This window comes from Chiloscyllium plagiosum, unplaced genomic scaffold, assembly GCF_037043375.1.
Source record: "Chiloscyllium plagiosum isolate Xiang-an unplaced genomic scaffold, Cpla_swu_hap1 HiC_scaffold_12, whole genome shotgun sequence".
NCBI lineage: Eukaryota > Metazoa > Chordata > Chondrichthyes > Orectolobiformes > Hemiscylliidae > Chiloscyllium > Chiloscyllium plagiosum.
Window position 1 is genome coordinate 13,931,949 of NW_028270150.1, and position 288,358 is coordinate 14,220,306.

At 42.7% G+C, this 288,358-nt stretch overlaps 2 protein-coding genes and 1 non-coding gene across 4 annotated transcripts; 1 reads left to right on the plus strand and 2 right to left on the minus strand.

Moving 5' to 3' along the window:
- The first annotated feature begins 54,518 nt into the window (after positions 1 to 54,518).
- On the plus strand, positions 54,519 to 80,925 carry chodl (chondrolectin). The gene is made up of 7 exons (XM_043701608.2): positions 54,519 to 55,109; positions 61,511 to 61,829; positions 68,061 to 68,218; positions 69,713 to 69,760; positions 74,843 to 74,938; positions 76,113 to 76,215; positions 77,669 to 80,925. Exons 1-7 carry the CDS (start codon positions 54,791 to 54,793, stop codon positions 77,751 to 77,753), a joined length of 1,128 nt encoding a protein of 375 aa, XP_043557543.2. The 5' UTR covers positions 54,519 to 54,790; the 3' UTR covers positions 77,754 to 80,925.
- Positions 80,926 to 81,955: 1,030 nt separating this feature from the next.
- tmprss15 (transmembrane serine protease 15) lies at positions 81,956 to 183,553 on the minus strand. 2 transcript variants are annotated; one of them, XM_087992467.1, is made up of 26 exons: positions 183,272 to 183,553; positions 173,985 to 174,124; positions 169,167 to 169,234; positions 157,677 to 157,828; positions 157,507 to 157,560; positions 155,706 to 155,753; positions 154,183 to 154,302; positions 150,062 to 150,170; positions 141,098 to 141,207; positions 134,779 to 134,919; positions 131,417 to 131,566; positions 128,351 to 128,456; positions 127,620 to 127,770; positions 124,401 to 124,545; positions 121,025 to 121,114; positions 118,715 to 118,840; positions 115,383 to 115,523; positions 110,796 to 110,906; positions 109,912 to 110,044; positions 102,898 to 102,993; positions 99,908 to 99,957; positions 98,453 to 98,627; positions 96,150 to 96,331; positions 92,722 to 92,817; positions 86,147 to 86,286; positions 81,992 to 84,701 (listed from the first exon to the last, which is right to left on the minus strand). In XM_087992467.1, the coding sequence occupies exons 1-26, from the start codon at positions 183,408 to 183,410 to the stop codon at positions 84,534 to 84,536; spliced, it is 3,141 nt and encodes a 1,046-aa protein (XP_087848593.1). In that variant the 5' UTR covers positions 183,411 to 183,553; the 3' UTR covers positions 81,992 to 84,533. The 2 variants fall into 2 exon arrangements, with proteins under 2 accessions (XP_087848594.1, XP_087848593.1); XM_087992468.1 differs by lacking the exon at positions 155,706 to 155,753 and having other exon boundaries at positions 81,956 to 84,701.
- Positions 144,541 to 144,673, minus strand: LOC122555610 (U6atac minor spliceosomal RNA). Its single transcript, XR_006313328.2, has one exon. It is a non-coding gene; the product is annotated as a U6atac minor spliceosomal RNA (small nuclear RNA).
- Positions 183,554 to 288,358: the final 104,805 nt, after the last annotated feature.

Genomic DNA, 288,358 nt, shown 5'->3' on the forward strand with positions numbered 1-288,358 from the left:
AGTATTGCGACCGAGATTTGATGCTCAAGCCTGTGGAGTAGGAGTTGAACTCTCAGCCTTCTGACTAAAGTGAGGATGCTACCTCTAATATTACGTCCAGTTTAATTGTACCTGATTTCTTACAATTGCTTTTTTCCTACTATCATTGTTGCCTGCTAAAATGCTTGTTCCCTACTAAGCTGAGTTCACGTGTACTGGGTTGCTGATGCAGTTCATTTCCAGGCATTTAGTCAATCAGCTTGAGAGCCTTCTGCAGCAATCTGTTACAACCGTTGACTTTATTTAATTCTCATTCATTAAGCATGGTCCAAATGAAGGGTTTTCAATAGCAATTGTACACGGCAAGCATTTCATGACTTGCTGTGTGTCTGGTAGACTGCTATCAGAGCTACTAAACGACAGCAAACATAAGAAGTGTGCGCGGTTGTTAACCTCAAAGATAAGGACTTGAATGATTAAAAGCTGGGAATATTGGTAAGGACCCTGCTTTTGTGCATTGAATGATGAGAGCATAGGGTGCCTTACTAGAGATGGTAATGGGAGAAGAAATCACAACATCCTTTAAAACAGCAAAAGGATAAGAGAAATAAGCAGATAGACTTGAAGACATAATCTCCCTGAGCAGCACTGAGTGTGCACCATCTTTCAAATAAGACTTTAAAGGAACCTTGGTGTCCAGGTGCATAAATTCCTGAAAGTTGCCACCCAGGTTGACAGGGTTGTTAAGACGGCACATGGTGTGTTGGCGTTTTATTGGTCGGGCAATTGAGTTTCAGAGCCACGAGGTCATGCTTCCGCTGTACAAGACACTGGTAAGGCCGCGTCTGGAGTATTGCGTACAGTTCTGGTCACTGCATTATAGGAAAGAAGTGGAAGCTTTGGAAAGGGTTCAGAGGACATTTAATAGGATGTTGCCTGGTATGGAAGGAAAGCCTTATGAGGAAAGGCTGAGGGAACTGAGGCTGTTTTCGTTGGAGGGAAGAAAGTTGAGAGGTGACTTAATCAAGACATGTAAGATAATCAGAGAATTAGAGTCAGCAGTGAAAGCTTTTTCCCTTGGATGGTGAAGGCTAACACAAGGGGACATAGTTTTAAATTGAGGGGTGATACATTTAGGACAGATATCAGGATAATTTCTTTACTCCGAATAGTAGGGGCATGGAACAACCTGCCTGCCACAGTAGTAGACTTGCTGACGTTAAGGGCGTTTAAATAGGCATTGGACATACATATGGATAATAATAGAATGGTATAGGTTAGATGGGCGTCAGATTAATTTCACAGGTTGGCGCAACATCAATGGCCAAAGGCCCTGTACTGCACTGTAATCTTCTATGTTCTATGAACACCCTGATCTGTTATATCAGTTGGCCACAGCAGGGCACCAAACAGAGAAAGACAGCAAAGTCTTGGTTGTATTAACTTCACCGGAACAGTTTATCTGGCCACTCTCATGTTGTTGTTGGCTACCTCATTCCTCACATTACAGCAGTGACAGTGATTCAAAGACAAAACGCTCTCTTAGTTATGAAGTACATTGTGACGTCCTATTAAATAAATGCAAGGCTTTTATCGTTTGACTAGCAGTTTCAAAGGGTTGGAATGGCTCTGATGGGCCAAACGGCCTCCTTCTTTGCTTTAACATTCTATGGGGTAGACTTTAACTTTGAGCGTAAAACAGGGGGCATCAGCTCGCTTCCAGCCACCTTATGTCTCCCTCATTTTACATTTCTCGGTCAGAGATTAAAGTTGGCTAACCAGCTGTGTCGCACTATCGTGGGTGATTTCCCTTCTTTATCTCAAAGAATGAATTTTGCTGTTTTCAATGTTGATAGCTTCTTTGTCCTGGTATTCAGCAATTATCAGTGCGAATTGCAGCTCACCCATCAATTTCTGTGCCCCCCTGGATATCATCTTTTCCTTCAGAAAGCCTTGTTTTTGATACACCACCAGTGAAGGATAATCTTGCCCTGGACAGCTGAGGACCGATCCCTGGGGGACTCTGCTGGTCCCAGCTGTTCAGCTACAGCTAGCACCATTGATTCCTACTTTGTTTCTTTGAATGAGTTAGTCCATCTGTTACCCAATTTACATCCTTTACCTAACCATAGTGGCTTTTACATTAGTTGCAAGTCTTTTATGAACACTTTATTGAATTCCACATTTATGGCATTACACATGCTGCTGAAAAGGCTGCCTGTGCAAGTATATTGTGAGGATTATGATATCCTTTCCATATTTAAAGTCAATTCCATAGATCCATTTGATGATTTTTTTTCAGGAAAGTCTGCATTGCTTACATTGCTGAATTCAAATTATGTAATAAGTCATTTACCTTGTCGGTTGTGACTGACTTATTAGGAACTGAGTACATTTAGGAAAACCACTCTGAATTGGATAGCTTTTTAAAAAAAAATCTTTCATGTAATAAGGGTATTGCTGGCTAGGTAAGCATTCATTGCCCATAGGGTGATTAATAGTCAACCACATTGCTGTGGGTTTGGAATAGGCCAGACCCAAAGGATGGCGGTTTCATTCTCCATAGGGCACTAGTGAACCAGATGGGCATTTCCAACAAAAATCAGCAATGAATTCATGGTCAACATTAGATTCTTGTATCCCAATTTAAAAAAAAAACAATTGCAATCAATCCCACCATCTGCTGCAGCAGGATTTGCACCCGGGTCCCTAGAACATTACCCCAGTCTCTGGATCAACAGTCCAGTGATTTTACCATGAGGTTGTCACCTCCCCTAAAGTAGAGAGATGAAAGAGGAACCCAGAACCCAGAGAAGGTTACTAACACAGAAGGAGGCTATGCTCTCCACATCGAGTCTGCACTAGCTCTCCAAATGACCATCCACTTTGTGCCATTACTCTGACCTCTCCCCTCAACCCAGCCCATTGTTCCCTTTCATTTGATAATCTGGCTCCTTCTTGAATGCACCCCCAAATGAAACTGTCTCCCCGATGAGTTAAAATAAATGCCCTTTAGAAGAGATGTGTGCTTCGGTGTCCTGGCTGCGTGCAGACTATATTTCCAGTAAATGTTCATGAACCACTTCAAAAGGGATCGCACAAATGATTTACAACAAAGGGTTGCAGATGCTGGACATGTGAAACAAAATCTGAAATTGCTGGAGAAACTCAGCAGGTCTGGCAGCATCTGTGGAGAGAAAGCAGAGCAATGGAAAAGGAGCATGGGGCTGGAAATATTAACTTTGTTTTCTCTCTACAGATGCTGCCAGACCTGCCAGCAATTTCTGTTTTTTGAGCCCAACAAGCGAGTGTAACTCGGAGATTCCAAAGAAGACTCAGAATTGCCTCGAAACATTAACTTTGTTCCTCTCTCCATAAATGCTGCAGACTTGCAGAGTTTCTCCAACATCTTCTGATTTTAACCCAGATTTCCAACATCCGCGATAGTTTATATTTATTTCTGTAGCTTGAGGGTTGGGCTTGCGAATGGTCTCCTTAACTAATTAATAGCCTGTGCTGGGAAATCATAGAGTCATACAGCACGGCAACAGACCCTTCGATCCAACCAGTCGATGCCAACCATAATCCCAAAATAAACTATTCCCACCTGCATGCATTTTGCCCATATCTCTCCAAATATTTCTTATTTCTGTATTAATCCAAATGTCTTTTAAATGCTGTAACTGTACCTGCATCCAGCACTTCCTCTGCAATTTCATTCCACTCACAAACCATTCTTTGTGTAAAGAAAAGTTACCTCTTGTGCAGTTTTAAAATCTTTCTCCTCTCACCTTAAAATTATGCCCCCGAGTTTAGAAATCCCCCACTCTAGAGAAGAGATACCTGTCACTCAACTTATCTATGCCCCTCATGATATTATAAACCTCGATAAGGTCACCTCTCAACCTCCTATATTCCAGTGAGAAAAGTCCCGTCCTATCTAGCCTCTCATTATAACTCAAATCTTCCCTTCCCAGCAATATCCTGGTAAATATTTTCTGAACCCACTCCAGCTTAATAATATCCTTTTTATAACATAGTGACCAGAACTGGACACAATTCCAGAAGAACCCTCACCAACTTCCCGTGAAACCTTAACATGACGTCCCAACTCCTACACTCAAAGGTCTCCATTCCATGAGTTGGATATGTTAATTCAGCATCTTACCTGGTATGGAAAACCTGCATTTCTATAGCGCCTTGTATGACTTCAGGTATACTAAAGCATTTTATCGTGCACTTCCACTTATTACACAGGCATAGACCCTGCTGTAATGCAGGAAATGCAGCAGACATGACCAACAATGCAATAATAGATAGAAAATGAGTAGAACACCAGGCTGAACTTTGTTTCTCTTCTTTGATATCATAAGATCATAAAACCAGAAGAAAATAGGACCAGGGAGAGTAGAAGTTGGCTTGGTATTCCTGATTGGAGACATGACTTGATGTGTATTCATGTAACACATGTCAAGATTTCAGGTCATCCTGATGATCCTCACAGCTTTAAAGTGTAATGGTTATAATATCGGAAATGTAACAAATTTGCACACAGATGCAGCCACATCACCCTAATTTCTTCCCTCAGAAGCTTGAGACTTTAGAATTCCTCTCTCTAAAAAGCTATGGGTGTCACACTGTTGAATAGATTTGAGGCTGAGTTAGACAAATGTTTGATTGACAAGGGAGTCACGGGAGATGGGGAGCTGGGTGGCATGGTGGCTCAGTGGTTAGCACTGCTGCCTCACAGCACAAGGGCTCCTGGTTCGATTCCAACCTCAGGCGATTGTCTGTGTGGAGTTTGCACATTCTCCCTGTATCTGTGTGGGTTTCCTTTGGTGCTCCGGTTTCCTCTCACAGTCTAAAGATATGCGGGTTAGATGAATTGGCCATGCTAAATTGTCCATCGTGTTCAGGGGTGCGTAGGTTAGATGCATTAGTCAGAGGAAAGTAGGGTGGTGTGTTACTCTTCAGAGGGAATCGTGTGAACTTGTTGAGCCAAATGGCTTGTTTCCATGCTGTAGGGATTCTATGATATAACAAGAGAGTGGAGTGAAAGCCACAATCAGATCAGCTCTGAACTTATTGGGGGGCAGAACATGTTCAAGGGACCATGTGAGCCCAGGGGCCTTTTGCTACCTCTTGTGTTCATCTGTTCTTGTGTTTAATGGCACTGATATTACCACCCATCAGCAAGTATTAAAGCCTTTTGAACAGAGAGTAGAGTCGCTGGTGGAACTAAGTGGTTTATTTTTAAAGTTAAACATAAGCAATTTCTCTATCTTCCGATTCTACTCCAATGTTTAATGAGCTCTGAACACCACAGGTCCCTTAAATTTATTCACATTTTTTTAAAGTACTCTCAACTTCTGCTCCACCTGGCCCTGTTGGCTTATGAATATTACAGATCTTTAATGAGTATTTAATGATTACACTTTAATTTCTCCAAAGTGTTCTGTTCCAAACACACTATTTTTACCGGTTCTATCCTCTTTCTGCCTAGGACATTCTCTCTTTGCCTGCCTTCAGAAAATTGTGACTTCTATCAGTTATCCCATGAGAGTGCAGAATCTCAACAAGGTAACTTTTAAGTGGAAATCAGGGAATAATTGACCTACAGGTCTTATTATTTTGTGTTGTTCACATCTATGGTCTCCCACTTGCCCCAGAGTTATGTTTCTGACTCCTATTCCTTCCCCATAACCAAAATCACCTCTTTCAACCTTTAGATATTGTCCATTTCGGTCATACTGCAGCTCAGCTAATGCTGAAACCTTCAGTTATGTGTTTCTTGCCTCAAGGTGCTACTACATTACATCTTCTGTAACTCTGAACTTTTCCTATAGTACCTCTGTATTGTTCATCAGCCTTATAATCCTCTAAGATTTCTATACCCTTTCCAATTCTGTCTCTTGCCCATTTCCAATTCTTTTTCGATTAGATTCCCGATGTGGTAGAAAGATTAGATTAGATTCCCTACAGTGCAGAAACAGGCCCTATGGCCCAACCAGTCCACACCGGCCCTCCGAAGAGTAACCCACCCAGACCCATTTCCCTCTGACTAATGCACCTAGCACTATGGCAATTTAACATGGTCAATTCACCTGACCTGCACATCCTTTGGATTGTGGGAGGAAACTGGAGCACCTGGAGAAACCCACACAGGCATGGGGAGCATGTGCAAACTCTACATAGGCAGTCACCTGAGCTGGGAATCGAACACAGGTCCCTGGTGCTGTGAGTTAGCAGTGCTAACACTAAGCCACCGTGCTGTCCTTAGCTCTATAGCAGATGGCTGTAGCTGTGAGGGCAGTAATAATGTCATAATTATATCAGGGATTCATAACCCAGAGCTAAGGCCAATGCTCTATGGTCAAGAGTCCCACTAAACCTGGTTGTGGAGTTTAAGTTTAGTTAATAAATCCAGTTTTGTCGTGTTGTTTTGACTGAATGGGACAATGTACTGCAAGTTAAGTCCTGCTATTCCTGGAGTTGTACAAAATGTTAAGACCATAAGACCATAAGACATAGGAGTGGAAGTAAGGCCATTCGGCCCATCAAGTCCACTCCGCCATTCAATCATGGCTGATGCGCATTTCAGCTCCACTTACCAGCGTTCTCCCCGTAGCCCTTAATTCCTCGAGACAACAAGAATCTATCAATCTCGGCCTTGAAGACATTTAGCGTCCCGGCTTCCACTGCACTCCGTGGCAATGAATTCCACAGGCCCACCACTCTCTGGCTGAAGAAATGCCTCCGCATTTCTGTTCTGAAATGACCCCCAAATGCTGAAACCTTCAGTTAAAGTTTTTTCATATTTGCACAGTTCCCCAGTTTACCTACTTTTATGACCAAAGTGAAAAATAATCATGGCCGAGGTTACTGCTTCACTAATCTCCTTTAGGGAAAAAAAAATCTGCTACCCTTACGTTGTCTGGCCTAAATATGACTCCAGTGTCTAGATTAAAGTGGTGCTGGAAAAGCACAGCAGGTCAGGCAGCATCCGAGGAGCAGGAAAATCGACGTTTCGGGCAATGAAGCACCACTCTAATCTAGACTCTGATCTCCAGCATCTGCAGTCCTCACTTTTGCCTACATGTGACTCCTGACCCACAGCAATATGGTTGATGCTTAACTGCCCTCTGAAATGGCCAAGCAAGCCATTCAATTCAAGGTGCAATTAGGGTTGTGTAAGAAATGCTGACTTTGCTTATATGTTCTGCCCAATAAATAAGAAAAATGCTGCCCAGGTGCTAAGCCATGGGATCTGTATCCTAAACCTTTCTGCCTCTATGTTTCTCTTGTCTCCTTTAAGAGATCCATTCAATTTACATCAGTGACCAAGCTTTGATCATCTTGTCTGATGTTTTGTGGCACAGAATCAAAATTATTTTTATCACAGATTCTGTGAAGCAACTTAACAAATTTTAAAGGTGCTACACAAATGCAAATTGTTTTTATGGTATAAATCAATGGACTGAATGTTGGATGCCTTCTAACAATGAGCATATGATTGTTTTGGTTCATGCGGTGTCGTTGTGTAATTTTAAATCAAAAGGAAACAGAGGTAGATGGCTATAAGTCAGAGCAGCCATGCTCTTACCAAATAGCTGGCTAGAGGGGCTGAATGGCCTTATTACTGCATCTAATTTATCTATTTGCATGTCCAGAATCTTAATAATTTCAGATTATGCTCCTGTGAGGCTCTTTGAGTAGTCTCACTACATGAAAGGCATGTTCTGACAAAGGGTCTCCGGACCTAAAATGTGAACTCTGCTTTCTCTCCACAGATGCTGCCAGTCCTGCTGCGTATTTGTAGCAATGTCTGTTTTGTTTCAGATCTCCAGCATCTGCAGTTCTTTGTTTTATTTTATATCACTGCAAGTTGCTGTTATTGGTTCATGGCACAGAAAGTGAGGACATTCACATTTTGAGAGTGATTGGGATTCAGGGGGTCCTTTAATAGGAGGAGGTGAGAAGGATTAGTCCAGCATCTGCTCCTATATTCAAATGTAAGCTGCTGGAGTGATTGCTTCCTCTACAGTACCCAGTTGTGTTTCTCCATCCTGTTGATTTCTCTTTATCTCAAGAACCTCCTGGGAACCACTTTGAATTCAGCTTTTGATTGCATTCCTCTATTTCACTTGGTTACTCAGTGGGTAGCATGCAGCTCCAGGTAGCATGGATTGTGAAGGGGGTGTGCTTAAATCTCACTTCTGAAGCTTACGTAGTTAATCAGGGCTGATGCTGAGGGCTGCACAGTTGGACCTGCTGTCCCTTGGATGAGACACAAACCTGATTTCCATTTGACCCACTCAGGTGTGTGCAAAACACCTGAAGCAGAGGTGTTGTCCCTTCTGCCTTGGGCAATATTAGTTCCTCAAGTAAGATCATTATGGCAGATTAAATGGTTATTGTTTTATTGCTGTTTCTGAGGCACTGTCGTTCACAAGTTAGTTACTGTGCTTCTGTTACTGGAGCGCGGATTGCATTTCTTTGCCTTTTATGAATCTCTAGAACATTATTGCTAAATCAACTGTCTTCAAGGATAAATGTTAAACCTATGAGGAATGGGTTTGAGATCTTCTCTGGAAAAGTAATGACAGAGACCTTTCTCATTAAGGGCTGCCGGAGCAACCATGCATTTCCTCTTGCCATATGAAGGAGAGATCCCATTGAAGACCTTTGGCCCATTCAATGTTGTTCATGCTTTAGCCACTTTGATGAGTTACTGTATTAAAAACTCTTTACCCAATCGCTCATGTCAGTGAGGTGGACAAAGGAACACAGAATTTTGTTTGCAGTTCAACTTGCATTCCTGATTATAAATACTATGTGAACATTTCTTAAATCCCCACAGTATTTATTCTCTATCTGGCTCCATCCATCTGTGAAAGGATAATTATCTGCAATGATCCATATGTTTGAGCTGGGCCATTAGAATCTCCTTCCTGTCTGATATAGGGCTGGCTCACTTCCACAAAGGTGGGTCTCACAGGTCAGGGTGGACCTTCTACTGGGTCCGATTGGTTGCCGCATGGTCTTCCACCATGAATCTTTGCTGAGACTCTACACTGAGGAGTTTGTTTCCAGATGTGTGTCTTTATCCCTCCTTGACCCAGACCTTCCAGAGTGTTCTAAGGCCTTTGGCCAATGGGCTCATGAGCAGGATTCAAAGCATCCAATGGTGTTACACCAACACTGTTGCCATGATGTATAAAGTGCATGAGTTCAGGACTGTTTGGAAGTCAAGGTGCCAGAACGTTTGATCCAAACTTCACCAACTTGTCCAATTTTGGGCCTGAGATTGCTTGACCACGGTCCACTTATGCAAAAAAGAAAGATATTTGAGTTTATTCCAGTAAAATTTGCAAAAGATTCTAATTCCTTTCTACCTTGTCGCCGCCACTTCATGGCCTAGCTGGATTGGTTTGGCCATGATGCTGGCCAGACAGTCAAGGAGATGGCCTCATCCATTGAGGAGCAGGACCTTGTTGAAACTGTCTGCCATGGCAACAGAAAGACACCATCTGATTCATTAAATTCCTTTAATGAAGGAAAACTGTTGGGGTGGCACAGTGGCTCAGTGGTTAGCCCTGCAGCCTCACAGTGCCAGGGACCCGGGTTCGATTCCAGCCTCGGGCGACTGTCTGTGTGGAGTTTGCACATTCTCCCTGTGTGTGCGGGGGTTTCCTCCGGGTGCTCCGGTTTCCTTCTGCAGTCCACAGATGCACAGGTCAGGCGAATTAGCCATACTAAATTGCCCATAGTGTTAGGTGCATTCATCAGAGGGAAATGGGTCTGGGTGGGTTACTCTTTCGAGGGTCGGTGTGGACTTGCTGGGCCGAAGGGCCTGTTTCCACACTGTAAGGAATCTAATCTAATCTACTTGGTTTGAACTACATGTGACTCTAGACATACAGCAATGTGGATGACTGTTTGGCCATTTATAGAGTTACACAGCGTGGAACCAGACACTTTGATCCAATTTGTCCATGCCAACCAAGTTTACTGAACTAAACTAGTTTGATTTGCCTGCATTTGGTCGATATCCCTTTAAACCTTTCCTAGTCATGTACTTATCCAAATGCCTTGTAAACACATTTCCACAAACACCCACAAACAGGGTCTCATCCGGTGCCTCCAAGGGCACATCCCTTATTCTACTTCCCTCTACCTCATCGTCTACATTCCCACGCTCATGTGGTTCACCGTCGCCTAACATCCCTTCTGCTGGGTTTTCCTGGGTATCCCATTACAGCCTCCCATTTTGCCCTTCTCATGTTAGAAAAAGTGCGCAATTTTCCCGTATTTAACATTTTTACAAGGGTGTGTTTGGTATACAAAATAATATTCCCTGTCATCACAATGGGTTCACTGACCCTTACGACCTATGTGTCACAGTCTAACGCAGCTATACATGTGGGCAAACTGTTAACTACGGGACCTTCAGCTGTAGAGTAGTATCCTATAAGTCACTGTTTGCTGCCGTGGAGCTGGGTTACTACCACCGAGTAAAAGCCTCCTTTGTTGTTGCAGTCTTTATTCGCATTTGGCAATCCCAGTCCAAGGGGCTGACATAAACTCGGCTTTCAGTTTTGCATAGGAATCATCTTACTCCGGTCCCCAGTCAACGGGGTCTGTCGCACGTTTCCCCCCCCTTTACCAACCGTTGAATGGACTTGACTAATTTGGCAAACTCAGGGATAAAACTCCTGCAGTAATTAAACAAGACCAAGAACTTTCTCACTCCACGGTCTGTCCCAGGTCATGGCATTTGTTGTATAGTGGTCTTCCTATCTTGAGGTATTTTTCTTGTGCCTTGGGAGATTAAATGTCCCAAGTAAAGAACGTTTTAGTTTTCTCAATCTGAGCTTTCTTTGGGTTGGCTTTTAACCCTCTGTCCTGCAAGTGTTTCAGGGTTAAATCTAGTGCCTCCTGATGTCCAGTTTGGACTCAGAGGCCAGTAGGATGTCATCCACGTATTGAAGTATCATATTGCTGGGGGGGCAAATCAATTTCCCTGAGTACCTCACTCATTGTTCAGTGAAATTGGCTGGGCTGTTATGGAATCCTTGGGGAAGTCTGGTCCAGGTTTACTATTTATCCCCAACTGTAAATGCAAACTTATCTTGAAAATCACGATGGAGTGAGTTATAGAGTTACACAGCGTGGAACCAGACACTTTGATCCAATTTGTCCATGCCAACCAAGTTTACTGAACTAAACTAGTTTGATTTGCCTGCATTTGGTCGATATCCCTTTAAACCTTTCCTAGTCATGTACTTATCCAAATGCCTTGTAAACATATTTCCACAAACACCCACAAACAGGGTCTCATCCGGTGCCTCCAAGGGCACATCCCTTATTCTACTTCCCTCTACCTCATCGTCTACATTCCCACGCTCATGTGGTTCACCGTCGCCTAACCTCCCTTCTGCTGGGTTTTCCTGGGTATCCCATTACAGCCTCCTCACGATGGACCAGAACCCATTGTCAATGTCCAATACAGTAAAACTTTTCTGGGTCAGGGAGAGCCCATTTAAGATTGTAGATGGACTTGCTATGATGTAGTTTAGGAGCGACCTTATTTAAGGCCATATGATCAATCACGAGAGAGTAAATTCTATCAGGTTTACTGATCAGCCAGGTAGGTGAGTTAGTGGTACCCGTAGTCTCTCAGAGTGTTACCCTCTCTACCAGTCCTTCCACAATTTCCACAACTGTCCTTCTGGCTTCGGGTTTTATAGGGTATTGGCAGTGCAGTTTGTGTTCCAGACCCATCTAGCTATGGGTTGATTTTACTTAGGCCTGTATCTAATTTAGTTTCCGCCCATACCCTGGGAATGGAGGCACAAATGGCAATGAAGTCACTGTCCTCGAGTTGCCAATTGTGTCCCTTAGCGGATGCAACTTGGACGATGTTCAAGTGGCTTGCATAGCTTTCCATTTTCTCCTTCCTCCCATTGGGATGGGGCCAGAGTAATTCATCCTTCCCATAGTCTGTAAGGACTTTATATTTCTTTGTTAAATCATTCCCCATAATGGTTCCTTCATTATTTGTAGATACACAAAATCACATCGGTATATACAGATTATTGATTTCTACTAAAGTCGATGTGTAGGTTAGGCGAACTGGCCATGCTAAATTGGCCGTAGTGTTCAGGGACATGTACGTTAGGTGAAATGGCCATGCTAAATTGGCCATTGTGTTCAGGGATGTGTAGGTTAGGTGCATTAGTCAGGGTAAATATAGAGTAATAGGGTGTTGTGGAAATTAAACTGAATCGACTCAGATGCTAGCAAGAGCAAAGAAAAAGCTTTATTAAAAACTGCATGCAGGGCCAATGCACTTGCCAGAAATGCCTTGTGTAAGGGCTTCAAACCAGATTCACATATTCTTCGTATACCATTCTTATCACCTGCTCAAGGATAAGGGCTGGGAACATTAGAGTCCTTGTTTTTTCCATTTCTTTGCTGTGGACATAACTGTCTTTATGTTTTCCTTAGCTCAAATCTGAAATCGACTGCTCACAAGGCCAGTTTGAATGTTTACAAAGTTCCACAGAGACAAGCTGTCCCTTGACCGCAGACTCCAGCAAAGCCGCCAAGTGTCAGAAAAGTTTTAAATTTAGTAAAGCATTCTCTTTCAGATTTCAGGGAAAATGGATTTCAGAGTAAATGTTAATTTTGCATTACATAGGAGTAGGGGGATGGCCCTGGTTGGGTTACTGTTCGGAGGGTCGGTGTTGACCTGTTGGGCCTAAGGGCCTGTTTCCACACTGTAGGGATGCTATGATTCTGTAAATGTTGCAACTGTAACACCCTCTGTGTGAAAAGGTTGCCCCTCAGGTTCTTTTTAAATCTTTCCCTTCTCATCTTAAACCTATGCCTTCTAGTTTTGCACTCACACACCCCATGGAAAAGACCTTTTGTGCCTACACCCCTCATGATTTTGTAAACCTCAGTAAGGTCACCAGCCCCACCCCCACCCCTACCCCGCCCCCCCCAACCTCCTGTGTTCCATTGAAAAAAGTCCTAGCCTGTCTAGCCTCTCCTTATAATTCAAACTTTCCTGTCCCAGTAACATGCTTGTAAATCTTTTCTGCACTCTTTTTCCAATTTAATAACATCCTCCTGATAAAATAGTAACCAGAACTGTATGCAATACTCCAAACGTGGCCTCACCAATGTCCTGTACAGCCACAATATGACGTTTCAACTCCTCCACTCAATGCACTGACCACTGAAGGCAAGTGTGACATAGAACATAGAACAACAGTACAGCACTGTACAGGCCCTTCGGCCCTCGATGTTGTGCTGACCATTTATCTGACTTTAAGCTCAAACTAACCTACATACCCTTCATTTTAATATCATTCATGTGCTTATCCAAGAGTCGCTTAAACTGTCCCTGATGCACCACTGCTGGCTGTGCATTCTACGCACCTGCCACTCTCACATAAAGAACTTAACTCTGACATCTCTCCTACACCTTTCTCCAATCACCGTAAAGTTATGCCCCCTCGTGATAACCATTTCTGCCCCAGGGAAAATGTATCTGGCTATCCACTCTATCTACGTCTCTGAACTTCTTGTACACTTCTTTCAAGTCAAATCTCATTTTTCTTCACTCCAATGAGAAAAGTCCTTGCTCCCTCAACCTTTTCTCATAAGACATGCTCTCCAGTCCAGGCAGCATCCTGGTAAATCTCTGCACCCTCGCCAAAGTTTCCGTATCCTTCCTATAATGAGGTGTCCAGAACTAAACACAATATTCCAAGTGTGGTCTAACTAGGGCTTGAAAGAGCTGCAGCATAGCCTCACAGCTCTTCAATTCAATCCCCTGTTAATGAAAGCCAACACACTATACTCACCACCCTAGAGAAAAGACCTTTGCCGTATGCCCCTCATGATTTTATAAGCTGCAGTAAGGTCACCTCTCCCCCCCCACCTCCACCCCCCCCCACCCCCCCTACACACACACACACACACACACATACACACCCCACCTGCTGTGTTCCATGGAAAAAAGCCCTAGCCTGTCGAGCTTTTCCTTATAATTCAAACTTTCCAGTCCCAGTAACATCCTTGACAACTGTTTCAACTTGGGTGGCAACTTTGATAGACATGGACGCCAGCCCCCTTTGTTCCTCCACACTGCCTTTAACCCTGTAATCTTCAGTCAACTTTGACATTCCAAAATGAATCACATCACACTTTTCCAGGTTGAACTCCATCTGCCAATTATCAGCCCAGCTCTGCATCTTATCAAAGTCCCATTGCAACCTACAACAGTCCTCCACACTATCCACAACACCACCGTCCTTCATGTAATTGGCAACCTTACTAACTGATTCCTGAAGAAGGGCTTATACCCGAAACGTTGATTCTCCTGCTCCTCAGATGCTGCCTGGCCTGCTGTGTTTTACCAGCACCACATTTTTCAACTCTGGTCTCCAGCATCTGCAGTCCTCACTTTCTCCTAACCTTACTAACTCACCCTTCCACTTCCTCATCCAAGTCATTTATAAAAATGACAATCAGAGGTCCCATATCAGATCCCTGCAAACACTACTGGTCACCAAGCTCCAGGCTGAATATTTTCCATCTACTAACACCCTGTGTCATCTATGGGTCAGCCAATTTTGTCTCCAGAGAGACAAATTTCCCTGTATCCCATGCCTCCTTACTTTCTGAATGAGCGTAACATGGAGAAACTTATCAAACATTAAAATTCAGTACACCACATCCACTGGTCTACCATCAGCAATGTGTTTTGTCACATCCTCAAAGACTTCAATAAGGCATGTGAGGCATGACCTGCCCCTCACAAAGCCATGCTGACTATCTCTAATCAAATTATGCTTTTCCAAATAATCATAAATCCTGTTACTCAGAATCCTCTCCAAGTTGGTCTGTAATTCCCAGGGTTATCCCTATTCCCTTTCTTAAACAAGGGAAGAATACTTGCCTCATCCAATCATCTGGCACTACTCTAGTGGACAATGAGGACGCAAAGATCATCGCCAAGGCACAATAATCTCTTCACTTGCCTCGTATAGTAACATTGGATATATCCCATCTGGCCCAAGGGACTTATTTATGGATGTAGGTTTGCTCACTGAACTGGAAGGTTCATTTTCAGATGTTTTATCACCATACCAGGCAACATCTTCAGTGAGCCTCTGGATGAAGAACTGTCCTTGGAAACCCAAACACGTAAGTAGAGAGTGGGCCATGCCACCAGTGCTTCATCCGGAGGCTCACTGAAGATGCTGCCTAGTATGGTGATGAAGCGTCTGAAAATGAACCTTCCAGTTCAGCGAGCAAATCTACACCCAGAACCTCAACCTGAGCTACAAATCTTTTCAAAACTCAGATTTATCTATCCTTATGTTTTTCAAAATTTCCAACACATCAACCTTCTTAACATCAACCTGTTCAAGCATATCAGTCGGTTGCATGCTGTCCTCACAAACGACAAGGTCCCTTTCAGTAGTGAATACAGAAGCACAGTATTCATTAAGGACCTCCCCTACTTCCTCCGACCCTAGGCACAAGTACCCTCCATTGTCCCTGATCAGTCCTACCCTCACTCTGGCCATCCTCTTGTTCCTCACATAAGCGAAGAACACCTTGGGCTTTCCTTAATCCTACCTGCCAAGGCTTTTTCATGCCCCTTTCTAGCTCTTCTAATTCCATTCTTCAGTTCCTTCCCAGCTGCCTTGTAACCCTCTAGAGCCCTGTCTGATCCTTGCTTCCTCAACTTCATGCAAGTTTCCTCCTTCTTCTTGACGAGATGTTCCACATCTCTTGTCATCCAAGGTTTGTCCACCCTACCATCCCTCCCTTGCCTCAGTGGGACAAAGCTATCCAGCACTCGTAGCGATTGCTCTCTGAACAACCTCCACATTTCAGAGTCAGAGTCAAACTTATATCGCACAGAAACAGACCTTTCAGCCTAACTTGTCTGTGCTGACCAGATATCCTAAACCGACGCAGCTTCATTTGCCAACATTTGGTCCATATCCCTCGATGTCCCCATTCAGATGCCTTTTAATTGTACACACCTCCACCATCTCCTGTGACAGCTTATTCGACACCACACACAACCCTCGGCTTGAAAGAGTTGCCCCTTAGGTGCCTTTTAAAGCATTCCCCTCTGACCTTAAACTTGTGCCCTCTTGTCTTGGACTTACCTTGCCTGTGGAAAAGGCCTTAGCTATTTACCTTATCAATACCCTTCATGATTTTATAAACCTTGATAAGGTCACCCTTTCGCCTCCAATGCTCCAGGAGTAAAAATGTCCCAGTCTATTCAGTTCTTCCTTTTGCTCAAACCCTCAATCCTTGCACATTCATTGGAAATTGTTTATTGTTTAAGCAACATCTTTCCTAGTAAATATTCTGAGCAGTTTTCTTGATAGTTCTTGTTATGGAAAAGTTTTCATGTTGTTGTAACTTCGAATGCATGACTATTACATACATATCTATTTCAATCCTCTCTTTCTTAGTTTCTAAATGCTTAAACAGTTCCCGCACCAACAATGCCATACAGCAATGTCTTGTGTCTGGCTGTTCAGAATTTATCTCTGTACTTCCTTCAGTTACTTAATTTAGCAAAGGCAAATTCCCAAAACTAAGTACAGCTCTTCCTGAACTTTTGTTAGGACCACTATTGCTACTGTAGTTCAAACTTTGCCATTTAATGGATGGGGTTTGGCACAAGTAACTTGTTACTAACTTCATATGTTTCCCATTCCTTGATCAATAAGCTATGTAGTCATAGAATCATACAGGTGTACAGCACAGAAATAGACCCTTTCGTCCAACTCATCCATTCTGACCAGTTGTCCTAAACTAATCTAGTCCCATTTGCCAGCACTTGGCCCATATCCATCCAAACTCTTGCTATTCATTGTCCCTTCCAGATGCCTTTTAAATGTTATAATTGTACCAGCCTCCACCACTTCCTCTGGCAGCTCATTCCATACACTCACCACCCTCTGCATGAAAAAGTTTCCCCTTAGGTCTCATTTATCTCTTTCCCCTCTCACGCTAAACCTATGCCCTTGAGTTCTGGACTCCCTCAGCTCAGGGAAAAGACTTTGCCTATTTATCTTATCCATGCCCCCCATGATTTTATAAGCCTTTATAAGGTCACCCCTCAGCCTCCGATACTCTGAAGAAAAAAGCCCCAGCCTGTTCAGCCTATCCAACCTTGGCAATATCCTTCTGAATCTTTTCTGAATCCTTTCAAGTTGTACATTACCCTGAGAGCACCAAACACCTTATTTACCACCCTGTCTACTTGTGATGCCATTTTCAAGGAACTGTGTAGCTGAATCCCGAGAACTCTCTGTTTGACAACACTCCCTAGGGCCCTACCATTAACTGTGTAAGTCTACCCCAAGTCTGTCTTACCACCATGCAACGTCTTGCATTTATCCAAACTAAACTCCATCTGTCACTCCTCGGTCCAGTGTCCCAGTTGATCAAGATCCCTTTGTAATTTCACATAATCTCTTCACTGTCGACTATATCACCAATTTTGGTGTTATCCACAAATTTATTAACCATGCTTCCTACATTCTCATCCAAATCATTTATATAAGTGACAAACAACAGTGGACGTAGCACAATCCGTGCAGAACATCGCTGGTGACAAGCTTCCATTCTGAAAATTAACCCTCTACCAATACCCTTGGTCTCCTACTGTCAAGTCAATTTGGTATCCAATTGGCTAGCTCTCCCTGGATCCCATGTGATCTAACTTTACTAACCAGTCTACTGTATAGAACCTTGCTGAAGGCCTTTCTAAAATCCCCGGGGACAGCGTATACTGCTCTACCCTCATCCAGACTTTTGGTCAAAGCCTTAAAAAACCTGGTTAAAAATCACACAACACCAGGTTATAGTCCAACAGGTTTAATTGGAAGCACACTAGCTTTCGGAGCGACGCTCCTTCATCAGGTGATTGTGGAGGGCTCGATCGTAACACAGAATTTATAGCAAAAATTTGCAGTGTGATGTAACTGAAATCATACATTGAAAAATTGATTGTTAAGCCTTTCATCTGTTAGAATACAGTGATAGTTTCACTTCTTTCATGTGTAAATCACAAAATCCTTTTTTTTAAAGTTACATTTTCGGGTTAGCTGTTAACAATGGTGGATAGCTAGACAATATGTTGAAGGTGTTAGCCCTCTGTGTTCTCTGTCTATGACCTGATGTTTAGATTGATTCTAATCTAAAAACTGAGATAACAGAGTTTTACATAAATTCATGCAGTTTTTGAGCTCAGAGTTCTACAAGAATGCATGCAGTTTTTGAGCAAAGTGCAATGTAACTCTGCAAGTACAAATTCACCCCACAAAATATATGTGTGCATGTGGGTCTTTGTCTGTGTGTGTGTGTCTGTCTGGGGTGAGGGTTGTGAGTGTGAGAAAGTGTGTGTGTGTGTGTGTGTAGTGAGTGCAGTGTCTTAAGTCTGTGAGGGGGTGCATGTGTGAGTGTGGGAGTGTGTGTGTCTATAAGGATGTGTGTGGGTGTCTGTGTGCACCTGTGTCCGTGTGTATGTGAGAGTGTGTGTGTGTGTAGGAATATCTATGTGTGTGTGTAGTGCAATGGTGATCACCTGTAATGTGACATGAACCCAAGGTTCCGGTTGAGGCCCTCCCTATGGGTACCGAATTTAGCTATCAGCCTCTGCTCGGCCACTTTCCTCTGCTGCCTGTCCCGAAGTCCACCTTGGAGGATGATCACCCGAAGGTCCGAGGCTGAATGTCCTGGACCACTGAAGTGTTCCCCAACTGGGAGGGAACCCTCCTGTCTGTTGATTGTTGTGCGGTGCCCATTCATCCGTTGTCGTAGCCTTTGCTCGGTTTCCCCAATGTACCATGCCTCTGGGCATCCTTGCCTGCAACATATAAGATAGACAATGTTGGCTGAGTCACATGAGTACCTGCTATGTACAAGGTGGGAGGTGTTCCCACACGTAATAGTGGTATCTATGTCCACAATCTGACACGTCTTGCAGCATCTACCATGACAGGGTTGTATGGAGTTGTCCTGAGAGCCGGGCAGTTTGCTACGAACAATGATCTGTTTGAGGTTTGGCGGTTGTTTAAAGGCAAGTAATGGAGGTGTGGGGAAGGTCTTGGTGAGGTGCTCATCCTCATTGATAATGTGTTGCAGGTCACGAATAACATGGCGTCATTTTTCAGCCCCTGGAAAGTACTGAACAACGAAGGATACCCTGTCAGTTGCAGCCCGTGTCTGTCTCCTGAGGCGGTCATTACGGTTCCTTGCTGTGGCACGTCGGAACTGGCGGTCGATGAGTTGAGCATCGTACCCCGTTCTTGTGAGGGCATCCTTGAGTACTTCCAGGTGTCCGTCACGTTCCTCCTCATCTGAGCAGATCCGGTGTATGCATAGGGCTTGTCCATAGGGAATGGCCGTTTTAATATGTTTTGGGTTGGAGCTGGCGAAGTGTAGCATTGTGAGGTTGTCTGTGGGTTTGCGGTAGAGTGTGGTGCTGAGGTGTCCGTCCTTGCTGGAGATGCACGTGTCCAAGAATGAGACAGTTGAAAGTAGTCCATGGTGAGTTTGATGGTGGGATGAAACTTGTTGATGTCACTGTGTAGCTTTATCAGTGACTCCTCGCCATGGGTCCAGAGGAAGAAAATGTCATCAATGTACCTGGTGTACAATGTCGGTTGGAGATCCTGCATAGAGAAGAAATCTTGTTCATAAAAACGTTGGCAAATGGGGTGCAAATTTGATCCCCATGGCTGTTCCGTTTGTCTGGATGAAGAATTGGTTGTCAAAGGCGAAGTCGTTATGATCGAGGATAAAGCGGATGAGTTGTAGGATGGTGTTTGGAGACTGGCAGTTGTTGGTGTTGAGTACTGAGGCTGTTGTCGCGATGCCATGCTTGTGGGGGATAGTGGTGTAGAGTGCGGAAACGTCCATTGTGACATTCCTCGTCATAACCTGGTGTTGTGTGATTTTTAACTTTGTTCACCCCAGTCCAACACCGGCATCTCCAAATCTTAAAAAAAACCTGATTGTGTTTGTGAGACAGGGTTAAGAATGAGCAATAAATGCTTGGCCCAGCAATATTATACGCCGCAAATGAATTGAGAGAAAAGCTGGAGAGCTAAACATTCTTCTTAAGGATATGGATAAGGAAGAGTTAATCGATGAGCTATGTTGACAATCTGCCCACTTTGATCCTGAAGGTAGCCATTGGGTAGAACATCAGGCAGTTTGGGCAGACAGCAGTCTGAAACTATCTTTTTGATAGTGATAGTAAATGCATAATGTAACCTGTTTATTGCTGTGGAGATGTAATATACTACGTCCTAATATCAAAGACACAAAGGTCTTCTGCTGAGGCTTATTAGTAGTTCATCCTCCTCCATGGACAACTGAATAGCTCTTTAGTTTGATATATGAAGGAGGACTGTTGGCTGTACTGTAGCCCAACTCCAAGAGTTTGGATTCCAGGTATCACTTCCTAATGTAACAAAATGACAATGATGGTTCTTTCTTTACTGCTATAACACAACATATGATGCTTCCACTTGTGAAGAACGACAAATCTAGGGGCATTTACGACAAGATATTGACTGATGTAATCAATGAGGGAGATTTTTTTTCACACAGAGAAAGGTTAGAAAATTGAAATTGCTTATAGAAACTGACTGGCCTGCCAATTTGAATGATAAGCTCAGATAAAGACAGTTAGGAGGAGATTCATGTACAAATATCACTGTAGTTTTGGAAAAGGGCAAATATGAGCCAGGAATAAGTGCTTTAAATTGGGGAGAGGGCAATTGTACTAAACCGAGTGGATGCTTTTGACATATCATGTCACAGCTTAGTACAATTGTCCCTTCCAGCTAGTTGAAGATCGATCAATGTTCAGAACAGCAGGAGACAGTAGACAGAGAGGTTTCAGAACAATGTATTCGTTATGAAGGAGGAAGGGACTGCTAATATGGGCCTGTTGTTTCAAAGGAGAGAAAGATTTTGACACACATAATTACAGGCCAATCAGCCTAACTACAATGGTGGTCACCTTATTTCAAAAGAATGTATTGTTCAGGGTGACAGAATTAATAATAATTTTAAAAACCCGGGACTATTCAGGAGGGATTTGTTAGCCAGAAGTCATGTCTGACTAACTAGGTTTTGTTGAGACAGTAACAGGCACTTTTTTTACAATATTTTTGTGTTTTAACAGGAATTTTAATACAGCCCTATGTGTCTACTGTGTCTACGAGCACTTGGATTCAAAGGCAAAATCACAATCTCGATCCAAGATTAACTCAGCGGCAGGAAGCTAAGAATTTTTTTTTAAATTCACACACAGATTAAGGGCATCACTGGCTAGGCCAGCATTTATTACCCATCCTTAATTGTCCAGACAGCAGTTCAGAGTCAATCAGGTTACTGTGGGTCTGAAGTCACATTTGGCCAGACCAGATAAGGATGGCAGCTTCCTTCTCTGAAGGACATTAATGAACCAAAGAGGATTTTTCTGATAATCAACAATGGTTTCATAGTCATCATTAGTCTCTTAATTCCAAATTTGTATTGAATTCAAATTCCATCACGTGCCATGGCAGGATTCACACCTGTGGTCCCCAGAAAAACACATGGGTCTCTGGATTAACAGTCCAGTGATCATACCACCACGTCACTGCCTTCCCTTTGATAGTCTGCTCGATGGTTGATTTTGGAAACTGTTTCCTGTTGTGTTCAATGACTACTCAATACTGGCTCCTTTACCTTTCATGGTAATTATTTCATGCAAATAATATGAAAATTGACCATGTGATTGATGAACAGCAACATTCAGAGACATGACTGGTCAGATGGGCAAAGGGGTGGAAAACTGAGTTCAAGTGTGAGGTAATGAATTCAGGGAGAGCAGATAAGGAGACAAATATGCAGAGGGGACAGTCAATACAGGACTGAAGGTGTACTTAAATGCACACAGCATACAAAACAGGGCAAATGAGCTTGTAGCACAGATTGAAACTGATGGGTACAATGTTGTGGTGCCACAGATGTGGATGCAAGAGGATTGGGTGGAGAACAGAGTAGTCAAGGATATACATCCTATTGAAAGAACATGCAGATGGGCAGGGGTGTGTGGACTTGCTAGGAAAAAATGAAATTTGATCAATAGCAAAAAGAGATCTAGACTTGGCCAGCATAGAATCTGTGTGGGTAAAGTAGAAGAATCACCAATGAAACAAGATGGGAGTTGTGTACGTAACTAGCAGCAGTTAGGAAGTGTGGAAGAAAATAAGTCAGGAGATTAAAAACGTCACGTAAGAGAGGCACTACTACGATAAACATGAGAGACTTCAATATGCAGGTGGACTGGGAAAATCAGGTGTGTCGGAGATCCCAACAAAAGGAATTTGTGGAATGTATATGTGATGGCTTTTTGGAGCAGCTTATGGTGGAGCTCACGAGGGAACTGCCATTTCTGGATTTGGTGATTTGTAATGAGGCAGATCCGATTAGGGAATGAAGGTGAAGGAACCCTGAGGGATCAGTGACCATAATATAATAGAACTCCCCCTGCAATTTGAGAGGGTGAAGCTGGAATCAGGTGTAACTGTCTTACAATTTGGGAAGAGGTAACTACAAAGACACAAAGGAGGAGCTGGCCAGAGTTAAATGGAAAGGAAGGGTAGCAGGAAGTGGAGCAGCAATGGCAGGAGTTTTTGGGGGTAATTTGGGAGGCACAGCAAAAATTCATCCCAAGGAAGAAAAGCATACTGAGGGGAGAAAAATTGCTAATATAACCTGCCTGTTTAATAAGGGCGTAAGGCAAAAGATCGGAAATTATAGGCTGACTAGTCTGACCTCAATCATTGGTAAGACTTTGGAGTCCATTGTGAAGGATGAGATTTCTGAATATTTGGAAGTATATGGTAAAATAGGACAAAGTCAGCGTGGTTTCATCAAGGGGAGGTCATGCCTGACAAATCTGTTAGAATTCTTTGAGGAAGTAATGAGCAGGTTAGACCAAGGAGAGCCACTGGATGTTATCTATCTGGATTTCAAGAAAGCCTTTGATAAAGTACTGCACAGGAGGCTGCTGAGTAAGATAAGGGCCCATAGTGTTAAAGGCAAGGTGCTAGCATGAATCGAAGCCTAGCTATCTGGCAGGAAGCAGAGAGTGGGGATAAAAGGGTCTTTCTCAGGGTGGCAGTCAGTGATTAGTGGTATTCTGCAAGGCTCAGTGTTTGTTCCATAACTTTTCACTTTATACATTAATGATCTAGATGAGCAAACTGAGGGAATTCTGGATACATTTGCAGATAATACGAAGATAGATGGAGGGCAGGTAGTATTGAGGAGGGGGGAGCTGCAGAAGGACTGTTTAGGAGACTGGGCAGATGAAATACAATGTGGGCAAGTGTGAGGTCATGCTCTTGGGTAGGAAGAATAGAAGCATGGACTATTTTCTAAATGGGGAGAAAATTCAGATATTGGAAGTGCAAAGGGACTTGAGAATCCTACTCCAGGTTTCTCTTAAGGTAAACTTGCAGGTTGACTTGGTAGTTAGGAAGGCAAATATTCATCCCGAGAGAACTAGAATATAAAAGCAGGGATGTACTTCTGAGGCTTTATAAGATTCTGGTCAGACCATATTTAAAGTATTGTGAGCAAGTTTAGGTCCAATACCTCAAGAATGATGTATTGGTCCTGGAACGGGTCCAGAGGAGATTCATGAGAACAGAAATGAAAGGCTTTCCTTATGAGGAACGTTTGAGAACTCTAGAAGTATATTCAATGGAGTTTAGAAGGATGAGGGGGTATCTGATTGAAACTTTCATAGTACTTAATGGCCTGGGCAGGGTGAACACTGGGAAGATGTTTCCAATGGCAAGAAAGACAAGGGTACAGCCTTAGAGTAAAGGGAAGACCTTTCAGAAAGGAGATAAGGAGAAACATCTTTAGCCAGAGAGTGGTGATTCTGTGGAATTCATTGCCATAGAAGGCTGTGGTGGCTAAATCTTTGAGCATATTTAGACAGAGGTATATAAGTTCTTGACTGCCAAGTGGTTCAAAGGTTATGGAAAGAAAGTGGGAAAATGGGGTTGGAAAACCTATGAGCCATGATTGAATGGCGGAACAGACATGGCCTAATTTCTGCTTCTGTGTCTTCTGGTCTTATGGGTGGATGATGCAATGAGGGCTGACAGGGAGGTTGGGGACAGCATAAATGCAAAAGAAAAAGCATACAATGTGGTGAAGATTAGTGGGGAGCTAGAGGATTAGGAAGCCTTTAAAAACCAGTAGAGGGTAACTTAAAAAAAAACATTGAGTGGAGAGAAATTGAAAAAATAACAGTCAGTTGGCTCATAATATAAAAATGGATTGCAAGTTTTTTTGATATCTAAAAGCTAAGAGAGAGACAAGAGTGGAGATTGGACTGCTGGGAAATAGAATACAGAACATAGAACATTACAATGCATTCGGCCCACAATATTGCGCCAACCTGTGAAACTAAAATGAAGTCCATCTATCCTACACTATTCCATTATCATCTATATGTTTATCCAATGACCATTTAAATGCCCTTAAAGTTATTGAGTCCACTGCTGTTGCAGGCAGGGCATATCATGCCTCTACTACTCTCTGAGTAAATAAGCTATTTCTGACATCTCTTCTATAACGATCACCCCTCAATTTAAAGCTATGTACCCTCATGCTAGCCATCACCATCCAAGGAAAAAGGCTTTCACTGTCCACCCTATCTAATCCTCTGATCATCTTGTATGTCTCTATTAAGGCACCACCAAACCTCCTTCTCACAAATGAAAACAGCCTCAAGTCCCTCAATCTTTCTTCACAAGACCTTCCCTCCATACCAGGCAACATCCTGGCAAATCTCCCATGCACCCTTTCCAAAGCTTCCACATCCTTCCTGTAATGTGATGGCCAGAACTGTACACAAAACTCCAAGTGCGGCTGCACCAGAGTTTTGTACAGCTGCAACATGACCTCATGGCTCCGAAACTCAATCACTCTACCAATACAAGCTAACACACCATACGCCTTCTTAACAACCCTATCAACCTGGGTGGCAAATTTCAGGGATCCATGCACATGGACACTGAGATCTCTCTGTTCATCCATACTACCAAGAATCTTGCCATTAGCCCAGTATTCTTTATTCCTATTACTCCTTCCAAAGTGAATAATCTCACAATTTTCTGCATTAAAATTCCATTTGCTACCACTTAGCCCAGCTCTGCAGCTTATCTATGTCCCTCTGTGACCTGCAACATCCTTCCGCACATTCCCCAACTCTACCGACCTTAGTGTCATTGCAAATTTATTAACCCATCTTTCTATGCCCTCATCCAGGTCATTTGTAAAAATGACAAATAGCAGTGGACCCAAAACAGGTCCTTGCGGTACATCACTAGCAACTGAACTCTAGAATGAACATTTCCCATCAACCATCACCCTCTGTCTTCTTACGACTAGCCAATTTCTGATTCAAACCACTAAATCACCCTCAATCCCACGCTTCCATTTTTTAGATTACAGTGTGGAAACAGGCCATTTGGCCCAACAAGTCCACACCGATCCTCCGAAGAGTAACCCACCCGGACCCATTTCCCTCTGACTAATGCACCTAACACTATGGGCAATTTAGGATGGGCAATTTAGCATGGCCAATTCACCTGACCTGCACCTTTTTGGACTGTGGGAGGAAACCGGAGCACCTGGAGGAAACCCCCGCAGACACGGGGAGAATGTGCAAACTCCACACAGACAGTCACCCAAGGCTGGAATCAAACCCAGGTCCCGGCAATAGCTTGCCGTGGGGAACCTTACTGAAATCCATATACACCACATCAACTGCTTTACCGTCACCCACCTGTTTGGTCACCTTCTCAAAGAAATCAATAAGGTTTGTGAGGCACAGCCTACTTTTACAAAATCGTGCTGACTATCCCTAATCAAATTTCCTTTCTAGATTATTATAAGTCCTGTCTCTTATGATCCTTTCCAACACTTTACCCACAACAGAAATAAGGCTCACTGGTCTATAATTACCAGGGTTGACTTTACTCCCCTTCTTGAACAGGGGAACCACATTTGCTATCTTCCAGTCTTCTGCCACTATTCCGGTAAACAATGACGATAGAAAGATCAAAGCTAAAGGCTCTGCAATGTCCTCCCTAGCTCCCCAGGTGAATCCTAGGATAAATCCCATCCGGCCCAGGGGGCTTATTTATTTTCACACTTTCCAGAATTTCTAACACCTCCTCCTTATGAACCTCAATCCCATCTAGTTTAGTAGCCTGTAGCTCAGTATTCATCTCGACAAGATTGTCTTTTTCCATGTGAATACTGACGCAAAATATTCATTTAGTGCTTCTCCTAACTCCTTGAACTCTACGCACAACTTCCCACTACTGTTCTTGACTGGTCCTAATTTTACTCTAGTCATTCTTTTATTCCTGACATTCCTGTAGAAAGCTTTAGGGTTTTTCCTTGATTCTACCTGCCAAACACTTCTCATGTTCCTTCCTGGCTCTTCTTCGCGCTCTCCTTTGGTCTTTCCTGGCTAATTTGTATCTCTCAAGCACCCTAGCTAAGCCTTCACAAATCATCTTTACATAAGCCTCCTTCTTCCTCTTGACGAGGGACTCAACTTCCTCAGTAAACCACGGCTCCCTCGCTCGACCACTTCCTCCCTGTGCGGCAGGTACATACTTATCAAGAACACGCAGTAGCCGTTCCTTGAACAAGCTCCATATTTCAATTGTGCCCATCCCCTGCACTTTTTTTCCCTATCCTATTCATCCTAAATCTTGCCTAATTGCATCATAATTGCCTTTACTCCAGCAATGACTCTTGCTCTGTGGTATGTACCTATCCCTTTCCATCACTAAATGAAACTGGAGAAGTAGTAATGGACAACAAGGGAATGGCGGAGGAGCTCAATAGGTACATTGCATCAGTTTTCACAGTAGAAGACACCAGCATCATACCAGAACTTCGAGAGTTGATGACAGAGGTGAGTGTTGTAGCCATCATTGAGCAGAGGATGCTGGGGAAGCTGAAAAGTCTTAAGGTGGATAATTCACCCAGACCAGATGGACTACAGCCCAGAGTTCTGAAGGAGGTAGCTGAGGAGATTAATGAGGTACTACTGGTTATCTTTCAAGAATCACTGAAGTCAGGGAGGGTCCAGGAGGATTGGAAATGGCCAATGTAACACCCCTCTTTAAGAACAGAGGGAGGCAGAAGACAAGAAGCTATTGGCTGGTTAGCCTGACCTCGGTCGTTGGTAAGATTTTTGAGTCCATTATTAAGCATGAGATCGTGCAGCACTTAGAAGTACATGATAAAATAGAGCTGAGTCAGCGTGCTTTGTCAAAGGGAGGTCATGCCTGACATTCTGTGAGAATACTTTAAGCAGCTGGCTAGAAAGTTAGACAAAGGAGTGCCAGTGGATGTGATCTATTTGAATTTCCCGAAGATCTTTGACAAGATGTCGTATGGGAGACTGCTAAGTAAGGTCTGGCAACATATGCGGAGAAAAACAGATTTAACGTTCTGAGTCCAGAACTTCAGAACTGAAGAAGCGGTTCTTCTGAGCTCCCCTGAAGAAGAGTCAGACTGGACCCATCATGTTAACTCTGTTTCTCTTTCCACAGATGCTGCCAGACCTATTGGGGATCACCAGCAGTCACTGTCTTTGTTTTTCATTTCTAGCATCTGCTGTATTTTACCTTTATTCAAGGCACACATGAATTGTGTAAAACATTTGTTGGGCCACAGCTGGTGTATTGTGTAAGTTCTGGTCACTGCATCACAGCATGAGACCAATTCCTTCCTTTAGGCTTCAAATCGTGCCATACATTTTGAACGTTTCTAAGCCAGTTGTGTCTTAGAATGGCCTGTTCCTTTGAAGTAAAATTTAAAAATCTCAGTGTTTTAAGATGAATTAAACAAAAAAAAACATACCAGTGGGTCCTTTAGCTCTTTGCCTCTCCACAAGCTGCTGCCTGTGACTGCTTTGTAATTAAATGTAAGTGCTGATTGACAGGCGCAAGTGCAGGACGCGATATAGTTGCTTTGAAGATTCATTCTTCAGATCAATAGGAGTCCATTTGAAGGCAGGAGGTGCCACGGAGAAAAAGACAGGCGCTGCAGTCTCCTCATTCCCAACGCTCCCACCCCCACCATTTAACTAAATTACACACACAGCATCAATTTGAGGAGGTCCACTTTAGTCCCTCATCCAGCCCTAACCGTCTGCCTCCTAATTATTTCGTATCAATGCCGTAATGCACTTCACCTCCCTTGAGATAATGTTATTTAATTTGTGCAAAGGTGTGTAGCTGCACTCACAAACCAAAAGGGAGGAGGAAGCACTGGGCAGCATTGAAATATTAAAGGTCCCATTTTACCCATTGTACGCCCCCGCCCAGAGTACCTGGATGATGCAGGGTGCGATAAAAAACAGACATTCTGTTACTTCTCTCAGTCACACAATCATCTTTGCAGACCGACACCCAATCTCTCCTCTTTCTCAGCAGGACATCTGAAGCAAGTATGTTGCCCAGCAACAAATTCTTGGCTTCTCTGACGGCAAGGTTCTACCCTCCAAAGGTCAGAGGTTGTGACAATGGTTACAGGCGTGGTAAAGACATAAATTACAACTAATCGAATGAAAATCTAAAGCATTGTCATTAAGTGAGGTCATCTGAGATTTAGCCCCGACAGACTAATCAACCAACTCTGCCTGCTCAAGACGTTAGAGTGCTCAGTATTGGTTGTACTTAGCCATCCATCAGTAATCTTGTTGCTGTCAATCATTCACTGCTTGGATCCATTTGCCTGACAAGGTAAGCATTGAGTCAACACCGATGGGAATCAAATGCATATGGGTTTCAATACAAATGCATTGAGTTATCTTGAGGAAATTCTCATCCCTTACATTAGGGCTGGATGGTTGATTTGCACCTTGTCCATTGCATTTAACATCCAATCCTTCCACCCTCAATGCTCAGTAGCAGCAGTGTTTACAGTGTACAAGATACATTGGAGAAATTCACCAAGGCTCCTTAGACAGCACTTTCCAAACATGGAGGACAAGGGCAGCTGATACACAGGAACACCACTACCTGTAAGTTCCCCTTCAAGCCACTCACCATCCTGACTTGAAAATATATCATTGATCCTTCACTGCATCCTTAATGGTGTCAATCTAAACCAAATGGATTGAAATGGTTCAAGAAGACAGCTCACCACCACCAACTCAAGATCAACTATGGTTGGACCATAAATACTGGCCCAACAGCAACTCCCATGTCCAACGAATGAAAAAAACCAATTAATCAAGAGTTCATTACCTCCCAGACCTGTAAATCAACCATGCCATTGATATCCCCAATTCGTTTCACATCATGGATTTTATGTCCCTTGCTTCACCCTCTGAATGAAACCTCTTGCATACATTCTTAAAATTAATCAGCAAAATAGTTCATCTTTATATCTTCCAGAACCAAACTTGTCCTGCTTCTCTATTCAGCTATCAGTCATGTTATATCTTACACCTGTTACACGTATACCATTAAGGGACATATCATGGGATAATTGCTGTATTATACCATGTGCACTCAGGATATAATGGTCTCAGACTCCATCTTAACTAAAATCACTTGAAGCATGACATGTTTATGGAATGTGCTACTCTGTAACCAAAATATTTCAGTATAAGTGCAGACACTGAAGTAACTGTCACTGTAACATACATATGCAACATAAGCTATTATAAGGAGAAAGTGGGGACTGCACACGCTGGAGATCAAAGTCAAAAAGTGTGATGCATTAAAAGCACAGTCAGTCAGGCAGCATCTGAGAAGCAGGAGAGTCGACGTTTCAGGCATAAGCCCTTCATCAGGAATGTCTCTTCCTGATGAAGACCTTATGCCAAAAACATCAATTCTCCAGCTCCTTGGATGCTGCCTGACCAGCTGTGCTTTTCCAGTGCCACCCTTTTTGACTCGGAGCTATAATAAGTCTATTAAATATTTCAGTCCCAACATCCAGTATTTTTTACATTAAAGGAGCTTACATAAGTAATGCCTCATCAGATATAAATACATTACTGGAAGCGAAAAGGCCACACCAGTCTGTCACATACCTCCCCCAGTTAGAGTCTTAGGGCAATACACCATAAAATCAACGATAAATAGGACAGCAGGAAGTCATTGGCTCATTATGCATTTATTGTTGCTTGTTTATCAACTGGATCTGTCTGTTTTAATCCCACTTTCCTCCATTTCAATAGTAATCTCCTCTTTTCATTCTAAATAATGGCTACTTTATTAATGCTCCTGCAATCTCTACCCACTAATCACAGTTTCTAAAGAATTTCATGTTTTAAAAATCAATATAAACAAAATCCTCCTCATCTCTCCCACCTCTTTTCCAGTGACAATACTCAATCTGTATCAATTCACTGATAGATTGGCCTTGTACTGTTTACCCTCTCAGTGTTTCATAGTTTTGAGAAAGATCATTTGATTTATCATAAGGCACCTGGATGGGTGTGTGAATAAGGAAGGGTTTGGAGGGATATGGGCCTAGTGCTGGCAGGTGGGACTAGATTGGGGTGGAATATCTGGTCGGCATGGACGAGTTGGACCAAAAGGTCTGTTTCCATGGTGTACATCTCTATGACTCCAAAAGCTACTGGGGAAGTGTGCTCACAAGGTAATTCCTCCCCCTGCTCACCCCCCCCCCCCCCCCCCCCCCCCCCCCCCCAACCAATTGTTTTTAATGGGATGAGGGTGTCACTGGCAAGGCTTTTGGAATCTTGTGAGCAGTTTTGAGATGTTGGATCTTTCAGGAAGTACGAGCTGGCCTTTGAGTGAGAATACAATGGAGGTTTACAAGAGTGATCCTGGTGAGGAAGAGCTTGTCATATGAGGAGTGGTTGACAACTTTGAGTTTGTACTCAATGATGTTTAGAAGGATGGGGGGAATCCCTATAGAATACTGAGAGGCCTGGATAGACTGGACATGGGGAAGATGTTTCCACTAATAGGTTACACTAGGACCCAAGAGCACTGCCTCAGAGTGGCAACCGTTTAGAATTAGAATCAATCATAGAATCCCTACAGTGTGGAAACAGGCCCTTCAGCCCAACAAGTCCACACCAACCCTCCGAAGAATAAACCGTTCAGACCGATTGCCCCTACCCTCTATTTACCCCTGACTAATGCACTTAACCTGCACATTCCTGAACACTATGGGCAATTTAGCATGGCCAATTCACCAAACCTGCACACTTTGCACTGTGGGAGGAAACCGGAGCACCCAGAGGAAACCCACACAGACACAGGGAGAATGTACAAACTCCACACAGACAGTTGCCTGAGGTCAGAATTGAACCCGGGTCCCTGGCTCTGTGAGGCAGCAGCACTAACCACTGAGCCATTGAGGAGCATATTCTTCTTCCAGCAGGTGATGAATCTGTGGAACTTATTGCTGCAGATGTTTGTGGAGTCCAAATGTATTTAAAACAGAGGTAGACATAGGGGAACTCATTAAATGGTGGGGTCCTAGGAAGTGCAGAGGATCAGAGAGACCTTGGTGTGTGTGTTCATGGATCCTTAAATGCAGAAGGACTGGTATATAAGCTGGTTAAGAAGGCATATGGGATATTTGTTATTGTTGGTCAAGACATTGAATACAAGGGCAAACTGTTGCATAAAATCTCATTCAGCCACAGTGGCAGTATGCAGATCTGATGGGCCAAACGGCCTCTCTCCATGCTATAAAATATCTATGACTGAATGACTGTACTTCATGAAAATATAAAGAGGTGGAAAAAAACACCTTTAGTGACAGGTTATTTGTGAAGGCTGTGAGCAGGAAGCCTTCTCTTTATCAAGGTGTGTTGAACATTCAAGAGCATTGAATGCTGAAAACTGGTGAAAGTCAAGTAGAAGTCTGAAATAAAAAGTAACAGCTAGCCTACACATCCTGTGCCATCCCTTTAAATATTACTGGTGAGGTAAGGTCTATTTAGCTTATCTCCACAATATCAGAAGGATGTGATTGCATTTAGAGAGATTCATCATGATGTTGTCTGGGCTAGAGGTAATTCAGCTACAGAGAGAGACCATATAGGCTGGGATTGTGCTGCTTAGCACAGAGAAGGCTGAAGGACCTTTGATTAAGGTGTACAGGATGTTGCTTGGGCTGGAGCAATTTATCTACAGAGTGAGAGAGACTAGGTAGGTTGGGATTATTTAGTACAGAAAAGGCTGAGGGAGATCTGATTAAGGTTTACGAAGTTGTGAGGCGTATTGATAGGGATAGAATAAAGAATTCCTACAGAGTGGAAACAGGCCCTTTGGCCCAACATGTCCATACTGACCCTCCGAAGACTAACCCACCCATTCTCATTCCCCTGCCCTATTACCTTACATTTACCCCGACTAATGCAACTAACGTACACATTGCTGAACGCTATGGGCAATTTAGGACGGCCAATCCACTGTAACCTGCACATCTTTGGACTGTGGGGAGGAAACCAGAGCACCCGGAGGAAACCCATGCAGACACGTAGAGAATTGTGCAAAGTCCACACAGACAGTCACCTGAAATTAGAAGCGATAATAGTAGAAGTGATAATAACTCAGTTTTAAGGGAAGGAGCAGAAAGTTCAGAGGGGGGTTGAGGTTTTATTTTTCACTTGGAGAGTTGTATCCACATCTCACTGTCTAAAAGGATGGTAGGAGTGTGAACCCTCACAGCACTTAATAACTACTTAGATGAACAATGAAGTGCTGCAGTCCACAAGGCTATGGGCCAGGGTGCTGGGAAATGGGATTATAGCAAACCGATGTTCAATGGCTAGCATGGATGTGATGAGCTGAAGGGTCTCTTTTTCTATGCTGTAAAAACTTTATGACTCAACGACTCTATTTCATAAAAGACTAATGAGGGAGAAGCAAGCCTTTACCTATATGTGGTGACAGATTATTTGCAAAGAATACAAGCTCAGGAATATGAACAGGAAGGCTTCTCTCTCTCAGGGCATATTGAACATTCAACCATTTTAATACCAAAAACTGAGAAGTCAAATGAAGCCTGACACAAAAAGTAACTGTTAGCCTACACATCCTGCGTGATCCCTTTAAATATCTCTGGTGAGGTAAGGGAATGGGTCTAATTAGTGTCCTGTTGTGATGAATGAAGTCAAAAGCATCCTGCATTCAGCATGGAAAGCCTTACAAACATGTTTTGCTACCTCATGAACATTCTACCACCATCTGTTCCTCTCACAGAGTTCATCTCCTAAAATAACAGCAAATTATCTTTATATAGCACCTCTAAACTATTGAAACATCCCAATATGTTCACAGGAGCAGTATGAAATGTTAAGAAATCATAGAATTCCCACAGTGCAGAAGCAGGTAATTTGGCCCATTAAGTGTGCACTGACCCTTCCACCAGACTCCCCCTATATTTCCAATGGCTAACCCACCTTTGGACTGTGGGATGAACCCAGAGCCCCCCGGAGGAAACCCATGCAGACACTGGGAGAATGTGCAAACTCCACACAGACAGTTGACAAAGGATGGAATCAAACCCAGGTCCCTGGTGCTGTGAGGCAGCAGTGCTAACCACTGAGCCATTGTGCCACCAAATCACATGTGAAAATGTTAGATGTGACCACCAAAGCTCTGGCCAAACAAATAGGTTTCGGAGAGTGTTTTAAGGAGGAAAGCAGAGTCAAGAGATAAGAAGAGCGTGTGATGGAAATTCCACAGCTGAGGACCTGGGTGACTGACGGCAGGGAAACAAGAGAGGTCAGAATTCGACGAGTGCAGATGTCTTGGAGGTTTGTGGGGCTGGAGAAGAGGGTGAAGCCTAGAAGTAATGTGAAAACAAGGTGAATTTTAAAAATCAAGACACTACTTGACCAGGAAGCAAGGTAGGTCAGTGAGCACAGGAGTGATAGTTATGGGAGTTTGGTCAAAGTTCAACCACAGGCAACAGAATCCTGGGTGACCTCAATTTACAGAAGGTGGAATGCGACAGTCCAGTCAGGAGTGCACTGAAATACTCAAGCCTAGAGATAACAAAAACAGAAATATAAAATTAATAACATTGCCTGTCAGAAGTGCTTGTGTGCAAATTAGATCCCATTTTTGCTCCCTTCCGGTGCCTGAAGAATGGTAGGCATGTGGTTCAATTTCATAGAAGAACAGTATAATACTGTCCAGAAAGGGTTATTTGGTTCATCATGCCTGATCCAGTTACTGGTACACATCTTTTTCTCATCCTTGACAGCTATTGCCACACCAATTTCAAGGACAATATGATTTCACTGCTGGACAAAACTTGACCACATATTGGCATCTCATGCCCGTCACTGAAACCTTTGTTTATGAACATGACACTATGTCCTCAGCATACTTGTTCTTTTAGCATTGCACACTCAGCAGGCATCAGCAAACAGCCCTACCACTAGCACAGAGGCTTCACTTTATGCAGCAAATGACCTGTTGTAATGGAATGTTGCATATGGAACATTAACTCTTTGGTTGTTAGATAAATGGCCTTGTTTGCAGCCCATCAACTTTCCAGCCCTTTCCCACTCATTTCCATGAGCAGTGAATGTATAATATTATACTGTTAATGACAGTGCCTCTGGTTAAGTGAGATATATTTAACACTTTCTGCCACATGAGTGCAAGTCAATGCTGCTCGTTTTCAAATGCTGCTTTGATTTCTGTGCTATCTATTAACTATGTTTACAGCTTTTGTCTTTGAGAGCATTAAACATGGCTAACTTCTTTGAGACTCTCACAATGTATAGTATTCCATATGATATACTGCATTTATAATTTTGAAAATGTATAGTATCAGCTATAATGCTTAGTATAGAAGATAATTATATTGCAGGTCCCCTTTCCTTCCTAAAAGCACTATATAATTTATTGCCTTGGAAATCATGGCCATCTCTTCTGCAACTCTTTGTTTTCATCCAATTTCCACCTTTTCCACAGCACCAAAGCAACCCTAAATAAAGGTATGAACACTATTCTGTGTCTTAATTCACATCTGTTATCCTTCGTCATTCTCCTTGACCTCTGCTCAGCCTTCCCAGTCAAACAATGATGAACACGAAAGAAATGTCTTTACCCAGAGTGGTTAGAATGTGCAACTCGCTACCAAAGGTAGTAGATTAAGGTTAGAACATAGAACATAGAACATAGAACAATACAGCACAGAACAGGCCCTTCGGCCCACGATGTTGTGCCGAACATTTGTCCTAGCTTAAGCACCCATCCATGTACCTATCCAATTGCCGCTTAAAGGTCACCAAAGATTCTGACTCTACCACTCCCACAGGCAGCGCATTCCATGCCCCCACCACTCTCTGGGTAAAGAACCCACCCCTGACATCTCCCCTATACCTTCCACCCTTCACCTTAAATTTATGTCCCCTTGTAACACTCTGTTGTACCCAGGGAAAAAGTTTCTGACTGTCTACTCTACCTATTCCTCTGATCATCTTATAAACCTCTATCAAGTCAACCCTCATCCTTCGCCGTTCCAACGAGAAAAGGCCTAGCACTCTCAACCTATCCTCGTACGACCTATTCTCCATTCCAGGCAACATCCTGGTAAATCTTCTCTGCACCCTCTCCAAAGCTTCCACATCTTTCCTAAAGTGAGGCGACCAGAACTGCACACAGTACTCCAAATGTGGCCTAACCAAAGTCCTGTACAGTTGCAACATCACTTCACGACTCTTGAATTCAATCCCTCTGCTAATGAACGCTAATACACCATAGGCCTTCTTACAAGCTCTATCCACCTGAGTGGCAACTTTCAAAGATCTATGAACATAGACCCCAAGATCCCTCTCTTCCTCCACCTCACTAAGAACCCTACCATTAACCCTGTATTTCGCATTCTTATTTGTCTTTCCAAAATGGACAACCTCACACTTGGCAGGGCTGAACTCCATCTGCCACTCCTCAGCCCAGCTCTGCATCATATCTAAGTCCCTTTGCAGCCGACAACAGCCCTCCTCACTATCCACAACTCCACCAATCTTCGTATCATCTGCAAATTTACTGACCCACCCTTCGACTCCCACATCCAAGTCATTAATAAAAATTACAAACAGCAGAGGACCCAGAACTGATCCCTGCGGAACTCCACTTGTAACTGGGCTCCAGGCTGAATATTTACCATCTACCACCACTCTCTGACCTCGACCGGTTAGCCAGTTTTCTATCCAATTGGCCAAATTTCCCTCTATCCCATGCCTCCTGACTTTCCGCATAAGCCTACCATGGGGAACCTTATCAAATGCCTTACTAAAATCCATGTATACTACATCCACTGCTCTACCCTCCTCCATATGCTTGGTCACCTCCTCAAAGAATTCAATAAGACTTGTAAGGCAAGACCTACCCTTCACATGCTGGCTGTCCCTAATCAAGCAGTGTCTTTCCAGATACTCATAAATCCTATCCCTCAGTACCCTTTCCATTACTTTGCCTACCACCGAAGTAAGACTAACTGGCCTGTAATTCCCGGGGTTATCCCTATTCCCTTTTTTGAACAGGGGCACAACATTCGCCACTCTCCAGTCCCCTGGTACCACCCCCGTTGACAGTGAAGACGAAAAGGTCATTGCCAATGGTACTGCAATTTCCTCTCTTGCTTCCCACATAATCCTAGGATATATCCCGTCAGGCCCGGGGGACTTGTCTATCCTCCAGTTATTCAAAATGTCCAACACATCTTCCTTCCTAACAAGTATCTCCTCTAGCTTACCAGTCCGTTTCACACTCTCCTCTTCAACAATACGGTCCCTCTCGTTCGTAAATTCTGAAGAAAAGTACTCATTCAAGACCTCTCCTATCTTTTCCGACTCAATACACAGTCTCCCACTACTGTCCTTGATCGGACCTACCCTCGTTTTCGTCATTCTCATGTTTCTCACATACGCATAAAATGCCTTTGGGTTATCCTTGATCCTATCCGCCAAAGATTTTTCATGCCCTCTCTTAGCTCTCCTAATCCCTTTCTTCAGGTCCCTTCTGGCTATCCTGTATCCCTCCACTGGTCTATCTGAACCCTGTTTCCTCAACCTTATGTAAGCCTCCTTCTTCCTCTTTACAAGACATTCAACCTCCCTCGTCAACCAAGGTTCCCTCACATGACCATTTCTTTCCTGCCTGACAGGTACATACATATCAAGGACACGTCGTATCTGTTCCTTGAAAAAGTTCCACATTTCCACGACATCCTTCCCTGACAGCATATGCTCCCAACTTATGCTCCTCAGATCCTGTCTTACAGCCTCGTAATTACCCTTCCCCCAATTGTAAAACCTACCCTGTTGCACGCACCTATCTCTCTCTATAACCAGGGTGAAAGTCACAGAATTGTGGTCACCATCACCAAAATGTTCACCCACTAACAAGCCCATCACTTGTCCCGGTTCATTACCGAGTACCAAATCCAATATGGCCTCCCCTCTGATCGAACAATCTACATACTGAGTTAGGAAAGCTTCCTGTACACACTGCACAAACACCGCCCCATCCAATCTACTTGATCTAAAGAGCTTCCAATCAATATTTGGGAAGTTGAAATCGCCCATGACTACTACCCTGTGGCTTCTGCACCTTTCCAAAATCTGTTTCCCAATCTGTTTCTCCACATCTCTGCTGCTTATGGGGGCCTATAATAAACACCCAACAAGGTGACTGCACCTTTCCTATTTCTGACTTCAGTCCATACTACCTCCAAAGGCAGATCCCCCTCGAACTGCCTTTCTGCAGCCATTATACCATTTCTAATTAGCAACGCCACCCCCCTCCATTTTTACCACCCTCCCTAATCTTACTGAAACATCTGTAACCAGGAACCTCCAACAACCATTCCTGTCCCTCTTCTATCCATGTTTCTGTGATGGCCACAACATCGTAGTCCCAGGTACTGATCCACGTCTTAAGTTCACCCACCTTATTTCTGATACTCCTTGTGTTGAAGTATACGCACTTGAACCCATCTCTGTGTCCGCAAGTAGTCCCTGTCAGTGCTACCTTCTTCACAGCCTCCCTACATTCTTGGACATCCTGACAAACAGCTAGCCTACTTGCTGGACTACAAGTCCGGATCCCTTCCCCTTCCAAATTAGTTTAAAACCCCCCCGAAGAGTGCTAGCAAATCTACCCCCCAGGATATTGGTGCCCTTCTGGTTCAGGTGCAACCCGTCCTGCTTGTACAGGTCCCACCTTCCCCAGAATGCAGTCCAATTGTCCAAATACCTGAAGCCCTCCCTCCTACACCATCCTTGCAGCCAAGTGTTCAACTGCACTCTCTCCCTATTCCTTTCCTCACTGTCACGTGGCACCGGCAACAACCCAGAGATGACGACTTTGTCTGTCCTAGCTTTTAGCTTCCAGCCTAACTCCCTGAGCTCCTGAATGACCTCCCCACCCCTCTTCCTACCTATGTCGTTGGTGCCAACGTGCACCACGACTTCTGGATGCACACCCTCCCCCTTAAGGATTCTGAAGACACGGTCCGAGACGTCTTGGATCCTGGCACCCGGGAGGCAACAAACCATCCGAGAGTCTCGCCCATGTCCACAGAACCACCTGTCTGTCCCTCTAGAACACACCCACTCAAATATCAATCACTTACCTTCCCGACCAGCTCTGCGCTCCAACCTCACTTCCGCCCAGCTCACGCCGCTCTCTGCTGTGACAAGACCGTTGGCGTCGAGGTAAGTTCTTTATATATCAATCACTTACCTTCCCGACCAGCTCTGCGCTCCAACCTCACTTCCGCCCAGCTCGCGCCGCTCTCTGCTGTGACAAGGTTACTGGATCGATGCATTTAAGAGGAAGATAGATAAGAGGGATAAATAAATGGAAGGATATGTTGATAAAGTCAGAGAGAGAAAAGTGGCAGGAGTTCCTGGGAAGTATCGATAGTGGTTTGTGGGGGAGTTGGGGGGGAGGGGCATGTTGCATTGATCAACTCAGTTTGACTGGATGGCGCTGGTTTGCGATGCAGAGTGACACCGACTTTACAGGTCCAATTTCCATACTAGCTGAGGTCACCATGAAGGACTCTCCCTCTCAACTACTCCCCTGTACTAAGGGGTGTGGTGATCTTCAAGGTAAAGCACTACCAGTCATCTCTCTCTGTCTCTGTCTCTGTCTGTCTCTCTGTTGAGAGAGCAGTCTTGTGGTCCTCTGGATTATGGACATTAGCAATAAACAGTGACTGGAACCAATGGGTTAAATGGCTATTGCAAATACTTTGGAGTGTTGGCCCACGGTAACAATGCTTCAAATTTGGAATTCTTATCCCCCCATTATGTCTTTGCTCCCCTGCCTTGAGCCTCTTTGGTTTCTCGGCCAAAGTGAGGACTGCAGCTGCTGGAGATCAGAGTGGTGCTGGAAAAGCACAGCAGGTCAGGCAGCATCCAAGGAGCAGGAAAATCGACATTCTGGGCAAAAGCCCTTCACCAGGAATGACCCTTTGGTTTCTGCCACTCTAAATGGCAGCGATGTCTTCAGATGCACTGAGGAACCGATTTCCCATACCACTTTGCCTATGCAACTACTTATTTTCTGCAAACAATTTCAACACTTTAAATAAGCTTTTTGTGTGCCTCTGCTATTCTGCACTTTGTCTCAATATCCACTGTCTGATACTTATACTTTTTCAATGTTATGTGATGCTGTAAATTAAAGAAAAAAGTTAATTTTAAAAATGTTGTGTGTTTTATTTATTTTCAATCCAGTCATCATTAACTCACTCTTTCCAAGAAGGTCAGTACATCAACAACATGGTCTCAAAAAGGGTCAATCTAATTTTGAATTAACTGCACAGAGACCGGTATCCAGTCACCAAGTTCCCCTTTATTTACAGGTGCACAGTACATGGGCTCTGACCAGCCAGCTCAGAGCCAGTCTCAAGAATGAGGAGATGCTCGGAATCTCCTGTTTGCTTTTTCTTTCTTTTTTTAACTCCAGACACTCCTAATTTTTATCTTTTCTTTCTTTTCTTTTTTAATCTCCTGTTTTTTTTTTCTTATTATCCCCCCTGCTACCGCTTAACTGCAGTAGTGCTTATTTTTCCCCAGCACCCATGTTGTATGTGTGCAGGTGTGAGACACAGTGAAAGACACAAGGTACACAAACCTTTCTTCAAATTTCCACCACCAGGAATAAAAGAAACACCCGAGTGGCCAGTGACAAGTGGTGAATCTCCTGATTATTATTTTTTCTTTTTTCAGACACCTGGGCTCTCCTAACACACCTTTATTTTTTGTTTTACTCCCACACTACCACCTAACTGCGGTAGCGCTCATTTTTTCCTCAGCACCCATGTTGTGTGTGTGTGTGCAGGTGTGAGACACAGTGAAAGACACAAAGTGCACAAATCTTTATTCAAATTTCCACCACCAGGAAGAAACAAAACACCCAAGTAGCCTGTGACAAGCAGTGAATCTCCTGTTTATTTAATATTTTTTCTTTTTTTTAATTTTTCTTATCTCACTGGATTTCATAATAGGCATGCGAAGCATTTTTCTAGTATGTTCCCAAGATGATGAATAAACCTTGAATGTAAATCATTGCTATTCACTTTGCATTAGTTTTTTTTATCTTTTTTCTTTTTTTTTTCAAATTTCCACCACCAGGAAGAAAAGAAACACCCGAGTGGCCTGTGACAAGCAGTGAATGTCCTGTTTATTTTTATTTTTTAAAATTTTTTCTTTCTTTTAGGGAAATGAGAAGAAACCTTAAATCCCGACACTCCTATTTATTTTTTTTAACAGGCAGTCAGACACATGTTCTTTTCTTTAAACCCCCCACACTACCGCCTAACTGCAGTAGTGCTTATTTTTTCCCCAGCACCCATGTTTGTGTGTGTGCAGGTGTGAGACACAGTGAGAGACACAAGGTGCACGACTCTTTATTCAAATTTCCACCACCAGGAAGAAAGGAAACACCCGAGTAGCCTGTTACAAACAGTGAATCTCCTGATTATTTGTTTATTTTTTTTGTGAGGAGAGTCCTTGACCCTGATCCAGCTCCCTCAGAGCCAGCTGTCAGAGTGAACAGAACCTCTGCCACGCCTGCTTATTTATTTTTTTCTTTTTTTCTTTTTCTTCTCACACTATCGCCTAACTGCTTATTTTTTCCAAATCTCCTGTTTTTTTTTTTAAATTCTCTATGAAGGTCTAAATGAAACAGGAACTGGTTCACTGGTTTCTGAAATAACTCCACTGAGGCTGTATTCGGTCACCAAGCCACTATATTTTACATGTGAAGAGTCCATGATACTGGTCCAGATCCCTCAGAGCCAGTTCTCAGAGGAAGACTGCCTGATCACTCCTCTTTTTTTTCTTAGCTCCCTCAGAGCCAGCTCTCAGAGTGTCAGGTTGTCTGACACTCCTGTTTTACACTGCTGTTTTATTTTGAGTGAAAGGGATGCCTGAGATTCCTGTTTATTTTTTTTTCCTTTAACCCCCACACTACCGCCTAACTGCGGTAGTGCTTATTTTTCCTCAGCACCCATGTTGTGTGTGTGCAGGTGTGACACATAGTGAAAGACACAAGGTGCACGACTCTTTATTCAAATTTCCACCACCAGGAAGAAAGGAAACACCTGAGTAGCCTGTGACAAACAGTGAATCTCCTGTTTATTTTTTTTTGTGAGGAGATTCCTTGACCCTGATCCAGCTCCCTCAGAGCCAGCTCTCAGAGTGAACAGAACCTCTGACACGCCTGTTTATTTTTTCTTTTTTTCTTTTTCTTCCCACACTACCGCCTAACTGCAGTAGTGCTTATTTTTTCCAAATCTCCTGTTTTTTTTTTTTTTTTTTTTTGTTTTTTTTTTACACTAATCTCCTGTTTATATCTGTTAGCTGGGGCTCCCTGATTGGCCCAGGTTAACAACCCCAATGAAGGATCTTATTGTCAATAGAATCTACCTGGCGCTCGTTTCCTCCTCCACTACATCTCTCTCCTATTAAGTCCAAGGATGTAGGCCTCTTCTTTTCCTTGCAGCTTCTCTTCAGATGTTTTCACACCAGGTCTGGTTCCTACAACTCTGATTTGGATATGGGCAGTGTGTACCAGACCATAGCTCGTCTCTTACACCTGGAATATCTCGGGCAGAGTTTCCTCCTCATCTTCAGGTGGTAGAGGCAGAGTTAATGATAGTTGTCTTTTCCCAAGGATGAGGGATTTCAAGACTGCGAAGCACATTTTTAAGGTGAGAGGAGAGAGAGATTTAAAAAAGACATCAGAGGCAAATGTTTTCACAGAAGGTGGTTCGTGCATGGAAATTGATGGATGTGGGTACAATTACACCATTTAAAAGACATTTGGATAAGTACATGTATAGGAAAGGTTTGGAGGGATATGGACTAGGTGCAGACAGTGGGACTTGTTTTGTTTGGGATTTATGTTCTGCACGGACTAGTTGGACCGAAGGGTCTGCTTCCATGTTGTACGACTCTATGGTAAAGATATCGAGGCTGCATTCATCTTGGACTCTGAACTTTCATTGACGCTAGACGCAGGGGAAGAACCCGCAGTCTCTGACATCCTTTCTCACTGTTCTGAGGGGCTAGGTACGTTAGCCTCAATCAAGGATCTCATAGTCAATAAGATCGACCTGGTTCTTATTCCAATTACTACAGACCTGAAACATGAAATCTATTTCTCTCTACAGATACTGCCTGGCCTGTTGCTTGTTTCTTTTATTTTTGTGTTATATTTTAGATTTGCAGTATCTGCAGTGTTTTACTACTGCAACAACATCAACTTGCATTTATGTCGCAAATTACATTGACAAATTATTGCTACTGCATTCGTATACACCAACCTCGATACATTATGGGAGCATCGACAAGCAGAATTCGACTCTGAACAATACAAGGAGATATTAGGATAGGTGATCAATAGGGGAACGAAGAAGGTCAGAGACATACAAAAGAATAGAAGGAGTACAGAGATCCCAGAGGTCTTTGGCTTGGAGAATGGTACAGGGATGAGTGTCTGCAAGGCCATGGAAGAATTTGAGAGGATTAAAGAGAATTCTAAACTTTAAATGTTGCCTAATGACAAGCCAATGCAGCACAAAGGCAATGGGTAAGTGTGGCTGGATGCCAATGAGCAGAGATTGCATTATTGGAGATGCTACCAGATATAGAGATTGTATTTCTATTTTGTATAATGTATTTTAGTCGCTCTGGATGGCCAAAGTATTATAATGTATACAGATTATTTTCAAAGCTTAGTCACATAAGAACACAAGAACAAGGAACAGAAATAAGCTCCACCACAACTCCACTTTTCTTTTCACACTCTAGAACTCTTCAACCCACTACTAATTAAAGATCTGTCTATAAGAATATAATAGCTAGGAGCAGGAGTAGGCAACTTGTTATGTAGAGGAACTTTGTGGCCAATTAATATTAAGAGAGGCTCCATGAAAAATAGTGAGATACTTTAGCAAAGGTGATACAGAGGCACAAAGTAACTAATTGGCTCTCTGTGTGTGCTAAGCCATTCAAGGAATCAGTGGATAAATCCGTCACTGGTTATTTTATTTTAATACTGTTGCTTGAGAGATTTATAATGGCCAGGACTTTGAGAGAACACATTGACATCTTTTCAATGTAGTGCTATGGTAACTTTAATGACCACGTGAAAACAGCATCTCACATAAAGAACACCACCTTGCAATAATGAGGCATAATCAAAGTCCTCCTTAAGGCTTCATCATAGTTTAGGTGCTCAGATCGTGGAGTTTAAATTACATTGTACGATGCTTCAGAAGAAGGATTTCTACCATGAACAAAGTACAGAAAGCTGTAACAAGTCTAATTCCTGACAATCAGATTAGAGTTTGCAAAGTTTCTCCAGTTAGTGTGTGAAACCAAAGTCCAATACAGACAAAATCTCCAAACAGTAGCAATGCACAGATTAAAAAAAAGACTCAATTTTCTTTCTTTGTCCAGAGATCAATTGTTATTTTCCAATCCAAAACCTCTCTACAATTTGATCTAAAAAGCTTGAGATCTTTCGAGTTTGATTTTTACGAAACCTTTTTCTTCGTAGTTAATTATAGAACATAGAACAGTGTGGCACAGTACAGGCCCTTCGGCCCTCAATGTTGTGCCAACGTTTTATCCTAGTCAAAGATCAAACTAACCTACATACTGTTCATTGTACTATCTTCCATGTGCTGAGCCAAGAGCCGCTTAAATGTCCCCAATGTATCTGACTTTATTACCACCACTGGCAGTACATTCCATGCACCCAGCGCTCTCTATGTAAAAATACTACCTCTGACATCTCCCCTAAACCTCTGCTTTCCTCTCACAGTCTCCATGATGCGCAGGTTTGGTGGATTGGTCACTGTAAATGCAGGGTTATGGGGACAGAGTCAGTCTGTGTTGGGTGGTCTTCTGAGTGTTGGTGCAGACTTGATTGGCTGAATGGTCTCGTTCAACACTGTAGGGATTGTATATTCTATAGCAGATCGTGAAACAATCTAGAGTACAAAGCTGCTATACAGAGGGTTGCCAATTTATGAAATTCTGACTTCCAAGTGCAATCCCATTCAGAGTGTATTAATAACAGTTTTAAAGATCCAACATATTTCTTCCAACAGCTATTTTATGTTGTCCTCATTGAGTTATTGCTGAACCATTAATCCAGGGATCCTGTTAATATTTTGAGGACCTGGTTCAAATCACGCCATGGCAGATTGTGGAATTTGAATTAAATAAGATTTTAAAAATCTGGAATTAAGAGTCTAATCTTAACCATGAAATCATTGTTGATTGTCAGATGGGGTCATATGGGTCAGATTTATCTCTCTACCCCTGAGGCTCCCAGCCTCATTCTTGATGAAGGGCTTTTGCCCGAAACATCAATTTTCCTGCTCCTTGGATGCTGCCTGACTTGCTGTGCTTTTCCTGCACCATTCTAATCTTGACTCTATCCTCCAGCATCTGCAGTATCTACTTCTGCCCTGTCAGAATAACTGATCTAATCTAAAAACCGATTCCTAATATCCTTCATGAAAATCTGCCATCTTTTACCCAATCTAGCCTAAATGTGACTCTAGTGCCATAGCAATGTGGTTGACTCTTAATTATCCTCTGAAATGACTTAACAAGCCTCTCATTTGGAGGCAATGTCCACATCCTATGAACAAATAAAGCATAAAAGAACTGATGACTAAGACGCACTGGTCTGATCTGTCCTGTACTGCATCACAATGCAACTGCAATATGACTGGCATGTTCATTTCCAAGGTTTACAGGCTGCTTTCTCCTCTTCAGATTTGTTCCAAACAAAACCACAAGCTTTCATCCTGGCACCATTTTTGCCATCTTCTTATCTCAGGACTGGGCGGCCACTTTTTTGTTCTCAGTTTTGACACGAGGTACAAAGTGAGGGACACAACCCAATAGCTTCTGCAAACAGCAGACCCAAAAGCATCTTGGAATGAACAACTTTTGACCATTTCAGGATTTCTTACTACAGCATGAATCTACAAGTAAAAAGAAATCATAAATGTTAATCAGGTGAAATGAATCAAAATTGCTATCCTGTGTCCACACAAATAACAAAAGGGGTGTCTTGAAACACCTCTTAACATTTATTTAATCAATTTAATGCTGGAAATAAACCATTGCCAGTGTTTACATTGCATGTCTTTAAAAGCAACATTTAGCACGGGAAGTCTAGAAGATCAATATTAAGATACACATTAAGTAATAGCAGCAGTTTTCTTCTCTGAATATAATGACCATCTTTAATACACATAATGGTAATGGATCTATTTGCAATGAATGGGGGGAGGGAATGATACACAATGAGAGCGTCAATATAATAGCTATCAATGGTTGTTCAATACAATATTGACATAGCTGTTTACTTTTCTGTGTGCAGGGTAAGACAGAGTGTCCTTTTTATTTCAGGCATGTGTTGAAATGGGCTGCCATAGGGAACTACAAAGTAAAGTACTGCATGAAGTGTCTGCATTCAAGACACATAGCTTTGAAATTGAAAAGAAAAAGTATATCTCTTTTAGCATTTTGCTACCAATTTCCTAAATCACAGGGTTAGGCTTTTGTGCATGGAATGACGTGCAATTTAACACTTTTTAAGTCTTCACTTTGTGAATGCTCTGTAGATCAAAACAGCAAATTGCAATGTGAGTTTTATTCATGGTGTCTCATCATCTGATTTATAAATTGATGTAGAACTGGTGAGGCCTACCAAGGTTCTGTGAAACTGCAGTAAGACTGAGAATGTATGGTTTATTGCGGAAAGCTGTTAAAAACTGACAGATCTCTTTGTTTATTCATGGGATGTAGGTGTCACTGGGTGGGTCAACATTTATTGTCCATCTCTAGAACTGAGTGGCTCCACAGCACAATTAAAAATCAGTTGTATTGCTTTGGGTATGGAGTTACATATAGCCTTGCCCAGGATAGCAGATTTCCATCCCTAAAGGACAAAACTGAACAAGCTGGGTCTTTATGACCATTGATGACAGTTTCATGGCAGTACTACTAAGACTAGGTTTATATTCCAGATTTATGAAGTGAATTTAAATTCTGCAAACTGCTGTAAGACAAAAGAGCAGGAATGAAAGGCTTAACATATGAGGAGCATTTGTGGACTCTGGGACTATACTCGATGGGGTTTAGAAGGATGAGGGAGTATCTAATTCAAAGTTACTGACTACTGAACGGCCTGGACAGAGTGGACGTTGGGAAGACATTTCCATTGGCAAGAAAGACAAGGACCCGAGGGCACAGCCTTAGAGTAAAGGGAAGACACTTTAGAAAAGAGATAAGGAGAAACTTCTTCAGCCAGAGAGTGGTGAATCTGGAATTCATTGCTGCAGTGGCATGTGGAGGCCAGGTCATTGAGTGTATTTGAGAAAGAGGTAAATAAGTTCTTAATTGTCAAGGGGATCAGAATATATGGGGAAAAAAACAGGAAATGGGGTTGAAAAACGTATCAGCCATGATTGAATGGTGGAACAGACTTGATGGGCCAAATGGCCTAATTCCAATGTCTTTTGGTCTAAGCTGTTCGCCCCATTGGGTCTGATCAGCCTTTCAATAAGATATTGGTTCCACTTTGCTGCTTCTTCTCCATGACAACTTTGTTTAATCACTTGTGAGATGTGGGTGGTGCTGGCTGGCCAGCATTTATTGCCTGTCCCTACAGACTCGCCTACAGACTAAATATCTACCTATTTCAGCCTTGAATATACTTAATGACTCAGCCTCACTGCTATAATGAATTTGAACCGGTGTTCACTCAACAAGTTATTCAGATCCTCTAGATTGCTGATCCAGTGACAAAACCATAACACCACCACATCTCCAATTGCCTGGTGCTGTACAGTTCAGGGGTTATTTTCATGACTGACAAAGTTGCCTGAGGTGCCTGGCAGATTGGAATATGTGGAAGTGGTTGCGCAATGTGGGCAGCACGGTGGCACAGTAGTTAGCACTGCTGCCTCACAGTGCCAGAGACCCGGGTTCAATTCCTGCCTCAGGCGACTGACTGTGTGGAGTTTGCACGTTCTCCCCATGTCTGCGTGGGTTTCCTCTGGGTGCTCCGATTTCCTCCCACAGTCCAAAGATGTGCAGGTCAGGTGAATTGGCCATGCTAAATTGCCCGTAGTGTTAGGTAAGGGGTAAATGTAGGGGTATGGGTGGGTTGCGCTTCGGTGGGGCGGTGTGGACTTGTTGGGCCGAAGGGCCTGTTTCCACACTGTAAGTAATCTAATCTAATTTGGGATTAAGGTCATTGCTCAAAATGACGAGGGTACATAGCAGGAACTTGCAAAAGGAGCCTGAACCAAGCAGTTACACTGCAACTTCCACATGGTCTGGGTGACCAGGAAACTTTCCAACTCCCACTGTCTGCTACAGCTGTATTTACAAGTTGATAACCATCCTGCTTGGCCACTTTATGGCTCACTTATCCTGACCATTGAGTGCAAAGTGAGACCCGAATACAGGTGGGTGGGTAAGTGGAGCTGAGTCCACGGCAAGATCGGCCATAATCTTGTTGAATGGCGGAGCAGGCTCAAAGGGCCAGATGGCCTACTCCTGGTCCGAGTTCTTATGTAATGAGTGCTTTGTCCAGAGGTGTCAGACCTTTCCCAGTCCAGCACTGTACAGAAGAGAAGGGAGAAAATTAACTGTATGATTTTCAAATTGTGGAAACAGTTCAGTTTTGAGTCAGAAATGATGCTTGATTTCAACACAATGATTCACAGGAAGGAGTAAATGCAGGTTGGATGGCTATTTGAAGATTAGAGTCAAGTAGGTGGTGCCTACTTGCCACCCAGGTTGACAGGGTTGTTAAGAAGGCATACAGCATTTTAATTTGGAGATGCCGGTGTTGGACTGGGGTGTACAAAGTTAAAAATCACACAGCACCAGGTTATAGTCCAACAGGTTTAATTGGAAGCACACTAGCTTTCGGTGCGACGCTCCTTCATCAGGTAGTACTGGGACTATCACCTGATGAAGGAGCGACGCTCCGAAAGCTAGTGTGCTTCCAATTAAACCTGTTGGACTATAACCTGGTGTTGTGTGATTTTTAACTTTGTACAGTGTTTTAGCTTTTATTAATAAAGGGATCAGGTTCCGGAACCATGAGCTTATGATACAGCTGTACAAAACTCTGGTGCGGCCGCACTTGAAGTATTGTGTACAGTTCTGGTCACCGCATTATAAGAAGGATGTAGAAGCTTTGGAAAGGGTGCAGAGGAGATTTACTAAGACGTTGCCTGGTATGGAGGGAAGGTCTTACGAGGAAAGGCTGAGGGACTTGAGGTTGTTTTTGTTAGAGAGAAGAAGGTTGAGAGGTGACTTAATGGAGACATACAAGATAATCAGAGGGTTAGATAGGGTGGACAGGGAGAGCCTTTTCCAAGTATGGTGACGGCGAGCACGAGGGACCATAGCTTTAAACTGAGGGGTGATAGATATAGGATAGATGTCAGAGGTAGTTTCTTTACTCAGAGAGTAGAGAGGGTATGGAATGCTTTGCCTGCAACGGTAGTAGATTCACCAACTTTAAGTATGTTTAAGTCTTCATTGGACAGGCATATGGATGTACATGGAATAGTATAGGTTAGATGAACTTCAGATTGGTATGATAGGTCGGCGCAACATTGAGGGCCGAAGGGCCTGTACTGCGCTGTTATGTTCTATGCCTAAGTGCACAGCAAAGGCCATGCTGGGTTAACAGTGTGGTGGGCAGTTACGGGGGGGGGGGTGGGGGGGGAGTCGGGGTAGTAGTTTGGGGTGGCATAAGCGAGTGTGGGAAGATGTTGTCGTCATGGGAAAGATGCTAGAGTAGGAGCCTTGGTGGGAGGTGGGTGCAGTAGAAGACATCGAGTGAGTGTGAAGTAGCAAAGAGGGAATGGTGACCCTTCAAACTGGGAGAGCGGAGAAGATAATTCACCTCCTCCCTGCACTGACATGGGTAACCTTGGACCAGGTCATGTCATGTGACCCCAGCTGGCAGCCCTCTCGGGCAACCCTTGAGGACGGCCTTCCTTTGTAGCATCCCTATCCATCAGAAGGTCCACATTCCTGTTTGCAAAGCAGGATGCCAATTCCCCTTCTTAGCCAAGGGAAGGGTTAGTGCCCGCAAGTGAGCAGAGCAGTGCCAGCCTACCAGTGTTTGACTGGGTTCATAGTGGCCTTTCAGTGGCGAATGGTTGCAGCTACAGCAAGTTGGAGAATCAGGCTGAGAGAAAACCATACAGACATTGCAGATCATTAATGAAACTAGTAAAAACAGAGAAACTCAGCAGGTCTGTTAGCATCCATGGAGAGAAAGCAGAGTTAACGTTTGGGTCCAGTGACCTTTCCCCCAAATGACTTATGCTGATGAAGCTAGTTTGGGAATATAGTATGAGAAACCCATTCAGTCCCATGGAGTGAAGCCTTGAGTGAAACTCAATGAAAATGACACTTTGCCAGACTATATTCAGGTTCAGTCCTTGAGTCTTTTAGTGCAAAGGAATGATTATCAGGTCCTGTTTTGATAACGGAGCTGTATTCAGGACCTGCACCTTCTCAGACTGGATGGAGAATTGATTGTTGGGGAGAAAATGTGATGACTTTGGTAGGAAGGAGGAAGCCATTCCTCTTGGAGTTGGGTAGAACTGAAGTGTTCCACTCACTGCTGTCTTAATGGCTTAGATCGTGACATGTACAGTCACATGTACAGACACATTCTCATATGTGTCTCAGTTTTCGATAGATGCAATATGTATTTGGAAATGGAACAATTTGTTCTATTTCTCTGCATATGCAATGAGCATCCTGCAAAAACAAATTTCATTGCGATCAGAGAGTCTCAGTCATATACATCGTCAATGAAGATGGAAACTGTTCAGAAGAGTGTTCTTTTTGTTTAATCAGTCTCCAGTCCTTGTCAAATTCTGTTTTAAGTAGGTTTTCTGCACTAACTAGCTCTCCTGCCTCGCTCGCTAATTCACTATAAACATCAATCCTGTTCAGTCTAAAATAATTAAATCAAGCTAACCCTGTGCAGTTTCTCTCTTCTAAATTGGAGCAAATGTCCTGGTACAGTATGGCAATCCATGGTGCTTTACTGTGACATGTCGGCCCTATCGACTTTCAATGCTGTAGATATGTTGCAGTTGCCTGGCTTTCTGTCTGTACTAAAAGGAAAGGCAAGGCAGAACTACTGCAATCTTCTCATTTCTGAAGGAAGGAGCAATATGCTCAAAAAGAACAAGGCTGTTATGAATGTCCAAGTAAACACAATGTAAATGCCTGCTCAGAAAAAGCAAGCTAACAGCCCTGAGATATTTACCTATCTTTTTTAATGCACTCATAGTGTGAGGGCATCACTGGCTAGGCCAACAGTAAAGCTGGCACTTTTCTTTCCTAAAGGACTTTAGTGAACCAGATGGGCTTTGACTGACAAATGACAATGGATTCAAGGTCATCATGAAACTCTTTGTTCCAGATATTTATTGAATTCAAATTCCACCATCTGCTGTTGTGGGATTCAAACCTGAGTCCCCAGAACATTCCCTGGGTTAAAGTGGATTAACAATCCAGTGATAACACCACTAGGCCATTGCCGCCTCCTTGCACCCAAAGCAGCCCAGCGGCAGAATTGCAATTTAAGGTAGCGGTGAGCTCCAAAGTGCTGAAACTGTACTATAATTTCATCTGAGGTGTGCCATCATGATATGGTGTGGCTGGTACTTTGCTAATGTCAACCTCTGTGGATAGAGTGTGGAGGTGGCAACTACCTATGGACAATATCATCAGATGCTGAAGCATGATGTCTAACCAGAAGAAGATGCAAATGCCAAATAAATGCTCCAACTTTCGAGTTGGGAAGTGGCACCAATTAATTTCCCTCCAGTAACTGGGAGAACAGCAGACTACCTAGAAATGAATCAAGATTAGCCACTAATAAGATGCAAATGTCTGGAATTAGGGTTGTCTCTGTTTACTCGTGAGGTTCTCATTCAGCTATTGAAGAGGAAAACTGGAGTTTGTTTTCTCAACACAAGATACGGTTTTTATTCCTGCTGCATTTTCCCAAATTTCTCATCATTGCCCATGCTGCTCAAAGGCTTGGAAGATTCCATATCATTTACTGCAATGGCCACACCATCAGGAAATTCAGGTTGATTGCTGCCTATCCTCAGACTGGATGGCTCAATTCTTACGTGAAGTTTCCTGACTGCTACTTACTGTGTGATTCATTTCGGTGAGCTCCCCATTACTCCTAGATGCTTTTTCTGTTCTATATCGTCCATTCAAGATTTTTTTGGTTCCTATTCTCAATGCCTGATTCTCATCACTTTGCATTTATCTGCATTAAATGCCAATTGCTTGTTATGAGCTCTTGTTTGCAATTTGTCTAGCTCTGCAGTGAGCTTGTCTTTTGCCTTCTGTTTGCATTGCGCTCTCCTCATTATGTCTTAATTTGGCAACGTCTGCAATATCAGATTATCTTTATCTGTCACTATCGCTAAATTATTGATATACGCCATAAATAGCAAATGTCCTGCATGGTTTCTCCTGCAGGCTATGGAGGCCAAGTCATTGAGTGTACTTAAAACAGAGATAGATAGGTTCTTTATTAGTAAGGAGATCGAGGGTTACAGGAAGAAGGCAGGAGAATGGGGTCGAGAAACATATCAGCCGTGATTGAATGGTGGAGCAGACTTGATGAGCCAAATGGCCTATACCTTATGGTCTTGTGATTGCTCTGGTAGCCCCCGTTTGTAACCCTTTAGTTGCCTTTGAACTGTTTCATTATAACCAGGAGCCTCATGAATTTGGCATTGCCAAAATCACAGCTAAACTGGCATTACCTTCTCTTTATTCAGCTCAGCACTGTCGGATTTCTCTTCCCTTCCCCCTGCCCCATCAAATTTAGCTTCGGGTTGAATTTTGGCCTGGTAGCTCCTGGAAGAATTCTCTGCCTCAGCACTGAGCTAGCACTCTGTCACAAATTAATCTGTGCAGTGCAGAAGTGAGTGCTTCATGCCAAAATGATTGAGGAGGAACAATAACGAAAGTGGGAACAGGTCCAATAAAGTGTGGCGGGGTTGGGTGCAGTACAAAGGACTGGGTTAGAAGGAGCTCATTAGTTAAATGTAGAGACTGACAATAAGTACTTATTGCTGGTTGCAAAATGGCTGGCATTACAGAAAGAGAGAGAGATGGCTTTTGAAAGGCCGGGCAGATTGGGTGAGTGTTTTAAAATGAGGACATTGGACACATATCGTTTTGTGATTTACAGTTTCCAGCCTCTACCATTTGTTTTCCCAAAGTGTGTCATTTATTTCACAGTTAGTGAATATAATGGAAGATAAGAGGCAATTCAGAGCTTGCAGTTAGTAGACCCCGTAGGAGCCATTACATGGAGCATGAGCACTGTACTTTGAAACAAAGGATCATAAAACAGTTACAGCACAGAAAGAGGCCAACAGCAACACAACTAATATTCTTAACAAAAACAGCAAGGATGGAGAAACTCAGCAGGTCTGGCAACATCTGTGGGAAGGCGCAGAGTTAACATTTTGAGTCCGGTGACTCTTCATCAGAACAGTTTGCAGCTCAAAAGAAAAGTGGCATTTATGCTGAAGATAAAGTTGGGGAAAGGGGAAGGGGAGAGCTGAGTGGATGGAGCCCAGAGATGGAGCCCAGAGAGAGACAGATATGAAAGAGGCAGGGAAATGAGGAGATTATAGACAGCAGCCTCGGACAATACATGGTCACTGTTGCAATGTACAAAATACAGTAAGTTCCATAAGCAGCAATGTAATAAATGAACAGATAATTGCTTTCAGTTATTTTCACTGAGTGCCAGGCTTTTGATGGGAACAGCCTGCTCTTCATAAAATAGTACCGTGGCACCATCTACATTTATCCGACAGGAAGGAAAGGGCCATAGCATAAACACTTGAACTTTTAGTGTCAGCCTGCATTTTTAGAATCATAAAGATGTCCAGCATGGCCGTTGGGCCCAACTTGACCATACTAGCCAATTCTCACAATTAAATTAGTCCCATTTGCCTGCATTTGGTCCATATGCCTCCATACCTATCCCATCCATGTACCTGTCTGAATGTTTATTAAATGACAAAATTGTACTCGCCTCTACCAATACCTCTGGCAGCCTGTTCCAGACAGTCACCACCCTCGGTGTGAACAAATTGCCCCTCCGCACCCTTTTGTATCAGTCCCCTCTCACCTTAAAACCTGTGCCCTGTTGTCTTAAGACTTCCCTCATCCTGGTCTGAAATGGCCTACCTCACAAATTTTACATTTAAATGTTGATCTCACTCTTTGTGCACTTTCTCCGCAGATATAACATTGTATTCCTCGCTCTGTTCTATTACCCTAATGCACTTCCAACGGTGCGATCTGCACGCAAAACAGAACTTTTCACTGTGCACGGGACAATAATAAATCAAATCAGATCAGTATCCTTCGACTGTGACCTCTGTTTGAGGGCTCCCCAGCCTTCACCTGCTCCAATCCTATTAGCATTATGTAGGAAATTCTACTCCACCTCATTCTCCTAAACTCCAGTGAATACAGTCCTAATGGATCTAACAGGAAATAAAGTTTGCTGTTGGCAAACCTCCTCTCAGGATTTTATTTGCTGCCGGGGTTTGACAGGGACTGGTTATGGGGGTGTTGGCGATGGGCAGAAGGAGGAGGACGCTGATGGTCTGTGATGCTCTCTCAGCTGGTCTCTAGGATAAAAAGCTTCCGTTCAGGACTACAGCAGGCAGGCTTCCCGCAACACTTTCTACAGACAACGAGAGGAGAGAGGGGGGCGTGGAGTTGGAGTTAGACGCAAAAGAGGAATCTGCTCTAGCGGCTGCCCCCTATCTGCGCCGTGTCTCTGTGGAATCAGACTGCGACCCGCTGTGTCAACTTGCAGTGACTGCTCCGTGACTCTGCTCCACGCAAACCCCTCAGTTGTTTTGCAGTTTTGGTTTGGCCGCGTCCCTGAGTTTCATTTGAGCCTTTATTTTTGCAGCGCCGCCCCCAATTTAAGTTGCTTCAAGTTTCGCACGAACCCTCAGTTTAAATTAAAAAAAAAACCCAAAACCCCGCAGGAAACTCCACTGGCTGTGCAGCTTGTGTGTTTGCATGGGACTCCCCAGGTCTGGTGGAGTTGTTTTCTCCAGTTGGCGCCACGCTCCTTTTTTTTCCCCCCCCTGGCGTTATCGAAGTTGCACTGCGCCCAGCTTTCCTGGGATTCTGTGGATTGCATTTCGTCCCATTTACCCAGATCCTCTGGGTTGCACTGCGCCCAGCTTTCCTGGGATTCTCTGGGTTGCACGGCCCCTGTCTGTGTGGTCGCTGCTGCGTGTCCCAATGCTCCCTCACCAGGCGCTGTCCACTCGGATGTTCGTGCTGATCCTGATCGGGATTCTCGACGGCGGCTCCGGCACTCGGGTTTTGAGCGGTGAGTGAGATTCTATCCTTTGCCCCTTTCGTTGAGGGGGTGGGGTTCGTGTGTCCTTGGGGTCGGAGGGCAAAAGTAAACCAGCAAAAGGAGTCATGATTCGGAGATGCCGGTGTTGGACTGGGGTGTACCAAGTTAAAAAATCACACAACACCAGGTTATAGTCCAACAGGTTTAATTGGAAGATACAGGTTTATGTAAAACTCTGTTATCTCACTTTTTAGATTAGAATCAATCTCAACATCAGGTCATAGACAGAGAACACAGGGGGCCAACACCTTCAACATATTGTCTAGCTATCACCATTGTTAACAGCTAACCCGAGAATGCAACTTTAATAAAAGGGTTTTGTGATTTACACATGAAAGAAGTGAAACTATCACTGTATTCTAACAGATGAAAGGCTTAACAGACAATCAGTTTTTCAATGTATAATTTCAGTTACATCACACTGCAAATTTTTGCTATAAATTCTGTGTTACGATCAAGCCCTCCACAATCACCTGATGAAGGAGCGTCGCTCCGAAAGCTAGTGTGCTTCCAATTAAACCTGTTGGACTATAACCTGGTGTTGTGTGATTTTTAACTTAGCAAAAGGAGAGATTTCAATCTGAGCTGCCTTTAACATCTCCCATCTGGACTTTCAATTGTCCGATGTCATTGTGACTGGGGATGCTCAACATTTGCTTGGATTTTGGTTTGAGTGACTTGCTTGGGAAGGAAATCATTACCAGCTCGAGTATCAGCTCGGGCACACTCTGTGAGTTCAAGTCCCTCACTAGATCTGGGCACAGCAATCATGATGCCTGTCCCACTGTGGTACTGAGGAAGCATTGCATTGTTATGGGTACCGTCCTTAGGATGAGATGTTAGACTAATGTTCATAATAGTTCCATTACATCAAAGAATTGTTTCTTGGTCACTATTTAGTATTGTAGGCAAGGAAATTACTTATCCCTCAGTCACTTTTACCCTCACACATTATTATTGTATTTATGATTGTGGGAGCTTGTTGTGCTTACACTTGGCTCCTGTGTTTCGAAAGTAGTGCTTGCATTTTGAAAGTACTTCATCGAATAGTCTCAGAATAAAGAGGCATCAATTTAAGACAAGGAAGAATTTCTTCCCTCAGAGGCCTCCAGTAGCAGCAACACCATGATGAGTTGGATATGGCTCAACCCCAGCCCTGGGGTCTCCCTGTGAGTGAGGAGCACTTCTCAGGCCACCAATCCCCCACCCACCGGCCCAGACTGGCAGGCTGAGCTGAGGCTCCAGGTCCACAGCTAGGCCCTAGCACCGGAAGCATCGGTGAACAGTATGATGGAGGACATAGATTCCCAGTGAGCAGTGGCAGCATTGGATGGGAAACAAGAGGGACAGAATCTGCACATGCCCAGGATCATGGCGGCAGCCCAGCTGTGGCAGTCATGATGGTAGCAGAAGTGGAGGCCAGTAACCGAGATCCCAGAGCCTGTTACAGAGACCCTGGGGCCCATTACAGAAACCCTGGAGCCCATAACATAGACCCCAGAGCCTGTTATAGGGACCCCAGAGCCTGTTATAGAGACCCTAGAGCTTGTTACAGAGATCCTGGGGCCTGTTACAGTGACCCCAGGGCCTGCTACAGAGACCCCAAAGCCTGTTACAGAGATCCTGGCACCCGGTACAGAGACCCCGGAGCCCATTGCAAAGATCCCAGACCCTGTTACAGAAACCCCAGAGCCTGTTAGAGACTCCAGGGCCCATTATAGAGACCCCAGAGCCTGTTACAGAGACCCTGGAACCCAGTACAGAGACCCTGACTGATGTCAATCAGTCAGTGGAGGAGACTCAAGAAGAAGAGATAAAGATGACCTCTACTGCAATAAAACCTTACTCTATATTAAATGTTTCAAGATGGTGCTGGAGCATGATGTCCCTGTGTATAACACATAAGCAACACTTTTCAATATATTTGTGCATACATGTGACAAGAAGGAAGGCAATGGCCTAGTTGTAGTAATGGTGGAGCAGGATTGAGGGGATGAATGACCTGTTCCTGTTTCTGCTTTTATGGTCTTATGAATGTGAAGCACTTTGAGGTAGTGAAGCGCTGTAGGCTGCAACATGTCACACTGTGAATGTGTATTTTCTGCTTAATGCTTTGGGGGCTGAGACGTAGCTGTTGGCAACACAATTGGAAAGTCCTGGTACTTAGAATATTGCTACACGTTTCATTGTTTTACAATGTGCTTATGTACATATACGTAAATCCATGTTTATGTGTATGTTCTATGTAATAATATGGGGTAACACCACACCATTTTAATTTGTGTCATTAGTGTGTTGCATACATTTATGTGAATTTCTCACTGTCAAAGTCTGTGTGTTTATGTGACTCTCTATTGCACAATGTACTGTACCTGCATGTTCCTGCCTTTCAATGGTATGGGTAGCTATCTGTATATGAAAGAGTATGCATTTTCACTGCACTGTGTGCATGTGTATGTTTATGCATCTGTATGTTTGTGTCTTTGTGTGTGTATCCATGTGGGTGTCTGTACTCAACGTCTGTGCATTTTTCTGACACTACCTGTGTGCATGCATCTATGGATGTATGTCTGGGTGTGTACTGTGTCTATTGATCCTATGATATGCGTATGAGTTTCTCTCAAACACTAAGAATACATAATTGCATGTCTGTGTCGCATTTTTATGTCTGTGTTACTATCTTGCCCTCTCCTTTCTGCTATATAACTCTCGGTCCTCCAAACCTCACCCTGGTCAAAGCAGTCCATGGCTTTCTGGTGGGTTGCTTCTCTTGTTTGCTCCTGCTTTTACTCTCATCTCCCTCCATGCTGATTATTTTTTAACTCAGCAGAATCCTTTATAATCTGCACCCTGGAACAGTAAAATCTTGATTATCTAAACATCAATTATCCAAATTTCGGATTATCCGAACAAGATCTCAAGGTCCCGTAAAAACAGCATTAGGTAACTCAGCATCCAGTTATCAGTTAAATGGCATTATGGTGTGCATTGCCGGATAACGGAGAAACATTCGGATAACCGGCACTCCTAAATTACTGTTTGTTTCCAGTTATCCGAACAATCAATTATCCGACCAAAACACTGCCCGCCAGTCTCATTCGGATAATCGAGGTTCTACTTTACATCCTTTATCTCCCTCCCTCACCTGATGGGGAACAGCAGCTGTTGGATCAGGGTATTTTGTAGATTTTGTTCTCATCTGTCACAAATCAGCAAGGTTTGCCAAATCTTTCTACTGAAAAGAAACAGAACAGTTCTCAACTGTTGGTGTGATTTATGAAGGAAAATAATGCAGACTTAAAATGATTGTAATTTTCCATGAGTTCATATTTGGCTATATATCTGGAGGTGTCAGTTTTTTTTGCTGGCAATTTTAGTAAAATTCTAGTCACTGGAAAAGGTGCTTTAACAAATTGACAGTTATATCACAGTGTTCCTGACTTTACAGTTCTTTAATGGCTGGTTCAAGCGCTGACAGAGTAGTTATGAAGTTGGCTGCAATATCCAGAGTAATTCATCCTGAAATATAATACATCATACATACCAGTAATGGGACAGTAAAGAGCTGAGACATATCGATAAGGAAATGTCTGGTTGGGTTTTGTGCTGAGCTAGTTGATCCTAAACTGTGGACAAGATTGGAGCCGCAGCCATTGGTGTCGGTTATTAAATGCTCAGAAAAGCAATACCAACTCGGTCCAAGCCCTGGCTGTGGCAGGCTTTATGCTTGGATGCTTCCTTGAGGACAGAATTGTGATGAATGCAATTGACACCTCCCTGCATCTCAAAGTATGGTAGGCATGGAAAATTGACATGCATGCCCACTCCCAGCCTAAATGTGCCTCCAGTCCTACATCAGTTATTTTTATTCCTTCATGGGATGTTGGTGTCACCGGCAAGGCTGGCATTTATTGTGCATTTCTGATGTCTTTCAACTGAGTGGCTTGTTTAGCCATTAAACAGGGGCATTAAGTTATCCACTCAGACATCCTGAGTACCCTCTGACATTGCCTGATGAGTCACTCGGCCATATTAGGTGCTTACAACATGAAGTGCCGTGTTTCAAAAGGAACACTGACTATCATATAGCAAAGAAGGATGGACAATAAATGTTAGAGAACAATGGGGTATTTTACATCCGCCTAAGGAGGCAGGCAGGACCGTAGTTTCAATCTATCTCTCCAAGGAGCACTGCTTGTTTAGCTGGAACTAAGTGCTCAGGTCTCCTAATACATGACACAAATCCCCAACTCTGCAGGTGATAACATACCATCTCAAATTAACTCACCACCTGAAACCTACCTCTCTGATCATTCATCATTCATCAACGTGGGACCCCTCTTTGTCTCAGACCCTTTCATTTTGGGTCTTGCTATCGTGAAGTACTTTGAGGCATCTCCCCAGTTAAAGATGCCACAAAATGCTGGGCGTTGGTGCAGTAGTCCATGATTTTCCTCTGCTGAGGATTGCACAGAAGATGGTGGCTTGCAGTCGGTGTCTTATCAGCTCACATTTCCAGGTGAATGATCAGCCCAAGTTTCTACTCCTGATTATAATCCAGTTAATCTTCATAGAACCCCTGCAATGTGGAAGCAAGTCATTCGGCCCAACAAGTCCACACTGACCCTCTGACGAGCATCCCCCCCCCATCCAATTCCCCCACATTTCCTATGGCTAATCCACCTAGCCTGCACACTATGGGCAATTTAGCATGGCCAATCCACCTAACCTGCACATCTTCGGACTGCGGGAGGAAACCAGAGCGCAGGGAGGAAACCTACGCAGACATAGGGAGAATGTGCAAAGTCCATATAGACTGTCACCCAAGGCTGCTGCTGACCACTGAGCCACCGTTCCGCTCTACCTTCTTAGAGACTGCATGTTAAGAGGCAGGGTGGATGCAATATGTTGAGTAATTGACCAAATAAGATACTCTACTGATCAATATTTAGATTCCAAAGCTAAGCTGTACAGTTTCAGTTCTGTCTGTGGTGTCAAACAGTCTTAGCACAGGTGCAGCACAGAAGTTAAATGCCTGCAATGTCCTGTGAAGCACTCAGAAAGTGAAGCTAGACTATGCGAGGTGCCATGGAGCTGAATCCATTTTACAACGAAGGCTAGTACCAATAAAGTTGATGTGAGGGAGAAATTGGCAGCTACAATTGGAGATGGGAACCACCACCTATACCCTGGCATGGAGAAATGCTGCCTAATTAATTGTGATGGGATCACACAAAGGGTCAAACTGCATTTATATAGTGGCTTTTAATAGATCAGGATGTAACTGATCACAACAAGTTTTGTTATGCAGGCAAGATGTACATGAGTAGAATACACAGTGGCAGTGAGGTAATGAATATAGTGACTGTGGGATATTTAACATGCATTTGCAGACAGATTGGGCTTCAGCTTGAAGCCTCGTATCTAGGACAGGATACCCCTCTACCATCATATCCATTCCAAATACCCCACCAAAAACTCCATTGACACTACCCTTCTCTTGGCAAATTTGCCCTTGCTGCGCACTACATCAGTTATCTGTTTAAACTCCCAAACACTCTGAAATTTCTACAGTGCTCTTCTCTCAAATTCCTCAATTTCGATCACTCCACTACCAGTAGGGATGCCAAGCCATTAATTTCCTCCCTAAATCTATCCACTTTTTTTTTCCATCTTAGAGATCCCTCTTAAAGTCCAGATCTTCACATGAATATATGATTAAGCAGGAGTGGGCCATTCACACCCACATCCCATAAAACCCGCTCCACCATTCAATAAGATGATGATTGATCTGATTGTAACCTCAAATCTACATTTCTACCTACCCCATGCGAACGTTTCACCCCCTTATTTAATCTATCCATGTCTGACTTAAAGCTATCTAAGCACTCTGCTTCCACTACTTTTCCATAAACAGGATTTCCGAACACTCATGAAAGTAAAAGGAATCACCTATGTCTGTTTAAAGTGGGTGACCCTGATTTTTACGCAATGGCCCCCAGCTCCAAATTCTTCCATAAGAGGAGTTATTCTCTCTGTATTCACCCTGCCCTCTGTTCCAATACCTTCTCCTGTGCCTTGATGTAAAACTTTGATAACACTCCTTGGATGAATCATATTTCATCTTGCTAAGAGTTGCTGTTTAGTATGAGTTATTAAAGTTGTTGATAATTCAGCATTCCCTCTGCACTGTGCTGGATGGGAGCCGCCAATATTTCTTTACTGAGTGGAAGCTTCAACCCAGGCCTTTATCGCTCACATGAGAGTGTTGCCCACTGAGTTACTGCTGAAACTAGCGTGATGGATTGTTGTTTTTTTTTTTGCTTTGCTCTAAGAGGTGGTTCGTGAGGTGTGAATTGTCCTTCTTGCAGGTCAGACCGTGTGCTATGGCGGCCCAGAGTACCCCTGCTACAAGATCGCCTACTTCCAGGACCTAAGCCGGCGTATCGGCTTCGAGGAGGCGAGTCAGGCTTGTGAGATGGATGGGGGAGCCCTTGTCAGCATCCGCTCACCCACTGAACAGCGGCTGATTGAGACCCTCCTGCAGGACCTCACCAAGTCGGGCTCTGGGCTTTCGGATGGAGATTTCTGGATTGGACTGAGGAGGAGCGATGAGGGCCTGTCCCACAACACTTTCAGTGGATGCCCCGACCTCTACAGGTGGACAGATGGAAGTGCAGCCAAGTTCAGGTAAAGGCAGTTGTGTTTGGAATGTACTGTCTTGTTGTGACTTTGGGTGTTCTGCTGTTGTGGGTCCATCAGTGACTGAGCAAAGGTATTTTAATGGCAGATTCATACAGCTTGGAAAGTGGACATTCATCCCATTATTTCTTTGCTGGATCCTAGAAAGAGCTATGCAATTAGTCCCACTCCCCTCTCTTTCCCTACAGCAAATATTTACCAATTTTTAAAACATTTTCATCAAATTTCTTTTAGGAGGTTACTATTGAAATTGCTTCCCCCATCTCCCCAGGCACTGCATTCCAGATAACAATAATTCATTGCATAAATGAAAATCCTCACAACTCTCCACTAATTCTGGTCTCCCTCCTATCAGAAGGATGTTGTGAAACCTGAAAGGGTTCAGAAAATACTTACAAGGATGTTGCCAGGGTTGAAGGGTTTGAGCTATAGGGAGAGACTGAATAGGCAGGGACAGTTTTCCCTGGAGCGTCGGAGGCTGAGGGGTGACTTTATAAAGGTTTATAAAATTATGACGGGCATGGATAAGGTAAATAGACAAGGTCTTTTCCCTAGGGTTGGGGCGTCCAGAACTAGAGGGGATAGGTTAGGGAGGGAGCGGAAAGATTTAAAAGAGACCTAAGGGGCAACCTTTTCACACAGAGGGTGGTTCATGTAAAAACCAGCTGCCAGAGGAAGTGGTGGAGCCTGGTACAATTACAATGTTTAAAAGGCATCTGGATGGGCACGTGAATAGGAAGGGTTTAGAGGGGTATGGGCCAAGTGCTGGCAAATGGGACTAGATTAGTTTAGGATAGTTGGTTGACATAAAGGAGTTGGACCGAAGGGCCTGTTTCTGTGCTGTACATCTCTATGACTCGATAATTCTTTAGTCAAGTAAATCTGTGACAATCCCATCAGTGTGAACAGCTTCTCCTCAATTAGTCTATCAAAATGCCTCATCATATATAAACACTTAGCATTTATTGCTCAGTTATATTCTGTAAAATTGGTGCCTGTGGGCCAGATCTAACATATATGTCCAACCAATGGTGGAGTGAATGCCCCAGTGAAATCATTTGGTGGGAGGTTCTGCTGGGGTTCAGGTTGCTGATGTGGTCTTAATTAAACGTTCCCACACAGTGCTTGAATATGGACTAAAATCCAGTTGTTGGGGTGAGGTGGAGGAAGGGGTGGTGGAATGACATTGCCGTGGAATTAACTGGCTTCGGTGGCTTGGAGGATGGGAATGACTCCCCTTGGTCAACAATGCTGGCTGCCTACAGTTGCTAAACCTGCAGTACTGGCTACGAGACTCCAGGAATTTAAACAAAAATACAACCCATCACCTCTGTTGTGAGAAAACTCAGGAGAAAGGGCACCAGAACACAACTGGACAAAATCTTTAGGGTGGAATTTTCCCATTCTCCATTGTTGTGGGGAGGTAAATGGAGTGAGAAAGAAAAAAAAAACAGATTTTCGGCAATGAGGAATAAAAATCGGAGTTCCTGCTTAATGTTGATGACTAAACAGGAGTCTCGTTAATGAGGGGTGGGGATGACTTGCTTGCATTAACGTCCCACCTCATTCCTCAGCAGCTTGCTGTTTGCCAAGATGCAGAGAGAAGCTAGATGCCAACAATTCCCGGCTTGAAGGTCAGAGTGATGGCCCAAGGCTGCTGGTGTCTTCACAGGGTATCCTTCATGGTCACTATTCACCAACATCTCAGCATGGTCAGGGACTGCTGTACTCTGTCCATGCAGGTTGGCATCAGTAAATATCAGCAAAGCACATTATTATGGCACAATTGAGATTCACTTATAAAATGGTTAGAATATAGATCATAGAGTCATAGAGATGAACAGCACAGAAACAGAACCTTTGATCCAATTTGTCCATGCCAACCAGATATCCTAAATCAACCTAGTCCCATTTGCCAGTACTTGGCCAATATCCCTCTAATCTCTTCCTATTCGTATACCCATCCAGATGCCTTTTAAATGTTGCAATTGTACAGCCTCCACTACTTCCTCTGGCAGCTCATTCCATACATGGACCACCCTCTGCGCGAAAAAGTTGACCCTTAGGTACCCTTTATATCTTTCCCCACTCACCCTAAATCTCTCCCCTCTAGTTCTGGACTCCCCCACCCCTTGTCTATTTATTATATCCATGCCCCTCATGAATCCCTTCAACGCTGCCCCTTCGGAGCTCAGCACCACCTTACATGGCAAAGCATCTGCCCACTTTCTGATAGACACCCGACTCAAGTATCAGGCCAGGATGCATCTCGAGGTTCTTAACTTGTTCTCTTACCATTCACTCAGTCGGACACTCAGAAATATCAGGTGAGACCACAACTGTTTTGGTCTTCTTACTTGAGGAAGGATATACTGGGGCTGGAGCAGATGCAAAGGAGGTTCACTAGGTTGTTTTTGGAGTTGGGAGGGTTAGCTTATGTAAAGAGAGAGTAGTCTGGGACTGTACCCATTTCAATTTAGAAGAAAGAGGGGGGATCTTACAGAAACATATAAAATCATGAAGGAAATGGACAAGATAGAAGCAGGGAGGTTGTTTCCACTGGTGGGTGAAACAAGAACTCGGGGTCACAGCCTCAAAATAAGGGGGGGCAGATTTAGGACTGAGCTGAGTGGGAACTTCTTCACCCTAAGGGCTGTGAATCTGTGGAATTCCTCACTGAGCATTTTTTTAATTCACTCGTGGCATCGTTGGTTGGACCAAATTTAATGCCTGCCCGTAGTTGCCCCTTGAGAAGCTGGTAGTAAACTGTCTTCTTGAACCGCTGCAGTCCACCTGCTGTGGGTTAACGCACAGTGCCCTTGGGTGATAGTTCCAGGATTTTGACCCAGTGACACTGAGGAAAAGACAATATATTTAAAAGTCAGGATAGTGAATGGCTTGGAGGGGAACTTGCAACTGCTGGTATTTGCTGCCCGTGACCTTCTGGATGGACATGGTCGTGGGTTTTAAAGGTGCTGTCTGAAGATCTTTGGTGAGTTCCTGCAGTGCATCTTGGTAGATGGTGTACACCGCTGCTACTGAGCGTCAGTGTTGGAGGGAGTTGAGAGGATGTGCTTGGGGGCCTGGTGAAGGATTAAGGAAGTACTGAGCAATCACTATAAAAATGGTAAGGAATCCTGCTGGAACTCTCGGAGAGAAACCCACCTGGAAACTCCCCGAGATTGACACTTGGCCAACTTTAGGAAAAGTTCTGCACTTTCCACATTCTCGTTTATCGGTTCACAAAATAAATAATAATAATAAATTAATAGCTTTAAATTAAGGGGTGGTAGGTATAGGACAGATGTTAGGGGTAGGTTCTTTACTCAGCGAGTCGTGAGTTCATGGATTGCCCTGCCAGTAGCAGTGGTGGACTCTCCCTCTTTATGGGCATTTAAACGGGCATTGGATAGGCATATGGAGGATAGTGGGCTAGTGTAGGTTAGGTGGGCTTGGATCGGTGCAACATCGAGGACCAAAGGGCCTGTACTGCGCTGTATTTTTCTATGTTCTTTGTTCTATGTCGGGGGGGACACAAAGCTGGGTGACAGGGTGAAATGTGAGGAGGATGTTAGGAGAATACAGGGTGACCTGGACAGGCTAGGTGAGTGGACGGATGCATGGCAGATGTAGTTTAATGTGGATAAATGTGTGGTTACCTACTTTGGTAGCAAGAACAGGAAGGCAGATTACTATCTAAATGGAGTTAAGTTAGGTAAAGGGGCAGTACAACAAGATCTAGGTGTTCTTGTACATCAGTCAATGAAAGCAAGCATGCAGGTACAGCAGGTAGTGAAGAAAGCTAATAGCATGCTGGCCTTCATAACAAGTGGAACTGAGTATAAAAGCAAAGAGGTCCTCCTGCAGCTGTACAGGGCCCTGGTGAGACCGCACCTGGAATATTGTGCGCAGTTTTGGTCTCCACATTTGAGGAAAGACATTCTGGCTATTGAGGGAGTGCAGCATAGGTTCACGAGGTCAATTCCCGGAATGGCAGGACTATCTTACACTGAAAGAGTGGAGCGACTGGGCTTGTATACCCTTGAGTTTAGAAGGCTGAGAGGGGATCTGATTGAGACGTATAAGATTATTAAAGGATTGGACACTCTGGAGGCAGGAAGCAGGTTTCCGCTGATGGGTGAGTCCCGAACCAGAGGACACAGTTTAAAAAAAGGGGTAGGCCACTTAGAACAAAGTTGAGGAGAAACTTCTTCACCCAGAGAGTGGTGGGTGTATGGAATGCTCTGCCCCAGAGGGCAGTGGAGGCCAAGTCTCTGGATACTTTCAAGAAAGAGTTGGATAGAGCTCTTAAGGATAGTGGACTCAAGGGTTATGGGGATATGGCAGGAACAGGATACTGATTGAGGATGATCAGCCATGATCATAATGAATGATGGTGCTGGCTCGAAGGGCAAAATGGCCTACTCCTGCACCTATTGTCTATTGACAAAAGGCTGCTTGATGAAAATCAAGTATCATCCGATTGGGTATTTGGTTTCTGATGATTGTGGGCAGGTGAGGATAGATGTTGACACTGAGCAGAGACGTGTTGGTTTGGCCTAGTCAGGGCATCATGTACTGATATCTCCAAAAATGCTCCCAACCAGCGTTCCCAACAGATTGCAATGCTAATCTCTTCCGTTTCAGGGAGCTGCTTCTTTGACGCAAAAAGTTTGCAGACAGTGTCCTCTAGTGGTGAGTATCAGATATGTCAGCACTCTTCAGCAAGAGCACAAAGTCCTTTTAAGTAAGATTTTCGTTCAAGTTTTTCCAGTGAGACTCAAACTCACAACCTTTTAAACTCAGAAGTGAGAGTGCTACCAGAAGAGCTACTCCGGGAGGAAAAATGTGATCCTTTTACAGTGTGTGTGTAATATTGATTGTTTCTTTTTATATAATTAGCCGCATCAACCCTGGTTTCCTCAAGAGACAATTCAGAGTTTCTTGTGATTTTACTGATTTTATTTTCGAACAGTTTATAGCCACCATTGGTGTTGCTCTTTGCTAAGTAGGGTTTTAATCAAGAATGTTAAGGTGAGGATCAATCCTATGTTTTCTAGACTCCTGAATTAGTTTCTGAATGTTATTAACTCTTTTAATCTTCATACACATCTCAATTAGATCACCTATGTTATCTACGCAAAAAGTTTAGTCCTCATAAATTAGGCATTTTTAATCACAGTATCATTATTATTAAAAAGCAAGTAAACATTACTCAAAGTATAGGGTTATGGCAGAACCAGTACCTTTGAGCTTTTCTGTCATTAAGTGAGATTAAATGAGCTTATTAGTAATTTAGCTCAATCGGCCCGTCTTAACTCCATAATGCTTAATACCATTATCGAGCCAAAATTGATGGTCAATTTAAAATTGTTAGTTGAGAGAGCCCCCATTATGAATTCCACACCAATATAAATCTCTACACGTTAGAGTGCTTCCTTGGATAAAAACAGAAGGTGCTGGAGAAACTCAGCATGTCTACTACCTTCCTTGAGTCCAAAGAAGAGCCATATCAGACTCGAAGCGTTAACCCTGTTACTTTTTGGAGATACTACCAGACCTGCTGCATTTCTGCAGCAATTTCTGCTTTTTCATTTCAGCTCTTCAGCATCCAATATTTGGCTTTTCTGACCTTTCCTCCTGAATAGCTAAGCTGTGGTGGCCTCCCAGGGGAGCTGTGTTGAGAACCCCTTTTCAGACAATAGCAAAACACGCAATTAGAAAAACAAAAATGTTTGCAGGCTTAATTGCCAATTATTGAGTTTTATTCCATGTTTATAGAAGCTCTTAAGGTCCAATTTTACATTTCTTGCATGTTTACTGTCAGATACTATTATTCCCCCCTTAACCAATCTCTTGGTCCTCCTGTGCTGAATGCTAAACTTGTATTCCTTCTTTATTCAGTCATTGGCAGTGGGCATTGTTGGCTGGGCCATCATTTATTGCCCGTAACCAGTGGCCCTTGAGAAACTAGTAGTGAGTTGTCTTCTTGAACTGTTGCAGTCCATTTGATTTAGTTACACACACAATGCCATTAGGAGGGGATTTTGACCCATTAACATTAAGTAGGTTTACTACTGTATGTGAAACCTGTTTCGATTGAAGATGATCCTTAATTTCTTTTGCAAGCAATTTACTGCTTTGTTCTAATAAGGCCCTCTCTTCTCTCCTTCTGAAAGCAATGCATAATCAGACCATCTCTACTTCCTGCTATTCTAGGAACTGGTATGCAGACGAGCCTTCATGTGGGAGTGAGGCTTGTGTAGTGATGTATCACCAACTGACCGCTCAGCCTGGGCTGGGAGGCCCCTACCTCTATCAGTGGAATGATGACAGGTGTAACATGAAGCACAACTTTGTCTGCAAGTATGCCTCAGGTATGACTGGTCCATTGGGCTGAAGCTACTGCTGAGGAATTGATGCAGGACCAGTTACACTTCTCCTTCATCTATTGTTGCAATGGAATGCGACCTTTCAAAACGTGTGATGTTGGTCAATATAAAACTTACCAAACTGTCCTAGATTTGCAATAATTAAGCCTCACAGAAGCATAGAAGCTAGAAACAGCAGAAGGCTAGTCAGGCCACCAGTTGGGGAGGCGATGGCTTAGTGGTATTATTGCTTCGCTGTTAATCCAGGGACCCAGGTCATATCCCAGTGACCTGGGTTCCAATCCTGCCACAACAGATGGTGGAATTTGAATTCAATAGACTATTAATTCCCGACTTCTAATGATGACCATGAAACTATTGTCAGGAAAAGCCCACCTGGTTCACTATCTACTTTACGGAACAAAGCTGCCATCCTTACCTGGTCTGGCCCACATGTGACTCCAGACCCACAGCAATGTGGTTGACTCTTAACTGCTCTCTGGGAAATTGGGATTGGGCAAGAAATCTGGCCTCGCCAGCAACACCTTCATCCTGTGAATGAATTTTCAAACAACCCCACTCAGCAATTAAGCATGATCATGTCTGATCCTCTATCACAACACCATATTCCTGCTCTGTCATTATACCCTTTGTCATTTTAAGTCTTGAGAAATATATTTTTCCTTTTTAAATATATTTAGATATGCAGCCTCTGAAGGCCTCTGTGGTAGAGAAATCCGCAGACTCATCAGCGCCTCAGTGAAGAAAATACTCCTCATCTCAGTCTGAAATGGTTTATTGAGACCATAACCCCTTGTTCTAGAGCTCCTGGTCAGGGGAAACCTAACCCCTGCCTCTTGTCTGTTCAGCCCAGCCCAGTCAGAACATTTCAGTAAGATCTCTTACCGGTGAGCGGTGTGGTGGTTAGCATTGCTGTCTCACAGCGCCAGAGACCCGGGTTCAATTCCCACCTCAGGCAACTGTCTGTGTGGAGTTTGCACATTCTCCCCGTGTCTGTGTGGGTTTCCTCCGGGTGCTCCGGTTTCCTCCCACAGCCCTAAGAATGTGCAGGTTAGGTGAATTGGCCATGCTAACCTGCCCGTAGTGATAGGTGAAGGGGTGAATGTAGGGGAATGGGTCTGGGTGGGTTGCTCTTCGGAGGGTCGGTGTGGACTTGTTGGGCCCAAAGGCCTGTTTCCACACTATAATCTAATCTTCTCTCAGTCTTCTGAACTCCAATGAGTGCTGGCACAGTCAACCAACTCTCTCCTCAAACTACACCCCTGCCATTCCAGGAGATAGTGCTGCACTCCCACAATGATAAGTATCTCTTTTCTTAGGTAAGAGCTCAAAGCTGCTCACAATATCCCATAAACATGAACTAATGTTTCTATAACCAATTCTTTTAATATGGACAATGTTGCATTTTGTTTTGTGTCCTTAATATCACGATGTTGATAAAAGGATGCTCCATTTTACCATTCTTTTCACTGTTGACAGAAAACCTCTTGACCAATGAATCCGAAGACCTTGTGGAGTCAGATTATGGTAAGTAAAATGTGACTATTCTCTTGCATATTTCATGACAGTATTTAATCAGAGGGAAAATCAGAAATCGCTGGAAAAAATCATTAGGTCTGGCAGCATCCGTGAAGAGAAATCAGAGTTAACATTTTGGGTTGAGTGACCCTTCCTCAGAACTGTTTTTTTAAGTTGGGTTTTGATCATCAGCTCTTAGTGACAGAGATTTGGCAAGTGATAACATCGCTACCATCTACCCTGGGCCTGTTATGCCCAGAGCATTCTGAGAGAGCGGATCCACAGTTTATCTTTCAGCTATCTTGTGTCTGTTTTGCATGAAACTCTTCTGTCCAAAGAACAAAGAAAATTTACAGCCCGGGAACAGGCCCTTCAGTCCTCCAAGCCTGAGCCGATCCAAATGTACTGTCTAAACCTGTCAGTCAATTCCTAAACATTTGTATCCCTCTGCTCCCCACCTACCCATGCATCTGTCCAGATGCATCTTAAATGAATCTACCATGCCTGCCTCTACCACCTCTGCTGGCAACGTGTTCCAAATGCCCACCACCCTCTGTGTGAAGTGCTTGCTGCATGTATCCCCCTTAAACTTTCCACCTCTCACCTTGAAAGCGTGACCTCTCGTTGTTGAATCCTTCACCCTGGGAAAAAGCTTGTCTCTATCCACCCTGTCTATACCCTTCATGATTTTGTAAACCTCAATCAGGTCTCCCCTCAATCTCCTTTTTTCTAGTGAAAATAAACCTAACTTACTCAACCTCTCTTCATAGCTAGCACCTTCCATACCAGGCAACATCCTCGTAAAGCTTCCCTACACCCTCTCCAAAGCATTCACATCCTTTTGGTAATGTGGCGACCAGAACTGAACACTGCAATAATTTAAATTGCATGGGTCAATACCAATTCTAACCACAGGTTGCACTCTGACAGCATCTTTAGTGCAGTTAAGCATTCCACATTATTCCATAAGAACGTAGACTCATACTAACATGAAGAGGGAGCTCGGAGTTATCAGGAGGAGGCTCCCTGCAACTCCTGAAGCTTAATTCTACTAGAACACCACCTCTCCACAATATGATACATGGCTAAAAACAAAACGCATTGAAGTTCTGAAGAAGGATTATATCATCTCTGCTTTCTGTCCATAGACGCTGCCAAACCTGCTGGGTTTCTCCAGCAATTTCTGTTTTCACTTTGCAAAAGTTAAAAATTGATTTGTATTTACCAGAGTTAGGGTATTAGATGCAAAGATGCGACACCATAGTTCAGAATTCACTATAGGTGACCAGGCAGCAGAAATATGCACAATGGAACTCCTTTTAAACAGGTTATCTTTCTGGAGATACTCACCAATGGTAGGGCTGGAATGGACATTCATTGCTCATTCCGGTTAACCCTCCTGAAGGGGATGAAGGGATTCCTTCTTGAAAGCCAACAACCTTGTGGTGAAAGGCTGTTTGGTTTGGGATGTGGACCCAGCAATGCTGCTGTACTTCCTGGCTGACAAGATTCAAGCTGTACGTCACTCCTGGGAATCGGATAGTGTTGTTATGTCTGCCCTGGTATCCCCGCTATCACTGTGTGTGCAATATTACTATGCTGGTGTTAATCATTCTATTTTAAAAGGGAAAGGTAGGTGTCCTAAAATCAGAAAGTAACCAGCCAACACTTATTCACACAGAGGTGAGTGGTGAAGACACAATGATTTATTGAAGGGGTGATCTATATTCACCTGACCTGATGAAGTATTAGTGCTCTGAAAGCTTGTGGTGTCAAATAAACCTGTTCGACTATACCCTGTTGTCGTGTGACTTCTGACCTTGTCCACCCCAGTCCAAGACTGGCACCTCCACATTATTATATAATAACAAACACAGAGGGCAGAGAAATCCAAACTGTATAGTTGGTGATCTAGATACTTTTGTCAAAATTATAACACAGAACAGTGCTAATAATTAATGTTTCTAAAGGTCAACATGTGATAATCTCAGTTAGTCTGCAAACTGTCAATGTGCCAAGTTTTAGGAAAATACAGTAACAAAAAAAGAATAGCTTTGATAGACAGTTAAAGGCTAACTCTGCCCAGAAGAATTATTTTTAAGGAGCCTTGTCTTTCATTCCAGCTGTAACTTGAAGTAATTTGCTGATGGAGAGCAGACATATATCCCAAGGATGAGTCTCAGGACTCTTCAGAGGTCCCAATCCACTGACTCTGCGGGTTACCTGGGAAATTTGAACAATTTTCACAGTCCCAATATCCTCTGTAAAACTGTCCAATTCTGGAGCAGAGACAGAAGCTTCAGACAGTTCTGACATACTGGAAATGTTACCCAGGAAATGTTAGAAAAGTGTTGTTTTTCTAATTCATTCAGGGGATATGGATCTTGCTGGCTAGGCCATCACTTATGCCCATCCCTAATTAGTGGTATGGTCCCTACTCAGGGCAATGGGTACAGTGGTGGATTTGCTGTGATCATGGGTACAGTAGTGGGTGATGATTATGATGATGTGGTATTTATGCTCTTGGACTAGAATCATAGAATGCTATGGAAGCAGGCTATTCAGCCCATTGAGCCCCCACCGCCCCTCCAAAGGGCATCCCAGCAAACCCGCCTCCCCATACCACATCCCTGTAACCCTGCATTTCCCAAGGCTAACTCATCTAGTCTGCAAATCCCTGGACACCACAGCCCGTACATCTAACCTGCACATCTTTGGACTATAGGAGGAAACCAGAACACCCAGAGGAAACCCATAGGGAAAATGTGCAAACTCCACAGAGACAGTGACCCGAAGGTGGAATCGAACCCAGGTCCCTGGCACCGTGAGGCAGCAATGCTAACCACTGAGCCACCATATTGCCCCTAATAATCCAAATTTACAGCTCAAATCCCATCATTGCAGTTTAAGAATTTAGCTCCAAAGGAATTGATGAACGTGATAGTGGAACTGTTGAATTGTTGTGAAGTCCCTGGTATGTGGAGGTCTTTCACAGAAGAAAGCTTCTGCCCTTATCTGGTATACATGTGAACCCAAGCTCCTGACTCAGATTTCCAGCTACAACTGGATATACTCCTGGTGGTTTTCGCTCATGACCATGTGCAAAAAATCACTGCTGCGGTCAATCTCCAAGAAGGGTCTGTTTCTCTGTTGTTTAATGCCATTTCCGCACCAAGTAGAGCATTATTTGAATGAATGATTCCCGACTATATCAAACTGTCTTTTTGCTAATGATTTTTTATTATAAACCAACAAATATATTCATACACATGGCATTCTCCTGGAGATTCATCTATAGTTCCTGGTCTGTGCAGAACAGTCCCACAGGGTGACAACTGAAGTAACTCCACAGAGGCTGGTATCCCGTCACTAAGTCACTCTTATTTACACGTGCATTGTACTTGACACTAGTCTGGATTCCTCACTCCCAGCTCTCAGAATGAACAGGACCTCTGACACACTTGTTTATATCCCATAGAATCCCTACAGTGTAGAAACAGGCCCTTTGGCCCAAGTCCACACTGATCCTCTGAAGAATATCGCACTCAGACACATTTCTGAACCCTATTACTCTACATTTACCCCTGATTAATGCACCTAACTTACACATTCCCGACCACTATGGGCAATTTAGCATGGTCAATCCACCTAACCTGCACATCTTTGGATTGTGGGAGGAAACCAGAGTACCTGGAGGAATCCCACACAGACACGGGGAGAATGTGCAAACTCCACACCAACAGTCACCCGTGGCTGGAATTGAACCTGGGTCCCTGGTGCTGTGAAGCTAACCACTGAGCCACCCTGCCGCTCTGTCAGCCTGGGCTTCCTGATTGGACCAGGCTGAAAGCCCCAGTCAGGGAACTCACATTCTGGCTGACTTTGTTCCAATCTTTACAACCATTGCATTCCATGTAAATGTGCTTAATGTAAGGGGGTGGTGGCATAATGGTAATGTCAGTGTACTAATAACGCCAAGCTAGTCCTCCTCCTGAGGTCAAAGGGTGCAAGGAGGAGTCGAGGACCTAGTCGTGGTTTTGCTACACTATTAATCCACAGATCAAGTTCTGGGCACCTGGCTCGAATCCCACAAGGACAGATGATGGAATTTGAAATCAATAAAATAAAAATAAAATCTGGAATGAAGAGTCTAATAATTGAAAATTAATTCATCACCGATTTTTGGGGAAAACCCTTTCAGTCTCACTAACGTCATTGAGGAAGGTAAACTGTTGTCCTTACCTGGTTTGGCCGACATGTGACTCCAGATTCACACCAATGTAGCTGACTCTGAGCAGCCCTCTGGGCAATTAGGGATGGGTTATAAATGCTGGCCTGGCCTAGCCTAACCTACATCCCGTGTGTGAAAAAAATAGTTTGAAGCATCTAGATTGTAATCTGCAAGATCCTGAATGTTCTTACTAAGGTAGATGTAAAGAGAATGCTAACTCTAATGAAAGCATCTAGATCTAATAATAAGGGGACTCCTATTTAAACAGGAACGAGGAGAATTTTATTCCAACATTCATTTTAGGAACTCTTTTTCTGAAAAGTGAGTGGAAGCAGAGACTTTCAATATTTTTCTTTAAGCCAGAGATAGATAAATGCTTGATTAGCAAAGGGGGTGGGGGGAGGTGAAAGCTTGTCAAGACATAGATGGGAATGTGGAGCAATCAAATCAATCATGATCTTATTTACTGGCAGAGCAGGGTCAAGGGGTCAAGTGGCCTACCCTTGTTTATGGTTCATAAATTCCAATGTCCTCTTCAATATCTGATAACCTGATCAAGCAAACCACTCTAAGGTTTATCAAGGGGATGGTATCCCACTGGCCCTCCCTCAGAATTCTTAGTGGTGGGCAATAAGTGTCAAACTCACCCTCCATCATACAGCCTGAAGTAAATTGATAAAAATAATGGGTGTCAAATGCTGGTGGAACCGGGATTTGCTTCATTTGTTATTGAGTTTCTGCTTTGATCCTGACCAGAATTTCAGTTCCACTGTGTCATCTTGGGAACTGATTTCAGAGGAGTGTTCCTCCTGGAAGTTGTTGTGTGAAAAGTAAGCTAGAGTGATTCTCATCTTCCCCAGTTTCAGAAAATGTGTCCGCGGGCCCAGAACTCAAGGTTCAAGCACCGAGCAACTCTGCCGATGACCAACACCACATGGTTGTGACAGAATCATCAGGTAATTCCCACCATATGTGATACGAACACTTCATTTGTGAGTTTGGATGTCTGTAGGGTCAAGAATTGTCTTGGTTTTGTTCCAGTGTAGTGGAAGCCTAATTCTAGCATGAAATTGGGCCTCATGTCAATAATTTGGGCTAATAATCAGCTCACCTTGTACCTGCATGGACAACTTGGCCAGATTCTGAAATAAAACTCAGAAAGGTTTAAAATGGACAACTGATTTGCATTACATCATAATTTGGCCCCAATGAGTTATCATGGCTCTGAATCCCTATCTCTACTGCAGTATAGGATAAGGAGTTAGAAGCATAGCTCTATTACTGTATTTGCCAATATTTGAATCTTTGTTCTATGGACAGCAGTTACCTTACTCGCATACAGCAGAATTGTCTTCAGTGTTAACCCCAGCCACCTTCCAGAATGGTTTCTTTGTGGAACCATGCATTCACATTGGGACTCTCTAGCATCCCAGTAATTAATGTGTTGTCCCGTGTGGAACTCAGTCACAAAGATTAGGACAGTTCAAACCCTAGTCTGTTCTAAATTAGGTGGTTAGAATCTGAATTCTGGTTGAGTCTAATATTCCTCTGATGGAATGGAAGAGCATTTTCCAAATTTTTCACCCCTAATGATTGTCCAATGACTCTTGCTGGTGTCAGAACCGAGTCCTGAGTCCATTCAGGTTTAAATAATTTTTTTACATATGCACACATAGCAATAACTACAATGCATAGATTCGAAAGAACACTTTGTGCAACATATCAGTGCCTCTATAGGAAAATGCATACAACCACTCAGATCAGTTCTGCCATAGATTTAGTGCTTACTTGATGGGATTATGAGCCAAATGATTCATCTCCCAGTTGCACCACTGTGACATTCTTTACACCTTTTTGTCAGAGTGTCACACAGAGTTGTCACACATTGACAAGGCCATAGCTTAATCTGGAGTGTCCAATAGGGTATCCAGATTTTTGTTTTAACCATGGAGTGAAAGCCCATCCTGACATTACCCATCTTCAGGGACTGTCTGTGAAACCTTAGCTCATCACTAATTAACAGTGGATGTTGAGTGTGGGTTGTTGTGGAAGGAGGAATTTAGGTCGCTTGCAATCTTACAGATTCCGTGACTTGATGGAAATTCTTGAATCAATATTTGTGTTTTCCAGGGATAATGCCCAATGTGGTGTACGTCATCATTCCTACAATTCCACTGCTGTTGTTGTTGGTGGTTGCCCTGGCAACCTGCTGCATCCAGATGTTGACCAGAAGGTACGTCAACTACATTAGTCTATAGTCACTGAAGCTGCACTGAATTGGTGTGGCTGGACGAACCATCCATTAGGGGGATCAGATTCTATTCCGGCCCATAGCTTTTCATTTAACACAAGACTTGTATATCTTCTACATTTTTCAGTGTGTCCCAAAATGCTGAATGAAATACGTCATTAGTGCAGCCACTGTTGTGATGTAGAAACCAGAGCAAAATCTCACAAGCTACACTGTGAGAATGTCTATATCATCTTCTTCAATGATGGAACAATTATTGAGAAAGGAGAACTTTTATTATTGTTTGTTCATTCAGGGGATGCGGCTGGTCCAACATTTGTTGTCGATCCCTACTTACCCTTTATACCCTTGGGGCTGAGCTGTCTTCTTGCAGTCCATTTGGAGTGGGTACACCAGATGGGGCAAGATTACCTTGCTCCTCTGTGAAAGAGAAAGGCATTGAATGTTGTATTTGCATCTGAAGACAAGATCTCACCTTAGGGTCTTAAACACAGTGAGTATTGCAGGGACCCCACACCAGGAATGTTAGACTGGGCTATATATCTCCTTGAACTTCAACGTAAATAATGATCAGAACAGATGAAAGGCAATTCATTCTCAACATTGTCACACAAAGGTGAACTTAACCCCAAGAGAATGCATGAGTTGGAGGATTTTAAATTTTAGATAGCCAATATCTGGGTCAGGCACGTGCAAGTGTGATTTCAAACAGCTGGTTGGATTGAATGGTCTACCCTGCCACAGCTTCGGAAGAGACACCATTCCTGAATCAGTGTGACGTTTAACACCACATTACAGTCATGACCTTTCTCGAGCAATGTTGCCAATTCTGCGTCCATTCAGTGACAAAATGATATGATGAGATTGATGGGGTTCACATTGGAATTGAAAGCATTCAGGATTCTTTCATTAAAATCCTGGTGGAGTGAGTCAATTTCTTTCTTGTTGAGTCCCTGAGGTGAAAGGGCAGTGTGAAAACTCACAGGGTCCATTCTTTGAGACAATGTGTGTTATTTGACCCACTTTGATCCTTCTGCAGGGGCTATTAGATGATTCTCATCTGTCTTGATTGGTAGCGGAAAGGCTATACTATTGGAGTAATTGACTAATGATGAAGAACATGAGTACGATTCCCACAATAACCAAATTGCTATAGAACCCAATTGGGTTGACCATTGTCCTCTGGAGAGTAAAATCTGCTGTCCTTCCCTGGTCTGACTAATGAAGAATTCAGATCCCACAATGATGTGGTTGGTCTTTGTCTGAAATTCCTCAGTGTCAACTCAGTAAAGGGTTCTACATGCCAGCAACACCTACATCTAACCTAATGTCCTCGACTTGGCTGCTTAGTATTGGAAGGCACTGTTGCAAATAGACATGTTAACTCCGAGGTTTGCTTATTCACAAATGATTTATTTTCTTTTATTGCCCTCAGCAAAGACCGATCAAAGAGCAGCCCAAATGAGTCGACTCTCTGGATATCCGCAGCTCCGAAAAAGGAGAACCTTGCTGATGTTTAGTAATCTGCAGGCCAGACTTAATCCCATGGATAAAGAGTCAGGCAGCAACATCAGTAAACACACACACACACAAAGCCAACCATCCGACAAGCTGATTACAGACTTCTGAGAGAATGCACACAGAGACAAGACAGGTCTGAGAGAGACCAAGGAGCATCCAACCAGATCATCAACCGAAACGAGAAATCAAAATTCCCCATCCTCTTGTCAATTTTTCTTTTCACTGCTGTGTTCAGGATGGATTTTAGAAAAAGGCAGAAGAGATACAGTCGCTGAGGGCAGTGTCAATGGAAATGATGAGTGCTAGTAGTACACAGCTTTTGGACAAATGCCAAGAGGTGGACAAAACCAAGAGACAGGTCAGGGTTCTAATCTGGAGGTTTTGGCAGAAAATGGACTGCTTAGGGATTTGAAAACTCATTTCGTTCGGGGGCGTGGAGTGGAGGGGTGGGATGGGATGAGGCAGAAAACATGCTCTTGAGGAGCAGCAGTGAATGGCTTTAAATTGATGAAGTGTTATCATTGCTTCAAGGTCAAGCTTCTGGTGAAGATGCCATGATCAATGACTCTGGACAAACTATAATGGCTTCCAGAGAAAAGATGAACCAACTCTCACTTATTTCCTTCCAATTGTCCAGAATGAGTATTTCCATTTTTGGCATGTTTATTGCTTCTTGTTTGCTTGGAATTGTGCTTTTTTTTTGTCCTGGGAAGATGTTAAGAAAGTTTGGGGTGAGGGGGAGCGAAAGGTGAAATATTTTTAAATAAATTGGACTGTGTGAAGAATTGAACTGTTTATATTTTTCATTCTAGTTGGCAAAGATGGTAAATTGGGCCAATTCTGGTTTGGGGAGTGTCATGACTAGCATATGCTAGATTGTCAATCATGCCAACCCTGTATGAGTCATGTGCTAATCAAATACCAGACCGACAGTGACCCATTCCTGGCTGGTATTGTGGTCAATTAGTAGGACCTCTAGAGTTGACTTGTCTGAGGATTTTTTCTACTCTCTATTGTCAACCATGAGCCTAATTGGTGGTGCAACCTGGAATCATAGAATCCCTACAGTGTGGAAACAGACCCTTCGGCCCAACAAATCCACACTGACTCTCCAAAGATTAACCCACCCAGACCCATTCCCCTATCATTATATTTACCCCGACTAATGCAGCTCACCTACACAACCCTGAACACTATGGGCATTTTGGCATGGCCAATTCACCAAACCTGCACATCTTTGGATTGTGGGAGGAAACCAAAGCATCCAGAGGAAACCCATACAGAGACGGGGAGGATGTGCAAACTCCACATCGTCACCCGAGGCTGGAATTGAGCCCAGGTACCTGGTGCTGTGAGGCAGCAGTACTAACCACTGAGCCACCGTGCTGCCCAACATCCCTACTTCCACCTCTATAACATCTTCTGCCACTGGCCAATGTCAGCTTTGCTTCTGCTGAAATCCTCTTCCATATTGTCTTTGTTGGCTTCCAACTCAATTATTTTACTACTCCTCTGGCCTATTTCCCACCTTGCACCATCCTTGAACGCGAGCTCATCCAAAATGCTTTCAGGTATTTCCTACCTTGGACCAGGTTTCTTTCACCCATCGCTTACCTTTTCACCGAGACTGGCTACTTGACTTTAAAAATTCTCATCTTTGTTTTCAAACCCTTTCATGGTCTTGCCCTGCCTATCTCTAACCTCTTCCATCCAGGAAACCCTCCCAGATCTCTGTGCTCTTCCTAAATACAGAGGAACTTCAATTATCCAAAAGACATGGGCGGGGAGTATTTCTTTTGGTTAATTGAATTCCAGATAATTGAATGCCGGATAGCATAGTTTAGCAAAGCATCGGGACCTTGCAATCTTGCCGGATAATCCGATATTCGGATAATTGAATGCCGGATAATCGAGGTTCCTTTGTATAATCTCTTATTTATCCTTAATATTTGGTCTGTCATTGGTGACCGTGCATCCAGCTGCCATGATCCACATGTCAGTATTTCTCTCCTCACATTTCTCCCCTTCTCCTTTCCTTCAAGATGCTTCTTAAATCTCTGACCTGTCAGAACATCTCTTTGTGTGACTATCTGGTAAATTTGATAAAGCTCCTGCAAAGTGCTATTGAAATGTAAGTTCCTGTTGATTGATAAAGGAGTGACAAATTCATTCTGGTAAGCTGTGTATTTTATTTTTCCAAATCAAGGTCCATAGGCCTTTGAAAGTGGAGTTGCAGATAGACAAGGTGATGAGGAAGGCATTTGGTACTTGCCTTTATTGGTCAGCGCATTGAGTGTAGGAATTGGGGTGTCATGTTGTGGCTGTACAGGATATTCATGTGGCTGTACAGGATATTCATGTGGCTGTACAGGATATTCATTTTAGAATATTGCATACAGTTTTGGTCGCTCTTCTATCGGAAGGATGTTGTTAAACTTGAGAGGGTGCAGACAAGAATGTTGCTGGGATGGGAGGGTTTGAGTTATAGGGAGAAGCTGAATAAGTTGGGGCTTTCTTTCCCTAGAATGTTGGAGGCTGAGGGGTGACCTTACAGAGATTTATAAAATCATGAGGGGCATGGGTAGGATAAATAGGTAAGGTCTTTTTTTCCCAGGGTAGTCCAAAACTAGAGGACATAAGTTTAAGGTGAGAGGGGAAAGATTTAAAAAGGACCTAAAGGGTAACTTTTTCATGCAGACAGTGGTGCGTGTATGGAACGAGCTGCCAGTGGAAGTGGTGGAGGCTGGTACAATTACAACATTTAAAATGCATCTGGATGGGTATATGACTAGGAAGAGTTCAGAGAGATATGGACCAAATGCTGGGAAATGGGACTAAATTAATTTGGTCGGTGTGGATGAGTTGGACTGAAGGGTCTGTTTCTGTGCTGTATGACTCTAAAACCTGTTCAGAAATGTTATACCTCCAGAGCAGGTAGGACTTGAAAATGAGCCTCCTGGCTCAGAGATAGGGACATTGCCAAAGGGAGAAAAACAAAAGGAAAAACAGTGTCATATTTGCAAGTGAATGTCGTACTAGAACACTGTTCTGAGATACAGAGAATAAGTCAGATCAGTATGCATCATTGACAAGCTTTTCTGTTTATTTTTCTGTGTACAACTGTATCACAAGAGTCCAAATTCTATATTTGCATAGGGCACCAAATCGGAGGAATTACACGTTGGTATTTTTTAAGCAACCTGTTCAGATATGTAATACCACATCTGGTGCTCATGAGGCTTGAACCTAGACCTCCTGACCCAGAGGTAGGGACACTATCAATGCACCATAAGAACCCTTAAGTACTGACTGAGCCCGAGTCGTGTGTTTTTCTTGGGTTAAATGTTATTTCTATAGCCACTTTGTAGTAAAACACTGGGCTGATTTCTCATTCGTTGGTCATGCCTCCCCTTCCCCTGATACATGGATCCTACATTCTCTGTATCGCTGCTGAGATTGGTCAACTCAACTCAACCCAGAATTCAATGTTGGAATCTTCTCTTTTTTGGAGACTGACTCTGTTCACCATCTCCAACCTGCAAGTATGAACATTTCCACTTTAGGTTCAAGGAAGACAAAGCAGAAGATTTTTCCTTTAATGTGAAGAGTCTAGCAAATGTGGAGGAGAAAAAAATTCATACATGCATATACGTCAATCTTGAAAATTGTTAGCATTCCTACAGTGTGCATACAAGCCTTTCGGCCCAATAAGTCCACACGGATCCTCCCTAGAGTAAAACAATGAGACGCATCCCCATACTACTCCTGACAATTGCACCTAACCTACACATCCCTGAACACTATGGGCAGCTTAGCATGGCCAATCTACTCTAACCTGCACATCTTTGGACTGTGGAAGGAGACTGGAGCACCTGGAGGAAACCCACACAGACACGGGGAGAATGTGCAAACTCCACACAGACAGTCACCCAAGGCTGGGATCAAACACGGGTCCCTGGTATTGTGAGACAGCAGTGCTAACCACTGTGTCACCCCATCTAATGGCCAGATATAGACCCCAGTCAAAAAGACACATTAAATGTTTGCCTTTGTCTTTCAGGAATGGGAATAGAGACAGGAAATATGACTACTGGCATGAAGTAGTCAGTTCTGGCCACTGCACCTTAGGAAGGGTCTGTTAGCCTCAGAAAAAAATGGGCAGTGCATATTTAGCAGCCTGAAAGAGTAATACGTTGTATTAACATAATTTGCATTATTGTGAATATTGATGATTAAGGACAATCTTTGGAATGATAAAAGGATTTATTCAGGGCAGTGAGGGGAGGGACGGAGTGACTATTTCTCCTGGTGGGAAATCTGAAACAAGATTTTGAAATCAGAGCCAGGTCCATCAGGAGTGAAAGTCAAGAAGGATATTTTTAAATGCAAAGTATTGTGGAATTCTTTCAGTCTCTTTCCCCAAAGGCTGTGGATGCAGACAATGTGTGAATTTGAACTTTCCAGACTGGGACTGACAACTTGTCATCGAGTATGGGTCTCAGCATGGGACATATTTGGAGCAAGGTAAGTGACTGGAATTGAGCCACAGATCAGCCAAGATCGAATTGAGTGGAGTAGCAGGGGATGGAGGGATTGAATGTTCTCTCCATTCCTATTTTCAGGAATATCTGTTGGCTTGCCTTTTGATCATATCAAGGAGTACAAATTAGGATAACAATAGTTTGTAGTCATATACCGTAATTTTAATGTAAAAGAAAACATGATTCAATGTGTTTCACAAAAATTTATTAAATAATGGATGTAGAATCAGCGAGGTATGGTTTACATAATCCTGGTCAAAAAAAAGTCTTCTACTGAGAATAATGGAATAACTACTAGATGGAGCATGTGGCTAAGGTGGTTTAAGACCTGCCTCCAATAGGTGGATTGAAGGAGGAGAATAATGCTCAACAGTCCCGAGTTAGGCAATTGTAAAGTCTAGTGGAAGGGATTGTGCAGCAGGAATGTTACAAAGAAAGGCAACGCGAAGCCACAAGGGATCTAAATACAAAGGATAGAATTTGTTAGACTAGGAGCCAGTGTGGATCAGTAGTAGGTGAGTCATACCTAGTGCAAGTTGCAGTGCAGGGAGGGTGGAAGATGAAAGGCTAGTTAGAGCAATACTGGGTTGGTCGAGTCTGGATGAGGGTTTCATTGGCTGATAGAGCAAAGTTGAGTTACAGATGAGAAATATAGAGGATAACTGATCACGAACTTCAAGTGAACTCAAGGTAACAGTTAGTCTGATTGAACCTGAGTCAGTGGCTGGTGAGGCAGTTTGGAGACATTAGCAAAGCTGTGGAATTGATGCCCGCATAGCTTTGCTTTTGACAATGTTTCCTTAGAGATCCAGGTTTCAGCCAAGCGGTGCGGCAATACAGAGGCATTGGAGGACGGAGAGGGCAGTGGACAGAGGATACATGCATGGAGTGACCTCAGTTCTGTGGATGATACTATGAAACAATATCTGGAACGAGAAAAGGAGGGGTGGTCAAGGGTAGATCTTTGCAAGACTCCTGAAGCAGAAGTGTGAGAATTCGAAACAAACCATTGACAGTGTTTCTTTCACTGTGATCACAGAAAGAATTGGGACCAAGTGAATGTCTGCTTAAAAGATTCAAGAAGACAATCTGGAAGAAGTCATAACATGGCAGCAGTAATTGCATCTTGATTAAACGTGCAGATTGTTTCCTTTGAAAAATTTCTGTCAAGCAGCAGTTTAAACACAACTCTTTAATGTGACATTACATATAAAACTGAATAATTTTTTTAGAAACAATCAATATCAGCAGTTTCCATTCAACAGATTTTTAGAAATAACTGTTGCATATCTAACACTGAGAGATTTGGTTTTCTACTGGTAATACATTATTTTACAAACTCACATGTAATTCCTGTGCTTTTTTTTGTTTATTGGATGTGAACTTCAAGCAAGGTCAGTAGTTATTTCTCATTGCTAATTGTCCTTGAGAAAGTGGTGCTGAGTTACTGTGGTGTGGGGACTCCCACAAGGCCATTGGAGTGAGGGACCTTGATCTTGTGACACTGAATCAGGACAGAGAATGGCTCAGAGGTAACTTGCAGTCGATGGTGTTTCCAAGCATCTGCTACTCTAGTTCCTCTATGCAGTAGAGGTTGCAGGTTTGAAAGGTGGTGTTGAAGGAGGCTTCGAAACCTATTGCCAAGTATCTCGTAGATGAAACACATAATTAACACTTTGTGCATGGGTGGTGTGAAGGGAATAAATGATGGAGGTGGTGGATGGGGTGACAATCAAGCAACCTATTTTGATAACTGTTGTTGAGTTTCTCGAGTGTTGTTGGATCTGCACTCATCCAGGCAAGTGGGGAGAATTCCATCACTCTCCTGACTTGTGCCTTGTAGATGGTGGACAGGCTTTGGGGAGTCAGGAGGTTAGTTACCTGCTGCAGGGTTCCTAACTTGTGACATGCTCTTGTAGCTGCAATATTCATATGGCTGGTCCAATTAAGTTTCTGGTCAATGGTAAGTCCCAAGAATATTGATTGTGTGGGATTCAGTGATGGTAATGCCATTGAATGTGAAGGGAGCTAGTGGCTAGCTTCACTCTTGTTGGAGATGGTCATTGCCTGGCACTTGTGTGGCATGGATGATTTTTGTGTGCTGCTTTACCTATGGCAAACAAAAAGTTGATGAGCTGTGGTAAAGTAGCACATGGGGAATTACATGCGATTACACTTAACAAAATGTTACCAGAGAAAACTAAACCTTTTGAATATTAAGGCAAACCTTAAGTATGTTCAAATAGTGTAAAATTTAATAATCTCTTCTATCCAATCCACAAATGTTGTAACGCGTGCATAAACCCCTGCACTGTGAGGGAGCCCACATCCATGTCCAAAGGAGGTAACTCCGACCAGGTACCACTGACTGTCTTGCTTACAGATGAGAGGGCCTCCTGAATCTCCCTGAATAGGAACAACAAAAATGTTAAGAATTATGTTTATGTATTGTCTTGCTCCACTCACAGTTACATCTTGAAGTGCTTCCCATCTAATGGCCACTCTTAAGCCAAGGAGAATTTTTTTCATGCAGAGAGTGGGGAGCCTGTGGAATTCTCTGCCATCAGAAAGCAGTTGACGCCGAAACTTTGAACATTTTCAAGAAGGAGTTAGAAATAGTTCTTAGGGATAAAGGGCTTGAAGGATAAGGGGAGAAAGTGGGAAGAGGGGACTGAGTTGATGATCAGCCATGACCATTTTGAGTGGCAGAGCAGGCTCGAAGGGCTGAATGGCCTACTCCTGCTTCTATGTTTCTCTGCTTCCTGGCCTCCCGGGGGCTCAAATTCTGTGAAATGAAATGGTTTGAAATGATAAAAGATGCTATGTTGGCAAACTTGCTGCCAGTTTTCAGACAGCAAGAACAGATGTGGTCTCTCTGTTTGTGTGGTGTTTGGTCAAAAGAGAGATGTTGTTCAATGGTAGTAGAGGTTTCTGCTCTTTTACTACAGGAAGGGGATCTTTAATATTCAATTGAAGGACAAAAGGCAGACAGGACTCAGTGTGACATCTTGACCAAAGGCCATTAGCTCAGATAGCACTGCACTCCCTGCTCACTGCATTGTAGATCCACTCCTTATTATTTGTTGACGTCTTTGAACTTGTGATCTTTGAGCTGGCATTGCCAGCTGATTAAAATTCAAAAGCTGGTATGTTAGGTTGGAAGTCGGAAGTTTTCAGAAGTAGTATCAGAGTGCAACTATGAGGAATTTCTGAGAATTTTGAGCAGGTTCCAGATAGAGGAACTGTTTTTATCACTTGAGATGGTTTGAATCAGGAGTTCTCTGCCACATGAGGGTCTCAATGCCTTAACACTGAATGTATTTAAGAAGGGATTTCTAGACACTAAAGGCATCAAAGAATGGGAAGAGAGTAGGTGTATGGGTTTCACAGAATCACAGAATTGTTACATCACAGAAAGAGGCCTTTTGGCCCATCATGCCTGCACCGATTCTATTACCTCGTAACAATTGCCTGCTTTTCCCTCATATCCCTGTACACCATTTTTATCCAAATAACCACCCAATGTCTGAATTGAGCTTGCCTCCACGCATTTGTAGCCAGTGTATTCCATACCCTAGTCACTCACTGAATGAAAAAAAAATGTTTGCTTGCTCGTCACTTCAAATTGATGTGCTTTAAGATAGAGCATCAACGATGAGATTGCTGTATGGCAGAGCAGGCTTGATGGGCCGAATGGCCTGCTGTTTTCTAAATTTGTATTTCTCATTGGTTGAAAACTTGACATCCAACACTGAAAGGCATGAAAACTGATATGCATCGAAGAAATCCTCAACTGCTTACACCGGGTAATTTCAAACCATTCCTTTGTTACTTTGGCTTAAAGGACTTACCTGGCATGTGTCCACACCTCCTTTTCCATAACCAGCACAAACCATGTTCCCCGTAATGTTATACTGTGGCAACTCCTCTTGACATTCTTGATTGGATATGAGAGGGATCACTGCATCCTGCAGAACATTTGATGGTGGCCCTGGATGTGGGGAAGATGATGGAGGGTTGGCAGGGAAGAAAGGTGTGAGAGAGGTTGACTGCAAACAAAGGGGAGAGCCATCTAATCTAGTTCTACTCCCCTCTGCACCCTTTATAGCATCTAATGGTCATCTATTTGAATCCATTTTCTCTTTCTAGTATTGTTGATGTTGCCTCAACACTGGTGTGTTGATCCCACATTCCTTATTCTCGCCAAGTGCTACACAAGGAAATATTTCCTAATTTCCCTTTTATTTCATGTTTCAATTATCAATGATATTTGTCCTGTATGTTATACATGAATACAATGCCTCTGAAAAAAAGAGAATTTGCACTTTATGATTTAAAAAATGTATCCCAATACAACCGAGATTTACAAACTTGTGGAAACACCTTTTTTTTGCTTTTGTGTTTAATGTCCAATCAGAGAAACTTTGTTTGTGAATATTCCTGGAGGTTTGATCTTCTACCTCCATCTGTCCTAACTCTACAATTCAAATCACAGTTGAGAGAACCATTGGACCAAGTAATATTCCAGTATAAAACCTGGCTTGATCGGTTGTTAAAAACAGAAATTGCTGGAGAAACTCAGCAGGTCTGGCAACATCTGTTCAGAGACAAACAAAGGTAATGGTTGGAGTCCAGGGACCCTTTGTCAGCATTGACTTATTCCACAGATGCTGCTAGACCACTTGAGTTTCTCCAATTTCTGCTCTTGTTTCAGATTTCCAGCATCCACAATTCTTACTGTTTATTGATAGATTGTATGCTTTTTCTTAAATAAAAATAAATACTCATTTACTGTAGTGGTTTATTAATGAGACAGATTCACATGAGGCTAGAAGTTTTCTTGAACATCAGAATGGAAGTTTTTTCACAGAAGAAGAAATGAAAATCAAAACAAGCTCTTTAAGCTAGAAACATTTCAGAACACACATAAAGGCAAACTTCAAACTGTTTTCCATGATAGTGACACAAGACCAGAGAAATTGCAAAACTATCTCAACTCTTTAGTGTTCTACTTAACTGAATCTAAATTGTTTTCTTGGCCTGGATTGCAATGATTTACAAATCTGATTACATGAATGCTTCCACAAATTGAGAGCCTAAACTCTCTTGGTTCTAATTGTCTGCACATTTCTAACCAAACACCCCTAGTCTTGATGTTTTATTAAAAAAAACCCTTCTGAGGAGGCAACTGGTCCCCTGAACTGCCCAGAGAAAAAAAAAATCCTAGTTTGTTTCTAAACTTGACTCTGGTGGTTTCAGAATTGAATTAACAACCAAAATTGCTCAATCTTAGATCTTTCTAAAATTAAAACAAAGCAACAAGCCTTACGTGTTTACCTCACCTCTCATAAACATAACAGGATAAATGTCTTTCCATTAATGTCACAGGGGTCTGTAATTACCTACTTTCTGACAAATTGCTGGATTTAATCAATTCTGTAAAGACTCCCTCACATTTAGAGTCATAGAGTCCTACAGCACAGAAACTGGCCCTTTGGCCCAAATTGGTCTGTCTACGCTTACCCCATTTCCCTGCACTTGGCCCATATCCTTCTAAAACTTTTCTATCCATGTATTTGTCCAAATGCCTTTTAAATGTTGTTAAAGTACCCACCACACTGACTTCTTCTGGCAGCTCATTCCATATGCGTACCATCCTCTGTGTAAAGATGTTGCCCCCCGGGGGTTCCGTTTTATTCTTTCTCCTCAAGCCTTAAACTAATGCCCTCTTGTCCTTGATTCTCCAAGCCTGGGAAAAAAGACTGAGTGCATTCGCCCTATCGATGCCTGTCACGATCTTATATACTTCTATAAGATGCTACCTCAGTCTCCTATGCTCTAAAAAAAAAGTTGGTGTGGCACGGTGGTTAGCACTGCTGCCTCACAGCACCAGGGGCCCAGGTTCAACTCCAGCATTGGGCGACTGTCCGTGTGGAGTTTGGGCATTTTCCCCGTGTCTGCGTCAGTTTCCTCCATGTGCTCCGTTTTCCTTCCACAGTCCAAAGATGTGTAGGACAGCTGAATTGGCCATACTAAATTGCCCATAGTGTTAGGTGCATTAGTCATAGGCAAATGGGTGGGTCTGGGTGGGTTACTCTTCGGTAGACTTGTTGGGCCGAAGGGCCTGTTTCACACTGTAAGGAATCTAATCTAATCTAAGTCCTAGCTTGTCCAACCTCTCCCTATAACTCAGACTCTTGAGTCCTGGCAACATCATTGTAAATTTTTTCTGCACTCTTTCCAGTTTAATAACATCCTTCCTAAAGCAAGCTGACCAAAATCAACACAATATTTACTCCATGTGCGGCCTCACCAACATCCTATACAACTGCAACATAACTCCCAACTTCTATGTTCAATACCTTGACTTATGTAGACCTCCGTCACTGCCCTGATTACCCTGACTCTACTTTCAGAGAACCATGCACCTGAACTCCAAGGTCCCTCTCGTCCACTACACTCCTTAAGGTCCTATCATTCACTATGAAACTCCTGCCTTGATTTGACTTTCCAACATGCAAAAAAAGAAAATGCTTCACCAAGATAAAGAACTACTATTTGCGAATATTGAGATCCATATTTGAAAAAATTGATTTTACATTTAGGGATATGTTTATATATACAATATATAAATGTATACTGAATACATATTATACATCTTTCATCACCCGTTCTCCCAAAATCATAAATGCATCCTAAACCGTCATTTTCATTTCCTATCAAAATGCACTTCCTAATACATAATATTAACAATAATAATATATTTAGATTAAATGCATAATAAGTTTTATAACTTTTTTTAATGTAAGTTGACTTGTTTCTCAACATCTGGTTTCCTTTCTATATATCCACTTGATAAAGCATCCACAACATCTGGAAAGCCCTTTCCAGGGAATGATGATTTGACAATGATACGGCTGTAGCATTAAACTTAAACAAAACACAATAAATTCTTATCCCAAATTTTTTTTAAACAAACTGAGAATCATGGTCTGTATAAATAAATTTCTTCTGAGTTGTTGGAGATATAAATTGCAAAGTGATGTCCAGCCAGCACAAGACTCAATGTTTGTTTTTCTTCCATTGAGCATTTCTGTTAACATTGAAAAATAACCGGCAAGCTGTTCGATCCCCATTTCATCTTTTTGTAGTAAAATAGCACTCACACCAATAGCATCAATGGCAGTTGAAATGGGTCTCATAATTTTTTAAAATTCATTTTTGTGGGATAAGGACATTGCTGACTAGGTAGCATTTATTGCCCAGAGGGCAGTTAAAAGTCAACCGTATTGCTGTAGGTCTGGAGTCACATGGAGGCCAGACCAGGTAAGGATGGAAGCTTCCTTCTCTAAAGGACATTAGTGAAGCAGATGTTTTTTTTTTCCTGACAATTGTCAATGAATTTGCAGTCATCATTAAATTCTTAATTCCAGCTATGTATTGAATTCAAATTCCACCATCTGCCATAGCTGGATTTGAACCTGGGTCTCTGGATTAACAGGCCAGCAACAATACCACTTACCTCCCCTCATTTCTAAGCTCTTAAAGGTTTCAAACTGTCAAAGGCTCTTTGAAATTATTTTGAACATGCAAATTTCTTGCATTTTTAAAATAAATGTGCCCAAAGAGACATTGCAGTGCTAAAGTTTCAAACAAATCATGCACGTCCATGTCAATATATCACAGAATTTCAAGGCTCATTTAAGCCACAGGAAAATCCAAATTCATCTTTGTTTGTGCTTTTGTTGACCTTACACCATAGTGTGGCCCAAAGAAGTTATTTAACATTGGTAAGTTCACTTTCAGCCAGATTTATAACCGAGTTAACCTTTTGTAATTGATCAACTTGCTTAATCAATTGGTCTGAATGATGTAGACAGTTGTATACATCTTTAAAGATTTTGATGGTTAAAATGTCAGTGCAATTTTCATTCCACTTTACATTGATAAAGTCCACCTGAGGTTGCAAAGGCTGACATTTCTTTGACCCTTTCAATCAATGAAACTTGCCAATATCCTTTTAGCAAGTCAATCTTAATGACAAATCATGCACGTCCATTTCTTTCAGTGCAGTCCTCCAATCCTAGAACAGGATTTGAGCCCACATATTTAGCTGCATTAACTTTGCAATAGTATAGAATCTTAGTGACCCCTCTGCTTTCATTACCATCACAATAGGTAAATTCCAGCTATGACAAGTCAGCCTTCTGGGAGATATATGTTAAATAAACACCTTGATGTTATCCAATCTGATTACTGGAGGATCAACATTTCAATTTTTGATTGTGATTCACTCTCCAATTTTTTTCTGATGTATATTTCATCTCCTAATACTTTTACTGCTATAAATACATTTATCTCCTGCTTACTCTCCTTGTCATTATATTTCTTTAATGAGCTGACATGGTGAGGACAAGAGTTGCCACTTATGGTGATGAGTATTGAAGACCCCCACACAGGTTGTGTTCTGCACCTTTCCCACACGCCGTGCTTCCTCCAAGTAGTGTTCAATATGGTGCAGCACTGATTCATTAGCTGAAGGAGGATGGTGTGTGGTAATCAGCAGGAGCTTTCCTCGCTTATGTTTGACTTGATGCAATGGGACTTCTTCGGTTCTCGAGTCAATGTTGTGGGCTAACAATTATACCCAGGGTAAGTGACATTGCCTGTAATGTGTGACTCTGTGAGTAAGGCTATATCAGTCTGTTTCTTGACTAGTCTGTGAGGCAGCTTTTGCAATTTTTGCATTAGCCCCCAGGTGTTAGTGAGCAGGACATTGCAGGTTTGACAGGGCTGAATTTGTCATTGTCATTTCTGGTTCCGAGATCGATGCCATATTATCCATCTAGTTTCATTCCTTAATTTTGCATTAGTTAAAGATCTCAAATGATAGGCTGTTGTGTCATCTACTACGAGAGAACTATTAGCAACACCTAAGCTAATTTTGAAAATTCAGTCCATGCAATGAACTTCAACACAACTCTCCTGTTTATGTTCAGTACATCCGTTTCTTTGAAAGAGACATAGATTACTCTTAAACTCAATGAATTTGAAATATCTGTCTAGAATCATCACTTGTTCTGATCACAATGAAACTTTTTTTTCCCTCAGTTGGTTAGACTTTGAGACATATTCAAAGGAGCCTGCAGACTTTCTTTAACAACAGAACATGTATATTATATTTGTATATTATACAAAAGAAAAAAATGAAGAAATAAGCTATCTCAATATCGAAGACAATTGAAACATCTGACATACGCAGCAAAAGATAGTTTCAACCCATTTCCCAAAAGTGTTCAATACAGAGACTTAAGACCAGAGAAATTCGAGCATTATCTCAACTTCTGGGGGTTATACTGAACTGGCTCCTAACAGTTTTCATGCCTTGGATTGTGGATTTAATTCAGAGCACTTTCCAAATCTGCTGACATGAACTTTTCACAACTCTGTAAGAGTCTTACCTTTCTCAGTGTTAATCATCTGCAGATTTCCAATGACCCTCTTCTGGTCTGGGAATTTTGCAAACTAACCATTCCTATTGAAGTAATTGGTACTCTGACTGCCCTGTAAAGCTCCTCTAGAGGAGAAATTAAACTTGCTCCTGCACTCAACTCTGCTGCATTCTGAGCTGAATGAGAAAAGAAAGAAACTTGCACAAACCTGGGTTTTTCTGAAATGAAAACAAAACTGACAGCCTTACATGTCATAAATACACAATCGGAACATTTTAACAAGAACACCAAGTGAGCTCCGATCATCCATTCTCTGACAAAATACTGGATTTAATCATTGCTCCATAAAAACTCTGTGATTTTATATATCTTTTGCAAAGAAATCCCTTTGCATAAGTAAATAGCATCCATCTATCTCTATTTCGACATTCAAGTTCAAAAAAATGTATAAATGATATACTTTTCATCACAGCACATTTACATCATTCAATTCTTGTTCAGTTCTCGAGAATTATTAGCCATCAAATAGAAACTGGCATTGCAAGGTTTGCCGATGGCCTTGGTGGTATTATCACTAAACTATTAATCCAGAGATCCTGGTAATATTCTGGGGACCCAGGCTTGAAACCTGCCTTGGCAGCTGGTGGAAGTTGAATTCAATAAGTATTTGGAATTAGAAGTCTAATGATGGCCATGAAACCATTGTCGATTGTTGGAAAACCCCATCTGGTTCACTAATGTCCTTTAGGGAAGGAGACTGCCATCCTTAACTGGTCTGGTCAACACATGACAGCAATGTGGTTGAGGCTTAACTGCCCTCTGGGTAATAAAGGATGGGTAGTAAATGCTGGCTTGGCCAGCGATGCCTCCATCCCGTGAATGAATAAGTAAAAAAATCCTCAACAACACATTCCAAACTAAGCATGTCCACCCGGACACCCATCCGCACTGTTAGGGACTCCTGTTTTGCTTACCATTTTCTGATAGGGCACCCCAACCAGCAATGTAACAATTCATTCCTGGTAAGAACTGCTGGTTCCTGTCTGGGAGGCACATAGGCTGAACAAACGCTGAAACATAAACATACACGACTTGTTAGTGAAACATTCAATGCTCTCTAAATGTATTACGGGGTGGTGGAGGTGGGCAGGAGTAGTGAGTTGGTCATGGATGAGGGGGGATGCTATCAGCAATTTTGCAAGTCCATGATTAATTGAGCAACAGCAAGGAGTTAGAGTAATTCCTTAACCACAGTGCGAGACAGGATATGAGTGTTGGACTGTTCTAAAATGTTCTCATGTTGACAGCCTTAGTGATAACAGGGATAATTCTGTCCATTACTACTGTTCAATTCGATTGTCGCATCCTCCGAGGGGCTCTGACCTCGTTTTGACAAGCAAGTGCTTCATTTTAATGTTACAAAGAACAAAGAAAATTTACAACCCAGGAACAGGCCCTTCAGCCCTCCAAGCCTGAGCCAACCCAAATCTACTGTCTAAACCTGTCACCCAATTCCTAAGCATCTGTGTCCCTCTACTCCCCACCTACTCATGCATCTGTCCAGACGCATCTTAAATGAATCTACCGTGCCTGCCTCTACCACCTCTGCTGGCAATGCGTTCCAAACGCCCACCACCCTCTGTGTGAAGTACTTGCCGCATGTATCCCCCTTAAACTTTCCACCTCTCACCTTGAAAGTATGGCCTCTCGTAATTGAATCCTTCACCCTGGGAAAAACCTTGTCTCTATCCACCCTGTCTATACCCTTCATGATTTTGTAAACATCAATCAGGTCCCCCCTCAAATCTCCTTTTTTCTAATGAAAATAAACCTAATCTACTCATCCTCATAAACCTTCTCTGCACCCTCTCCAAAGCGTCCACATCCTTTTGGTAATGTGGCGACCAGAACTGTACACAATATTCTAAATGCGGCTGAACCAATGTCTTGTACAATTTTAACATGACTTGCCAGTCTTATACTCAATACCTCGTCCAATGAAGGCAAGCATACTATAGGCCTTCTTGACCACTCTATCCACCTGTGCAGCAACCTTCAGGGTACAATGGACCTGCACTCTCAGATCTCTCTGCCCATCAACTTTTCCCAAGCCTTTTTATTCAATGTATAATTCGCTCCAGAATTAGACTTGCCTAAATGCATCACCTTAAATTTATTTTGCATCATTCCTCTAACAATATGCTAGAGGATGACTAACCTGTTCTTAAATCAATGCTGTAATCATCGACAAGTTAACATATTTTCATAGAATTGATTGATAAATAAATACTGTTTCAAAGAATATACCTTTCTTTTGATATAATTTGTTTTTAATGTTCACCTTAGAGTCATAGAGATGCATAGCATGGAAACAGACCCTTCGGTCCAACCTGTCCATGCCGACCAGACACCCCAACCCAATCTAGTCCCACCTGCCAGCACCCGGCCCATATCCCTCCAAACCCTTCCTATTCATATACCCATCCAAATGCCTCTTAAATGTTGCAATTGTACCAGCCTCCACCACTTTCTCTGGCAGCTCATTCCATATACGTACCACCCTCTGCGTGAAAACGTTGCCCCTTAGGTCTCTTTTATATCTTTCCCCTCTCACCCTAAACCTATGCCCTCTAGTTCTGGACTCTCCGACCCCAGGGAAAAGACTTTGCCTATTTATCCTATCCATGCCCCTCATAATTTTGTAAACCTCTATAAGGTCACCCAGCAGCCTCCGACGCTACAGGGAAACAGCCCCAGCCTCTCCCTACAGCTTAAATCCTCCAACCCTGGCAACATCCTTGTAAGTCTTTTCTGAACCCTTTCAAGTTTCACAACATCTTTCCGATAGGATGGAGACCAGAATTGCACACAATATTCCAACAGTGGCCTAACCAATGTCCTGTACAGCCGCAACATGACCTCACCAAAACATGCACCTCTAACCATGCAGAGCTCCCTCAGTGTTTACCTTCTGACAATGCCGCACTCCCTCAGCAATAACCCTCCAATAGTGCTGTACACCCCCAGCACTAAAACTCTGAAAGTGCAGTACTCCCTCAGTTCTGACCTTCTAACAGTGCCACGCGCTCTCGGTATTGACCTTCTGAAAATGCACACTCTCTATGTACTGACCCTCTGACATTACAGCGGTCCCTCAGCACATTCCTTTTGACACTGTGGCACTCCCTCCAAACGGGGGATGGCACGGTGGCACATTGGTTAGCACTGCTGCCTCACAGCGCCAGAGACCTGGGTTCAATTCCTGCCTCAGGCAACAGTCTGTGTGGAGTTTGCACATTCTCCCCGTGTCTGCGTGGGTTTCCTCCGGGTGCTCCTCCCACAGTCCAAAAATGTGCAGGTTAGGTGAATTGGCCAAGTTAAAAATTGCCCATCGTGTTTGGTGAAGGGGTAAATGTAGGGGAATGGGTCTGGGTGGGTTGCGCTTCGGCAGGTCGGTGTGGACTTGTTGGGCTGAAGGGCCTGGTTCCACACTGTAAGTAATCTAATCTAAAACTAATCCTCCAAAGTGCACTGCTCTCTCAACACCATCTATCCGACAGTGCCATACCCCTTCAGCCTTCAGTACTAACTACCCAGCAGTATGGTACTTCCTCAACACTACCCATCCAACAGTATACTACCTCAGCACTAACACTCCAACAGTGCAGTGCTCTCTCAGCACCAACTACTTGACAATGCAGCACTCTCTCAGGATTAAACATTGACAGTGCAGCGCTCCCTCAGCATGTCCCCATGTCAGTGCTGTGCTCCCAGAGTACTGACCTTCTGATAATGTGCTCTCTCTGTGTAACAACCCTCTGATAGTGCAGCACTCAATGTGAAACATCCTCATTACTCAGCCTCCGACAGTGCAGCACGACCTCAGTACTGACCCTCCAACTGTACGACACTCCCTCAATATTGACACCTGACAGAACGAAACCACCTCAGCACTGACCCTCCAGTACTGACATTCTGACAGTATGGCACTCCCTCAATACTGACCCTCTGACAGTGCAACGCTCCCTCAATACTGACTCTCCAAAACTGCAGCACTCTCTCATTACTGACCCTCTGACAGTGCAGCACTCCCTCAGTACTGACCCTCCTTCAGTGCAGCACGCTCAGTACTGACCCTCTGACGGTGTAGCACTCCCATTCCTGATGAAGGGCTCCTGCCCGAAATGTCGATTTTCCTGCTCCTCAGATGCTGCCTGACCTGCTGTGCTTTTCCACCACTACTCTAATCTTGAGCACTCCCTCAGTATTGACCCTTTGACAGTGCAGCACTCCCTCAGTATTGACCCTTTGACAGTGCAGCACTCTCGCAGATAATTCCAAGTCAATGCCCTGTCAGCTCATAGCAAGAGGAGATAGATTGGGTTGAATTCTGAATACTTACCCGTGTAAGTCACTGCAGAAACCAAGTGCAGCAAGGCAATGTCACTGTCCTTAGTCCGCCTGTTGTAATGAGGATTCATCAAGATTCGATCAATTGCTTGAATCTGTATGTGTGGGGAGGTTAAATTGAGCTGTGTGCGTAGGCCCAGGATTGCCTTCCAGTGAGAGGGTTCAAGGTTTCTCCTGCAGATGAGAAAGTTACCATTCTTTATACTAAAATGAATCTTGCAATTTAATCTGTCAATAAACCATTTCTCACCAGCTACTGGTCCAAGCCTGTCATTGTAACTGGCTGTTATTAAAATATACCTTCATCACTGCATGCTTATACTAATCAAATCTCATATCAAAGATTCACAACTACTTGAGAGACCAAACAGGACACCTCTGACAATGCAGCACTGGATGGTAGCCTAGTTATTATGGATGAAGGTGGGCCTGCTTTCTAAGGCTGTGCTAAGGGAATATCGCAGTGTCAGAGCTTTCATGTCTGAGATCTGATGATAGACAGAGGCTGCACCTTTCCTCAGGTGGATATAGATTTTTGTGATGTTGGCTGAGGAATGAACATTGGCTAGAATGCTCTTGCAGAGAACACTCCAGTTACATCCTCTTCCTTATGTAGCTGTGTTATTCATCGCATTGGAATCTGTCACACAGACTGGAGTTTTCTGGTCTGGTACATCTCCATATTGGCAGTCAGACTAGTTTGAAATCTCACTTCCTTTAGTATTGATCCACTCTAAGGTAAAGCTACTCACTGAAGCAACTGAAAATAAGGAAGGAGACTCAAAACAGCTGCTAGAGTAAGAATTGATCACTTTAGTATATGTGTGTTTGGAGCTATCTGTTTTACAGTAACAGGTAAGAGGTGATGGTGAGCAATGTAAGCAATGATCACAGTGGGCATCTGGTTGTGCGTAGATCTTGTTTGATTAGATTTACTTCCATCAATCTTTCTAGTAACATTAGTTTATTGGGCTTTCTGGTTTTAAGCATTGAAAGATTAACCACTAATAACTCTTTGGCAGTAGACACTGGTACTTGAATAACTCATGTTTTCTAACATAATGATAAGATAATAGCTTAAGACTGGTTAGCTTTGCTAATACCAGGTAAGTGACATAGTCATTTCCTAAAGAGATAGCAATTTGGTCAATGCCACATGAACCCACTAACAATTGTACTAGACCCTCTCAGAAGCAATCATTTATATGCCAGTGGGCAGTGCTATTCAGAATCTTGTTAACCCTTTCAGGCCAGTTATCTTACACAGTAAGGAGGGCTTCAAACAAAAAAGATTTCCTCTTTATTCTATGTACTTCTTTAAGGGGGTGAGTCCAGAACTAGAGGGCATAGGTTTAAGTCAAGATTAGAGTGGTGTTGGAAAGGCACAACAGGCCAGGCAGCATCTGAGGAGCAGGAAAATCATCATTTCGGGCAGAAGTCCATCATCAGGAATAAGTTTAAAGTGAGAGGGGAAAGATATAAAAGGGGCTTAAGGGGCAACTTTTTCACACAGAGGGTGATGTGTCTATGGAATGAGCTGCCAGAGGAAGTGGTGGAGGCTGGTACAATTACAACATTCAAAAGGCATCTGGATGGGTATATGAATAGGAAGGGTTCAGAGGGATATGGACCAAGTGCTGGCAACTGGGACTAGATTAAGTTAGGATATCTGGTCGGCATGGACGGGTTGGACCGAAGAGTCTGTTTCATGATGTGCACCCCTATGATTCTATGATTTGAAGATAATGTTAAAACGCTAAGGCTGCATAGGTGGTATGTGTACGCTTGAGCAGAGAACACAAAATGGTGATTTCATTGAAGTGTTTATGATGATGAAACTAGTTGTGCTGATGGGTAGTGAGAAACCTTTTTTAATCAGGTGAGGGAGCCCAGAACACTGTTAGAGCAAGATCATTCAGGATGGAGTGCTTATAGTAGGAAGCACTTATTCATGGAAAGGATCATGAACTGTGGTATCCCTAGGAGCCGGGGTTCAATTGAAAGTTTAAAAATAAGATTTTTAGATGGGCAGCAATATTAAAGGTTATGGAATTAAGGAGAGTACATTGAGTTAAGTTCCAGATCAGTTACATGATCTAATTGAATGACAGAACAGGAGTTTAATAACCATCACCTCTTTATATGTCCCTAAACCAGTAGCTGCCACTTTTTCTATTGTCCTTGTAGTCACTTTTTACTGATATTGTCAATCAAGCCTTCATTAAATCAGAGTCCACGGATAGGGCACAACGATGAAATTATAAATGAGGGGAAAGAACTCGTGGTGAGTGTTACCTATAAACACAGTGAGCTGCTGAAACGATCCACTGATCACTGAGTAATGTGGCTCCACACATATGCCGAAAGCCAAAATGAAGAGAAATGATCCAGGGCCATGTGCCTTCTGCTGCATCCATACCACCTACTATCTTTCCAAGACCCTTTGGTTCGTGCAGACTCTTCCCACATGCTGAAAGGAAAGCAGCAGACAATCCTTAAACTGAATGTGGTGTGCCAAAGTTCACAGATGACACTAAGACGAGTGGTAGAGCAAAGTGGAGGGGGCTCACAGGAGGTTCACTAGGTTGGTTCTGGAGTTGAGACGGTTGGCTTATGAGGAGAGGCTGAGTAGACTGGGATTATATTCATTGGAATTTAGAAGGGAGGGGTGATCTTATAGAAATACATAAAATTATGAAGGGAATAAATAAGATAGAAGCAGGGAAGTTGCTTCCACTGGTGGGTGAAACTAGAATGAGGGGCATAGTCTCAAAATAAGTGGACACAGATTTAGGACGGAGTTGAGGAGGAACTTCTTCTCCCAAAAAGTTGTGAATGTGTGGAATTCCCTGCCTAGTGAAGGGCCTCATTGAATGTTTTTAAGGCAAAGAAAGACAGATTTTTGAACAGTAAAGGAATTAAGGGTCATTGTGAGAGGGCGGGTAAGAGGGGCTGAGTCCCTGAAAAGATCAGCCATGATCTTATTGAATGGGGAGCAGGCTTGAAGGGCCAGATGACCTTCGCCTGCTCTTAGTTCTTATGTCCTGATATCCTTGTGGACTTAGTGTCACAGCACCATAGAATAGTATAACCCAGATGGAGGCCATTCTGCTCACTAGACAATCCGATAAGAGAGCTCAAATAGGTGCAAATCCATTTCCCTTTCTTTGTTCCTGACCCTGCAAAATGTCTTCAATTCAAGCGTTTATTCCATTCCCTTTCACAAATTATTATCGAATCAACATCTCTTGCAGGCAGTGTAATCATAAGAAATTGCTTTGTAAAAAGAAAATTCAACCCATCTCTTACTTAGTTTTTTGGCCACTTATCCTAAATCATTGCCTTGCTGACTCTCCAAATGCTGAAACACATTTCCCTAATTTTTCCCAATCAAAGTGTCTCATAATTTTGAACACCTCCATTAAATCTATCTTTAGCTGCTCTACTGTAAGAAAAACTATTCCAGCTGCTTCAGTCTCTCTAGATAACCGAAGTTGCTCATCCTCAATACCATTGCAGTACATTTCCTCTGCACCTTCTCCAAAGCAGCTTGCTGGGGGTTCACTACTGTGCGAACTGGCTGTGTTAGTGCAGACATCAGTGGGACCCCTGCTTTGAAGAGAGTATCTATCAGTCACATTTTAACTGAATGTTAGTTTTTAGTGCTTGAGGCAGGTTGTGAGCAGGCATGTGTTTGAAGCTGTTACACTTGCAGTTCACTTCTTGGAAGTTAATCTTCAGTGTACTTACATTTCTTGTTGCAATTCAGGTACACTACTTTGTTCTGATGACATGTTGTACTGGAAGGCAAAAAAAAAAGAGATGCAATGTAATTTTCACTCATGATGATGCTGGACTGACCTCCAATAAGTTCCTCTAGCAGCAATTACAAATGTTGAGATCGCTCTCAAACCACACAGTAAATACAGTCATAGAGGCATAGAGTTATGCAGCATGGAAACAGACCCTTCAGTCCAACTCGTCTATGCTGACCAGATATCCTAAATTAATTTAGCCCCATATGCCAGCATGTGGCCCATATCCCTCTAAACCCTTCCTATTCATATACCCATCCAGATGCCTTTTAAATGCTGTAATTTAAGCCTCTACCACTTCCTCTGGCAGCTCATTCCATACATGCACCAGCCTCTGAGTGAAAATGTTGCCCCTTAGGTTCCTTTTAAATCTTTCCCCTCTCACCCAAAACCTATGCCCTCCAGTTCTGGACTCCCCAACCTCAGGGAAAAGACCTTGTCTATTTACCCTATCTATGCCCCTCATGATTTTATAAATCTCTGTAAGATCACCCCTCAGCCTCCGATGCTCCAGGGAAAACAGCCCCAGCCTATTCAGCCTCTCCCTATAGCTCAAACCTTCCAATGTTAGCAACATCCTTGTAAATCTTTTCTGAACCTTTTCAAGTTTCACAACATCCTTTCAATAGGGCACAAGAGAAACAGTCAGTTGCATTCTGTTTACTCTTCCACTTTTCTCCTAAGAAATTATTGACCCACAATGTGGAATAAAGATATTTTGTGACATTTTTGAGATGTTGAGGCATTTTGCTTTGACTCTGCAAATTCTCTCACTGAATGCCTTCACCTCTTCCCCTGAAAATCTCTGCCTCAAGCCCGCTTATTTAACCAGGCTCTTGGTCACCTTTCCTAATCTGTCCTTTAGTTTGGCAGCCATGGAGTCCAATTCATATTGCTGGTCACACGTCATAGCATTAAAAGACTTTGCATCTCTCATGGGAATGTTTGCAGTGTGGAAACTTTTCTTGGGAGCTTGCTGGGCAGGGAAATTATGCCTGCTCGCTGAGAATTTAACCTTAATTTGTATTTTCTAATGTCAGACCATGAGCAGCATTAGTGCAAGAATTAATCACAGAATCACACAAGTCTTATGGCACAAAATGAGGACCATTGTGTTCCATTAGCTGTTCAAATGATCATCATTACCTAGTGCCAATCTCTTGCTTTTCTCCTCACACTGTTGCATATTATATTTATCCAAATGACGAGCCAATCCCTCTTGAATGACCATTGAAGCAGCCTCTACCACACTTCCATACCCTAAGTACTTGCTATGTGAAAATGTTTTCTCCTCACTTTGCTCTTACTTCTTTTGCAAATTACTTTAAATCTTTATCGTCTCGCTTGTGTCCCTTTTATAAGGAGGGGCAGTTTCTCCTTATCTACTCTATCTAGTCTGCTTGCGATTTTGAAGTCTTCTGTCAGATCTCCAAGGTGAACAGTCCTAAATTCTTTAATTCTACCCTCATAACTGAAGTCCTTCATCTCTGGAACCACTGTTGTAAATTGCTTCTGCACTCTCCCCTAATGCATTCACCTCCTTCATATCATATGGCAGCCAGAATTGTACACAATGCTTCAGCTGAGGTCTAACAATTGCTTTTTACAAGTTCAACCCCACCTCATTGCTCTTGTACTGCATGTCTCAATTAATAAAGCTGAGGACACTATGTTTTATTAACTGCTGTCTCTGCCAGGCCTGTCATCTTTAATGATCTGTGCACATACACACCCAGGTGCCTCTGCTCCTGCACCCCCTTTCAAATTGTGCCCTCAATTTTATCTTGTCTTTGAGTGTTCTTTTGACTAAAATACATCACCTCACACTTCTGTGCATTGAAACTCATCTGCTATCTAAGTGCCCACTCCATCATGTTTGTTTGGAGATATACAAAATCCTCTTCACAGTTTATAATTCTTCCAAATTTTGTGTTAGGTGCAAATTTTGAAATTGTCCCCTATAGACCTCAAGGGACAGTCTTCAGTAGCATCCAAACCCATTGTCCTTGCCACCCAGTAAGGTTGAGAGTAGTAAGTGAAGGAATCACCGTCACCCAAGATCCCCTCCGTGTAGTATTACCCAGGCTTAGATGTAGATCTGCCACTCTTTCATTTCCATTGTATCAACAGGAACTCCCTCACTGACAGTGTTTTGGGAACACCTTTCAACTCATGGACTGCAACGCTTCGAGAAGGAGGCCTGCATCACCATCTCACGAGCAACTTAGGATGGACAATCAGTGCTGATCTTTGTCACAAAGCTGGTTCTTTTTTCTAAAAGCTGTTCCTTTTCCTTGAGTTTTTTTCAGAAGGGTCATAAAACACTCCGGGCTCTGAAATGGCTGGGTTTGGTACAGAGATGAAAGGCCGTTTTGTTTATACAAAAACAGATGAGTCTTTAGGCCAAAGTTTTTTTGTTTTTAGAAGTAACCTGTGTAAGTCAAGGGGGCATGGCCAGCTCTCTAGCTGAGCAGTTCAGTCCCAAACTGGTTGGGGAGTGCAGCAGTGCACTGTGTGGAAACAGGCTGCTAAACTATCTCTCCTTCTGCCCTTCTAACTTCGACCTGTAAGCCTTTGTTTCATTTTACTGTGTTTAAGGGGGTTTGCTTATTGGGACTGTTGTGTATATTTGGAACAGCATAATTAAGTCTAGTTTGAATAGACTGAGTTCTGTAGGGATTCTTTATTCTGTTCTTTGTGTTTCATTGTGTAATTTTGTGAATAAAATTTTGTCTGATTTAAAACCTGATAGTCAACCTCGCTAACTCACTCTGGGTAATTTTCACTGTACACTTACCAAAACAAATTGCAAAGTTATGGTCTGGGCTGCCTGCTTTAGAATGCTTTGAGTGGTCTGGCCTAGTCCATAACACCTCGGCAGCAATGCCCATGTCAGTTAAATGAAATGAAATGTGTTTTAAATACCTTGGTATGAAAGCATAACTTCCATTCGAGTTCTTATCCAGTTTTACGGAGGGCTCATTGCCATCAGCAGAAATTGATGATGTTTTGTTGATGTTTCTGTCAGTGTGAAAATAGGATGTTGAACAAGCACCTTAGAAACACTTAAAGCACTCATATATTTCTACTAAATTCAAGCTTTCACCCAGCCTGCCCTGCATATTCCCCATGTGCTGACCTTCTCCATTGACCCAATACTTGCTCCCAAATGAAGATAAAGAAATGTGGAGTGACACAGTTTAAGTGAGCAAGTCTGTACTAGTCCTCAAATAAGGAATTTATGTTTATTGAGAAATTTGCACAGTCTCAGGATGTCCTAAATTGCTTTTACAGTTAGTGTTTGTTTTGAAGTGCAGTCACCAATGTCACAGAAATGGCAAGTTTCCACTGTCAGAAGAGTATTGACTCACTGACCACTTCTGTTTGCGATATTGATTGAGGGAAGGGATATTCATCTAAGAAACCTGGGAGAAAGCATCCCTCATCTTCTTTGCAATGCTGCGAAAGGATGTTTTACATCCATCTCAGATGGCAGATGGACCCCCAGCTGAATGCTTCACATGGGAACTGATACCTCTGGCAATACAGTGCTCCTTCAGTGATGCTGCTGTTCAATGTTCAAACCTCTGGAATGGGAGCTCCAACAAACAACCTCTGAATCCCTAAGTAAACATTTTAAGGGCCTGGCGTTTTCTGTTCATATTTTTAATAAAACGTTTTTAGTGCTAAGAATCAGGGTAATTGCCTTCATTCTCAACATGAGCTTCCATCATCCAACAGAAAAAAAACTGTTAATGTACTGTAAAGAAAATATTACAAGAACACAAGTGAGTAGTTAAAAGACAGTTAATGCAACTTACATAACTACTACAATAAGAACATAACAACAGGAGATGAAAGTAGAAAGTTGCTTTTCTAAGCATGGATCAGTTGCTGCTAAGTGACAATTCTAATGGTGCTGCCTTCAGTTAATCCCACTGAATGAAACACTCAGGAGATATGATGGAGACTGAAGAATTCAGTTGTTAGCAAAAGCTAATTTTCAGTAACAATTAGCAATCAAGATGTTACAGGATGCTAATCTCCATTGGAAGATGTATTGAAGATAAATCACATGGAGATTTATGAGCAGTAGATAAAAGTTTGTCTGGATCTCAAATAAAATTATGCAACGGATTCCATCCCAATTCACCACCACCATCTCACCAGGAATGCAATGGAAACACAGTTTTTGCGTGTGTAAGTGAGGCAACTCTTGAGAAGTTGTAATAACAATGATTGAATATTCAGAGATCTTATTGCAAACTTCTTGAGCAGGTGCGACTAGAACCTACGCCTTCTGGCCCAGAGATGAGAACATTACCATTACACCACACAAGCCCCAAGAGGCAATTCTTGGAGATATTTTCCATTCAGAGATGTTACAGTGTGCTTCTGGAATAATTGAATAATATCAAATAATCGAAGTTGAACAGCCTCAATAATTGAATAGACAACTGCCAATGGGGTAATTATTAGATTAGATTAGATTAGATTAGATTACATTACAGTGTGGAAACAGGCCCTTCGGCCCAACAAGTCCACACCGCCCCGCCGAAGCGCAACCCACCCATACCCCTACATTTACCCCTATACCTAACACTACAGGCAATTTAGCAAGGCCAATTCACCTGACCTGCACATCTTTGGACTGTGGGAGGAAACCGGAGCACCCGGAGGAAACCCACGCAGACATGGGGAGAACGTGCAAACTCCACACAGTCAGTCGCCTGAGGCGGGAATTGAACCCGGGTCTCTGGCGCTGCGAGGCAGCAGTGCTAACCACTGTGCCACCGTGCCGCCCACTTGAGGTCAGGCAGCATCCGAGGAGCAGGAAAATTGACGTTTCATGCAAAAGCCCTTCCTGATGAAAGGCTTTTGCCTGAAACATCGATTTTCCTGCTCCTCGGATGCTGCCTGACCTGCTGTGCCTTTCCAACACCACTCTAATCTAAACTCTGGTTTCCAGCATCTGCAGTCCTCACTTTTGCCCACTTATCACTTAGATGGCCATCAATCACTTCTTTGTTCACAGTGTGATGAAGAGATGTGATCCACGTATTAGTTTTTAAAATTTGAGGATCCATGCAAGCATATTTTGAACTTATGCACAAAAAGGACATTTAACTAATGAAAAGACACAGTGAGAAAAAAATCAGTATTGTTGCACCTGAAAGGAGCAAAAAGCTTGGATGAAGTCACAAAGTCTGGAGAACTTTCAGAAAGTTTGCATAGCCTAGTTTGTAAGTCAGGTAAACACATTGGATTTTTGAACTTGGTAAGATGGAATTTGAGTAGGAGAAAGTGCAGATGCTGAGATCAGAGCTGAAAAATGTGTTGCTGTAAAAGCACAGCAGGCCAGGCAGCATCCAAGGAGCAGGAGAATCGGGCATAATCCCTTCTTCAGGAATGAGGAAGGTGTGCCAGGCAGGCTAAGATAAAAGGTAGGGAGGAGGGACTTGGGGGAGGGGCGTTGGGAATGCGATAGGTGGAAGGAGGTTAAGGTGAGGGTGATAGGCCGGAGAGGGGGTGGGGGCGGAGAGGTCGGGAAGAAGATTGCAGGTCAAGAAGGCGGTGCTGAGTCCGAGGGTTGGGACTGAGACAAGGTGGGGGGAGGGTAAATGAAGCTGGAGAAATCTGCATTCATCCCTTGTGGTTGGAGGGTTCCTAGTCGGAAGGTGTCATGTTGCCATGGTCTGGTAATGGAGGAGGCCAAGGACCTGCATGTCCTTGGCGGAGTGGGAAGGGGTGTTAAGGTGTTCAGCCACGGGGCGGTTGGGTTAGTTGGTGCGGGTGTCCCAGAGGTGTTCTCTGAAACATTCCTCAAGTAGGCGGCCTGTCTCCCCAATGTAGAGGAGGCCACATCGGCTGTAACGGATACAGTAAATGATATGTATGGAGGTGCAGGTGAATTTGTGACAGAAATGGAAGGATCCCTTGGGGCCTTGGAGGGAAGTGAGGGGGGAGGTGTGGGCGCAAGTTTTGCATTTCTTGCGGTTGCAGGGGAAGGTGCCGGGAGTGGAGGTTGGATTGGTGGGGGATGTGGACCTGACGAGTGAGTCGCGGAGGTCTTTCCGGAACGCTGATAGGAGAGGGGAGGGAAATATATCCTTGGTGGTGGGGTCTGTTTGGAGGTGGCGGAAATGACGAAGGATGATACGATGTATCGGGAGGTTGGTGGGGTGGTAGGTGAGGACCAGTGGGGTTCTGTCCTGGTGGCGATTGGAGGGGCAGGGTTCAAGGGCGGAAGAGCGGGAAGTGGAGGAGATACAGTGGAGAGCATCGTCAACCACGCCTGAGGGGAAATTGCGGTCTTTGAAGAAGGAGGGCATCTGGGTTGTTCGATATTGGGATTGATCCTCCTGGGAGCAGATGAAATTTGACACATGCTTTAGAAGCAAGAGGCCATTGCTCCCTAACTCCTGCTTTGCAAACCCTTTCAGCAAAATGTGTGAGCTGAAAACCCACAAAAGGTCACAATTCCCATTTGTGAAGGCGACATGGAGAAGATCTTTTGGAATCTACCCCATCATCTGAAGCAAAGAAATTCAACCAGGAAAACACCTCAGTGCCAAATGCTTGTGTGCAGAAAAACTTTTGAATAATAACACCATTGGGACAATTCAAGACTAACCTTTCTACATGATATTAAGTATTGCTCGGCCAAATTACTTTGACGTAAACTCTGCAGAATTTTTAGTCTTTTTGTTTCTCCACAGATATGTGTGTGTGTGTGTGTGCATGTGCCTGTGTGTGTATGTGTGTGTCTGTGTGTGCGTGTTTAATTTGGGAAAACGTCGATATATGCAGTTTCAAGGAGGTGAGACTTTCTTCGGAGTTGTAGAAAGTGATTTCTAGGTTTCAATCTCATTAAATGGTGGCACAAATTTGTAGGGATGAATAATCTACTCCTGTTCCTAATTCATATGTTGGTACATTTTCATATATTGGCTTAATCTAAACTTTCAATAATCTTTGCATCTTTGATGCGGAGGTGCCAGTGTTAGACTGGGGTGAATCAAGTTGAAAATCACACAATACCAGGTTATAGTCCAACAGGTTTATTTGAAACTACAAGCTTTTTAGAGCACTGCTCCTTCAACAGGTAACTAGTGGCTCCAAAAGCATGTACTTTGCATCTTTGTTTGAGCCAGTTGGTGACTAAAGAAAATTGGCTGATTTTGTACTGGTCATCATCCCAAAACTTGTACAACTGACCGTATCACCAAACTGATTAATTTAATATTGGTTGTGACCAGTGGAGAAGTAGGATCAGACAAGGAAACAGTGCACCCCTCAGACATATCAACAGCAAGTTAAAATATTCATAAGATGTATGAAATGGGCTTTTAGATGACAGGTTTAGTTTTGAGTGATACAAAATACATTGCAGAAGCTATACAAGCCTATTTGTTAGAACTAGATGCCAAAAGAATTTAGTGCAATGCTCAAACACCTCAACGCAGGTAACAATGCAGTTACAAATTATTGCTGATCTTGCCCACCCCATGATGATTGATGTATTTTCTTTATTCTCTCACAGCTGTCAGCATCTCTGGGTCAGCATTTATTGCCCATCCTTTGTGCACACAGGGCAGTTAAGAGTTAGCCACATTGTTGTGGATCTGGAGGCACATGTAGACTGACCAGGTAAGGATGGCAGATTTCCTTCCCTAAACTAGATGCGTTTTCCCACAGAATGGATTCACGATCATTATTAGACTCCCAATTCCTGGCTTCTTTAAGAATTTAAATCCCACAATCTGTCATAGCAGGATTTGAACCAGGGTTCCCAGAGCATGAGGTGGATTTCCGGATTAATAGTCTAATGATTATATACTGCTAGGCCATTGCCTGCTCCTGTGATGTTGATTATAAATTACTGTCTGTTATAAAAGACACATTGAAGTCACTCAGAATGATTGCCTACTTGGCATTTGGAATGTTCATCACTTTGTCATCTAGAATGTTATGGGAATGGTCTTTGTCAAAGATGCCACAATAAAATGCTGATGGGAATTTCAACTTTTCCAACCTCATGGTCAGTGTGTATTAGGAGTGTATTTAGATGGGACGGAATCATGGATGTGGCAGTCGTCCTGCATGTTAAGGTGAAATCACTATAGTCCTACCAGTTCATAGGGCTGCTCACTCATTAGAGAGAGATGACTGGTGGTGGTTTAACATGAGAGTCACCACATCACAGGCAAGGGGAGGGATTGAGAAGGAAAGCCAGTTTGGGAATTGAACCTGCGCTGTCAGCATTCCTCTGTCTTGCACACCAGCTATCCAGCTAACTGACCCCTCCAACACTTGGTTTGCGTTCATCAAACAATAGCATTTTTGGTGACTGAGCCAAGTTTTCAGGATGGAAAGTGATTGTTACCAAAGATCTTCTGCATGGTGAGGTAGCTGGAGCAATGATCAGTGAAGATCCGACAGTCCCACAGCAAGAGTGCCGTGACATGAATGCCTAAACTTTGGTTCTCAGACCTGGGAGTCACTGGCAGATGAAAAAAAGAGAGAAATGGTGATCCCCTTACTGTAGGTTCATGGCCTGCCAATGGGCGATGCATCTGGACACAGGTATCAATGTTGAACACACAACCACAACGTTCTTTGGTGGCTCCACATGCAATATGTGCAATGGCAGAACTTGCCTTTCAGGTATTTCATGCCATGGTCATCACAAATGCACAACAAGTAAAGACTTTCCATTGAAATGGATTGTTTGCTGCATATTCATCATCACTAGCAGATGGAAGGTTGTCAACAAGCAGTACAAGGAAGTTGAATAGTCGTAAAATAGAACCTGTCCCTTCACTAAGTCAAAACTCTCATGGATATCTTTACATCCTAACAATGTGCAAGTCTGGTCAGCTTAGGCTTCATGAAACAAACAGTTGTATTAATTGTATGTAGTTTAATGTATTACTGTTGAATGATAGTGTTACTGGCTAAGCTTGAATGAAATAGAACATTATTGTGGCCAGACTAACAAGTCTTTGGTGTAATGGTGACCCATGGAAATCTAATCCCAGTGAACGTGATTGAATGGGACAAAGTGTGAAATAATTGGTGAAAAATTAATGATGTCCAATGAAAGCAAAATCAGGCAAGGAGTATAATAGGGAGGCTGTAGTATGGTAATACAAAACATCAGGTTAATGAGCTGTGACTGCAGTTTCAAATCCCACCATGGCAGATGGTGTGATTTGAATCGAGTATAAAAGCTGTTAAAGATTATGATGGCTGGACGATTCCAAGTCTCCAGTTCCATCTGTTCTTCTCAGAGTACATTTCTTGCCCATCACTGATTGGCTTGCTGGGGCAGTTAAGAGTCACCCACATTGATAAAGTTTGGTATCACATTTAGGCCAAACAGGGTAATGGTAGCAAGCTTCCATCTCTAAAGTTCAGTAATGAGTCAGACTTTCCAAATGAAGGTGGCTCAGTGGTTAGCACTGCTGCCTCACAGCTACAGGGACCCGGGTTCGATTCTAGCCTCTGGTGACTGTCTGCATGGAGTTTGAACGTTCTCCCTGAGTCTCCGGGTGCTCCAGTTTCCTCCCACAATCCAAAATAAGTTAGGTGGATTGACCATGCTAAATTTCCCATAGTGTTCAGGGATGAGTAGGTTAGGTGCATGAGTCAAGGGTAAATGTAGGGGAATGGGTCTGGGTGGGATACTCTTCGGAGGGTTGGTTTGGACTTGTTGGCTGAAGGGCCTGTTTCCACCTGGTAGGGATTCTAAAAACAGTAATTGATAATTAGCCATTTATTAATTGAACTGAAGTTTCATCAGTTGCCCTAATACGATGTAAGCCAATGTCCTCATTACCTCTGAGTTATTAGTTCAGTGACATAAGCACAACACCACCATCACACCCAATGATATAACACAATTAAGGTATCAATAAAGAAGGAAAAATCCCTTACCTAAAGCCCAACTCCACACATAAGGCATTTGATATGTTCTCTGACCAATTGTCTACACATATTGAGCACCATTCGGTCTTCAAATTGAACTGCACCAACCCATCACTGCTACGAGATCCATTCAATAGGCGCACTGGGGATTTGACCAGAAAATGACAACTTTCAAAACAATGATTGAGAAGAATGGATGTCCTTTACAAGGACTTCTGGAGAATCATTCACTTGAAGGACTGCTCCTATTGAGCAATAGTGCAATAGGGCTTTACCATAGGAGTTCCTCAGGATGGTGACCAGGACCCAACAATCTTTAGCTATGACCTCCCTCTATCACAACATCAGAAGTGGAGATGTTTGCAAGTAATTGCAAAGTGTTTAACTCACAACATCCCAGGTACTGAAGCTATCCATATCTGCACAAAGCAAGACAAGTACAGTGTTCACGCGTGGGCTAATAGCTGGTACACACATTCACATCATGCATTTACCAATTAGTTAGCATCTGCAACATCTTCCCTTAATAGTCAATGGCATTACAATTGTCAAATCTCCCACCTTCAATGTCCTGGGGAAACGGTTAACCAGGAATTTAATTACATGACCTTCTAAAGAATATTTAGGGGTAGATAATAAACATTGGCTTTTATCAGAGATTCTTGCATCTCATGAAGGAGAAATAAGACACTTTCCCATCTTAGCCTCCTAATGGCTAACTTCAACCCTCAATTTACCATCCTTCAGTACGGGGTAATAGTGTGACTTCCAATCAATCTTATAACCAGGATGCAAATATCCAGGAAAGATATGTTGTGAAAAACATGCTCGGGTATTGAGCAGAACATTTTACATCTGCACAAGAATCAAAGACAGTGGTCAAATCTGCTTACCACAATGTTTTTCATCAGATCCATCTTCACAATCTTGATGGCCGTTGCATAACCTATCCATAGAAATACATGAACCATTTCTACACTGATAATCTGTGGTAGCACACGGAGCTATGGAAACAAAGAACAAAAGACATCAAGTTTGGTTGGGTCATAATTAATAAACCTCAAGCAAGACTAAAGATAGGATTGGAAAATACTGCCAGATTCTTATTGAAATTATTAAGTCAGTGGGGAAATTGGATAATGATGGGACTGTGGAATAACTATTAGAAGCAGAGGAATGTGCAGGATTATGGGAAGAGAGTGAGGCAATGGGATTAATTTTGATTGTTTATGAAGAGTTTGCATTATCACAATATCTTCTTCACTGTAAATATCAATGGTTTGAGATGAGATAAAGAAGATGACAGGAATAAATAAAGTTTACAAAACCAACACTTTACTCCATTACTGTGATGCAGTACAAGGAGTTTTCATATTGGGGGAAATATTCTGGGTAAATATCAATAGTAGGCATCCATGCCTCTTGTCAAAGGATAGCAGAAAATTGATTGTGAATTTCTGACATGAAAATGGCACTTTTCTGCTGCAGTAAATGTAGGATTTTTTATCTTCTGCTTTTTCATCTTCTCAATATTCTCCCAAGCTCTCTGAAAGCCTCTGATGTATGTTGGATATAGTTCCAATAAACATTACAACAGGTGAAATAGTTTTAGTGTGTGCTGCATACAAACTGCAGTCAGACCGTCTGGTGGGTGGGATTTGTAGCTTCTTCTTTGGAGTCAGAGAGTCACATAGCACTGAAGAGGCTCTTCGGCCCACCAAGTCTGTGCCAACCTATCTACAATGATCCCACTTCCCAACTTTTGACCCAAGACATTTTAAATGCTTATTCAAGTACTTTTAAAGTTTGTGATGTTTCCTGCCTCCCAGGCAGTTCATTCCAAATCCCCACCATTCTCTGGGTGAAGAAGTGTTAATTCAAATCCCCTCTAAATCCCCTTCCCTTCACCTTAAAATTATGCTCCCTCATTATTAACCCTTGAATGAAGGGGAACGGCTGTTTACTATCCCCACTGCCCATGCCCCTCATAATCTTATACACTTCTATCAGGTCCCTCCTCACACTTCTCTGCTTTGAAAATAAACAACCTGAGCTTATCCAACCTTTCTTCAGAGCTAAATGCTCCATCCCAGGCAACATCCTGGTTAATCTCCTCTGCACCCCTTCAGTGCAATCACGTCCTACTTATGGTGCAATGATGAGTGCAGTGGTCTAACCAAAATTCTGGACAGCTCCAACATCACCCCCCTATTGTTATAGTCCAGTCCATGACTGATTAAGGCATATGTCCCGTATAACTTCTTAATCACCCTACTAACCTCTCCTGACACCTTCAGGGATCTGTGGAAAAGTATCCCAAGATCTTACTGTTTCCTAAGCGTCCTAGTATCCTACTATTCTTTGAGTAATTCCTTGTCTTGTTACTTCTTCCAAAGTGCATCATCTTCTCCTTTTCAGCATTAAAATGCATCTACCACTGGTCTATACATCTGACCAATCCATCTATCGCATCATGTATTCTAAAACCTTCTTCTTCACTGTCAACCACCCAGTCAAGTTTTATGTCATCTGCAAACATATTTATTACCACCATCCAACATTCTTATCTATATCATTTATAGGTGTTCCCATAGCTGCTCATGCTGAGTCTGATCGTCTTGACTTGTAAATTGTTCCAAATTTTCTCACATCATTTCAGTCTTTTCATTGGACTGGTATTACTTAGCTTGAAATTGATCCTACTTTATTTCTTTGCTCTTTCAGATCTTCATTCATCATTGCAAGTTGAGCAGTGGTATTCCTTAAAAAACACATTACCTTTGAGGTGATTGTCTCAAGTCTGGATTTGAATTTGATTTTGAATTAGCTTTATTGTCACATGTACTCAAATGAGTACAATGAAAAGTTTACAGCTGCTGCATTACAGCGCAATCTTAGGTACAAAGGTATCTAGGCACAGATTAAGATACTTAGGCTTTGTCTTGACCTTGTTGTCCAGATTCTTGCTCCTGAACATTATTTTTTTTTCTGCACAACAGGAAAGCTCGGACTTTAGCTGTTCCTACTCAGAAGAAATGAGATATCCCATTCTTCTTAAATATTGAGCTCTATAAATTAATCTGGTGTAGTCTGGTGCAGTTTCTAGTGTGTCTCTGATGTTTGAGTAATTCCATGGATGATGACAAGTAAGAGAGCACGGCATGCAATTACTGGCCCAGCCATGCCTGTGATCTGGAACAAATTCCGGTTCAAAACAGAATCAGAAATTGCTGGAGAAACTCTGAAGGTCCGGCAGCATTTGTGGAGATTGAAACAGAGTTAATGTCTTGAGTCCAAATGCTGCCAGACCTGCATCAATTTCTGTTCTTGTTTCAGATTTCCAGCATCCACAACCCTTTGTTTTATTTTCGTTAAGGATCAAACCAGATTGACTGTACTTGCTCTCAAGCATCATTGCACATGCAGTTGATGAACTGTGTATATGCTGTGATGATGCTGCCACTTTAAGATGTTATTTTGTCCTTTCGTTTTGAAGAGAGGTTGTAAGGCAGAAGTGTCGAGCTGTGTCTAAGAAATCAAACAAATTCTGAGCCCTGGAGGGATTTTCTTTTTAGCAGGAACCATGGATGTAGCCTAGGTGTAGCCAACTCTCACAGACCAGGCTGTCTGTTTTATTTTAGTTTTTAGGTTTAGTCTTAAGCAGAACCCTATGCGGTCTCAAAAGAGTTGGATGCTTCAGTGAATGTCTCCTGGCTGCTACATTCTCTGAACTTTCTCTTGCTGTTCTTTCCCTCCTGGATTGGAGAACTGCATGGGAGAAGCTGTCTCTGAATTTGCCTTTTTGCTCAAGGGGTGTATTTATGGGATGTCACTGTATTGGACCAGTTAATTAGTAATAGTTATTGTATCCAGTTAAGTTTTTCAATGGTTGAGTTATTCTAAATTCCTCTTTATTTTGTTTGTATTTTAACTATAGCGTTTAAATAAATTGTATTTTGCTTAACATCGAGCGGTTTGACCAGTCAGATTCCATTTGGAACTTGGTACTTTCACATCTACCTTTAAAATAAGAAGAAGTTAGGATCTAGACAACCCCTTCTTAAAGTATATGAATTGAGTTTTTGAAAACATTTTTGGTGCATTGATATTTCCCACGGGATTAACAGTGAGAAACATGCTTTCACCATTTGTGTCTTGTCTGCTACATTCTCAGGCTACTGTTCATCAGTTGCACTTGTGTACGTCTGTAAATGTGGCCAAGAAGTGTGATGCTGGAAAAGCATGTGGAGTATGCACATTCTCCCTCTGTCTGTGTGGGTTTCCTCCCACAATCTGAAAATGTGCAGGTCAGGTGAATTGGCCATGCTGAATTGCCCATAGCGTTAGGTGAAGGGGTAAATATAGGGGAATGGGACTGGGTGGGTTGCTCTTCGGAGGGTCGGTGTGGACTTGTTGAGCCGAAGGGCCTGTTTCCACACTGTAAGTAATCTAATCTAATCTAATCTAATCTAATCACAGCCGGTCAGGCAGTATCCAAGGAGCAGGAGAGTCGACATTTCAAGCATAAACTCTTCATCAGGAATGTAAATGGGGCACCTGCTAGTTTGTGTTGAAACTTGGAGGCTGTCCAATCAATTCAAAAACTCTGATCCAAAACAATGCACATTTGATCATATAGTACTCATTAGTCTTGTACCAGAAGAATTGTCCTAGATTTTATGCTGAGGCTTAGAGGTAAGAATTTGTTCGTTAACATAACAGTCATCAGATGTGTTGTGGAACAGAGAGAGAGCTAGGGGCTCAGGCACATAATTCATTGAAATGTCTGTCACAGGTAGACAGGGTATTTAAGAAGGCATTTGAGTACAGGAGTTGGCCCGGCATGTTGAGGTTGTACAGGACATTGGTGAGGCCTCTTCTCAAGTATTGTGCGTAGAAGCTAGAGAAGGTTCAGAAAAGTTTACCAGGATGTTGCTGCGACCTAAGGGCCTGAGTTATAAGGAGAGGCTGGAGAGGTTTCATTCTTTTCACTGGAGTGTAGGATGTTGAGGGGTGACCTTATAGAGGTTTATAAAATCATGAGGGACATAGGTAAAGTGAATGGCAAGGGTCTTTTCCTTAGGATGGGGGAGTTCAAAACTAGGCAGTATACTTTTAAGGTGAGAGGAGAAAACTTTAAAAAGGAGATGAGGGGCAACCTTCTTACACAGAGTTGATCATGTGTGGAATGATCTTCCTGAGGAAGTGGTGAATGCAGGTACAGTTAGAACTTTTAAAAGACATTTGGATAAGTACTTGAATAGGAAAGGTTTTCAGGGAAATGGGACAAACACAGGAAAGTGGGACTAGTTTAGTTTGGGATTATGGTCGGCATGGACTGGTTGGATTGAAGAGTCTGTTTCTGTGTCGAATGACTCTATTCCTCGTGAAACCTTGAATCTTCTTATAGATTACCAATGAGTATTTCAGCTACTTTAATGTATAAAGGTTTGGCAAGATAAAAATGAGACTGTCCATACCTGGCAGTCCTAAGTGAAATCCTGTTGTGAAATTTGCCTGGAATCCGCTTCTGGTTTCACTCTTGTCTGAGGTGAAAAACACTGTCATTTCACTTCTGGTGGAGAAGAGATCATTCAAGGAACGGTGACCTGTATACACACCTAGAACCAGAGAACCAAAAACTGAGCACACATTTTAGGCTTTACAAAGCACAAAGCATTTCTTTGACATTTATCCTACATTTCACTATGATTTATTTTTCAGTGTCTGGATAGTCAATTGCCTGTGGCATTTTTTATATGCAGAGGTGGCCAGAATGTTTAACCATATCGTGACAACTGACACAGCAGAGTTGAGTGCAAATTTTTCACGTTCCAATCAACTATAGATGGAAGGAACGAGGTGTCTTGTGGTTCAATGGTGGGGTCCATACCTCTGAATCAAGACACCCACCTGCTCCAGAGGTGTGTATAATATCTCTGAACAGATTGTTTCTGAAGATATCCAGCAAGGAAGAATTCCATTCCTCATTTCAAGGGCCCAGACAATAGTAAAACACCTTTAACTTCTGAAAAAGTGTAGTTCTTTGCGTAATGTAAGAGGTTTAGCAATGACCAGATTTCCAAGTTTCATTTCCTAGTTCCATGTCCTCTCTCCCCTTCCCCTAACCCCAATGGAACTGTCTGTTCTTTCTGGTCTGGCATTAGACACCCTATTGTTCTGTCATTCTCACATTCTTATCACTTAGTCTGAACTATCAACATACTTTCTCCCCCAGCACTCCATTCTTCCCACTACTGCATAAACGCTGACTTCCCCACACTTCACATCAGCTCTGATGAAGTGTGATCTGGACTCAAAATGTTAGCTTGCTGTCTCTCCACGGATGCTGCCAGACCTGCTGTGATCTCCAACATTTGACGTTTTCGGTACAGATTCTAGCATCTATAAGTAATTTGCTCTTCCTTCCTTGTTTTCATGCTATTTTGAGGGGTATTGATCTGGACTTAGAATCAGAGAATCATAGAATGATACAGCACAGAAAGGGAAGCCATTCAGCATGTCATGCCTGTTCTAGTTCTTAGATAGAAGTTTCAAATAAGTTCTTCCTTTTCTTTTCTCTCTACAGCTCTACAAATTCTAGTTCCTTCAAGTATTATCCAGTATTCATTTGAAAGTTAGAGAACAATACAGCGCAGAACAGGCCCTTCGGCCCTCGAGTTGGGCCGACCTGTGAACTATTCTTGGTTCAACCCCCCCTACACTATCCCATCATCATCCATGTGCTTCTCTAAGGATTGTTTAAATATCCCTTATGTGGCTGAGTTGACTAAATTGGCAGGTAGGGTATTCCACACCCTTATCACTCTTTGCGTTGAGAACATGCCTCTGATATCTGTCTTAAATCCATCACCCCTCAATTTGTAGTTATGCCCCCTTGTACAAGCTGACGTCATCATCCTTGGAAAAATACTTTCACTGTCTACCCTATCTAATCCTCTGATCATCTTGTATGTCTCTATCAAATCCCCTCTTAGCCTTCTTCTTTCCAATGAGAACAGAATCTGATCCACTGCTCATTCAGGCAGTGCGTTTCAGTCCATCAACAAGTTACTGCATGAAAAAGACCTTAAAAAGTCTTTGGCTCTTGTGTCATGCACTTGAAATCTGTGTTCTAGTTCTCAACCATCCCAGCAATGGAAACGATAGCTCAGTCAGAACTTTGAACACAGTTCTCAAACCTCCCTTTAATCTTCTCTGCTCTAAGGTGATGTCACCGACTTTTCCTGCCTGCAAATCCCAATACTTAAATATTATACTCCTGACACCATTCTCATAAATCACGTCATGGTCTGAGGATATGGGTAAGCCACTGAGATGAGGAGAACTTTCTTCACCCAGAGAATGGTGAGCTTGTGAATTTTTTTTGCCACAGCATTGGTTGAAGCCAAAACATTACATCCTTCAAGAAGGAGTTAGATATGTTAGAGGTGATAGGTATAGGACAGATGTCAGAGGTAGTTTCTTCACTCAGAGAGCAGTAAGGGTATGGAATGCTTTGCCTGCAACGGTAGTAGATTCGCCAACTTTAAGTACATTTAAGTCATCATTGGACAAGCATATGGATGTACATGGAATAGTGTAGGTTAGATGGGCTTCAGATTGTTATAACAGGTCGGCGCAACATCGAGGGCCAAAGGGCCTGTACTGCACTGTAATGTTCTATGTTCTATGTTTCTTGAGGTTAATAGGACCAAAGATATGAGGAGAAAGCAGGAAGCTTTGTTGGATGGTCAGCCATGATCATGTTGAATGGTGGAGCAGACTCAAAGGGATGAATGGCCTACTCCTGCTCCTTTTTTAATGTCTGCACCCTCTCCAAAGGTTTGACAATCTTCTGAAGTGTGATTCTCAGAATTGAACACAATGCCTTTGCCCATGTCTAAACTTTGATCCTTGAAGGTTTAGCTCAACTTCCTTGACGTGTATTTTATGCATGGATTGAAAATTTCGGTCTGGTCCTTGTTACCTTGAAGAGTGATAGTGAGCCTTGAGCTCTGAACCAGTGTGTTGGAGGTTTCCCCATGGCACAGTGAAAGAAGGAGTTCCAGGATTCTGACTGAGCTGTAGTGAAAGAGTAATGATGGAATGCACATGGCCCCTATGTGCTTGTCCTTTAGAGAGCATGGGGTTTTGGTAGATGCTGTTTAAAAGGGCTAAGAGGTGCACAGGAAGCCAGTAGGGGAGAGGTTATGTAATTTGCCTAGTAATCCAACATCCGTAGTAACTTGTGTTCTAACCCCACCATGAGTGGCGGTGTAATTTGAGTTCAATAACAAAGTCTGGAATAAAAAGTTACATGAGTATGAACTTGTTTTCTGGTCATGAATCTGTGACAATTTACTGGACCTTGGTGTGAGTAAGTTTACATGTAGCCATCCTTTTGTTAAGAAAAGAAAAACCTTCTGGTTCACTAATTTGTTTCTGAGAAGGAAACCTGCTATGTTTATCTAGTCTGGCCTATATGTGACTCCAGACCCACAGCAACGTGGTTGACTCTTAACTGACCTCTGGACAATTAGGGATGGGCATTAAATGCTGGCCTAGCCAGCGATGCCTATGTGTTGTGAGCAAATTATAATAAACTTGCACTCTACCTTTTCAGGGAATTGGAAATGCATAGTCTCTTGTATCTATTATTGTACGAGGTTAGATTGGAAACAATGCATGCGCAATCATAAATACACACTCACCTGAGTAGAGTGGTGCTGTGGAAATGCAACAGAGTAAACTGCAGGCAGTTAAAGATGATCAATAAAAACAATAAAGGCTATATCCACCTGACTCTTACCCATCAGTAATGAATCTTTTCCTCTCCCATCTCTGACCTCCAACACATCAAAAATATTTTCCAAGTCGAAGTCTTCAAAATGGAGTTGGATATTTTTACCCTTGTCTGCGATTAAATACCATGTGCCTGAAATTTGGAAAAAAAGGTGATGAGTCTGGAGGATTCCATGAAGGATGTAGAGGATCAGCAATGGGAATGGGAACACTTTCTTGTTGGAAGCAACCGGTGTATCTATTGTGCTTACTTGGTCTGGTCTATAAGTGACTCCAATGGTATGGCTGACTTTTAAATGCCCTCTGAACTGTCCCAGTGATCCACTCAATTGTATGAAAGAATATCCAAGACTAGTAAAAAGAGATAGACTGGGGGTGGTAATGGCCTAGTGGTATTCTTACTGGACTGTTAATCCAGAGACCCAGATAACATTCTGGAGATCCATGGTCGAATCCTGTTGTGGGAGATGATGGAATTTGAATTCAATTGAAAAAAACCTGGAATCAAGGTCAGCTGATGATATAGCCGATTGTCAGAAAAACCCATGTCTTTCTGCTGTCCTTACCTGGTCTCGCCTACATGTGACTCCAGATTCATAACAATGTGGTTGAGTCTTAACAATGTGGGCAATTAGAGATGGACAATAAATGTTGGCCTAGCTGGTGACACCATCATTCTGTGAATGAATAAAAAAATTGCCCAAGACACTGAAAAATCACACCCTCAGCCTCACATCTGCCAACTGTGTAAAGTCCACCTTAATTGCATTTGTTTTTGTTTCATTTTTTCATGAGACACAGGCATTGTTAGCAAGGCCAGCATTTCTTTGTCCATTCTTAATTACTGTTGAACTGATTTGTGAACAATTGCAATTATGGGATGCAAGCTCAAGCTCCGCAGAGTTTGTTTCGGGCATCTGTACTACTTGCCAAGTAATATCATTACTGCACTAACATCGCCTCAAAATCCTAGTATGTGCTGTCCCACTGGGATGACTAATCCACTGTAGGCTGTGACACTGTGGTATACAGATGGGAAGGAATTGCCCTGGGAACCATCAACATTGACACTGAGCCCCATAAACTCTCATGGCATCATGTCAAATATGGGCAGGGAGGTCTCCAGCTGAACGCAGCCCGTTCAGTTTAATAATGTATCCTACTTCACTTTGAATGTCAATTAAAAGAACAGAGAGTGGCAAGAGTGCAGAACATACTCCGGGTGGAGGATTCTAATGCCCACCACCATGGAGTGGCTTGGTGGCACCCACTGCTGATGAAGCTGGAGGATTCTGAAAGAAAATAAATGCTATATTGGATTTGTGACCTTGGGTGAGGGAGCCAGAAAGACTGATAAACGTATTTGACCACATCCTCACGAATCTACCTGTCACAGATGCTTCTGCACAGGACAGCATTATAGGGTTGATCACCATACGTCCCTTGTGGATTTGAAATCTGACCTTCACATTGAAGGTATACTGCAGCATGTTGTGTATCAGTAATTGCTGAGTGTGATAGTTTTAAAATAGATCCAGCAACTTGAGACTGGGCATACATCTAATGCTGTAGACCACCAACAGCAGCAGAACTGTATTAGACCAGAATCTGTTACCTTATGACTCGGCAAATCTTTTCTTTGTTCTTCATTCTTATTTAGTTGCAACTCACAGCTTTGCACATATCTGTGTCTGTCTCTCCGTCTGTAGCTGTGTTTTTCCTACAACATTGCAATGCTCAAAGTGTGTCTTGTGACACCATGCTTTGTGTGCATAGTGCAGCAGTATGTTCAACACAAAGTTTTTATTGAAGTGAACTGCTTGCACTGTGTGTACCTCACATGATTGCAACAGGCTAAGAGGGACATTTCACATCATTGTGTTTCATCTCAAACACTGCCTGAATTAGAGAGGGATTCTTTATCCTCTCCATGACAAGTGAGAGATTCAGTATCCTTTCTACTGTCCAGGCTCTCTGGAAATGGAGAAAGTGCAAAACTGTCTCATGGTAGACCTGCAGATGATCATGCCTTCTGAATTGGGGATTTATGAGAATTGTGCAAGAGGGGACATCTGGTGTAGGAGGAGTGTTCTTTCCCAATCAGAAACTTAGCCCATTCTCCTGCTGCATGGTTCGTTTGAGCATGAGCAGAGGGGGAATGTCTGAGCAGGAGGGAAATGATGAGAACACTAAAGGGAAAACACAGCAAGCATAATAAAAAAAACATTAACTTCATTCAAATGGAGCATCCATTCTCAAATTGCCAGGACCCAGAAGAAAAATCAAATTTAAACATTATTAAAGAAGTCTGACTTACAAAAAGCATTATTCACATAGTTTTTGGGGAAATTTATTGAGCTGAAGGTTGTGTTTGGTTCCCTTAGTTCCAATGGTCCTCCACAGTCAGCTGCAAAGAGAAGAAATGTTCAATGATGCATAGCACACAGTATAACACTGCAACTATTTAACCCTGGCTTTCACCTTGGATTCATAGATTCGCACAGTGTAGAAAAGACCCTTCGGCCCATCGAGTCTGCACCATAACTACCACTAATTCCTCTCTGGTCACAGGAGAAGTGCCAGAAGACTGGAATGGCTAATGTGGTTCCACATTTTGAGAAGGGTGATAGAGGTGAACCAGGAAATTACTGACCAGTGAGTTTCATGTCAGTGTTAGGGTAACTTTTGGAAAACGTTTGAAGGGGCAAATTAATACTCACTCAAAAAGGCATGGGTTAATTAGATTAGATTCCCTTAAGTGTGGAAACAGGCCATTCAGCCCAACATGTCCACACCGACCCTCCGAAGAGCAACCCAACCAAACCGATTCCCCTACACTTACCCCTGCACCTAGCACTACGGACAATTTAGCCTGGTCAATTCCCCTAACCTGCACATCTTTGGACTGTGGGAGGAAACCGGAGCACCCGGAGGAAATCCACGCAGACATGGGGAGAACATGCAAACTCCACACAGTTGCCCAAGGCCAGAATTGAACCCTGGTCCCTGGCGCTATGAGACAGCAGGGCTAACCACTGAGCCACCGTGCTGCCCGGGATAGTCTGGCTTTGTCAGAGGGTGGTCATGCTCATAAAGTTTGTTAGATAGTTGCCAGGCAACTCAGTCCACCAATTGTCTCCCATCTTTTTCTGCATGCAGTCTCACTGGGCATCTGGCTCTCAGGGTTGCTCCCTGTCAGACACCACTTCATACAGAGCAGGAACATGCATTTAAACCAACCTATCACAATATGCTTTAGTTCATTAGCTTAATGTGGAGCGCAGTCTTCATTCAGGGAGTGGCTTCAGCTGGGAGCCATTGTTTCATGTTTGAGGGGGCAGGGACTGCACATCTGGATATGAACATAACTCAGTTGATACCCACGCTATTTTTGAGCCAGTAGATTATAACTTTAAGGCTCACTCTCGGTGGACTCTAAGCTGTGATTCCACTTTAATTTGGTCTTGAGTATCACATGTTTGAGGATAGTTGACCATCTAATGTCGCATCCAATTGAGATTCAGTTTGCCTGTTTTGATGAACAGTAAAATATTCCCTTATTCAACCCACAAGAGAGCTAGATGTTGACCTGTCCAACATATTCTCCTCAGCTAACACCACTGCCAAACTAGATTAAGTGGGCAATTATATCATTGCTACATGGGGATTGTTGTTACTGAATGAGTTGTTGGATTAGTCTGAGTAATAGAGCACATTTCAAAAGGAATCCATGAAACATTATTAATAATGATTATACTGTGAGCAAAAACAAATAATTTAATGACGAACATTTTTATCTCAGACAAACCCAGACTGTAACTCAGGGAATCCTTAAATAAATTATCCTAATGCATGAGCTCAGGAGTGAATTGTGGGGAATTGCAGCTTGCAATGCATCCTGGTTAAAATTTGTTAACTCACTACAGATTTGGAATCATCCTGATCCTTATGGCTCAGTTGCTGGTTTAAGTTTATTTTGTTAAAAAAAATGTTCTTTTGCAAATCTCTCTCTCTCTGGCCTGGATTTTTGGAATGTCAGGTTTACATTTAAAAGTAATGGGAGGGGTTGAATTCCAGGATTTCTAATTCCATTCCCAGCATTTCTAAAGTCCATCAGGGCCTATTAAGGATGCAGGTGATTCAGTTGTAAACCTGCAATTGGCACATCTAACTATGTTGGCTCAATTGCAGGGGTAAGAAACTCCTAGGCTTCCATTATTATCATGGAGCTAGGCCAACATTTTAAAACATAAGGTTTCTACTGTTCTTAGCCAAACCTTATTTCTTACATCTATTTCCCTGTTGAAACACCAGAGCCCTTGCTTTATGGACAGCTCTCTGCTGTCAATTGTACAATGTTTATGTACACTTTCATTGGGCTGCAGTGACAATGAGTTTATTTTAAATACAAAATGATCAATGAAAAATAAAAAAAAGTACATATTCTGTCACTATAACATGCATTGTCTTTATTCCCTGTATAGAATGAGGATGTGCATGAATTAACCTTGTTTGGCATTGCCCAATGAGAGATTATTAGGGTTAATGGAGCATGAAGGTTGACTGGAAGGGCATTTCTTGGATTGAGGTGCATGAGGACCATCATGAGGGGAAGTGAGGCAAAGGTGCCATACCGCAGGTATGTGAGGTAGATGAGGTGGCAGATTGACGACATGAGGGAGGTGAGGGATGGAGGACTTTTCTGTTTTTTTAATTATAACTGGGGGAAAGTCCCATAGTACTGAAATGGACCTTTTAAACAATTGGTCTCCGTGCCATCCATTAAATCTTTTCCAGGCTTGGCTGGCCCAACAGCGGCAGCAGGCATTTTGGGTGGCATAGTGGCTCAGTGGTCAGCACTGCTGCCTCTCAGCACCAGAGACCCAGGTTCAATACCAGCCTCAGGCAACTATCTGTGTGGGGTTTGCACATTCTCCCCGTGTCTTTGTGGGTTTCCTCCAGGAGCCTTGGTTTCCTTCCACAGTTGAAAGATGTGCAGGTTAGGTGGGTTGGACATGCTAAATTGCCCATATTGTCCAGGGGTGTGCATGCTAGGTGGGTTAGTCATGGTAAATGCGGGATGGGTGCTGAGTCTGGGTGGGATGCTCTTTGGAGGGTTGGTGCAGAATGGATGGATTGAATGGCCTCCTTCTGCATTCTAGAGATTCTATATTATTTTTCTCCTAGGGTGACCTGACTGACCCGGGAGATTTACAAATCCCATTATCTATGTCAAGGATGGAAGTCTAGAACCTCTCTGACTGTTTGCCTGCCTACTTATCGGTACATCTATCGGCGGCACGGTGGCACAGTGGTTAGCACTGCTGCCTCTCAGCACCAGAGACCCAGGTTCAATACCAGCCTCAGGCAACTATCTGTGTGGAGCTTGCACGTTCTCCCCGTGTCTGCGTGGGTTTCCTCCGGGTGCTCCGGTTTCCTCCCACAGTCCAAAGATGTGCAGGTCAGGTGAATTGGCCATGCTAAATTGCCCATAGTGTTAGGTAAGGGGTAAATGTAGGGGTATGTGTGGGTTGCGCTTCGGCGGGGCGGTGTGGACTTGTTGGGCCGAAGGGCCTGTTTCCACTGTAAGTAATCTAATCTAATCTAAAAGAAAATCTATCGATGTATCTCTCACTTTCTATGTATCTATCTACCTAGATATACGTCTTCCTCCGAATTTCTTTCTTACTCACTTGGTCCAGGAATTGGAGTTGTGGGTTGTGGTTCAGCTGTTGGCTCTGGGTATTCACTCTCATTACAGTTGCTATTTGTAAGTGATATATCATCCAACGCGATTTCAGAAAATTGTCCAGTATTCTTAACAGCTTCAAAGACAACCTGAATAACGAGTAAATGGGTACACAGAAACACATGGAACAGAACTGAAACATTGACACTTCTTCCACCTCTTTCTAATAGAGGTTTGGCAAGACACATCTGGTTTTGATGTAATTGGATTTTTTTGTGGTGAATGGTTTCTTACTCAGAGTTTTCCCTTTGTCCAGTTTTCAGCCTTCCTATGCCCTGCAGCATCAGGCACCCAGATTCAATTCCTGCCTCGGGCAACTGTGTGTGGAATTTGCACATTCTCCCCATGTCTGCGTGGGTTTCCTCCGGGTGCTCCAGTTTCCTCCCATTCTTCCCAGAGTCTAAAGATGTGCAGGTTAAGGTGGATTGGCCATGCTAAATTGCCCCATAATGTTCAGGTATGTGTAGGTTAGGTGGGTTAGTTGTGATAAGTGCAGGATGGGCACTGGGTCTGGGTGGGATGCTGTTTGGAGTGTTGGTGCAGACTCGATGGGTCAAATGCCCTCTTTCTGCACAGGTCACAGGGAATACGTCAGAAAACCCATCCATTAGGAGGGGATAGCATGGGGAGATCACCCGAATTGACCTTTTGAATCTCCATTTCTCACCATGTGAGGCAAGATTCCCACTGTGGTTTGGAACATGTCCATGATGATTTCATCAACGTCAGGAGTGCACAGCAACAGTGAGATGTTTCCCCTCATGGGGGAGTCTAATACCAGAGTGCATAGTCTCAGAAATAAGGGGTGCCAATTTAAGACAGAGAAGGGACGGTATGTCTTTTCTCAAAGAGTTGAGTCTTTGGAACTCTTTGCTACAGAGAGCTATTGGAAAAGTGTCTTTGCGTACATTTAAGGCTGAGATAGATTCTTGATTGGTAGGGATCAAGAGTTACAGTGAAAGGGCAGGAAAGCGATTGTGAGGAATGTTGGATCAACCATGATTACACACTGTTAGCCACTGTTCCCATTAATAGCTAATCGACCTCCCAGCCAGATCGTTATCAACTCCTTTGTCTGCCCAATTGTCCTTCTCTCTCTTGGCTCTATCCTGCCTATCATTTACTCCTTACGCCCTCTTCCAACTCTACCTTCTGCATATAAACTGACATTTTCCTAGCCACCATCAGTTCTGAGGACGGGTCATTGGACCTGAAATGTTAACTCTAATGTTTCTTAACTGATGCTGCCAGATCTGCTCAGCTTTTCTGGCAACTTCTGTTTTTGTTTTCGATTGCAGCCACTCAGTCTTTACAAATCTGAGCAGGTTCCCATGTCTCACCTGACCACCTGCACCTCAGCAACTCAGTTTTCTATGAAGATTTACCAATCATCAAGCCATCTGAGTAAGAATGCCAAGGAGTAACTATTGTGGAATGTGGGGAAAGGTTTATCCTGTATGTCCGTGCCTGCTAAAAAGCTGAGTTGAAACCAAAGAAAGTGAAATGAATCTCCAGAAACTGCCATCAGAGAGGCTTCTGCTGCATTTGAGTTTGAGATAGTATCAATCCCAGAACCATCTTCTTCCGAACTGAAGAAGAGTCAGACTAGAATCTCTATCCACAGATATTGTCAGACCTGCTGGGTTTCTCCAGCACTTTTCTATATTTATTTCGGATTTCCATAGTCCCCAGTTCTTTGATTTTATTGAAATGAACTACAAAGTGTTTACTCCACAAGATTGTTCTCATTAGACCAGGAATATTTTTGCCTCCAAAATGTCTACTAGACCACAGAAGGCACTAGGCACCCACAGATTCAGATTATTGAAATGGTGAAACATGCATCAATTGCCACCTTCCATGTTAGAACTTGGAACAGTACAGCTCAATACAAGCCCTTCGGCCCATGATGTTGTGCATTTATCTTCATCTAAGATTAACCTACCCTATACAGCCCGCAATTTAATGCTGTCCACGTGTTTGTCTGGCAGCCGCTTGTAAGTCCCGAATGTCTCTGACTCTACCAATGCTGGCAGTGCATTCCACACAACCACCACTCTCTGCATAAAGAACCTACTTCTGACACCTCCCCTATATCTTCCTCTAATCACCTTAAAATTATGATGCCTCATGATGGCCATTTCTGTCCTGGGGAAAAGTCTCTGGCTATCTACTCTATCTATGCCTCTTTTTACCTTGTACACCTCTATTAAGCCACCTCTCTCCTCCTCTCCTCCTCTCCAGTGTGAAAAGCTCCAGCTCACTCAACCTCCCTTCATAAGACAAGCCTTCCAATCCAGGCAGCATCCTGGTAAATCTCCTCTGCACCCTCTCTAAAGCATCTACACTTCTTATATTGAGGTGACCAGAACTGTACATAATATTCCAAGTGTGGTCTAACCAGGATTTTAGAGAGCTGCAGCAAAACCTCACGGCTCTTAAACTCAATCCTCCTGCTAATGAAAGCCAAAACACACCATACACCTTCTTAACAACCCTGTCAACTTGGGTGGCAACTCTGAAGGATCTATGTACATGGACAACAAGATCCCGCTGTTCCTCCATACAGCCAAGAATCCTGTCTTTAATCCTATATTCAACAGTCAAATTCGATCTTCCAAAATGAATCACTTCACATTTATCCAGGTTGAACTCCATCTGTCACCTCTCAGCCCGGCTCTGAATCCTGTCAATATCTTGTTGTAGTCTGCAACAGCCCTCGACACTATCTACAACACCACCGACCTTTGTCTTTGACAAACTTGCTAACCCACCCTTCCACTGCATTCAATTCTTCATTTATAAAAACTACAAAGAGCAGAGACCTAAGAATAGATCACTGTGGGACACCAGCGGCCACTGACCTCCAGGTGGAATACTTTCCATTCACTACTATTCGCTGTCTTCTTTCGGCTAGCCAATTCTGTATCCAAACAGCCAGATGTCAATGTATCCCATACCTCCTAACTTTTTGAATGATCCTACCCTGGGGAACCTTATCAAATGTCTTACTGAAATAAGGCATTCTTTGTGCAATTCTATGAAACAGAAGTACAAACATTACTCCCTGAGTGGCAATGCTGCTGCTTACTATTGAGAGTTAATGAGGCCCCTGTGCAAACATGATGAACAAGTCCTTGAACAAATGACTGCAGATACTGACCATTACTTTCTCGGTTTCATTTATCGTCAGTTGCCCATAATTCCACTGATTGCCGTAGTTTCCCTCTTTCTGGAAGGCTGTCTGTAACACATTTGTGTTGCTGGTGATGTAAACACGCAAGCGAGAAACTTGTCTTCCATACATGTAGTACCTGGGTGGAGAAGGAAATCACAGTACACGTAGGAACATTGCAAAGAGACTGAAGACTTGAGCACAGTCACAAAGCATGGAAGGAGGCTGCTCGGCCCCTCACGTCTGTGATGGATCTTTGAAAGACTATATGATTACTCCTAGTCTCTGCTCTTCATCCTCCAAAATCTTCCTTATTCACAACATACACAATAGTCCGTAATAGAAGTTACGATTTTCTGCATTCATCACTTTCACAGACAGAGAATTCAAGATGATAGTAACTCAGTGTGAAAGTATTATTTTTGTCTGTCTCCAGATATTTCCATTCATCCATTAGCTCATGAACACACACCCATGTGCCCAGTGCACACCTTAAGGCACTGATAGACAAAGCATACATACCCAAATATACCTCATACTCTGCTCATGTGCACATCTTCATAGTTCCTGAACACTATCATGCCATGTAATTTACAAAGTTCGTACATGTCACAGCTACCTTCTGAGAACTGCATTTTTTAAAAACTTTCTCAGCTCATTTTGTCCAGGGACTTCACTTGGTCTCTGAATAAAAATTAAATCTTGGGCTCATTACCTACCAGAATCCGAGACATGAAGGCTCAGTCTCAACAGATAACATAGGGCTGAAAAGTCGGATCTTCCTTGGCTTGTTAGATGGTTGTAATGGAGTCGTGATGTAATATCCTGGAATTAAAAAGAGATCATTAAGATTTTTGTACAACAGAAATTTACATTCATAAGTCTCCTTTGACAGGACTTTCCAAGCTATAACAGTTAGAGATCTGCAGCACAGAGAAAGCCCACTGAGTCTGCACCAGTCAAAAATAACCACCGAACTATTCTATTCCCATTTACCAGCACTGAGCCACCGTACTTTAGGGTCATAGAGTTATAAAGTAATTTTACCTGCCATTGTTCTTTCATATCCCATTTGCTCTCTTGATTTCCTTTTTAAGTGTCCCCTTGCACATTCTGTAGTCCTCTAAGTATTCTAATGTTTTGAGTTCTCAATATCTGCTATAAGACTCTTTTTTTCTCCTATATCCAATCCTGTTTATCCCTCGATATCCAGTGTTCACATGATTTATTGGTCCCGCCCTTTACTGGGACAAGTTGGCCCAGTATGCTCCCTATTTCCTCTTGAATGCATTCCACTGTTCTGACACAAATCATACCTGATCTTACTGAAATCAGTCTTCTCTTTGATTTCAGACACATCCGCATCTTTTTGCATACAACCTTGAATCTAATTAAGTTATGATCGCTGTCTGCAAAATGCTCCCCCACTGATACTGCAACCATTTTCTAAAACCTAAAATTAAGTCTAGGACCACCCCGTCCCTCATATGGCCTCCCATGTACTGTCCAAGATGCATTTTAAGAATTCTGCTCTGTCAACCTTTCACACTGTGACTACTCCAGTTAATGATGGAGAAATTACAATCCCTAAACACCGCCCTATTACTTTTACACTTCCCGACATCTGCCTCCAAATCTTGTCTTCTTTTTCTCTTAGGCTGGTAAGGGGCCTATACTACACTCTCGGCAAGGTGATTGATCCTTTTTGGTTTCTAAGTTCTACTTGTATGGCTTCATTTGAGGAGCCTTTTAACATGCCATTCCTCCTTACTGCTGTCATAGATTTTCTGATCAAAATTGTGACACCCCCCACCTCTTTTCATAGAATTCCTACAGTCTACACTGACTGTCTAAAGAGCATCCCAACTAGACCCACCCCTCTGTACTATCCCTGTAATCCAGCATTTCCCCATGGCTAACCCACCTAGCCTGCGCATGATGGGCAATTTAGCATGGCCAATCCACCTAACATGTACATCTTTGGACTGTGGTAGGAAACCGGAGCACCCGGAGGAAACCCACACAGACACAGGGAGATTGTCTGTGTGGAGTTTGCACAGTCTCCCGAGGGTAGTATCGAACCAGGTCCCTAGCGCTGTGAGGCAGCAGTGCTTGCCACTGAGCCACCATGCCAATCCCTTTATCATCTGATGATGATACAGGGCAGCCGTGATTTACTTTTTGCCCTCAATTCAGCTGCCTTGTTCAGACTCTTAGCATTAAAATAAACACCTCCCAACCTCCCTTAAAATTAGATTCCCTACAGTGTGGAAATAGGCCCTTTGGCCCAACAAGTCCACACCGACCCCCTGAAGAGTAACCCACCCAGACCCATTTCTCTCTGACTAAAGCACTTAACACCACGGGCAATTTAGCATGACCAATTCACCTGACCTGCACAGCTTTGGACTGTGGGAGGAAACCCACACAAACACAGGTAGAATGTGCAAAAACCACACAGACAGTCACCTGAGCAGGGATCAAACCTGGGTCCCTCACGTTGTGAGGCAATAGTGCAAACCACTGAGCCACTGTGCCACCTGTAGCCTATAACTGGCCTGTAATTTCTATGTCTTCAAGATTCGCTTGCTGTACCTTCTAATTGTGGCCATTTATCTCCAACCTTGCTGAACATTTTCTCTGGAGCTCAGCCCCTACCAGGTTAATTTAAGCCCTCCCCAACAACACTAGCAAACATCCCCGTGAGGATACTGGCCTCACCACAGTTCAGGTGTAATCCATCTGCTGTGTAGAAGTCCTGATACCTCTACCACCCAGGGGGACAAGGGCAGTAGTTACATGGGAACACCACGATCTCCAATTTCCCTTTCAAGGCATTCACCATCCTGACTTGGAAAAATAGCACTATTCCTTAAGCTACTGGGTCAGAATTCTGGATTTACCTTCCTAACCACACTGTGGGTGTACTCACTTGGATTGCAGCAATTTGCAATGGAAGCTTCTGTCAGTTTCTCAAGTGTATTTAGGGATGGCGTAATTATTTGTTTACTCATTTAGTGAGACCCATTTCGACAGAAGACATGGAGTTGACCACCTTTTCAACAGTTTGACTACATGAGGGTCACACATAATAAAACTATATGACCCTAAGAAATAGGAACAGAAGTAGGCCATTCAGCCCCTCAAGCCTACTCCACCACTCAATAAGATCAGAGAGGCTGGAAAGACAGGGACTTTCTTCACTGGAGTGTAGGAGGTTAAAATCAGGAGGGATATAGATAAGCAGGAGACTGGAACAACATAGTAAGCCAGGCTGCATCAGGAGTTGGAGAAGTCAATGTTTCACGTGTAGCCCTTCTTCAGATGGCCTAGTGGCATTATCACTAGACTGTTAATCCAGAGACCCAGATAAAGGTGCTGGGGGGCTGGATTCGAATCCCAGTGTGGCAAATAGTGGAATTTGAATTCAATAAATATTTGGAATTAAGAACCTCATGATGACCATGAATCAATTGCCAGGAAAAATCCATCTGATTCGCTCATGTCCTTTAGAGAAGGAAACTGTCATCCTTGTCTGGTCTGGTCTACACGTGACTCTAGACCCACAGCAAGGTGGTTGATTCTTGACTCCCCCTCTGAGCAATTAGGGATCGACAATAAATGCTGCCTTGCCCATATCCCATGAACAAAGACTCCCTTTATATCAGGCACATCCTTCCTCAGATGAGGAGAGTGATACTGCATGGAGGGATAAATGAAGGGATAAATAGTCTTTCCCTGTGTTGAACCATTTTTTTTGATGAAAACAGCATCATCAATCTTACCTGATTGGTTCCCATATGTGTGGTCATTATTTGGGCCAGTTAATGGTGGGTACGTTGGCCCATTGGATCTCTCCCAATCACCCTCATCAGTTAGATCTTGTCTCCAGTAGCAAAATCCATTCTCAAAACTGCAGTTCACTTTCTCCTGATCTGCGGGCACAGACCATGACAGCACAGATTTAATCAGCATTGTTTTCAGCAAAAATTCTGATCTGAGAGTAAGCAAGACAAATTGTTTTGCACTTTCTGCATTTCACAAAAAAAATGTGGAATATTCGATGTTTAAACCGAGGGACGTATCATTCACAGTATACGGAGTGGAATCTCTCTGGAAAGAAATGTTTTGACGGGGGACGGTCCAAGCCAGAGGGTGAAACATGAAATGAGACAGATCACTTTCTTGGGAGTTTATTCATAAAATGCAGTAATTTGATTATCCTGACTGAAAATACAAAAATGCTAGAAATCACAGTGGGTCAGGCAGCATCCATGGAGAGAGAGAGCAAGCTAATGTTTCAGGCTCTTCATCAGAGCCGTGATAAAATAATCCAGACTCAGAATCTTAGCTTGTGCTCTCTTTCCATGGATGCTGCCTGACCTGCTGTGGTTTCCAGCTTTTTGTTTTTAGTAAAGATTTCAGCATCTGCAGTAATTTGCTCCTAATTTCATTGTCTTGCTTCCTATCTACCAGTGTTGTGTTCCAAAAGTCTGTCTCCTGCTCTCTCTCTCTCTCAAATATATCACCTTGATACCATAAAAGCCCTGTCCAAACTAAGCCAAATTAGATACGAAAGCCCCATAAGTGGCAGTGTCCCAAAAGTCAGATCACAAACTAGAATATCACTTCCGTGATGATGCAAAGCCCTACATTACCCATTGATCAAAGACCTGAAGACACCGTCTCCTCCATCTTCCAGGACACCCAGTCCCATTTTTCAGATATTTTTCATTCAGCCTGTTTGGAGACACTGTTACACACCACTGGATCCGGTGGGACTTAAACATGGGCCTCCTGGCTCAGCAATCAGGTCACACTTTTGCCCAAGTTGCTCATCCACCTGAGTATCTCTCTATGTGGTCCCCTGTCCTACTGAGTCTAAGTCATCCATGATGTGCTTTGGGACTATTTAATGTGCCAAAGGCACAGTATCAGTACAAGTTGTTATTGCCTGCTCCAAACTGGAAGATTGAGTGAACTGGAACACTCCTCAGACAATGGAAGCCCGAGAGTGTGAAATCTGCAGATCAGTAAGACTCCTCAATACAATCTAGCTGCACAGAGAGGAGGGGTATACCCAATTCTCCCAGAAAGACTGATGGGTTTAATGCTGGATGACACTGGCTGAAGTGCTCCTTATAAAACTACAAAGATCATAACCCCTCTACTGTGAGCATTTAGGCTCATAACAGCAGTGTGCGGAGCCATCACAAAATATCGGCATTGGCGCATTGGGCAAGATAGGAAGTCATTCCATGTTGCTGTCCAATCAAACCCTGCTAGGGCCGCCCATGACTGGGTGGTGCAAAATGGCCGACAGCTGACATGACTACAGCAGTTAGAGCATGTGGGAAAATACTTGCTTAATACAGTCTCCATAAGTAGAACAATAGCGGGTCTGTCTTAGATTGGATAGAATGTGGGGCTGACAAATATTATCCATTATGAAAAGTTTCCAGGAGAAAGGTAGGAATGTTTGAAAACATCATGACCAGGGCTGGACCACCAGCCCGTCCATCTTTTTGAGATGCTGTACCAGAGAGCCAATCACAGAGGGATGTGCGGGTGTTGCTGACCAATAGATTAGATTAGATTACTTAGTGTGGAAACAGGCCCTTCGGCCCAACAAGTCCACACCAGCCCTCCGAAGAGCAACCCACCCAGACCCATTCCCCTACATTTACCCCCTCACCTAACACTGCGGGGAATTTAGCATGGCCAATTCGCCTAACCTGCACATTTTTGGACTGTGGGAGGAAACCGGAGCACACGGAGGAAACCCACGCAGACACAGGGAGAATGTGCAAACTCCACACAGACAGTAGCCTGAGGCTGGAATTGAACCCGGGTCTCTAGCGCTGTGAGGCAGCAGTGCTAACCACTGTGCCACCGTGCTGCCCAAAAGGGGGTGGAGCATATATATGCTCTAAGTTTTAACTGTATACAATCAGAAGTTTGTGTGTGGCTTACTGTGAAGCAAATCTGAAGCTGTAATGACATGGTAGGAAAATAAAGTTATACCTGGATCTACCACCGGACTTGGACTCAGTGGGAAATATGAGATCAAACAGTCCCCAATTCTGTAATATCATGACATTGTAAGGCAAAGAAGCAAAATTAGGCCATTCAGCCCATTGAGTCTTCTTTCCCATTCGATCATATGTTTCCCAACCCCATTCTCCGGTCTTCTCTCTGTAACCCTTGACCCCCTTACTGATTAAAAACCTATATCTGTCTTGAATATACTCAATGACTTGGCCTCACAGCCTTCTGTACCAATGAGCTCCACGGATTAATCACCCTGTGGTTGAAAAAATTCCTTCTCCTCTCAGTTCATAAAAACTGAGAAAGTTAGTGCAGGAGTAGGGCATTCAGCCCTTCGAGCCTGCACCACCATTCAATACGAGCATGGCTGATCATGCAATCTTAGTATCCCATTCCCACTTTCTCCCTATACCTCTTGATCCTCTTAGATGCAAGTGCCATGTCCAGCTCCTTCTTGAATATATCTAATGAACTGACCCCAGCAGCTTCCTGTGGAAGAGAATTCTACTGGTTCACAACACAGTGAAAAGAAATTTCCATATCTCAGTTCTGAATAGCTTACCCCTTATTCTTAGACTGTCACCGCTAGTTCTGGACCTTGGGAACATTCTATAGGGTCGTCCCTTCACTTTGAAAGTGTGCCTTCGCTCTTAGTCCCTCCTACTAGTGGTAACAACATCTCCATGTCCACTCTATCCACGCCTCTGTATCCTACAAGTTTCAAGCAAATCCCCCTCTATCTTTCTAAACAACTAGATTACGACTTGTCTTTACCTCAAACTCCCTTTAGCTACCTTTAATTCGCATGTGTTGATATCTCTTACCTAAAAACCTATCAAATCAGTCTCAAAATCTTGAATTGTCCTTCCAGCTTTTGTGGGAAGAGCACTCCAGATTTCCACTACCCTTTGTGTAATAATTTGTGTCATGATTCAGGATTAGTGTCCCCTTGTCCATGAGGCCCAAGTTTGTCCCAGAGCAGTAGTATTGCAGCTGCTTCATTCCGATGTCTTGCTTGTGACCAGTGATTGGGAACTGAAGATTACTGTAAAAAAACGAATGAGTCACAGCTTCCTCAGAAGCAACAGTGGGAACTTACTGCTGGTAAGAGTAATGTTAAACACGGTGAACGTTGCATTGAAACCAAAGCCAGAAGACGGGAATTCATCAGCCCAGAATTCAGCTGTGGCCTCGTTTGAAAAAATCCTTACAGATCCAGGATTGAAACCTGTAAGTGAAGCTAAGTGAAACAAAGCAAGGTTAGTATTTGGTGTCTTCACATGGAGTGTCACTCATTAAAATAAATACTAGAATCCTTTCTTCCTTTGAAGATTTTTCTTCATAGACTTCAGTGTTAATATAGCAAGATATTAAAGTTATGGGGAATAAAGATAGTGGCTGTGAATTGATACCTGGATATATAAACAGAGAACAAAGGAGGCTTTTGGTCCAGTGTTGATGTCTGTATCTCTGGGCTGAGGGACCCAGATTGATGTCCCACCTGCTTTGGATTTGTGACAAAATATGTCTGACCAGGTTTTAAAAAGAAAAAAAATTATCAAAGGGTTCAGAGGATCTTGCAGTGAAGGTGAGTGTGTTTGTCTCTGGGTGAGAAGATTTAGGTTCAAGCCCACTTTGAGATGCAATGACCACAGGTGTTTTCATAACACAAGCAAAAAGTTTGATTCAAAATGTAAAGGAGTGAATGAAATGGCTTTAACTAGAAGACACAGCTGTTGTACTGGTATCAGTGGTAAACACCCTGCATTAAGAAAGCTTGTGGGCTGAATCTTATCAGAAATCGGTTAAGTGTCATTTGTGGAATGTTTCTTTCCAAAGTTCTACTGTGTTTCCATATGCTATCTACCTTCCCAATCTCACTTCCTCAAGGCAGCCTGCCTGACATCATCAGATCACTTCTGGGACTGATTCCTGGCACTGGTGCCAACTTTAAAGATCAGCCATGCTCCCAGTTATGTGCTGGCACTCCACAGCTGCCCTGCACGTTTAGTTCTATTTGCTCCAGACATTTTAGAAATAAAAGAATTGGCACCCTGCTATGGCACAGGGATCTGGAGGTGCTGCTGGATAGGGGATGAACTGCCCATGGACCTGTCCGGAAGAACAGGTGAAATTACTAAGTCTTTCACGTTGAGAATTGTCGCCACCTACTCTCTATCTGATTGACAGGAGAACAGAAAACTGCATATTAGTGAGGTAAAGTTACATAAAAATGAAATATTAATGCATACAAATAGATCTCTCCCAATGCACTAGCAAGGATCACCATCTAAATCTGGAAAATGGGAATTTTTGCTCTTGACATTGAGAAGTTCCTCATTAGACATCTCACATGAACAAAGCCCACCCTGTTCTGTATTTGAGAAGACTCTGTCCAAAATCTTTAGGTTTTGTTTTGTGAGAATCTGTTAACATTTGCATCCAGGTGCACTCTCTATGGGACATGCCTTTCACTTCCATACCTTGTCAAGTATTGATCTTCAGGAAACCAAGCAAGTGGTCACTCAACCATTTCTGAAGCAAAAACTGGCAGCGATTGTGAGGAGAAGACTTAATCAGCATTAGTTTGGTGAGCTGAGAGCTGCCCAATGGGTGGATAGTGCGGGGACGTATATGGTATTTTGAAATTGGGAAGGGTCACTAGAGTTTACTCAGATTGCTTCTGTTGATGTTGAGATACATTATTTGGAAGAATAAAGGGGACTTCGTTCTTAATACATGTTGCTAATATCAAGGGGTCAGGGTGAATGTTGAATTTTGACAAGGAAGAAGCTTCACTTTTGGGACGAACAGCAAGAAACTTTTCTTTACATTAGTTCATGGGATGTGGGTGTTCTTGGTTGGACAACAGTTATGGCTCATTCCTAATTGCCCTATGATAGGTGGTGGTGAATGGCCTTCCTGAGCTGCTGTAGCTGTTATGGTGTAAGTCAACCACAGTGCTGTTCAGGAGGGACTGTCACCCAGCAGCAGTGAAGGAACACTGACATAGCTCCAAACTAGAATGCTGTGTGCCTTGGAAAGGAATTTGCAAATGGTGGTGTTTTCTTTCATCTGATGCCTTTGTCTGACTCCACACTGGGACACAGACAGACCTCACACCTATTGTTAAAAATGCTGAGCTATCTTAAGAATGTAATTTAAAAAGTTCTGTGATTTACATATCAAAGAACAGAAACCAGCATATCCCGTTCTAAAAAATTAGATTCCCTACAGTGTGGAAACAGGCCATTCAAACCAGTCCACACTGACCCTGCAAAGAGGAATCCACCTCCCTCTGACTAATGCACCTAACACTATGGACAATTTACCATGGCCAATTCACCTGATCTACACATCTTTGGACTGTGGGAAGAAACCCACGCAGACACAGGGAGAATGTGTAAACTTGACACAGACAGACAGTCACCCGAGGCTGGAACTGAACCTGGGACCCTGGTGCTGTGAGGCAGCAGTGCTAACCACTGAGCCACCGATGAAAGATTTAATCTAAAATTGCTTAATGTATCACATCTTCATGACACCGGACTCCTTTGGCTATACATTCTGTGATCATGATCTTATTTTCCACAACCACCTGATGAAGGAGCAGCGCTCCAAAAGCTAGTGCTTCCAAATAAACGTGTTGACTATAATCTGGTGTTGTGCGATTTCTAACTTTTTCCACTTCAGTCCAACCCCAGCACCTCTAAGTCATTTGTCCAGCTAGCTTGTAAATGTCCTAGGTTTGGAAGGTGCTGTCAAAGCTGCCTTTGTGTGTTTCTGCATAGCCTGTTATAGGTGGTACTGTTGGCGATTGGTGATGGTGGGAATGAATGTTGACACTGTTAGATTGGCATTGATCAAAGTAGGTAGAAGGACGCAGCTTGCCTGCTTTGTGAAAACTATCAGCTTAGTGCCATCTTTCTGACCCCAAGATATAGCAAGGAAAGGGGAAGTTAGAATGTGAGAGAGAATGAGTGAGAGTGTGAGAGAGAGAGTGTGAGAGAGAGAGTGTGAGAGAGAGAGAGAGTGTGAGAGTGAGAGAGTGAGGGATGAGAGAGAGTGTGTGAGAGAGAGTGTGAGAGTGTGAGAGAGAGAGTGTGAGAGAGTGTGAGAGAGAGAGAATGTGAGAGAGAGAGTGTGAGAGAGAGAGAGTGAGAGAGAGTGTGAGTGTGAGAGAGAGTGAGAGAGAGAGAGTGTGAGTGAGAGAGTGAAGTATTGGATGCAGCTAGAATGGGGGCAAATAGCACTGGTCCAATTATTCTCAAATTGCTTGAGAGAGAGTCCTCTTTCACCCAGTTCAGTAAACTGTTGAACTGTCAGTTTAGATTTTTTTTTAAGATTCTCTACAGTGTGAAAACAGGCCCTTCAGCCCAACAAGTCCACACCGACCCTCCAAAGAGTAACCCACCCAGACCTATTTTCCCTCTGACTAATGCACCTAACACTATGGGCAATTTAGCATGGCCAATTCACCTAACCTGCACATCTTTGGACTGTGAGAGGAAAACGGAGCACCCGGAGGAAACCCACGCAGACACGGGGAGAATCTACAAACTCCACACAGTCATCTGAGGCTGGAATCGAACCTGGGTCCCTGGTGCTGTGAGGCAGCAGTGGTAACCACTGATGGTAACCATGTTGGATCTGATTATCTACACTCAGCAAAGGACTAAGTTTTATCCTTTTACATCCACATCTCAAATGAATTTCAGGCATGACACCCCATTTAACACTTCTTCTATCATCTTCACTTCCATGCCCACTTCTTTGATTGTTGTCATCTCTCCACTCCACTGATCCTTTCACCCATCTCCAATACTCATCCTCAAGCTAGAGCCATCCCCCTGACCTCTTATCTGCACTCTGTATATTCATTGAGAACTGTGAATGTGACATTGGCCAACTTCATTTCTCTGCTCTGTTCTGCTCACAATTCTAACCCGTCTCTCTCTGAACTTGCTGCACTCAGTTCCCTCATGTCCAATCTTGCTCTTGTTATTGAATCTGCTGATAAGGGGAGTGCTTTTGCCATCTGGTGTGCCAACCTCTACCTCCCAAGGGCTAAGAGACAGCTCACAGACATTTTCTCCTATCTTCCCCACCATTGAACATCAGGCTGTAACTTCCAGGACTGTCGTTGACCTCATCTTCTCGTTTATGGGAGATACACCCTACTCGGCTACCCACTCACAGACCCCCAACCCCACACAGGAATGCCCTGGGAGATCCTTGTTTGAGCTAGTTCCTGTCCCAGTGAACTTGTTCCTTTCTACCTTGACTCTATTTTGTCCCCATGGCTCGATTAAAAATAGGGCCCTGGGTAGCGTTGTAGAACAGAGAGACCCTGGGGTTCAAGTGCATAATTCTTTGAAATTTGTGTGTGTTTAAGAAGGCATTTAGCCCTCTTGCCTTCATTGCTCAGACCTTTGAGTATAGGAGCTGGAACGTCATGTTGAGGTTGTACAGAACGTAGGCTTCTTCTGGAGTACTGTGTGCAGTTCTGGTTGCCCTGCTATAGGAAAGATATTATTAAATGGCGAGGGTTCAAAAAAGATATACCAGAATATTGCCAGATATGGAGTTATAAAAATAGGTTGGATATTTTGAGACGTTTTTCACTGGCGTGTAGGAGGTTAAGGTGTGGTTTAATTGAGGTTTATAAGGGTATGAAGAGCATTGATAAGGTGAATAGCAAAGGTCTTTTCTCAAAGGTGGGGGAAATTCAAAATGAGGAGGCATATTTTTAAGATAAGAAGAAAAAAGTTTTTAAAAAGTCATGGATCATACATTTTTTTTACACAGAGGTTCATGTGTGGAATGAATAGCCAGCAAAAGCAATGGATGCAGATCCAGTTATAACATTTAAAAGATGTTTGGATAAGCATATGAGTAGAGAGGGTTTTGAGAGATATGGGAGTCTAGATTAGAATGGTGCTGGAAAAGCACAGCAGGTCAGGCAGCATCTGAGGAGCAGGAAAATCGACGTTTCTGGCAAAAGCCCTTCATCTAGACTCTGATCGCCAGCACTTTTGTCTTTTGAGAGATATGGGGCAAGCACAGATAAGTGGGACTAGTTTAGTTTGGGAATATGGTCAGCGTGGACAAGTTGGACCAAATGACTTGTTTCCATGCTGCATAACTCTATGACACTTTACAAATTCCACAATTTCCAGTGTCCTTGCCCTAAGCTGCATCCTCTTCACCGTGGATGTGCAATCTCTCTACACTACCATCCAACGCATCAGATTGTTCTGAGGGGTCTTGGCCTCTTTAAATAAAGGCCTGCACTCCTCCATCCACCATCATCCTCCTTCACCTGAATTCATTCTTATTTTGATCAGCCTCTCCTTGAAATCATCTCATTGCTCCATGTCAAAGGTGCCAATATGAGTTCCTGCATGTCTTATGTCCCTCTCTCTGTGGGCTGTGTGGCTCATTGCCTGTCCCAGTCTTACTCTGGCTCCCTGCCCACATGCTTTCTCTGATACATTTGTGACATTGCCAAATCTATTTTCTATTCTCAAATTAATTAATTTTGTTTCCAATTTCCATCCTTCCCTCATTTTTACCTGTCCATCTCTTCCCTTCTTCACCTTCTCTGTTTTCATTCCTGGAGATAGTTGTTGCCATGAACAGTCTCCCTCAGTTACCTTGATTCCTTTATCCCAGTTTCTCTGGCTCCACCCCATCTGTTCCAGTGATGCCACCTACCATTGGGTGCTTCTGACCTGTCCTCCATTTTCTTCAGCCAAGGATTCCCACTTCCACTGTGGTTGACAGAACCAATGGCCATGTCCAACCCGTTACCTGCATTTCTGTCCTCACGCTTTCAGAGAACATCAGTAGGGTTCCCTTTTGTCCTCACTTTATACCTCACCAGCCTCAGCATTCAAAGCATCTCCCCTGCCATTTCTGCCACTTCCAGCAGACTGCGATTGACAAGCAGACTTCTATTCCCATTAGCACTCCCATGACCTTTCGCTCTGGGTACCCTCACCATCTATTCCACTTGTTCACCCTTCCATTTTATCAATAGAAAACTTTTCATTTTCTAGCCACCTTCAGTTCTGCAGAAGTCCTATTGAACTCAAAACATTAAATTTGCTTCACTTTCCACAGGTGCTGCCAAATCTGCGGAGTTTATCTAATACCTTCTGTTTTTATTATAGGATCCCAACTAGCACTGGAGTTCCATGAAGTCTGTTGACTGTGGCATGCAGGAACCTCATCTACCTAAATAAAGGGTCCAGTTCAAATGGCAGTCGGTTGTGGTTGAAGAGGAAATGTCTTTGGCATCACTAATCATTACGGTTTACCTGGCAGTTTGAGACAAACCTCCAGCATTAATGCCCTTATCTTCACCTCAAAGAAGAAGAAGATAAGTTTAACATAAAAATCAGTTGGTTACTTACCGATTAATTCCTTACGGGATCCTATTCCTTGGTACAGGTAGAGATAGTCAGTCCATAAGTTGACTTCGAAGTCAGTGAAACTCACTTGAATGTAAAATCCTGGTTCAACTCTGGTCACAAACGCACATCATGTATTAGAAGTTTCAATACCAACATAACTTATCAGCTCCAACTTCCTTTGGTTAGTGTTCGATGGTTGAGACTTTTTTGAAAATCTCTAATAAATTAGACACAATTTCCCTTTCATCAAGCTATGCTGACGCTGCTTGATTAGACTATGATTTTCCAAGTGTTCCATCATTACTTCCTTAATGTCACACAATTGCATTAATTGGAATGCATTTAATCGGTTACAGTATTGATGATTTGACACTTTAGAAACTGCTGATGGGCTTCTTTATAAGGAACCTACTTCTTAATCAACTTTCTCCAAAATGTCAGTACACAGGTGGGACTTGAATCCGGGCCTTCCTGCCTCAAAGGTAGAGATACTACCACTGCGTCACAAGAGCCCTTGCTTTATAACTAAAGGACTTGATGAAAATTTCATTCATTTGGATGTGTACTGTGGCAATTAAGTTTTTCATGAGTCAGATGCTCACCTGACAGATCTAACCAAGTGCACTGCATTCTGAAAGATGCAAATCCACAGTTTTGTTTTTACAGGTGAGGTCAGGCTCACATTCTGCTCCTGACTTGTACCTTCCCAACTCTAGTCAGTCATTTCCCAGAGGGTTTAAAACACAAGTCCCTCAGCTCAAAACACCATTTCTCCCTGATATTCAACATGCTTATAACTCAAACTGGAAATCATTTTACTAGAGGGGGAAAAAACAGTTAAAAACAGTAATAATTCAAAATAGACACATTGATCATACTAGAGACTAGCCTGAAGTATACAAGACAAGTCAGACCAGTATGCTTCATTTGCAATTTTTACTGATTTTCCTTCTGAGTTTACTTTTTTTTTTGGTTCTTTGGCTCAGAGCAGTGTCCAGAACAGTAATTTTCTTTTATTGTAGGAGTCTAAGGGACAATCCTGTCAGGTTGATAACCTTGCTTGGGAACAAATGATGTGAAATTTCCCTGAAAGGAGCAGTAGGAACTTTTATTACTGATCTGACTTACTGATCGAGGGAAATAAAAGCAACATAGTGCGGATGCTGGAAATCTGAAATAAAAGCAGAACATTCTGAAGAAACTCAGCAGGTCTGACAGCAGCTGAGGTGGGAGAAACAGAGTTGATGTTTCAAGTCTGAAATGACATTTCTTCAGCCGCAATACTTTATGACTTGTGCAAGAGACAAAAAGCAAAAACTTGACACGGAATAATAGATCAATGCTCTTCACCCTGAATGGTTCTAGATCAGCTACCACGAGTGCATAAACAGGAGGAGACGCATCAGTTCATTGACGCTGTTCTGCCATTTAATGACTTTTGCTCTGGACCCATGTCTTTTTTAGATTTTTTTGTCACCTTTCTCACATCAGTTCTAAAAATGAACAACTGAGCTGCCATCTGCAGCTTTCATTGTGAACATACTCCACATTTTGTCTACCATTATGAAGCAGAATTTCCTAACTTCTTCCCGGAACTATATGGTTCTGATTTTAAGGTGGTGTACTCCTGTACTAAACTTTTGCACATATAAAATACTTCTCTTTCAAATCGATCAATTCATTTCAAAGCCCTTAAAGCCTCAATCGAATCACATTTAAACAACATTCAAAATACATGAAGCAAGCGGACAATACACGTGTGCATGCCCAAATCTCCCTGGAAAATCCCCCAATGGGGGTTAGCAATCAGAGAAAAGTCATCCTCACAAACAAAGGACTCCTCAGCTAACTGAAGAATAAAATAACTTTAAATCACTGTGGTGGTGAATTCCTTACAAATGGATATGGAATATCTCCTTTAACGTTGTGTAAACTCAGCTCTTACTATACTTGGATCAAATGGACACTTGGATCTCGCTTTATTGAAAACCATATTAATTGTTACATTCCAATCCGAGACTGAGATATGGTACACATGAAAAGGTCAGTAACTGACTGGTTAATATACTTTGAGGATATGCAATGGAAATGCATGAGTTGTGATCTCAGCAATGCTACTAGACACTATTTTAAACACTTGGGAGAAATTCACTGCATTCTGTTATTCGTAACTTCAACACAGCACCGCCCTGCCAAAGTGAGCTGCTGTAACCACATCCACAGCTGGTAGCACCGGGAGTGAACCCGACACCCGGTAGCGGGTGGAATCTACATCCATAGCTTTAAACCACTCAGCTACGCTCTGTAATCTCAGCAGCCTGAAGAAGGCGTGTTTCGGGTGATGACCTTTTGTATGTAGAAATGTGTTTGTTATTTTGAAAATAAAACCCACTTATGTTTTCTTCCCCCCTTTATTCATTCACAGGATGAGGGCACCACTGGCTAAGCAGCATTTATTGCCTATCTCTAATTGCCCAGAGGGCAGTTAAGAGTCAACCACATTGCTGTTGGTCTGGAGCTACATGTAGGCCAGACCAGGTAAGGATGGCAGCTTCCTTCCCTGAAGGACATTAGTGATCCAGACAAGTTTTTCCAACAATCGACAATGGATCCATAGTCATCATTAGATTCTTAATTCCACATTTTTATTGAATTCAAAGTCCACTCTGTACCATGGCAGGATTCAAACCCAGGTGCCAGGAACGTTACCTGGGTCTCTGGATTAACAACCACTAGGCCGGCGCCTCCTTTTTTGATTGGTCTATGCCAACCTCAATACTATGATACCTGCATAGTAACCACATTTTGTCTTATTATTCATTCACATGATGAGGGCATCACTGGCTAGACCAACATTTATTGCCTCTTCATTATTGTCCAGAGGGCAGTTAAGAGTCAACCAGATTGCAGTGGGTCTTGAATCACGTAGAAGCCAGACCAGGTATAGGTGGGGGGTCATTTCAGAACAGAAATGCGGAGACATTTCTTCAGCCAGAGAGTGGTGGGCCTGTGGAATTCATTGCCACGGAGTGCAGTGGAAGCCGGGATGCTAAATGTCTTCAAGGCCGAGATTGATAGATTCTTGTTGTCTAGAGGAATTAAGGGCTACGGGGAGAACGCTGGTAAGTGGAGCTGAAATACGCATCAGCCATGATTGAATGGCGGAGTGGACTCGATGGGCCGAATGGCCTTACTTCCACTCCTATGTCTTATGGTCTTATGGTCTGATTTCCTTTCCTAAAAGACATTAGTGAACCAAATGGGCTTTTCCAACAATTGACAATGGTTTCATGGTTATCATTGGACTCTTAATACAGATTTTTATTGAATTCAAATTCCACCATCTGCCCTGGCAGGATTCATACTCAGGTCCCCAGAGCATTACCTCGGTCTCTGGATTGATGGTCCAGCAATAATACCACCCTAGATCATCACTTTCCCATTTAAAAGCAAGGTTCAATGTCACCAAATAGATGGCAATGCCTTAATCATTTGTGTGTTGTAAGGATTCAAGGACCCCTTCCATCCTTATCAAGGGGTGGGACGTGGTAACCTTCTCTCTTTTCATGCACACACAATGCAGTCTCATTAATGCTTGCATGGTGCATCATGGTATAAAGTTTAAAAGACATTGATTACTATTCAGGATAATAAGTAATTCTTCTAGTTCTGTTTCTGTAAGAGGCCACATACCTCTTATGTCAACACAAAAACAGAAAATATTGTTACTATATGACTGCATTAGTTAGTGAGAATGAAAACGTTGCCCTCAAAATCCAAAATGTAGCCACAAATATCAAAAGGATCACTGAAGACAATATTGAGGGCAGCCTTGAAAAGATAACGTTTTGGTCTCTGTCTCCCAATCTTCTACATTTTTGGGAATGCAAGCCTGGTTCCTGAGGCCACAATTTAATGCTCCCATGCACACTACTATCATGCCACCAATCATTGGCAAAGTTGGACATGTGGCTCTCCATTGAGTTAGAATCATTTAATTCTAAAGTGCAGAAGAGGTTCTTTGGCCCATTGAGTTAGTGGTGACAAAGCAAGATTCAAAATCTACTCTAGTCTTACTTTCCAGCACTTTACTCATGGTGTTGAATGTTATGACATTTCAAGTGCTCATTCAAGTAATTTGTGAGGTTTCCTACCTCAATTACCCTCCCAGGCAGTGCATTTCAGATTCCCACCACCCTCTGTCTTCTACTTCTCAGCCAATCTCTCTACAATAGTTTGTTCAGTATAAGAATTCAAGCAATAAAAACAGGAGGAGGTAATTTGTTTCCTAAAGCCTATCTGCATTCACCGACCCTGCCTCTTCAGAGGGTCGGTATGAATTTCTTAGGCCGCAGGGCCTATTTCCACACTGTAGGGAATCTAATCTAATTTAATCTAATATGATGATGGCTGAGCCGATTGTGGCCTTAATTTCATTTTCCTGTCTGTCTCCAGTAGTCATTAACTCTGTTGTGAACCAAAACAATCCATCTGCTTTTTAGCCTTAAATATTTTCAATGATTTAGTCTCCATTGTTAGAGAATTCCAAACGTTAGTGACCTTCTGAGAGGTGAAATTCATCTTTTTCTCCTTGATTTTCTTGTGTTTTAATTTTAGCTTTTTTTTTATTTGGCACCTTAACAAATGACTTTTGGAAGTTCTAGCAGAATGCATTATTTGACATTCCTTGTCCACAACCTTAGTTTCTTATTCTGTATTTTAATTATGTCTGCTAGACAGGAAACTGTCTAATCAGTTCAAATTGTGTTGTCATTCCGTTTTTAATTATAGATTCCAATACCTTCCCCACAACAGATGTTGGCTTAACAGATTCATAATTTATTAATTAGTTTCTTTCTCTATCTCTCTTACCCATCTTAAACAACAGAGTTATATTTTTTAATTTTCAACAAGGACAGTTCCTGAATCCTTTGAATGGCATTCATCTTTTATTCTCCAATATAATTTGAAAATCTGGTGTAAATCTGGACAGAGTTTGTATGTTTCATTTTTTACTCATTTTTACAGTTCTTAATTTGCTATTCTATCTCTCCCTGGATTTTACATGCTCTAACTTTAATTTCAGCTATTGCTCATATCCTTTGTCAAGCATGGTTGCTTTATTTGGCAAGTAGAGCTTTTATCCCTTAGGGCCATCTACTGGTCCGAGAGATATAAATTATTTGACAACACTTTCCAATGTTCAGCTGCTGTTTTACTCAATAACAAATTTCCTGAGTTTACTGTCATCAATCTTTGCCTCATGCTGTTAAAGGTAGCTCGACTAAAAACCTAAAATTTGGCAACTGTTTTTACTCTTTCAGGAGCAGGTGGCAGGTCAACTTCTCCTGATATGGATATAAAACACACACACCTCTGTGTCTCATTCTGTTTCATCTCATTGAAAGTGACTCGCCCAGCATAAATTGCTGAAGTTACGTAGAATTGGACCACAAATGAAGGCTCTCACAGGAACTACAAATAAACAAAGAACTGTGGATGCTGGAAATCTGAAACAAAAGCAGAAATTGCTGGAGAAACTCAGCAGGTCAGACAGATTCTGCAGAGAGAATGCAGAATTAATGTTTTGAGTTCAGTGACTCTTCACTGGGGTGGCTGGGTAGTTTGCTTGTTCACTTTTCTTGTTTTCATGTGTGGCATATTAATCACATATTCTGCAAATTTCATATTTTACATCATTATACCCATGTGTATTAATTATGATTAATTGTAAAGTGTTCTTAAGCATATCTTTGCATACACGTTCCTTGCTTGGGGGGGGGAGGCAGAAGAAGGATTTCCCAAACTGATTATCAACAACTGAACTGCATCATGGATGATCCTTTCATGAATAACAAAACTTTAGATGGGACTTGATCTCAGAGCTTCTGCAGCAGAGATAGGAACAATACCCACTGTGCTACAATACCTCTTGCAGTTCATGTAATGACAACACAATAATGGATAAGTATTTTAGGTGCTCCTAATGTACCATCTGTTCTCTTAATAAAGCCAGTAGAAGCGAATTTATTACGTAGGCAGTGAGGGATGGTAAGCAAAGCAATGACTATAATTCCCAGAAGCAGCAGACCCAGAGTCACCTGAATATATATTGGCTTATAAAAAAAATAAGAACAGCAGTCCGAAAAGGTTGACTGAGCAGATATTGGACTATTAGCAGAAGCATGCAGAGATGCAAAATGATTCTTTCCTCTTTGTCTTAATGGATACACTTCTTCAAACAAGCTTAACATTTAAGGTGAACTCTAAATTACAGCCAATCTCCGATGTTCAGGAAGAGCTTATGCTCAAAATGTTGAGTCTCCTGCTCCTCGGATGCTGTCTGATGGGCTGTGCTTTTCCAGCACCACACTCTCGACTCTGATCTCCAGCATCTGCAGTCCTCACCTTCTCCCAGGGGTTTCAAATAGACAACAGTCTCTACTCCCTCTTGGCACTGAGTTTAACATTTCCATGCTACTTCTGAGTATCCAATTGTCTTCAAATGTCCACCCTCTGTGATCTCCAGCTTTTCATAATTTTGCTGTCTTTAGTCTAACTTGGAGTAGACAAGCAGGAGGCTGGGAGAACACAGCAAGCCAGCATTGTGAAGGTGTATCAGGAGAATTAGACTTTTCGGGTGCAACTCTTCTTTGGGACTGCAGTTTCTTTGGTCTCTTTAGTCTAACTCACACCAAGTCCCATTCACCCATCACCTAATTGTGCCTGGTACCTAACTGGGATAAAATTTAAACATTCTCATTCTCAAATACTCCTGAGGCCTCAGCACCCCCCACCTTTCTTCACTCCTAATTTCTTTTACCTCTTTTGGCCTCTATTAGATCCTGAGATATCTGTATTGCTCCACTTCTGCCTTTACCAGTTGTCAGCGTGACTCCATAGTACGTTTTTAAAGTCCTTTCCTAAATATATCTGTCTCTCTGTCTCTAGTCCTACCTTTAAATATTTCTCAAAACTGCCTATTTGGCCAAAGTTTAGGTCATCTGTCAGAATACCTCCTTGTGTTATTTTTCTTCTGGCCATACTCTTGTGAGACAGCTGGGGATATGAAATCACTAATACAGTCCACATTCTAAGTTAGCCAGAACAATCTCTCTTTCAGTGTCATGATAAGCATACAACAGGCAGCCATCAGGAATAGCTCCTTTTGTTCCATGCATGATAGCAATAGATGAAATAATCAGGAACTGATTATTGCTTGTGTAGGAATTCCAATATTCCCTGGGTAGATATGCCACCATCCTCCAATCATAGGGATCCTGATTTGGTGCCTGATGTTTAAGTTACTTGGTTCAACATCGTTACTGGCTGCAACACTTCTGACATTACAACAGTGGTGACGGCTTCAGGAAGGACTTGCTTGACTGTGAGGTTGTGAAAGTTGCTGTTTGAATGCAGAGCTTTGGTGGTTAGTGTTAACTATTGGGACACCATCACTGTCCTCAGGGTAAGAGAAGGGGAAAAATGACCAGGCTTTCTGTTCCTAATCTTATCCAATGACACACGCTGGAGACCATCTGTGGTGAATGTTACGTGAAGGATGGTTTGCTTGATGTTTGAAGTTTGAAACACTGGGTAGTTAAGGGCCATGAGGAGACGGCATGAAAGAGGTGTTGAAGCCTAAGTCAGAGAAGCCATGATCCTTTGGAATAACAGACAGGCTTGAGGGGCTGAATGGTCTACTCCTGTCCTATTTCTTACATTCTTCTGTTCTTCCAGTTTCAAAATGGTGGGATTGAATTTGGGAATAGCAAGATCCCACAACTAACACTTTGATAATCTCTGCAAATAGCTGAGTGAAGAGAGAAACAGATGAAGGCTCCGAGCCCAATGGAAGAGGGGTACCACGTAAATGTGCCTCCAACTGTTTTATTCTATATCTGTACTTACTGGGTCCTTTTTAATTGGTGTATGGGGACTAATAGCAACCAATCATCTGTTTATCTGAAGCAATGTAGATTGAAGGACAGACATTGACTAGGGTTTGACTGCCTTATTTTGAATTAGCATCATGAGATCCTTTCTATGTACAGGCAGTTCTCCTATAACATGCATTTTTTCAATGCGATTGAAGAATTTAGGCCAATATTTGTAGAACATGAACTTTCATTACCTGTACTGGCTATAACACGATTCTGGCCCCATTAGTTTAAACAGCATGGCTATTGCACAATTTTCTTATAACTCAAGATAGCACGAGAAGGGAACTATCGTGTTATATCAGGCCAGACTGTACCAGAAAGGTACACGTCATAACTGCAATACAGCACCACCCAACATTGCAGCAGTCCCTCAGCACAGAAGCAGCTGCAACCACTTAGATTGTAATATCCCAGGCTCACCGAGTTGGACTTGAACCCACAACCTTCAAACTCAGAGAGGTAGAGTGTTAGCCGCTGAGCAACAGCTAAATAGGGGCAAGGTGATGGCCCAGTGGTATTATGGTTGGATTATTAATCCAGAGAAGTTAGGTAATGTTCCAGGGACCTGATGGTGGTGGAATATAAATTCAATGAAAATCTGTAATTAAGAATCTCAGGATCACTGCAACACCATTTCCAATTGTCAAGATAACCCAAGGTTCACTAATACTCTTTCGGGAAGGAAACAGTTCTTACTGATTTGGCCTACATGTGACTCCAGGCACATGGCACTGTGTTTGATTCTTAATTGCTCTGATGTTTTTTTCTATTGTGGACATCTCTGGCTAGGTCAGCATTATCGTCCAACGCTAACTATTCAGAAGGAAATCAGGGTTGGACAATAATGGTGGCTGAGCCAGAGATGCCCACAATAGAAAAACAAGTATGAAATTGGACAGTAGACATCTTCCATTTACTTTGAAACTAAACTATAAAGCAAGTCGAGGATTAGACATGAGTCAAGGAACAGGGGCAATAATTAAGTTAATACCTCGGATGAAGAAAAGTTCCAGTCATTTACCTTATAATCCATCGGCAGACAGTGTTACGGTTGTACAGATTGGAAAAATTATTTGAATGAAAGGAACCAGTTGTACCAGTCAGCAGAAATTTTCCATCGCAGGGTGTAGCTGTAGAAAATTGAGAGGAACAATCATTAACATCTTCGGCCAACACCGAATATTCACTGCCAGTAAATTTGTTATTGAAACAGAAAATGCTGGAAATCTGTAGCATTAGCTTCTGGAGGCAGAAGGAAGGGATAATGTTTCTGATGAACTGCACATCAAGATGAGAAAACAGCGTATCAATAATGTTACACTTTTGGCCTTTTTAAAAATTTTATGTTACATAATAGCTGGGAATATCCCGGATTTTTTGGCTGAGCAACAGGAAACAGGAAAAAGAGGGAGGGAGATCCTAATGTAGCTACATCTCAGAGAGAGGGGCCAGCATTGAATGGAGATCCAGAAGCTCAGGACACAGCAGCTATTCCCAAAAGGAATGGGGGATAGGCCACAATTCAACTTTCAGTTGTACTCTGGGTAACATGGCAAAGTATGGCACGGAAACAGATCATTCTGCAGAAGGTGCCCCATCTCACTGTTGCATCATTTCACCCTATTGTGCATTATAATTGCTGTTTGTGATCTTTCCTACAAGTAGAAATATATTTTCTATCTCTACCCTATCCAGCCTTAATATCCTCTGGAAAACAACTATTATGTGACCTCTTGGTCTATTCTTTCCCAGAGAAACAAAAGCCCAACCTGTTCAGTCTCCCCTGATAGTTAAAACCTCTCAGGTTTGTTATTATCTTGGTATATCTTTTTTGAATATTTTGCACTTTTGGCCATTTGAAAGCTCATAGCTATACATAATATTTTAGATCATAGTCATACTACACGGAGACAGACTCTGCAGTCCAACTGGTCCCATTTATCTGCATTTGGCCCATAACCCTCTGAACTTTTCCTATTCATTTACTTACCCAAATGTCTTTTAAATATTGTAACTGTAGCTGCATCTACCACTTTTGCTTCCAGTTCATTACTCATAAACTCTGTAGGAAAATGTTGCCCTTCAGGTTCCTTTTATATCTTTCTCCTCTCATCTTAAAAATATGCCCCTAATTTTGAACTCTCCCATCCAAAGTAAAAGACCTTGGTTTTTCACCTTATTGATGCCCCTCATGACTTTATAAACCTCGAGAAGGTCACCTCTCAAACTCCTACACACCAGTAAAAAATGTCCCAGCCTACCTGGCCTCTCCTTATAACTCAGACCCTCTAGTCCTGGCAACATCCTAGTAAATCTTCTCTGAACCTTCTCCAGTTTAATAATATCTTTCCTATAACAGGACAACCAGAACTGCACACTTGAAAGGGTTCAGAAAAGATTTACAAAAATGTTGCCAGGGTTGGAGGGTTTGAGCTATAGGGAGATGCTGAATAGTCTGGGGCTGTTTTCCCTGGAGTGTCGGAGGTTGAGGGGTGACCTTATTGAGGTTTATAAAATCATGAGGGGCATGGATAGGATAAATAGACAAGTTTTTGTCTCTGGGGTGGGGGAGTGCAGAACTCAAGAGCATAGGTTTAGGGTGAGGGGGAAATATTTAAAAAGGACCTAGGGGAAATCTTTTTCACACAAAGGGTGATGTATGTATGGAATGAGCTGCCAGAAGAGGTGGTGGAGACTGGTACAATTACAACATTTAAAAGGAACTTGGATGGATATATGAATAGGAAAGGTTTAGAGGGATATGGACCAAATGTTAGCAAATGGGACTAGATTAATTTAGGATAGCTGGTCAGCATAGATGAGTTGGACCAAAGGGTCTTTTTCCTTGCTGTACATCTCTATAACTTTATGACTTTAAGTGTCCTCACCAATGTCTTGTACAACTTCAACATGACATCCCAACTCCTATAGTCAATAGTTTATCAATGATTCTGGATTAGTGGTGCTGGAAGAGCACAGCAATTCAGGCAGCATCCGAGGACAGGCAAAATCGACGTTTCGGGCAAAAGCCCTTCATCAGGAATAAAGGCAGAGAGCCTGAAGCGTGGAGAGATAAGCTAGAGGAGGGTGGGGGTGGGGAGAGAGTGGCATAGAGTACAATAGGTCAGTGGGGAAGGAGATGAAGGTGATAGGTCAGGGAGGAGAGGGTGGAGTGGATAGGTGGAAAAGGAGCTGGGCAGGTCGGACAAGTCCGGACAGGTCAGGGGATCGAGTTTCTGGAGGTTAGAAGCTAGGATGAGGTGGGGGAAGGGAAAATGAGGAAACTGTTGAAATCCACATTGATGCCCTGGGGTTGAAGTGTTCCGAGGCGGAAGATGAGGCGTTCTTCCTCCAGGCGTCTGGTGGTGAGGGAGCGGCGGTGGAGGAGGCCCAGCACCTCCATATCCTCGGCAGAGTGGGAGGGGGAGTTGAAATGTTGAGCCACTGGGCGATGTGGTTGATTGGTGCGGGTGTCTCGGAGATGTTCCCTAAAGCGCTCTGCTAGGAGGCGTCCAGTCTCCCCAATGTAGAGGAGACCGCATCGGGAGCAACGGATACAATAGATGATATTAGTGGATGTGCAGGTAAAACTTTGATGGAGGTGGAAAGCTCCTTTGGGGCCTTGGATAGAGGTGAGGGAGGAGGTGTTGGCGCAGGTTTTACAGTTCCTGCGGTGGCAGGGGAAAGTGCCAGGATGGGAGGGTGGGTCGTAGGGGGGCGTGGACCTGACCAGGTAGTCACGGAGGGAACGGTCTTTGCGGAAGGCGGAGAGGGGTGGGGAGGGAAATATATCCCTGGTGGTGAGGTCTGTTTGGAGGTGGCGGAAATGTCGGCGGATGATTTGGTTTATGCGAAGGTTGGTAGGGTGGAAGGTGAGCACCAGGGGCGTTCTTATCAATGATGGCAAGTGTGCTAAAAGCCTGCTTCACCACCCTGTCTATCTGTGACACAACTTTCAAAGAGCTATGTACCTAGACCCATCAGTCTCTCTTTCTCTCTGTTCCACAACACCACCCAGATCCCTACCATTAATAAGTCCATAAGTCCTGACCTTGTTCACTTATCAAAATGCAAAATCTCCCATTTATTCAAATTAAAACTCCTCAGCCCATTGGCCAATTGATCAGGATCCTTTTATAACCTTAGATAACCCTTCTTCACTGTCTACTATACCACCAATTTTAAAGTCTTACTAACCATGTCTCCTAAATTCTCATCCAAATCATTGATAGAAATAACAAATAACAATGGCCCCAGCACTGCTGGTCACAGGCCTTCAGATGGTCTTACCAATAATCTTTATAATTTCCATCTAAATAATTCTCAATTCCATTTCTAAAGAAGTATTACTGTCATAAATTATTTTCAATGGATAATCCCTGCCAGAGTACCAAAATATTTCACATAAAGCAAACAGATCTTCCAAGGTTTTGGGCTCAATGAGAACATAATTGTCCTATGGAGAGATCTTGGGCAAGTTGGGGCCTGGATTCTCTAGAGTTTATAAGAATGAGACATGATCATTAAGTACTCACACAGTACTTAAAGGTATAGACAGGTTCAGATGTTTGGGGAGGGGGGGATTCCATTTACAAATAAGGTGGTTGCTACTTAAGACTGAGATGAGGAAAATCATGTTTTAGTCAGAGGGTTGCAAACCTTTGAAATTGATTCCAACAGAGAGCTGAGGAAGCTCAGTTTTTGAATGATGTTTAAAGTGAATATTGATTGATTTCTGAAGCAGGCTTTAGGGAAGAATCATCTGTAGGGGTGAACCTAATCTGGGGTTTGGCTGGGAATTGAAAACTAAATGACACAAAGATTCAAGCTGGGAAGGATGGAAGTTTAAACAAAGAGTACTTGCTGATCACAGGATATGGCTCTGTCAATGCGCACGGGCACCATGTCTGAAGGAGCAAAGGCAATTGATTCACAGAAAGTGCTGAAGAAACTCAGCAGGTTTGTCAGTGTCCGTGAAGAGAGAAACAGATTTAACATTTTGAGTCTGACATGACTTTTCCTTAAAGCTGAAGTTCAGACATAGTTTTGAAGAAGTTTCCCTGTTTGTGCAAAGATGTAGTCAGGAGACATCATTTAGAAAATGCAAAACAACAAGCGACAAGAAATGTTTTGGATAGCTACCACAATGATGTTCATTTTCATCTGAACTGTCTGGGCAATCTGCTTCTCCATTGCAGAACAAGACCTCATCGATACAGGTTATACCATCAGCACATGTCCTATTTCCTGGGAGGCAATGTCCTGACACAGAGAAATAGAGCAACAAATGCGGGTTATTTGTAGTAACCGTACAAAACTTCCAAATCTTTGAATATATTGTGATTAGTTGATAGCCAAGTACTGATCTCTGATGAAGGACTTTTGCCTGAAACATCAATTTTCCTGCTCCTCGGATGTTGCCTGACCTGCTGTACTTTTTCAGCACCACTCTAATCTTGAAAAGAAAACCCACCTATTCTTGCTCTCTTTCTCCTGTCTACTAACTAATTCTCAATCCATGCTAGCATATTATCATTAACATCATATACTTTGATTTTGCACACTAACCACTTATGTGGGACTTTATCAAAAGCTTTCTGAAACTCCAAGTGTACCACACCCTCTGGTTCTCCTTTATCTAGTCAACTTGTTACATCCTCAGCAAAATCCAGTAGATTTGACAACCACAATTTCCTTTTCATAAATCAATGCTGACTCTGCTTAATACTGTTATTATTTTTGAACCGTTCCGTATTATAGACGCCAGCATTTTCCATACAACTGATGTTAGGCTAACTGGTCTGAAATTCCTGTTTTTTTTCTTTTTGAACATTAGGGCTATATTTACCATCTGCAATTGCCAGGATGGCTCCAGTAGAATGTTGGAAGGTGACAACCAACACATCCACTATTTCCATAACAACATCCTTTAATAACATGGAATATAGATTATCAGGCCCTTGTCATTTAGCAGATTCAAGTCCTGTTAGTTTTTACAGTATTATGTTTCTGTTAGTTTCTATCAAAACTTCCTTCCTAAAATAAAACCTTTGCTTCCCCAGCATTTCTCAGAAGCATTTTTCTGTCTTTTTCTGTGAAGACAGAAAGAATGTTGTTCGAAGGCATTTAAAGCATTTAACATCTGTTTCAGAGCATTTCCCTCTTGGGCAGTCCTGAAAGTGTCAAGGTTTCCAACTTCAGGAAAATCAAATTGACATATCTGGAATTGCCAATATCCTTCAAATCCCAGAAGCAAGCATGCAATTTCAATTCGTTGTCATTAGAATTAATTCAGGATCAGTACTATTGTCCTTAGCCCTGGGTAGCTACTGTAGCATTAGCTGATTCAGGATGGACTAGGAGTTCAGAATTTTTACACCAACTTTATAAAGGTACGCAGAGTATCATTTGTGTACATGGAAAATAGATTGATTCCAGACCCTTTCATCTCCCAGTTAATTTAGCTGGAAAGCTGATAAAATTGAGCCATACAATAGGCCCCACTTTTGCTAATGAACCCATTAATCTTAGTCTGAATGCTTATGTTATTGTTGTTGGTTTGCTTAATCTCTGTTGTATCGAAGGGTTATGTAGAAATAAACACATTTACACACAAAGTGGTGAAGTTGAGTTCACAACTATACCCTGACCAGATCAACAATTACCTGGCGTTGACATTTGGCTTACTTGCTGGCTGCTTTGCTGTCCATTGTCTTGGGGAAGAGAGAGAAATGAAACAATCATTTGCTATTCCGATTATCTGAACAAAAACAGAGGTAGGTCACTTGATTCTCTGACCCTCCATTCTCATTCAATAAGGTCACGGCTTATTTGACTTTAATCTCAACTCTATGTTCTTGCATATCCCGGTAATCATTAATTCCCAACATTGCAGACTTATAGAATCATAGGATTCAGACAGTGTGGAAACAGGCCATTAGACCCAACAAGTCCACACTGACCCTCTGATGAGTAACCTACCCAGACCCAATCCCCCTACCCTAATACTCTACATTTACCCCTGACTAACGCACCTAACCTACACATCCTTGAATGCTATGGGCAATTTAGCCAATTCACCTAACCTGCACATCTTTGGACTGTGGGAAGAAACCGGCGCACCTGGAGGAAACCCACGCAGAGACGGGAAGAATGTGCAAACTGCACACAGGCAGACAGTTGCCAGAGGCTGGACCCCGGGGTCCCTGGCATTATGATTCCAGCTTGAATCTTGTTGAAAGGAAGGACTTGTTGCCGAAGGCTTTAGCCCTGCACTCATAAGGACAAATATAAGAATTTCAAATGTGATTGTCTGAAATTTGATATTCCTGCATGTGTCCTATTGAGGAGGAGAAAGTGAGGACTGCAGATGCTGGAGATCAGAGCTGAAAAATGTGTTGCTGGAAAAGTGCAGCAGGTCAGGTAGCATCAAAGGAGCAGGAGAATCGACGTTTCGGGCATAAGCCCTTCTTCAGGAATGAGGAGCTGTGTCCTATTGAGGGCAAGATTAAAACCTTCGACAATTGATTCAGCGGTACATCAAACATGCGACTACAGTCGGTGAAGGCGAGATAATCATAGAATCCCAGATTGCACATGTAAAAGTAGCAAACATCACCAAACAAGCAATTTGAGAATTGTTGGAATAGGCAAAGTGATGACCGAGTGATAGTATTGACAGACAATTAGGCCAGAAACCCAGGCAATGTCCTGGTGACCTGGGTATGCATCTTATAATGTTAGATAGTGGAATTTGACATTAATAAGAATACCTGGAATGAAGCATCTAATGATGACCATGAAATCACAGTTAGTGGGCGGCACAGTGGCACAGTGGTTAGCACTGCTGCCTCATAGCGCCAGAGACCCGGGTTCAATTCCCGCCTCAGGCGACTAACTGTGTGGAGTTTGCACGTTCTCCACGTGTCTGCGTGGGTTTCGTCCAGGTGCTCCGGTTTCCTCCCACAGTCCAAAGATGTGCAGGTCAGGTGAATTGGCCATGCTAAATTGCCCGTAGTGTTAGGTAAGGGGTAAACGTAGGGGTATGGGTGCGTTGCGCTTCGACGGGGCGGTGTGGACTTGTTGGGTCGAAGGGCCTGTTTCCACACTGTAAGTAATCTAATCTAATCTAATTGTTAAGAAAAAAACATCAGGTTCACTACTATCCTTCAGGGATGGAAATCTGCCACTCTTACCTCGTCCACTTCTCCACCTCCTGATGCTGCCTGGCTTGCAGTGTTCCTCCAGCCTCTTGCCTGCCTACTTTGGATTCCAGCATCTGTAGTTTGTTTTGTCTCATCTTTACCAAGTCTGGTCTACATATGACACCAGACCCACAGCAATGTTGACACTTAACTGTCCTCTGGACTATAACCATTGGCAATAAATGGTGTCCTAGCCAGTGACACCCATGTTTTGTGAATGAATAAAGAAAAACAACAAACAGTTTTACTAAATTGTACTTACTTGTTGTTGGTATTGGCTTGCTTGGTGGTTGTTGAGTTGTCCATTCTCCTGGTGCTGGGAAGTGTACAGAGAAGCTCAGTAAAACATCAAACCCCCGTGGTAAAATAAAGACAACGTGTAATTCTGTTATTGAACCATCACCCTGTTTTGGGCTCAATCCATTTCTCTACCTGTGATCTGAATGCTGTCCGTGTCAACTCGGAAGTTTCCCAGAAATGATCCCTGGTTAGTTTCGATGGCGGTCCGCATTTCAGTCTTCACCTTGATGTTTGACACAGTGGTAGAGAAATAAAGATTGAACAATACAATCACGGTCCCGTTTCTGAAAAATACAAGAAGCACCGACAATGTGCACTTGTTCAGCAGCCTTAACTTAGTAAAATTGTCGAAACATGCTTTGCTGGAGTGATGGTCAAATAATAATCTTGACATTGAACCAATAGATTTTGGTCAAAGACTTGCCTTACATGAACTACACAAAGGGGGAATGAGACAGAGAGAATTCAATGACTGAGGCTAGCGAATCCAAACAGTATGTTCTGACTGAAGGCACTTTTGTCATTTGTTGCCTGTTGGTGTTTCATGGAATCCCTGCAGTGTGGAAAGAAGCCATTCAGCCCATCAAGTCTCCACCACCCCTCTAAAGATTGGCTACTCCGACCCAGCCCCACTCCCACCTCCCCCCCCACCCTATCTCCATAACCCTGCGTTTACCACCTACCTTACACAACGTTGAACTGTAGGAAGAAACCAGACCATCTGGCTGAAACCCACACAGACATGGGGAGAATGTGCAAACTCCAGATCCAGGAGTCACAACAAGCTAGAATTGAACCTGGGTCCTTGCTGCTGTGAGGCAACAGTGCTAACCACAGAGCTACTCTATCCTAAGCTATTTGCTTCACAGTTTTAATTAATAATGATTTGCCATTACTTTCCATTCTCAGAGCATACCCCAAGTGTACAAAGGACTTAGAGTCATAGAGATGTACGGCATGGAAACAGACCCTTCGGTCCAACCTGTCCATGCCGACCAGATATCTCAACCCAATCTAGTTCCACCTGCCAGCACCTGGCCCATATCCCTCCAAACCCTTCCTATTCATATACCCATCCAAATGCCTTTTAAATGTTGCAATTGTACCAGCTTCCACCACTTCCTCTGGCAGTTCATTCCATACACATACCACCCTCTGTGTGAAAAAGCTGTCCCTTATGTCCCTTTTATATCTTTACCTTCTCACCCTAAACCTATGCCCTCTAGTTCTGGACTCTCCCACCCCAGGGAAAAGACTTTGTCTACTTGCATTATCAATGCCCCTCATAATTTTGTAAACCTCTATAAGAACACCCCTCAGCCTCCGACGCACCAGGGAAAACAGCCCCAGCCTGTTCAGCCTCTCCCTATAGCTCAAATCCTCCAACCCTGGCAACATCCTTGTATATCTTTTACGAACCCTTTCACATTTCACAACATCTTTCCGATAGTAAGGAGACCAGAATTGCATGCAATATTCTAACAGTGGCCTAACCAATGTCCTGTACAGCCACAACATGACCTCCCAACTCCTGTACTCAATGCTCTGACCAATAAAGGAAAGCATACCAAACGTCTTCTTCAACATCCTACCTACCTGTGGCTCCACTTTCAAGGAGCTATGAACCTGCACTCCAAGGTCTCTTTGTTCAGCAACACTCCCTAGGACCTTACCATTAAGTGTATAAGTCCTGCTAAGATTTGCTTTCCCAAAATGCAGCACCTCATGTTTATCTGAATTAAACTTCATCTGCCACTTCTCAACCCATTGGCCCATCTGGTCAAGATCCTGTTGTAATCTGAGGTAATCCTCTTCGCTGTCCGCTACACCTCCAATTTTGGTGTCATCTGCAAACTTACTAACCATACCTCTTATGCTCACATCCAAATCATTTATGTAAATGACAAAAAGTAGAGGATCCAGCACCGATTCTTGTGGCACTCCACTGGTCACAGGCCTCCAGTCTGAAAAACAACCCTCCACCACCACCCACTGTCTTCTACCTTTGAGCCAGTTCTGTATCCAAATGGCTAGTTCTCCCTGTATTCTGTGAGATCTAACCTTGCTCACCAGTCTCCCACAGGGAACCATTCTGCCCTCATCAATCCTCTTTGTTACTTCCTCAAAAAACTCGAATCAAGTTTGTGAGACATGATTTCCCATGCACAAAGCCAGGTTGACTATCCCTAATCAGTCCTTGCCTTTCCAAATACATGTACATCCTGTCCCTCAGGATTCCCTCCAACAACATGCCCACCACTGACGTCAGGTTCACTGGTCTATAGTTCCCTGGCTTGTCCTTACCACCTTTCTTAAACAGTGGCACCACTCGAGCTAGAATCAAGTCATTTATTCATTCATTCTTGAAGGTTGGTGTAGGGTGGTGGTGTAGTAGGGGGGCATCAATGATTTATTTGAATTCCAATTGATGAAAGCCTTTGCTAATTTACAGTTCCTTGTATCATGTTTAGGTAACCACGCAGTATCAGAGGCCTGAGGAGGTTTAATTTGCATAAACTTTTGCCTCCAGATCCTCAGTCAAACAGCCTTTTTACCATACTACAAAGGTTCAAAGAAAAGTAATAACTTTGTTTCCAATTCCAAAAACACTTTCCTAAATTGACTCCACCAGTGTTAGTTTTAAGCTAAGGATCCATCTTGCCTCTCAGTTGGAAGGAGAGAATGCAGGAGAATGGTACTTGGCGAGACACTCAGTTTGACAGCCACACATCCACGATGGGCTAAATGGCCTCCTTCTCTGCAACTGTAATAATTCTGTGATTCAGGTTGGACATTAAAAAAAACCTCAGGGCAACTGTCCAAAAAAGGGTAGGGCTGTTCCCTGTGTCCAAGCTGGTGCTCATCCCTCAGTCAGAATCATTACATCAAGTTATCAGATCAATATTGTGTTTCTGTTCTGTGTGCAAGTTGTTTTTACATTACACGCCAACATTTCATAAAGTACTTCACCAATGTTCCTCAGGGCATCTTGAGTTTGTGAAAAATGCTCCACAGGATTCAACCTCATTCATTCCAAAAGTTATAAAAGTGTTAGCAGCTTGCAACATAAGTCTTGTCAGCAGAACGATATGTGACATTACTGAGAATTTTCTGCAGAGAATAGTTTATAGAGATGAAATTGCACAACCCAGAACAGAGACTACACATTATATATGTGTATCATGTAAATTATGTTTACACTAACATATATGGGATATATATTTGTGAAGCCAAGACCCTGGACTGGATGTCAGATCAGATCTCTTTTGGTTTATATGAAAGAGATGTTTAAACATTGACTCCCTCTACCACTGATAAACAAGTGGCAGACGTGTGTACAGTTTACACAGTTGTGTAATGGAATTCACATAAATGATTAGGGTGAACTGATCACATGACATCACAAAGGAGACATTAGTCTAGACTGACGGTGTGAAGAGAGAGGTTGTAGTTACTGCACTAGAGAGCTGTGTTTGAGGACATGCCGATGTGAATAATGCATCATTAAAGTACATCATTTCCTCTCACATAGAGTTGTGATTTTGTAGAGCTCCTTACCACAAAGAATCGTGGGGGGACAGATTCCTTGTGTATATTTAAGGTTGAGATAAATATGTCAGTCAGGGAATCGAGGATTACAGCGAGTGGACATGAGGAATGCTGGATCAGCAATGATCCTATTGAATGGTGGAGCAGACCGGAAAGGCTGAATGGCCTACTCCTAGCCTTATTTCTTATAGTCTTATAAGGAGTCATAGAGTCACAGAGTCATAGAGATGTACAGCACAGAAACAGACCCTTCGGTCCATGCTGACCAGATATCCCAAACTAATCTATCCCACCTGCCAGCACCCGGCCCATATCTCTCCAAACTCTTCCTATTCATATACTCATCTAGATGCCTTTTAAATGTTGCAATTGTACTAGCCTCCACAACTTCCTCTGTGTGAAAAATGTGCCCGTTAGGTTGCCCCTCGCTCTAAACATATGCCCTCTAGTTCTGGACACTCCCACTCCAGGGAAAGGACTATTTATCCTATCCATGCTCCTCAAGATTTTATAAACCTCTATGAGGTCAGCCCTCAGCCTCTGAGGCTCCAGAAAAAAACAGTCCTAGCCTATTCAACCTCTCCCTATAGCTCAAATCCTCCAACTCTGGCAACATCCTTGTAAGTCTTTTCTGAACCCTTTCCAGTTTCACAAAAGGAATTGAAGAGTTTTGCATTGACAACATTTAATACATTTGGAAAAATACATGGATCGGAAAGGTTTAAAAGGATCTGGGCCAATTGCAGGGAAATGGGGTTAGCGTGGATAGACACTTTGGTTGGCATGGACAGGTTTGGGTTGATGGGTCAGTCTCCGTGCTGTGGAATGGGATGGTTGCAGTAGCAGCCCACGTGATGACAAAGTGCTCATGCCCTAAAGTTATAGAATTCAGTATTAAGTCCTGAAGGCTGAAGGGTCCCCTTGCAGAAAATGCTGTTCTTCCCAGCTTGTGCTGAGCTTTGCTGGAGCACTGCAGGAAACCTGAAACAATAGATATTGGCCAGAAAACAGAGTGGTGCATTGAAGTGGCAGGCAACTGGACGCTCAGGGTCTTTTTTGTAGACAGGATGTAAAGTGTTCTTCGGAACAGCTGCCCAGTCTGCATTTTATCTCCCCCATGTGGAGGCAGGAGCAGTGAATGCAGTTGAGTAGATTGAGTGAAGTGCGGTAAATCACTACTTCACCTGGAAAGTGTGTTTGGGGCATTGGATAGTGAGGAGGGAGGAGGTCAATGGGCAGGTGTTACCCCTTCTAAAACTAGAGGGGAAGATGCCATGGGAGGTCTTGAGAATGGAGAAGGTGTGGACCAGGGTGTCCCAGACAGAACAGCCCCAAATCTTTATTTAGTAGAGAGTTCCTCTTGTTTCATGAAGATGAAGAGATACTGCTGTGACCTGTCCTTTGTGTTTCAGACCCTGTGACAGTGTGGGCAGAATTTTACTGAGCAGCACGGTGGCTCAGTGGTTAGCACTGCTGCCTCACAGCACCCAGGAACGGGGTTTGATTCCAGCCACGGGCGACTGTCTCTGTGGAGTTTGCACATTCTCCCTGTGTCTGCGTGGGTTTCCTCCGGGTACTCCTGTTTCCTCCCACAGTTCAAAGATGTGCAGGTCAGGTGGATTGGCCATGCTAAATTGCCCACAGTGTTCAGGGATTTGTGGGTTAGGTGCATTAGTTAGGGGGCAAAAATGAGGACTGCAGATGCTGGAAACCAGAGTTTAGATTAGAGTGGTGCTGGAAAAGCACAGCAGGTCAGGCAGCATCCAAGGAGCAGGAAAATCAAGAAAAACTTTGATTTTCCTGCTTCTCGGATGCTGCCTGACCTGCTGTGCTTTTCCAGCACCACTCTAATCTAAGCATTAGTTAGGGGTAAATGTGGAGTAACAGGTCTGGGTGGATTACTCTTTGGAGGATCTGTGTGGACTTGTTGGGCCAAATGGCCTGTTTCCACGCTGTATGGATTCTATGGTTGATTCAGGTCTGAGTGACATGGGCTACAGTGAGTTTACAACAAGGGATAGAATGTGATGAGATATCTGATGAAGACTATCTCAACATGGGGAGTTTCCCTCTCCAACATTTGCCAGGCAGTACACAAAATTGGCAATGCGCCCAGTTACCCCTTAAGAGGGATGGCTGCTTGTTAAATACCACTTGATGATCCAACTCTGGCCTTGATAGTATCCAGCTTTCTATTGATCGATCATACCAAAGAAGCTGGGCTTCGTGCAAAGTTGGTGTGGAATTTAGAATGGTACCTGGCGAATTTAGAGTAGAGGCCTGATGAATTCAGCTCACAGTTTGTATTGAAGGAGCGTCCAGTTGGACATTGGGTTTCAGGGATACTGGCAACATGCCAGCAACATGCAGACCACGTCCAGAGACATTGGCATCCAGCAGGTGCCAGACACTACATACCCTCATGGTACATCTCTGAACCACTTACAGTACTCTGCTGCATTTCAATGCTACAATCAGGATGTACCTGTAACCCTCATTGTAACACTATAGCAAGGACGCTGTGTGCTCAGGGCCAAACACCCAGCTCAGAGTCTGGACCAGGCTGTATCTCCAGGCTCTTTGCTCACTGTCAAAGTGCTCAGTCACAGCATCCCTGCCATGACTTCGAGGAAGATAGCCTTCATTCCAGGGATCTTGTCCAGGGACTTGGGAACGTTCAGTCAACTGTTTAGGATGGTCAGAGTCAGGATGTGCTTCATATAAATGGCAAGGAGCTAGACATTGGTCAAACTACCACTCATCTTGACTCTTGAATGAAAGAGACACCATTATGAAGGGAGCAGAAAGTGAGTAGCACAGTTGTTGCATTCTGCGCAGGTGGAAGTTTTGAGGGCATGCAGGGATAGTGATGTCAAGAGCAGAGATGGATGACAATGAATGAGGGCAGGAGTTGCAGGAAGATGTTGTGTGGTAAAGCATAAGTTTTGGCCAAAGTTGGATACATTAGCAAAGGTCACATGAACCTATTGGATGCCAGTGAAATCCGAAGGAGGTTTACAAGAATGAAACAGGAAATGAAGGACTTGTCATATGAGGAATGGTTGTGGACTTTAGGTCTGTACTCAATAGAGTTTAGAAGGATAAGGGGGGATCTGATTGAAACTTACAGAATTCTGTTGGTTCTTCAACATGAGTTGGCTTTACCGCGATTGAAGAATTTAGACCGCTATTTGTCGAATGTGAACTTTCCTTACCTGTATTGGGTATAACCCGATTCCAGCCCCATTAATTTATACAGTGTGGCTATCGTGCGATTTTCTTAAAATGTGAGATCGCACAAGAAGAGAACTGTCACATTATATCAGAACCGACTGTACTGAGAGGCGTGGGTAGAGTGGACGTGGAGAAGATGTTTCCAATAGTAGCACATTCTAGGACCCAGGACCTAGCCTCAGAGAAAAGTGATGACCTATGGCTGATATGTTTCTTAATCCCATTCTCATGTCGTTCCTCTGTAACCCTTGACCCCCTTAATAATCAAGAACCTAACTATCTCTATTTTAAACATACTCAATGACTTGGCCTCCACAGCCCTCTGCAGCAATGAGTTCCACAGATTCACCAGCCATTGGCTGAAGAAATTCCTCGCCATCTCAGTTTTAAAGGGTTGTTCCTACACCCTGAGGCTGTGCCCTTGAGTCCTAGTCTTGCTGCCAGTGGAGACATCTTCTCCATTGTCACTTTATCCTGGACTCTCAGTACTCTATAAGATTCAAACAGATCCCCCTTTCATCATTCTAAACTTCATTGAGTACAGCAGTCCTCAACCACTCCTTATATGACAAGCCCTTCATCCTGGGATGATTCATGTAAACCTCTTCTGGAGCCCCTCTAAGGCCACCTCATCCTTCCTTAGTTACAGGGCCCAAAACTGCTCACAATGCATTATTTGTGAAGATTGAACCAAAATATGTCTAATTGGCCTGTCTACTATATGTTCCCCATTATTGCTTATTCTGTTAAACTCTGCGTACAGTTAGCTAAAAAAAATGTAATGCTCAGCCCTGCATTAGACAGACTTGAGTAGGCAATGCTATTCATGTGACCAGCTTATTAAATAACATGATTCATCTCTGAATGCCTAAGTGCAATGCAAAGGGTTTCACCAAAGATTTCAGTGCATCAAATTATGTAATTATTGCTTTTGCACACTTTTGCAGAGCATTTAATTTTACTTCTGCACATTAGCTTAGTGCCCATGAAATGATTTGCCAGTCAGCCTGTGTAATCTGCTAACACACTGCTTGACTTTAAATGGGATTGCAATCTCGCAATCGTTGATTTAATCATAAGAGCTCAGTAGACATTGGAATGTGATCTTTCCTGAGGAGGTGCAGCCCATGTTAAAACAGGTTTTGTTTAAATAATGACACCGCACTATAAATTATAAGCAGCTGATCTCTGAGAGGCTAAAATACATTGAAATATCATATTCTGCTTTAAAGCTGCAAAGCACTTTATACTCTAGTAAAATCCCACTGCGCTCTTAAACACTGAACATTGACTGATTTGGTTAAATAGAGAAAAGTGCTGGAGAAACTTAGCAGGTCTGACAGCATCTGTTGAGCGAGAAACAAGAGTTTAAATTTCGAGTCTGAGAAGACTCTTCTTCAGATGAACACATATTTCTGCTCAGCAGTGAGGTATTCTGAGTGGAGCTACCTCTTGTTTTTGACTCCCCTCCAGAACCATTATACTGGCCTCAAATGTTAACTGTATTTCTCTCTCCATACATGCTGCCAGACCTGCTGAGTTTCACCAGTATTTTCTCGTTGTTTGTTTCAAATTTCCAGCATCTGTAATATATTGTTTTTTATATGACAGATTTGATGAATTTGGAGCATGAGCAAGTTTTTGGACATGATATAATTTATTTCCAATTCATCAAGTTGGAAAAAATGATTTCATAATGATGTGTGACAGTTATCGACCATTACAATGTCAGTGGTTACTAATGCCAATCATATATGTGCCTTATCTCAATAATTCGGATGCAAATAAATTTCTCAAATCTCTCTCAATGTATTGTTGCCTGAGAAGACATTAACAATGGCCTTCCAGGTGTTGGTCTATGTTAAAGGACTGCTAGGGTAGCATGGTGGCTCAGTGGTTAGCCCTGCTGCCTCATAGCACCAGGGACCTGGGTTCAATTCCAGCCTTGGGCAACTGTCTGTATGGAGTTGACATGTTCTCCCCATATATGTGTGGGTTTCCGCTAGGTGCTCCACTTTCCTCCTACAGTCCAAGGATGTGCAGGTTAGGTGAATTGGCCATGCTAAATTGGCAATAATGTTAGGTGTATTAGTCAGGGGTGAATGTAGGGTAGGGGATGGGTTGCTGTTCAGAGGGTCGGTGTGGACTTGTTGGGCCAAATGGCCTGTTTCCACACTGTAGGTAATCTAATCTAATTACTCATAGCTCTCCTGCTCTTAGTTCCTGACCTAGGCACACCAGAAGGATTTAGAGGTTGTTACTCAAGAATCAACAGCTGAAGGGTGATACATAGAGCCCCTTCTCCACCGTATACACCAACCTTTTCCCAGCTACAACCAGTTCTGAAGAAGGGTCACTGGACCTGAAATGTTAATTTTATTTTCTGTCCACATATGCTGCCAGACCTGCTGGGTTTTCCCAGCAATTTTGAGTTTTGTTAACAATCGAAAGGTCATTGACATGCAATGTTGGTTTTGTTTCTCTCTTCACAGACTCTAGCTGGCCTGCTGAGTCTTTCCTAAATCTGATGCCTTCTTTTTGAAATGTACGGGTTGCCCATTGTTATCTTATCTGGGATATCTGGTGACCTGCTGTGGGGTTTCTGTGAATTGTAGCAAAATCACTTGCTTGATCTGTATAACCCGATGCACAATATTGTTACATATAGGGGTCTTTCCTTCCATTTGAAAGTTATACGTTTGGAAATTATAGTACTCAAACTGTTTAAAAGTGCAGACCACCTTTCACAGAATCTCTGAATACAGAGGGTGAGGCTAGTTAGCTTTATGTGCATGTTCACCCTTTGTTTGATCATCTAACCAATTGTTTTACAAGAAAGAAACACTTGCATTATGGTTGCTTGGGAATTTGATGTTTCCCCAGTGTCTGGGATGTGACAAATGAAGTTCCTGAGAGTTGGAGATTTTGATGGGTTCTGACTCATTTAAGCCTAACAGTTATGTAGGAAAGGTTTGAAGATCAAAAATCTATTCTAACTCCCTGGTAACTATTAACCTGGAAAACTAACTCAGCACTGACCTCCTCCCACCATCAATACAACTCCCGGACCCTGAAACACTATAGCCCAACACCCTGCCCGCACGATCCATTAGATTGGACAGCCTCTCTCTCAATAGAGTCATCAATTCATACAGCCCTTCGGCCCAATTTATGCATGCTGGCCAGATATCCTAAACTGAACTAATCCCATTTGCCTGCATTTGGCCCATATCCCTCTAAACCCTTCCTATTTGTGTACCTGTCCAAATGTCTATTAGATGTTGTAATTGTACCAGCGTCTACCAGCTCCTCTGACAGCTTATTCTATACTTTCTTCTCAGGTCACTTTAAAGTCTTTCTGCTCTTAACTTAAACCTATGCCCTCTAGATTTGGACACCCCTACCCCTGCAAAAAGACCTTGTCTATTCACCCTATCAATGGTCTTCATGATTTCATAAATCCAAATAAGGTCAGCCCTGAGCCTCTGACACTCCAGTGAATAAAGTCCCAGCCTATTCAGCCTCTCCCTATAGCTCAAACCATCCAGTCCTGGCAACATTCTTGTTATTTTTTCCTGAACCTTTCTAATCTAACCGCATTTCTATTATAGCAGGGGATCAGAATTGTATGCAGCAGTCCAAAAGTGGCCTAATCAATGTCCTGTACAGCCACAACATGACCTCCCAACTCTTGTACTCAATGCACTGACCAATGAAGGAAAGCTCACAACCCCTGACTTTTCCTGAGCACTCATCCAAACAGAAACCAAATCTCATCCTCCCCACCTGAACCTACCTCCTGATCCCACTGGGCACTCTGCCCCTCACTCACCTAGACACCTGTCCCCATATTTAAACTCATATTTACCTTGTCAACAGGTGGTTTTACCAGAATAACCTGAAGAATTGTCACTCAACTCAAACCATTAACTTTGTTTCTCTTCTCCCACAGATGCTGCCAGACCTTTTGAGTTTCTCCAGCAATTTCTTTTTTGTTTCAGCTACCAAAACACTTGTTACTCAAACCTTTGGGATCCCTTACCTTTTCAGACTAATGTGAGGTAGACCATGCACTCTTCAAGAGCTTTGGAAACACAGTTACTAACTCCAGTGAACCTGTAATGAATGTCTCTGAGTATGTATTCTTTGAAGTCAAGATGTTTGTCTTTGTTGCTGATAACACTTTGTTGTGTCTTCAACAAAATGCATGGCCAATCTTAGTGATGGGTCCAAATTCCTCACCCTTGGACCTGGTGCTCAACAGGATCAGACAAGCTTGCACAAAGGCAAGCAATTAGGCAAAAGCATGTTGGACTTGTATGACAACAACAAGTTCTGGGCGATATACATGTTAGGGTCTGTTCTCACGGTTCATGTCTCTGTGAATATATAAGATACAAGAAAAGTGGTGTCTCTTTATGCCCTACCTTGTTAGTGACCCAGGCTGCACAATATGAAGTAGCCAAATTGCTGGACACTTTCCTGTAAGTTTTCTACATGCATGGTGAAGGGTTATTTACAAAGACTACCTGAGATGTACATATTTATGCCGATGCAGTATCTATGAGTTCACTTGACCTTGGCCTTTTTATCAATCTACCACTCAAGGAAGCCATAGACATCTGCTGTGAATTCGTTGAATGTACAAATTCAACAACGCTAGCAATCATTGTCTATTTGTAAACCAATTATCATGCCCTTCTCACACAATAAACATTGTTTGCACTTCATATTGGTATTCTTGTGAATTGTCCTGTTGAGAGCAAAATGAAAAATGTTGACAAAATCTGTAATTTTTTCAGCAGTACTCAAATATCAAGATAGCAGTGAGTCACTTACTTGAATTGTAAGACCTGACAGTCTTTGTATTCGTTACGGAGTCCACCATGCATGAACACCTTCTGAACCTATAAAAACCAAAAGGTTTGTGTGTTACACCACAAAGTTTGTGCTCAGTTCCTGAATTTACATTTTGGAAACAGATTGCAGCATTTAAGAGTATTTTGTATTCATTGGTTTATAACAGACTGAGACATGAGGTGAGGAAACCTAGAGAGGTTTGAGAACCATATGTCCAAACTGACTATTCCTCCCTGGTGTGCTACATTCACCATAGCGTCTCAAATTGCACACAATTTGGACTTTGAAATATTACTTTCAATGCAAGTTAAATTAAGATTCATTTAAGTGAGAGGCTGTTCCATGGATTCACTAATTGTTCACTTAAATCTTGTGTGCTCGTTTTCACCCCTCTCAGGATGCAGGCTGATAGTTACTTAGGGGGCTTTGATATTTGGTGCGAGAGTAATGGCCCATCATCTACCTGCCTTCACTGGGTTTTTTATTGGCGTGTTAAGGGTGAGAGGACTGGGATTGGTGAAGTGTAGTGTACCTGAGAGACTTCATGTATGTTGAGGGGATCCCTCACTTTCTTTAACACGATGTCCCTTCATGACTTGAACCATAACAATACTGGTTCTCTACCTACCCTGTAAGCATCTGCAAGACTTGTCCTGGAGAAATCCTCCACTGACATTTTCTTAGCTCCTTGCCCCTGGGGGAGCGACCGATACCTCCTGAAGTGGCCACCACTCCTGGGGGCACTGCTGGGATCGGTGAGCTGTGAGGATGTTTGACTGAACACAGTTTCAGATGCTCCAAGGTGGAGGCAAATGACCTGACAAAATCTCAATGTAAAATCTGTACCATTGCTTGCACAGGTCAGTCTTGAGGGTAAATGCATAACATTTCGGGATATGTTCAGATGTTCTGAAAATTTCCCCACTGATTCTCTCTAGAATTGACAAAATACCACTAGTCTGAAGCAATAACTCTTTCTCCTCAGACAGTCCCTGGCCTGTTGACTTTTCCAGCATATTCAGATTTTATTTCAAATTTCCCCACAGCAAAATGATTGACTTAAATTGCCCTTGCAAGCTAATGGTAAGATAGCTCCACCAGCAGCTCAGTAAAGCAATGACAGATAAGTAATAAACATAGAACATAGAACATAGAAAAATACAGTGCAGTACAGGCCCTTTGGCCCTCGATGTTGCACCAATCCAAGCCTACCTAACCTACACTAGCCCACTATCCTCCATATGCCTATCCAATGCCCTTTTAAATGCCCATAAAGAGGGAGAGTCCACCACTGCTACTGGCAGGGCATTCCATGAACTCACGACTCACTGAGTAAAGAATCTACCCCTAACATCTGTCCTATACCAACCACCCCTTAATTTAAAGCTATGCCCCCTCGTAATAGTTGACTCCATAAGTGGAAAAAGGTTCTCATGGTCAACCCTATCTAAACCCCTAATCATCTTGTACACCTCTATCAAGTCACCCCTAAACCTTCTTTTCTCCAATGAAAACAGCCCCAAGTGCCTCAGCCTTTCCTCATATGATCTTCCTACCATACCAGGCAACATCCTGGTAAACCTCCTCTGCACCCGTTCCAGTGCCTCCACATCCTTCCTATTTTATGCTGACCAAATCTGCACACAATACTACAGATGCGGCCGCACCAGAGTCTTATACAACTGCAACATGACCTCAGGGCTCCGGAACTCAATTCCTCTACCAATAAAAGCCAGTACGCCATATGCCTTCTTCACCGCACTATTTACTTGGGTGGCAACTTTCAGAGATCTGTGTACATGGACACCAAGATCCCTCTGCTCATCCACACTACCAAGTATCCGACCATTAGCCCAGTATCCCGTCTTTTTGTTACTCTTACCAAAGTGAATCACCTCACACTTACCTACATTGAACTCCATTTGCCACCTTTCTGCCCAGCTCTGCAACTTATCTATATCCCGCTGTAACCTGCCACATCCTTCCTCACTGTCAACAACTCCTCCGACTTTCGTATCATCCGCAAACTTGCTCACCCAACCTTCTAGCCCCTCCTCCAGGTCATTTATAAAAATGGCAAACAGCAATGGTCCCAAAACAGATCCTTGCGGAACACCGCTAGTAACTACACTCCAAGATGAACCTTTACCATCAACTACTACCCTCTGTCTTTTTCCAGCCAGCCAATTCCTAATCCAAACCTCCAACTCACCCTCAATGCCATACCTCCGTATTTTTTGCAGTAGCCTACCATGGGGAACCTTATCAAACGCCTTACTAAAATCCATATACACCACATCTACCGCTTTACCCTCGTCTACCTCCTTAGTCACCTTCTCAAAGAATTCAATAAGGTTTGTGAGGCACGACCTGCCCTTCACAAAACCATGCTGACTATCCTTGATCACATTATTCCTATCCAGATGTTCATAAATCCTATCCCTTACAATTCTCTTTAAGACTTTGCCCACAACAGAAGTGAGACTCACCGGCCTATAGTTACTAGGGTTACCCCTACTCCCCTTCTTGAACAAGGGAACCACATTTGCTATCCTGGCACTATTCCTGTAGACAACGAGGACATAAAAATCAAGGCCAATGGCTCTGCAATCTCCTCCCTTGCTTCCCAGAGAATCCTAGGATACATGCCATCAGGCCCAGGGGACTTACCTATTTTCACCCTTTCCAGAATTTCCAACACCTCTTCCCTATATACCTCAAAGCCATTCATTCTACTTAATTGTGACTCAATATTCACATCGGCAACAATGTCCAGTTCCTGAGTGAATACGGATGAAAAGTATTCATTCAGTGTCTTTCCAATCTCTTCAGCCTCCACACGCAACTTCCCACTACTATCCTTGACTGGACCTATTCCTACCCTTGTCATTCTTTAATTCCTGACATACCTCCGTGGGCGGCACGGTGGCACAGTGGTTAGCACTGCTGCCTCGCAGCGCCAGAGACCCGGGTTCAATTCCCGCCTCAGGCGACTGACTGTGTGGAGTTTGCACATTCTCCCCGTGTCTGCGTGGGTTTCCTCCGGGTGCTCCGGTTTCCTCCCACACTCCAAAGATGTGCAAGTCAGGTGAATTGGCCATGCTAAATTGCCCGTAGTGTTAGGTAAAGGGGTAAATGTAGGGGTATGGGTGGGTTACGCTTCGGCGGGTCGGTGTGGACTTGTTGGGCCGAAGGGCCTGTTTCCACACTGTAAGTAATCTAATCTAATCTAATCTAAGTAATCTAATTACCTATAGAAAGCATTAGGGTTTTCCCTATTCCTACCAACTAAGGACTTTTCATGTCCCCTCCTTGCTGCTCTTAGCTCTCTCTTCAGATCCTTCCTGGCTACCTTATAACTCTCAATCACCCCAATTGAACCTTCACGCCTCATCTTTACATAGGCCGCCCTCTTCCATTTAACAAGGGATTCCAATTCCTTATTAAACCACGGCTTCCTCACACGACCCTTTCCTCCCTGCCTGACAGGTACATACTTATCAAAGACACTCAGTAGTTGCTCCTTGAACAAGCTCCACATATCAATTGTGCCCATGCCTTGAAGCCTACTTTTCCAAGCCAGGCATCCTAGGTCGTACCTCACCGCATCATAATTTCCCTGCCCCCAACTATAACTCTTGCCCTGCAGTGCACACTTATCCCTCTCCATCACTAGAGTAAAAGTCACCGAATTGTGGTCACTGTCCCCAAAGTGCTCACTTACCTCCAATTCTAACACCTGGCCTGGTTCGTTACCCAGAACCAAATTCAGTATGACCTCACCTCTTGTAGGCCTGTCTACAGACCTAGACTTATCTGTGATTCCCATATCTTGACTGATGAAAATCAGAGATAGCTAGGCATATAGTTGATTGGGCAGGGGTGTTGCTACAATTAGCTGAAAAGAGATTTGAGGAGAGACAATCCAGAACACAGCAATAGGGGCCAAATTGCCTGATCCCATGTTGCAGATTCATAGAGTCATAGAGATGTTCAGCACAGAAAGAGACTCTTTGGTCCAACTTGTCCACATTGACCAGATATTCTACATCAATCTCGTGCCATTTGCCAGGATTTAGCTCATATCTCTCTAAACCTTCCTATTCGTGTACCCATCCAGATGCCTTTTAAATGTTGTTTTTGTACCAGCCTGTATCATTTCCTCTGGCAGCTCATTCCATACACAACCCACTTTTTGACCAACAAAGGTCCCTTTAAAATGTTCCCGTTTCACCTTAAACCTATGCCCTCCAATTTTGGACTCGCCTACCCTGGGGAAAAGATCTTGGCTGTTAACCCTATCCATGCCCCTCATGATTTTATAAACCTCTATAAGGTCACCCCTCAGTCTCTGACCGTCAAAAGAAAACAGCCCCAGCCTATTCAGCCCCTCCCTACAGCTCAAACCCTCCAACCATGGCAACATTCTTGGAAATCCTTTCTGAACCCTTTCAAGTTTCATAATAACTTTCCTATAGCAGGAAGACCAGAATGGAATGCAGTGTTCCAAAATGGCCGAACCAATGTCCTGGACATCCACAACAAATGCAAATGTGGATCAAGAACTGAACCTGGACATGAAGGACATCTCAAACAGTGAAATGCTCCATCAATGTGCCCCTGACGAACAGCATTGGCTAAGTTCTATTGTCCCATTGTTCTCTAACTCTGTGGCGAACTTTGCCTGATACTGAATGACAGTCTGCAACAAAAAGAAGACTGAATTCTTTCCTCTGCTTCCCATGCAACTTTAACACATGAATCAAAGAGTATAATTGAAAGTTTGGTTACACATACCAGGTGTTCGACTTCAAAGGCAAGTGCCTTGAATTGTATTGAGGATTTGTTCTGTAACATAGTCGTGTATGAGGCTCCTTGGGTGATTTTAAAGGACCCCCTTGAGGCTTGGGAAGGCTGGTTGGTCACATTGTGGATATCTGTAAAGAAAATAATATCAAACTAAACAGCCCAAGTAAAGTGAGAACATGCTTCCCATCTTTTTCTTATTCACTCACGGGGCATTACTGGCTTATCCAGCATTTACTTCCCACCCCAAATTGTCATGGAAAAGGTGGTGATGAGCTACCTCAATGAATGACTGCAATGTGTGAGGGTAAGTAGACCCACAGTGCTGTTAGGAAGAAAGTTACAGGAATTTGACCAAGTGACAGTGAAGGAACGACAACATATTTCCAAGGCAAGATGATAGACAGCTTGAAGGGGAACTTTTAGGTGGTGGTGTTCCCACATATCAACTGAGTTGTCATTCTATGTTGTGGAGGTCACAGATTTGGAAGGTGCTTTCAATGGAGATTGGGTATATTGTCATAATGTATCTTTAAAATGTTACACACTGCTGCAATTGTGTTTTAGTGGTGGAGGAGTAAATATTTTGGAACTGGTGTCAGTCAAATGGGCTGCTTTGTACCTGGATGGTGTTGTTGGAACTGCACTCATCCAGGCAAGTGGAGACCATTTCATTGCACTCGTGACTTGTTGATGGTGGACAAGCTTTGAGGAGTCAGTTAGTGAGTTACACACCACAAAATTCTCAGCTTCTGACCCGGTCTTACAACACAGTTTTTATATGGCTGGTCCAGTTATATTTCTGGTCAGTTGTGACTCCCGGGATGATGATAGCATGGTACTCAGTGATAACAATGTCATTGAATGCCAAGGGGCAATGGTCATTCACTGTCTTGTTGGAGATGGTCATTTTCTTGCCACTTGCATGGCCTAAATGTTGCTTGCCACTCATCAGCCCAAGTCTGAATGTTGTTCAAGCCTTGTTGCATTTGGACATGGACTGCTTCAGTATTTAAAGAGTCGTGAATGGTGGTGAAGATTGTGCAATCATCGGCAAACATCTCTACTTCTGACCTGATGATGGAGAGAAGGTCATTGATGAAGCAGCTGAAGATGGTTGGAACAAGGATACTACCCTGAGGAACTCCTGCAGCGATGTCCTAGAGCTGAGATGACTGACCTCCAACAACTACAATCCTTTTCCCATGTAAGGCTCCAAGCAGCAGATATCAAAGGCACATTTTTCATTCAGTTGTTCATGTGATGTGAGTGTCACCGATTGGTCAGCAACTGATGTTTATCCCTTATTGCCATGGAGACGGTGATAATGAGCTGCTTTCTTGAACTGATGAAGTCCTTGGAATCTAGGGACACCCAGAGTGCTGGTAGGAAGGGAATTGCAAGATTTCTATCCAGATACCAATGTCTCTTTAATAACTGATGTTTTTGAAACAAACCTTAATTGTCCAGTACTGACAATGCAATCTTCTTAAAGTGGAATTGAATGTGAATCTGTATTTATTTTGTAATAATCTGTATACAATTTTAACCAATCTGATTTCACTACCAATAGATGAGTTCCAGTTACTGTGACTTGGTTCAGTAATGGTATTTCCGCGATGAACTTGATCTCTTCCCCTACTTGGGCTAACTGCTCTGGCTTGAGCGTGTAAGGATATTGCTTTATGGTTAATTCATCCCTTTCATTAGTGTGTCCATTTGCAATCCCGGCCCAGTTACACAAATTTTGTTTCTGAATCTGTAATAGCTTTTGTAAGTGGATTTGATATTTTTCTATGAAATAGCATAATATTATATCAAGCCTTTTAAACTCTCTCATATTATCCAATCCCATCACTGGGTGATCAATTGAGAAATTTAAAATTTTCTCAAATCACTCTGGTAATTTTAATTCATTTCAAACTTTTCACCAGTGTAAACACACTCCTCTTCATACTGCACTGCTTTAACATATAAACATGACACACAATCTGAATTTTCATGCTATCTTGAATGCTCACTACTTAGTGACTCACATTACAAAGTTCCATTTTGATTTGTCAAGTTCCAATGAAGTTGCTTTTAACAGTAAGAAACTGTCTCCAGCCACAACATTTTGCCATTATTTTACCTTAAATTTTTATTTTCTTTTTGATTTTTGATTTTATCGTCATGTATACTCAAGTACAGGAGGCAAGTCAAAAGTGTACAATGTCACCACTCAAGGTATCACCTTAGGTACAAGTACCTCAGTACAGCATCTTAAGAACAAGGTAGAAGAAAGAATAAAGCCTTAGAGTAAAGGGAAGACCTTTTAGAACAGTGATAAGGAGAATCTTCAGCCAGAGAGTGGTGAATCTGTGGAATTCATTGCCACATGAAGACTGTGGAGGCCAGGTCATTGAGTATATTTAAGCCCGAGACAGATACGTTCTTGATTGTAAAGGGGGTCAAGGGTTACGGGAAGAAAGCAGGAAAATGCGGTTGAGAAACTTATCAGCCATGATTGAATGGTGGAGCAGACTTGATGGGCCAAATAGCCTAATTTCTACTCCAATGTCTTATGATCTAAAGTTAAAAGTTAAACATTGTAGTAATTATAGTATAGTGTAAAACATACAAAGTTTAAAAGTTACACATTGCAGACCTTCTTAGTTTTAATTAGAAAATAAAGAAACAATGCTGAATATTCAAATATTGCATGTTCAAACATGCTCTCATTTTTATTATTTGAATGCTGATTGTCCAACTCATATGCTTTAGTTTATTTTTTGTGAAAAATTGACACAAAGTTCAGAAGTGTTGTACCTGAACTTTTGCTTGTAAATTTTTCTTTAATTGGTCTTTGGGATTCTCTTATCTCATGTCCATATATCAGTTATAAAAAAAAATAAATCCTCTGAAGTCATTACAGATATTCTTAATGGTAAACAGTATCAAGAGAAATTGTTAATTCCAATCATTAGCACATTTCCATATCATGATTTTCACATCTTTTTTTAAATGCTCCTTTGTAATTAATGATGATAAGCTGTAAATGTAAGTTGATTTATTCCCAAACTATTCAATGGGGGTCTTTAAATATTTGTGACATACATTTTGAACCTTGATCTAATTACATTTATTAGGTAATCCGTATCCTGTATAAGACTGAATTAACTTTCCACTACCATTATTCCATAATTTTCTCCAACGGCACTGTCTCTATAAATCTTCTTGAGACACCCAAATTGTTAAAAGAAAGTTCTTCCTACTTCTGGTATTATGTCTGACACAACCTATTAAGATACAGCTAAAGAGTTCGCCAAGCCTGATGTTCAAATTAAAGTACAAGTTAAATTAATAGTTGGGGTTTCCTGAATAATCTGGGCAATAAAAATATTTTAGTATTTATAGCCATGTGACCTGCTGTAGAACCTTTGTAAACAACTCATAAAATTTTATTATGATAGCCAAATGGCTCTACCACCTATTCCTTATTGGCTTGTACTTGAGTTGGTCTCCATTTCTCTTTAGCTTCAATCTGAGAACTGTTTTCTTGACATAGTCCTCTTAATTCAAAATCCAACTGTTGCATTACTTTTAAAGAAGTGCACTTAACATGTCAGCATCAATCTCTTTACAATCCTTTTTTGTTTAAGTCCTTGAAAATACTGCCAGATAATTGAATTTCCATGTCATCTGTATTTTGTGAGGATTCTTCCTTTTCTGGTCTAATTCTGTGGGTCTGAAATCTAGTCACAGCACAGTCAAAACACAATCAGGATTTCCAAGTTCCTTTTACTGCTAATACCCTTAGATGAAGCTAATAATTCTGAATCAGCAAGGTCATTCCCCAAGATCGAACAAATTATTTTCGTTGTATATTAGTGCATTACTCCATGGCTAGTACTCTTCTCCTTACTAAGTTACCTTTAATCATGTTTTATATAATTAGACCTGTTATTAACATGCATTCATACTGCCAACTAATACCTTTTCCTTCATTAACCCCTCTGAAAACAAATTGCCACGTCAGTCAGCAACAGTGACTGACTCAGTGCAGTGTCTATCTATATCTTTATTTCATTTGTGGAAGAGTAACAAATTATCTCTTCCCTACAAACAAAATTGTTAAATTTTCCCATAATTACATAACATATTTTGTTGGAGGTGTAAGGGAATGCATTGTCCCTCAACATAAAATATCCAGAATACCCAGTATTCTGAGTCTCTTTAGTGTGATGATGCTGTGGTTTTAAGAGGTGTATTTTGTCCTGGTTTTTTTAAGAGAAAGATTGAATGAGAGGTACTGAGCAGTCTGTGGTAATGTAAACAGCTTCTGAGGTATTGAGTATTTTTTTAAAGTTGGAACAATCAAAGCAGCCTGGCTGGGTGTGGCCAGCTCTCACAGACCTGGATTTATAGTCTTTTTTTTTTGTTTTTTAGGTTTAGCTTTAAGCAGGACTTGCTGGAGTCTTGAGGATGTAGAGACAATTTTTTCCCCTTTCTCGGTCATAGCTAGAAGCTGGGGTTTCGCTTTGTACTACGGGCATTGCATATGAGAAAATCTGATTTCTGAATTTGCCTTTTTGCCAAGGTTGTGCTTATGAGATATTACTATATTGGAGCATTTAATGGGTAAAAGGTTACTTGATCTATTATTCCTTTAAGTTTTCCAATAGAGTTAAGTTATTCGAAGTTCTTCTTTCTTTCGTTGTATTTTAACTATAGTTTGTGAATATACTGTGTTATGCTTAACATCAAGTTGTTTGACCAGTTGAATTGCATCTCAAACACATCACTTCATAGCTGCCTTTCAAACAACAGAAAGTCGAGACAGTGGTCTAGGGCCACATAGAGATCCAGAAGGGAGTCAGTCATTCAGTGTGCTTTTTGATTATTTGTTCACAGCTTGTGGGCCAATATTTATTGTCCATCACTCAATGACCAGAGGGCAGTAAAGAATATTGCTGTGGGTGAGGAATCACCTGAAGGCCAGACTGGGTAGATTTCCCTCCCCACAGGTCATGAGTGAATCAGACAGGCTTGTTCAGCAATCAGGATTGTTACATGGTTACCATTTTAGATCTAATAGATAAGGGAGTCTAAAACTAGAAGGCATAGGTTTAAGGTGAAAGGGGAGCGATACGAAAGGGTCCAGAGGGACAATTTGTTTCACACAGAGGATGGTGAGTGTCTGGAACAGGCTGTCAGAGGTCGTGGTGGAGGAGAGTACAATTTTGTCATTTAATAAACATTTAGATTGGTACATAAATGGGATAGGTATGGAGGAATTTGGACGAAATACAGGCAAATGGGACTAAGTTGAAAATCACACAACACCAGGTTGTAGTCCAACAGGTTTAATTGGAAGCACTAGCTTTCGGAGTGACACTCCTTCATCAGGTGGTTGTGGAGGACACAATTGTAAGACAGAATTTATAGCAAAAGTTTACAGTGTGATGTAACTGAAATTATACATTGAAAAATACCTTGGTTGTTTAAGTCTCTCATCTGTTAGAATGACCATGATAGTTTCACTTCTTTCATATGTAAACCACGAAACTTTTTTAAAAAGTTAAATTCTCAGGTTAATTGTAGCAATTGGTGTCAGCGCAGATAAGATGTTGACATGTTGAAGTTGTTAGCCCCCTGTGTTCCCTGTCTGTGCCATAATCTTTAGACTGATTCTAATCTAAAAAGTGAGTTAACAGAATCTTACATGGATTCATGCAGTTTTTGAGCAAAGTACAAGCAACTCTGCAAGTACAAATTCACCCCACAAACGTATATGTGGGTGTGTGTGTGTGTCTGGGGTGGGGGTTTGTGAGTGTCTGTGAGAGAGAGTGTAAGTGTAAAGTGGTCTAAATCTGTGAGAGGGTGCATGTGTGAGTGTCTTGCACTTTGTTTTAGGTGTCTCACAGAGAGAAACACACTGGAGAAAACGAGCATCTCATGAATGCTCAGAAATTTTCCAGAAGGATACTGATTGCAGCTATGGCAGTCTGAGCATGAAGTCTCAGTGTGAAGATAGTGGTGAATCCTCACTGGGGTTTGTAAGATGCTGCTGGGATAAAAGGAATAGTGTGAAACTTAGAACACATGTCTCCCTGTTCTTAACACATAAAATGCAAGACATAGATTAAAGTTTCAGTTAAACCTTGTTGCAATGGAAACATGCCAACAAAGCAACGCCCCACCCATCCACTGCAACATTTCTTTTGCAAATTCTAAAAATGCCTGGTTATGTTTCCAATTTAACATCCTAAATTTTAATTGATAAGCTTCAGAGACAAGCTCATTAGAACAAAACCTTTATTAAACAAGATAAGCATGAATTATATAATACAAGCCAAAATGATTGGAAAGATTTCAATGCAACCCCCAAAACAGAAATCAAATCCATTGGAAAAATGCAGAAAGGATGTTTCCAACAGTGAGGGAGTCCAGAACCGGGGTCAAAATTTAAGGATAAGGGGTAAATTATTTTGGACTGAGATGATGAGAAATCTCTTTACCCAGAGAGTGGCGAGGCTGTGGAATTCATGACCATAGAGTGGTTGAGGCCAAAACATTGTTTTCAAAAAGGATGTGGCTAATGGGATCTTTTGCAGATCGCATTAAATCTATGCCCTTTTCTTTGTCTTCCTTTTATGAGCAGGAACAGAACTTCTCCCTATCTGCTCTGTCCAGCCCCTCATGATATTGAACAACCCATCATCAGATCTCCTCTCAGTCTTCTTATCTACAAAGAGAGCAGCCACATCTTTTTCAATCTATCCTCATCTCTGAACATCCTCAGACCATCCTTGGGAATTGCTTCTGCTGTCTCTCTAAGGTGTTCATATCCTGGATGTAGGTTTGCTCGCTGAGCTGAAAGGTTCACTTCCAGACGTTTCATTACCTTACTAGGTAAAATCTTCAGTGGACTTCATGCAAAGCCATGGTGTCTCTGGCTAGGCCAGCATTTACTGCTCATCCCTAATAGCCTGGACGACACCCACATTGCTATGGATCTGGAGTCACATGTAGGCCAGACCTTCCTTAAATGAGATTAGTGAACCAGATGGGCTTTTCCAACAACTGACAATGGTTTCATAATTGTCATTAGACCCTTAATTCCAGATTCTTTTTTGTTGAGTTCAAATTCCACCATCTACCATGTGGCATTAGAACCCAGACCCCCAGGACATTAGCTGAGGTTCCAGGTTAATAGTTTAGCAATAATACCACAGGGCCATCACCTCCCCTAAGCCTCTATACACAAAGTATGGTAGAGGTTGGGAATTCTCTTCCTCAAATGGTGCTTGATGCTGGATCTCTTGTTAATTTTAAATCTGAACATAGAACGTAGAACAGTACAGCACAGGATGAGGCCCTTCGGCCCATGATGTTGTGCCAAACATGATGCCAAATTAAACTAATTCCTTATGCTTGCCCTTAGTCCATAACCCTCCATTCCTTGGTCATTCATTCACTTTTCTAAAAGTCCCTCAAACACCCCTATCATGTTTGCCTCCTCCACCACCCCTGGCGGCGCATTCCAGACTCCTACTACTCTCTGTATAAAAACCTTGCCCCTCACATCTCCTTTGAACTTTCTTCCTCTCACCTTAAATGCACGCCCCCTAGTATTAGACATTTCAACTCTGGGAAACTGATTCTGACCGTCAACGCTATCCATGTACCTCATAAATTTTCGATTTCCATCAAGTCTCTTCTCAGCCTCCGCTGCTCCAGTGAAAAAAAATGAGTTTCTCCAGCTTCTCCTATAGCTCACTTCCTCTAATCCAGGCAACATCCTGCATCCTTCTGCATCCTCTCCAAAGCCTCCACATCCTTCCTGTTATGTGATGACTGAATTGAATGCAAAGGTTAGATAAATTTGTCTAGATAAAGGGATATGGGCCAAAGGCAGTTATAGAACATAGAACATTACAGCACAGTAAAGGCCCTTCAGCCCTCGATGTTGCGCCAATCTGTGGAACCAATCTGAAGCATACCTATCCTACACTATTCTATTTTATCCGTATGATTATCCAATGTCCATTTAAATGCCCTTAAAGTTGGCGAGTCTACTACATTTGCAGGCATGGTATTCCATGCCCCTACTACTCTCTGAGTAAAGAAACTATCTCAGACATCTGTCCTATATCTATCACCCCTCGATTTAAAGCTATGCCACCTCATGTTAGTCATCACCATCCAAGGAAAAAGGTTCTCACTGTTCACTCTATCTAACCCTCTGATTTTTTTATGTCTCAATCAATTAACCCTCTCAGCCTTCTTTTCTCTAATGAAAACAGCCTCAGTTCCCTCAGCCTTTCCTCATAAGACCTTCTCTCCTTACCAGGCAACGTCCTAATAAATCTCTTGCGAACCTTTTCCAAAGCTTCCACTTCCTTCTTATCATGCGGTGACCAGAACTGCACGCAATACTCCAAGTGTGGCCAGAGTTTTGTACAGCTGCAACATGACCTCATGGCTTCAAAATTCAATCCCTTTCTCAATAAAAGCTAGCATATGCTTTCTTAACAACACTATCAACCTGGGTGGCAACCTTCAGGGATCTATGTACATGAACACCAAGATCTCTCTGCTCATCTACACTGCCAAGAATCTTACCATTAGCCAAGCACTCTTTATTTCTGTTACTCTTTCCAAAGTGAATCATCTCACACTTTTCCACATTAAACTCCATTTGCCACCTCTCAGCCCAGTTCTGCATCTTATCTGTGTCCCTTCGTAACCTACAACATCCTTTGCCACTTTTCACAACTCTATCAACCTTAGTGTCATCCGCAAATTTACTAACCCATCCTTCTACATCCTCATCCAGGTTATTTATAAAAATTACAAACAGCAGTGGACCCAAAACACATCCTTGCGGTACAGTACGAGTAGCTGAACTCCAGGATGAACATTTCCCAACAACTACCGTCCTCTGTCTTTTTTCAGCGAGTTGATTTCTGATCAAACTGCTAAATCATATCTGGAGTTAGGCCTCAGATCATTGAATGGCACAACAGGCTCAAGGGATTGTTCTTATGTAGATGCCTCCCTTGTTTGAATTGATCCCCGAGCAATCAAAGATACAAATTAGTTGTTGTGTTGATTGCTGCTGTTATTGTTCAGTGGAGAAGGATCCTGTGATCCACCAGGGATTGGGAATTGAGTGGAGTGAGAGGATGGGGTGTAATTTTAAGCAAAGTCGGTACACTACATCGAGTTAAAATGTTGCTTTCAAATGTTGTGCTCCCAATAGGTAACACCAATTGGATTTAAAACAAACTCACCCAGGGAATGGGGTTGCCGGATCACAAGCCAGCCGAAGATTAGTAAACCAACACAAAGAGCCAGCAGACAGAGGAAACATCCGATGATCATCACTTCAAAATTGCTGAGTTTTCTGAAGTTTTTTGAGCTGAAAGACATCTTGTAATTGTTGTAGGCACTTCCACATAAACTGTGGTACAAGGAGAGACGTCTGTGACTTTGCAAACAGAAAGAAGTTACTCGAGTGACCTATAGCAATCAACTTGTTGACAACTTCTATCTGCCACGTTCACACTGATTGATACATGATTAATGAGATTTAATTGCATGGTGTGTTTGGTCATGGAATCACAACACTTCAAGAGGAAAGCATTTCTTCAATCTTCTACCGAAAGAAAGTTGCAAAATGTTAATTATCAGCCACATGCTGTGACACTGAGAAGCAATAAAATAATTTACGCAATGTCCAATCCAAAGTCTCATAATCCTTTCACAATGAGTGCAGAGTTTTTATTGTGAAGTGTAGTTGTTTTTGTAGAAAATGTAGCACCCAATTTACACACAGCTAGCTTCCATAAAAGTAAGACTATAGACGTGACAGCAGAGGCCGTCCTGTCGGAGGAGCCTGCACGACCATTCAATGAGATCAAGGTTGATTTGATCATTCTCAACACCACTTTCCTGCCTTTTCCCAAAACTCTTGATCCCCTTACTGATTAAAAATCTCTACCCCAGCCTTGAATACATATAATGACCCAGTCTCTATAGCCCAATTGGATAAATAGGTCTGCAGACTCGACACATGAAATGACTTTAGCAAGCAAGATTAGGGAGAATCCGGAGGTATGCTATATGCATGTTCGGAGCAAAAAGGAAACCAGGGAAAGGGTACATCCACTCAAGGATGAGGGAGGGAAGTTATGCATGGAGAGGAAGTGGGAGAGGTCCTTAATGAGTAGAATACATCAGTATCAGTCTGCATTACAATGGTTACATTATCTGTACTTACCACATCCCCTCTGACCTACACGTCCAACCAAAGGATGGTAATTTCTACCATAGAATCTCTAACAAGCCATTTAGCTCAACACATCCACACTGACTCTTCAAAGAGCATCCCACCCAGACTCAGCCCCCTACCCTATAGCCCTGCATTTCCCATGGCTAATCCACCTAACCTGCACATCTTTGGACTGTGGAAGGAAACCGGAGCACCCAGAGGAAACCCACACAGATCTGGGGAGAATGTGCAAACTCCACACAGAGAGTCACCTGAGGCTTGAATCGAACCTGGGTCCCTGGCTCTGGGATGCACCAGTTCTGAGCACTGAACAACCGTGCTGCCTGTACTAGTTGATAGATTTTTAACATCAGCTATAATATAAAGTTATTTGTTAAGTTATACACAATCATACCTAATAATACAGTTCTTTGATTTGATTTTGTTTTCATTTATTATTGTCACAAGTTGAGAGTGTGATGCTGGAAAAGTACAGCAGGTCAGGCAGCATCTGAGGAGCAGGAGAATCAATGATTCAGGCATACAGCCTTCTGATGAAGGGCATATGCCCAAAATGTCGATACTCCTGCTCCTCAGATGCTGCCTGACCTGCTATGACTTTGCAGCAGCGCACTCTTGACTCTCAACTCCAGCAGCTGCAGCCCTCACTTTTTCCTTATTGTCACATGTGCCAGGATACAGTGAAAAATATTGTTTTGTGTGCTAGCCAAACACATTTAACCTTACACAGGGTAATGGAACAGAATGCAGAATATAGTGCTACAGCTACAGAGAAGGTGCAGAGAAAGACCAACTCTAATATTTGAGCGATCCATTTATAACTCTGATAACCATCTCCAAGATGGCTGACATGGTTGGTAGCATTCAGGCTCCTGAGTACATCCACTCCAGGCCAGACACCTCCTTCTCTTTCTCTCCTTTCTTGTTGTTTTCTTTCTCTTTTATTCTTTTCGTCACGTTCTGATGTCATGGGGAAGCCGGAGTGATTCTTTGCGGGCTGTCGGTTGTGGCGTTGGTGGTTCCTGGTTCGAGACCTCCAGGCTGCAGTCGGCCTGGAGCATGGACCCGGGGACTCAGCGTGTTGTGGTAGGGGGTGGGCCATCAGCTGCAGCAGTGGCAGTGCCCAGAGCAGGCACTCTTGGCAGTAGTGGTGGGTCGCTGTGGTGGTGACGATGCCCGGAGCGAGGATGTCTGGCCACAATAGGCTTGGAGTGTAGACTCATGCACTTGATGGGTCATCAGCTGCATGGGGTTGGTGCCCAGAATGGGAACTCCTGACTCTTTAAGGCCTGAGACACCCTGCAAAGACATTTCAGTAACCTGGAAGTTGCGTTTTAAAACCCCTTGTACAGAAGATGAACTCTATTTATGCAATTTCTTTTTATTATTTTTGTAACTCAAAGTGGCGCTGGATTGTGACAATAAAACACTTTTCACTGAACCTTTCCTATATATTGTGATAATAAATAATTTATAATCTCATAAGATAATCTTAGATCTGTTGGTATGTATTTTTTAACTTTTGTATCTTCTGCCCGATGGAAGAGGGTGGAAGAGAGTATAACTGGGGTGGGAAGAGACTTTGATGATGTTGGCTGCTTTCCCGAGGCAGCAGGAAGTGTAGATGGAGTCAATGACAGGAAAGTGTGGCTTTAAAAGGTCAAATAAACATAGTCAGTCAGCCTAGCAGCTTTCAGAAACAGATTCTTTTACTTGCAAGATAGTTTAAACCGGAAGTTTGATACCAGAATGGACCTTATAGCCATTAATTTAAAATACATTCAGTGGTAGTTTGGGGGATTTTTTCGTGATATTCAAACATGGGGACCACACACACACACACACACACACACACACACACACACACACACACACACACACACACACACACACACACACACACACACACACACACACACACACACACACACACACACACACACACACACACACACACACACACACACACACACACACGTACCCTCCGATAAAGGTCCACAGCATCAGCAAATACAATAAAGGAACATCGATATTACTCAAAGAACGCCCCCAACCCATGGGATTATCATGAATGTTTCCAAAAAGAGAATTTACTTTATTAGAAGGCAATTACTGGTCCTGTCCAGATGAAATGATCTGACAAAGTTTTACAGATTGTGGTTTTGTAATGCGTGATGACTGTACACTATCTATTTTGCCAGTCAATAATGGGTCCTTCTTGCAGTGCACTCTGGTCGGATTAAGATGTTATCTCGCCACAGCAGCCAGCTATTACCAGAAAGGATCAAAGCCATGTGATGTTGCTATCAGAAGCCCAAACCAGAGGATTATCGTGAACAAACAAACCCCACCAAAACTGCTAAGTCAGGCAAGGATTAATCTCACTGCCTGACATAGTGATGCAGATTTAGAACGATTAGTTATGTAACAATATAGGTAGAGACTGATTTCGGTAAATATCCTTGGAGAACCTCGATAAGGGCCTGGTCCCAGCTAATTCAAAGTCTGTGATTTAGTACTGATTAGAAGAAACGTTTGATCGCACAATAATCAAGACTTTTTTTTAATGATATTTTTATTAGAAATTTAACATTTTTACAAGTTTACAAAATAAACAAAACTCTCAGATATAAACATTGATATACAATTAGCTCAAATATACAATAGCCAAAATTTAACAAAAAAAAAACAAAACAACAAAAAAACCGAAAAGAAAAAAAAAGAAAAAAAAACAAACAAAACTCAACTATCTACTAATCTAACCTACAACTAACCAGAGTGTATATTTAAGTCTCTTACATGCTCGGGATGTGTTAGCATCAGATATAATAAAACCCGTATTCGTGCGGGATTCCTCCCCCGAGGGGCCGCGGACCAGTCAGGTTTGTAATCTCAATTAAATAAAAGCCCTTGTTAGGATAGCCGAAATATCTGTATTTATGTAATTCAAAAAGGGCTGCCATATTTTATAAAATAATTCGGTCTTTCGGTGCACCATATTTGTAAGGAAGTCAAGGGGAATACATTCCATAATTAGTCTGTGCCAATTTGAAAGTCCAGGGGGGCCCTCAGCCGCCCAATTCACCAAAATATTTTTCCTTGCACAGAAAGAAAGAATAGAAAATAGTCTCTTCCCGTACGTGTCCAGGGAGGGAAAGTTTGAAAAGCCCAAGAGGAGAGATACAGGGTCCACTTTAATTTCCATTCCTAAAATTTCTGTCAGGGTACTTGCTACTTTAGTCCAATATCTATGGATCTTATGACAGGTCCATAAGCAATGTACAAGAGTGCCCACCTCTATTTTGCATTTAGGACACATTGGAGATGCTCCTGCCTTAAATTTTGCCAATCGAACCGGTGCTATATGGGCCCTATGAAGTATCTTCAGTTGGATAGCCTGGGTTCTGTTACAAATAGTAATTCTTCTAGCATTTTCCCAAATATCATTCCACGTTTCTGTGGAGATTTCTAGTCCCAGATCCTGATCCCATGTTTTAAGCAGATTATCCATATCTCCCGATACTTCATCATGTAGTAAATGATAAATAGTACTGACGGAAGATACCCCCACTGGTCGTAGGACACTACATTCTCTATCGGATTTATAAAGACTATCTAATAACGTAGTCTTCTTCTGTATAAAATCTCGAATTTGGAAGTATCGAAAGAGGTCTCCATTGGGTAATCCGAATTTCTGACGCAGCTGTTCGAAAGACATCAGGACCCCATCTTTAAATAGATCCCCTAGACATGAGATACCCCTGGATCTCAGAGTTTAAAAGTGGCATCTGTTAACCCTGGTTGGAATCCCCATGCTCCCACTATCGGTGCATAGGGGGATGTTTTATGTGAATTGCCCTCATTTTGTCGCATTATATTCCAAGCCTTGATTGTATTTAGTATTATAGGGTTTTTACAGTGATCTGTAATGATTTTCCTCTTGTCTGAGAATAAAAGGTTAATAAGTGGGTATTTTACTTGAGAAGCCTCGATGTCCAACCAGATTGATTGTGGATCAGACAAGACCCAATCAGCTATATAACTTAATAGGGAACTTAATTGATATTTCCTAAAATCTGGGAAGTCCAATCCACCCCTTGCCTGTGGAAGCTGTAGCTTCTTCAGCTTAATGAGGGGCCGCCTATGATTCCAGATAAAGGAACCCAGCCAGCCATATAATTTACATAAAGCCGTCCTCGGCATCATCACCGGAAGCATTCTCATAGGATATAGGAGACGGGGCAGGACATTCATTTTGATTAATGCTATTCTACCCAACCAGGAAATTGGTAGGTCTCCCCATCGCTGGAGGTCCTGCCTTATCCTTTCCAATAAATACACAAAATTAGCCTTATACAACTGACCAAAGACTGGAGTAATAAAAATGCCTAAATATAAGAAGCCCTCCAGGGACCAGCGAAAGGAAAAAAGGGATCCGTCCGCTAAGCGGGGTATCATAGCAAGGCCACCCATTGGCATAGCCTCCGATTTTGAAAAATTAATTTTATAGCCTGAGAATGCACTAAATGTATTAATAACTTGGATTAAGCGAGGTATGGACATCAAAGGGTTACTGAGGAATAGAAGAACATCATCTGCATAAAGGGTAATTTTATGTTTACCTGTACCAATCCTTGGGGCCACTATATTAGGATCAGCTCGTATAGCTTCTGCTAGTGGTTCAATTATTAGCGTGAATAACAATGGCGAGAGGGGACATCCCTGACGGCAGCCCCTACCCACACTGAAGCTATCCGAACCTAATCCATTGGTAACCACAACTGCTTTGGGATCACTATACAATGTTGAGACCCATTTGGTAAACACCTGTCCAACGCCAAACCTCTCCAATGTATAAAACAAATATGACCATTCGACCCTATCAAATGCCTTTTCCACGTCTAATGAAACCACTACTCCTGGTATCTTTCCCTGATGACAAGCTTGAATCATATTCAGAGCCCTTCTAACATTATTGGATGATCTACGGCCCTTAATAAACCCCGTCTGATCCTCCTTTATAATATGTGGCAGTATCCTTTCTAGTCTCAGTGCTAACATTTTAGAGAGGATTTTAAAATCTACATTTAGCAAGGATATTGGTCTGTATGATGTACAATCTTCTGGGTCCTTTCCCTTTTTAAGGATAAGAGAGATATTTGCCTCTTTCAGCGAAGGCGGGAGACAGCCCTGACTATATGCATAGTTATACATGTCCATAAGTGGATCAGCCAGTATTTCTGTAAATTCTTTATAGAATTCAGCTTGAAAACCATCTGGGCCCGGCGCCTTACCATTTTGAAGGTGCCTAATTGCATCAACTATTTCTTGGGGCGTAAGAGGAGCATTTAGGACCGATACTTGTTCCGGAGTTAGGTCTGGAAAAGTCAAATTTTTAAAAAATGACTGCATCCTCTTCGTCCTATCTTCACAATCCTGTGATTTATATAACTCAGAATAAAATTCTCTAAAGATCACATTAATCTTTTTGTGATCATGAGTCAAAATACCCGTACTTTCTTTGATAGACGTAATAGTCTGAGGGGCCTTTTTTTTCTTTGCAAGAAATGCTAAGTATCTACCCGGTTTGTCGCCATATTCATATAACCTTTGCTTTGCAAATAATATTTCCCTCTTAGCCGTTTGAGTAAGCGTAGTGTTTAGAGCTGTCCTAAGAGCTGTAATCCTTTGCAATTTAATAATAGAAGGTCTATCAGTGTATGCTGTTTCAGCCGCTTTTAAGCGGGCTTCAAGCAGAAGCTGTTGTTCTCCCTTTAATTTCTTCTGGATCGCTGAGTAGGAGATGATCAAGCCTCGCGTGTAAGCTTTGATGGTCTCCCACATCATTGACGGGTTGCTAGCTGTACCTGAATTAATTTCTAAAAAAGTTTTAAATTCTTGAGAGAAGTACTTTACAAATTTACTATCTTTCATTAGGAAGGGGTCCATACGAGGGGATGTCCCATTGTTCCTCACCTTAGTTTCCATATATACAGCAGCGTGGTCAGAAATTGCTATATTACCTATTTTACAGGATGATATGGAATTTACAAAAATTGAGGGGGCAAAAAACATATCAATTCTGGTATGACATTTATGTGGATTAGAGTAGAAAGAAAAATCTCTACCCTGTGGATGAAGACATCTCCATACATTTACTGATCCTAATTCTTTGTTCAGATCCATCAATTGTCTAGATCTGGGAGATACTCCTGCAGTACTCTTGGGAATCCTATCTATTTCTGGATCCATAATACAATTAAAGTCTCCCCCTATAATTATATGACGGGCATCAAAAGCCATCAATTTTGAAAAGGCTTCCGTTATAAATTTAAAGGGGTGTGCCGGGGGGCAGTACAAATTTAAAATCCCATATTCCTCTCCATTTATGAGGGCTTTAATCAAGATATATCGTCCAGATTCGTCTTTTATCTGCTTTAGGATTTTAAAAAGGAAATTCTTCCGAACAAGAATAACAACTCCCCTGCTTTTTGAGCTAAAAGAAGAAAAAAAGGCCTGATCAAATCCGCCCTGTCGTAATTTCAAGTGTTCTTTATCTGACAGGTGTGTCTCCTGTAGGAGAGCTATATCAACTCTTTCCTTCTTAAGATTTGATAATATTTTCTTCCTTTTGACTGGCGAATTACTCCCCTTGACATTCCAGGTGCACCACTTCACCGACTGATCAACCATAATCCTCTGGGCCAATCCGAGACCCCTCGGGAGGGGGAACCCTATCCAGAACATCCCGAGCGTAGAACATGTAAAATTTACAAAAATAAAGCCTCTTTAATACACCCACAACAATACAGTAAAAAACTATTTCTAAATAAAAAAAATATAAAACGTATCTAAGTGGAGACTTTCCCCCTTGTTCCCAGGGGGCGTCACTTCCTCTCCAAAAGTCCCTCATATCCTCTCCCAACCAATGCCCCACCCTTGACCCAGGCACTCCTCAATAAAATGAGGAGAATTCAAATATAATACAAAGCTAGAGTTAACAGTGAGCACCCTGCCCCCACCCATACCAACGCCTGGGTATATTTGGTAATGTTAATACCATATATAAACATATAACTATAAAATTACCACCTCAACAAATAATAATTAAATATTATAATACAAAATAACGAGGAGAAAACAACCCCGCTCCTAGAGACAGAGGTAAAATTGAATAAGGTAACCACCTCCCCCCACCAACATTAACCAAACCCCCCAGCTTTTATATATATATACACACATATACATACATCCCTCATATATACATAAAATAATAACAGTAAACAACCCCGGTGGGGGGGGGGAGAAAATCAAATCCCTCTCCCCACCCCCCATGATAATATTAAACAGTAAGGTAAGAGAAAAAAAAAAGGGGGGGATATAAACCAAAGCAGGGGGGGAGGGAAGGCAGACCAACATCCATTATGTCTTACAGTTTATCTAAGAGAGTCCAAGAATTCCTTAGCCTTTTCTGGTGATCCAAAGTTATATACGGAACCCTCATGGTTAAAGCATAACATCGCTGGGTAGCGTAAGGAGTACTGAATATTTAAGTCCCTTAAACGCTTCTTCACCTCGTCGAATGCCTTCCTCTTTCGAACCAGAGCCGGGTAAAAGTCCTGAAATAGCATGATCTTGGATCCTTTGTAGATCATAGCTTGGGGGTCTTTTCTGAGATTTCTAGAGGCTTCTAGGAGTATCTGCCTCTCCTTGTAGCTCTGCAGCTGGAACAGGACCGGGCGTGGACGCTGGTTCAAGCCGGGCCCGCGTATTGCGACCCGGTAGGCCCATTCCACCCTTACCTGGCCTGATCCAGCCTCCAGATTTAAAAGCTGTGGCAGCCACTGCTCCAGGAATGCTGTAAGCTGGCCTTCCTCTTCCCGTTCGGGAAGGCCCAGCAAACGAATATTTTTTCGGCGACCTTGATTATCGAGGTCGTCAATATGATTTTCCAAGGTCCGGACTCGCTGCTCGAGAATCCGGACCTGATCCACGGCCGACTGAGCGGTATTTTCGGAGGTCGCGGCCTTTAGCTCCGCCCCTCCGACTCGGCGTCCAATTTCTTGAATCTCTTGGTCGTGCTTCTGCAGCGCGGCCGAGAGCGACTCCCAACGATTTCTGGATTCTACAATAAAGGCATCGATCTTCGAGTCAAACTTGGAAAGCATTTCTGCAAGGCTTGTTACTGTTGGTAAGTCCCCCGGGGCGGCTGTGGACGCCTCTGCTGCAGCTGGAGAGGGTGGGGGAGGGGTTCCTGCTTGCTGAGAGCTGCAGGCTCCCTTCCCTTTAGTCATTTTAACTTAGGATTAAATTGTTTAAATGTAATATTACACAACTAATTAAATTACACAACTATTATAAATGATTTGGTGAGCTTGGTAGGGGGTGGGTGACCCACTGTACCCAAGTCTTGGGAGGAGCACTATAGACTCAGTCTTGCTGGGTCGCCGCCATCTTGGATCCCCCATCAAGACTTTTTAAGTAAGTGGTACTATGTATCTCAAGGGCACCGGGGGCAGCTAGCCAATTAGATCCAAAATTGGCTTGACGATAGAAGTCAGAGGGTGGTGTAGGGAGTTGTTTTCCAGTTTGGAGGCCTGTGACCAGCAGTGTGCCATGTGGATCAGTGGTAGGTCCACTGTTATATAAATGATTTGGATGAGAATTTAGGAGGAGGAGAGGACTGCAGATACTGGAGATCAGAGTTGAGAGTGTGGTGCTGGAAAAGCACAACATGTCAGGCAGCATCCGAGGAGCAGGAGCATCGAAGTTTCGGGCATAAGCCCTTCATCAGGAACCAATGAAGGGCTTGTGATGAAGCCCTTCCTGACGAAGAGTTTATGCCTGAAACGTCGATTCCACTGAGATATTATGGAGGTATGGTTAGTAAGTTTGCAGATGACACCAAAATTGTAGACAGTGGAGAAGGTTATCTGAGATTGCAGTGAGATCTTGATCACTGGGGACAGTGGGCTGAGGAATGGCAGATGGAGTTTAATTCAGATAAATGCAAAGTGTTGGTGGGTCAAACTAGGGTAGGACTTTAACAGTCAATGGTAGGGCTTTGGGGAGTGTTATTGGACAAAAAGATCAAAGGGTACTGGTTAGTTCCTTGAAAGTGGAGTCACAAGGTGGTGAAGAAGGCTTTTGGCATGCTTGCTTTCATCAGTCAGCGCACTGAGTATAGGAGTTGAAAAGTCTCATTTCAATGGTACAAAACATCGGCAAGGTCACATTTGGAGTACTACGAATAGTTCTGGTCACCCGCCTAGAGAAGGGATATTATTAAACCCGAAAAAGTGCAGAAAGGATTTACCAGGATTCTACCTGGACTGGAAGGTTTGAGTAATAAGGGGAGGTTGGATAGGTTGGGACTTTTTCCCCTGGAACATAAGAGACTGAGTGATGGCTTTATAAAGGTTTATAAAATAATGAGAGGGATAGATAAGGTAGATAGCCAACATCTTCTCCCCATTTTAGGGGAGGCTAAAATTAGAGTTAGTAAGTTTGCAAATGACACCAAAATTGGTGGTATAGTAGAGAGTGAAGAAGGTTTTCTAAGATTACAAAGGGATCTTGATGAAATGGGTCAATGTGCTGGAAAATGGCAGATAAAGTTCAGTCTGGATAAATGCAAAGTATTGCATTTTGGTACAACAAACAAGGATAGGGCTTATACAATTAATGGTACAGCCTTGGGCAGTGTTGTAGAGTAAAGGGACCTATGGGTGCAGGTACATAATTCTTTGAAGTTTGGATCACATATTGACAAGCTGTTTAAAGAAAAAAGCATTTGGCATGCTCTCCTTCATTGCTCAGTCCTTTGATTACAGGAATTGGGAAGGCATATTGAGATTGTGAGGCCTCTTCTGGAATATTGTGTCCTGTTCTGGTCGTCCAGTAATAGGAAGGATATTATTAAGCTGGGGAGGGTGCAGAAGAGATTTACCGAGATGTTGCCAGGTATGGAACATGTGAATTATGAAGAAAGGCTGGATGAATCATAAGACCATAAGACATAGGAGGAGAAATTAGGCCTTTCAGCCCATCGAGTCTGCTCCGCCATTCAGTCATGGCTAATACGTTTCTCAAATGCATTTTCCCGCTTTGTCCCTGTAACCCTTGACCCCCTTTCCAATCAAGAACATATCTACCTCCATCTTAAATATACCTGGCCTCCACAGTCTTCTATGGCAGTGAATTCCACCTGGCTCCATGGCTGAAGATGTTTCTCCTTATCTCCGTTCTAAAGGGTCTTCCCTTTAGTCTAAGGCCTTGCCTTTCTCCTACCAGTGGAAACATCTTCCCAACATCTACTCTGTCCAGGCCATTCAGTGTTCTGTAAGTTTCAATTAGATTGCCCCTCATCCTTCTAAACTCCATTGAGTCCTCAAACGTTCTTCATATGTTAAGCGGTTCATTCCTTGGACTGTTCTCGTGAATCTCCTCTGAACACGCTCCAGGCCAGTATATCCTTCCTGAGATATGGTGCCCAAAACTTTGCCCAATACTTCATATGCTGCCTGACCAGAGCCTTCTGGAACCTCAGAACTACATCCCTGCTTTTATATTCAAGTCGTCTCAAAAGAAATGCAATCATTGCATTTGCCTTCTAACTACTTACTCAACGTGGAGGTTTACCTTGAGAGAATCCTGGACTAGAACTCCCAAGTCTCTTTGCACTTCAGACTTCTGAATTTTCTCCCCATTTAGAAAATAGTGCATGTCTCTACTCTTCCTACCAAAGTGTATGATCTCACACTTTCCCATGTTGTACTCCATTTGCCACTTCTTTGCCCACTCTCCTAACCTGTCTAGATTCTTCTGCAGCCTTCCTGTCTCCTCAATACTACCTATCTTTGTATCATCCGCAAACATAGCCAGAATGCCCTCAGTTCCTTCATCTAGATCATTAATGTATAAAGTAAAAAGTTGTGGTCCCAACACTGAGCCTTGTGAATCATCACTTGTCACCAACAGCCATCCTGAGAAGGACCCTTTTATCCCCATTCTCTGCTTTCTGCCAGAAAGCCAAGAACCTGGCACCTTGCTGCTGACACCATGGACCCTTATCTTACTCAGCAGCCTCCAATGTGGCACCCTTCTTGAAGTTCAGGTAGATAACATCCATTGGCTCTCCTTGGTCTAATCTGCTCGTTACTTCCTCAAAACTTCTAGCACATTTGTCAATATGACCTCCCCTTGATGAAACCATGCTGACTTTGCCCTATTTTACCATACACTTCCAAGTATTCAGAAATCTCATCCTTCTCAATGGATTCCAGGATCTTACCCATGACCAAGGTTAGGCTAATCGGTCCATAACTTTCCATCTTTTGCCTTATTTCCTTTTTAAATAGGGGTGTCACATTAATGATTTTCCAGTCCTCTGGGACCTTCCCTGATTCTAGTGATTCCTGAAAGATCATCACTAACACCTCCACTATCTCTTCAGCTACCTCCCTTACAACTCTGGAGTGTAGTCCTTCTGGTCCAGGTATTTATCCACCTTCATGCCATTCAGTTTTTCTAACACCTTCTCCTTGGTGATGGCCATCATACTCAGCTGTGCCTCCTCACTCTCTTGAACTTTTGAGAAATTACACGTGTCTTTCACTATGAAGACTGATGCGAAGTAATTATTCAGTTCCCCACTACCAACTCTCCTGCGTCATTTCCAGCAGCCCAATGTCTACTTTTGTCTCTCTTTGCCCTTTATATATCTAAAGAAACTCTTACAGTCTTACTTTATATTACTGGCTAGTTTACCCTCATATTTAATCTTCTCCTTCCTTATTTCTTTTTTTGTTGCCCTCTGTTGGTCTTTGTAAGCTTTCCAATCCTCTAGTTTCCCACTGTTCTTTGCAACTTTGTATGCTTTCTCTTTTGCTTTTATGCTATCTGTGACTTCCCTAGTTAGCCATGGTTGCCTCATTGTCCCTGGACTATGCTTCTTTTTCCTTCACATGAAACTCTGCTGTGTCTCCTGAATTACTCTGAGAAACTCCTATCATTGCTGTTCCACTATCTTTCCTGTTAGGCTCCTCTCAGTCAATTCTATTCAGGTCCTCCCTCCTGCCTCTGTCATTGCCTTTATTCAGTTGAAATACTGTTATCATTGATTCTATCTTCTCCCTTTCAAATTTCAGAGTAAATTCGATCATGTTATGATCACTGTTTCCTAAAGGTTCTTTCACCCTAAGCCCCCTTATCAAGTCTGCTTCATTACACAACACTAAATCCAGTATTGGCTGTTCCCTAGTGGGCCCCACCACAAGCTGCTCCAAAAAGCCATCTCATAGACATTCCACAAATTCCTTTTCTTGTGCATCACTGCCAACTTGATTTTCCAAATCTATCTGCAGATTGAAATCCCCTATGATCACTGTAACTTTGCCTTTCCTACACACCTTTTTGACCTCATTGTGCATCTTGCAGCCCAGCTCAAGAATACTGTTTAGAGGCCTGTACATAACTCCAACTTTGCAGTTCCTTAATTCTACCCACACAGCTTCTACACCATCTGCCCCGACTTTGTTTCTTACTATTGCTTTAATTTAATTTCTTACTAATAGGGCAACCTGATCCCCTCTGCCCGCCTGCCTATCTTTGTGACAGGATGTGTATCCTTGAATATTCAGCTCCCAATCCTGATCTCCTTACAGGATCTGGATTAGAGTGGTGCTGGAAAAGCACAGCAGTTCAGGCAGCATCCGAGGAGCAGGAAAATCGACATTTCGGGCAAAAGCCACTCTAATCCAGAATCTGGTTTCCAGCATCTGCAATCATTGTTTTTAACCTAACTGATCCCCTTGCAGACCCATCTCCATGATGCCCACTATGTCATACCTGTCCATCTGTGGCTACAAGCTCATTTACCTTATTCCTTATACTGTGTGCATTCAGATATAACACCAGCAGGACTGTAATAACCATCACTCTTCTCATTGTCATTCATTTGTCCAGTGTACTAGAAGTTTGAATGCTAACCCTTACCAAATACTCTGTCTATTTGTATCTGTGGGGAGAGTTTTAATAACCTCTCTTGAGCTCTGCAGTTTTATCTCCTCCTTTAATTTGTGTTTTATAATTTCCCCTATGACCTAGCCCCCCCTCCCCTCTCCCATTTAGTTGAAAGCCCTGTCTACAGTCCTCGCTATGCGATTCGCTAGGACTCTGACCCCAGCACAGTTCAGCTGAAGACCATCCCATCAGGACAGGGTTCCTTCTTCCACAGTACTGGTGCCAATGTTCCATGAATTTGAACCCAATTCTCCCACATCAATCTTTGAATCATGTATTTACCTGCTTAATCTGATTGACCCTGTGCCAATTAGCTCGTGCCTCAAGTAGTAATCCAGGGATTATTACCTTTTTGATTCTGCTTTATAATTTAGCTCCTCGCTGTTCATACTCCCTTAGCAGAGCCTCTGCCCCAGTTTTATCTATGTTATTGGTACCTATATGAACCATGGCCACTGGATCTTTTCCTTCCTACTCCAAGTTCCTCTGAGGCTCAGATGAGATATCACGAAACCGAACACCAGGCAGCAACACAACTTTCGGGACTCTTGATCATGGCCACATGGAACATTGTCTATGCCACTATCCCCAATTACAACACCATTTCTCTTCTGTACCTCGACTTGAAGGGCTCCGTGCACCACAGTGCTGTGGTCAGCTGGCTCATCCTGCCTGCAGTCCCCAATCCCACCCACACAGGGTATGGCTTTCTCCACTGGAGCAATGGAGGTTGAGAGGTGACCTTAAAGAAGCTTATGATGTTACAACACGGGGTAAACCCTCCTGCTTAATTTAAACCAGCAACACAGAAAAGATTTATCACATGTAGTAATCTGTGAAAATTTGAGAGGTCAAGAACTATTTAAAGTAAAAATTACCAACTTTATGTCTTAAAGTATAGCAGAGAATAATTAACTAACAACTATTTACAATGCCTTCCTCTAACCTATCTTTTACTTTCCCCTCTACAATATTGGTCTGATAAAAGTCCTGATTAAGATTGACAAAACAAAATTTCCTCTCTCAAAACCATGCAGCTTTTGGTTCTTCTCTGTATTCCTTTCCTCTTTTCTTCTTCTTCACAGGTTACTGAGCGATAAAGGTACCTTTAAGAGAGCTATTTTTCAGGCAGTCTTTATATGCTGGTGACTTCTCCTCCCAACTGTTCAATTTTTCCCGGTCTTATACCACCAAAACCTCAGATTGGGTACTGGCTTTTAAGATTATCAATGTACTAATTTCAAATTGGATTGGAGTTTGGTATTTTTCAGGGTATGATTTACACTGATTGCCAAATTTGTATTTCTTTTTGTCTCCAGACAACCAGCTAATCAAATTATTCAAGCAAATGTTGCACTTCTTTTTCAGAACACTTGGTGCTGTCAGGTAGTTCTGTTAGCTTTTAACTTTCTTAAAGGTACAGAACACCCACATCTTCATAACAACTCCCGACTTAAGAAAAAAAACCATCACAATGAAAAGGAGGCTTCATTTTTTCTTCTTTTTTAAAAACATTACCCGTACATACAGATAACTTTAATGCAAGTTCACCTTGAGGTGGCACAGTGGCACAGTGGTTAGCACTGCTGCCTCACAGCGCCAGAGACCCGGATTCAATTCCCACCTCAGGCAACTGTCTGCGTGTAGTTTGCACATTCTCACCATGTCTGCGTGGGTTTCCTCCGGGTGCTCCAGTTTCCTCCCACAGTCCAAAGATGCGCAGGTTAGGTGAATTGGCCATGCTAAATTGCCCGTAGTGTTAGGTGTAGGGGAATGGGTCTGGGTGGGTTGCTATTCGGAGGGTCAGTGTGGACTTGTTGGGCTGAAGGGCCTGTTTCCACATTGTAGGTAAGTAATCTTAACTTCTTCCCATATACCTGTACATATATATAAAACATTAAATAAATACAAATCTCATCTAAACCTTGTCAGTTATATCGGTGATAATGCATCTGCGATTACATTCTTACGACCCGCAACATGTACAATTTAAAAATGAAACGTCTGTCCAATATAATAGTCTCATATTCTTATCTTTAAAGCATTCTAAGAATGTAAGTGGATTGTGATCCACGTACACCACTGTCTCTGACACATTGTTCGTGACATACACATTAAAATGTTGTAAGGCCAGCACCAAACTCAATCGTTCTCTTTCGATCATGGAGTATTTCCTTTGGTGGATGTTGATCTTCTTCGAAGAGTAACCAACTGGCAGCTCAATCCCATCCTCATCTTCCTGTAGGAGTACTGCTCCAACTCCAATGTCACTAGCATTGATAGCGACTTTAAAAGGTTTTGAAAAGTTTGGTGTAGCTAAAAGTGGCTTGGTGGTTAATATCGATTTCAAATGGTCGAATGCCCCCTGGCACGGTTCTGTCCATGGAAACTTTGTGTTCTTCTTCAGCAAATCAGCTAACGGTGCCAATGCACTGCTGGCGTATGGAGCAAACTTCCGATAGAATCCGTTGAGTTCTAAGAATCGAAGCACCTCTTTCTTCGAGGTTGGTCATGGAAATTCCTCGATGGCCTTCGTCTTTGCGTTCCGTGGGGTCAACCTTCCAAGACCGATGTTATGTCCCAAGAATGTCACCTCTGCTTTCACGAATTCCACTTTATTTAAGTTTATCACCAGTTTTGCTTCTCATAGTCATTCAAAGAGTTCTGCCAACAGTACCATGTGATCTTTCTAGAATGTACTATAGATCTCTACATCGTCCAAATAGACTGCACAGTTTGTTACCCAGCCACAACTCTGTTCATGATTCCTTGGAATGTGGCATTCCAAAGGGCATCACTTGAAACTGATATAGCCCATTTGGGGTTACAAACACAGAAATTTCTTTCGCCGTCTCTGATAAAGGTACCTGCCAGTATCCACGCTTTTAGTCCAACTTGGTGATGTAACTGGCTTGTCTGACTTTCTTGATACAGTCCTCCAATCTAGAAATTGGATAGGAGTCCGAATTTGTAACGGCGTTGACATTCCAATAATCTACGCAGAATCGTTGAGTCCCATCTGGTTTGGGAACTAAGACGGTTGGTGAACTCTACTCGCTCTGGCTTGGTTCGATGATGTTCTCGTCGAGCATGGCTTCCACCTCCATCTGGACCTGTCTGGCTTTGAAAGGATTAAGCTGATAGGGGTGCTATTTTATTGGAGCAGAATTCCCTACGTCCACCTCACAGCACCAGAGTCTCAGGTTCGATTCCAGCCTCAGGCGGCTGTCTGTGTGGAGTTTGCACTTCTCCCCGTGTCTGCATGGGTTTGCTCCAGTTTCCACCCACAGTCCAAAGATATGCAGGTCAGGTGAATTGGCCATGCTAAATTGCCCATAGTGTTAGGTGCATTAGTCAGAGGGAAATGGGTCTGGGTGAGTTACTCTTCAGAGGGTTGGTGTGGACTGGTTGAGCCAGAGGGCCTGTTTCCACACTGTAGGGAATCTAATCTAATCTAAAATCTTTAGGGTGGCACAGTGGTTAACACTGCTACCTCACAGCACCAGGGTCCCAGGTTCGATTCCAGCCTCGGGTGACTGTCTGTGTGGAGTTCGCATGTTCTCCCCGTGTCTGTATGGGTTTCCTCCAGTTCCCTCCCATAGTCCAAAGATATGTAGGTCAGGTGAATTGGCCATGTTAACTTGTGTCAGGTCATTAGTCAGAAAGGGGTGGGTTACTCTTCAGAGGGTCGATGTGGACCTGTTGGGCCAAAGAGCCTGCTTCCACAGTGTAGGTAATCTAATCTACTTCATGTACAATAGCATTTGTCCTCCCAATCTGATTTTTACATGTGTCCTTATATTGCAGTAACGAATCTTTCAACTGTGTTCTATGCTCCTGAGACAGATAGCTTACTAATCTCTCCGCCTCCTCAAAGATTTCTTCATTTTTAATCTATTTTGAGGCACATCAAAATCCATATGGTCTGGATTTGATTCCTCACTCAGCCAAATAATATGATTTCAACATGTTCACGTGACATACCTGATACGTTTTCTTCCTATCTGGTATCTTTACTAAATAGTTTACCTGACTCAACATTTTCTCAATTTGATAGAGACTACTAAACCTGGCTTGGAAGGGCTCTTCTATCACTGGTAACAGTACTAACACGTTATCCCCTTGGAAAAATATCCTAGTCTCAGAGCTTTTATCTTCCACCTGCTTCATTCTACACTGTGCCCTCTTTAAGTGCTGCTTAGCAAATTCACCTACTCAATTTAGTCTCTCCCTCACCTCTGATACATAATCTAAGTGTGAGATCTCTGATTTTGGTCCTGTCAATTTTTCTTTAATTAATTTCAAAGGACCTCTCACTTCATGCCCGAACATTAACTCGAAGGAATGAATTGAATAGATTCATTTGGGGCATCTCTAATGGCAAACAATATGACTGGGATACCTTTATCACAATCACTCTGGTAATCCTGACAGTTTGCTCTCAACATGGTCTTGAAGGTCTGATACCATCTTTCTAAAGGTCCCTGGGATTCAGGATGATACACACTGGATTTAAAGTGCTCTATACCTAAGCTATCCATCACCTCCTTAAACAGCCTAGCAGTAAAACTTGACTCTTGGTCTGACTGAATCTCTCTGGATAGCCCATAATGTGTGATGAAAGCTATTAACTCCACTACTACCCTTTTTACCTTGATACCCTGGAATAGAATTGCCTCCGGAAATCTGGTAGACACATCCATTATCGTTAACAAGTACTGTTTCCCACTTTTAGTTCTCGGGAGGGACCTACAGAGTCAATTATAACCTGCGTGAAAGGTTCTTCAAATGCGGGAATTGGCAACAAAGGTACTGGTTTTATTACCGCCTGTGGCTTACCTAACATTTGGCATGTATGACACGTACGGCAAAATTTAACCACAGCCTTGTACATTCCAGGCCAATAAAATGTTTTTGTACCATAGCCTGAGGCTTTCATCCCATTGGCGACCTCCTATAGATAGTTCATGTGTTACCCATAATACCTCCTGTCTGTAGGCTACTGGCAACACAATCTGGTGCACTTTGGCCCATTTCTTCTCTGCACTAACCTGCCAGGGTCTACATTTCCATTTTAGGATTCTAACTTTCAGATAATAACCCTCTGAGATATTCTATGCTTCCTTTTTGGAGTACACATCCACATATATCTGTTATTGTCTTTCTTGCTGTTACAAGTCTCTTACCCTTTCAGGACTAAACACTCTGTCTGACCCTCTGCCCGTTCAGGTCTTTCTCTCACCATTATGTCAAACAGTGTTTCTGCCAACTGAGTCGAGAGTGCTTATGCCCGTATCATCAATTCTCCTGCTCCTTGAATGCTGCCTGGCCTGCTGTGCTTTTCCAGCACTACACTCTCGACTCTGAGCTCCAGCATCTGCAGTCCTCACTTTTTCCCTGTCTGCTAACTGAACCTCAACTCCTCCATCTTTCTCATTACTTTTTGCTTCGTGCTATGACTTATGATAGTGGGATCTGGTTAACACATAATCTGGGAAAATACCAGAATATTTCCGTTTTAACCCCTTAGTTTCTTTGTCTTCATTGGTTGTCCACAGCATGGTTGTCACTCCCACCTTTGATCCTGCCAAATCATTCCCAAGAACAAACTGAATTCCTGGAACGGACATTCCATCACTCCCACTGTAACTTCCCCAGTCTGGGTTGGCACTCCAACCTGATCTTACATAAGGAAATGCTAAATTTCTGTCCACATATTCCATAAATTGCCACACTCTTGGGTAACAGATCAGAAAGAGTGCATATTCACTCATCCCTTACTACCAACAACTAGTTAGATCATGTATCTCTCAAAATTATAACTTCTTGTCCTTCTCCCCCTGTTTTTTCTGAGTAAACTTGACCCACAGAGGCAAATTCTTTGAAGAGATCAGGTACTAAGTCCATACCGAGCTCCTATCTAGGCTGTGCACTCTCCTGTAGCTCCTGGGGTCTCTTGGGGTCTCCTCTACTACTTTACTAATGCTACTGGCTCAGCTTCTTTTAGCACATCTTTTCCCACAGTGTCTTTTTTTAGTGACCAGCACAGTGACTTTATGTGTCCCACCTTCTGGCAGTGAAAACACCTATTACCAGTGGCCTTCTGAAACCACCGGCACCGTAGTTTTCTGCATCCCACTCCATTACAGTGAAAACATCTGAAGCCTTTCACCTCCTGTTCACTCTCTTGGGCTCCTTTACCTTGTGGTAAAATCTTACCAGTGCTCTCTACTCTTGGTTTTGTAGTATAGGATCTCCCCTTCTCCCAACTTCTATCCCTCACAGGATGAAATTCTGGCCAGACGTTTGTCTTATGCACCAACATGTACTCATCTGCTAATTCTGCTGCTCTTCTCATTTCCTGAACTTTCTGTTCCTCCACGTGAATTCTAACCACCTCTGGAAGTGAGTTTTTAAACTCCTCTAGCAGAATAATCTGTTTTAGAGCCTCAAAGGTCCTATCTATTTTCAAAGCACGTACTCATCAATCAAAATGCCTTTCAAACTCAACACAAGTCTTACCAGGTTCCTTCTTTGTGTTTCTGAACTGCTGTCTATATGCTTTTGATACCAATTCATAAGCACTTAAAATAGCCTGTTTAACGTCTTCATAATCTCTTGACCCCTCATCTGACAGCGTGGCAAATGCCTCACAAGCTCTGCCTATGAGTTTATTTTGAACTAGCATTACCCATAAATCCTTGGACCTCTCTATCTGCCTAGCCAAATTTTCAAATGAAATAAAGAAGGCTTCAAAATCTTTCTCATCAAAATGTGGCAGAGTTTTGACATATTTATATATATCACTACCTTCTCTTTTAATCTCCATCCTGTTACTAAGTGGCAACTTCTCAAGTTCAAATTCTCTCTCTTTCTCTCTCCATTTCTTTTCTCTCTCTTTGCTCAGCCAAGAACCTTCTCTCTCTTTTTATCTTCTCTCTCTCTCCCTTTGTTTATCTTCTAAGCCTATTTTTTTCAATTCTAATTTAAGTTTTCCTACCTCTACTGCACTTGACTGTTTCACTGACACACCTAAGCATTTGAGTAACTCCCTTACAATTTCAGCTTTAGATTAGATTCCCTACAGTGTGGAAACAGGCCTTTCAGCCCAACAAGTCCACACCGACCCTCCAAAGAGTAACACACCCAGACCCATTCCCCTCTGGCTAATGCACCTAACACTAAGGGCAATTTAGCAAGGCCAATTCACCTGACCTGCACATCTTTGGACTGTGGGAGGAAACCCACGCAGATGCGGGGAGAATGTGCAAACTCCACACAGACAGTCGCCTGAGGCTGGAATCGAATCTGGGACCCTGGTGCTGTGAGGCAGCAGTGTTAACCACTGAGCCACCGTGCTGCCCAACTTTACTTTTGTCCTTGGTTAAACCCAAATATAACTCATTTTCTAATTCTAAAAGTATGGCCTTTTTCTTTCCTTCTAAACATTCTTGGCAAATTTGAGAATCATCTTCAAATCCCAGAACCTCTTTAGCAATTTTAAGAGCAATTTCTCTCACTTTTAATTTAATCAACCACAAGTCACTAAAAGTAAACAAATTGTCTCACCTACATTTTATTTAAAGATCTGGGACATTAATCTGCAGGTGTTTAAATCTGCAGGGATTTTTCGTATCCCCAAATCTATTCAAATCTGTCTAAACCAGTTCAAATTCTAACGATGAGCCCCCAAACTGTTATGACACGGGGCAAACCCTCCTGCTTAATTTAAACTTGCAACACAGAAAAAAATTATTCCATGCAGTAATTTGTTAAAATTCAAGAGGTCAAGAATTTTTCAAGTAAAAATTAACAACTGTATTTCTTAAAGTATAACAGAGGATAATTAACTAGCAACTATTTATAACTCCTCACTCTAATCTATCCTTTACTTTCCCCTCTACAGTACAGGTCCGATAAAATTCCCGATTAAGATTTACAAAGCAAAACCAGGCAGCTTTTGGTTCTTTTCTGTATTCCTTTCTTCTTTTCTTCTTCTTAGGTATTCTGCTTCACAGCTTACTGATTGATAAAGGTACCTTTAAGAGAGCTGTTTTTCAGGCAGTCTTTACATACTGGTGGCATGGCAGTTCTCATCCCAACTGTTCAATTTTCCCTTGTCTTATAAACCCAAAGCATCAAATTGGGTCATCAGCTTTTAAGATTGTCAATATATTAAATTCAAACTGGATTGGAGTTTGGTATTTTTCAGGGTGTAGTTTAAACTGATTGGCCTAATTCAAATTTGTTTTTGTCTCCAGGCAACCAGATTATCAAATTGTTCGAAAAACATTACATTTTGTTTTTTTTTCGGAACACTTGGTGCTGTCAAGTAGTTTTACTAGCTTTTAACTTTCTTAAAGGTACAACACACCCACATCTTCATAATAATAAAATAATGAGAATTACGGATAGAGATAATGATAGTTGACTTTGCCCTAGGATGGGGACTTTCAAGACTATGGGACACATTTTTAAGGTGAGAGGAGAGAGATTTAAAAAAGATGAGGGGCAAATGTTTTACACAGAGAGTGGTTTATGTGTGGAATGCACTTTCAGAGGAAGTAATGAATGCAGGCACAATTACAATGTTTAAAAGACATTTGGATAAGCATGTGAATAGGAACAGTTTGGAGGGAATGGGTGAGAAGCAGGCAGGTGGGACTAGTTTAGTTTGGGATTATGTTCAGCATGGATTGTTTGGACCGAAGGGTGTGTTTCCACGCTGTATGCCTCTATGACTCTATGAATCCATAGGGCATAGGTTTAGAGTCATAGAGTCATAAAGGGGTCCAACTTGTCCATGCTAACCAGATATCCTAAATTAATCTCTCCCCATTTGCCAGCACTTGGCCCATATCCCTCTAAAACCTTCCTATTCTTATACCCATCCAGATGCCTTTTCAGTGTTGTAATTGCACCAGCCTCCACCACTCCCTTTGGCAGCTCATTTCATACATGCAATACCACTGCATGAAAAAGCTGCTCCTTATGTCCCTTTTAGTTCTTTCCCCTCTCACCTTAAGCCTATGCCCTCTAGTCCTGAACTCATCCACATCAGGGAAAAATCCTTGAGTATTTAAAGTCGAAAAGTGTGGCGCTGAAAAAGCCCAGCAGGTCAGGCAGCATCCGAGGAGCAGGAGAGTCGATGTTTCGGGCATAAGTCTTTTCCTGATGAAGGGCTTATGACCGAAACATTGACTCTCCTGCTCCTCGGATACTGCCTGGCTTGCTGTGCTTTTTCAGTGCTACACTCTCGACTCTGATCTCCAACACCTGCAGTCCTCGCTTCCTCTCACCTTGTCTATTCACCCTATCCATGCCCCTCATGATTTTATAAACTTCTATAAGGTCATCCATCAGCCTCTGATGCTCCAGGGAAAACCACCCCAGTTAAGAGGTGAGGGATACAAAAGAGTCCAGAGTGGCAATTGTTTTCACACAGAGGGTGGTGAGTGTCCAGAACAGATTGCCAGAGGTAGTGGTGGAAACGAGTAAAATTTTTCATTTAAGAAATATTTGGTCAGGTACATGAATGGGATAGGTATTAAGGGATGTGGATCAAATGCAGATAAATGAGACTAATTTAATTTTGAAAACTAGACAGCATGGGCAAGTTGGGCTGAAGGACCTGTTTCTATGCAGTAAACCTTTCTGACTCTATATTAAATATGCGTGGATAGGTATATTAATATTATCAAGGCAACCGACAAACTAATGTCAAGGGATTCAACCGAATTTCCTTTGAGTAAATAGTTACAGGCAATAGAGAGAAACATTCACTTCATCTGGAGGAAGGTTAGAACAACAAAAAAAGTATAAACAGATTGATCTTGCAAAAATACCAAGAGACAAATAATATCAGCAAGAGGGACTGAAACAATTGTGAAACAGTGTTATTATGACCTTGAGAGAATGAACGTTGGCCCCATCACAAAGTCATGCACAACCTAAAGAACAAGGGATGAATGACAGAGAAAAAAATTATAAGAGGGTCCTGAAGAAGGATTACACCTGAAATGTTGACTTCTCCACCTCCTGATGCTGCCTGGCTTGCTGTGTTCTTCCAGCCTCTTGCTTGTCTACAGGGGAATACTATTAGACAGAGAGAGGAAGAGGTCATATCCCCTAGAACTTTAAAGAATCTAAATAAGCTTCTGTTAATTTGATAGAGCTGTAACAGTGATTAAATTTCATTCTTATTAGTGGGATTTGAGAGAGTGCCAAATGAAAAGTACTCAAAGTAATGACGATAAAGTCCGTTCTGGTATCAAACTTTAAACCATCTTGCAGCATACAAATTGAAGAAGCTGTAAATGACAGTTGCTAGATGGAGAGAGATTGTGTTTGTATGGCCTTTTAAAGTCAAGTAAGAGAGAAGCTACTCCTGAAATGTCAGCTTGGTCATTGAACTGTTAGGTATAACTGTGTATAATTTCATGAATAATTTTATATTAGAACTGATATTCCAAATATTATAACTATTGGTAGAAATGAACATCTTTTCTAATCTTCTGTACTAAGGCTAGCCAGGAATATGAATTGCATGACAGGATTTCAAAAGTCATTAGTAATAAGCAAGTATACGATGTAGCTGACAAATGTCTGGGAAGGGGCACAACAATCAGTATTGGAATATGGAGAAAGTGAGGACTGCAGATGCTGGAGATCAGAGTCGAGAGAGAGGTGCTGGTAAAGCACAACAGGTCATGGACCATCCGAGGAGCAGGAGAATCAACATTTTGGGCATAAACCCTTCATCAGGACTTCTGGATTCAGGATTCCTGATGAAGAGCTTATGCTCGAAACATCAATTCTTCTGCTCCTCAGATGCTGTCTGACCTGCTATGTTTTTCCAGCACTACACTCTCGATTCAGGATTGGAAAGTGGTCAATAAGATACATTGTAACAGCCCAAAGACATGTGATAGGAGTTCTGGCAACTATTATGAGATGATGGGAACACCTCAGGTTGTCCATGAACTTGTCCATCATCGATTGTGTATTCACAGGGTTAGATGTGTAGGTCAGAGAGGATGTGGAAAGTATTGATATGTAACCATTATAATGCAGTCTGTGTTAATATCCTGTACTTTATTGAGAAATGTTAAGCATTCTAGATACCTCTCCCATGCTTTGTTGGTCGGGAACTCTGAATAAATATCAATTTCTGCTGGTGAAGATAAGACTCAAGACTACCCTTTAAAATATCTCTCTTACCTTGATATTCTAGGACATGGCAATAGTAAGAAGGAGGAAGTGTTGGGTGTCAAGGAAAATATCAAGTTAGATAAGTCCCCAGGGTCTGGTGGGATCAATTCCAAGATACTGAGGGAGAAAAAGGAGGAGATTGCTGGGGCCTCAACAGAGATCTTAATTTTTCTTTAGCCACAGCTGAGCTCTCTGAAGACTGGACAAAAGTCGATGTTTTTCTTTTGTTTGAGAAGGACAACAAAAATCCAGGAAATTATAGGCTAGTGGGCCTCATATCAGTGGACAGGAAATTACTTTAAAAGGTTCTTAGGGTCAAGATTGGGTCAAGTATGCAGCCTTGTTGCCAAGCCCCCTCGCCTCCGTCAATATTCTCCTCACGATCCCAAATGCTGTTCCCCCAGACATCTGAGGGGCACTGTGGATTCGCTGACAGCTGTTAGCCCTTAAAGGAATGGTGGAGTCCTGTCTCAAGTTCATCCAGAGGGAAAAATAAAAGTTAAACAAGCAGTAAGAGTTAGAAATGAACATACTGGTCATACAGGTTATTCACAACTTTTACCGTGTTTTGTCTTCTGGATAATGTCTGTATGGAAAGAGGTAGGCACTCCCTCCAGGCCTATGCCTGTGAGGTTGCAGGATAAAGATACTACTTTCTGATTTAAATGTATTAGTGGTGCCAAACAGTACACAGCTAGCACCATGCACCTTCAATCTCATTCCTTCCAATCTTCTGGAAACTTTCAATAAATAGGCTAAATCATTACAGTGCAGAATGCAAACATTATTGAAAAATGACACAAAGCTGAAACTCTGCATCTTGAACTAAAGATTGTGTGGTCAAGTGGCCAGCAGCAACTATGCTTTGAGATGGGTTAAGAGATATAATCAAGCATGCTGGAAATTTTGGCCAAAACAGTTTAAACTACAGCCAGGACATGTTGCGACCCGCAGTTTCCTGTGTTGACCAAATAAGGAAGTGTCATGTGGTCAGCTAGACAGACTCCTACCATATTACCTTTTATGGAGCATGGAATTCAGCTGTTTAAAATTTGGGAGTGATTTTTAACCAGTAAACCTCCATTGACTGGAATTGAACCATGTGATCAGGTGTTGGTCTATTCATTGGCTGAGTGCCAGAGAGGTTTCCGGAAAATGATCGGGCTTTCGGAATAAAAGTTAACAGAACAACAGGTTCTCAGGCATAGCCTTTAAGTCCACGTGTAAGAAGTATGCCCTCTTAAATTATCTTCAGAGAAGACAAAGAACCATGAGGCAAGATCTATATTGGTAGCAAATTTGGCCACTTCAGTCAAATCAGAGAGGTGCTTATTTCAAGCCAAACTAAGGAAGTTAAAGTCAGAGTTAGGGTTAAATGGTTGCAGTGAATGTACGTTTTATATTGAGAGTTGGAACATAGAGTTAAAATAAAGAAGGGTTTGTTAAATTAAATTAATTTCTGAGTCACGCAAGGGAAGAATACTGATTCCTGGGATGGCAGGATTGACAAATGAGGAAAGGCTGGATTGACCAGACTTGTACTCACTGGAATTTAAAAGAATGATGGGAGATCTCTTGGAAACATGTAAAATCCTGATGGGACTGGACAGGCTAGATGTGGGAAGAATGTTCCAGATGTTGGGGGTATCCAGAACTAGGGGTCACAGTTTAAGAATTAGGAGTAAGTCATTCAGGACTAAGATGAGGAAGAATTTTTTTCACTCAGTGCTGTGAACCTGTGGAATTATTTCACACAAGAAATTATTGGGGCCAGTTCATTAGATATATTGAATAGGGAGCTGGATGTGGTCCTTGTGGCTAAATGGACTAAGGGACTACAGGGAGAAATCGGGAGTGGGATACTGAGATTGCATGATCAGCCATGATCATATTGAATGATGGTGCAGGCTCGAAGGGCTGAATGGCCTACTCCTGTTCCTATTTTCTATGAATCTATGAATACCTGAACAAAAGATTTGAGTACTCCTCTCGGGACAGAAGAAACCAAATGTTTTGGTGATAATTGGTATTTTTGTTTTCCTCGTATGGTTTCCTGTATCATTCGAGGAGCAGGAGAATTGACGAGAATTGAGAATCCTGATGAAGGGCATATGCCCGAAACATTGATTCTCCTCGTCCTTGGAAGCTGCCTGACCTGCTGCGTTTTTCCAGCACCACACTCTCGACTCTGATCTCTAGCATCTGCAGTCCTCACTTTCTCCTTCCTGTATCATTGTCATGATGAGTTCAATACAAGAAGTTTTACTAACTGAGTGGCTGACAAACTTTTTTTTATAGTCACTAGTTGTACATGGGCATCACTGGCTGATCCAGCATGTATGCCTGTCGCTAGCTGCTCTTTAGTCTAATGACAGACTGGAGCTGAGCTCAAACTAATTTCAAAACTGGATGTCGTCTAAGCACAGCTCATTAGTTAGTGCCCTCACCATTGTGTCAGAGGTTTTTTTTTGGGTCAAGCACCACTCAGCACTTGGTTAAATGTAATGATGATTGAACAGTGACATTTTCAGATGAATGCAGAAAGGAAATATACATTTCTACAAGAAAAAGATGAGGCCACTGAATTAAAAAAGGTTAACAAGAATATTAAAAAGAAACTAAATTGAACAGAAATGACTAGTCAAGCAATAATGGGCAATGAGAATCATACAAAAGAGTACAAAGTTCAAAATAGGAAAGTAGATTGCCTGATTCTCAAGGATTTATTTCTTAAAGCTATCAATAAGATGTGCAGGAATTAAATTGGTATTTCTTTTCTGTTCCTTTATTCAATTGCTCTTGGGTTCAGTCAGTGGTTTCATGCTTTTTGCTTCCTGAAAATGTTCTTTATGTTCATGTTTCAAAAATTCTCAGGATGTAGCATCTGTCATGGTCATCATTTATAACCCTTTTTATTGCCCTTGGAAAGTTGATAGTGAATCACCTTCATGGATTGCTGCAGTCCACGGGATGTAATGATACATCCAATCCCATTACAGAAGGGAACTCTGGGATTTTGACTCAGGCAACAGTGGGAAACTGAGATAAATTTATGTCAGAATAGCGTTCATACATTGAGTTTTGCTATTTACATGGGGTTTCCAATCAATACACACATTCTCTCAAATCAGGACACACATTGCAAATCACCACCATCTCTCATGGGCAGCACTGGTTGGTCAACAAATGTTGGCCCAGCCAACAATGCCTATTATACACATCTCATGAGCGAATAAGAAAATAATAGTTTCAAGTCAATTTGCACATTTCTTCAAATCAATGCACACATTTCCCATGAGGTGCTCCCTATCTCTGTGACAAGTGTAATCAAGATTTGGAGATCAACATCACGTCATTACACAAAATTATTTTCCAACTTGGAGATTACTGAGTTGGGGAAATCAGAGGGTTAAGAATCTTAAGAATTCATAAACCCAGAAGATGGAGTGCTCCATTATTGAATACATTGAAGGCTGGGATAGATGGTCTTTTGGTGTCAGGGAATAAAGGGAAATGGAGAGTGTGCAGAAAAAAATGAATTGAAGCGAAAGATCAGCCATGATCAACGTAAATGGGGGCAAAGGATGTTTGAAGGGTTGATTGGTCTGCTTCTGCTCCCATTCCCTTTGTGTTCATAAGTTGCCGCGCTGCACTTGTTCATCTCAGTGATGGAGGTTGCTGCTTTGTGATGAGAATTTACCTTTCTTGGAAAATCACAAATGTCAGCGAGAGCTAACAGACAGTATGATTGTAAATAGCCTGGTCAAGGCATGAGTTCTCACATCCTTTCTCATTCCCCTTGCTTTTGTTATTCTGATGACTCTGAAAAATGATGGGGGTAGGAATGAACCCCCCCCCGCCCCCCCCCCCCCCCCGCCCATAACACAATCCGACCATTGGAGCATCAGTAGACCATTCAGCCCTTCAAGACTGCTCCATCATTCAATCTTGGCTGATACATTTTTCAACACCATTCTCGCGCCTTCTCCCCAAACTATTGAATCCTTTACTAATCAATAACCTATCACTGTCTCAAATACATTCGATAACTTGGCCTCCACAGCCTTCTATGGTAAAGAGTTCCACAGATTCACCAGTTCTGAATAAGAAATTTCTTCTTATCACAGTCCTAAAGGGTTGACCCCTCACTCAGAGGCTGTGCCCTCTGGTCCTAATCTCCCTAGTCCTCTGGGACCCTAACTGTCTCCATTGATTCCTGAAAGGTCACCACCAATCCCTCTACAATCTCCTCAGCTATCTCCTTCTTACTTTGGGGATGTAGTCCATCTGGTCTGGATGATGTATCCACCTTCAGAGCTTTCAGCTTCGACAGCATCTTCTCCTTAGTGGTGGCTGCTACACTCACCCCTGCCCCCAACTCTCGAAGTTCTGGTATGCTGCTGCTCTCTTCCACTGTGAAAACTGATGCAACGTACATATTCAGTTCTTCTGCCATTTGTTTGTTTCTCATTACTGCTTTGCCAGCTTCATTTTCCACTGGTCCAATGTCCATTCTTGCCTTTCTCTTACCTTTTATATATCTGAAAAATCTTTTGCAATTTTCTTTTATATTAATAGCTAGCTTGCCCTCATATTTCATCTTCTCCTCCTCCCCTGTTTTGTAACTTATCCTCTGTTGGTATTTAAAGGCTTCTCATTAATTTACACCATTTTATATGTTTTCCCTTTCATTTTTATGGTCTCCCTGACTTCTCTTGTCAGCCGCGATTGTCTTGTCCTTCCCTCAGTATGTTTCTTCTTCCTTGGGATGAATTTCTGCTGTGCCCACCGAATTACCCCCAGAAACTCCTGCCATTGCTCCACCATTTTCCCTGCTCAGCTCCCCTTCCAATCAACTCTGGCCAGCTCCTCCCTCATGACCTTTAGCCAATTGTCTGATTTCAGCTTCTCCCTCACAAACTGCAGGGGGCATTCTGTTATATTATGATCTCTGTCTCCCAGGGATTTTTTCATCTTAAGCTCTCTAATCAAGCCTGCCTTATTACACATCACCAAACCCAGAATTGCCTGTTCCTTAGTGGGCTCTGCCACAGCTGCTCCAAAAAAACATTTCTTGGATATTCCACGAAGGCCTTTGAGATCCATTACTAACCTGGTTTTCCTCATCCACCTGCATATTATGGTAATCAGCCCATGATTATTGTAATCGTACCTTACTTATGTGCCTTTTCTATCTCCTGACTACTGCTAGGAGGCATCTAATAATTCTCATAAGGGTCTTTTATCCTTTTTGGTTCCTTAACTCTACCTAGACAGATTCTACACTTTCTGTCTCTGTATCATTATTGATTAAATTTCATTTACAGGGCATTCCTGCTTCCTCTGACCATCTGCCTGTCCTTTCAATAGGATGTGTATCTTTGGATATTTAGTTCTCAGCCTTGATCCCTTTACAGCCATGTGTCTGTGATGTCCCCAACATTGTACCCGCTAATTTCAATCTGCGCTGCAAGCTCATTTACCTTATTTCGCATCCTGCATGCATTTATGTTTATGCTACCAAAATAGATAACTTCACATCCTGCGTTGACTGTTCTCCTTCTCATAGTTGTTCCCTTATCTGATCTGTCTGGTTAAACTCCTGAGTCTCTGTCCTATTTCTATTTCTGCTAAGTCCTCCCTCCCTTAATTTTTACCATAATTTTCCATGCAACTGAACTCACACCCCATTACTTAGTTTAAGATCATAAGAAATAGGAAAAGGAGTAGGCTATTCGGCCCCTCGAGCCTGCTCGTCATTTAACAGAAAAATGTCTGATCTGCCATTCCTTACATCCACTTTCCTGCCCTTTCCCTGCAACCCTTGATTCCTTGACTGATCAGGAATCTATCTATCTCAGCCTTATCTATACACAAGAGACCTCATGGCTCTCTGTAGCAAGGAGTTCCAAAGCATCACAAGGTTCTGAGAGAAGACATTCCTCCTCATTTGAGTCTTAAATTGTTGTCCCTTTATTTTGAGACTGTGTCTTCTGGTCCTAGATTCTTCCATGAGGGAAAACATCCCCTCAGCATTTGACACGTAATGGTCAGAATTTGCTGGGAAAATTCAACATGTGCAGGGGCCTTTTTTAACCACCTGTAAATAGAGACACGGAGGAGAGATGCTGTGAGTTGTGAATCTCCACAAATTGAGCTCACCCTCAACGTTCCCATGAACTTCAGGAAATTGCTCAATTTGTGCTACAGAAATTAATTAACCTCACTGCAGAGAGATCACAAGCTTCAACTAAAAATCTAGACACATGAGTCCAAATCCCTCCCCATGGATACTCGAATTTTAAGTTCAAATTATCAAATAAACTACTAGAACTGCTGGCAGATGACACAAAGCTGGATGGGAGGGTTATCTGTGAAGACAATGCAGAGATGATTCCGTGTGATTTAAATAGACTGAGTGGGTTGACAAATACTTGATGGATGCAGGAAAATGTAGAGAAGCGTGAGGTTATAGCACCTTTTGAGAAGATTTGTAGCTCAGGTTGAGATTTTGGATGTGGGTTTGCTCACTGAGCTGATAGGTTCATTTCCAGACGTTTTGTTACCTTACTAGGTAACATCTTCAGTGCCTCAGGTGAAGCAATGCTGATAATTCCTGTTTTCTATTTATATGTTTGGGTTTCTTTGAGTTGGTGATGTCATTTCCTGTGGTGATGTTATTTTCTGTGGTGTAGTCACTTCCTGTTCCTTTTCTCAGGGGTTGGTAGATGGGGTCTAACTCGATGTGTTTGTTGATAGAGTTCCGCTTGGAATGCCATGCTTCTAGGAATTCTCGTGCGTATCTTTATTTGGCTTGTCCTAGGATGGATGTATTGTCCCAGTCGAAGTGGTGTCCTTCCTCATCCATATGTGAGGATACTAGTGAGAGAGGGTCATGTCTTTTTGTGACTAGTTGGTGTTCATGTATCCTGGTGGCTAGTTTTCTGCCTGTTTGTGAGGTTATCTACTTTTGTAGCATAAACAGGAAGGTGGATTATTATCTGAATGGTGATAGATTGGGGAAGGATAAGGTGCAACAAGACCTGGGTGTCTTTATATAAGATTTCTTAAAAGACAGCATGTAGCTGTAGCAGGTGATGACAAAGGCAAATAGTACATTGGTCTTCATAGTGTGAGGATTCAAGAACAGGAGCAGGGATATCTTGCTGAAATTGGACAGGCTGTTGGTGAGACCACACCTGGAGTATTGTGCAGTTTTGGTCTCCCCATTTGAGGAAGGATGTTTCGGCTTATGCCTGCTCCTCAGATTCTGCCTGACCTATTGTGCTTTTCCAGTGCCACACCTTTAGACTCTGACTTCTCTAACATCTGCAGTCCTCACTTCCCCATGCAACCAAAGTTTACCAGACTGCTTCCTGGCATAGTGGGCCTGATATATGAAGAGAAACTGGATCAGTTAGCACTATATTCATTGGAGTTTAGAAGAATCTCTGACATTCTTGCAGGACTAGCAGGGTCAACACAGGAAGGATGTTCCTGATGACCAGGGAGACCAAAACCATGGGTTACAGTCTGAGGATATGAAGTAGGCAATTTAGGAAGAGATGAGGAGAAATTTCTTCACCCAGAGAGTGGGGAGCCTATGGAATTCTCTGCCACAGAAAATAGTTGGGACCAAAACATTGAATGTTTTCAAGAAAGAATTAGATATCATTCTTCAGGCTAAATGATCAAAGAGTATGAGGATAAAATGGAAACGGGGACTGAGTTGGATGGTCAATCATGATCATATTGATTGAGAGAGCAGGCTTGAAGGGCTGAATGGCCTATTCCTGTTATTATTTTCTATGTTTCTGGATAAAAGTTAACACCAATAAAGATCAGTGTGAAGCTGCCAATGGTCATAAAAATCCAAATTGTTCATGAATGTCCTTTATAGAAGGAAATCTAGCATCCTTAATCTGTCTGACCGACACATGATTACAACTATATTGTTAGATTTTAACTACTTGCTGAATATCAGAGCAAGTTATTCAGTTATATTCTAGAAGATGGCTCAGCCCACCACCTTCTCAAGGACATGCAGGGATGAGAATTATATTGTCACTGCATGTAACTTGTTCTGAAGAAGAATCATATTGTACAGGTAGAAGATCCTTTATCTGAACATCCAAAAACCGAAAAGCACCGAAATCTGAACGTTTTTTGTGAAGATTTTTTCTCATTAACAAGGTTGTTTGATGAGCAAACAGTTACCCCAAGTCGACACCGACTCGATGTGTGATGTGGGGGGTGGGGCGTGGCCAAGCACATTCTTACTTAGAAATTTCCTCCTCCAGTACAATTTTTAAAAATTTCACCATTAAACTATCACTGTTCTGAAAACCAAAAGATTCCAAATTCCGAAAAACAGCTGGTCCCGAGCATTTTGGATAAAGGATCTTTCACCTGTGCCTAGAATTGGTGAAGGGCAGTTAAACAACTCACTGGAGGAAGATGCTCCACAAATATCCCGAGGGAGTTCAACATTTGGTTGCAAAAGATAAGGCTGAAGTATTTGCAACCATTTTCAGTATGGAGTGGGTGAGTGAATGATCCACTTTGGCCGTCCTCAGAGGTCCCAGCATCACAGATACCAGCCTTCAGCCAATTCAATTCATTCCATTTGATATCAAGAAATAGTTGGAGGCACTGAGTACTCCAAAGGTAATGGGCCCTGACAATATTCTAGCGATAATATTAAAATATGCTTTTGACCTTGCCATGCCTGTAGCTAAACTTTTCCTGTAGAGCTTGCAACGCTGGAATCTACCAAAAATGTGGAAAATTGCCTGGAGACATCTTGTGCCCAAGAAGTTGGACAAAGCCAACTTGGCACTTACTGCCCCAGTCTGTTATTGATCATCAGCAAATTTTTGGAACATGCCTTTGATTGATTGATTTATTGTCACGTGTTCTGGAGTACAGTGAAAAGCTATGTTTACGAGCAATACAGACAGATCACAGTAAGTAAGGATGTACAGATCATAGGTTGTCTAAAGCTTAGACAGAGGAATACAGGTTACATTTTACAGGGCATGCACCAGGTGCGGTCAATATTAGCAAGATCAGCATTATTTGAGACTAGAGAGTCCATTCAGCTGTCCAATTACTGCTGGGAAGAAGCTGTTCCTGAACCTGCTATTGCGAGTGTTCAGGCTTCCGTCTCTTCTGCCTGATGGAAGAGGTTGCAGAAGAGCATTACTGGGGTGTGATGGGTCTTTGATGATGCTGGCAGCCTATCCACGGCAGCAGGAATTGTAAATGGAGTCCATGATCGAAGGTTGGCATCGGTGATGGTCTGGGCTGTGCACACCACCTTCTGCAATTTCCTACAGTCCTGAGCAGTTACCGTACCAGGCCATTATGCATCAGGACAGTATGCTTTCAATGATGCATCTGTAGAAGTTTGGTGAGGGTCCTCAGCGCTATCAAGCTCAGCACTTGCTTAGCAATAACTTGCTCACTGATGCCCAGTTTGGGTTCCAGGGGGACTGCTCAGCTTGGGACCTCTTTGCAGCTTGGGTTTAAGCATGAACAAAAAAGGCAGAATTCCAGATGTTAGATGAGAGAGAGTGTCCTGGACATCAAGACTGCATTTTAATGAGTGTGGCATCAAGGGGCTCTAGTAAAATTTGAGTTAATTGGAAACAGGGAGAAAAAAACTCCACTGGTTAGAGCCAGTGGTTTTTGGAGGTCAGTCACCTCAGCTCTAAAATATTTCTGCAGGAGTTTCTCAGAGTAATATCCAGAGCCCTTAAACCTTCAGTTGATTTAACAATGACCTTCCCTCCATCATAAGTAGGTGAGTATAAGAGGTACAGTTAGTAAGTTTGCAGATGACACCAAAATTGGAGATGTAGTGGACAGCGAAGAGGGTTACCTCAGAGTACAGCAGGGTCTTGAACAGATGGTCCAATGGGCTGAGAAGTGGCAGATGGAGTTTAATTCAGATAAATGCGAGGCGCTGCATTTTGGGAAAGCAAATCTTAGCAGGACTTATACACCTAATGATAAGGTCCTTGGGAGTGTTGCTGAACAAACAGACCTTGGAGTGCAAGTTCGTAGCTCCTTGAAAGTGGAGTCGCAGGTAGATAGGATAGTGAAGAAGGCATTTGGGATGCTTTCCTTTATTGGTCAGAGTATTTGGAGCTGTGCCCCCTCATACAAGCGGACGTCATCATCCTAGGAAAAAGATTCTCACTGTCCACCCTATCTAATCCTCTGATCATCTTGTATGTCTCTATTAGGAATTGGCTGGATGGAAGAAGACAGAGGGTAGTAGTTGATGGCAAAGTTTCTTCATGGAGTGCCGTCACTAGCGGTGTTCCGCAAGGATCTGTTTTGGGACCATTGCTGTTTGTCATTTTTATAAATGACCTGGAAGAGGGGTTAGAAGGTTGGGTGAGCAAGTTTGCGGATGATACGAAAGTCGGAGGAGTTGTTGACAGTGAGGAAGCATGTGGCAGGTTACAGCAGGATATAGAGAAGCTGCAGAGCTGGGCAGAAAGGTGGCAGATGGAATTCAATGTAGCTAAGTGCGAGGTGATTCACTTTGGGAAGAATAACAAAAAGATGGGGTACTGGGCTAATGGTCGGATACTTGGTAGTGTGGATGAGCAGAGGGATCTTGGTGTCCATGTACACAGATCTCTGAAAGTTGCCACCCAGGTAAATAGTGCGGTGAGGAAGGCATATGGCGTACTGGCTTTTATTGGTAGAGGAATTGAGTTCCGGAGTCCTGAGGTCATGATGCAGTTGTATAAGACTCTGGTACGGCCGCATCTGGAATATTGTGTGCAGTTTTGGTCGCCATACTATAGGAAGGATGTGGAGGCATTGGAACGGGTGCAGAGGAGGTTTACCAGGATGTTGCCTGGTATGGAAGGAAAATCGTATGAGGAAAGACTGAGGCACTTGGGGCTGTTTTCACTAGAGAAAAGAAGGTTTAGGGGTGACTTGATTGAGGTGTACAAGATGATTAGGGGGTTAGATAGGGTCGACAGTATGAACCTTTTCCCGCGTATTGAGTCGGGTATTACAAGGGGGCATAGCTTTAAATTAAGGGGGGGTAGATATAGGACTGATGTTAGGGGTAGGTTCTTCACTCAGCGAGTCGTTAGTTCATGGAATGCCCTGCCAGTAACAGTGGTGGACTCTCCCTCTTTATGGGCATTTAAGAGGGCATTGGATAGGTATATGGAGGATAGTGGGTTAGTGTAGTTTAGGTGGGCTTGGATCGGTGCAACATCGAGGGCCCAAGGGCCTGTACTGCGCTGTATTCTTCTATGTTCTATGTTCTATGTTCTAAATCCCCTCTTAGCCTTCTTCTCTCTAATGAGAACAGACCCAAGTCCCTCAGCCTTTCCTCATAAGACCTGCCCTCCAGATCTGGCAACATCCTGGTAAATCTCCTCTGCACTTTTTCCAATGCTTCCACATCCTTCCTGTAATGCTGCACCAGAACTGTATTCCAAGTGAGGCTGCACTAGCATTTTGTACGTTCGCATCATGACATCACGGCTCCGGAACTCAATCCCTCTACCAATAAAACCTAACACACTGTATGCCTTCTTAACAGCACTATCAACCTGGGTGGCAACTTTCAGGGATCTATGTACATGGACGCCAAGATCCCTCTGCACATCCACACTACCAAGAATATTTCCATTGACCCAGTATTCTGCCTTCCTGTTATTTTTCCCAAAGTGAATCAACTCACATTTATCTACATTGAACTCCATTTGCCACATCTCAGCCCAATTCTGCAGTATTTCCAAGTCCCCCTGCAACCTGCAACATTTTTCCAAACTGTCCAATACTGTGACTTTTGCATCATCTGCAAACTTACCAACCCATCCACGTATGCCTGCATTCAAGTCATTTATAAAAGTGAAAACAGCAGTGTCCCAAAACAGATCCTTGTAGTACACCACTAGTAACCGGACTCCAGGCTGAATATTTTCCATCAACCACCACTTGCTACATTCATACAGAAAACTAGTTTCTAATGTGGTGGCACGGTGGCTCAGTGGTTAGCACTGCTGCCTCACAGTGCCAGGGACCCAGGTTTGATTCCTGCTTTGGGCGACTGTATGTGTGGAGTTTGCACATTCTCTCCGTGTCTGCGTGAGGTTCCTCCGGGTGCTCCAGTTTCCTCCCCCAGATCAAAGATATGCAGGTCAGGTGAATTGGTCATGCTAAATTGCCCACAGTGTTAGGTGTATTAGTCAGAGGGAAATGGGTCTGGGTGGGCTAATCTTTAGACGGTTGGTGTGGACTAGTTGGGCTGAAGGGCCTGTTTCCATACTGTAAGGAATCTAATCTAAACCAAACTGCTAAATCGCCCTCAAACCCATGCCTCCACATTTCCCTAAGCGCCTACCATGTGGAAGCTTATTGAAGTCCATGTACACCACATCAACTGCCCCACCCTCATCCAGATGCTTGGTCACCTTCTCAAAAAGCTCAATGAGGCTTGTGAGACACGACCTGCCCTTGACGAAACCATGTTGACTATCTCCAATTAAATTGTTGCTTGCTAGATGATTATAAATCCTATCTCTTATAATCCTTTCCAACACTTTCCTACAACAGGCAAAAGGCTCACTGGTCTATAATTAACTGGGTCATCTCTACTGCCCTTGAACAAGGGCACAACATTTGCAATTCTCCAGTCCTCTGGTACTAAACCTGTAGACAATAACGACTCAAAGATCAAGGCCAAAGCCTTGGCCATCTCCTCACTAGTTTCCCAGAGAATTCTTGGAAAAATTCCATCTGGCTCAGGGGATGTATCTACTTTCACACCTTCTAGAGTTGATAACACCTCCTCCTTACTAACTTCAATCCTTTCTAGTCTAATAGCCTGTATCACAGTCTTCTCCTCTACAATATTCTCCTTTTCCTGAGTGAAAAGCAGATCAGAAATAGTTGTTTAGAACCTCTCCGATCTCCATAGGACCCACACACAACTTCCTACTTCTGTCTTTGATTGGCCCTATTCTTACCCTAGTCATCTGTTTATTCCTCACATAACTATAGAAAGCTTTAGGGTTCTCCTTTATTCTACCTGCTAAAGACTGCTCATGTCCCCTTCTTGCTGTTCTTAACTCTCTCTTTAAATCCTGCCTATCTAATCTGCATCACCTCATCTGAACCATCTTGTCCCAATGTCACATAAGCCTCCCTCTTCCACTTAACAAGAGATATGATTTCTTTAGTAAACCACTGTTCCCTTACCTTATCACTTCCTCCCTGCCTGACAGGGACATACCTATCAAGGAGATGCAATATCTGTTCCTTAAACCAGCTCCGCATTTCAATTGTCCCAATCCCCTGCATTTTGCTACCCCATTCTATGCCTCACCACACTCCTCAACTCTGATCTCCAGCATCTACAGTCTGCACTTTCTTCCAAGTGATATGTCACATCCATGCTACACAGAGTGTTTTACAATAACATCTTCAACCACAGAAAATCTAATTATCGTGTCCTTGACAATCAATGGCATTGCCATCACTGAATCCCTCACCATCTTTGGGGTTAGCACTGACTGGACTGAACTAGGCTAACTATATAAATAGTATGGCTACAGGAACAGTTGAGACACTCAGAATCCTGTGTCAAGTATTCCTCCTCATTCACCAAAACCTGTCTGTCATCTGAAAAGCACAAGTCTGGAGTGCGATGTGTTTTCTCTACTCACCAAGATCACTTTAATACCAAAAACACTGCAGAAGTTTAACATTATCTAGATTAGAGCTGAAAATGTGTTGCTGGAAAAGCACAGCAGGTCAGGCAGCATCCAAGGAGCAGGAGAATCGACGTTTCGGGCATGAGCCCTTCTTCAGGAATTATCTAGATTATCCAGGATAAAGCAGCCAAAGTGAAGGGCAGCAAATCTGCAAACTGCAGTAGTGTGTCCCAGTGCAATGCTGCTGCTCCTTCAACAAGGTTATGTTGTCCTTGGTTTTGTTTTTCAGGAGGTCGTAAAAAACACAGGCTCTGAAAACTCTGGGTTTATCGGGTTTTAGCGCCAATTTGATTATGACTAACGCATACTGCCTCAGACATAAGGCTTTCAAGATTTTTTTCTGAAATAGCACTTATACAATGAAAGGGAAGTGTCCAGTTCTCCCAGCTCAGCTTCACTCTGGTTTGGTTTGGTTTGGTTTGGTTTTAGCAGTCTGGCTGTACACTGAAAGCAGTCAGGTAGTTTGGAGGTGGCTGGTCCAAGAAACAGCTCCATGGAAGAAGGTGTTCCATGCTGCCATCTCCCTCTCTCCTGTAAGACCCTGTATTTGATTTTACCTTTTGTACCAAGGGGTGTTTATGTGGATTGTAGCAAGTATTTGGAACAGCATCATTAAGTGGGGATAATCTGATGGGTTTTTTTTTATAGGTTAAGTCATTCAGGATTCTGTTCTCTTTTGTCTGCTTCACTTGGTAATGTTGGAAATAAATTTTGTTTTGTTTAAAACTAAGTGGTTTGACCAGCTGCAACTCTCCTAAAGTATCCACTCTACTCCTGATGAAAACAACTATGCCTGAAACGTCAATTTTCCTGCCCATCGGATACTGCCTGACCTGCGTTGCTTTTCCAGAACCACACGCTTAACTCGAGCAAAGTTAGGGTGTGGGCTACTTTCTTGAAATGTATTGAGGGGGGCCTGGTCTGGTCCATAAAACCATCTACAAGATGTCCTACAAATATTTACCAAGACTCCTCAGACAGAACTGCCAGCCTCATGGCATTGTGGGTCTACCTGCAGCACACAGACCGCAGCAGTTCAAAAGGCAGCTCACCACCACCTTCTCAAGGCCAATTGGGTGTGAGCAATAAACGTTGGCCCAGCCAGTGATACTCACCTCCAATGAATAAAGTTGAAAAACTCAAATTGTTAACTACTTCCTTCTCCACCGATGCTGCTACTGAGTTTCTGCAGCACTTTCTGCTTTTTTCTTCAGATTTCCTGCATCAACAAAATGGTATTATCATTAACTTGGTAAAAACAATGACTGCAGATGTTGGAAACCAGATTTTGGATTAGTGGTGCTGGAAGAGCACTGCAGCACAGGCAGCATCCGAGGAGCAGCAAACTCGACGTTTCGGGCAAAAGCCCTTCATCAGGAATAAAGGCAGAGAGCCTGAAGCGTGGAGAGATAAGCTAGAGGAGGGTGGGGTGGGGAGAAAGTATTAACTTGTCAGTGGTTAGGGACGTCCTCTGTCAAGAAGTTAGTACTTTGCTGTATGTCATTGTCACTGGAACACAAACAGAAGAGGTTTTTTTCTAAATTCTTTTTGGAAAAAATGTTGTTTCTGAAAATGTAGTCCAAGGAGATTGTTGGGAGAGCTCAGAGTGTCAGTTCTAATCTGTTGTGTTGTTACAGGAAACCAGAACTCCTGCGGTACTGCTTTTGCCATCACTGTTGCAATGTACCAACTGCAGCAGCCAACATGTACACGAAAGTAAATATGAATCTTGCCAACAATACCTACATGGCAATAATTAAAGCTGGAACATAATTACCTTACTTATGATGAGAAGGCAACATGCTGACTCAGTAGTTAGCACTGTTGCCTCAGAGAGCCAGGGACACAGGCTTGATTCTATCCTTGGATGACTACCTGTGTAGAGTTTGCACTTTCTCCTGTGTCTGCGTGGGTGTCCTCTGCGTGCATTGGTCTCCTCCCAAAGTCCAAGGATGTGCAGGTTAGGTGGATTGGCCATGCTAAATTGCCCATAGTATTTGGAAAGTGCAGGCTTGGTGGGTTAGCCATGAGGAATGCAGGGTAACTGGGATAGAGTGGGTCTGGGTGAAATGCTCTTCGGAGGGTCATGTGGGCTGATTGGTCTTCTTCCATATTGTAGGGATTCTATGAAACCATGGCATTGGAAATTTGGTTTCTTTCAATGTTGATCAGCCTCCTGAATTAGTAAGACTGAAACTGCCAACTCTCATTTTTGCGAGGTATTTTTAGAGGTGTTTAGTTTTGCTGTATATTTTTTTTTCTCTCTCAATTCACTATTTTAATCTCTCCCTATACATGTTGCATTTGCCATTATCCTGAAGGAAACAAAGCAGCCAATCTGCACACTACAAATTCCCACTTTTCTTTTAGTCGTTCTTGGGATGTGGACATCCCTGGCTAGTCCAATATTTATTTTTCATTCCTGATTAGGCAGAGACCAGTTCGAAAGCAACCATATTGCTATTGGTACTTGTAGGCCAGACCAGGTAAGGACAGCAGATTTCCTTCCCCAAAGGATATTAGTGAACCAGATGGTTTTGAAATGACCACAAATAACCAGGTAATCTGATATACAGAAAATCTGATATAGAAATAATAACAACCCTTGGCTCCATCCAGACTACCCTAGATGATCATGATAGCTTCGATACCACAACATACTGAAACCCCACCCCACTCAAAATCATGTGCTGTCCTGACGGAAATGACAAAGTAACTAAAAACACAGATAATTTGGAGAAAGGAATCCTGTCGTATTATTTATGTTGTATGAATTGAGGGATAAAAAGCATTGACATGGATAAGGCATTCCGTCTTTTTAGATTAGGTTCCCTCCAGTATGGAAGTAGGCCAAGTGACCCAACAAGTCCACACCAACCCTCCGAGTAACCCACCCAGACCCATTCCCCTTTATTTAGCCCTGACTAATGCACCTAACACTATGGGCAATTTAGTACAGCCAATTTGCCTGGCCTGCACATCTTTGGACTGTGGGAGGAAACTGGAGCACCCAGAGGGAACCCGACAGACACGGGGAGAATGTGCAAATTCCACACAGACAGTCATCTGAGGTAGGAATTGAACCTGAGTCTCTGGCACTGTGAGGCAGCAGTGTTAACCACTGAGACACTATGCCATCCCAAAGTCTTTGAATTAATGTTGCTGAAGCCTTTGCCCACTCTGTTTGAGAGGTCAGATGGGCCCTTAATTTGAAGGTATGCCTCTAAAAGCTTGCACCTCCATGAGGAATACCTTGACACATCCTGCTCCTCGGCTGTTATCAGTTCCTACCATCAATCAGCCCGCAATGTTGCCATCACCTCATCAGAACTTTGCAGGCTGCCACATTTATTCATATCTTACTTTGAGCAAGCAAAAACAAGACTAAAGCCAAAACCTTTTTGTGGCACTCAACTGTATATAGTCGTTATAAAACTTCAATGTACCAACACTGAGATTATTCAACAGAACCATACAAGATTTGGTCTCCCATTGAATTTTTTTTATGGCAGAGAGCTAGCAAATCATGTTGTATCGACCTCGTTTGAGCAAAGCTAACTTGGGCTGTGATTGAGTAGATGAAGGAAACTTTTTCCGCTTGGGGACATTGGCAATAAGAAAAGTGGATTCCTTTCTCCAAATCATCTATGTTTTTAGTTACTTTGTCATTTCCTTCAGGACAGCACATGATTTTGAGTGGGGTGGGAATTCTGTATATTGTGTTATAGAAGGCGTCATGATCATCTAGGGTAGTTTGGATGGAGCCAAGCATTGTTGTTATTCCTACATCAGATATTCTTTATTTCAGATGTTAGCAACAAGAGTCAGGTAGGAGATATTTTTTAACAATGACTTGTTCTGATCTGGGATGCACTCTGTGTAACAATGATAGAAGCAGTTTCATCAGTAATTTTCAACAGGAAATAGATATATACTTTCAAAGAAAAGAAATTAATCAGACCGCTGGAGAAAGAGTAAGGGAAATGGAGCTAGTTAGTAACTCTATCAGTGGGCTAGCACAGATACAATAGGCAAAATGGTCCTGTATCTGTGACATAACTCTGTGTAACATAATGCTAAATACATTGTTAAAGGAAAATTCATGTTAAATATAAGATATATAACCCAAGAGTGGAAGTCATGGAATATAAACATTTAAGAGTAATCTCAGAGTTCACTCTCCATTGACATTTCCTTTGACCTATCCTTTGGTGTATGTGCAATGAACAGATCTAAATTCAGACCCATAAATGTTTAACTCTTTCTCAAGGTCATAAAGTTATGGGTTGAGGGAAAAAAAAGCTATTTTGTTAATCTGGTTTATTTATTTAACATATTCACTCTTCCATATCGTAAACAATTTGTTAGCATTATTCAATTCAATAAATTTTGTGAGGGAACAATAAATACATCTCCAAGATATGGAGCTCTGTGAAATGTTCACTGATACTAAAGGGGTTTAAAGATGGCAGAATGTGCATCCACCAATCTGAAATACAGCACTTTCATTATGTGATACTATTCAATTCAATTGCATCCCATTGGGTGACTTGGATTATGGATCAGCGTCGCTTATAACCTTCTTAACTATATAAGAACAACACCTCCAGTTCCTGATCTTTCTCTTCATTGCTTGCATTTCAAAGTGCTCCAAATTTTCCTAAGCGCTAGTCCCTGTACTCTCATTACACAAATGTTCTTTTCAGCCTCTAACATTTTCAATAGTTTCTTGGTAATTAGATGCAAAGTGTTTACTGACTTACTTCAGATTTTCAGTCAGTGGGGACATTGCATTTATATGGACTCATGCCTTTGAGTTTTGATTGACTTTTCCTTATCAGTGCGTTTTCATCATCAAGCTGTTCAGTGCAAAGTGCTCATGAGACATTAGCCGACTGTGAATGTGCACAAAGAAGCTTTGAATCTCAGACACATTGCTGTAATGGGTCCTTTTCAAAGAAAATCATTCTTTTTCTCCTGCCTACCACTCTCCATTCCACAACTTGATCATCATCAACAATTTGAGTCACTATGACTGACTATCCCTCAATTTCAAGATGATGTCTGCTCAGCCCCCAATGGAGACACATGTATCGTCCCTCGTGCCTGTTCATTATAATTATGCCCAACCAGTTATTGTTATTTGTGTCCATTGCTGTCAGACAATAAACTGCATCTTGTCATGTATGATAAGTGTTTCTTCTTGTTAAGATGCGGAGGTGCTGGTTTTGGACAAAGTTAAAAATCGCATGATGCCAGGTTTATTTGGAAGTACAAGCTTTCGGAGCACTGCTCCTTCGTCAGGTAGCTAGTGGAGTAGGATCATAGGACACTGAATTTATGGCTATAAATTTATTGCTGTAAATTCTGTGTCCTGTGATCCTACTCCAGTAGCTACCTGATGAAAGAGAAACATCTGAAAGCTTGTATGTCCAAATAAACCTGTTAGACTATAACCTGGTGTTATGTAATTTTTAATCTTGTTAAGACTTTCTAGTGGTTTATACACTCCATCCGATAATCACACAGGCACTTAGACACACCTAAAGAGGAAGACTACTTGAGCAAACTATTCCAGGCAGTGGTTGGTACCTAGAATCTAATATGTCAAGGTCAGCATTATTGTTGAAATTTCTTCCTGAAAATCCATGGAGAAAAATAAACAACATAAGTGAGTTTCTTACTTTAAGAACACTGCCAATTTAAGAAGATGTAGATAGTTTGTCAACACTTGCAGTGTGAAAGCCAATGTGAAAGTGATCTGTGCTTGTAGGAACTGCAACTGAGCCAAGACAGCACTCAAGGAAAAAACCTTCACCTTATAGCTGGTAAGGAGCACAGGGAAAACAGTGAGGACAAGTAATACAGTAAAGGTGAGCCACACTGAGAAAGAGACAGAAACTTTAAAGAAGAAGGCTTTGTGGGAGCAATTTGAAGTTTCAGGAGTAAAACTGGAGATCACTTTGAGCAAAAGTGGTTTGGGCAAGAATGACAAGAAAACAGTGTAAAAGACTGTGAAGGAAAGCAATGAAGAGGAATAATTACCATTTAAAATGAATTTTTTTTCACCATTACAGATAGTTTCCACAAGGTAAATCAGTAGTAGACAGAGAAGGGGTCAGAAATATGCCAAAATCACAGTTTTGGAAAACTTGAAAAGTTTATTTAAGGGATCGATAAAACAAATTTAAATGATTGAATAAAGAAATGAAGACAAAATGTGAGTTTGAAGAATTTAAAACTTTTAGATGAGAAGGATACTCATAATTTAAGCAAATTTAGTGAGAAGAATCATATCTACACAAGTTTCTTTAAAAAGGAAGTCAGGTAAGTGGATGTGTAGTGTACGTTAAGCTGTGAATGCTGGGAAACATTCATGTTGCCTGTGAAGAAGCAGATTGTCTCCATGTTAGCTGTTGAAACTGTAAAGTCTCCAGATGCTATGAAATTGCCATTTAATTAAGAAAGGCTGAAAAGCCAAAGTAAGTAGTACAAAGATGCTTTATCAATGTATTCTTGGGCTGAGGGCATCACCAGCTAGGCCAGCCCTAATTGTCCAAAGGGCATTAAGAATCAACCACATTGCAGTGGGTCTGGAGTTACATGTAGGTCAGACCAAGTAAGAACAGCAGTTTCCTTCCCTAAAGAACATTAGTGAAGTGGACAGGTTTATCCCCTAACAATCAATAATGGATTTATTGTCATCATGAGATCCTAATTCCAGATATTTATTGATTCCAACATCCCCATCTGCCATGGCAGGATTCAGGTCCTGAGAACACGAGGATCTCTAGACCACAATAATAGTACTTGGCCATACTGGCAATTCAGACTTTTAAAACCTTGGAAAAACTAACACAATGCAGGTTTGCTTATCAACTGAATTTTAAATGAAAACAAATACAAATTGCTCATAATGCAGAATTTAAAATGTGTAGCTCGGGTGTCAGTTGCCATGGTCCTGGGTATGTTCGCTGAGCTGGGAAGTTGATTTGCAGACATTTCGTCCCCTGTCTGGGTGACATCTTCAATGCTTTGGAGCCTCCTGTGAAGCGCTGCTGTACTGTGTCTTCTGGAATCTTCTTAGTTCAATTTCTGCTGCTTCTGGTTGTTTGTTGTAATGGCTGGTATATTGGGCCTAGGTCTATGTGTTTGTCAGAGTCTGTGGATGAGTGCCATGCTTCTCGAAATTCTCTGTCCAACGCCATGCTCACAGGGATCAAATTTATGGGAGTGGACGAAACCAACAACCAACTTCCATTCCTGGATGTGATGGTAGAAAGAATACAGAACGAGGAAATGCATGACAAGAGAGTGTACAGGAAAGCCATACAAACCAACCAGGTCCTGAATTACAACGACCCAAACACACACAGGGGAAGCTGCATTAGGACCCTGTTCAAAAGGGCTACAACACACTGCAGCACTCCCAACCTGTGAAGAGAAGGACACCTCTACAGAGTATTCACCAAGAATGGATGCCCCGCAACTTCATCTGCAGATGCCTAACAGACAAACAACATGACATGGACATGTCGTGACCTAATATACTAGCCATGCTACCTTACATTAAAAAAAAATTCAGAACTGGCAGCTAGACTTCTCTGACCACTGGGATTGATGACAGCCCATAAACCGACAGCCACGCTCAGACAACAACTCACCAGGACAATAGACCCTATACCCATCATGTGCAAGATAAATGTAACTTACAAGATTCCATACAAAGACTGCACAAGACACTTTTTATGACAAATAGACAGACCAACTAGCAATCCACATCCACGAACACCAACTAGCCACTAAATACCACAACCCTAGTAGCCACACACACACAGATGACAAGGAGCACAAATTTTACTGGCAGCACAAGGATCACAGGACAAACTAAACAGAGGACAGCCAGAGACTTCCTAGAAGCATGGCACTCATCCACAGACTCCATCGACAAACGCATAGACTAAGACTCAATATACCGGCCATTACAAATGAACAACCGGAAGCAGCAGGAACGGAACGAAATAAATTCCAGAAGACACAGGACTGCAGCACTTCACAGGAGGCTCCAAAGTCCTGAAGATGTCATCTCGATAGGGACGAAACGTCTGCAAATCAACCTCCCAGCTCGGTGAACATACCCACAATTATGGAAGATTTAAAAGCTTGACACAAACAAAATTCTGCAAAAATGCAGCTAAAATGCAGCTAAAAATTTGAAGAAATTTTAAGACGGCAGCACTTGGTCAGCATTGAGTTAATGCATGAACACAAGCTTAAAATCAATAGATTAAACACAGAATTGATATCCTACAGGTTAAAAACAGCTTTAAGTGAATACAAATAGATAAAAATATTGGAATGAGAAATGATAATTCCAAAAAGATTTCATGTCAAAAATGGACCAAGCAAAAGTCAGGATTGGATGTCTTAAAAGAATTCTTGAGGAACAAAATCGTTTTAAAATGAAATGCAATGGCTGAAGTTGAATAATTTAATAAACAATTTGAATTATTATTAGGTGATTCTTGATCAATAAGAGAGGCAAGGATCATGGGGAAAACACACGAAAGTGAACATGAGGAATGGGGCTTCAGTAATGATCCTATTGAGTGGCAGAACAAACCTGAGGATCTGAAGGACCTACTCCTGTTCCCATGTCTTATGGTCTTAGGTTCAAAATGTCACTCTTATCCAATTAGATTTATTGGATAAAGAATCAAAGTTACAGCCCACAGAACTGAAACTACATGGTCCAGATGGAAGTTACAGTGTAAGACAAAATAGAGTACAAGATGAGCGCACGATCATGTGTTTACAATCAACACTCCTCACTTTTCAGTCTGCAAAACAATTAGTCTTGGTCTCAAGAATCTTGTGGGATTATGGGGGGTTTGACTCATTTCCTGGAAACAAAAGGTTCAAAAACAAACTGCTAATAATCATTGGTAAGGGAGCAGTGGTAGAAGATTTGATTGTGCTTTCTAGACTCATGCCAGAACTCAAAAGTAAGATTGAACCTATTGAGATTATCTGTGTTGGCAGAAGAAAGGTATTCTCTCCCACAACAGGGAGGAGATCAAAGATTTGACAGGCTTAGTGGAAATTGTTACCTCCCTATCATCACGGAACAACACTTCAATTTGTTGTGTCTCAAATCAGAATTCAGTGCCAGAGACAGAAAGAATGCAAAGTGCTCCACAATCCTGCAGTACCATGACTGAAGATGTGTAACTGCCTAGTTCCCCATAAAGACAACAACAGAAGGTGAATTAAATTGCCCAATCTAATCAATAAGTTGAAGGCAAGTGCTTACACTTAGGATGAATCCAAAGATGTTCTTTAAATATATTAAAGGATAAAGAATAACTAGAGAGAGAATAGGGCCCTCCAAGGACCAAAGTAGAAATGTATATGTAGCACCACAGAAGATGGGTGAGGTCCTCAATGAATATTTCTCCTCTGTGTTTACCATGAAGAAAGACATGAAGACTTGGGAACTTGGGGAAGTTAGTGACCATGGAGGGGGCACAGTGGCCCAGTGGTTAGCACTACTGTCTCACAGCACCAGGGGTCCAGGTTCAATTCCAGCCTTGAGCGACTGTGTGTAGAGTTTACACGTTCTCCCTGTGTCTGCATGGGTTTCCTCCCATAGTCCAAAGATGTGCAGGTTAGGGTGGATTGGCCATGCTAAATTGCCAATAGTGTTCAGGAATGGGTAGGCTAGGTGCATTAGTTAGGGGAAATGTAGAGTAGTAGGGGAATGGGTCAGGGTGGGATACTCTTGGGAGGGTCAGTGTGAACTTGTTGGGCCAAATGGCCTGTTTCCACTTTGTAGGGATTCTATTATCTTGCAGACAGTCCGTATCACAGTAGAAGAGGTGTTGGATGCATTAGAATGTATGACGGTGGATAAATCTCCTGGTCCTGACCAGATATATCCAAGAACACTGCAAGAGGCTAGAGAAGGAATTGCAGGGGCCCTCACTGATACTTTTGCATCATTGTTAGCCAAGGTGAGATTCCCTGAAGACTGGTGGGTAACGAATGTTGTGCCTTTATTCAAGAAAGACTGCAAAGAAAAATTTGGGAACTATAGACCAGTAAACCTAACATCTGTGTTAGGTAAGTTACTTGAGAAAATTCTGAGAGATAAGATATACATGCATTTGGAAAGACAGAGATTGATTAGGAATAGTCAGCATGACTTTGTGCGTGGGAGATTATGCCTCACAAATTCGTTAGCATTCTTTGATGAAGTGACCAGGAAGGTTGATAGACGTTGTCTACATGGATTTCAGTAAGGCCTTTGATAAGGTTCCACATGGTAGACTGCTATGGAAGGTTAGATTGCATGGAATCCAGGAGGACCTGACAAATTGGATACACAATTGGCTTGATGTTAGGAAGCAGAGGGTAATAGTGGAAGAGTGCTTGTTGGATGGAGGCCTGTGACTAGTGAAGTGCCTCAGGGGTTGGTGATGGGCCCATTGCTGTTTGTTATCTATATCAATAATTGGGAAGAGAATTTATAAGAAGAAAGTGAGGACTGCAAATGCTGGAGACCAGAGCTGAAAAATGTGGTGCTGGGAAAAACACAGCAGGCCAGACAGCATCCGAGGAGCAGGAGAATCGACGTTTCGGGCATAAGCCCTTCTTCAGGAATGAGGCTGGTGTGCCAAGCGGGCTGAGATAAAAGGTAGGGGGGGGGCGGGAATTTGGGGGAGGGGCGCTGGAAGGAGATGAGGGTGAGTGTGATAGGCCGGAGAGGGGGTGGGGGTGGAGAGGTCGGGAAGAAGATTGCAGGTCAAGAGGGCAGTGCTGAATCCGAGGGTTGGGACTGAGATAAGCTTGGGGGAGGGGAAATGAGGAAGCTGGAGAAGTCTACATTCGTCCCGTGTGATTGGAGGGTTCCTAGGCGGAAGATAAGGCGCTCTTCCTCCAGGCGTCATGTGGTCAGGGTCTGGCGATGGAGGAGGACTGGGAGGGGGAGTTAAAGTGTTCAGCCACGGGGCAGTTGGGTTGGTTGGTGCAGGTGTCCCAGAGGTGTTCCCTGAAATGTTCCGCAAGTAGGCAGCCTGTCTCCCCATTGTAGAGGAGACCACATCGGGTGCAGCGGATACAGTAAATGATGTGTGTGAAGGTGCAGGTGAATTTGCGACGGATATGGAAGGATCCATTGGGACCTTGGAGGGAGGTGAGGGGGGAGGTGTGGGCGCAAGTTTTGCACTTCTTGCGGGTGCAGGGGAAGGTGCTGGGAGTGGAGGCTGGGTTGGTGGGGGGTGTGGACCTGACGAGGGAGTCGCGGAGGGAGTGGTCTCTCCGGAACGCTGATAGGGGTGGAGAGGGAAATATATCACTGTTGGTGGGGTCTGTTTGGAGGTGGCGGAAATGACGGAGGATGATACGATGTATCTGGAGTTTGGTGGGGTGGTAGGTGAGGACCAGTGGGGTTCTGTCCTGGTGGCGATTGGAGGGGCGGGGTTCAAGGGCGGAGGTGCGGGAAGTGGAGGAGATGCGTTGGAGAGCATCGTCGATCATGTCTGGGGTGAAATTGCGGTCTTTGAAGAAGGAGGCCATTTGGGTTGTTCGGTAGTGGAATTGGTCCTCCTGGGAGCAGATACAACGGAGGCGAAGGAATTGGGAATATGGGATGGCATTTTTACAGGGGGCAAGGTGGGAGGAAGTGAGAATTTATAATGCATGATTAGTAAGTTTACAGATGACGGTAAAACAAGTGGTATCATGGACAGCGAAGAAGATGATCAGAAATTGCAGCAGGACCTTGATCAGATGGGCAAATGGGCAGAGAAATGTCAAATGGAGTTTAATCTAGATAAATGTGAGATCTTGTATTTTAGAAAGTCAAATCCAGGTAGGAGTTGCATAGTGAATGTTAGGGACTCAAGGAGTGTAGTGGAACAGAGGGACCTTGGAGTTCAGGTGTACAGTTCTCTGAAAGTGGGGTCACAGGTAGACAGGGCAGTGAAGGAGGCTTTTGGCACACTGGCCCTCATCAATCAGGGCATTGAGTATAGATGTTGGGAAGTTATGTTGCAGTTGTATAGGACGCTGGTGAGGCTGCACTTGGTGTATTGTGTTTAGCTTTGGCTACTTTGCTATAAGAAGGATGTTATTAAACTGGAAAGAGTGCAGAAAGAATTTACAAGGATATTGCCAGGACTCAATGGTCTGAATTATGGGGAGAGGTTAGACAAGCTAGGACTCTTTTCTTTAGAGCATAGGAGACTGAGGGGGACCTTATAGAGGTGTATAAATTGAGGCATGGGTAGGGTGAATGCACTCAGTCTTTTTTCCTAGGATTGGGGAATCAAGGATTAGTGGGCATCAGATTAAGGTTAGAGGGGCAAGAATAAAAGGGAACCTGAGGGGCAACGTTTTTACACAGAGGGTGGTACGCATATGGAATGAGCTGCCAGTGGAAGTGATTGAGGCGGGTACACGAACAACATTTCAAGGCATTTGGACAAATACATGAATAGGAAAGGTTTGGAAGGATATGGGCAAAGTACAAGGAAATGGGGGTAGCGTGGATGGATATTTTGGTCGTCATGGACTAGTTTGGACCAAAGGGGATGTCTCAGTGCTGTAGGACTCTATAACTCTATGACTCTATTACATACACAAACCCAGCTGTGTCATCAGATTGCAAGTAAAGATTCACTTGAACAAAATGGAGATAAGCTGCATATAGAATGTCCACAGATTCAGGAAACATTTAAAAAGAAGAAAGTGCTTGATCTGAACATCCAGGATACTGCAAGAAAGGCAAGAAATGTTTAAAAACAGATGACAATTGCCTGGCACAGAAATCCAGGAAACTGCAAAAAATAAAGCATTTGTTTCAATGGAATCGCCAACTTCCATGTTGCACATTTGCAAGATTAAAGATCCTTCTGATGATGTCTTGACATCAGGGCAAATACATTAAATGCTTAAGGGAAATCTTTCTCTGTGAAAGGAATTAAGGAGATTGACAGTCCTTCAGATAAGGTAATAGACCAACTATTCAGGTTAGAAGGAACTGCAATCCTCTCCGAATGACATCCAAGACCCATGAGATCATAGACCATAGAATTATATAGTCTGAAAGAGACCCTACAGCCCATTCAGTTTGTACTGCCAAAGATACACCACTACCTATACCAGTCGCACTTACCCACTAGATCCATAAGCTTGAATATTGTGACACTTCATATGCACTGCCTTTGACACTCCAAGCAGTTTTAAGATTATGGTTTCCCGCTTCAGCTACCCTACCATGCTGTGCACTCTAGACCCCCACCAGCTCTGGGTGACAAGACTTTTCCTCAAATCCCCTCTAAACTCCTTGCATTTCACTTTAAATGTATGTCATTTTTCTTGATCCTTCAACTAAGGGGAACAGACTCTTTCTCTCCACCCAGTCCATACCCCTCATAATCTTGTACACTTCTTTCAGGTTCCTCTCTCGGGCTTCTCCAAATAAAACAATCTGGGTTAATCAAACATCTCTTCAGATCCAAACTGCTCCATCCCAGGCAACATCCTGGTGGAGCTACTCTGCATCCTCTCCAGAGTAATCATATCCTTCCTCTCATACAGTGACCAGAATGGCCCATCGTATTCCAGCTGTGGACTAACCAAAGTTTTGTACAGCTCCAACATGACCTCCCTGCTCATATAATCTATGCTTTCACTGACAAAGGCAAAGATCCCACATGCCTTCTTTACTAACATCCGGGGAGAAATCGTTCACAGACAAATAAATGTCAAGGTCAGAACCAACATCAAATGTACTCAGGCCAAAGACCTCACCATATTTCAACTTGGAAGGAATTCTGTTCTGAAAGCATTGTGCAATCACCAGAGTGTCTGAATTTGGGAAGCGAGAGACCTGACAGAATATGGGATCGCAATAAATGTAAAAGTGGGCGGCACGGTGGCACAGTGTTTAGCACTGCTGCCCCACAGTGCCAGAGACCCGGGTTCAATTCCCGACTCAGGCGACTGACTGTGTGGAGTTTGCACATTCTCCCCGTGTCTGCGTGGGTTTTCTCCGGGTGCTCCGGTTTCCTCCCACAGTCCAAAGATGTGCAAGTTGGGTGAATTGGCCATGCTGAATTACCCGTAGTGTTAGGTAAGGGGTAAATGTAAGGGTATGGGTGGGTTGCGCTTCGGCGGGGCGGTGTGGACTTGTTGGGCCGAAGGGCCTGTTTTCACACTGTAAGTAATTTAATCTAATCTAAAAAAAAGTAGTTATTTACATGTCTGTATAAATGATAACTAGGGGGAAAAGGTTTGGGGACAGATGTTGCATGATCTAATGTTTCTGATAGAGTTACTTTTAAAGTCATGTTGGTTCCACCCCATCTGATAATGTAACAGTCTTTGGGTAGAGAATTACAAAGTGTTGTAAGAGATCCTGATGAAAACAGATGAGTCATCTCTCGATCCTGATAGTTATAATTAGGTCTAACTAATTAATGTTATTTGTACCTCTTGCTATCAGGCAACAAAGTAGACCGTTTTGTATCAGACAAGGGATTGTTGCTGTTAAGACTTTCCGATGTTTTATCCGCAATCTCTGGTAGTTAGAGTCAGCACAAAAAGAAGGATTAATGGCAACAACTCCAACCAGAAACCACCAGCAGTCGGTACTCTGAACCCAAAATGGCAAAAATCTCAGTTTGGAATTAGAAATTGGTGGCTTCAGGTTCTACACCAAAGGGCACGTTTTAAAATTTCACTCATGGGACGTCGGCATTACCAGCTGGTCACCATTTATTGCCCTTCCCTAGTTGCCCTCGAGCAGTTGGGGGTGAGCTGCCTTCTCGTCTAGTCCAAGATGGTGGCAGAATAGAGCTTCTGAAGTGATGCCCATCCTCTCCATCCGCTTTTCTTTCTCCCTTTTTCACTTTATTTACTTTCTAGTTTTATTTAGTAGTTCTCTCCACAGATAGACCTCCTATAATGTCATAGTTGCATTCCAGAGAAACCCCTACTTAAAAGAAAATCGCTTAATACAAATAAGGGGCTGATGGGAAAAGTGGGGTTGGGGCAGACTGACAAAAAATATCACTCACCATCGCTCAAAAATCATACAAACGTCTAACGCAAAGCATAGCACACACCTGAATGAAAGTTGAAATATAACACAATACATTTAAAAAATGTAAGGAGGCTGCTCTCTGTACAGGACCTCTCACAGAAAGCTGCTCTGTCAGAAGCTGACATCGGTGCATGCGCAGAATTGTTCAGAGACTTTGGTGCAGACTCCGGTGCATGTGCAAAACAGCAAGAACATCGGTGCATGTGCAAAACGAAATGTGCAAACAGATCCCTGTTGGAATCACACTGTTACCAATGGAGGTAAGTGTTCTCTAAAATACTACTCCCCTCCCCCTAATTCTTCAATGATGTTATAGCCAAATTGTGCTGCCAAAACATGCGCCCAGAAATACCTGTACTTAACCTTCTGGAGGGGGCTTAGTCATGGAGTCAGCAGCTGTGGGCCCAGAACGGGGGCCTTGGTGGTGGGCCATGCAGAGATTGGTGTAGATCTCCGGTGATCATCAGCATTGCAGAAGTGGCTGGGGGCCCGGAGCAGTACCAGAGCGGGGTTCCGGTGGCCTGTGGTAAGGCAGCTGGTGAGCCCGGATGGTAGTCAGCGATGAGGCAGCAGTGTGGAGGAATGGGGATTGTGAGATTGAATCCAGTGCGGGAGAGAGATTGAGTCCTTGTGGAGAAAGCCCAACGTGGAGCAATTGCAGGCCAATGGCGAAAGAAGGATTGTAATTTGGAACTTTGAACTTGATGTCTTATTTACTCATTTATACTGACAAAAACTGTAATGCTGAACTTAACAACATATTTCTTTAGTTCTCTACCCTTTACCTAAGATTTTGTACTGAGGTACCTTACACCTCAGTTGACACCATGAATGGCGACATTGTAAACTTTTCACTGTACTCCTGTTTCCCTGCACTTCAGTAAATGTGTAAATAAAATTTAATCCTAATCCTATCCTAATTCTTGAACTGCTGTAGACCACATGCTGGAGCTGGACCCAAAATACTATGGGAGGGAATGCTAGGATTTTGACCCAGTGACAGTGAAGGAATGGCGATATTTTTCCAAGTCAGGATGGTGATTGGCTTGGAGGGGAACTTGAAGATGGCGGTGTTCCCATGCAACTGTTGCCCTTATCATTCGAGATGGAAGTTGTCATGGATTTGCAAAGTGCTGTTTGAGGATATTTGGTGGATTTCTACAATGCATCTTGTAGATATTACACACTGCTGCTGCTGAGTTGAAGAGTACAGATATTTATGGATATGGTGCGAATCAAGTGAGCTGCTTTGGCCTGGATGGTGTCAAGCTTCTTGAGTCTTGTTGGAGCTGAACCCATCCAGGCAAGTGGGGAATATTCCATCACACTCCTCATTTGTGTCTTGTAGATGGTGGGTAGGCTTTGGGGAGTCAGGAGGTGAGTTACTTGCTACATTTGACCTGCTTGTGTAGTCATTGTATAGAGTCATAGAGTCATAGAGATGTACAGCACGGAAACAGACCCTTCGGTCCAACCTGTCTATGCCGACCAGATATCCCAACCCAATCTAGTCCCACTTTCCAGCACCCGGCCTATATCCCTCCAAACCCTTCCTATTCATATACACATCCAAATGCCTTTTAAATATTGCAATTGTACCAGCCTCCACCACATCCTCTGGCAGCTCATTCCATACACGTACCAAACTCTGCATAAAAAAGTTGCCCCTTAAGTCTCTTTTATATCTTTCCCCTCTCACCCTAAACCTATGCCCTCTAGTTCTGGACTCCCCGACCTCAGGGAAAAGACTTTGTCTAGTTATCTTATCCATGCCCCTCATAATTTTGCAAACCTCTATAAGGTCACCCTTCAGCCTCCGATGCTCCAGGGAAAATAGCCCCAGCCTGTTCAGCCTCTCTGTATAGCTCAGATCCTCCAACCCTGGCAACATCCTTGTAAATAGTTTCTGAACCCTTTCAAGTTTCACAATATCCATCCTATAGGAAGGACACCAGAATTGCACGCAATATTCCAACAGTGGCCTAACCAATGTCCTGTACAGCTACAACATGACCTCCCAACTCCTGTACTCAATACTCTGACCAATAAAGGAAAGCATACCAAACGCCTTCTTCACTATCCTATCTACCTGCGACTCCACTTTAAAGGAGCTATGAACCTGCACTCCAAGGTCTTTTTGTTCAGCAACGACCTTACCATTAAGTGTATAAGTCCTGCTAAAATTTGCTTTCCCAAAATGCAGTACCTCGCATTTATCTGAATTAAACTCTATCTGCCACTTCTCAGCTCATTGGCCCATCTGGTCAAGATCCTGTTGTAATCTGAGGTAACCCTCTTCGTTGTCCACTACACCTCCAATTTTGGTGTCATCTGCAAACTTACTAACTGTACCTCTTATGCTCGCATCCAAATCATTTATGTAAATGACAAAAAGTAGAGGGCCTGGCACCAGTCCTTGTGGCACTCCACTGGTCACAGGCCTCCAGTCTGAAAAATAACCCTCCACCACCACCCTCTGTCTTCTACCTTTGAGCCAGTTCTGTATCCAAATGGCTAGTTCTCCCTGTATTCCATGAGATCTAACCTTGCTAATCAGTCTCCCATGGGGAACCTTGTCGAATGCCTTACTGAAGTCCATATACATCACATCTACTGCTCTGCCCTCATCAATCTTCTTTGTTACTTCTTCAAAAAACTCAATCAAGTTTGTGAGACATCATTTCCCATGCACAAAGTCATGTTGACTAGCCCGAATCAGCCCTTGCTTTTCCAAATACATGTACATCCTGTCCCTCAGGATTCCCTCCAACAACTTTCCCACCACCGAGGTCAGGCTCACTGGTCTATAGTTCCCTGGCTTGTCTTTACCGCCCTTCTTAAACAGTGGCACCACGTTTGCCAACTTCCAGCCTTCCGGCACCTCACCTGTGACTATCGATGATACAAGTATCTCAGCAAGAGGCCCAGCAATCACTTCTCTAGCTTCCCACAGAGTTCGAGGGTACACCTGATCAGGTCCTGGGGATTTGTCCACCTTTAACCGTTTCAAGACATCCAGCACTTCCTCCTCTGTAATCTGGACATTTTGCAAGGTGTCACCATCTATTTCCCGACAGTCTATATCTTCCATATTCTTTTCCACAGTAAATACTAATGCAAAATATTCATTTAGTATCTCCCCCATATTTTGTGGCTCCACACAAAGGCCATCTTGCTGTTCTTTGAGGTGCCCTATTCTCTCCCTTTTTTCCTTAATATATTTGTAAAATCCCTTTGGATTCTCAGACTACATGAAGACTCCATTTACCCTCACATTTGGATATCAAAGATACCCTTGCGCTGTTCAACAAGACCAGAATAATTCATCCTTATATCCCAGTCAATGCACTCTCTTGTTTTATGTCTTTGGTTCATTTTTGTCTCTAAGAACTGAAGCTAAGAGGCCACATATTTCAGGTTATTGCCTAAAAAGAGAACATATCAATGCAAGATTAACTACAATATAGTTAAGGTTTGGAATTTGTAAGTTGGTGGGTACAGATTCAGTAGCTTAGGTTAGAGTGGTGCTGGAAAAGCACAGCAGGTCAGACAGCATCCAAGGAGCAGGAAAATCGACGTTTCAGGCAAAAGCCCTTCATCAGGACTGAAGGCAGGGAGCCTGCAGGGTGGAGAGATAAATGGGAGGAGGGGGATGGGGCTGGGGAGAAGGTAGCCAAGAGTACAATAGGTGGATGGAGGTGGGGATGAAGGTGATAGGTCAGATGAGGGTGGGGCGGATAGGTGGGAAGGAAGATTGGCAGATAGGACAGGTCATGAGGATGGTGCTGAGCTGGATGGTTGGAACTGGGGTTAGGTGGGGAGAGGGGTAATGAGGAAACTGGTAAAGTCCACATTGATGCCCTGGGGTTGAAGTGTTCTGAGGCAGAAAATGAAGCGTTCATCCTCCAGGCGTCGGGTGATGAGGAGTGGCGGTCGAGGAGGCCCAGGACTTGCATGTCCTTGGCAAAGTGGGAGGGGGAGATGAACTGTTGGGCCATGTCAACCATGTCACAGATTCAATGGCACCTTTTAAAAAGAAATTGGACTAGATACTGAAAGGAGAGAAAAACAGAGGGAGATGGAGAAATAATGAGGGGATGGAACTATTCTAATTGTTCTTCAAAAGTACTGACATAGACCTGATGAATAACTGGTGTGTGTTACTATCCTGTGACTCTACGATTCAGTATTTATCTCTACTCCAAAATCATTAGAACATTGTTGGAATGACAGTGCTATTTGGGGGAGCATGGTGTTTGACAATGTGGGTGCCGTATTTTCAACATTACAATCATCATTACAATCATCATTACACCTCAAAAATATACTATATTGGCCCTGAGAACTTTGCAACATTCTGAAAATCACTATAAAAATGCAAATTCTTGACTTGTTTTATTGTACTGTGAGTTTTGTGATCCATTTTGCACATCAATTCGCCAACATGGCATTCCAACCTGCACCCGTGAATTAAGTAGAGGTGATATTTTTCAGCTGGCAGCTTTTTTTCCCCAAACCATTGGAAGCTGAATGGAATTTGAGAAAGTACAGTGGCCTATTGTAATGACCCAATAATCAAATAACATAACAACATTAACAAATAACAATGGACCTCTTCCTGAAAATTAGTATCTGTGTAATTTCACTTTAAGGAGAGCCAACACTTTTAAAACAGAAGGCTGATTTTCCAGGGTTAGAATTGCAGAAGCTGTAATTCAATACTGTAAGATTTTGCTGTCATTGATGGTTTGAACTTTCAACCCACATAAAAAAATCTGAGATGGACCTTTGAGCAGCCATAATTCTCCTTAGGCGTCGTAATCATAGTTCTTATCTATGTCAAAAGTTTAAAGACTCTGCAAGTGTGCAAACAATTGAGCAATCAATAAATATTTAAGATTCTATTTAAAATGGCAAAATAATTAACTGAAATTATTGATAGAACTGATTGCCTTATCAAACATTTGCTTTGATGCCCTTGAAGAACATTTACTGGTGCCTGAATAAATATATTTATTAAAATGGGAGAGCAGGAAAATCGATTGTTTGAGACCATTGCAAATATCTGCACTTTCACATTGACTTACCGGTAAGATCATTAGCTGGTTTCGAAGAATGACAGAGCACTAGCAGTTAAATATGAAGATGGGAAGCGTCTCATTTTGTTCGGTCATGTCTATAGTTGTGTTTTTGAGTATGCATGTCATAAGGCCACCATTTTTCATTCCACATTTTTATTGAATTCACATTTCACCATCTGCCTTGGTGAGGTTTGAACTCAAGTCCCCAAAGCTTTAACCTGTAATCCAAAAAGATGTAATCCAAAAGGCCGACAGGATTTAGGATAAGATGCCAAAATATACAAGCAGGGGAATGCTACTCTGTGGAATGTTCATCATTGCACATTTGGAATATTATTCAATGTCTACAATACAATCATCCTCTGGATAAAGGTCATTCTCCTGAAGTTTAGTCAATTCATTTGTAACAATCTCACATTTATGGTTGCTTTCATTTATTGCTTTATTCTAAACATGATGTTTATTAAGATAAAGAAGTTAAAGATTTTGAAGTAATGAAGAGAATCATAAATTCTTAGGTTGAGGAAGTTGAGAACATTTTAGTTCAAATCAAAAGCAAAGCCTGCAAAATTTACCTTTAACTTTGGGATGATGGAAGTGTAGAAATTGTGCAGAAAAAAATGTAGAAATTGTGCAGAAAAGGAAGGTAGATATTTATGAGGAATTTATAAAAGTGTAGAGAAAGAACAGCATGTTGGGAAAAAAGGCTAATTTTGTTGAGGTTTTTTCATATTCAACTGATCAGGACACTTCACAAGAATGTTAATGTCAAGGGGAACAACCAGCTTTCCCTCTAACTTTGTTTCCATAAGACCATAAGACCATAAGACATAGGAGTGGAAGTAAGGCCATTCGGCCCATCGAGTCCACTCCGCCATTCAATCATGGCTGATGCGCATTTCAGCTCCACTTACCAGCGTTCTCCCCGTAGCCCTTAATTCCTCTAGACAACAAGAATCTATCAATCTCAGCCTTGTAGACATTTAGCGTCCCGGCTTCCACTGCACTCCGTGGCAATGAATTCCACAGGCCCACCACTCTCTGGCTGAAGAAATGTCTCCGCATTTCTGTTCTGAAATGACCCCCTCTAATTCTAAGGCTGTGTCCACGGGTCCTAGTCTCCTCGTTTAACTGAAACAATTTCCTAGCATCCACCTTTTCCAAGCCATGTATTATTTTGTATGTCTCTATTAAGTCTCCCCTTAATCTTCTAAACTCCAACGAATACAATCCCAGTATCCTCAGCCATTCCTCATATGTTAGACCTGTCATTCCAGGGATCATCCGTGTGAATCTCCGCTGGACACGTTCCAGTGCCAGTATGTCCTTCCTGAGGTGTGGGGACCAAAACTGGACACAGTACTCCAAATGGGGCCTAACCAGAGCTTTATAAAGTCTTAGTAGTACATCTCTGCTTTTATATTCCAACCCTCTTGAGATAAGAGACAACATTGCATTCGCTTTCTTAATCACGGACTCAACCTGCATGTTTACCTTTAGAGAATCCTCGACTAGCACTCCCAGATCCCTTTGTGCTTTGGCTTTATTAATTTTCTCACCATTTAGAAAGTAGTCTATGCTTTTATTCTTTTTGCCAAAGTGCAAGACCTCGCACTTGCTTATGTTAAATTCCATCAGCCATTTCCTGGACCACTCTCCCAACCTGTCTAGATCCTTCTGTAGCCTCCCCACTTCCTCAGAACTACCTGCCTGTCTACCTAACTTCGTATCATTGGCAAACTTCGCTAGTATGCCCCCGGTTCCCTCATCCAAATCATTAATATATAATGCGAACAGTTGTGGCCCCAGCACCGAACCCTGCGGGACACCGCTCGTCACCGGCTGCCATTCTGAAAAAGAACCTTTTATCCCAACTCTCTGCCTTCTGTTAGACAGCCAATCCTCAATCCATCCCAGCAGCTCACCTCGAACATCATGGGCCCTCACCTTGCTCAGTAGCCTCCCGTGTGGCACCTTATCAAAGGCCTTTTGAAAGTCTAGATAGACCACATCCACTGGGTTTCCCTGGTCTAACCTACTTGTTACCTCTTCAAAAAATTCCAACAGGTTTGTCAGGCATGACCTCCCTTTCCATCAGTACTGGCCTGTGAGGCCCATGCATGATAGCAATTTCTGGAACCTGAAGTGTATATTGGGAACAACCTCTTTACATTCCCCTTGACATTGGTATTCTTGTGCGAGAGAGCAAGATGAGAAGTTTTCAAAATTATATCTTTTTCCAGTGGTTCATTGAGATGAGTGATATAAAAGAGATGAGGACCATAGATAAGGTTAACAACCCAAGGTCTATTTCCCAGGTTAGGAGAGTCCAAAACTAGAGGGCATAGGTTTAATGTGAGAGGCGAAAGGGTTAAAAAATCATGTTTTCGCACAGAGGGTGGTATGTGTTTGGAATGAGCTGCCAGAGGAAGTTGTGGAGGCTGGTACAATTGCAAGATTTAAAAGGCACCTGGATGGGTATATGAACAGGAAGGGTTTTGAGGGAAATGGGACAAATGTAGGTAAATGGAACAAGTTCAGTTTAGGACATTTGGTCAGTGCAGACGTGTTGGACCATTTGGTCTGTTTCCATGAAGTATCTCTCTAAGACTCCATAATAAATAGTTCCATAAACCTTTCACTCCACTGGCTATAGGGCTCTTAAAATAAATGAGACAACCATCTCTACAGTGATGAGAAAGTGAGTCCTGCACAGAGACATTTTCAAAATGGAGAACACGAGAAATGAGATAAGAACAATCGTGTAACCATTGTTAATTATTGTAAAGACCTATCTGGTGCCTTAATGTCATTTAGGGAAGGAAATCTGTCATCCTTTCCTGGTCTGGTCTACACATGACCCTAGACTCACAGCAACATGGTTCACTCTGAGATGCCCTTCTTATATGGCTCCACCAAGCTGCTCAGATTGAGGGACAATTAGGGAGGGGCAGCAACTTCTGCGCCAGCCAGCGATGTTCACATTCAATGAATGAATTTTTATAAAGATTGAAAGGCCTGGTCAAGCAACAATACTTTATTCCAAACAAAAACAGAAATCACTGGAAAAGCACAGCAGGTCTGGCAGCATCCAAGGAGAGAAATCAGAGTTAAGGTTTCGGGTCAAGTGACCCTTCTTCAGAGTTTTGATTTCCCTCCACAAGGGACGATGAAGAGTAGAAATTCTGCAGAAAGGGTAGGTAGATATTCACAAGGAATTTAAAAAAGTGGAGAGACAGGATAGCATGTTGGGAAGAAAAAGGCTCATTTTGTTGAGGTTTTTCATATTCAACTGATCAGGATATTTCACAGGCTGCCAGGCCTACTGAGTTTTTTGAGCAATTTCTGTTTTGTTTCTGATTTCCAGCATCCACAGTTCTTTCAATTTTTATTTAATGGCTTATCAGAAATTACCACCTTCAGATGCCCAAACAGTTTTCTAACCCATTTTCTTTTATCTTTCACATTTATAAACTGTCCAATTTTATTTCTTTCTTACTCAGAAACAGTAAGGTGAAGCACCTTGTCAAATGGATCAGAATCATGTGGTGAGTTATATTAAAATGGCTTCCAGATCTTAGTCAGTTAAATGTCTTAAATATCAATCATTGCTTTAACTCACTGTTAATGTTGAGTGGCTGATCGAAAGTTCAAGTGGTTATTGATTTGAGGTGACAGCAAAGTGAAGTTTCACCTGATAAAGCCTATCTGGAATTGGTGAGGCAATGATCATGAGTGAAAAGTAACCTTATATACTTCTGACAATCAGACATTTTGTGGAATTATTGATGACTAAAAGTAAAGGAATGATTGCTTGGCAATAACATGGGTAGTGGAGTTCATTAGGGCATGGATTGGCCCAATATTTATTGGCATGATTCAGATTTCAATTGATAGCTGCTTTTCAAACCTATTTCACTGCATTTGAGTCCACTCTGCCGTTTGATCCTGGCTGATGGGCATTTCAACGCCACTTACCTGCACTCTCCCCGTATCCCTTAATTCCTTGCAAAATTGAGAATTTATCAATCTCTGCCTTGAAGACATTTAATGTCCCAGCCCCCAATGTGCTCCGTGGCAATGAATTCCACAGGCCCACCACTCTCTGGCTGAAGAAATGTCTCCTCATTTTCGTTTTAAATTGACCCCTCTAATACTAAGGCTGTGCCCTCAGGTCCTCGTATCCCCACCTGACGGAAACAAATTCCCAGTGTCCACCCTCTCTAAGCCATGCATTATCTTATAAGTTTCTATTAGATCTCCCCTCAACCTCTGAACTCTAAGGAATACAATCCCAGGATCCTCAGCCATTCATTGTATGTTAGGCCTACCATTCCAGGGATCATCCTTGTGAATCTCCGCTGGACATGCTCCAGTGCCAGTATGTCCTTCCTGAGGTGGAGGGCCCAGAACTAGACACAGTATTCTAAATGGGGCCTGACCAGAGCTTTATAAAGTCTCAGTAGATCATGTCTTTCATTTTTAGAAAGGCCATGTTAGTTTTGGTTCCTTCCTATTTAAATTTCAGAAATTTTTTTTTAAAGTTACATTCTCAGGATAGCTTTTAATAATAGGTGTTATCTCAGCTCAGATAATGCATTAAAGATGTGAAGTTAAAGTCTGTCTGTGTCCTCATGTTAGGTCAGACTGATTCTATTTCTAAAGTTGGAGTTACAGAATCTTACATGGATTTATGCAATTTTTGAGCAAAGTAAAGTAACACTGCAAGTACAAATTCACCCCACAAACTTATTTGTGTGTGTGTGTGCAGGGGAGACTGAGTGAGTGTGTGCATGTGAGAGTGTATAGTGTACTGGGGTCACCTCTAGTGTGACATGAACCCAAGGTCCCAGTTGAGGCCATCCCCATAGGTACTGAACTTGGCTATCAGCCTCTGCTCGGCCACTTTGCGTTGTTGCCTGTCCCAAATTCTGCCTGGGAGGATGGTCACCTGAAGATCCGAGGCTGAATGTATCAGATGGCTGAAATGTTCGCTGCCTGGGAGGGAACACTCCTGGCTTGTGATTGTTGTGCGGTGTCCATTCATCCGTTGCCATAGCCTCTGCTCGGTTTCGCCAATATACCATGCCTCAGGGCATCCTTACGTGTAGCATACGAGATAGACAATGTTGGCCGAGTCACATGAGTACCTGCTGCGTAAATGGTGAGTGGTGTCCCCACGTGTAATGGTGGTATCCGTGTCGACACTGACATGTCTTACAGCATCTGTCCTGACAGGGTTGTATGGTGTTGTTCAGTCTGACCTAACATTGGGACACAGACAGACTAACTTTACACCTTTAATGCATTATCTGAGCTGGGATAACACCTATTATTGAAAAGACTATCTCGAGAATGTAACTTTCAAAAACTTCTGGAATTTACATATGAAGGAACCAAAACTAACATGGTCATTCTAAAAGATGAAAGACATGAGCTAAATTTGTTTAATATTACGTTCCATGACACTGCAATCCTGTTGCTATGAAGTCTGTGCCTTAGGATTCTGCTCCACAACCACCTAATGAAGAAGTAGTGCTTTGAAAGCTAATGATTCCAAATAAACCTATTGGACTATAACCTGGTGTTGTGTGATTTTTAACTTTGTCCACCCCAGTCCGACACCAGCACCTCCACGTCATGAGGAATCTGCACCAGGGATGATGGTGAAGAGGTTGCTGGTTGATACATGTGAACTGTAGAGTAGGCAGGGTAAACAGCAGACTGCAGTTTCAAACCTCTCAGAGACACTGAGAACAAGCCGTGTGGTAAATGTACACAGCAACATCAGAATTCTGAGCTGCAATAGGCTACTTAGCCATATGACGAAAGCTTTTGCCCAAAATGTCAAATTTCCTGCTCCTTGGAAGCTGCCTGACCTGCTGTGCTTTTCCTGCACCACTCTAATCTAGACACTTAGCCACTTGAGCTTCCTCTGTTGGCAAAACCTCAGTGGAAGGGCACCCTGGGAAAGATGAACTCTTTTCTTTCAAGACCGGGCATTGCAAGAAACTGCCAGCCTTCCTGTTGTGTTTTTAGCTGAATGTCTCTAAACTATTTTGCTTTTGGATACATAAAGTCTACTCTTCCCTGTCAACCCAATGCTTCAAGTATACCGTGCTACCATTGAAATACTGTTTGCCATCACCATGTCATCTTCTACTTACATGTGGAAGATCCTGGTCACTGATCCATCTTCCTCAGAGCCAGCTCTCAGAGTGAATAAAACCTCTGACACTTCTGTTTTTTTTTAAAAACAGTACAAAATACAGTTAACAATAAACAAAAGGCAGCAGTTCACAAACAAACACTATGTACAGGGGAAAGGGCAGCAAAAGGCTGAGTCCAGGATGTAGCAAATGCTCGCCTCCCAGCATACACACCAGTGTTCAGTCTCCATGGAGGCCTGGCTCTTCCGTGGAGAACCAGGCCCAGTCTCAGGAACACAGTACATTGTGAAGCTGCAGTTAATTCACAGGGGTTTGGTCCAGTCCCGAAAGCAGAGTCCACACCACACACACACAGAGTCTTTAGAGGCCTGGTCCAAGGCAGAATGGTGAGCATCTTGGATCAGAACTTGCAGACTGGTATTTCCATGTATCTGCTGCCCTTGTCCTTCTCAGTGGCAGTGGTTATCCATTTGGAAGGTACTGGCTAAAGAGGCTTGGCGAATTTTTGCACAAAGCTGTCATTGTGCATTGGTGGTCGTGGGAATAGATGTTTGTGGATGTGGCGCCAATCATGTGGAGTGTTTTGTCCTGGATGGTGTCATGCTTCTTGAGTGTTGTTGGAGCTGCACCTATCCAGGCAAGTGAAAAATATATCTTCAAATACTTTTACTATTTTATGCATATTACAGCTTTAATCTTCTTCAGTCCGTGTCCTGTTTCCATTTTACATGATGGTGATTCCAGCTGAATCTTCAAAACTTTTAAATCTCTCTGTTTCACTATCCTGTTGAAAACATGTTACATTATCAATTGTTTTCCATGTTGATTGACCTTTTAATGGCATATTTATTAACATGAAACGTCTGTAAAACTTTACCTGTTTCTGGCCTTGTTCATTTATTTTTCCAAAATCATGTGGTCTGACACCTTTCTCCAACAACAATGCTGTTCAGATCTCCTGTAGCAATCACACGCTCCAGTTTAATTAGATTTTCTATCCTATCCCATATTTTGTTAACTTCTTGCTGTGGAACGTTATTAACATGAACGATGATAACGTCTACTGGTTGTCTTTACAGTTTTTCAACATCCCAGCCTATCACTTACACATTTACTAGCTTCCCTGTGTGTTACTAGTAAGACCTGCCTTTCCTTTACTTCTGCTCCTGAGTAGATCATTGACACTTCATGAAGCCACTACTCCTGTCTGGCAGGCTTCACATATCCCTAGGATGGTGCGTTTCTCCCATTCCATGTCTTGCTTTGAGTTCTGTGGCTTACCTTTCCTGAACATTGTTTGTACATTCCACTTTGGAATGCTCTTTGGAATTCTGAAAGAGAGTCAATTTTGGACTCAAAGTATAAACTTGAAGCATTAACTCTGTTTCTCCCTCCACAGATGCTGCTAGATCTGCTGAGTTTGTTTCTCCAGCACTGTCTGCTTTTATTTCAGATTTTGAGTTTCTGCAGTATTTTCCTTTTGCCACATTCCTACCTATCATGATGCACATGTGATCTCAATGACATTTATCATTTCCTGATTTGCTGAATGTGATCTCATCCGTCCTTTGTTGGCGTTATTATTCGGAGATGCCGGTGTTGGACTGGGGTGTACAAAGTTAAAAATCACACAGCACCAGGTTATAGTCCAACAGGTTTAATTGGAAGCACACTAGCTTTCGGAGCGACGCTCCTTCATCAGGTGATAGTCATCTGTTGAAGGAGCATCGTTTCGAAAGCTAGTGTGCTTCCAATTAAACCTGTTGGACTATAACCTGGTGTTGTGTGATTTTTAACTTTGACGTTGTTTGTGTTTATTTGTACTTATCCCATCCGAAGCAGTTTTTGTGGTAACTTACAGTGGGGTTTGACCATTGCTGTCCTGCAGCTGTTGGTTTACCTGTTAGTAATCTGGCCACAGAGACATAGAGAATGAAACTATAGTGAGATAAGTGGCAGACATCGTATGCCTGACCTGACCTGACACTGCTATCACGTCTTCCTGCATTGTTTTGGTCACATACAGGCACCAAATCTCTTGACACAAAATTCAACAAAGAATTATGGATCTGAAAATGCTGGAGAAACTCAGCAGGTCCAGCAGCATCTGAGGAGAGAAAGCAGATATCCATTTCTACGTCCTCCTTCAGAATAGTTATATTTTTGTTAGAACTCTTGACAGTTCGGCCAAACAATCTGTATGCACTCAGTCCAGATATCCCACTCAATTCAACCCCTCAGACCTTCCTAATGAATCATGCACTTCACTCATCTGGGATTTCAGCAGTCTGACTCTGCCTTTTTCAGATTCATCACTTTTTTAAAAATTCATTCATGGGATGAAGACATCACTGGCTAGGCCAGCACACACTGTCCGGAGGATAGTTAAGAAGCAACCGGGATCAATATAGTCCAGACCAGGCAACAATTAAAGATTTCCTTCCCCAAATGACATTCGTGAATCAGGTGAATTTTTCCAACAATTGACAATGGGTTCATGGATATCATTAGACTCATAATTCCAGCTTGGCAGAATTGGAATGCAATTCCTAGAACATTATCTGGGTCTCTAGATTAACAGTTCTGTGAGAATACCACTATGCCGTCACCTCCCTAATCATTCCCCTCTCTCTTCCCCATCCATTGTTGGATGTGGTCATACCCACTGCTAATCACAGATCCAACTCTGCCCCCCCCATAGTAGGGCGGCACATTGGCTCACAGTGCCATGGACCCGGGTTCGATTCCAACCTTGGGCAATTGCCTGTTGAGTTTGAAAATTCTCCTCGTGTCTGTGTGGGTTTCTTCTGGGTGCTCCGGTTTCCTCTCACAGTCAAACAAAGTGCATGTTAGATGATTTGGCCATTCTGAATTGTCCAGACTGCTCAGAGGTGAGTAAGTTAGGTACATCAGTCAGGGTAAATGTAGAGCAATAGGGTAGGGGAATAAGTGTAGGTGGGTTACTCTGCAGACAGTCAGTGTGGACTTGTTGGTCCAAATGGCCTGTTCCCACACTGTAGGGATTCTATGATTCTAATGAGAAATCCATCAGAATCTTGGCCTTGATTTCCTCTCCCCAAACAATCGAACCAAAGTGGCAGTGGAGCCCCGAGTCCCTTACCTCCCAGCGATGACCAACACTGATAATTGAAGAGGCCATTTTGAAGATGTTGATCGACTGGTTGATGTTTCAGGTCCAGCGACTGCTTCCAAAACGTTAACTCTGATTTGTCTCCCCAGGTGCTGCCAGACCTGCTGAATTTTCCCAGAAATTTCTGTTTTCGGTTCACTTTTCCAGCATCCCCCATTCTTCACGTTTTGCTGATGAATTTTGGACAACACACCTGACCCTCCTTTGAGGGAGTGGCCAAAGGATTCTTTTTAAGCAGGTTGTCAAGGGTAGGCAGGATTGTGGGGACAAGTTCATAATCAGATTGGCCGTGAACTTATTGAATGGCGGAACAGACTTGATGGGCTGAATGGCCTACTCCTGCTCCTAATTCGCAGGTTTGTATCTTTTACACCCACCAATGAAGGAGATTGTGGCCTTTGTATAACATCACAGCCTTGAGAAAGCCTTTAATGGGGGCCTTGATGATTAAATGACATAAAAACTTTGGAAAGAATATTATTAAATTGGAGAGGGTGCAGAAAAGATTTACAAGGATGTTACCGGGACTGAAGGGTTTGAGCTATAAGGAGGCATTTTTCCCTATAGAATAGGAGGTTGAAGTTATTGAAGTTTATAGAATCATGAGAGGTGTCGATAAAGTAAATAGCAAAGGATTTTTCCCTCGGGTGGTGGAGGACAAAACAAGTGGGCATATTTTTAAGTTGAGAGGAGAAAGATTTAAAAAGAACCTGAGGGGCAACTTTTTCAAACAGAGGATGGTTCGTATGTGGAATGAACTGCCAGAGGAAGTGATAGATGCAGGTACAGTTATACCATTTAAAATACATTTGGATAGTTACATAGATAGAAAAGGTGTGGATGGATATGGGCCAAATGCAGGAAAATGGGACTAGTTTAGTTTGGGAAACCTAGTCAGCGTGGACGAGTTGGACCAAAGGGTCTGTTTCTGTGCAGTATAACTCTACTGCAGATGCTGAAGACGTGAAATTAAGTCCTGAAGGGATATTATTTTAATTCAGAATATTACTTCTGTTTCTCTCTCCACTGATGCTGCCAGAGCTGCTGAGTTTCTCCACTGTGGAGAAGAAATTGGAATTTTTGAAAAGGTGTAACTGTTCTGTGGAGTTGCTCATAGACACTAAAGCAGTATATGGGTGGTGTGTCGTAAAGACCACTGTGTGGTGCTGTTGGTGTACAGTTGATGCATGCACATCTTCAATTCTAAACAACAATAGCAGTTCAGGATAATTTTTTTTAGATTACTTACAGTGTGGAAACAGGCCCTTCAGCCCACCCCGACCCGCCAAAGTGCAACCCACCCAGACCCATTCCCCAGCACTACGAGCAATTTAGCATGGCCAATTCACCTAACCTGTACATTATTTTTGGACTGTGGGAGGAAACCGGAGCACCTGGAGGAAATCCGCAGACACGGGAAGAATGTGTGGAGTTTGCACAGTCAGTCGCCCGAGGCAGGGATTGAACCCGGGTCTCTGGCGCTGTGAGGCAGCAGTGTTAACCACTGTGTCACCGTGAGCTGGTATGTCTTTTGATGGTTAAAACTTGGAGTGTTCAACCCAGGCCACACTCAGAGCATGGGGATGGTGGTATAGTAACACGGGCTGGAGTGAGGATGTAGAGATCAAATTGTGGAAGATTGCAGTATGCTCAAGATTCTAACTCATAAAGGGAAGGCTGCATATCCTTCCTGTCAGGCGAGTGAGAAATAGGGTAGACCTTCTGCTCACCTTCAGAACACTGAAGAAGCATCACTGGACTTGAAACATTGACTCTGATTTCTCTCCACAGATGCTGCCAGACCTGTTGAGTTTCTCCAACAATTTCTGTGATTGTTGCTTATAATTGTGAGGATATGTTCAGAAAGCATGGACTGAGTAGCACTTACCCTGCTGTTAAAATTTATCTTCAGCTCTTGGCTGTGGAAACCAGCATTAGGTTTTATGAAGATATCATTATCTCACCAACGTTTAGATAAAATGAGAATTTAGTTAGAAAGACGCTATAACATTACGGGTGCACCAAAATCTCAGTTACACAAGGTCCCATGCCCAGAGACACGGAATGTCCAAATAGACAATCATACACATTAGCGAGTGATTGCTGATGTTGGAGGAATCAATGTGCAGTTTATTGTACAATACTGCGCAAAAAAATACCAATACAGGAACAGGACAGACTTCTTAATCCCTTGAGTCTTTCCTGATAATGAGTGAGATCTTAGCTAATCTGTGCTTAAAAATGTGTTGCTGGAAAAGTGCAGCAGGTCAGGCAGCATCAAAGGAACAGTGGAATTGACGTTTCGGGCATAAGCCCTTCTTCAGGATTCTTGAAGAAGGGCTTACGTCCGAAACATCGATTCTCCTGTTCCTTTGATGCTGCCTGACCTGCTGCGCTTTTCCAACAACACATTCTTAAGCTCTGATCTCCAGCATCTGCAGTCCTCACTTTCTCCTTAGCTAATCTGTGACCTAACCACAAGACCTTTGGAAAATGTTTTTAATCTCAGTTTCAAAATTAATAATTGATGGAGCATTAATTGCCATGCGTTTATCATCCATTTGTGCATGAGAGTTTCAAATTTTCTAATTAGAAGCGTTTCCTGATTTTTCATTCCCGAAATGTCTCTCTCGAATTGCTTGCTAAGCCCCTCATCTAGACTTTGCAAGTGCAGAAAGTTGTTTCTTTCTGTCTGCCCTACATGTTTCCCATTAATTTTGAAACAAATGATCAAATCACACTTTATTCTTTTAAATTCCAGGAATACAGTCTTAGTTTGTGTAAATCTCCTTGTAATTTAAATCATTGTGTCCAAACCTGAACCCATTATATCAAGGCCATATATCTTTCCTTAGATGTGATGGACAAAACAGTTCACAATATTCCAGGGGTAGGATTTTACAGGCTGAAGGGAGGCCAGGGAGTTGGCTGAGAGGTGGGGCTTACGGATGAAGGGAATAAAAAATTGGGATGAAACAGACAGTGAATGCTGGACAAACTCAGTAGGACTGGCAACATCAGTGCAGAGAAAAACAGAGTTCACATTTCAAGTCTGGTATGATTCACTTTCAATACGTTTCTTTCAGATTTCTAGCATTCACAGTATTTTGCCTTTATTCAAATGTATAAAATTGAGCTGGTCTAGGTACCATGCCCCCATCCTACCTATTATTTGAACATCAAACAAACTTTCTAAATTAGTGGACATTGAAGTGATGATAATGATGCCTTTGCAAGTTGGACCCTTGAAAGCAAAATTCAGTGGGTCCAAACAGGAAGTCAGGAAGACCACTAAAGTGATTTATCTGATACATAAACCTGGTCATGGGAAGGAGAATTGTTTTTTTGATGTAAACATGTCGAAATGATTTAATCGCAGGGAAGAGGATCAGGATGAATAGCACGTCAGGTAGTAAGAGTAGTGGAGGGTTTGAAGGTGTGATCAAGGAACAACAGTAGGCCATTCGGCCCTTCATGCCTACTCCTCCATTCAATAAGGTCATGGCTGACCTGATTTTCACTTTAATTCTACATTCCTGTATATTACCTGAGAATCTCCCTTGGTAATCAAGATTCTGCCTTTGTCTTAAAAATATTTCAAGATTCTGCATTCACTATCTTTTGAAGAAGCAAATCCCAAACACTCACTGAGAGAAAATGAAGGTTCCTCATCTCTATCTTAAATAGGTCCCCTTGTTCTAGATTCATCCTCAAGAGGAATCATCCTTTCGACACTCACGCGATCATTCTGGTACTGTACCTTTTGATAAATGACATCGGGAAAGCATGAGTTTGATGAAGGAGAGACAGTTCTAATAGAAACAGAATCTTCAATATTTAAGCTGGAAAATCACGCTCAGATAGAAACAGGGATTCAAAATCTACTGAGAATCACCTGACTGTATGTAGTCTAAACGACTGGAGTTCACCAGTACTTTTAGTTCTTAAACTGGATGGAGGTCTTATATTTTGTTACTGGTGTGTCACATATGACAAAACACATTTTGAAACCGCATTTCATCCCTTACAAGAGGTGAGTCATGTATCTTTTGCATTTTTTTTGCTACTTTTGATTGTTGACTGAAAGTGGAAAAGGAGTGTTTTAAAATAAAAAAAACACCTTCAAACAATTACTCAACTGTTATCAGCAGCACCATAGGAATCCCCAGCCATAACTCATACAACGTTTTGCAATCAATTTGCCTTTGAGAAAGCACAGGTAGTTTGCATTTTCTTTACTCTTACTTTAGGACTTATCCTTCATTCTGAACCTACATGTTTATGTCCTGTAATTTATTACCTTTTTCTTGTGTTTTCGTAACGAATGAACCAATTTCCATCATTAACTGAAGAAAGATGGTTAAATTGACTTCTAGGAAAGCCTAATTATATTTTGACTGGGAATAGGATACACAAAGGATGTGATCACTTTCTAAATTAACCTTCATGAGATCACACGATACCAGGTTACAGTCTCATTGGGTTATTTGAAATCATAAGCTTTCAGAGCACTGCCCCTTTCATCAGGTGAAATCTTCACCTGACCAAGGAACAGTACTCTGAAAGCTTGTGATAATAAACCTGTTGGACTATAACCTGGTATCATGTCACCTGTGGTTTTGTTCACCCCAGTCCAACATCGGCACCGCAAGTGATGGAATAAAACATTCGACTCTTCACATCCAGCAGCACACCATTAGACAATTGACAATATGTGCAGGAGTAGACCATTTGGTCCTTCGAGCCAGCACCACCATTCATTATGATCATGGCTGATCATCCTCAATCAGTATCCTGATCCTGCCTTATCCCCATAACCCTTGATTCCAGTATCTTTAAGAGCTCTATCCATCTCTTTCTTGAAAGTATCCAGAGACTTGGCCTCCACTGCCCTCTGGGGCAGAGCATTCCACACACCCACCACTCTCTGGGTGAAGAAGTTTCTTCTCAACTCTGTTCTAAATGGCCTACCTCTTATTTTTAAACTGTCCTTTGGTTCGGGACTCATCCAAATGCGGAAACATGCTTCCTGACTCCAGAGTGTCCAATCCTTTAATAACCTTATACATCTAAATTAGATCCCCTGTCATCTTCCTAAACTGAAGTGTATACAAGCCCAGTCGCTCCAATTGTTTAACATATGATAGTCCCGCCATTCTGAGAATTGACCTTGTAAACTTACATTGCACTCCCTCAATAGCACTTCCTCAAATTTGGAGACCAAACCTGCACACGATACTCCAGGTCTCACCAGGGCCCTGTATAGCTGCCGAAGTACCTCTTTCTCCCATACTCAATTCCTCTTGTTATGAAGGCCAGCATGCTATTAGCTTTCTTCACTGCCTGCTGTACCCGCATGCTTCCTTTCATTGACTGGTGTACAAGAACACCTAGATCTCGTTGTACATCTCCTTTACATAACTTGACTCCATTTAGGTAGTAATCTGCCTTCCTGTTCTTGCCATCAAAGTGGATAACCACACATTTATCCACCTTAAACTGCACCTGCCATCATCCGTCTACTCACCTAACCTGTCCAAGTCACCCTGTATTCTTCTAACATCCTCCTCACATTTCACCCTGTCACCCAGCTTTGTGTCATCAGCAAAACTGGTAATATTGCTTTTAATATTTTCATCTATATCATTAATGTATACTGTAAACAGCTGCGGTCCCAGCACCAAATCTTGTGATACCCCACTTAGAAATATCTTGAGTGGAAACATAATAAAGCGAGGATCCTGGAGACTAGTCATAACATCTGCTATTCTTTAGGTCAATTGAGGCTCACGTAAGTGACCAGTCAAGTGACCTTAAGATTTTCTTCCCATTGCATTAGCATTCTAGAGAGTAGAGAATCTGCCGAGTATACCCAAGTGTTGTCAAAGTGGGCTTCATTTTGGACCCTCCTGATTGGGTACCCTGTAGCCCAGGTGATCAGTGAATGAAACTTTCACATTTGCTCGCTCCCCTCTTCCCCTGATCCACCATCAGCAGAGTTGATCTGGTAGGCTGTAGTACAAGCAGTGACCACTCCTTCCCAGTGGCGCTACTGGAATGAAGAGTGGCCCGATCTCTGAGTGACTTGCAGCTCTTGCTTTTCAGAGAGACACGTCATGACTGATTGATATGCAATTCAGGTGATGACTTCCAGACTGGTAGAGGAAAGGTGTTGCTTCCTTTCTGGCAGCTGGGGCAACAAGCACTTGGTCAAATACCAGCCCAGCTATGGTCTAACCAGGATTTGGTACAGCTAAATCATGGCTATGTCCTTCTCTTCTGGTTCTCAATATACAAATGCCAACATCATGACTTTTTGATTATTTGTGGATATGTGTGGGGGGAGGAAAGTGGAGCAAAAATGATGTTACTTTTTTAATCATGGTACCCAATCTTTCCAAAGTACTTTGTAAGTCACTTAATTACTGTTAGGTGTTCTCACTGTTACTGTATAGACAAATACAGCAAATAGTTTGTACCTAACAAGGTCAGACAATTAGTTTATTGATCCAAGATTCCCAGAATTATTGTCCTCCTTGCCTGAATACCTATGCCATAAATTCATTAATTTAAGCTGTTAAATCAGACAAGATCTCAGTTTAAGATCTCATTTGAAAGATGACACCTCAAACAGCACAGCTTGATACTTCAAGCAGAATGTCGGCTTGGGTTATGTGCTTAAGGCTTTGAAATGGGATTTGAACCAATAACTTTCAGATATCTGAGTTGACAGTGCTCCCGAGTCATACCTGAAGCCAACGGGTTCAAGCAGAGCACAGAAAAAATATCCTCTCTGACACCCTCATCAATCAAATCCAGTCCAGGAAATCTCATGGACTAAGTGTTAGCTGCATGGAGGGATCAAACTGAGAAAATGAAAGAAACTGGCACACTTCTGACCAAGCGTAGGGCACAGAGTAATCAATCAGTACTCTCCTCTCAATTGAAAGGTAAGGGAAGGAAAAATATTTTCACTCAAACTGTAGCAAATTCTCTACCTCAGAAAGCGATGTATATTCATTGACTAAGTGAATTCAAGAAATAGGTGGTTGGATTTGTTTTGGACAGTAAAGAAATAATGTAGGAAGTTAGAATTGAGGTAGATGATCAAACATGATTTTATTAAAAGGCTGAATATGTTTGGAGGGTCAAATTGCTGAGTCCAACTCTTATTTCTTATGTTATTTGGAGTGATCCAAATTCTAGCAATCCACTGTTACAGTCCCTGTGCAGGCAAGGTAGCTTGCAGTTAGATAATATCTACTCGCTATTGCAATCTGTGCCTGACATTGCTAAACCAGATTATCTTGCTGTATTGGGAGTTTGATGTTTGTGACTTGATGATTCCATTTCCTGCATGACCCACAGTGATTTTCCAAAGTACTTTATTGTCACAAGCATGCTTTGGGATTTCCTGAGGTGGTGCAAAGGCTCTTTACAAATGCAAGTTATTTTTTAATGTACAATAAGGCCCATTGTTCAAGCTACAGATAACATTGGCTTTAGGGTTGATTCAACTGAGCTCCAGGTGCTTGGATGACTGCCTGCTATCTTGCTGCCAAAAATTGATTAAAATAAACCGTGGTGTTGCAACTTGAGTGTTATTGTCATTGATAGAGGCATCAGTGTGCATGTTCATTAATGATCGGGATAAAAGGAGGACAAAGAGGGGTAATCGGATAATTTTCATGTGAAAGGGAACCATTGCCAACTCAGGAATAATGCCAGCTAGTGATTGTTAGATGCTTTCTGTTCTGTTGCCTGCAATCTTCTTGGGCACACTCGTACTCACACCCTGTGGGTTCACCAAGTCCTGATACCTCTTAGGTTTACAGAAGGTGTACTAATTAATGACAAGTTTTGAGGATGAAGGAAAGACAATGTAGTTACAAATAAGGATGGTGTGTGACTTGAAGGGGAACTTGTAGATGGAGGTGTTCCCATGTATCTGCTGCCCTTGACCTTCAAGGTTGTAGAGAGAGAGAGATATAGTTTACTTTAGGAATGGTTGAGCGGGTTAGACCAATGCCTTTGACAATAGAAGAATGAGGTGATCTTATTCATTGATGGAAGATCCTGAGGGAACTCGACAAGGTGAACTCTGAGAAAGTGTTTGACTTTTTCAGGGAGACTAAAACTAAGGGCCAAATTGAAGAATCAAAGATTTCCCATTTTATAATTGAGATAAGGATTTTTTTTTCATTGTATTAGATTGTGGAACCTTCTTTGACAGAGATTGAGTATTTAAACATTTTCAGATGTTTTGTCACCACACTAGGTAACATCTTTCGTGAGCTTCTGGATGAAGCACTGCTGATGATTCCTGCTTTTAATTTAGATGTTTAGGTTTCTTTGGGCTGGTGACGTCATTTCCTGTGGGGATGTCATTTCCTGTGGTGATGTCACTTCATGTTCTTTTTCTCAGGGGGTGGTAGATGGGGTCTAACTCATTGTGTTTGTTGATAGAGTTCTGGTTGGAATGCCATGCTTCGAGGAATTCTTGTGCATGTCTCTGTTTGGCTTGTCTTAGGATGGATGTGTTGTCCCTGTTGAAGTGGTGACCTTCCTTAGCTGTATGTAAGGATACTAGTAAGAAAGGGTCATGTCTTTTTGTAGCTAGTTGATGATCGTGTATCCTGGTGGCTAGTTTTCTACCTGTTTATCCAATGTAGTGTTAGTTACAGTTCTTGCACGGCATTCCAACTGGAACTCTATTAACAAGCACATTGACTTGGATCTCATTTGCTACCCCCTGAGAAAAGGAACAGGAAATGACATCACCATAGGAAATGACATCACCACAGGACATGACATCACCAGACTAAAGAAACCCAAACATATAAATGAAAAGCAGGAATCATCAGCAGTGCTTTATCCAGAGGCTCACTGAAGGTGTTACCTAGTATGGTAACGAAACTTCTGAAAATGAACCTTCCAGCTGAGCAAACAAACCTACCAGAACCTCAACCTGAGCCACAAATCTTCTCAAGACCCATTATTCAGGCTAAGTTGGATTATTTTTTGATAAACAGTTCAGTAAAGGGCTATGAAGTACAGACAGGAAAGTGGGGTGGGACCATATCCCACTCAGCCATGATCATACTGAATGAGCTTGCAGAGCCAAATGACCTACTTCTGCTTTTAAGTCTTGTGTTTCCAGATTTGGAAGGTGCTGTTCAGGCAGCTTTCATGAATTGCTGCAGTGCACCTTGTCTATGGGACATGCTGCAGTCATTGGGCCTCAGAAGTGAAGATGCAATTGACCTTGTAGATTGAAGAGGCTGCCTTGTCCTGATTGGCGATGAGCTTCTTGAGTGTTGTTGCAGCCACACTCATCAGGGTGAGTGGACTTCTGACCTTGTGTTATAGATGTTGGGCAGGCTTTGTGGGCCAGGAGGTGAGCACCTCACCGCAGAATTCCCCATTTCTGGATTGCTTTTGTTGTCACTGTAGTGGTGTGGCTGGTCCAGTTAAATTTCTGGTCTGCTGATTAATAAAACTTAAATTTTATTGTAATGCACAGAGCCCTGCACAGCCAATATTCAGGGTAATACCTGCAGAGAAAAGATGTTTGTAAACTTTGTGAACGGTGGTTGGTTAGCTGGTCTGCTGGTTTAGGTTGCTTTGTGATAAACTGCATTCTTGCACTAGCTAAGGTTACAAGGAAAGTCTCAACTCCTCCCCTTACCTGAGGAGTGGTGACCTTCCAATTAAAACACCCACCAGTTGTCTGAAATGAGAGAGCACCCTATGGTCTGCTATGATGATGGAACTTAATTGTTCATGTGTCTGGTTTAGTATGTAACATATGGAATGCAAAATTACTAAGTTAATGAAAAATGTATTCTCTAATATTTATTTGTCAAGCACTGCTAAAATACATTGTCCGGACCTTACCTGTGGAACGTTACCATGTGGAAATTAGCTACTGCAACAGTTACGGCACTGCAGAAGTGATTCATTGGCAGTAAAGCAGTCTGGGACATTCAGAAGTTATGAAAGATGCTGTTTAAATTTAATTGTTCTTATTTTGATGATTTGACCTTCTAAGCACCTGGGACTTGAGGTTCTGTACCTTCAAAGATTCTCCTGCTTTACAATGAGAAATATCCCGTTTACATACACCCACTTGGATTCTGGATGAATCACAGCAGCTCTGAGGAGATCCTTCATCCCAGGCTGATCTGTGGCCAGTGAAGTAAGCCCAGGCACTGCTGGCTGTGATAAACTATTCATGTGCTTCCGGCTTTGGGTCAGATGGGGAGGAGATGCCCTGGTGGCATGATCACTGGGCTGTTAATCCAGAGACCCAGTTAATGTCCTGGGAATCCATGTTCAAATCCTGCCACGGAAGATGGTGGAATTTGAATTCAGTAAAAAAATTCTGGAATTGAGAGTCTGATGATGACTGTGAATCCGTTGTTGATTATCGGGAAAAACCCATCTGGTTCACTAATGTCCTTCAGGGAAGGAAACTGCTGTCCTTACCTGATCTGCCTACATGTAGCTCCAGACCCACAGCAATGTGATTGTTTCTGAACTGCCCTCTGGGCAATTAGAGATAGGCAATAAATGCTGGCCTAGACAGCGACACTGACATCCTGTGAAAGAATAAAAAATTGATGGTGCTCTGCATCAGAACATCTATTTAAACCCCATCAAGAAGGAAAAGTCAGAAACAAACAACAAATGGCACACAATGGCCTGGTTCATCTTGTATACTACAGAATAGAGCTCTGGTATGACTGGTGCATTTATTTCCATGTACTACTGTATTTTATTCTTTTATATTTTTTATCCCTCTGAGTGACATTCATTCCAGCAGCCTCCTAAGATACCGTGGCCAACAGACTATCGTGTCAGATTGCCAAAGACTAGAAATTACTGGGTGTAGGTTTTCTCACTGAGCTGGAAGGTTTGTTTTCAGAAGTTTCATCACCACACTAGGTAACATCATCAGTGAGCTTCCAGATGAAGCACTGGTGGCATGGCCCATTTTCTACTTATGTCTTTTGGTTTCCTTAGGTTGGTGATGTCATTTCCTGTGGTGACATCATTTTCTGTGATGATATCATGTCCTGTTCTTATTCTCGGGGGGTGGTAAATGGAATCCAAGTCAATGTGTTTGCTGAAAGAGTTTCGGTTGGAATGCTATGCTTCCAGAAATTCTTGTGCATGTCTCTGTATGGCTTATCTTAGGATGGATGTGTTGTCCCAGTCGAAGTGATGTCCTTCCTCATCTGTATGTAAGGATATTAGTGAGAGAGGGTCATGTCTTTTTGTGGCTACTTGATGTTCATGTATCCTGGTGGCTAGTTTTCTGCATGTTTGTCAAACGTAGTGTTTTTACAGTTTTTAGATTAGATTAGATTCCCTACAGTTTTACCCAACCAGTCCACACCGACCCTCTGATGAGTAACCCAACCAGACCCACTGCCCTCCGACTAATGCACCTATCACTACGGGCAATTTAGCATGGCCAATTCACCTGGCCTGCACATCTTTGGACTGTGGGAGGAAACCGGAGCACCCGGAGGAAACTCACGCAGACACGGGGAGAACGTGCAAACTCCACACAGACAGTCGCCCGAGGCTGGAATTGAACCTGGGACCCTGGTGTTGTGAGGCAGCAGTGCTAACCACTGAGCCACCGTGCCGTCCCGAAGTGAATGAGCCAGCATGAGTCGAACCTAGAATCCTTGCATGTATTTTTTAAATGACATTAGTTTGCTTGTTGTCTGTATAGTACCGCTCATGTCTCAGACAACTGTGCAGAAAACATGCAGATGTTTCTGATTTTCGGATTGATTGGAGCCGCACCCATCCAGAATGGTAACCTGTTTCAGTTCGGCCAACAACTCGCCTTCCCCGACCTCAGGGAGTCTCACAATCTCTTTACAAGCTGTGAAGTACTTTCAAAGTGATGCAGCTGGTGTAGCACAGCCAAATGCAGATGTCTCCACTGCACAGTAAGATCCCATGTGGCAGCAGTGAGACTGCTGGTAGGAGACCTGATGGACTCAGCAATCCATAACTTTCAGCTCTTTTCCTCCTGACACTGCCAGGATCTACCAGCAGAGGGTGCTCAAGCCTTCAAAATGGCAAAGCCACTGAAACAGGACCAAATGTCTTTTGATGGAGAATTTGCTCTGAGTTACCGTGACTCTGACACAGACCCTCAGGGTGGAGATTGTAGCGGCTCGACTCAAGGATCAGTTTTGGTGTTCTTTTTCTCATCCATTCATGAGACGTGGCCCTCACTGCCAATTTAAGCCCCCGAGATGGTGAGGAGTTGCCTTTTTGCATTGCTGCAGTCTATGGGGTGTCAGGTGCTGTCAGGAAGGGAGTCCAGAATTTTAGCCGAATCATAGTGAAGGAACAGTCACTTTGGATGCTGCATGGCTTGGAGAGGGACTTGCTGACAGTGTTTCTCCCAATGCTTCTGCTGTCCATGCATTTCAAGGATTGGCAATTGCGATTTTTACCCCAATAGTATTGTGCCTTAGCTTCTTCTCCAATCTAATATATACAAAATCTATAATTAATCCTGGCAGTGAGAACTTTCATCTCCCTCATGACCTGCAGGCATGCTAAATGGATTATAGCCCAACAGGTTTATTTGGAAGCACTAGCTTTCAGAGCGCCGCTCCTTCATCATCAACCACCTGGTGAAGGAGCAGCGCTCCGAAAGCTAGTGCTTCCAAATAAAACTGTTGGACTATAACTTGGTGTCGTGTGATTTTTAACTTTGTACACCCCAGTCCAACACTGACACCTCCAAATCCAAAATGGGTTATAATTGAGGTGGTGATGGCCTTGTGGCACCATCACCAAACAAGCAATCCAGGGATCTCAATAAAGTTCTGGGGACCTGGGTCCAAATCCTACCACGATAGGTGGAGGAATTTGAAATTGAATTAAAATGCCTGGGGGCTCAAATTCATCCTGAGGCCGGGGGTTCAAGTCCACACTGAGGCCGGGGGTTCAAGTCCACACTGAGGCCGGGGGTTTGAGTCCACACTGAGGCTAGGAGTTCAAGTCCACACTGAGGCTGGGAGTTCACGTCCACACTGAGGCCGGGAGTTCAAGTCCACACTGAGGCCGGGAGTTCAAGTCCACACTGAGGCCGGGAGTTCAAGTCCACACTGAGGCCGGGAGTTCAAGTCCACACTGAGGCCGGGAGTTCAAGTCCACACTGAGGCCGGGAGTTCAAGTCCATACTGAGGCTGGGAGTTCAAGTCCACACTGAGGCTGGGAGTTCAAATCCACACTGAGGCCCGGAGTTCAAGTCCATACTGAGGCCGGGAGTTCAAGTCCATACTGAGGCCAAAGTTCAAATCCACACTGAGGCCGGGAGTTCAAGTCCACACTGAGGCCGGGAGTTCAAGTCCATACTGAGGCCGGGAGTTCAAGTCCATACTGAGGCCGGGAGTTCAAGTCCATACTGAGGCCGGGAGTTCAAGTCCACACTGAGGCCAAGAGTTCAAATCCACACTGAGGCCAAGAGTTCAAATCCATACTGAGGCCGGGAGTTCAAGTCCATACTGAGGCTGGGAGTTCAAGTCCATACTGAGGCCAAGAGTTTGAGTCCACGCTAAGGCCGGGTGCCTGAATAGACACTGAAGCCGAGAGTCTGAGCCCATGCTGAGGCCAGGAGTTAGACGCTACACTGAGGCCGGGGGTTTGAGTACTCGCTGAGGCCGGTAGTTCAAGTCCATGCTGGGAGTCTGTGTTGGCTTTCAGCTCACTCATCGCCAAAGTTGCCTGAGAATGTGAGGTAAAAAGGAACAGATAAAAAAGTGAAAAGAAATGGATATAGTGGATGGCAGGCCAACATGTAAGTCCATACGCTAGGGCAATAAATGCCAACCTCGCGAATGACACTCCCAGTCAATGAAAAAAATCAACTCAGCTCTAGACTAGGGACTGACGATCTCTTCTTTGTTAGTGAAAGTTCCTGGTGAGACTCTATTTCCTGATGATGAGTCTCAGAATATTGTCAAAAGCTATGTTATCTAAAATATTAGTTTATAATGTCATCAACTGGACATGTACAAAATCCTTCCCCTACATTTCCATGCTTTTGAAAAGAGCATTTCTCAAAGCGAAGGACATTGTCTGCAGCAGCTAATATATTGCATTTAGCAAGAACATAAGCTGCTCGAATGAAACGCTGAGTCTACAAATGTTTTGGAGATGGGAGGTCCCATGACCCAGTTTGGAGTGAAGAGACAGTCACTCTTTGGGACCATTACTTGCATGGGTTTTAGACTGAGTCTTTACTTGTTAACTTCAGGATCTTAACTAGCTTATTTCTTACATGAAATTTTATGCAAAGGAAGCATTGGTTCATCAACCTGGTGACAGGACAGCCCTTTCAGATTCAAGCTCTACCATTACCATTCAGAAGTGCAATGAAAAGAGGAGTTATTTCACTGACCTTAACTTGGACATCACATCATCAAAGAGTTCCTTGATGGTAAAATTGTCTTTACCAAAGGGTTCCCTGATGTTGAGGCTTTTTCAATAAATTGGGGTCCCGTAGGTGCTTAGTTAGTCCCGGTAGATGGGTTTCTGACAGTAAAGCTGGCAATGATGGGGATAGCTTTGTAAACCTGCTTGACAGCATGTTACTATGCAGACATGGCTCATTTATTCAATGGAATGAATGAATGAATTTTTCGCTGCTCACTTTGACTAAACCAGTGGATTTTCCCAGCAAGGTTGACACCTGAGGTGATCAGATTACACATCTGTCTTATGACTTCTTTTCAACAATGATAAGGTGTTGCAAATGCAAATCTTTAGTGTAACTTCACTGAGCTGAATCTAAGGAGCCATCAGTACCTGCTATGCGCATTGAGGCTATCTAATAGTGGACTGCAGAAAGCAAACTTCCACATGTCTATCCCTGATAAATCAGTACTCACACATCATAATTATAGAATTATACTGCATCAAAAGAAGACATTCAGACATTGTTCTGTACAAAGTCTTTGGTGGAACTATTTAAACAGGCTTGTAATTATTTTCTCCTTAATAATTAATTCAACTTCCTTTTCAAAGTGACCTATTGAATTTGTTCATATCACCACTTCAAGAAGAATATTCAAGACTGTAACGATTCATTCTGTAAAAAATATATTGCTTTATTTGGGTTTTGCTTGTTTTTGCTTTTTATGTTAAATTTTCATCCTCTTTGGATTCTGACACTAAAACCATCTCAATTTATTAATTCTGTCAAAACTGCTCATGATGACCTCAATCAAAACTTTCCTTCATCTTCTCTGAAAGACAAAACCCAAGGCTCCGAAATCTCTCTGTACAATGGATGTGAGTTTACTTCCAAAAGGGTGTTAAACCTGATTGATTGATTGATTGATTGATTGACGATTGTCACACGTATTGCGATACAGTGAAAAGAGTTCTTTTGCATGCTATCCAGGCAGATTGTACAAACTGCATCGGAGTGGCAGAACACAGTGCAGAATACAGAGTTACAGCTGCAGAGAAGGTGCAGACAGAGAGAGATCATTATTAACATTTGAGAGGCCTGTTCAAAATTCTGATAATAACTGGAAAGAAGTTCTCCTTGAATCTATCCGTACACATATTCTAACTTTTATATCTGCTGCCTGATGGAAGAGGGAGGAAGAAAATATCACCGGGGTGGAAGGGGTCTTTGATTATGCTGTTTGCTTCCCTGAGGTAGCGGGCAGTACAGACAGAGTCAATGGATGGAAGGCTGGTTTGTGTGATGGACTGGGCAGCACATTTGAAACTGAGTGTGGATATTATGGTATGCAAGAATCCACAAAGACTTGATTACAATGAGATATTATCTAAAATTATTACATCCTTCTATCATATAAACATTTGGGCTAACATTAAGAAGAATATATGAACACACACACATATACATGAACATACAATGATGTGGAGGGGTGACAAAGTTAAAAATCACACAACACCAAGTTATAGTCCAACAGGTTTATTTGAAAGTACTAGCTTTCGGAGCACTGCTCCTTCATCAGGTAGATTTGGAGCAGGATCATAAGACACAGAATTTATAGCAAAAGATCACTATGTCATACATGCAACTGATATGATATATTGAACAAACCTGGATTATTGTTTAAACAACTGCCAAACCTTAAACAGACCATTGTCCATGGCAAACTGCCCAGCCTTTGGGACAACATCGACCACAACACCATACAACCCTGTCATGGCAACCACTGCGGGACGTGTCAGAGTGTCGGCATAACTACTACCATTACATGTGGGGACACCACCCACCATGTATGGGGTAGGTACTCATGTGACTTGGTCAATGTTGTCTTTCTCAAATGCTGCAGGCAATGATGTCCTGAGGATGGTACATTGGTGAGACCAAACAGACGCTATGACAATGGACGAATGGACACCACACAACAATTGCCAGACAGCGATGTTCCCACCCAGTCAGGGAACACTTCACTGGTCAGGGACATTTGACCTCAGATCTTCTAGGTGACCATCCTCCAAGGCAGACTTCGGGATATGCAACAACACAGAGTGGTCGAGCAGAGGCTGATAGCCGGGTTTGGTACCTATGGGCATAGCCTCAACCAGAAGCTTGGGTTCAAGTCACACTACAGGCGACCCTACTGCACTATACACTCTCACACACACACACTCACACACAAACACATACACTCATGCAGACCCTCTCTCATACACACGCTCTCTCTCAGACACACACACACATAGACCTCTTGAGAGGCGCACGTATCCAAACACAGACATACACACTCCCTCCCTCACACGCACACACACATATAAGTCTATGAGGTGAATTTGCATTTGCAGAGTTGTAATTGCAGGTGCATTCTATTTTGTTGAAAAAGCACAGACTCCGCAGGTCATCAGTGCAAGCAGTCAATCCATGTAACATTTCATAAATTGGACATAGAAACAGTCTGACTCAAGATTGGGATATAGACAGATGCTAACCTCACATCTTTAATACATTGTCTGAGCTGAGCTATCAATTTTTTTAAATAAAAGCTTAAGTTATCTCGAGAATGTGATTTGAAGTAAGTTCTGGGACTTACATATTAATGAACTGAAACCTGCAATCCATTCTAAAAGATAAAAGACTTAACAGCAATCTAATTTGTTCAATATATTGCATCAGTTAGATGACATTATGATCTTTTGCTATAAACGCTCCATCCAATGATCCTACTCCCCTAGCTACCTGATGAATGAGCAGCATTCCAAAAGCTTGTACTACCAAATAAACCTGTTGGACTATAATCTGGTGTTATGTGATTTTTTTAAACTATGAACATACAAAACCTACAAGGAGTACGCTATTCAATCCTTTTGATCTTGCTCACCATGCAATAAGGTCATTGTTGATCTGATTATAACGTCAAATCCCCATTCCTGCCTATAACTGATAAGCCCTCACTCCCTTGCCGAGCATGAATCTGTTTACCCTCGACTGAGAAAAGATTTAAGATCTCTACTTCCAACATCAGGAAGATATCTCTTCACTTTCAGAGAAGAGAAACCAACCTGTATTTTATTTATAAATTCTGATCCCTAGTTCTAGATTCTTCTGAAAGAGAAACTATCCTCTTCAAATCTACCCTTTCAAGACCTGCAATTTTATATGCTGCAGTCAAGTTGTTTCTTTAACTTCAATACTCCATCACATATAAGTTTAACCTGTCCACAACATTCCTCAAAATAACCCATTCACCCCAAGTATTAGCCTAGTAAACATTCTTTGAAATTTTTTCCAATACTTTCGATTATCGTTCCATAGACAAGGTGCATGCAATTCTCCAGATGTGGTCTTTCCAATATCCTGCATAACAAGACCATAACCTCCCTGTTTGTGTATTCCAGTCTCCTCAACATAAATTCTAATATTCCAATTAATTTTTCTGATTACTTGCTATACTTGCACACTAACTTTCTGTGATTGGCGCAGAAACACACCTAGATCTCTCTGCATTTCAGAGCTCTGTCATCTCTCATTATTTCGATAACATACTTTGTATTTATGTTTGCTTTCAAAAACGATAATTTCATGCTTATCCATTTTACATTCCAATTGTCAGACACTTGCCCACTCACTTAACCTCCTGTATTGCTTGAACCATTCTTATGTCCTTTTCTGACCTATCTTTGTGTCAGTAGTAAATTTATTTTCCATCCATTCACCAAGTTATTTATATAAATTATGAACAGTTAGGGTCCAGCATCAATCCCTTTGACATGCCACACACACAAAAAGGCAGATTTATTCGTACTCTCTCTTGTCTGTTAGTCAGCCAATCTTCTATCCTTGCAAATACACTACGTCCTCCACCATGAGCTTTTATGACAAAGACCTTAAACGTGGCTCATTATGAAATGTATTTGGAAACCCAAGTACAGTACATCCACTGGGTCTCCTTTATCTATGGCTGATGTTACTTCGATGTCAATTCAATGCCCTCCTGCACTTTTTGCTGAACCTCACCACTTAGCCTCTTACAACCTCTTCTCTTATGTTTCCACCTCTTATCATCAATTTATGTCCCCTGGTTATTGACCCCTCCACTAATGGAAGACGTGCCTGTTCATCCACCTCGTTATCTGAGATGCATCTACCAGGTCTCATCTCAACCTCCACTGCTCTGAAGGAAACTGCTCCAAGCTTTCCAATCTTTCCTCGTAACTCAGATCCTCCAGCCCAGGCACCATCTTCCTATGTACCCTCTCGAGTGCAATCATACCTTTCGTATAGCATCTTGACCAGAACGGCACAAAGTACATGAGTTGTAGTGTACTTCAACGCCAGGAGCATCTGGAATAAGGTGGGTGAACTTGCAGCATGGGTTGGTACCTGGGACTTCGATGTTGTGGCCATTTCGGAGACATGGTTAGAGCAGGGACAGGAATGTTTGTTGCAGGTTCCAGGATTTAGGTGTTTCAGTAAGAACACAGAAAATGGTAAAAGAGGGGGAGGTGTGGCATTGTTGGTCAAGGACAGTACTACAGTTGCAGAAAGGATGTTTGGGGATTTGTCAACTGAGGTAGTATGGGCTGAAGTTAGAAACAGGAAAGGAGAGGTCACCCTGTTGAGGGTTTTCTATAGGCTTCTGAATAATTCCAGAGATGTAGAAGAAAGGATAGCATAGATGATTCTCCATAGGAGTGAGAGAGACAGGGTAGTTGTCATGGGGGACTTCAACTTTCCAAATATTGACTGGGAACACTATAGTACGAGTACTATAGATGGGTCAGTTTTTGTCCAGTGTGTGCAAGAGGGCTTCCTGACACAGTATGTAGACAGGCCAACAAGGGGCGAAGCCACATTAGATTTGGTACTGGGTATTGAGCCTGGTCAGGTGTTAGACTTGGAGGTAGGTGAGCACGTTGGTGATGGCGATCACAATTCTGTTATGTTTACTTTAGTGATAGAAAGGGATAGGTGTATACCTCTGGGCAAGAGTTACAGCTGGGGAAAGGCAATCATGATGCGATTAGGCAAGATTTAGGAAGCATAGGATGGAGAAGGAAGCTGCAGGGGATAGGCACATTAGAAATGTGGAGCTTATTCAAGGAAAAGCTACTGTGTGTCCTAGATAAGTATGTACCTGACAGGCAGGGAGGAAGCTTTAGAGCGCGGGAGCCGTGGTTTACGAAGGAAGTGGAATCTCTGGTCAAGAGGAAGAAGAAGGCTTATGTTAGGATGAGATGTGAAGGCTCAGTTAGGGCACTTGAGGGTTACAAGGTAGCCAGGAAAGACCTAAAGAGAGAGCTCAGAGGAGCCAGGAGGAGACATGAGAAGTTGTTGGCAGATAGGATCAGGATAAACCCTAAGTCTTTCTATAGGCATTTAAGGAATAAAAGAATGACGAGAGTAAGATTAGGGCCAATCAAGGATAGTAGTGGGAAGTTGTGTGTGGAGTCAGAGAAGATAGGGGAAGCACTAAATGAATACTTTTCAACAGTATTCACTCTAGAAAATGACGTTGTTGTCGAGGAGATTACTAAGATACAGGCTATTAGACAAGGTGTGATTGAGGTTCACAAGGAGGAGGTATTAGCAATCCTGCAGAGTGTGAAAATAGATAAGTCCCCTGGGCCGGATGGGATTTATCCTAGGATCCTCTGGGAAGCCAGGGAGGAGATTGCCGAGCCTATGGCATTGATCTTTAAATCGTCATTGTCTACAGGAATAGTGCCAGAAGACTGGAGGATAGCAAATGTGGTTCCCCTGTTCAAGAAGGGGAGTAGAACAATCCTGGTAATTATAGACCAGTGAGCCTGACTTCAGTTGTTGGTAAAGTGTTAGAAAGGTTATAAGAGATAGGATTTATAATCATCTCGAAAATAATAATTTGATTAGGGATAGTCAGCAAGGTTTTGTGAAGGGTAGGTCGTGCCTCACAAACTTTATTGAGTTCTTTGAGAAGGTGACCAAACAGGTACAAGAGAGTAAACCGGTTAATGTGGTGTATATGGGTTTCAGCAAGGTGTTCGATAAGGTTCCCCACAGTAGGCTATTGTACAAAATTTGGAGAATGGGATTGTGGGAGATATAGCAGTTTGGATCAGTAATTGGCTTGCTGAAAGAAGACAGAGGGTAGTGGTTGATGGGAAATGTTCATCCTGGAGTCCAGTTACCAGTGGTATACCACAAGGGTCGGTGTTGGGTCCACTGCTGTTCATCATTTTTATAAATGACCTGGATGAGGGGGAAGACGGGTGGGTTAGTAAATTTGCAGACGGCACAAAGGTCGGTGGAGTTGTGGATAGTGACGAAGGATGTAGTAGGTTACAGAAAGACATAGATAAGCTGCAAAGCTGGGCTGAGAGGTGGCAAATGGAGTTTAATGCGGACAAGTGCGAGGTCAGAGAACCAGAATGCAAAGTACTGGGCTAATGGTAAGATTCTTGGTAGTGCAGATGAGCAGAGAGATCTTGGTGTCCAGGTATGCAGATCCTTGAAAGTTACCACCCAGGTTGACAGGGTTGTTAAGAAGGCATACAGTGTTTTAGCTTTTATTAATAGGGGGATCGAGTTCCGGAACCATGAGGTAATGCTACAGCTGTACAAAACTCTGGTGCGGCCGCACTTGGAGTATTGTGTACATTTCTGGTCACCGCATTATAAGAAGGATGTGGAAGCTTTTGAAAGGGTGCTGAGGAGATTTACTAGGATGTTGCCTGGTATGGAGGGAAGGTCTTATGAGGAAAGGCTGAGGGACTTGAGGCTGTTTTCATTAGAGAGAAGAAGGTTGAGAGGTGACTTAATAGAGACATATAAGATAATCAGAGGGTTAGATAGGGTGGACAGGGAGAGCCTTTTTCCAAGAATGGTGACGGCGAGCACGAGGGGGCATAGCTTTAAATTGAGGGGTGATAGATATAGAACATAGAACATAGAACATAGAAGAATACAGCGCAGTACAGGCCCTTTGGCCTTCTATGTTGCGCCGATCCAAGCCCACCTAACCTATACTAGCCCACTATCCTCCATATGCCTATCCAATGCCCGTTTAAATGCCCATAAAGAGGGAGAGTCCACCACTGCTACTGGCAGTGCATTCCATGAACTCACGACTCGCTGAGTAAAGAACCTACCCCTAACATCTGTCCTATACCTACCACCCCTTAATTTAAAGCTATGCCCCCTCGTAATAGCTGACTCCATATGTGGAAAAAGATTCTCACGGTCAACCCTATCTAAACCCCTAATCATCTTGTACACCTCTATCAAGTCACCCCTAAACCTTCTTTTCTCCAATGAAAACAACCCCAAGTGCCTCAGCCTTTCCTCATACGATCTTCCTACCATACCAGGCAACATCCTGGTAAACCTCCTCTGCACCCGTTCCAGTGCCTCCACATCCTTCCTATAGTATGGCGACCGAAACTGCACACAGTACTCCACGTGCGGCCGCACCAGAGTCTTATACAACTGCAACATGATCTCAGGACTCCGGAACTCAATTCCTCTACCAATAAAAGCCAGTATACCATCTGCCTTCTTCACCGCACTATTTACCTGGGTAGCAACTTTCAAAGATCTGTGTACATGGACACCAAGATCCTTCTGCTCATCCACACTACCAAGTATCTGACCATTAGCCCAGTACCCCATCTTTTTGTTACTCTTACCAAAGTGAATCACCTCACACTTAGCTACATTGAACTCCATTTGCCACCTTTCTGCCCAGTTCTGCAGCTTATCTATATCCCGCTGTAACCTGCCACATCCTTCCTCACTGTCAACAACTCCTCCGACTTTCGTATCATCCGCAAACTTGCTCACCCAACCTTCTAGCCCCTCCTCCAGGTCATTTATAAAAATGACAAACAGCAATGGTCCCAAAACAGATCCTTGCGGAACACCGCTAGTAACGGCACTCCAAGATGAACCTTGACCATCAACTACTACCCTCTGTCTTCTTCCAGCCAGCCAATTCCTGATCCAAACCTCCAACTTACCCTCAATGCCATACCTCCATATTTTTTGAAGTAGCCTACCATGGGGAACCTTATCAAACGCCTTACTAAAATCCATATACACCACATCTACCACTTTCCCCTCATCCACCTCCTTAGTCACCTTCTCAAAGAATTCAATAAGGTTTGTGAGGCATGACCTGCCCTTCACAAAATCATGCTGACTATCCTTGATCACATTATTCCTATCCAGATGTTCATAAATCCTATCCCTTACAATTCTCTCTAAGACTTTGCTCACAACAGAAGTGAGACTCACCTTCCTATAGTTACTAGGGTTATCCCTACTCCCCCTCTTGAACAAGGGAACCACATTTGCTAGCCTCCAGTCTTCTGGCACTATTCCTGTAGACAACGAGGACATAAAAATCAAGGCCAATGGCTCTGCAATCTCCTCCCTTGCTTCCCAGAGAATCCTAGGATAAATGCCATCAGGTCCTCGCCACCTCCTCAAAACATGTGATCACGACCTTCCCATAACGTATTCATTCCAACAATCCCTGATGAATTCATAAATAAGAAGCCCAAATGCTGGAGAAACTCAGCAGGTCTGACAGAATCTACAGGTAGTTCTGCTGTAATGTGGCAATTGTGTTCCTGTACAACCTTATGCTATAGAAAATCACACTGTGGAAGATCGCTAATAGAATTTGCTATACCTATTCAGCAGAAAGTTCACTTATCCAAGCAACATCCACAATTCATCAATCACATTATAGCCAATTCATACTGACGAGACACATGTTATAGCAGAATGACCTGTATAGAGTTAAAAATCACGCAACACCAGGTTATAGTCCAACAGGTTTATTAACTTGGTGTTAAGTGATTTTTAACTTTGTCTATCCCAGTCCAACACTGATACTTCCAAATCATGACCTGTACAGTGAGAGAGAGAAGCAGTGTTATCCTTAATGTGACTTGAAAAAAGGTCTGCGATTCACACATTAGTGAGTCGAAACCTGCAACCCAGTCTAAAAGATGAAAGACTTAACAGCAATCTAGGTTTGCTCAATATATTGCATCAGTTGTATGACACTATAATCTTTTATTATAAATTCTGTATCCCATGATCCTGCCCCACTAGTTACCTGCCAAAGGAGCAGTGCTCTGAAAGCTAGTGCTTCCAAATACACCAGTTGGACTATAACCTGGTGTTGTGTGATTTTTTAACTTTGTCCAACCCAGTTCAATAGCAGCACCTCCACATCATTGTGAAGACTGACACAAAGTCTTTATTGAGGACTATGGCCATATATTCTAGGTCCATACACTGATTAGCTCTCTCGTCCCTAATAGGCCTTACATTTTTCACAGTTAGTCTCTTGCTGTTTATATAATAAAAGATCATCTTTGGTTTACTTTTATTCTATCCACCAGTGCTATCTCATGTACTTCCTTAGCTAATTTCCTTCATGAGCTCCCCATTACATTTTTTATGCTCCTCTAGGAATTTGGATGTATTGCACCCTTGGTATCTTCCATAAGTTTATTTACATTTATTAATTCCAACTACGATGCCCCTTGATACCCAGGGCTCTCTGATCTTGATCAAATCCTTTATCTTTGTGGGAACTATTTGCTTGTACTCTCACCTTTTCCTCTTTGAATATGTCCCACTGATATCACACAGTTTTATCTGTAAGTAGCTGCTTTCAGCCCTCTATGGCCAAATTGCCCCTTCTCTTAGTAAATCAGCCTTTGATTAAATGAGAACCTTTATTCTCAGGCCATGCCTTATCCTTTTCCATATCGATGTTAAATACAATGGAGTTCTGGTCACTGTTATGATCCCAGCTATTGCTATTAATGAACAAGTCAGATCCCAAACTGAAAGCTGGCTTGATAGATCATATTTTGATGGTTTCTTTGGTTTAAGTGAAGTGGTCCCTCACTGAAAAAAAAACACACACAGTGCTGCAGATTTGTTATGCAAAAGATGCGAGGACAAAATAAACCAAAATATTTACACAAGGAATGTATTGAAAGACTTAAAAACATACAATATAAATAGAGTTCCACCAGCATCCTCCCACTAAAATCCTTTACCAGAGAGAATACCCATGTTTACTTCACTTTGGCTGAGCTGTAACTTTAATTCTCACTTGTAAGAACCTGAAGCTTCTGACCTGATTTATCATATAATTGAGCTTAAACTTTCTCACCTTCAAGGTTTTGACCATACAATTCTAGTCTGGAACTTTTCTAAACTCCTTGCATGAACTTTTTTTTAATGATTTTAAGCTATCTTCTCCTTTTCAAATGAGCAGCTACTTTGCACATTGGTTTCAGCTAAATATCACACAGAACTGCCCAAATTGCAGGCAAAATAACATTGGTTTGCTTTCAAACTATTCATGTTTCTCCAAGCCCAATTAAAAACAATTCCATAATCTTCAATCGGAAGTATCACACATTACGTTGTTTCCTTTGTTCAATCATAAAATTCTCCTAGCAAAAATTAAAATTCACTACGCTTCAGGAAGTCTTTCTATAACAATGTGCTTTTAAAGAAATTGCATGGCACAGAAATACTTACAAGTTAGTAATTAAACCCCTTCAGATACACAAAATTCTTATGCCACTGGTTCAAAGTCAAACATTCCACAAAGTTATATTAACATATACATAAATCACACACATTGCATTATAAGACTAACTCTAAACTGCGTCCCAATGGATACACCTTCCATCTGCCCAGGTTTCCCAATGTGAATATTAGATCCAGAACTGACCCCTCCCTTATTGGACTTTCTTAGTACTATCTAGAAAGTTCTGCCAGACACAATTTCAGAATGTTACTGCCTTCCTTGAACACTAAAACTAGCCCAGTTATTAGTTGAGTAGCTAAAACAGCCTCTATTATTCCTTCAGTATCCTTACACTTCCCTGAAGTTTGATCACATATCTGATGCTCTACCTCTCCCTGACTGTCAGAGGGTATATAGCATGCACCCAATAGCCTGTTTTCATCTTTTGTGTTTTGTTTCACTTCTACCCATATGTCAAGTGATGATCCTTGTAAGATCTCATCCCTCCCCACTGCTTAAACAGATTACATCAATATTATGACCAAGATCCCCCCTCCCCACCACCTCCCCACCACCAGCTCCCCGCCTTCAATTGTCCTCTCTATTTCATCTGAGGTGTTTGGCATGCTTGCCTTCATTGGTCAGTACATTGAGTATGGGAGTTGGGATGTCACGTTGCGGCTATGCAAACATTGATGAGGCAATGTTTAGAATACTGCGTACAATTCTGGTCACCCTTCTATAGGAAAGACGTTAAACTTGAGAAGATTCAGAAATGATTTACGAGGATGTTGACTAGAGGGTTTGACTTATAAGGAGAGGCTGGATAGGTTGGACTTTTATCCCCTGTAACCTCGGAGGCTGAGTGGTAACCTTATAGAGGTTTATAAAATAATGAGGGGCATGGATAGAGTGAATAGCCAATGGTGGTGGTGGGGGTGGGGGGGGGGGGGGGGTGGGTCTAAAACTAAAGGGGCATAGGTTTAAGGAGAGAGGGGAAAGATTTAAAAAGGACCCAAGGGCTAACTTTTTCATGCAAAGGGAGGTGCATGCATGGAATAAACTGCCAGAGGAAATAATGGAGGCTGGTACAATCGCAACATTTAAAAGGCATTTGAATGAGTATATGAATAGGAAGGGTTTAGAGGGAAATGGGCCAAATGCTGGCAAATAGGACTAGGTCAGATTGAGATGGCTGGTTGACTCTGACAAATTGAACTAAAGAGTCTGTCCCAGCTGTATGACTGTATGACCCCGTGACTCTATGACCCTTTGAACTCCTTCTGAGCAGGAACGTTGAACTGCCACTCTTGCCAATCTTCCAGCTAAATTTTGCGTCATAGCTATGACAACATACTCACAAATGTCTTCCTGTGTTCTTAGCTCTTTTGTCTTATTCCTTCAGCTCCTTTTATTAAAATATACTCCATTTAGGCTTGTTAAATTCACCTTTCCTTCCAAGTTTATCTATCCTCTGTCTTCCAGACTCACTTTTGTTTTAATTTCTAATTCATTTTCTGCTTCACTCTCCTCCAAGCAACCTGTCAGGATTACATCCCTCTGCCAATCTAATTTAATTCCCTAAACACAATGACATAAACGCAGACCATATATACATAGGTGGCATATAGACATACCACCAAGTATATTTTTCTTGTTAAGCAGAAATAATAAGGGGATATGGGCCAATGGCATGTACATGGAGTCATGCTACAGACCAACCAGGATCTCCTTGAATGGCGGAACAGACTCGATGGGCTGAATGGCCTACTCCTGTTCCAACGTTCCCATGTTCCTGTGCTCCTTTGTTCACAGATTCATGCACCATTTTACACACCCCGTATATATAACACGACCCATGCACACACACACACACACACACAAAAACACAGCTTATCTGGCTGAGGTTACAGCGTCAATCCAAAAGTGGAACACTAACAGGGAGATAAAGCTCCCATTTAAAACGTGCAGTGGTGAGACAGACCACATAAATAGAAATGTGGACATGACCAGGTTCCTTGGATGGGAAGTCTCTCATCATTGCACCATCTGCAGAAGCAAAGAGACAGATGACTTTATGGGAGCTCAAGGGAAATCAGTCTGCTTTATTGCAATGGGCCTGACTTGTCTGGCATTCAATCAAACAATAAAAGTGATCGATTTAGCATATTAAAAGAAATTCAGAGCACTTCTCAGCAAGATGAAGACAAAGTGAGCAGAATGTTTTTCTGATCTCCAGATAACAAGATTAGAACATTCCGAAGGCATTCATTATTATTTTTGCAGTTTCTAATTTTCTGTTGGTGGGAGACTGCGATTGGCATATTGAGGGGCACCAATGCACGGGCGCTGGACATTCTTGTGCAGATTTCTCAGCCTCTCCCATGTCGTCTTACCCTTTTTGAACTCAAGCATTAACAATTGGGTGGCACGGTGGCACAGTGGTTAGCACTGCTGCCTCACAGCACCTGAGACCCGGGTTCAATTCCCGCCTCAGGCGACTGTCTGTGTGGAGTTCGCACATTTTCCGTGGGTTTCCTCCAGATGCTCCAGCCTCTTCCCACAGTCCGAAAATGTGCAGGTTAGGTGAATCGGCCATGCTAAATTGCCCGTAGTGTTAGGTGAAGGGGTAAATGTAGGGAAATGGGTCTGGGTGGGTTGCGCTTCAGTGGGTCGTTGTGGACTTGTTGGGCCGAAGGGCCTGTTTCCACACTGTAAGTAATCTAATCTAAAGCACTTTATAGCCAGTGGCATTCCTGTTTAATGTGTGGATGTGGCAATTAGTTCAAACACATCCATGTTGCACAGACACTGATGTGATAATAATAGGATAAACTGCTGCAGGTACATCCACCTCTATTAACTACATTCTCCCCATTCTGGCCTCTCCAGCATTTCTGATTTCCTACCTGCCCCCCTCCAATGACAATAACTCCAAAACTCTGGAATGTCATTCCTAAACCTTGCTGCCTCCTTCTCTCTCCACCACCCCTCCCTACTTAAAGAGGCTTCTTAAAAAATATCTCAATGCTCATTGTGTAATGACCTCCTTTACGCGGCTCAGTCATTCTTGTAAAGAATTGGTGGGGTGTATCTATAGGTGCTACGTAAATGCAAATGTTATTGCTTGAAAGGTAAATGTTAATGGAAACTCATTAGCTCTTTGCAAGCCAACATCCAAATTAGGAGCAGGAATATGCCATTCAGCACCGAGGGCCTGCTTTACCATCCAAAATGATTGCAACGTATCAGATTGTGGCCTAAATACTGCTTCCCAACTCCACCTGCCCCAACCTCGATAATCTTTGACCCTATGGAGTGGCACAGTGGCTCAGTGGTTAGCACTGCTGCTTCACAGCATCAGGGATCTAGGTTTGATTCATCCCTTAATGGCTTATTTGTGTGGAGTTTGCACATTCTCCCCGTGTCTGCGAGGGTTTCCTCTGGGTGCTCTAGTTTCCTCCCATAGGGTGGATTGGCCATGCTAAATTGTCCCATAGTGTGAAGGGATCTATAACCGCGGTGGGAAGTGTGGGGAATGAGGATAGGGTGACTCTAGGCAGAATGCTCTTTGGAAGATTGTTTTAGAGTTGATGGGCCAAATGGTCTCCATCTGTACTGTGTGGAGTTCGCACATTCTGCGTGGGTTTCCTCCAGATGCTCCGGCCTCTTCCCACAGTCCGAAAATGTGCAGGTTAGGTGATTCTAATCATGGCCAATGATGGTCCTAATCTTAGACCCTTTGGAATGAGGTTGCTTAGCTGGCATGCCTGAAGATGGGACAAACTGGAAGATGATCCATTCCAACAGCATGAGATATTCTGCTTCAGTGGGACCCAAAATGTCTACCCACACCATGTAGACTAGCAGTCAGTCAGACTTATCGCAGACTCCATTAAGTTTGATCCTGTGGGGGAGCCTGCATATTGTTGTTGCCGAAATAGATCCCCATCATTCACCGAGGCCACCATCCTCTGGAGGTGACGTCCCTGTGGTAGGCTGGAGCATAACCAGAACTTCCAAACCTCAAAGAAAGGGATGCTGACAGGAAAAGTTACAATTGTAGCCCATAGAAAGTACTGCCTGGATGGGGATGTTGGATTTTCCCCTGCTCCAAGCCACTTATAGTTTTGCCCATCATATCATTAGCTGCAACTGCATTTCTCCATAAGACTCTAGGACATAGGAGCAAAAGTAGGCCATTCGGCCCATCAAATCCACTTCACCATTCAATGGGATCTTGGGTGATCTGACAATCCTCAACTCCACTGTGCTGCCTATCCACAATCATTGATTCCCATACAGATTATAAACCTGTCTATCTCAGACTTGATCGAGGCAACCATGTGAAGATCAACTTGCTTCTGTGGTGTCCACACCTCTTCCAATGGGAATGATGAGGGTAAAGAGCATCCTGTTAATGGTGCCTTGAATTGAGCTGGTGAAATTGGGAACATGCCCTCTATCCTGGAAAGGGTGGTGAGGCAGGAGATGGTTAATTCGGAGACTGTTTCTGGGGTAAGTACACTTTTGAACGTGTTACCGGTAAGTCAGGGTCCCAAAGTCCCGGCCATATAATTTTGGACTGATCCAACCATCTGTTCTTGAGACTGATTCAATTCATACTGAGGTAATTCCAATCCCTCATTAGTGTTGTTCTGAAACATTAGTTACTTTTCAATATCATTACAACAAAATTGGATGTGTTGCCAAGGGAGAGACCAGGTGTGAAGAAATAGAAATAAGTCCTGGAAAATGAAAGGGCATGAAAATAAATGGTTTCACTTTCCGCAAGCTCTGCAGAATCAATGACTATTGGTTAAATCACAAAATAAAACTCAAAGGCAGATGACTGAATTAAGGTTTATAATGAAAATTGCATTTTGTGGAATTGCATGGATTTTAAAACTTCAAAATTGGGAGGCAATGGTATAGGATCAATCTCACTGGGCGAGTAATTCAGGAGGACCTGGTTAACATTCTGGGAACATAGGTTTGAATCTCAGTGTACAAGATAAGAGAAATTTGAATTCTATATAAACATAAACAAAAGCTGGCTTAATGGTGACCACGGAACTACTGGTGGCGTTTAGAGCAGCAAATCTGCCAGCCTTACCTGGTCTGGCCTTTATGCGACTTCAGACCCACGGTAATGTGGTTGTCTCCCAACAGCCCTTGAGGTAAGAGCCGAAAAATGTGTTGCTGGAAAAGTGCAGCAAGTCAGGCAACATCCAAGGAGCAGGAGAATCGATGTTTTAGGGCATAAGCCCTTCTTCAGGACTTGGGGGAGAGGCGTTGGGAATGCGATAGGTGGAAGGAGGTTAAGGTGAGGGTGATAGGCCGGAGAGGGGGTGGGGGCAGAGGGGTCAGGAAGAAGATTGCAGGTCAAGAAGGCGGTGCTGAGTCCAAGGGTTTGGACTGAGATAAGGTGGGGGGAGGGTAAATGAGGAAGCTGGAGAAATCTGCTTTCATCCCTTGTGGTTGGAGGGTTCCTAGGCAGAAGATGAGGCGCTCTTCATCCAGGCGTTGTGTTGCCATAGTCTGGCGATGGAGGAGACCAAGGACCTGCATGTCCTTGGCGGAGTGGGAGGGGGAGTTAAAGTGTTCAGCCACGGGGCGGTTGGGTTGGTTGGTGCGGGTGTCCCAGAGGTGTTCTCTGAAACGTTCCGCAAGTAGGCGGCCTGTATCCCCAATATAGAGGAGGCCACATCGGGTGCAGCGGATGTAGTAATTGATGTGTGTGGTGGTACAGGTGAATTTGTGACGGATATGAAAGGATCCCATGGGGACTTGGAGGGAAGTGAGGGGGGAGGTGTGGGCGCAAGTTTTACATTTCTTGCAGTTGCAGGGGAAGGTGCCAGGAGTGGAGGTTGGGTTGGTGGGGAGTTTGGACCTGACGAGGGAGTCGCGGAGGGAGTGGTCTTTCTGGAACGCTGATAGGGGAGGGGAGGGAAATATATCCTTGGTGGTGGGGTCTGTTTGGAGGTGGCGGAAATGATGAAGGATGATACGATGTATCTGGAGGTTGGTGGGGTGGTAGGTGAGGACCAGTGGGGTTCTGTCCTGGTGGCGATTGGAGGGTGGGGTTCAAGGGCGGAGGAGCGGGAAGTGGAGGAGATGCGATGGAGAGCATCATCAACCACGTCTGAGGGGAAATTGCGGTCTTTGAAGAAGGAGGCAATCTGGGTTGTTCGGTGTTGGAATTGGTCCTCCTGGGAGCAGATGCGGCGGAGGCGAAGGAATTGGGAATATGGGATGGTGTTTTTACAGGGGGCAGGGTGGGAGGAGGTGTAATCTAGGTAGCTGTGGGAGTCGGTCGGTTTATAGTAAATGTCCGTGTTGAGTCGGTCGCCCGAGATAGAAATGGAGAGGTCTAGGAAGGGGAGGGAGGAGTTTGAGACGGTCCAGGTAAATTTAAGGTTGGGGTGGAAGGTGTTAGTAGGGTGGATGAACTGTTCAACCTCCTCGTGGGAGCACGAGGTAGCGCCGATAAAGTCATCGATGTAGCGGAGGAAAAGGTGGAGGGTGGTGCCAGTGTAGCTGCGGAAGATGGACTGTTCCACATATCCAACGAAGAGGCAGGCATAGCTGGGGCCCATGCGGGTGCCCATGGCTACTCCTTTGGTTTGGAGGAAGTGGGAGGATTGGAAAGAGAAGTTGTTCAGAGTGAGGACCAGTTCAGTCAGTCGAAGGAGGGTGTCAGTGGAAGGGTACTGGTTGGTACGGCGGGAAAGGAAGAAGTGAAGGGCTTTGAGGCCTTTGTGATAGGGGATGGAGGTGTATAGGGACTAGTTGTCCATGGTGAAGATAAGGCGTTGGGGGCCGGGAAAGCGAAAATCATGGAGGAGGTGGAGGGCATGGGTGGTGTCCCGAACGTAGGTGGGGAATTCTTGGACTAAGGGGGACAGGCCTTGAGGTAATTAGGGATGAGCAATAAATGTTGGCCCAGCCAGTGATATTCATATATCAGGAATGGCCTAGTAGTATAATTGCTGGACTGTTAATCTCGAGAAGCTTGTAATATTCTGGGCTGTGGTTAATGTTCGGGGAACACGGGTTTGAATCACAGTGTATAAAATAGAAAAATATGACTCAATATAAAATAGAAAAATCTGAAATCAAACCATGAATCAGTTGTGAGGAAAAACCCATCTGGTTCATTAATGCTTTCTAAGGAAGGAGACTGACATCCTTACCTGGTCTGGCCAACATGTGATTGTAGACCCACAGTAATGTGGTTGACTCTTAACTGCTCTCTGGACCATGAATGTTGGCCCAGCCAGCCACATCCACACCTTGTGAATGAATTTTTTTTAAAAAGGCAGACTATTCAGCCCAATTGGATTGTGTTAGTGCTTAAGAAATAACTCCACAGAGGCTGGCATCCCATTACAAAGTCATTCTTTATTTACACATGGCGAGTCCTTGACACTGATCCAACTCCTTCAGAGCCAGCTTTCAGGGTGAACAGGATGTCTGACAGTCCCTTTTTTATTTGTCATCCAGGGCTCCCTAATTTGATCAGGTTAATAGCCCCAATTAGGGAACTCATATTCTATGAGGACCATCCGGCTGACCTCATTGCAATCACTACAGTTTATGTTCCAGTTTATGATCACTGTAGCCTTTTGCTTTTGTCTTCCACATGTACTTATCCAGCTTCTTCTCATACACATCTCCCCAGTTGTCCCATGTCTTAGCAAATTCCATATTCTTGCCTATTCAAGGAACAAAGAATAGTCTTTTGAATTTTTTATTAAATTTATTCATGGTTATCTTATATTGATGATTGTAGCATTAGATAGTACCACAATGGATATATCTTCTCAACAGTTACACAGACACCTTGTAGCTATTCCACTCCCTGCAAGCTCCTCCCCATACCACACACCATTCTGAGTTGGAAATATATGGGTGTTTTTCGCTAACACTGTGTTGACATGCTGGAACTCCAACTGCTCTGTGGGTATATCAACAATCCATACACTATAGCAGTTTAAGCAAGTAGGTGACCACCATCTTCTGCAGAGTCAATTACATAACAATATAAGGACTTGGAGCAGAAGGAGGCTCAACCTCTGCAGTGTTCTCTGCCATTTAATACGATCATGGCTGATCTCATCTCGGCCTCAACTCCACGTTTGTGCCTGCTCTTTATAGCCCTTCAACCCATGGCTATTTTAAAAATCTGTCTGTCACTGCCTTAAATTTACTTAATGTTCTGCATCCTACCAAGCTCTGGGAGAGTGAATTTTACAGATTCATGACCCTTTGAAAGAAGTAATTTCTATCGTCTCTGTTTTAAATCTGCCAACCCTTGTCCTAAATCTATGATCTCTCATTCTAGATTGTCTCTTACATCTATTTTGTTAATTCCCTTTAGCATTTTGTATACCTCAATTAGATCTCTTATTCTTCTAACTTCCAAAAGTACAGACTTAAAATGAGCCTCCTCTCCTCATAAGATAAACCCCCTCATCTCTGGATTCAATCTATGAAACTCCTCTGAGCTGCCTTCAATACAACTACCTCCTTCCCCAAAGTGAAGGGATAAAAATTGCATACAATCTCACAACAAACTCTTGCTTAACCAGTGACACTCAATTATGTGGGAAGTGAAAGGATTGGCACTTTTGAAGAGTGAGAACACAGAAGATAACTTTGGGCAGAAGCTAGAGTTTTGAAATGGTTGCATCGTTTGACTTTCTGGTGAAAACAGAATGAAATCACATAATTTTGCAGCTCAGACCAAGGTCATTTATCTCAACATGTCTCTGCTGGCTCTATGAAAAAGCTATCCAATTAATGTCACCCTCTTTTAATACAGCACTCCAAACATTTGTCATGTGTAGACTCAATTTCCATGTGATGATGCTATTGAACTTATTTGATATAGAAATTAGTGTTATGTCTACTGTTGTCGCAATTTTATCAATGAATTATGATTTAGAATCAAAAACAATTTCTAAATTTTGGAAGACATCAAATTGGGTTGGGGTGAGGGACAGTCACCATCGATTAGGACTTCATCATATGAAAAAAAAGATGGTATCAACTTGCAAAATGAACTAATAATTAGAAATTGGGGTGGCATGGTGGCTCAGTGGTTAGCACTGCTGCCTCACAGCACCGGGGACCCAGGTTCTATTCCAGCCTTGGGCGACTGTCTGTGTGGAGTTTGCACATTCTCCCTGTGTCTGCGTTAGTTTCCTCCGGGTGCTCCAGTTTCCTCCCACAGTCCAAAGATGTGCAGGTCAGGTGAATTGGCCATGCTAAATTGCCCATAGAGTTAGGTACATTAGTCAGAGGGAAATGGGTCAGGGTGGTGTGGACTAATTGGGCCGACGGGCCTGTTTCCACACTGTAGGGAATCTAATCTAATCTAAAATTAATTTCAACTTAGCTAAATGTGATAGGTTTAGGGTAAGGGTTACTCTGGTTTAAGTAATAAGAAAGTCACACATACTTGGAAAGTGAGAATTTATGTGCAATTGAGAAGCAAAAGGTTCAGGAAGTACAAATGTAAATATGCTAAAAGTTGTAACTCCAGCCTTATTGGCAAACCACACCCTGGGGTTTATTTCTTGAGTGATAGAATTGCCAAAAAAAACTTTGTGCAAAAGTTGCATCTAACTTTGTCCAGAGCACCATTGGCATATTTTGCATAATTCCTGTAGTCATGCCATGAAAATGAAATGAAGCCCTGTGTTGAACACAACTGTGAACTGTACTCCTGAGATACAGACAACTTCCAATCCAATTTGACTATCTCCTGCAACTTCCGCCTTAGCTAAGTTAGCCAAGCAACTCTTTTCAGGTTTTTTTTTTAATTGCTAGAAAAGACAGCATCACTAATTTCTCTTGAGAAGATGGTAATGAATTGGCTTCTTAAACTGCTTTGATCCATCAGCTGCAGATATGCTCACAGTTCTGTCAGAAAGGACGTTCCAGGATTTTAACCCATCCATGATAAATCTACACCGTTATAATTTTAAGTCAGGATTGTGTTTGGCTTGCAAATAAATTTGCAGGTAATGGGGTTCCTATGGTGTTTCCATGCGCCTACTGCCTCTGTAACTTATAAGAGTTTGAAAGGTACTGGCAAAGGATCATTGGTGTGTTGCTCTCAAAATACCATTGACTTTTTTAGTGAGCAAGAATGGATTTAGTAAGGATGAAATCCCAGCTAATTACTCAAGCAGAGAAAGTACCCTTACATTTGCAAACATTATAGTCTCCTTCCTTATTGGAAGGTAGGAGTCATTTCACAAGACATGCATGATCATAAATCATTACATGATGCAAAAGTCAAAGGCAACTGAAGAGTTTGCAATAATTGCAAGGTCACCTCTCTCTTTACCTTCACTGGGAGGAGAAAGTGAGGTCTGCAGATGCTGGAGATCAAAGTTGAAACTTTATTGCTGGAACAGCACAGCAGGTCAGGCAGCATCCAGGGAACAGGAGATTCGACGTTTCGGGCACAGGCCCTTCCTCAGGAGCAAGAGTCCACCAACTTCACTGGGAGCAAGAGTCCACCAACTTACAGACTGAAGCACAGTGTGGTTTTTGTGTTGGCAGATCAACCGAGGATACCATCTTCTCTATACATCAACCCCAATATAAGTGCAGGGAACAGGATAAGCCTCTTTACCTTATTTAGGTATACCTCACTTTGTAAAGTGGCCAGAAACACATGTAACATACATGATGCACAGGTGTCAAAGAATTCTCTCTTATCTTGAAATTCTTGAAATTTGCTGAATGTCCACCACAAAATCTTGGGGGCTTACCATTCACCATAAACATAACTGCATCAGCCATTTAATACAGTGTTTATAAGAATATTCATTTCAGAATAGGAGATGATGTGCTGCTTGCCATTTGTGGTGACTGCACTATTTTACAACTGTGACATATTACTGCATACCTCATTCTATAGTTTAGAACTTACCATTTTCATGAAATTCTCAAACTTGTCTTGTTAAACAATTACAAAGGACCTCGTCTTGCAGTGAATCACTCACCACCTGATGCTCAAAAGCCTGTTCAGCATTGTACGATGTCAGAGTGTTTTGGAATTTTGCCAACTTGCCTGGATGAGTACAGTTCCAATAACACCCAAAAGGTTCAATAACGTCTGGGACTAAGCTGTCCATTTTATTAGAATTCCATTCAGCATTCAAACCATCTACACCAGTACATGGTAGCAACTGCATGACCATGTACAACATTCTCTCAATGTCACATTGCAACGTACAACAGCCCTCCACACTATCCACAACTCCACCAACCTTTGTGTCATTGGCAAACTTACTAACCCACCCTACTGTTAGATAACCTCTTTCACTGTCCTCTGAACCACCAGTTTTGGTGTCATCTGCAAACGTAATAATATGCCTCCTTTATTCTCATCTAAATCGATTATATAAATGATGAACAACAGTGGACCCAGTACCAAGCCTTGCAGTACACCACTAGTCACGGGTCTCCAGTTTGAACAACAACCCTCTTTCACCACCCTCTTTCTTCTAAGGT

Bases quoted from the DNA above. Each gene is read 5' to 3' on its own strand.
- chodl (XM_043701608.2), top strand. From the start codon at position 54,791: ATGGGACTCCCCAGGTCTGGTGGAGTTGTTTTCTCCAGTTGGCGCCAC. The intron at 61,830-68,060 runs GTAAAGGCAGTT...CTGCTATTCTAG, and splicing joins GGAAGTGCAGCCAAGTTCAG to GAACTGGTATGCAGACGAGC. The intron at 74,939-76,112 runs GTAATTCCCACC...TGTGTTTTCCAG, and splicing joins GGTTGTGACAGAATCATCAG to GGATAATGCCCAATGTGGTG.
- tmprss15 (XM_087992467.1), bottom strand. From the start codon at position 183,410: ATGTCTTTCAGCTCAAAAAACTTCAGAAAACTCAGCAATTTTGAAGTG. The intron at 121,115-124,400 runs GTGAGTAAGAAA...TTCTCTTTGCAG, and splicing joins AACTCCAATTCCTGGACCAA to CTGACTGTGGAGGACCATTG. The intron at 99,958-102,897 runs GTATTTAAAACA...TTTGCCTTCCAG, and splicing joins AGTTATGCTTTCATACCAAG to TACAACATGTCATCAGAACA.